General features: G+C 39.3%; 5 protein-coding genes, 2 long non-coding RNA genes, 1 other non-coding gene and 1 pseudogene across 16 annotated transcripts in view; 4 read left to right on the top strand and 5 right to left on the bottom strand.

The window, feature by feature from the left end:
* The first annotated feature begins 20,529 nt into the window (after positions 1-20,529).
* Positions 20,530-21,023, top strand: LOC125163571 (60S ribosomal protein L27a-like; annotated as a pseudogene).
* Positions 21,024-21,420: 397 nt separating this feature from the next.
* Positions 21,421-85,278, top strand: HERC6 (HECT and RLD domain containing E3 ubiquitin protein ligase family member 6). Of its 4 annotated transcripts, none has more exons than XM_047855516.1 (23): positions 21,422-22,250; positions 25,260-25,419; positions 27,166-27,242; positions 30,563-30,790; positions 32,132-32,226; positions 33,885-34,012; positions 41,615-41,757; positions 42,416-42,483; positions 51,702-51,823; positions 52,714-52,773; positions 55,898-55,991; positions 60,000-60,189; positions 62,582-62,742; positions 68,981-69,094; positions 69,398-69,505; positions 70,793-70,954; positions 74,343-74,486; positions 75,804-75,970; positions 77,247-77,313; positions 78,165-78,235; positions 80,788-80,971; positions 81,062-81,164; positions 84,769-85,278. In XM_047855516.1, the coding sequence occupies exons 1-23, from the start codon at positions 22,052-22,054 to the stop codon at positions 84,990-84,992; spliced, it is 3,069 nt and encodes a 1,022-aa protein (XP_047711472.1). In that variant the 5' UTR covers positions 21,422-22,051; the 3' UTR covers positions 84,993-85,278. The 4 variants fall into 4 exon arrangements, with proteins under 4 accessions (XP_047711475.1, XP_047711472.1, XP_047711474.1 ...); XM_047855517.1 differs by having other exon boundaries at positions 21,423-22,250; positions 41,615-41,751; XM_047855518.1 differs by lacking the exon at positions 52,714-52,773.
* A 4,740-nt stretch (positions 85,279-90,018) lies between these two features.
* Positions 90,019-136,764, top strand: HERC5 (HECT and RLD domain containing E3 ubiquitin protein ligase 5). Of its 3 annotated transcripts, none has more exons than XM_047855512.1 (23): positions 90,019-90,438; positions 92,420-92,540; positions 93,224-93,300; positions 96,858-97,079; positions 98,290-98,381; positions 98,632-98,762; positions 101,299-101,444; positions 102,840-102,916; positions 103,897-104,000; positions 105,850-105,909; positions 108,475-108,568; positions 111,735-111,924; positions 113,495-113,649; positions 120,745-120,861; positions 121,962-122,072; positions 124,533-124,703; positions 127,516-127,659; positions 128,236-128,402; positions 132,486-132,552; positions 133,430-133,500; positions 135,058-135,241; positions 135,329-135,431; positions 136,492-136,764. In XM_047855512.1, exons 1-23 carry the CDS (start codon positions 90,156-90,158, stop codon positions 136,695-136,697), a joined length of 3,093 nt encoding a protein of 1,030 aa, XP_047711468.1. In that variant the 5' UTR covers positions 90,019-90,155; the 3' UTR covers positions 136,698-136,764. The 3 variants fall into 3 exon arrangements, with proteins under 3 accessions (XP_047711468.1, XP_047711471.1, XP_047711469.1); XM_047855513.1 differs by lacking the exon at positions 90,019-90,438 and adding an exon at positions 91,591-91,643; XM_047855515.1 differs by lacking the exons at positions 132,486-132,552; positions 133,430-133,500; positions 135,058-135,241; positions 135,329-135,431; positions 136,492-136,764 and adding an exon at positions 129,237-131,943.
* LOC125163573 (uncharacterized) lies at positions 124,868-140,578 on the bottom strand. The gene is made up of 3 exons (XR_007151504.1): positions 140,566-140,578; positions 130,913-130,914; positions 124,868-125,061 (listed from the first exon to the last, which is right to left on the bottom strand). It is a non-coding gene; the product is annotated as an uncharacterized LOC125163573 (long non-coding RNA).
* A 3,238-nt stretch (positions 140,579-143,816) lies between these two features.
* PIGY (phosphatidylinositol glycan anchor biosynthesis class Y) lies at positions 143,817-144,521 on the bottom strand. The gene has a single exon (XM_047857697.1). The coding sequence runs from the start codon at positions 144,519-144,521 to the stop codon at positions 144,306-144,308; it is 216 nt and encodes a 71-aa protein (XP_047713653.1). The 3' UTR covers positions 143,817-144,305.
* Positions 144,522-144,614: 93 nt separating this feature from the next.
* Positions 144,615-146,449, bottom strand: PYURF (PIGY upstream open reading frame). The gene is made up of 2 exons (XM_047857696.1): positions 146,151-146,449; positions 144,615-144,756 (listed from the first exon to the last, which is right to left on the bottom strand). Exons 1-2 carry the CDS (start codon positions 146,354-146,356, stop codon positions 144,615-144,617), a joined length of 348 nt encoding a protein of 115 aa, XP_047713652.1. The 5' UTR covers positions 146,357-146,449.
* Positions 146,450-199,749: 53,300 nt separating this feature from the next.
* On the bottom strand, positions 199,750-206,131 carry LOC125163467 (uncharacterized). Its single transcript, XR_007151471.1, has 3 exons — positions 205,900-206,131; positions 201,769-202,204; positions 199,750-201,154 (listed from the first exon to the last, which is right to left on the bottom strand). It is a non-coding gene; the product is annotated as an uncharacterized LOC125163467 (long non-coding RNA).
* LOC125164998 (U6 spliceosomal RNA) lies at positions 199,836-199,942 on the bottom strand. Its single transcript, XR_007151907.1, has one exon. It is a non-coding gene; the product is annotated as a U6 spliceosomal RNA (small nuclear RNA).
* HERC3 (HECT and RLD domain containing E3 ubiquitin protein ligase 3) overlaps positions 205,396-233,117 on the top strand; it is a 117,707-nt gene continuing 89,985 nt past the window's right edge. For 2 of the 4 annotated variants that reach the window (XM_047855198.1, XM_047855201.1), the window contains exons 1-3: positions 205,396-205,530; positions 207,927-207,987; positions 218,846-219,113. In XM_047855198.1, coding sequence (XP_047711154.1) covers positions 218,888-219,113 — 226 coding nt within the window. In that variant the 5' untranslated portion in view covers positions 205,396-205,530; positions 207,927-207,987; positions 218,846-218,887. Of the gene's footprint in view, positions 205,531-206,300; positions 206,476-207,926; positions 207,988-218,845; positions 219,114-233,117 lie in introns of those variants that run through there. The other 2 variants (XM_047855200.1, XM_047855199.1) reach the window with 2 other exon arrangements.

Below are 233,117 nucleotides of genomic sequence, written 5' to 3'. Positions count from 1 at the left end.
TGGGAATTTCCTGGTCAGCGCTAGGACATTTACTGACAAACCCCACTCCCTTCCCCTTAGGAGGGCGACCTGGCCTAAAACAATGGATTTTTTTCTGTAGCCCTTTATAGCTCCCTTCTACTTGGTAGATGGGATGCTACCTGATTCATGAATCTACTAATAAAGTCCATTAGATCTTTATAACTTACTAGGTTGATTTTTTTGTTATTTAACACGTTAAAATATATAAATGAATGTATCATACATTACTAAAAACTTGAAAAATTAAAAGAAGAAAATAACCATCCATTGTTTTACTACCTTAATGAAACTACTTTGATTTCTGATCATTTCATTTGTTAAAAAGACAACTGGAGGCCCAAAATGGCATCACTTAGGTTAAAGTCCCGAGTCAGTGAACCAGGATTTAATACCTAACCTAACTGCAGTCTCAACCCCCTAGGAATGTAACCTTTATTAACCAGTCAGCATAGAATTTCCTGGTCAATACTAAGACATGTGCTGATATACCCTTTATCCTCCCCTTAGAGGGCAACCTTGCCTAAACAATGCGTTACTTGCTAATAAATTCCTTTCTGTGTGTGTGTGTGTGTGTGTGCCCTCTCTCTGCCTTTAAAAACATTTCTTTTGTTTAGCTCAGCGGAGCTCCCCTCTACTTGCCCGATGGAATGCTGCCCAACTCATGAATTATTTAATAAACCTGGTAGATCTACAAATTTACTCAGTGGAATTTCGTTTTTTAATAGATTCAAGTCTTTTTTCACATATTTTCAAAACATTATGACTGAAATGTATATAAAATTTCAAATCCCACTTTCTTTTAACCTGACATCATGTCATATGCATTTTCCATGGTGCTTCATAATTCTTTGTAATTATTTGCTTCCACATAATATTGCATTGAACATACTATAATTTTCTTAACCATTCCCCTAGCTGTTAGGAATAAAGTTTGTTCCAGCATTTGCTCTTTGCTGTGATAAATATTTTTGTGTATACAGGTTTTTCAGTTTCCTAATGGCTTTTCAATTATCCATTCTACTAAAAAGAAAGAAAACACATGTCTTTCTATTAGTACCTGTGCCAAGACATTAACTTTACTTGACTTTCTATTATTCAAAAATGTAGGCTTATAGTACACAAGTCTGAAAGGAACCTTGGAAGTAACTCAGTTCTGCCTAATTTCCAAAAAAGTTCTATAAGATAGTAATTCAACTTTAGTATGATCACTTCCACTGGTTTTAGAATTGCTATTGCCATATTTCATATAGGGTCATAAAAGTAATGTGTAACTTTTTTTTTAAGTAGGCTCCACAACCAAAGTGGGGTTTGAACTTGACGAGGTTTTGGGGTAATGGTGGGGGTCTGGAGCTGATAAACAACAAAGAATTCTTGAAGACGCCTTTTGTGCAAAACCGTGATTTTATTAAAGCATGGGGACAGGACCCATGGGCAGAAAGAGCAGCACTGGGGTTGTGAGGAGTGACTGGTTATGTACTGTGGAGTTGGGGGAAGTCAAGGCAAAACGGAGGCCTCCAGAGGGACTTTGATATGCTAAAGAGGACTCCTAAAATACCTGAGGCCTTGCTATTGTCAAGCTAAGGTTGTTTTCGCTCTAGTAAGGGATTAATTAACATTATGACCATAAAGCATTCCTAAAGAAATGTTATACTGTGTATTTGACTCAAGTATTTGTCAGTTGGGCTGCAGGTTATAAGGAAATTTCATTTTACCTGCCATTTCCCTCTTGCCTTTGTTACCCATATCACTATGGAGGGGTGATGTTGGGGCTCCAGGAAACTGAATCTACAGGTTTCTGGAGATTAGGCTATTGATAGGATTGCCTTTTTCTTGTGTTATGCCCAGAATTCGTGATCCCCAAAGACCACTAGGGAGCCGAGTCCGATGCAAAAGCAAAGAGCCTTTATTCGAGCTAGCTCGAGCTCAATCCCCTACCTGCACCGACGCAGCGGTGAGATACCAGGGAAAGAGAGCGAGTTTCAAAAGGACAAAGGTTTTATTGGGGCCTGGGGGCAGTTGGTGAGGTAATGGCTATGGCCTCAGCCGATTGGCTGGGGAGGGGTCCCGGGGAAGGGTCTGGCAGGTGAGGGAGGGTTTACTCAAGGGGAGGAGGTGTGGTCAAGGTGAAGGACACAGAACAAGATGGAGTCGGCTGGCGTAGGCCCGCCCTTTCACTTGTAATTTACGAAGGTATTTGTAAACTGATGGAGACCCATGTCCTGTATGACTGTGATTTGTATCAGTTAACCATTTGTTTTCTTTCCTTTCCTTCATCTTCGGGCATCCAGGAGTGCCTGAGGAATATCACACACATTCTACCTGGTGTGTGTGTGTGTGTGTGTGTGTGTGTGTGTGTGCGCGCGTTTGCGCATATGTGCGCATGCGTGCGTGCATGCGCTAGCTTGCACTTCATCCTCAGCCCGCCCGTACTACCTCAACAAACTCAAGACCCGGAGATCAAGAGTCACATGTTCTACAGATTGAGCCAGCCAGGCACCCCATTATGTATAACTTTTTGAGCCAGCCTCTCCAGCGTCCTTATATGAAACCATTGCCATCACCCTACCCCCACTCTAGAACCTTCTATCTACTGATTTGAATTCATTTGCCACTCTTCCTGTTTGTGCTCACTCTCTTCTGTTTCTCCCATCAGATCCTCCCCACCCTCTCCACTCTGCTGCCTGCCCACCTGAATGGACTAGTCAGTGCTTAGGTGAGGGGCCCCAACAAGGAGGAAGGAGAGGTAAGGGAGAATATTTACTCCCTTGTTTGCCTCCCTGCAGGGTCACTTAAAGTTGGTTGCACCTTTCCCTTGGAAGATCACAGTTCCTCTCAAAGTGATCCTCTCCACAAAACTTTTTTGAATTACTCTTTCTGGGTTTTGTGACCAATACTTCCCTGTGTCCCTTTGGGCCTAGGGATCATTGCCCTAGGAACCTACCCTGTCCTGGTTGCTTTCCTCTACACTTCTTCCCACACTTTTGAAAATGGTCCATTTGATCAACCTACTTGGCCTATTTTAATGTCAGTGAGCTATCTGTTTCCTGCTGGATGTCTGACTCACTCTGTATACATTCAACAAATGCAACCCAGACAGTCACAAAACTGGAGTTGTAACTACTTGCTTTCTTGATTCTGATAGTTAAATGGTTCAGAAAATACTGGCACGGCTCACCCTGCTTGCCTCTAGTATTCAACACTGCGTTGCTCAGATACTTCACGATCCCCATCAGAATGAGAAAGAAACTTCATTATTGAACTTCAGTGATAAAGTCCGTCTTCAATGGCTTATGAACTGAAGGAGTTATGTACTGTTTTCTTTTAAGGTTCAGATTTTTATCTCATGAAAACTCTCATGTTAGATATATCTGTGCCAGAGCAATTAAAAAAATTTTTTTTAATGTTCATGTATTTTTCAGAGAGAGACAGAGCGTGAGCCAGGGAGGGGCAGAGAGAGGGAGACACAGAATCTGAAGCAGGCTCCAGACTCTGAGCTGTCAGCACAGACCCTGACACAGGGCTCAAAGCCACGAACCATGAGGTCATGACCTGAGCTGAAGTCCTCAAGTAACCAACTGAACCACCCAGGCAGCCCTGTGCCAGAGCTATTTTAATAATAGGATGGGGGTGCCTGGCTGGCTCAGTTGGTAGAGTGTGTAACTCTTGATCTCGGGGTTGTGAGTTCAAGACCCATGTTGGGTGTAGAGATTATTTAAAAATAAAACCTTTTTAAAAAATTCTCTATTAAAAAATAACAATAGCATGAATAAACAGTATAAGAGCTAGATATGTATTTTCCTTTGGTGGATGCTCAATACCTAGCAGTCTATGGATGAAATAAGAGCTCTGGGAATTAAAAAACTTTTTTAAAATAAAGAGTCGACCTCTCAGAGTGCTCACGTTATTCCGTATCTATAAGACACACTCATGTAGAAACTGAAATAATTCTTCCAAGACTTTGGGAGCATTATTTGGCAAGTTACTGTCTGGCATGTTTAGTCTGACTTTTCATAGAGAAAATGCTTTTTGAATATTAAGGAGGTCCTGAAGGGATTAAGGCAGAATTGTTAGGTTAATTATTTCCTTGTAGAAGGAATGTTTCAAACTTAATAAATGGAAATAAGCGAAGGTGGCTCAAGGGTTAACTCAAGCCATTATATCACTTTCTTGATAAGCTTCTTCTTCTGACTTTCAGTTGGACTTATTTTGCTTTTACAGAGGAGAGGGTGTGGATCAGGAAGTTAAAAAAAAAAAAAAAAAGACATGAAGGGCTGCACCAAAGCCAAGAAAGCTTGGGCTTCCTCACCACATATTGAGCAATCGTCTCTCTCTTCTCATTCTTCAGTCCCTTACTGGTCTCATCCATTCTGTGTCTGCAGTTACCACTATCACAGATGAGTCCCTAATTCAGTCTCTAGCACAGACCTATCTGAGCTCCAGACCCACACATACAACTATCTTCTTGACTTTGCCAAGTGGAGTATCTCAAAATACCTGGAATTTGTGACCTTCTTTCCTATGCCCAGGTTTGCTCCCCCTCCTGTGCTCTCTGCATCTTAAAACGACACCATCCTCCATTCAGTTACACCAGCCAGATACCTAGGGGTTCACCCTGGACATGTCCCCTCCTAACTCCTCATCCACTTTTTCTTCAAAATACACCTCAAACACATCCACTCTGTCCTTCTCCGGGGCCAACTCCCCAGTCCTGGGGCCATCACCTCTTGCTCTTGTCCAGAGAACAGCGGTCACCTCCTAACTGGTTTGTCTATCTACTCTTCCAGTCCTTTCAACTAGTTCTCATGCTACACCTCAAATGACTGTTTTGAAATGCAAATATGTTAACACACACACACACACACACACACACAATGCTTTCCTTCTTCAATAACACTTCAGTGAATTCCTTTTTCCTTTAGTATAAAAATCAACAATTTTAACATGGCTTATGAATTTCTGCATGTTTTGGTCCTGTCCTACTTCTCCAAACCAATCTTATTTCCACTCTACCATTTACTAACTGAATAACCTTGAATAATAATTACTTAATTTCTCTGTGTTCCAGTTTCTTCATCTGTACAAAATAGGAATAAAGATAGTATCTACCTCCTAGGATTGTTGTGAGAATCAGTGTAAAGTGCTTAGAACTTAATAACTCAACAAATGTTAGTTCTGAATAGCATGTCTTAGCTTCTTCCATCTCACCGATGGTTTTTCCTCAAAGGTGTCATACTTCCTTCTACCACAGTACCTTTGCACAATGTGTTCACTATTTGGAGCACTGATCTTTCCTATTGTCACCTGGCATCATTTCTTCTAGGAAGCTTTATGATCTCATTAACCTGATAAGTCTTTCTATTACATGGTATCACAGCAACATATACCTTTCCTTAGTAGCACTTACTATATTTTTACATTTATTTCAGTGATCATATGACTAATGCCTCCTTCTCCCCCTCTCTCTCTCCTGAAGTCCATGAAGGCAGGGTGGGGCAGGTAGGATCGGTTTTTCCCTCTTAATGCTGTATCCCCAGGCCTCTAGCATCTTACCTGACACTGGATAGGCATTCGATAAACATAAGTTGAATGAATGAAAATGAATTTCATTGTACACTGACAAGAGCTCCAAGGCCATGTGGTTTAACATGGTCTGCAGCTTCCTTTCCCCTCGAATAGACAACAGCACTTGTGTCAATGAGTTAGAATGGATGTTTCTCAGGGAAGCTCTACTTGACCATGGACTCCCTATTAAGTTTCTCCAGGACAATGACAGTTATCCCTTTCTCTATGTCATAGGTCATCCCTAAGAGGACTACTCTCTACTAGACATATGGTTCCAAAACCACACCTCTTGATGAGGCCAAGCCTAAAAGTACAAAACAGTAACACCCCCTTAAAGAATTTTCACAGGAGAGTTTAGCTATTAAAGTTCACTCTTAACCAGGATGTGTCAGACAAACTGTTTCCTGGCATCTTTGATTTTCTTCTTCTCAGGCCCGGTTCTGGTTTGGTGTATGTTAACTTGCTTCTTTCTAGTGCTACACAAGGGTGAAATAATAATAATAGCTCACATCTACTGGGTGCTGTTGTTTGCTATTGCAGGCATCACACCAGGCATTCCCTATACAGTTGACCCTTGAACATCACAGGTTTGAACTGTGCAGGTCCACTTATATGTTGTTTATATATATATATGAATACAGTACAGTACTGTAAATGTATCTTCCTTATGATTTTCTTAATATTTTCTTTTCTCTAAGCTTATGCTATTTTAAGACTACAATATATAATACATGTAACATACAAATATGTGTTAATCAACTACGTCATTGGTAAGGCTTCCAGTCAACCGTTGGCTATTAGGAGTTAAGTTTTAGGAGAGTCAAAAGTTTTACGTGGATCTCCAACTATGATGGGCATCAGTGTATGGTTTATGCGCAGGCGTGCAAGCGCACCTGGCTGTGGGGGGCCCAAACAGACCAGGTTCAGCCACTCACTGCGGACAAAATCCAAAGGCAGAGAGAACTGGGTGGTGAAACAAGAAAGGAATTTACTTCAGTGAGGCCAACACCGGAAGACAGCAGACCAGCATCTCAAAGACTGTCTCCAAAGTGCCGAAAATACTTCCAGGTTTATATAAGGAAAATGTGGGGCAAAGGTGGATGGGTTTGTGCAGGTGGGCAGTGAAGGCCAAATCAATCATCGTCTTGGAGTCAATCACAGGTGAGGGCTTGCTGGCTCAGGGCAATTTTTATTGCTCGAGGGAGTTATTTTGGTTCTCATCAGGGGATGCTTTGCCCTCAGGGTCTTCAGCCTGGGCCAAGAGACAAGCTGGAAAGAAGAACCCAACTAGCAAGTCTGAGTTCAAATGGAGCAGCTGGGGAGGAGAGGGTGGGTGATGGGTATTGAGGAGGGCACCTTTTGGGATGAGCACTGGGTGTTGTATGGAAACCAATTTGTCAATAAATTTCATATAAAAAAAACAAAACAAAAAAAAAACAAAAAACAAAACAAAACAAAACAAAAAAAAATGGAGCAGCTGAAGTCTTCTTTCAAGTGCCCCTAACCCCTGCATTGTTCAAGGGTCACCCATATATTTTATTTCACTAATTCTTAATTAGAGGGAAAAAAAATCCTCTCAGGTAAATGCTATTATTATCTTCACTTTACAGTTGAGAACATGGAGGTTCAGACAGATGAAGAAATTTACCTAGTATTATAGGGCCAGTGGAACCAGAATTTGAATCCTGGTAGTCTGATGCCACAGCCCTTTTTGTGTTGAACCACATTGCCTTAGGCACAGCTAGTAATCCTAACTCATTAGTTCCTCATCCAGTTGGGTAAGCTACAAAGACTACTCACATTGTCCCATTGTCCTCATAAACCTCCAAACATGTTGTGAACATGGACATCATTCATCTTGGGATCAGACAGCAAAGTTACCCAGATTCAAAACAAAGCACATCTTGATCTGTGATTGGTGTATCATGAGTGCTCACACAATGTAGGTGCTCAATAAATATTTATTGAGTGACTAAATGGATTACAGCAGTTACACCTTCATATACCCTTTAATTGGGTTATGAATATTTTCCCATACAATTTCTCCATAATTCAGGGTTCTCTTCAAATACAGAGTGAAAGATTTCCTTCTTAGTTCATTCTTTGTGGTCCAGACAACCTGATCCTAAATGCACGACCCTGAAAACCATCCATTTATCCATTGTAACTATTTGTCAACCAAGTTACAGGGTGTCTTGCCTTCACCTTAATGGAGAATGGACTTATTTTTCTCTGATGACCATGCAGCCTGGCATCTCTTCTGTCTTCTCTCCTTTCATAGTCAGGCCTGTTCAATATTTCTTTCTATGATGCTCCACACAGGCAGGCGAGTTTCACTTGTTACTCTTACTGTAATTGTTACCTGTCACTCTTATACCCAGCAAGCCTTTCTCTCCCAAGCCCAACCTACATTGTACTATAACAGGTACCTTGCCTTCAATTCCAAACTGACTGATTTTTAGAAACCATTTCATTCTGAAGTAAACTCTGTCATTGTAATCAAAAGTAGTCCTTTTCTCTTTTATGAAAAAAAAAAAACCCATTTGGAGTGCCTAGGTGCCTCAGTTGGTTAAGTGTCCAACCTCAGCTCAGGTTATGATCTCGCAACTTGTGGGTTCAAGCCCTGCATGGGGCTCTGTGTTGACAGCTGGGAGCCTGGAGCCTGCTTCGGATTTTGTGTCTCCTTCTCTCTCTGTACCACCCCCACGCCCACCCCACGCTCTGTCTCTCTCTGTCTCTCAAAAAAATAAATAAATGTTAAAAATTTTAAAACATATTCATTGCATGCAATTTTTAAATTCCACATAACCCCCCCCCCAAAATAACTACTACACTCACTAGATGACATTTAAAGAGCCTGTACTAAAAAAATTTTTTAAAAATGAGTCTGTACTATATGTTAATTGCTAAAATAACAAAATTACATTACTATTCCAATTTTACAGATGAGGAAATTTCACCAGGGTCTGAAAAGACTTCCTTAAGATGCTTAACTGGTATTTGTGAGTCTGGATTTACACCCAGATCTATCCGCTTGTAAAGCCAGCAATCTCTACCACTGACAACATCTTTTTAAAGGCCAATTCTGTTGTATAAGTTGTACCAAAAGACTTAGCAGTGTCGTCTCTACTATTGGATTTTTTGTTAGTTTCCAACCTTTTAATAATATTTAGAAATGGCAGTTTGGTAACATCTGACTGGCTCAGTCAGTAGAGCATGACTCTTGATCTCAGGATTGTAAATTTGAGCACCATGTTGGGTATAGAGATTACTTAAAAAAAAAAATAAACTAAAAAAAAAAGAGATGGCAGTTTGATAAACATTATAGTTAAATCTTTTCTTTGAAGTAAAAATAGCATTATCTTTCCTCTAGAATACATAAGTAATTTATCCTTATTATAAACAATCAAAGAACACATGAAATCATAAGGGAAAAGTAAACACCATCTGAAATTCTACCATCCTGTAATAACCACCATTAACATTTTGCTGATCACAATTTTGTATCTTTTTTATGTGCACCATGTATAATTTTACATAAGTGGGATCTTATGTCTTTCCCTCTTTTCTTTACTCCCTAACTCCTACTCCCACAAATCCTTTTTAAAATTTTTTTTAAACTTGTATTTATTTGTGAGAGAGAGAGAAAAAAACACCAGTGGGGGAGAGACAGAGAGGGAGACACAAAATCCCAAGCAGGCTCCAGGCTCTGAACTGTCAGCACAGAGCCTGCCATGGGGCTCAAACCCATGAACCCTGAAGATCATGACCTGAGCCTAAGTCGGACACTTAACTGACTGAGCCACCCAGGCACACACACCACCCCCCAATCCTTTGTAGGAATCAAACTCACAAACTGTGAGATCATGACCTGATCCAAGTTCAAGAGTCAGACACTTAACCAACTGTGCTGCCCAGGCACTCCTGCACTCTCACAAATCCTATTCATAGAAATAGATGGGATGTTCATTATTTATTTTATGAAAATGAGATTATTACACTAAAAGAAGGAAAAGAGAAATCACTTATTTCCAATGTGCTCTCTTAGCTTAAAAGTAAATCATGAGGGGTGCCTGGGTAGCTTAGTCAGTTAATTGTCTGACTCTTGATTTTGGTTCAGGCCATGATCTCATGGTTCCTGAGTCTGAGCCCCTCATCAGGCTCTGTGCTGACTGCATGGAACCTGCTTGGGATTCTCTCTCTCCCTCTCTCTCTGCCCCTCCCCAGCTCATGCTCTCTCTCTCTGTCGTTCAAAATACATATAAATAAATAAATCATGAAAATTCCTCCAAGACTACTAGTATAGATCTAACTCACTCTTTGTGATGACTCCCTAATATTCCATTGGCTATGCTACAGTTTATTCAATCACTCTCCTATTAAAGGAAATTTCATTTAGTTTTCTTTCTTTCTCCTGCCAATCCAAGAAAGTTTTTAAAAAACATCCATATATGAATATCCTTACTTACAAATATGCCCTTACTTCTATGGAATAGATTCCCTGAGGTTATTTGTGTGACTGCTAAACCTAGGCCAGGGACTGGCAAACAAACTATGACCCATGAGTCAAATCTGGTCTGCCCCTTCCCCTCCATTTTTGCATGGCCTGTGAACTCAGAATGGATTATATATATTTTTAATAGCTGAAAAAAATAAAGAATAATATTTTGAGACACACAAAAATTATCTGAAATTCCAGTTTAAATGTATAAACAAGGTTTTACTGGACCTCAGTCATACTCATTTATTTATACATTGCTTGTGATACTTTCATGATACCATGTCAGAGTTGAATAATCGTGACAAGAACATATGGACTGCATGGTTAAGCATCCAACTCTTGATCTCGACTCAGGTAGTAATCTCATGGTTTGTGGGACTGAGCCCTGCGTCAGGCTCTGCACTATCAGTGCAAAGCCTGCTTGAGATGCTCTCCCTCCATCTCTCTCTGTTCTTGCTTTGCGTGCATGCTCTCTCTCAAAATAAATACATAAAAATTCAAAAAAAGAATATATGGACTGCAAAGCCCAAAATATTTATGTTATCTGGCTCTATATCTGGCCCTTCGGTATACAAAAGCTTACTGACCCCTGACCTAAGCAATTGATATACTTCTCTTATTGTTATTAGGTGGACAGGGTAATTATTTTAAAATACATTTATTTTATGGTATGAGACGGAAAAATCAATCACTAAGGAATTTGGGGGAGGATTTAAAGCCGTATTTGAATTGTACATATAGTGATTATTCCCTCTGTATAAAAACTATTTTGATATTCAGATTTCAGTAATTACCAGCATAGGTATAATATCTGGGGTGATGGGAAGATACATTCTTTGGACAGGTTGCAGTTAGGATATACGACCTCTGTTTCTTTAACTGTCAAGTTCAGCTTATTCCTTCCCTCTTCATGACTGTCCTACCCACAGTGCCTTTTAGCTGTCTAGGCATGGCCAGGCAACCAGCTGCTACTTGATACACCTGCTAAAATAAGCAGGGACTCACTGTGAGAAGCAGCAATTGAAAAGTATAAGTGAGGAAGCCAAATGACTTATGACTAATTCTTGGCAGAAACAGCAAGAGGGTAACAGATTACGGATAGATCACCTCAGCCCTAAACTGAAAAGTGTGTGTGATAATGGAGTCAAGGAAGGTGCCAAAAGAAAAAACAAAAAACAAAAAACAAAAAACAAAAAACAACAACAAAAAACCCCACCCTATCTTTATAGATAAACACAGAGAAATAACTGATTTCCCTTTTCTGTAGAAGTGTTCCTAGAATTGGCTGTTGTGATTAAAGCTGCCCTTGAAAAGGGGAAGCAATTAACTTAGGATTTTACAGGGAGTTAGGAATTCCAAGAGGCAGGAAAAATGAGCATATAGGAAGACCAGTCAACAGGTCACAGGGGGCAATGTGAGAATTTTCACACTTCAGACTGTCATTTTTGCTGAAGTAGGAAGCGTATTTGTTCACTGTTAGAACTAATGCCCAAGACCTTAAAAGAGAATAATTCCTCCTTTTCCCTTTGCCACCATGCATTCTATTGGATCTGCTGTTAGTCCTCAAGTATTGATGGGGGGCTGGTTCTCTAGATGAAAACTAAAGATGAGGATGCTGGGCATTCCATGGTGGCAAAGCAGATAGAAATCCTGCCTTCACAGAACATGCAATTGGGCAAGAAAAGACAAACCATAAACTCAGTAAATCAGTACATTCTAGACTATTTAGAGGTTGATAGATACAATAGAAAAAATAAAACAGGGAGGGAGATGGAGAACTATGTCTAATCTTAAAAATCGTGGTCAGGAGAGGCCTCTGGGAGGTGAGACATGAGCCCTGTGCATGTTGGGGATGAGGACTCCAGGGAGGAGAAACGGAGAGAGCAAGTGTTCTGAGGTGAAGCATTCCTGGCTTTGCGAAGGGACTGTAAGGAATCCAGCTGGTTAATGGGAAGGAAACCAGGAGGAGAGTACTTAGGAATGGGGTTGTAGAGCTGAGGGACTTGTGGCTGGATTGCACAGCCGACATGCTCTTTGGCTTTTACTTTGGGTGAAATGAGTGAAAATTTCCCCGTAAAAATGGAGACCTCAGATCTAAGATCTGAAATCCACTCCTAAGTCTCCATATCTTCTGCCACCTTGTTTTGTCCCTCATCATCCATCCTCACTGCCTCCAGATTACCTCTGTAACACCGGGGCCACCACCAGGGGGCAGTGAGTGAGGCACTTGCCTTCCATGCAAAAGTTAAAGGCAGCGCCAAAAATCTCCATAGTTACTGATTTTCCTTATGTTTCAGTCTCTGAAATGGCACAGTAAAACACTGGTATTGATCCTTGCTTCTTTTAAATTTTGATATTTTGTTCATCATGGCTTTTTGGCGTTAGTGTTGATTTTTAGAAATACTGCATTAAATGTTATTTGATTACTTAGACTTTTTGGCATTCTTTCTCTTAAATATTGTGTCCAAGGTGTGTGCCTCACTCACATCACCCTAGTCCCTGCTCCTATGCTGTCTCTTCTCCCTGTTTCACCAGTGTCAGTCTAAACCAAGCATCTGTAAACAGCTTCTGTAAAGGCCAGATAGGAAATATTTTAGGCTTTTCAGGCAATATAGTTGCTGTGACACTCTGCCATTGGAGCAGAAAAGCAGCCACAGGTAATGAGCAAACAAGTGTGTTCCGGTATGTTGGAGGTTATGGAGAAGACATGTTGCTACCTAATATTGTCTCCTTCTTCCTTGGTGGCAGGAAGGTAACAACCCCTTTGGGGTTGTAAGGCGCTTAGCTAAAAATTACATTTTACAGCATCTCATGCTACTACTACAGCCAGGTGAAGTTTTGGTAAATCAGATGCATGCAGAAATGTGGTATGGGATTTGGGGAAGCAACCTCATTCCTCCTTTTAAGCTGCTTAGAATACAGCTGTGACAGCTAGAACCCTGGCGGTCATCTTGGAACGTGAAGTGTAAATTAGGTTCTCTAATGAAGCAGATAGAAGGTGCGTGAGTTTCTGGAAAATAATGGAGCTGTCAGATGAGCTCCTGACTGCATACCTATGGGGTGGGGAGGAGAGCCAGAGGAAGAGAGAGCTAATCCCAAGCAGGCTCCATGCCCAGTGGGGAGCCCAAGGCAGGGCTTGATCCCACAACACTGGGATCATGACCTGAGCCAAAATCAAGAGTCAGTCGCTCAACTGACTGAGCCACCCAAGCACCCCTTACCTCAGCGCTTTTTATGTGTGAGAGAAATAAACTTGTATTTAAACCATTACTCTGTATTTAAACTATTATTATTTGACAGCTTTTTTATATTCAGATGAAAGTAATCCTAATTTACAGGTAAAGCTGCACTAGTTCACACAGGTTAACAAATTAAGTGAAACAGTGTTTCATATACAAATTTCAGGCAGCCCTCAATTTATTATTGGCTAACATGTTTTGAAGCCCCTGGCTTGAGTGGTAACCATTTCTAGGATTCAGAGGCACTTATTCCTCTTTCTTCCCAGTTCAGGACTATGTTCTGGTGCTCTGAGATTGTTAACATTACAATGCAATGTGTTATGACAATTACAATAATAATATAACATGTGAGTACAGCATTTTGTTTCTTTTCTAAGTAATTTAAATACTAATATCTTCCAATGAGCATGGGAAAGAAAATCATTAAAATCCTTGTGAATAATTGTAAGACTACCTATAGAGAAGAGATGTCAACCATAAGTCAGCCAGCCATGAAAAATGGTTGCTACCATTAAAGAAAAAATAAAGAGGGGCGCCTGGGTGGCTCAGAGGGTTAAGTGGCCAACTTCAGCTCAGGTCATGATCTCAACAGTCTATGAGTTTGAGCCCTGCGTTGGGCTCTGTGCTGACAGCTTGGAGACTGGAGCCTGCTTCAGATTCTGTGTCTCCCTCTCTCTCTGCCCCTCTCCCATTCGTGCTCTCTCTGTCTTTCAAAAATGAATAAATGTTAAAAAAAATTTTTTTAAGAAAAAATAAAGAGATCAAGTTGACTAATACTGCCATCTAGAGTTAGAAGTCAAAACTACCACTTCTTATCTATAAGCAGACAGGGTTGCCTGGGTGGCTCAGTCAGTTAAGCCTCTGACTTCAGCCCAGGTAATGATCTCATGGTTCAGTTCGTGAGTTCAAGCCCTGCATCAGGCTCCATGCTGGCAGTACAGAGCCTGCTTGGAATTCTCTCTCTTTACCCCTCTCCACTCATGCACAAGCTCTCTCTCTCAAAATAAATAAATAAACTTAAAAAAAAAACAAACTGTGTAAGGTTGAAACATCAGGGTTTGTGGAGGTCGGTTCTTTTATTTTGGGTTTTTTTTTTTTAGTTTTTATTTAAATTCCAGTTAGTTAACATATAGTGTAATACTATTTTCACGTGTATAATATAATGATTCAACAATTCTATACAACACCCAGTGCTCATCACAAGTGGACATCTTTAACCCTCATCACCTATTTCACCCATTCTTCATGCCCTCCTCCCCTTTGGTAACCATCAATTTGTTGTCTATAGTTAAGAGCCTATTTCTTGGTTTGCCTCTCTCTTTCTCTCTCATTTTCCCTTTGTTTCTTAAATTCCATACATAAGTGAAATCATATGGTATTTGTCTTTCTCTTATTTCACTTAGCATAATACTCTCTAGCTCCATCCATGTCATTGCAAATGGCAAGATTTCATTCTTTTTTATGGCTGAGAAATATTCCCTTGCATATATATACACATCTTCCTTATTCGTTTCATCAGGCAATTGACACTTGGGTTGTTGCCATACTTTGGCTACTGTAGATAATGCTGTGAACATAGGGGTGCATGTGTCCCTTTGAATTAGTATTTTTGTATTCTTTGGGGAAGTACCTAGCAGGGAAATTGCTGGATTATAAGGTAGTTCTATTTTTAACTTTTTGAGGAAACTCCATAGTGTTGTGCATGGTGGCTGTACCAGTTTGCATTCCCACCAAGAGTGTAAGAGGGTTTCCCTTTCTCCACCTCTTCACCAACACCTGTTATTTCTTGTCTTGTTCATGTGAGCCATTCTGATAGATAGGTCAGTTTTTTCTCCCACTGACTTGTACCAGCTGTCCTAATTGTCTTGTCCATTTGTGAAGAACCACTTGACATCTGCCAGGGAGCTACCTGTCAGTAACTGGGGTGGCAGCTGGAGTGTAATCACAAACTGAGCTAATGTATGGAATGTGTTAGATTTTCCATCTGTCCAGTCTAAGGGCTGTCCTAGCTAAGCAGCACAGAGGATGGACACTGAACTCAGAAGCATCAAGGTTAAAGCAGCAGTGAGCCTAGGAAGAGGATGGCACAGGAAAGCAATGGAATTGCAGTGACCCTTCTCAGGTCTTTCTTTCTGATCCTCAGGGATTGACGTCAGGGCTGTTTTCACCCCTCCTGACTGGTTTATTGTCTTTCCTCAGTCCCGTTTGCTTGTAAGGACCTTTTGAAGGTTCATACTCTCTCTCATTCTCTTTGTAACATCCTTCTCACCTCACTTTGAGTAAGTGCTGTTTGGTAGAAAGGCAGTAGAGAAAGGAAGTATGATTTGAATCTGGGGTCTCCCATTTTTCTTACTATTTCTCTTGGGCAAATCGCTAAAATTTCCTGAGGCTTGGGTTATTCTTATCTGTATGCAAGGACATATATGGACCTTATGGGGCGGTTGCAAAACTTACATGGGTAAATCTACTGTGAGGGAAACTGGCATGTGGTAGGTAGTTAGGGAATACAATTTTCTTTTGCTTCTCTCATTTCTCCTGTCTTCCAGAAATCACTGTTAGGAAAAAAGAAAAATAGGTTATTGGTAGGAAAGGTTAGGTACAAATTACCTTCAAAGATTGATTTTAAACATATGATGACAGTCAATTTATATTGTTTTTCTGTTTTTTTCACCTGGGTGTTCTCTCAGAAAGGGAAGCTCATTAGACACAATGATATGGTGGAAAGAAAAATCTTGGGCTATTCCACTCACTTATCTGTAATTTGAAACAAATCACTTTCACATCTCTGAGCCTAAATTCTTCATCTGTGAAATAGGAAAAGTGTTCCTTCCCATGCCTACCCACTCTGTGCTTCTGAGGACACATGAGGTAAAACAGCTGGAAGGATTTTGCAAAATGTAAATACTATTGTGAGCGATAATTATTATGTTTTGTGTACTCAGTAAAGATGAAATCTATTAACCACGGATTTTACTTAATTAATTCAGCTGATAGTCACTGAGTGCCTTTTAAGTGCCAGGCACTATATTTCACATATATTGTATAACAGACACTTTGCTAGGCTTTGGTGAGGCTACAAAGATGTTAAGGTCTTTCACAGAGTTGGTTGGGCAAAGACGGAATAATATAACCATATGGAGCGAAATTAGTTTCAAGTTGGGGAGTGTGTGTATACTAAGGGCATCATTTGTTGTAGGAGCCTAGAAAGAGAAATAACTGATATTATGGAGTCCAAGACTTCATAGAAAAGGCCTATCAGATGCACATATTTTCAAAAATTTTCCCCATAAGGGGGGAAAAGGAAATTCTAGACAGAAGATACATTATGAACAAAGGCATGGAATTGGAAAAAAGCAAGTAGGCAATTGGAAAAGGCAGGCTGTTCATTGTGAAAATAGTCCCTGTGTATGGGTGGGTATATGAGGGTGTGATGCCTGTAACTGTTGGTGAGATGCAGCTGGAAAGGTCAGTCACAAGCAGATTACACAGGGCCGTAAATTATACACAAAGGATTTTGTATTTATTTTTCTGTAGCAATAGGCCTATTTAAAAAGCTAAGTAATATGATCAGACCTGTGTTTTCTGCATATAACTCTTAGGAGAATATATAAGATCAATTAGAGATGCCAGATATTAGAGATACAGACATGTGAGAGATCATTGCAAAAGAGCTGAGGAAGGGTAGGAGTGGTGGAGGTAGAAAATGGGTAGAAAATGAAATGCTGCTGATCTGAGCCCACATCCATCCTTCAGCAACTAATTGGTTCAGGAAGGATTTTGCAGTGGGGAGGGAATATGAGATGAATCGGGAGTTGTCTAGGTGGAATGGTTGTGAGGATGTGCCATCAACCTGAGGGGGGCACAAGAGGAGAGATCAGAGACCTTGAAGAGTGTGTGATAGTGGAAATTAAATAGGCTTTCTAGCCAAATTGACCAAAGTTAATATCCTGTCACTCACATGCCAAAGTTACCAAAACATTGAGCCTGATTCCTTACCCACAAATGAGAATAATAATATCTATTTTACATGATTGATACACGATACAGAAAATACTTGTTGCTTATCTCCTTAGCGTCCGTTCTCCAGTTCTGCCAGCAACATGCCCAGCTTTCATTTTGGAATCTGCCTACTCCTCACTCTCAGACCAACTGCTTGGGTGAGGTTCCACCCCCATGTGGCCAACAAATCTGCCAAGTGACTGACTCGATCTCCTGGCAGCCTTGATTGGCTCAGGGGGAGACACGTGAGAGCATCACACCTAAACACCAAATTCTCCAAGGCTGTGAAGCAGAGAGTTGGATATAAAGATTAGAGTTGTCATGAGGGAGAGAACTATAGTTACCATGTCTGGTCTGCTGTTAGTGTCTGATCAAGGATGTAGAAGTGGCTGCTTTTCAGTACAAAACCAAAACATGGAAATAAGGCAGAGAACGGAGAGTAGATCCTGGGAGGCTCTAGGTGTCATTGAAATTAAAAGGCTGTTTGTCACCCAAGTAAGTATCTCATGATCTATTTCAGGGCATAAGAATATCTTTTATTACACACAAGGCAATTCAGCTAGGGTTTGATGCCTACTAAGATGACCATTTAACCTCAAAAATTTCTCCCCCTCTATATTATTAATGTTTTTGTTTGTTATTTTGTAGCAAGGAGGAGTTTGGACGTTCTTTGGAAAAATAAATGTGGTGTATAGTTAAAAATAAATAAATAAATAAGGATTAGAGTTGTCAAAACTCTCTTGCTATCTCAAAGGAGCCGGAAGATGAAGTCCTCATAGCAGGAGATAGGGTGAAGAGGTACAGAGAAATGGAATCATTAGGACATTAAGCACTTGTTTTCTTTTTAGGATCTTTTTTTTTTTTTAATTTTTTTTTCAACGTTTATTTATTTTTTTTGGGACAGAGAGAGACAGAGCATGAACGGGGGAGGGGCAGAGAGAGAGGGAGACACAGAATCGGAAACAGGCTCCAGGCTCTGAGCCATCAGCCCAGAGCCCGATGCGGGGCTCGAACTCCCGGACCGCGAGATCGTGACCTGGCTGAAGTCGGACGCTTTACCGACTGCGCCACCCAGGCGCCCCTAGGATCTTATTTTTAAGTAATCTTACACCCAATGTGGGGCTCAAACTCACAACCCCGAGATCAAAAGTCACATGCCAGCCAGTTTCCCTGACATTAAGTCCTTGTTGACAGTCTTTCCTGAAATCAGCCATGCTGATTGGACTTTTTAGTATGTGAATGTCAGAAAACTCTAAGTTAGGCAATCTGTGCAATAACAAGTACCTTCCAAAAACTCAGGGACTTACAACAATGAACACTGATTTCTCACTTACGCTACAAAGATTACCTGTAACTCTGCTAGGTTATTGTTTCTAATTCCAGGATGATGAAGCTAATCTCGATCTGGAAAATCAACAGTTGTAATAGAGGGAAAAGAGAGTAGGTAAATAATTGTTGGCCCTTAAACCATCTGCCCAGAAGACACTCCATGCTTGCACGTCATTGGCCAGAACACATTCACATGCTCAAGCTTGATGCCATAGGGCAGAGAGGCAAATCAAATATTTTTGAATAAGCATAATGCAATCTACAGTAAATTTCCCTTTTGCTTCAATGAGCTTAGGTCATTATTTTCTGTCACTTGCAACCAAAAGAATCTTAACTGAGAAAAACTGATGAAAGAACTAAAGTAGGTATTTTACATAAAATAGCCAACACATAGAGTGCCTGAGTGGCTCAGTCAGTTAAGCATCTGACTCTTGATTTGGGCTCAGGACATGATCTCACCGTTGGTGAATTTGTGCCCTGTGTCGGGCTCTGCGCTGACAGTGTGGAGCCTGCTTGGGATTCTCTCTTCCTTTCTCTGTGCCCTTCCCCTGCTCACGCTATCTCTCAAAATAAATAAATTAACTTTAAAAATAAATAAACAAATAAAATAGCCAACAACACATGGTAAACATTCAATAAATGGAGCTACCATTTTCAAGTGCATGAGCACAGATGAATTGAGAGTTATCTAGTTATCTCTTTCTCAAGCAATAGAAGTATGATGGCTTTAAGTTGCATTGTATTTACTTATCTCACTAACTTTTATTGAGTTCTTTTTATGTGGCAGACACTGTGCTAGGTGATGGGGACACAATACATTTACATGTTAGCTCTCCGGTTGATTGTTTTTTTAAGAAATACACACAGGGTAGGTGCCTGGGTGGCTCAATAACTTCAGCTCAGGTGATAATCTCATGGTTCATGCATTCAAGTCCCAAGTCAGGTTCCTCACTGACAGCTTGGAGCCTGCCTGGGATTCTCTCTCCCTCACTCTCTAACTCCTCCACCGCCACCACCGCCCCCCCCCCCCCCGCTTGTACATGTATGTATGCACTCCTTCTCTCTGTCAAAATAAATACATAAACTTAAAAAAGTAAAAATAAAAATAAAACAGTAATGCCAATGATGGCTAACATTGTCATAGTCACCAACGACCTCTATTTTGCCAAACCTAAAGATCAATACTCAATCCATATCTTGCTCAACAAGCAATTGTCAAAGATGATCATTCCCTTGTTCGTCACCTGCTTGGTACATACCACCCTTCCTGGTCTTCCTTCTAGGATCCGTCCTCTGTTATAGGCTAGCCACATTCACCCCCCACTGAGTGATCTCAATCCCCCATCTGGCTTTAAGTATCCTTTCTACACTGAGACTCTCAATTTTATGACTCCACCCTGACTTCTCTGCACAACTCCAAAACAGTTAATCCTATTGCCTCCTTATATAACAAGCATCCCACAGTTAATACCAGACTGGACTCCTGACCCACCAGCCCCAAAGTGAAGCCTCACTCAGGCTTCCCCATGCCAAGAAAGGGAACCACCACTCACCCAGCTGTTCAGGCCAACCTTGGAATAATCCTCATCCCTTTCTTTTTTTCTCTCCTCCTTCTTCCAACCCATCAGCAAATCTGTGGACTCTTTCAAAACATCTTGAATGTGTTCATTTCTTCTCTCCTTCCTTCTAGGGTACTGCCTTAGTCCCAAGGGCATCCTTCCAACCTGGCCTCCTACAGCAGCCTCTCCTAACTGGCTTTTCTGCTTCCATTTTTGTTCTATTATATTCTACATGGCAGTCAGAAGGAATCTTTTAAAACTAAAGGCAGATCATGTCACTTCTCTCTTCAAGACCTTCCAACTGTGCTCTTTCTTCCAGGCTGCTGACATGCCATCCAGACTGAGAAAGACCCGGAAATTTGGGGGCCACGTGAGCCATGGCCACGGCCTCAACGGCAAGCACTGGAAGCACCCAGGAGGCTGGGATAATGCTGGTGGCATGCATCACAGGATCAACTTTGACAAATATCATCCAGGTTACTTTGGAAAAGTTGGTGTGAGGCATTACCACTTAAAAAGGAACCAGAGCTTCTACCCAACTGTTAACCTTGATAAACTGTGGACCTTGGTCAGTGAGCAGACACGGGTAAATGCTGCCAAAAACAAGACTGGAGCTGCTCCTATCATTGATGTGGTGTGATCGGGCTACTACAAAGTACTGGGAAAGGGAAAGCTCCCTAAACAGCCTGTCATCGTGAAGGCCAAATTCTTCAGTAGAAGAGCTGAGGAGAAGATTAAAGGTGTGGGGGGGAGCCTGTGTCCTGGTAGCCTGAAGTCACATGGAGAGAGGTTCATTAAATACTAACAACTGCTTTTCTTAAAAAAAAAACAAAAAACAAAAAACAAAAAAAAAAAAACCTTCCAACTGCTCTCCTTCACCCTCTGCCATTAGATATGAACATGATTCATTCCCTCATGTCCCATGTCCCCTAAGCTCCCTGCTCAAATGTCACTTCATCAGAGAAGTGTTCTCTGAAATCTTATCAAAAAATACAAGTTCCTGGGACGCCTGGGTGGCTCAGCTGGTTAAGCTTCTGACTCTTGATTTCGGCTCAGATCATGATCTCATGGTTGTCACTTCAGGCCTTCAGAATCCCTAGTCAGGCTCCATACTGGCAGTGCGGAACCTGCTTGGGATTCTCTCCGCCCCCCCCCGCCCCTCCCCCACTCATGCAGTCTCTCTCTTTCACAATAAATAGACCTTAATAAAGAAATTAGTATTTAAAAAATACAACTTCTTCTGACCCCACTATTACTTTACTGTTATATTTCTTCATGTTGTCACTTGACATTATACTATTTACCTGTTTATAAACAGGAGAATGTTAGTACCATGAGGATTTTGCATTGCCAGTGCCAAAAACAGCTTAGAAAATGCTTCGGATGCTTTTATTAAGCATCCTAGGCATTATTCTAACATTATGTATTATCTGTTAAATTACCCTAACATTAGATTTGTTGTATTACTGTCCACATTCTCATTGACGTGGTAGCTGAGGCACGGATTCCTTAGGCAACTTGCCCAAAATCACACAGCTCATAAATGACTTAGCTAGTATGTAAGTAAATCCAGAAGCTCTTCCTCTGGAGTCCCTCTCTGCTCCTCAGCACTCGAGGGTCACGTTTGATCCACAAAAGCCATTGGCCAGGGTGCTCGATGACTAAGGGTGCCAGGGCGGTGCTGCTGAGGGGTGGGGAGTCGGACTCCCTGATGTTATCAGACTCGGGCTGTTCCTCCTAGCCTCCAGGTTTCCGGCAAATCAGCACACAGCCTGTCACTAACCTTGGCGAGCCGGTCCAGGCTTAACGCACAGCCACTGGAGGCCGGGCGCGGGAGCGGGATGTACCTGTGCTGGGGCGCCAGCTCCAAAGGACCTCTGCGCCGGAGGCCTGCGGCCCGGGGCGGTCCCGAGCTTCGGCAGGCCGCCAGCGGGGAGCGCCACTCGCTGCTGCTGCTGAGCGACGGCGCTGTGCACTCGTGCGGGGACAACAGCCGGGGCCAGCTGGGGCGGAGAGGCTTGCAGCGCGAGGAGCAGCCAAGTAAGTGCCCGGGGCAAAGGTGCGGGGCGCGGGGCCAGGCAGGGGATGCTGCTGGGAGTCCCGGGTCCCCTGGGCCTCCAAGGGCGGGGAAACGTTGCTCCACGCCTTCGCGCGCAACTTCGTCAGTTTCGTTTTCCAGATGCGCGGTTGTTCTCGGTTTCCAGTTCATCTTCAAAGCGAAACTGACAGCGAAACTAACGGGACCGCGTTACTTTAAAAAGAGACGTGGTACTTCCCACTAAGCCTTTCCATACTAGTCCTTGCCTGAGCGAATCTATCTGGGCCGATCAGAACGACTTTCCAAACTGGTTTATGGGCGGGACACCTCTAACTCTCAGAAATAGCCCACGGCGTCTTTTTTTTTTTTTTTTTTAAATAAAATACATAATAGCATTTTTACCATTACTGATTATTATAACACAGGAAAAGAAATTGCCTATAATTCCTATACCCAAAGACAACTACTAATATTTTGATGCATTTCTTTTTTCACTTTTTTCTATCATACATTTAATTTTATAAAAGCATGTCATTATATAGTTTTGCATACACAGTATTATGCAACTCTGTAAATTGCGCTCTTATGAAACATATCATGAACATTGCCCTTTTATTATGATTTTTTTTAATGTTTATTTTGAGAGAGAGAGAGAGAGAGAGAGCTCGAGTGGGGGAGGGGAAGAGAGAGAGAGAGAGAGAGAGCGGAGAGAGAATCCCAAGCAGAGTCATCAGCACAGAGCCCCATTCGGGGCTCCATCTCACCAACCCTGAGATAATGGGCTGAGCTGAAGTCCAGAGTTGGTGGCTCAACTGAGCCACCCAGGTCCCCCTTATTGTGTACTTTTGGAAAATACATTTTTTTTTTTCAACGTTTATTTATTTTTGGGACAGAGAGAGACAGAGCATGAACGGGGAAGGGGCAGAGAGAGAGGGAGACACAGAATCGGAAACAGGCTCCAGGCTCTGAGCCATCAGCGCAGAGCCCGACGCGGGCTCGAACTCACAGACCTCGAGATCGTGACCTGGCTAAAGTCGGACGCTTAACCGACTGCGCCACCCAGGCGCCCCTGGAAAACACATTTTAAATTATTGCATAACATTGTAGGCTTTAACAGTGCAATTTAATTATTTTTCTTTGTTAGAAATTAGGTTTTTGGGTTTTTTTTTTCTCATTAGGGGTTTTTATAAATAATACTATGATTGCCATTATTTGACCATATTTCTGATTACTTACCTAGAATAATCCCAAGTGTTGTGTCTGGGAGGAAAAACTTCTCCTCTACCCTATTAGTTCTTGTTCTGAAGGCCTACGAACTAAGCTGATAAAGACAGATTAACATGAGAAAAAGCATACAATTTTATTAATATTTTATGTGCACAGGAGTTCACAGAAAAGAAGGGAAACTCAAGAAGTGATTAGATTCAGGGACTTATATGCCATTTTAGCAAAGAAAAGGGGTTTTGGACTTTGAAGGATGATCAGTTGTGGGGAAGTGACTAGGAAATGTATGAGAGAGATTAATGAAAGAAAAGGGTTATTTTGGTAAGAGCTGTCTATACAGACTCATCTTAGTGCCAACTCTAATGATAAGAGTTACTCTTCTCTTCCTAGTATGGAAGAGGGGGTACATCCTTACAAGGAAATTTTATGCTCTGCTTTTAGGTGGATGAGGAGAGGGCAGAGAACTCTTCCTGCTTCTCTTGATTTTCAGTTGCCTTCAACTCCAAAAATTGCTCAAGTGGAATATTTTGGGATGGCATATCCTAATCCCTTTTAGGTGGAAATGAAGGGCAACATAATACTTGATGCCAAATTGTTGTCTAGGAATGTGGTACCAGTTTCAGCCTTCATGAGTGTATGAATCTTTGGGACATTTTTTTTATTGCCCCATGGTTTGAAACTAAATAATTGAAAAGGATAAGATCACACAGGTTTAAAAAAAGAAAACTAAAGGCTCCTGGGTGGCTCAGTTAGTTAAGTATCCAACTCTTGATTTCGACTCACGTCATGATCTCACAGTTCGTAAGATCAAGCCCCAAATCAGGACTCTGTGTTGGCATCATGGAGCCTTCTTGGGATTCTCTCTCTCTCTCCCTGTCTCTCTTCCCCTTCCCTTCTCTCTCTTTCTCTCTTTATCTCAAAATAAATGTGATATATTTAACTCAAAACCTCTAATAATTCAGAAACAAACACTTTGGAAAAAGCTTAGATTGACTGGTAGGGATCACACTACAAATGATTAGGTTTTCATTTGTGGGCATTTTTGGCTCATGAGAGGCATATTACTACTTTTTAAAAAAGATTTTATTTTTTAAAGTAATCTTTGCACCCAATGTGGGGCTCCAACCTACAACCCTGAGATCAAGAGTCACAAGCTCTACAGACTGAGCCAGCCAGGTGCTCCTACTGCATTCTTTGTGAGAGGATCTGGCTTCTGCCTCTTACATTCATGAGGCAGGCTCCCTGCCCATTTCCTCCTGAGCAAGGAATTCACTATTCTCACCGTTCAGGGCTGGGAAAGTCAGTAGAGGAGAGTGGAGGCAATCCCATCTTCCCTCTGTCTCCTTTTGTTTTGCTACCATCCTTATAGAGAAATGTTAAGTCAAGCATCGTAGTTCCTACAAGTTCCCTTTCTCCATGAAGCTCATCCTATTCTAGTCTACGCTATGCTATTCTATGTTGGAAGCGAGAGGAGGGGTCAGAGGGAGAAAGAATCCCAAGCAGGCTCCATGCTCAGCGCAAAGCCTGACATGGGGCTCAATCTCATGACCCTGGGATCATGATCTGAGCCAAAATCAAAAGTCAACTGACTTGAGTCACCGGGGTGCCCCTGAAGCTCATCCTTTTAAATAGTAACCATATTCCCATACAGACAGCGTAATACACATTGAGCTTTTTTCCTTCAAACTTTAGTGTGGATGTCAAGGCATGATTTAAAAGTCCATTGGAAAAGATGAGAAATCTGAGTGATCTTTCTGAGAAGTTTTATTTTGTTTTTGTTCCTGAAGAACCAATTCAGGCATTGGAAACTCTACGTGTTGAACTGGTGAGCTGTGGAAAGGAACACTCCCTTGCTGTCTGTTACAAAGGAAGGGTCTTCGCATGGGGAGCTGGTTCTGAAGGGCAGCTGGGAATTGGAGAATTTAAGGAAATAAATCTTATACCTCAGTAAGTATTTCCATTCATTCATTCATTCATTCATTCAGTATTTTTGAGTTTCATGTGCTAGGCACCATGCAAGATGTCAGGGTACAAAGATACTATGACAAACTCCCTAACCTCAAAGATTATAGTGTAGTGAGAGAAAAAACTCCTAACCCCAATTATTATTTAATTAGAGTCCTATGAAGAAGGTCAGGGTAAAATGAGAACATGTGATTCCTTGATCTTAATCTCCTATATTGGAAATAACCGAGGGGACCCACTTGGTAAATAAATAAATATAAAATAAACATAACCTATAAATAAAAATAAAATATAAAGATTACTTTAAAGTAAACAGAACATTGAACAGAAGATGCAGAAAGAAATCTTATTGGAAATTCCCTTCTGACTAAAGCAAAGACTCCTTGAAAAAAACAGCTGCCATTCACAGCTTGGAGGGAGTTTCTTATGAATTCAGATGCTGTGAAGACAGACTGCCCAAAAAACACAAAAAAACCCTATGAAACCTTCCATACTCTCCTATTGAAGCCCTGAAAACCTCCCCTTTGCTATATGGTGATTCCACAAATTTTCCATTACTGGCAGCTCCCATCTGTACATATAAATAAATTTTGTCTTTTCTCCTTTCAGTTATTGTCAGTTGTCAGTTAATTTGCATGCCCCCTATCACTGGATCCAAACCAGAAGAGGAAACTTTTACTTATGGAAAAGTAGTAAGATGATGGGATGAGGGGGAGGAATCATATCCTCATAAACAGCTTCCTAGGACAAATGATATGACAAGCAGTCTGAATTGTACATTCATGAGTTACATGTGTAAGAACTTTAAAAAGCATGATTTTTAATACCAGGAGGTTACTTTTTGTTACCTCTTCTGGTTTTGAATTGTATGAGTGCTGTGGCTTTGGAGAACAAGCATCAAACTTTGAATGAAAAGACGAAGGTTTGAGTCTAGTTCTACAACGTGATACCTATAACATGATTCCCTAGAGCAAACTAGAACTCTGACCGCTACTAGATGCAACCATATGAAATTGCTGGTAGTTACCTTTTTGATCCACAAAAATGGCAATGTAATAGGATTCAACCTAGTGATTTATTTATCAAATAGGGCTTAAATCAGGTCATGTAAATTATAGTGTTCTATAAATTTTAAAGCCCTGTGTCATATGTGCATGAAGAAATTTATTTTTCTTTTAAGGCAATAAATATAGAATAAAAGTTAGTACATTATATACTGCATTAAAAGTCCAATAAAAATCACTTGTGTATTATAACTGTTTAGATTCTGCTCTGTACCTTTATGCTTGTTGATGTCATGTTAAAAACACTTAGAGGGCTTTGGCTTAAAGGTACTACAGAAATATAAGAAAATAAATTATTTCTAGGGAAAATATGCCCAGGTTGCCAACAATCCTGAAAACGATGAACGCATGAATGTTGAATGTTGGCTTGACAGCACTTTTAAGCAAGTAATTCTTTATAATTTCTAAAGATTATACACCCATCAGGAAAACCACCATTACTGTGGTGTTTCTGATTATTACCAAATAGCCTTATATATCTGCAGTCATCAAGAGAACTATTCTATTGTAAAAAACATTAAAGTAGCCCAACTCATAAAAAAAGAAAAGAAAGCTATTTCCCTAAACCAAATATATTACCTGGGATCATTTTACATATCTGTAGTTCACTTGGTGAGCCACTCTAAAGAAGGATTAATAGATTTTTGTATCATTTTTACTACAGGAAGATAAAAACTCTGACTGGTATAAAAATTATACAAGTTTCCTGTGGAAACTACCACTCTCTGGCATTATCAGAAGGTAAAAATGGCTTTTTGGATCTTCTAAGTATCATTACAAAGTAATTTGTCTTTAATATGAATGATACCTGTTGATTTTTAATGCAGTGGGACTAATTTTAATGCATTTAGAAGTTTTTAACTTTTTAGATTTCATAAGTTCTATTGTTCTTCATTGTTTTTTCAATTGTCTTTGTTCTTATTATACTCTAAGTAGTGACTCATTCATATCGATGCTATAAAGGGTCATCTCTGTTCTCATGACCTGATCTGACTCTCTCAGAATTTAGTAGTGGTTTTATTTCCAGAACTTTGCCCTTTGTGCTGAATGGCTGTATACACCGGCAGACTCAAATACACTAAGGCCTATTGGTTTTTTTGACTTAGATCAAAGAAAGAAAAGTCAAAATGTCAATGTGGTGGCTGAGTGGTTCAGTCAGTTAAGCATCTGACTCTTGACCTCAGCACAGGTCTTGATCTCAGGGTTGTGAGCTCAAGCCCCATGTTGGGCTCTGTGCTGGATTTTACCTACCTAAAAAGAAAAGAAAGAAAAGTCAAGGTATCAAAATCATGACTATATTTTTTCTACTAACATCCCCCATCCTTTGTCCATCATCATTCAAAATTTTTCAATGGAGAGTGTTGCAGAGGAAAAACTTTTCTTCCATCGTCTTAAGTTTAGCACCTGGTAGCCTGCAAATTTATGTGACAAAAGACAGATTAACAAGACAAAAGGCACGAGTTTTATTAATATTTTCGTGCATGGAAGTTCACAAAAAAGAAGTGAAACTCAAGAAGTCATTAGACTTGGGGACTTATATACCATTTTAACAAAGGAAAGATTTGGGCTTTGCAGGATGATCAATTGTAGGGAAGTGACTTGGAAATAATGGAAGATAAGAGTTATTTTATTAAGGGTTATTTGTGAAGACTCATGTTGATGCAGACTTTCGATCTCTGGTGATGAGTCACTGCCCCATCCCTGGTGCAGGAAAGGACACCTTCACAAAGGGAAATATATACATTGCTTTTGGGTGGATAAGAGGAGGGGCAGAGAACTTTTCCTGCATAGATTCTCAATTGCCTTCAGCTCAAGATAACCCTTATGCCAAAATGACATATTTTGGGGTGGCATATTCTGATTGCCTTCAAGAGACATTTAACATTTGTATGTCCCTCAGGTGATATGCATAATTGCAGCTGTGCCACAAGGGCTATGAACAGCCAACGTTTATTTCCTGGTTGCCTTCTGTCGCACCAGCTATTTTGTGAAATGCTTTACATGTATAATCTCATTCAATCACTTAACAAACACTGAACCTGGGCATTATTTGTATTCTCATTTTAGAAATGAAGAAATTTGGACTCAGACTTTCAGCAATTTGCCTAAGGTCACACACTAACAGATAGTGAGATTTGAACCAATACTTGTTTACATCCCAATCCTAAGTGCTTAACCACTGGACCACACAGGCCATGACACCGTACTATAATCCTGTGGCTATTGTATAATTCCTTCCTGCCATTTCCAGCTATTTGATCTAGGGCAAGTTATTTAACTTGACTCTCGATTTTCTCATCTGTAGGAGTACTGATGTCTACCTTACAGGCTGTTTAGAAGATTCAGTGAAACAAGACATACAAAGCAGATAGTAGGGGTACAATAAATATTAGTCTCTTTTCCTTCCATACTTTTCTTCTTCTTAATTATTGAAATAGTTTGAATTACTTCCTCAGGGTATTGATTTGTCTTTACATTGGTCTGGATTGTGAAGGTTGTTTGAAGCCCGGGTACCCAGTACATTTGCTATGGTGAACTGTGAGTTCTCATAGACCTTAATGTGGGTTTGGCATTCTGCATTGTGCCCTCAGAAATACTTTTCAGTGGTAGAACTAGCTTTAGAAGAGTTTAAAAAAGAAAAAATTATATGTAATAACATAAACATCTGAGACACGTTGGCAGTTTCCTGGGTAGACAATTAAACATTAGAAGATCTTGACTTTTGGGGCGCCTGGGTGGCTCAGTCGGTTAAGCGGCCGACTTCGGCTCAGGCAATGATCTCGCGGTCCGTGAGTTCGAGCCCCGCGTCAGGCTCTGTGCTGACAGCTCAGAGCCTGGAGCCTGTTTCAGATTCTGTTTCTCCCTCTCTCTGACCCTCCCCCATTCATGCTCTGTCTCTCTCTGTCTCAAAAATAAATAAACGTTAAAAAAAAAAATTAAAAAAAAAAAAAAAGAAGATCTTGACTTTTGACCTCATGTAAATTATCCACCTCTGGTCAAATTCAACATAAAATGTTGTTGGTTGTTTTCTCCCATCCAGTCATTCCACAAATATTTGTTAAGTGCCTATAATGTTTCCAGCAAAGAGGATATAGCAGTGAACTAAGACTGTGCTTTCATGGAGTTTATATTATGGGGGTATGTAGGGGAAGTGAGCCTTAAACACATAGACAAATAATTATGTCATATAACAGAGATAAGGGTGTGGGGGAAAAAAATGAGGCCAGGTAAGGGAATGGGAGCAAGTACTCAAGTGGAAGAAAGGGGTCTTTCTCTTTTATAAAGGATGTCATGGAAGCTATTTCTTACAAGGTGAGCAGACACCAAAAGAAGGGGAGGAGGGAGACAAGATGCTAAGGACATGATCCAAAGGAATGATCCAGATGTAAAGGCCATGAGGTTGTGGCATACTCAACAGGGAACAGCAGGGGCTCTGGAAAGTTATGAGCAAGGGGGAGATGAAGTCTGAGATGTGTCATGGGGAATCCTGGTGACCTGACGCTTGTGAGCTGTGGTGAGAATTGGCCTTTTATTGAGTGAGACAGAAAATCCCTAAAGGGTTCAGTCTGACTTATTTTTTTAAAAGACCACTCTGGCTACCCTTTGGAGAACAGACAAACATGGACTCTGGGAGCCCAGTGAGGTGCTGTTGTAATCTTCCAGGAGAAAAGTGATGGTGGCTTGGTGGCTAAGGTGGTAACAGTGGGGAGGTGAGAAGTGGTCAGATTCCAGATACATTTTAAAGATAGAGACTTTAGGATTTGCTAGGTAGAAGGGTGTAAAAGAAAGAAAGGAGATGAGCATGACTCCCAAGATTTCTAGTCTGAGCAGCTGAAAGAACACAGTTGCCCTTGACTGGAAGGGAGAAGAGGAGTGCATGTTGTTGGAAGGGACTTTTGAAGGTGTTCTTGACCATCCTCCTTGCCTTTAGTCAGAATACTCTAACCTCTTTTGTCCCTATTTTAAGTATTAAAGATCTTTGAATTAGGGTGGTAGTTTCTACTCGAATTTGATATTCCAATATTTTTACAATTTTGAATTTCTCTTCTTTATTTTTGTAGATGGCCAAGTGTTTTCATGGGGAAGTAACAGCCATGGGCAGCTGGGCCTGGGGAAGGAGCTCCCCTCCCAAGCCAGCCCACAGAGGGTGAGGTCCCTGGATGGCATCCCCCTGGCTCAGGTGGCTGCAGGCGGGGCGCACAGCTTTGCCCTGTCTCTCTCTGGGACTTCATTTGGCTGGGGAAGCAACAATGCAGGGCAGCTGGCCTTCTTCGGGAGTAATGTCCCAGGTAACAAAATAATCTTGTCCTTGCAGTAAATCATTCTTTCTTTCCAGTTGGAAGACCAGCTCTGCAAAGGGTACTCTCAATGATTAGAGCAGTGATTCCCAGGCTCTGGAATAGATTAGAATCACCTGGGGTGCCATCTTAATTTTTGATTGCCACTGTAATATATATCCAGAAACTTGTGGCTTGAAACAACATAGATTTCTTATCTTATAGTTCTGGTAGTCAGAAGTCTTATGCAGGTCTCAGTGGGCTAAGAAAAAGTGTCAGCAGCTTTGGGGCAACCAGGTGTGGGGTGGGGATGGACCTTGCATTATTTTATTGCTTTTTTCCCCCTCTAGAGTCCATTTACATTCCTTGACTCATAGCCCCCTTCTTCAAAGCCAGCAATGGCTGGTTAAGTCTTCCTCAAGTCACTCTGACAGTGACTCTTCTACCTCCCTCTTCCTCAGTCAAAGGAGGAATTTGTAAGTACATTGGGCCCACACAGATAATCCAGGCTAACCTCCCTATTTTAAGGTCAACAGTTTAGCAACTTTAATTCCATCTGCTTCCTTAACTCCTCTTTGCAGTGTAACCTAACATATTCACAGCCTCTGGGGAAAGGACACGGATATCTTCCGAAGTCCCTTATTTTTTCTACTGCAAGAGCATTGAAAAATCCCAGTGCCCACCCCCTCCAAACAAGTTGCAGTGCCCAAGTTAGACCCTATACCAAGTAAATCAGAATGTCTGGGGATGGAAACCAGGCATCGGTCATTGTTAAAGATTCCACAGGTTATTCCAATGTGCAGTCAAGTTTGAGAACCACTGGATTAGAAGATGCTAGCTGGAGAAAAAAACAGTTCCTGGCAACCCTTAAACTCACTATGAAGTCTTCCCCATGAACCCTGTTCCTCCTCTGTTCAGTTCTTTACATTCAGCTAACATATTTGGTGCCTGTTAAGTACCAGTACTTACATCTCGTCTCATTTAACTCTGCCAACATGAAATAAGTCTTATTTTCTCAATTATTATTGCATATTTGCAGAACACCTACCATGTGACAGAAATGAATATAACATAATGGCAATATTACTGGGAATAAAGGTCTTAAAACTTAGCTTTGTAGGAGAATAGTGTTAGGTGTTATAGAAGACCAAAGTTTCCAGAAATAAATGCTAAAGGACTGCCTTTCTTTCTTTTCCAAAGCAGGGCTTTCCCTCTATTTTATAATACTTCTGAGTGTTCATTTTAAAAATTATGTTAACTAATTACAAGATGATAAAAATATTAAAAGATGTAAAAACCCATGGATTCTGAGGTTGGTTCTTATACTCTAGACATTGTACTTTCTTTCAACAGTGCAAAGCTACAAGCCTCGTTCAGTTAGTGCACTGAAAACTCTCGGTGTGGTTTATATCAGCTGTGGTCATGAGCACACTGCAGTGCTTACCCAGGTAATCTAAAATGTTTTGCTATTTTTCGCAAATGAGAAATGTTCAATGGTATAGGTATTGGCTGTTGTTAAATGTTCAATGTACAAATATCTAAAAAGGAGAAATTAGCCAAATATAAACCATGAAAGTTTCAAGATCCTCTAACAAAAGATAACTTCAGCTTTAGGAAATATTTTTAGATACCCGCTGAGTTAGATTAATATAGGAGAGAATCCTTTTAGCAATGATTCATTCATAATGTAGTTCTACAGGTGAAAATTATTATAGAAGAGATGAAGTAATTTTTACAGATTTCAATAACCCAAATTATAGACTAGAACCTACTTTGTTCCATTTCTTGCTTGGCAAAATTATGAGCCTGCTTTGTAAATGTTTGCTTCCTCTTGTTATACTGGCCAAATAGTATATTCCAAGGGGGTGGATTCTCTCCATAGCCATAAGGAATAGACTTGAAAACTATTTGTGTGGTTGAAATGATTATTTAAAAACTAAATACCTAAAATAATTTGTATTACTTGTTTTAACTTAAAAAAAAATTTTTGTAACATTTATTTATCTTTGAGACAGAGAGAGAGAGAGAGAGCATGAACAGGGGAGGGTCAGAGAAAGAGGGAGACACAGAATCTGAAACAGGCTCCAGGCTCTGAGCTGTCAACACAGAGCCCGACGCAGGGCTCGAACCCACAGACCGCGAGATCATGACCTGAGCCAAAGTCAGACGCTCAACCAACTGAGCCACCCAGGCTCCCTGTTTTAACTTTTTTAATGTTTATTTTTGAGAAGAGAGGGAGAGCGTGAGCGAGGGAGGAGCAGAGAGAGACGGGGACAGAGGATCCGAAGCAGGCTCTGTGCTGACAGCAGAGAGCCCGATGTGGGGCTCTAACTCACAAACCATGGGATCACGACCTGAGCCGAAGTCAGACGCTTAACCAACTGAGCCACCCAGGTGCCCGGGTATTATTTGTTTAAAAGCGTGTTTGGATTATATTATTCTTAGTGGACAGGAGAAAGCTAGAGTTGTTTTAATCAAGAGTCATCTTTGGTTGCACTTGTGTGGCTCAGTTGGTTGAGCCTCCAGACTCTTGGTTTCAGCTCAGGTCCCCATCTCTTAGTTTGTGGGAGAGAGCCCTGTGTCAGGCTCCACGCTGATAGCACGGAGCCTGCTTGGGATTCTCTCTCTCCCCATCTGTCTCTCTGCCTGTCCCCGACTCACACTCATTTTCTCTCTCTCTCTTTCTCAAAATAAACAAAACTTTTAAAAAAAATCATTTTTTGAGGGGCCCCTGGCTGGCTCAGTCTCTTAATAGTGGGGTTGTGAGTTTGACCCCAAGGTTGGGTGTAGAGATTACTAAAAAAAATAAATACACTTTAAAAAAATCATCTTTTGAGAAAAGATTATTTTCAGAGAAATGTTCAAATAAATAAAGCAACCCTCTATTTAAATGTGTTATTCTTGAGCCATCCATTGATTCTACAATGAAAGCCAATGGTTTTTCATGTTTAATGAGTTAACTTACATACACTCTTAGAAATAATAAATATAAGACCCTTCATATAGTACTCTCATATAATTCTGATGATACTTATCTTTAAGTTTCTAGTTACTTTTTTAAATATGAAATTAGTTTGATTCCTTCTATTCCTTCTTTTTTAAACAGAATGGGAAAGTGTTCACATTTGGAGACAATAGCTGTGGACAGCTGGGACACAGCTCCACTGCTGAGAAGACAGGTCCACAACTCATGGAAGGAATTGAAGGCCTAGTTTCACAGATAGACTGCGGAAGGTAATAGGCTAGTTTTTTGTTTATTTGTTTTTAGTGTGAGTAGAATGTGTTATATTTTATGATTTAGAAATGACTCCTCAGCAATGTTTCAAAACCTAAAACACAAAATATGTAACTACTATTTTTCTAGATCATTTTCCTTTCTGAAAATTTACTTCTTTTAAATATAGTTTAAGTTTTCTATTTTTTTTTCTTCTTTATTCCAGACATTTCATTTATTTAATAAGAATTTATTGGAAGTCTACTGTGTATAGACCACCTTATTAGGTGCTGAAGGTTGGCAAGAGGGTTTAAAATAAAAACAGTGGTACTTGCCTACTTGAGTTGATAAAGCAAAATTAAAGTATTCTCACACAAATAGAAGATAATACATATTTACATATGCATTCAGAGTTTTGCATAACCTAATTATGAGGACACTGAATATTATCTACCCAATTTATAAATAACAAAGCTTACATTTATTAAAAAAAAATTTTTTTTAACGTTTTAATTTATTTTTGAGACAGAGGGACAGAGCATGAACGGGGGGGGGGGGGGCAGAGAGAGAGAGGGAGACACAGAATCCGAAGCAGGCTCCAGGCTCTGATCTGTCAGCACAGAGCCCGACGCGGGGCTTGCACTCACAGACCAGCTCATGGCCTGAGCTGAAGTCGGAGGCTCAATCGACTGAGCCACCCAGGAGCCCTACAAAGCTTACATTTAAAACACAAATGAAGGAGAACCTGGGTGGCTCAGTTAAGCATCTGACTGGCTCAGGTCATGATCTCTCGGTCCATGTGTTCAACCCCCACATCAAGCTCTGTGCTTGACAGCTCAGGGCCTGGAGCCTGCTTTGGATTCTGTGTCTCCCTCTCCATCTCCCCCTCCTCAACTCACACTCTATCTTTCTCTCTCTCTTAAAAGTAAATAAACATTTAAAAAAATAATAAAACAAATGATAGGGGCATCTGGGTGGCTCAGGTCAAGATCTCACAGTTTGTGAGTTCCAGCCCTGCATCAGGCTCTTGGACTCTCAGCTGTCAGCAAGGTGCCTGCTTCAGATTCTCTGTCCTCTCTCTCTCTGTCCCTCCCCCGCTGGTGTGCATGCACCAACAAGGCTCTCTCTCTCTCAAAAATAAACCTTAAAAAATAATAAAAATTAAAAAAAAAACACAAATGATAGAAACCATAGTAAAGACTTATCAATAATATTCTATCTTTAAGGTTACTAAAAAGTTAATATTCGGGGAGGGCTTCTGGGAAGATGGCAGTGTAGGAGGACGCTGGGCTCACCACGTCCTGCTGATCAGATTCCACCCACACCTGCCTAAATAACCCAGAAAATCGCCAGAAGACTAGCAGAATGGATTCTCCGGAGCCAAGCGTAGACAAGGGGCCTATGGAAGAGGGTAGGAAGGGCAGAGAGGTCGTGCACACAACCCAGACAGGCGGGAGGGAGCTGGGGCGGAGGCGCAGCCCACCTGCCAAGTAGAGGCCCCGAGTCTGGCTGGCAAAAGCAGAGGGGCTGGCCGGAGTGTGTTCTGACAGCAAGCGGGACTTAACATCTGGAGGGTTATAAGTTAACAGATCTTCTCGGTGAGCGGGAGGGCTGGAGGACAAGGGGAAGGAGAGTTGTTGAGCCCCGGACAACAGAGCGCAGCTTGGCAGGGAACAAAGGTGCTCGCCAGCGCCATCTCCGTTGCCCATCCCCCAGCCGAAACCACAAAGGGAACCAGTTCCTGTCAGGGAACTTGCTTGCACCGCGCAAACACCCAATGCTGTGCTTCTGCGGATCCATCGGACCCATCCCTCCGGAGGCGGGTCTGACTCCCTCCGGGTGCCACAGGGCCCCTCCCGAAGCGGATCTCCGAAGGAAAAGAGAGCTGAGCCTGCCCCTCCCGCCCCTGTGCACCTTGCCGATCCACCCCAGCTAATATGCCAGATCCCCAGCACCACAGGCCTGGCAGTGTGCAAGTAGCCCAGACGGGCCGTGCCACCCCACAGTGAATCCTGCCCCTAGGAGAGGGGAAGAGAAGGTACACACCAGTCTGTGGTCCCAGCGGTGGGCTGGGGGCAGACATCAGGGTGGACTGCGGCCGCGCCCACCAAAGCAAGTTATTCCAGACAGCACAGGGGAAGTGCCCTGCAGTTCCCACCACTCTAGGTACTATCCAAGATGATGAAACGGAAGAATTCCCCTCAAAAATACGTCCAGGAAATAATGACAGCTAACAAACTGATCAAAAATGATTTAAACAATATAACAGTAAGTGAATTTAGAATAATAGTCATAAAATTAATCGCTGGGCTTGAAAACAGTATAAAGGACAGCAGAGAATCTATTGTTACAGAGATCAAGGGACTAAGGAACAGCCAGGAGGAGCTAAAAAATGCTATTAATGAGCTGCAAAATAAAATGGAGATGACCACAGCTCGGATTGAAGAGGCAGATGAGAGAATAGGTGAACTAGAAGATAAAATTATGGAAGAAGAGGAAGCTGAGAAGAAGAGAGATAAAAAAATCCAGGAGTATGAGGGGAAAATTAGAGAACTAAGTGATGCACTAAAGAGAAATAATCTATGCATAATTGGTATTCCAGAGGAGGAAGAGAGAGGGAAAGGTGCTGAAGGTGTACTTGAAGAAATAATAGCTGAGAAGTCCCGGATCTGGGGAAGGAAAAAGGCATTGAAATCCAAGAGGCACAGACAACTCCCTTCAGACGTAACTTGAATTGATCTTCTGCATGGCATATCATAGTGAAACTGGCAAAATACGGATAAAAAGAAAATTCTGAAAGCAGCTAGGTTTAAATGTGCTCTAACATATAAAGGGAGATTGATAAGACTAGTGATGGATCTCTCTACTGAAACTTGGCAGGCCAGAAAGGAATGGCAGGAAATCTTCAATGTGATGAACAGAAAAAATATGCAGCCGAGAATCCTCTACCCAGCAAATCTGTCATTTAGAATAGAAGGAGAGATAAATGTCTTCCCAAACAAACAAAAACTGAAGGAATTCGTCACCACTAAATCAGCACTGCAAGAGATCCTAAGGGGGATCCTGTGAGACAAAGTACCAGAGACATCGCTACAAGCATGAAACCTACAGACATCACAATGACTCAAACCCATATCTTTCTATAATAACACTCAAGGTAAATGGACTAAATGCACCAACCAAAAGACATAGGGTATCAGAATGGATAAAAAAAACAAGACCCATCTATTTGCTGTCTACAAGAGACTCATTTTAGACCTGAGGACACCTTCAGATTGAAAGTGAGGGGATGGAGAACTATTTATCATGCTATTCGAAGTCAAAAGAAAGCTGGAGTAGCCATACTTATATCAGACACACTAGACTTTAAATTAAAGGCTGTAACAAGAGATAAAGAAGGGCATTATATAATAATTGCAGGGTCTATCCATCAAGAAGAACTAACAATTATAAATGTCTGTGCATCAAATACGGGAGCCCCCAAATATATAAAACAATTACAAACACAAGCAACCTTATTGACAAGAATGTGGTAACTGCAGGGGACTTTAATACCCCACTTACAACAATGGATAAATCATCTAGACACATGGTCAATAAAGAAACAAAGGCCCTGAATGATACATTGGATCAGATGGACTTGACAGATATATTTAGAACTCTGCATCCCAAAGCAACAGAATATACTTTCTTCTCGAGTGCACACGGAACATTCTCCAAGATAGATCACATAGTGGGTCACAAAACAGCCCTTCATAAGTATACAAGAATTGAGATCATACCATGCATACTTTCGGACCACAATGCTATGAAGCTTGAAATCAACCACAGGAAAAAGTCTGGAAAACCTCCAAAAGCATGGAGGTTAAAGAACACCCGACTAAAGAATGAATGGGTCAACCAGGCAATTAGAGAAGAAATTAAAAAATATATGGAAACAAACGAAAATGAAAATACAACAATCCAAATGCTTTGGGATGCAACGAAGGCAGTCCTGAGAGGAAAATACCTTGCAGTCCAGGTCTATCTCAAGAAACAAGAAAAATCCCAAATACAAAATCTAACAGCACACCTAAAGGAAATAGAAGCAGAGCAGCAAAGACACCCCCAAACCCAGCAGAAGAAGGGAAATAATAAAGATCAGAGCAGAAATAAACAATATAGAATCTAAAAAAAACTATAGAGCAGATCAATGAAACCAAGAGTTGGTTTTTTGAAAAAATAAACAAAATTGATAAACCTCTAGCCAGGCTTCTCAAAAAGAAAAGGGACATGGCCCAAATAGATAAAATCATGAATGAAAATGGAATTACAACCAATCCCTCAGAAATACAAGCAATTATCAGGGAATACTATGAAAAATTATATGCCAACAAATTGGACAACCCGGAAGAAATGGACAAATTCCTAAACACCCACACTTCCAAAACTCAAACAGGAGGAAATAGAAAGCTTGAACAGACCCATAACCAGCAAAGAAATTGAATCAGTTATCAAAAATCTCCCAACAAATAAGAGTCCAGGACCAGATGGCTTCCCTGGGGAATTCTACCAGACGTTTAAAGCAGAGATAATACCTATCCTTCTCAAGCTATTCCAAAAAATAGAAAGGGAAGGAAAACTTCCAGACTCATTCTATGAAGCCAGTATTACTTTGATTCCTAAACCAGACAGAGACCCAGTAAAAAAAGAGAACTACAGGCCAATATCCATGATGAATATGGATGCAAAAATTCTCAGTAAGATACTAGCAAATCGAATTCAACAGCTTATAAAAAAAATTATTCCCATGTTCAAGTGGGATTCATTCCTGGGATGCAGGGCTGGTTCAACATCTGCAAATCAATCAACATGATACATCACATTAATAAAAGAAAAGATAAGAACCATATGATCCTGTCAATCGATGCAGAAAAGGCCTTTGACAAAATCCAGCACCCTTTCTTAATAAAAACCCTCGAGAAAGTCGGGATAGAAGGAACATACTTAAAGATCATAAAAGCCATTTATGAAAAGCCCACAGCTAACATCATCCTCAATGAGGAAGAACTGAGAACTTTTTCCCTGAGATCAGGAACACGACAGGGATGTCCACTCTCACTGCTGTTGTTTAACATAGTGTTGGAAGTTCTAGCATCAGCAATCATACAACAAAAGGAAATGAAAGGCCTCAAAATTGGCAAAGATGAAGTCAAGCTTTCACTTTTTGCAGATGACATGATATTATACATGGAAAATCCGATAGACTCCACCAAAAGTCTGCTAGAACTGATACATGAATTCAGCAAAGTTGCAGGATACAAAATCAATGTACAGAAATCAGTTGCATTCTTATACACTAATAATGAAGCAACAGAAAGACAAATAAAGAAACTGATCCCATTCACAATTGCACCAAAAAGCATAAAATACCTAGGAATAAATCTAACCAAAGATGTACAAGATCTGTATGCTGAAAACTATAGAAATCTTATGAAGGAAATTGAAGAAGATATAAGGAAATGAAAAAACATTCCGTGCTCATGGATTGGAAGAATAAATATTGTTAAAATGTCAATACTACCCAAAGCTATCTACACATTCAATGCAATCCCAATCAAAATTGCACCAGCATTCTTCTCAAAGCTAGAACAAGCAATCCTAAAATTCATATGGAACCACAAAAGGCCCCGAATAACCAAAGTAATTTTGAAGAGGACCAAAGCAGGAAGCATCACAATCCCAGACTTTAGCTGTACTTTAGCTCTACTACAAAGCTGTCATCATCAAGACAGCATGGTATTGACACAAAAACAGACACATAGACCAATGGAATACAATAGAAATCCCAGAACTAGACCCACAAATGTATGCCTAAATAATCTTTGACAAAGCAGGAAAGAATATCCAATGGAAAAAAGACAGTCTCTTTAACAAATGGTGCTGGGAGAACTGGACAGCAGCATGCAGAATAATGAAACTAGACCACTTTCTTACACCATTCACAAAAATAAACTCAAAATGGATAAAGGACCTGAATGTGAGACAGGAAACCATCAAAACACTAGAGGAGAGGGGCGCCTGGGTGGCGCAGTCGGTTGAGCGTCCGACTTCAGCCAGGTCACGATCTCGCGGTCCGGGAGTTCGAGCCCCACGTCAGGCTCTGGGCTGATGGCTCAGAGCCTGGAGCCTGTTTCCGATTCTGTGTCTCCCTCTCTCTCTGCCCCTCCCCCGTTCATGCTCTGTCTCTCTCTGTCCCAAAAATAAATAAACGTTGAAAAAAAAATTAAAAAAAAAAAAAAACAAAAACACTAGAGGAGAAAGCAGGAAAAGACCTCTCTGACCTCAGCCGCAGCAATTTCTTACTTGACACATCTCCAAAGGCAAGGGAATTAAAAGCAAATGAACTATTGGGACCTCATGAAGATAAAAAGCTTCTGCACAGCAAAGGAAACAATCAACAAAACTAAAAGGCAACCAACGGAATGGGAAAAGATATTTGCAAATGACATATCGGAAAGGGCTAGTGTCCAAAATTTATAAAAAGCTCACCAAACTCCACACCCAAAAAACAAATAACCCAGTGAAGAAATGGGCAGAAAACATGAATAGACACTTCTCTAAAGAAGACATCCAGATGGTCAACAGGCACATGAAAAGATGCTCAATGTCGCTCCTCATCAGGGAAATACAAATCAAAACCACACTCAGATATCACCTCACGCCAGTCAGAGTGGCCAAAATGAACAAATCAGGAGACTATAGATGCTGGCGAGGATGTGGAGAAACAGGAACCCTCTTGCACTGTTGGTGGGAATGCAAACTGGTGCAGCCGCTCTGGAAAACAGTGTGGGGAGGTTCCTCAAAAAGTTCAAAATATACCTACCCTATGAACCAGCGTAGCATTGCTAGGAATTTACCCAAGGGATACAGGAGTATTGATGCATAGGGGCATTGTACCCCAATATTTATAGCAGCACTCTCAACGATAGCCAAATTGTGGAAAAAGCTTAAATGTCCATCAACTGATGAATGCATAAAGAAATTGTGGTTTATATACACAATGGAGTACTGAGTGGCAATGAGAAAGAATGAAATATGGCCCTTTGTAGCAACGTGGATGGAACTGGAGAGTGTGATGTTAAGTGAAATAAGCCATACAGAGAAGGACAGACACCATACGTTTTCACTCTTATGTGGATGCTGAAAAACTTAACAGAAACCATGGGGGAGGGGAAGGAAAAAAAGAAAAAAGAGGTTAGAGTGGGAGACAGCCAAAGCATAAGAAACTCTTAAAAACTGAGAACAAACTGAAGGTTGATGGGGGGTGGGAGGGAGGGGAGGGGAGGTGATGGGCATTGAAGAGGGCATCTTTTGGGATGAGCACTGGGTGTTGTATGGAAACCAATTTGACAATAAATTTCATATATTAAAAAAAATAAATGCGTTACTATGCAAAAAAAAAAAAAAAGGTTAATATTCACCTACCATTTGTTTAACCACATCATTTGGTACCCTCTCACCCTGACATTATAATAAGGGATCTGAGTACTTAGTAGATAAACCTGTTATTTTGTGTTAGGAGACATCATCTTTCTCAAAAAGTGAGTACCTTGGTCTTCATTATATTCTCTCTCTTGCAGTTACCATACCCTTGCGTATGTCTACACCACAGGCCAGGTGGTATCTTTTGGTCGCGGACCAAGTTGCAAAAGCTGCTCAAATCATCCGGAGCCTCTGACAGAGAACACTGACGTTACCTGCCTGATTTCTGCTGAGAGTAAAAGTGGTTCCACTAAGTCATGATTTTGTTTTAATTGATGCCACTGGAGGAGAAATATTATTTATCTTCCTTTCACAGGAGTACATAGACCTCTGGTTCTTTTAGTACTGTTACTTTTAATTAAGACAATATGCAGTTTTTCTTATGTAATGATTCCTGGAGTATTTAGTAATTTTTTTCTGAAGATTAAGGTAATACAAAAAAGATCCCAAATTGATGAATTATCAGAAAGATATACTTTTATATATTTAATCAAACCTCTTCTAGGGGCGCTGGGTTGGCTCAGAGGAGCATGTGACTCTTGATCTCGGTGTTGTGAGTTCAGGCCCCACCTTTGGTGTAGAGATTACTTTAAAAAATAAAATCTTAAAAAAAGTACATCTAAAGCACATCACCTTGGTTTCATTAAGTAAGTGCATGAAAAATTAAATTTTAAGCTAAGTGTGTATGCAACATGTAGGCTGATCAGAATAAATCGTTTATGGTGCTTGTTAAAATTCATTTAGAAGAATACTAATTGCCAATAAATAAGTAAATTTAGCTTGGTAATATATCAGGTTTTTTTTTAAGGCTATTTTTTCAAAGTAGTTTTAGGTTTATAACAAAAGATTTATTTTTTACTTCTAAAAACAATAAACATGGATTTATGACTTTCTTTTAGGACTTGTGGATGTTCAAGTCAAGCACATTTTTGCTGGAACACATGCCAATTTTGTGACAACTTACAAGGTATCTATTACACTTTCTGTTTCTTTTAAAAATCATTGTTTTCCTCTAGATTTCAGACCAGTATTTGAAACATTGTATCATTTGTGTATATTCAAATTTTTTACTAAAATAATAAGATCCTCTGTTAGAATGCTTCTTAAAAAATCTGTAGGGGTGTCTGGGTGGCTCAGTCGGTTAAGCGTCCGACTTTGGCTCAGGTCATGATCTCACGGTCCATGAGTTCAAGCCCCGCGTCGGGCTCTGTGCTGACCGCTCAGAGCCTGGAGCCTGTTTCGGATTCTGTGTCTCCCTCTCTCTCTGACCCTCCCCCGTTCATGCTCTGCCTCTCTCTGTCTCAAAAATAAATAAATGTTAAAAAAAATTTTTTTAAAAATCTGTAATTTTCACTTCCTCATTTGGCTTCCTGAGAGATGAGACCCCCAAACCTAAATTCATTGTTTTTACACTGTTTATTATTAAGTAATATTAATGATAATATTAAGAGCAGTGATTAATATTAATTGATTAGTGTTAATTGTAGCCCTCATGCATGAAGGACCAATCAAAATACTCCAAGTCAATCAACACATTTAATCCTCATGTCAACTCCAATTGGTATTATTTCCCCCATTTTATATAGGAAAGAACTGAGACTCAGAGAAGTGGACTCACCCAAAGTTGCACTGCTAAGTGGCAGAGCTGAATCCAGGCAATCCAGCTCCAAAGCTGAAACCATTACCCACCGTACCATAGTACCCTCCCAGTTGGTGACAGAGAGGATTTTATCATATTTCCGGGTGAAATGTTTGTATGGAGGTGGAAGTATACAGATGTACCTCATTATATTGGCACTTTGCTTTAGTGCATTTTTTTACAAACTGAAGGTTTGTGGCAATGCTATATTGAAGAAGTTTATGGGCACCATTTTCCCAACAGCATTTGCTCGCTTCTTGTCTCTGTCACATTTTGGTAATTCTTGCAATATTTCAAACTTTTCCATTATTACTATGTATGTTATGGTGATCTGTGATCAGTGATTTTTGATGTTACTGTTAACATTGTTTGGGGACGCCATGAACCATGCCCCTCTAGGGTGGCAAACTGAAAGGTGTGTGTTCTGGCTGTTTCACCAACTGGCTGTTCCCGTCTCTCTCCCTCTCCTTGGGCCTTCCTGTTTATTCTCTGAGACAAAACAATATTGAAATTTGGCCAGTTAATAACCCTACAATAGCTTCTAAATGTTCTGGTGAAAGGAAGAGTCACATGTCATTTTAAATAAATAAGAAGCCAGAAATTATAAACTTAGTGAGGAAGACCATCGAAAGCTGAGACAGGCTGAAAACCACATCAAACCTAGCTAAGCTGTGAATGCAAAGGAAAAGTTCTTGAAGGAAATAAAAAGTGCTACATCAGTGAACACACAAATGATAAGAAAGTGAAACAGCCTTACTTCTAATATGGAGAAAGTTTTAGTGGTCTGGATAGAAGATCAAACATCCCCTTAATACCAAAGCCTGATCCAAGGCAAGGCCCTAACTCTCCTCAATTTTATGAAGGCTGAGAGAGGTGAGGAAGCTGCAGTACGGAAGTTTGAAACCAGCAGAGTTTGGTTTGTGAGGTTCAAGTAAAGAAGCCATCTCCATAACATCAGAGTGCAAGGTGAAGCAGCAAGTGCTGCAGCAAGTTACCCAGAAGATCTAGTTAAGATGATTAATGAAGGTGGCTACACTAACCAACAGGTTTTCAATGCAGATGAAACAGCTTTCCATTGGAAGAAGATGCCATGTAGGACTTTCATAGCTAGAGAGAAGTCACTGCCTACCTTCAAAGCTTCAAAGGATAGCCTGACTATCTTGTTAGGGGCTAATGCAGCTGCTGACTTTAAGTAGAAGCCAGTGTTCATTTACCATCCTGAAAATCCTAGGGCCCTTAAGAATTGTGCTTTATCTAATCTGCTTGTTCTCTATGAATGGAACAACAAAGCCTAGGTGACAGCACCTCTTTATAACATGGTTTATAGAATATTTTAAGGCCATTGCTGAGATGTGCCAAAAAAATAAAAGTTTTCTTTCAAAATATTATTGCTCATAGACAGTACACCTGGTCATCTAGGAGTTCTGATGGAGATGTACAACCAGAATGATATTGTTTTAATCCCTGTTAACATAACATCCATTCTGTAGTCCATGAATCGAGGAGTCATTTTGACTTTCAAGTCATATTATTTAAGAAATACACTTCATAAGCCTACAGCTGACGGTGCCTGGGTGGCTCAGTCAGTTAAGCATCTGACTTCAGCTCAGATCATGATCTCACAGTTTGTGAGCTCGAGCCCTGCATCGGGTGAGCCTGAGCCCTGCTTTGGGTGAGCCCTGCTTCTCTCTCTCCCTCTCTGGCCCTTGCTCACTTGCGCCCTCTCTCTTAAAGAAAAAAAAAAAAGGCTACAGCTGTCATTGATAGTAATTCCTCTAATGGATCTGGGCGAAGTCAATTGAAAACCTTCTGGAAAAGATTCACCGTCCTAGATTCCATTAAGAACATTCATGATTCATGGGAAGAATTTAAGATGTCAACATTAACAGGAGTTTGGAAGAAACTGGTTCCAGCCCTCATGGAGGACTTTGAGGGGTTCAAGACTTCAGTAAAGGAAGTAACTGCAGTGTGGAAACAGCAGGAGAACTAAAATCAGAAGTGGAGCCTGAGGATGTGAATGAATTGCTACAATCTCATGATAAAACTATGAATCGATGAGAAGTTGCTTTTTATGGATGAGTAAAGAAAATTGTTTCTTGAGATGGCATCTACTCCTGGTGAAGATGCTGTGAAGATTGTTGAAATGATGACAAAGGATCTAGATTTTTACATAAACTGAGTTGATAAAGCAGCAGCAAGGTTTGAGAGGATTGACTTCAATTTTGAAAGAAGCTCTGTAAAATGCTGCCAAACAGCATCACGTGGTACAGAGAAATCGTAAAAGGAAGCACCCGTTGATATGGCAAACTTCAGTGTTGTCTTATTTGAGGAAATTGCCACAGCTATCCCCAACCCTGACCACCAACATCAAGGCAAGATTACAACCTTCATCAGAAGAAATATTATGACTCACTGAGAGCTCAAATGATGACTAGCAGTTCTTAGCAATGAAGTAATTTTTAACTTAAGATATATACATTGCTGGGGTGCCTGGGGTGGCTCAATCGGTTAAGTGTCCAACTCTTGGTTTGGGCTCAGGTCATGATCTCACAGTTCATGGGATCGAGCCCTGCACTGGGCTTCGCACTGACAAGCAGAGCCTGCTTGGGATTTTCTCTCTCTCCCTCTCTCTCTGTCCCTCCCCTGCTTGCAATCTCTCTCTCAAAATAAACTTAAAAAAAAAAAGATATATACATTATTTTTTTTAGACATGATGCTTTTTCACACTTCATAGACTACAGTATTGTGTAAACATAATTTTTATATGCACTGGGAAGCCAAAAAATTCATTTGACTCACTTTATTGCAATATTCGCTTTATTGTGGTAGTCTTGAACTGAACCCTCAGTATCTTTAAGGTATGCTGTATGTAGTTATTTTCCTAATTTGTACTTTTTTTTTTTAATTATCAGGAATGTTTTAACCATGACATCCATACAGATTCTTACTATATTCTTGGGGACAGAAAACGGTCAGAGGCAAAGGTTTCTGTGCTGCTGGGTTGGTTGGGTTGTACTTGTCTGTTCTGTTACAGCCATTCAGCCAACCAGCAGCTGCCTGCTGTGTCTCAGGTTCTGGTTTTGGTGCTTGGGATAAAAGTGAATAATACAGGCAAGGTTGCTCTCATTCATAGCATTTGGATTCTACAGGGAAGGGCAGACAATAAATATGTAAATACAAAATAAGTAACATTGTGTTAGAGAGTCATAAAGTGCTCTGAAGCAAACAAAGCAGGTCATGGGAGACTGATGAAGTGGGCTTCTTTTTTTTTTTTTTTAATTTTTTTTTTCAACGTTTATTTATTTTTGGGACAGAGAGAGACAGAGCATGAACAGAGGAGGGGCAGAGAGAGGGAGACACAGAATCGGAAACAGGCTCCAGGCTCTGAGCCATCAGCCCAGAGCCTGACGCGGGGCTCAAACTCACGGACCGCGAGATCGTGACCTGGCTGAAGTCGGACGCTTAACCGACTGCGCCACCCAGGCGCCCCGAAGTGGGATTCTTTAGAAATGTCAGTTAGGGGGGCCCTGGGTGGCTCAGTCGGTTAAGCGTCTGACTTCGGCTCAGGTCACGATCTCACGGTCTGTGAGTTCGAGCCCCGCGTCCGGCTCTGTGCTGACTGCTCAGAGCCTGGAGCCTGTTTCAGATTCTGTGTCTCCCTCTTTCTCTGACCCTCCCCCGTTCATTCTGTCTCTCTCTGTCTCAAAAATAAATAAACTTAAAAAAAAAAAAGAAAGAAATATCAGTTAGGGAAGACCTCTCAGTGGCTGGGACATTAATTGGATACCTTAGCCATGCTTAGATCCAAAGAAAGAGTGTTCCAGCCAGTGGGAACCACACATAGAGAGACCCTGTGGCAAGTATTTGTTTAGCATGTGAGGACAGAGAGAGGGCCAGAAGGGCAGAGCACATAGGAAAGGGTGAAGAGTTATATGGGATGGAGGCAGGTAGGTGAGATGTGGTCAGTGTGAAATGTCCTTGAAGACGAGATCTGGAGCCTTAGTTGGATGTCCAAATCTGGAGCTCAGGGAGCATGTCAGCACTGGAATATAGACATGGTAGTTGTCCAAGTATAGACAGTACTTGAAGCTGAGGCCTGGGGGAAAGGTTACCTATTAAGAGAGTAAAAATGAGAAGAGAAAGGGGACAGAATCCAGCCGTGAGGGAATTCTCCATTTAGAGGTCTGACAATGAGGAGGTGCCAGAAGACAAAGTGAAAAGGGCCAGTTTCTGAGATGGGGGAAAACCAGGAGAGGGTGTGTCATCAAGGCAAGAGAAGAAGGTATTTCCAGAAAGAAGAAGTGGCTAATCCTGTCACATACTGCTGAGAGGTCAAGTAAGATGAGCACAGAGATTATTTTGGAGAATGATCCCATTCAAATGGATAAAATGATGGTGCATGAGAAAGAATGGATAATTGCAGAAGCAATGTCCCTCAGTAGGAGAGAACAGGCGGGATTCTGTCCACATAGAATGTAGGGGTGTGAACAGAAATATTTATTTTATTCTAATAAGGAACAGTGGAGGTGGGGGGGGGGAGGAGAGGTGATGATGGAAAGGTGCCTGATGGCTTTAATTTCCTCAGTGACACACAAGGCATGGTCCTCATCTGGGAGTGAGTGGAAGAGGAGTGTTAGAGGTTTGGGAATGAAAGGAAAGTGTGCAGTAGTTGTCTCAGAGAGTGAGAAAGCAAATGTTGTGGGAAATTACTAAACAGTGTTGGGTGCCCATTTGACATTTGTGGTAGTAGTCTTCAAGCGAAATCAGTCAGCACGGTTGTGCAATTTTCTCCAGTGAATGGATTGGATTCGGTTTTGTTTGGATTCAATTTTGGAGTAATCCAGACTTGATTTTAACCACAGATGGAGTTTTACTAGGTAAGTACAATAGGAAAGTGACAGAGTAGGAAGTATTTGCAAGGGACTTATTATAGTGCTGACCATGGGCTCTAAGCTGGGTAAGGATGAGGCAGAGGATGAATAATGACCAAACAATAGGGTCAGTGGATTGGAGATCCTAATGGCCTCAAAGAATGTTCGAGTGGGTTCCACTCTAAAGCAAGTGGAAGTAAGTCTGCTCTGTCTGCTAACAAAACACCATAGACGAGGTGCCTTATGAACAGCAGAAACTTACTTCTCATAGTTCTGGAGTCTGGGAAGTCCAGGATCAAGGGGCTAGCATACTTGGTGTCTGGTGAGGACCTGCTTCCTTGTTTGTGGAAGGCTATCTTCTTGCTGTGTCCTCACATAGCAGAAGGGGCAAGAGAGCTCTCTGGAGTCTCTTATAAGGGCTCTAGTCCCATTCATGAGAGCTCCATACTCATGACCCATGCACCTCCCAAAGGCCCCACCTCTTTTTCTTTTTTTTTTTTTGAGAGAGAGAGAGAGAGGGAGCAAGGGAGGGGTAGAGAGAGCCAGAGAGAGAGGATCCTGAGCAGGCTCTGCACTATCAGCACAGAGCCCAACGTGTGGCTTACTCCCACGAACTGTGAGATAATGACCTGAGCTGAAATCAAGAGTCAGATGCTTGACTGAGCCACCCAGGTGCCCCAAGCCTCCCTGTTAATGCTGTCACACTGAGGGTTGAAATTTCAACATATGAATTTGGGGGGAGCACATTCAGTCCATAACATTCAGTCCTCCCCCCCCCCAAAAAAAATTTATGTCCTCTTGCATACAAAATACATGTATTCTGTTCCAGCGGTCCCCAATGTCTTAACTCATTCCAGCATCAAAGAATGTTGGATTGAGAGTTTCACTCTAAAGTAAGAGAACCAGAGGGGCGCCTGGGTGGCTCAGTCGGTTGAGCGTCCGACTTCGCTCAGGTCACGATCTCACGGTCCGTGAGTTCGAGCCCCGCATCAGGCTCTGTGCTGACAGCTCAGAGCCTGGAGCCTGCTTCAGATTCTGTGTCTCCCTCTCTCTCTGGCCCTCCCCCCGTTCATGCTCTGTCTCTCTCTGTCTCAAAAATAAATAAATGTTAAAAAAAATTTAAAAAAAGAAAAAAAAAAAGTAAGAGAACCAGAAAAATGGTGCATGGTAACCAGAAGAGAATGTTTCTAATAGAAATTTTAGAAGGCGAAACAATTATTGATGATTACAAAGCATAGGGTATCACCTGTACCTAGGGCACTGGTTTTCAACTAGGAATGATTTTGCCCCTGGAAACATCTGGCAATGTTTGGAGACATTTTAGGTTGTAGAAAGGATGCTGGGGTGGCTGCCACCAGCACCTTGTGGGTAGAGGCCAGGGCTGCTGCTAAACATCCTTCAATGCACAAGACCTTCACAACAAAGAATTATCTGACCAAAAATGTCAAAAGCATCCATATGAAACCCTAATCCAGGGTATGGGTGGTTGAAGTTGAGCAGAGGAAAGTTTGGAGATGAGATCAAGAATTGGGAGATCAGAGGTGCCTGGGTGGCTCAGTCAGTTGAGCGTCCAACTCTTGATTTCAGCTCAGGTTGTGATCCCAGGATTGTGGGATGGAGCCCTGTGTTAGGCTTCTCACTGAGCATGGAGCCTGCTTGGGAGTCTCTCTCTCTCTCTCTCTCTCTCTCTCTCTCTAATATGAAAAAAGAAAAAATGGAGACATCCAGATGGGAAATAAATCATGTTTATTAGTTCTTCAGTTGCAAAGAACAACAACAGGCACCTCAGTGCCAAGGGAGACAGCAAGGTACTATTGTTCTCAGTGTTGAAAGGGAGTGACAAGGACACTGGGAGATGATTACAGTAGAAGATGTCATGCACTTCAGAGGAGCTGGGATTCTGAAAGAGAGTATGTGTAAGTGTCAAAAGTTGCCAGTGATGTGGGCAGAAAAAAAGCTTTCTCATGATTGAACTAGAGGAGACACCTAGGACTCAGATCAGGAGGCTGAAGGGAACTTTAGAAGTCATTGTTGGGGCGCCTGGGTGGCGCAGTCGGTTAAGCGTCCGACTTCAGCCAGGTCACGACCTCGCGGTCCGTGAGTTCGAGCCCCGCGTCAGGCTCTGGGCTGATGGCTCAGAGCCTGGAGCCTGTTTCCGATTCTGTGTCTCCCTCTCTCTCTGCCCCTCCCCCGTTCATGCTCTGTCTCTCTCTGTCCCAAAAATAAATAAATGTTGAAAAAAAAAATTTTAAAAAAAAAGTCATTGTTATACATCTTGTTCAAGAGGTCTTTATTTAACCATTAAACAAAAATGAAGAGTTTCCTGACTCATGGGGTCCCTGGTTGGCTCAGTCAGTAGAGCATGTGACTCTTGGGGTCTTGAGATCAAGCCCCATGTTGGGCATAGAGCTTACCTAAAAAATAATTAATTAATTAGTTAATTAATTTCCTGGCTTATTACAAGTTCAGTGGAGGCAGAGGTATAACATGGAGCAGAGCACTAATGTCTTTGGAAGACTACATTAAAAAGACAGATTTTTCTTTCCAGACAAGTAATTTCTGACGGCTCTGGCTGAGCCATTTGGTTTCAGGTATTGAACTGAACCATAGTTCTCAAAGTGTGGTCCCTATACCACCACGAGCAGCAGCAGCACCTGGGAGTTTGCTAGATACAAATTCTTGAGTTCCACTCCTGAGTCAGAAACTATGGGGATGGGCTCCACAATCTATGCTTTAGCAAGATCACCAGGTAATTCTATTGCATGCTAAAGTTTGAAAACCACTGATATAAATGTAAAAATCTATGTTTGACTGAAGGGGAGAAAGAAACTAGTATTTATTGAATACCATTATAATCCACAGGTTTTGTATACCTAATATTTAATCTTAACAAGAGCAAAGAGAGAGAGAGAGAGATGATATTATCTCATCCATTTTATTGTGGTTATATATATATATATATATATACTTTTATATTTTAATGATTTTTAAGTATACAATTCAGTGATATTAATTGCATTCACAATATTGTACAAACATCACTACTATGATCTCCAAAACTTTTTTTATCACCCCAAACAGAAACTCTGTAACCATTAAACAATAATAAGTCTCTGTTCTGTGACCCCTCAGCCCTGGGTAATCTCTAATCTACTTTCTACGAAGTTGCCGATTTCCTATAAGTGGAATCATACAATATTTGTCCTTTTGTATCTGGCTTATTTCACTTAGTATAATATTTTCAAAGTTTGTCCATGTTTCATCATGTGTCAGAATCTCCTTCCTTTTTATGGCTGAATATTCTCCCGCATGAATACATGACGTTCATCTGTTGATGCTATTGATGGACACTGGTTGTTTCTATCTTTTTGGTTATTGTGAATATTGCTGCAGTGAACATTGGTGTACAAGTACCTGGTTGAGTCCCTGTTTTCAATTATTTTGTGTTATCCCATTTTTAAATTACAAAACTAAGGCTCAGGCCAAGCAAAGTGGCCACGGCTAGGCACCGGAACAACCAGGCCAGTCTGATGACCTAACTCCTGTCACCACACCCCACTGTCTGAGAGGGCGGGCCTCCCTACCACCTGTGTCACAGGCTTTACTATGGTATGTATTACTCAGCATGTGCACATGCTCTGTGTTTTCCTAATCATTTTTCTTTCTTCCTTGAAGGATACTAGTTCCACAAATGTTTCCAGGAAAATCCTGCCAGAAATAAGCCAAATTAACCAGTCCCTGACAGAGAAATGGATGGCAGTGACAAGAGGAAGCAGTGAACATGAAATGGCTACAAGGTAGCTCTGTTTGATAAATTATAAGTCACTTGTAATTGGTTTTGAAGCGATGGTCATTTTATGCTAACTATAAGACAGAGAGGGTTTGGCTTTGCTGTGAAGGCATTTGCATTTTAACCATGATTCTCTTCCACCACCTCATAGTTTGAAGAAGTCATTGATTCATTCATCATTTATTTGAGGACATATGGTTTCTCAGGCACCTTGATAGGTGAGGGATGCAGGATGAATCAAAAACACTTTGTGTCTCGCAAAGCCTTCACTAAAATGGACTTTTTTTTATCTCTTCATAGTTTATACTCTGGGACTCCATAAATTTCTGTTTTCAGAAGGGATGATTTTATTTAAATATATGTGACTTGGTAGAATCAACTATGAAGGGTTTTGGTGAGATTTATCAGCACAAATTATATCCAGAATTTGGAAGACTTGTAAGGGAGCAGTTGTCTTTATATTTATTTATTTATTTATTTATTTATTTATTTTTAAAAATGTATTTATTTTTGAGAGAGAGAGCAGAAGCAAGGGAGGGGCAGAGAGAGAGAGAAAGAGAGAAAGAGAGGGAGAGACAAAGAATCCAAAACAGGCTCTGGGCTCTGAGCTGTGAGAGAGAGAGAGAGAGAGAGAGAGAGAGACACAAAGAATCTGAAACAGGCTCTGGGCTCTGAGCTGTAAGCACAGAGCCTGACATAGCACTCGAACTCTCGAACTGAGAGATCATAACCTGAGCCAAACTCAGACACTTAACCGACTGAGCCACCCAGGCACCCCGAGGAGTTGTTTTTATTAATAATGATTCCATGTCTTCGGTTAAATAATTGGGCATAAGATAAAAGGAGGCCTGCTTTATAATACGCTATGACTTAACACTTGTGTTATGACTTTTACAGCGAAGTTAGGATGATATTTTCATCTCCTGCTTGTCTGACTGCAAGTTTTTTAAAGAAAAGGTAACTTTTACATGAGATTTACCTTCATTTGAAACACTGGGGAATCTTTAGCATGAAATGTTTCAAGTCAGTCATTTTAATTTGTAAATTATGTTATCTTTGAACAAAAAGTCCAACATAGAAAACACCATAGGCTGGTATAAAATTCTTCCATTTTGTAAGGTAATTTTCTGCAAGACCACTATAAGTTGTGATTCCTAATTCACATTGTTCACTTCCTCTGCCCTGCCCTCCTCTGTTACCTGATTGGAAGGAATGATGTGCTTTTTTTTCAAGATCTTTGTATCTGTGAGTGATCATTCTAACATTGCTTCAGTACTTAGAGGCCAAGGCAGCACTTGGCAGTTCTTTTTGTGGTGGCATCAGTAGGGAAAATAGATTCTATTTATCTTTAACTAGATTCACTACTACAGAGGAAAATCTAATTTCTCTATTTGGTTTGACACTTGGTCTGATCCAATAGTATAAACAGTTCCTTTGTGAAATGCTCTATATTTGGTCTTATATTTCTTCCCTTCGCTTTATGCTTTCCAACACTGTGCCTGGGAACTGTTAAGAGATGAACTGAGGCATATTAAAATTTTTAAGAGTTTATTTAAGCAAATACTGATTCAAACTGGGAAGCACCAAATTGGAAGTGATTAGAGCACTCCATCAACAGGAGCTAGTGGAAAGACTTACGTAGAGAAGATGCAGAAGCAAAGAAAGGAAATTAATTGATTGGCTATAGCTTAAAACATTTTTTTAAGTTTTATTTATTAATTTTTGAGAAAGAGAGAGAGAATGTGCAGGAGAGGCAGAGAGACAGGGAGACTGAGAATCCCAAGCAGGCTCCGTGCCAGGAACGCAGAGCCTGATGGGGAGCTTGAAATCACAAACCATGAGATCATGACCTGAGCCAAAATTAAGAGCTGGTTGCTTAACCAACTGAGCCACCCAGGTCCCCTGATTGGCTATAGCTTAAAATGTAGTTGGCTGTTTGTGACTAGGTGTACTTTGGTTTCGATTTTATAACTGAAGTATTTACAAGCTTAGATTTTGGTTTGCATATGTAGGCCATCATGGTGATAGAGCTACCCCCAGTGTAATGGCCTCCTTGTTTAATTAATTTAACATTGTTTAAGAGAGAAGGAGGATAAGAGCATGAAGGCTCTTAGGCTGCCCTCTGCCTTCTCTGGAGGCCAGTGCCCTACTGGTGTGTACGTAGTGGATATAACTCAGTCCAAACCTCCCCCACTAGGTCAGGTCTCATCTCTCCCTGATGAGTAGGCCCCAAGTTGCCTGACTGATTCTGAAAAGTTCTACACATCTTGTATCCCCACCTGGCCAGTAGGTGGCACTCATTTAACTCATGTTGCATGTATTCCTTGCCTCTGTGCAACCCCTGGTTGTCCCATTGGTTTATTTTTTGTTTTGTTTTGTTTTGTTTTGTTTTAGTGACTCATCACTTGCATATAACACCCAGTGTTCATAATCAATGCCCTCCTTAATACCCATCACCTGTTTAGCCCAATCCCCACCCACCTCCCTCCATCAACCCTAAGTTTGTTCTCTAACGTGAAGAGTGTCTTATGGTTTGTTTCCGTCTCTCTTTTTTTTTCCTTCCCATATGTTCATCTGTTTTATTTTTTAAATTCCAAGTATGAGTGAAATTATATATTTGTTTTTCTCTGACCTCTTATTTCACTTAGCATAACATACTCTAGCTCTATACACACTTGCACATGGCAAGATTTCATTGCTGTCCCACTGATTCTTAATCCAGCTGCACTCTCAGTCACTCCTCAAGGGGACAGGAGGAACTGTTGAGTCCAACAACTTCTTGTGAGAACCAGAGAAACCCAGGGAAACTGAATGCCATGGCTTCCCACTTGCAGCTGCAACACAGTATCTTTCTAGAGTCCAAAAAAAGCATATCTGTTCATCCCCACATATCCCAGTCAAAGGTGGAAGAAGAGAAATCAGACACTGCTTCCCTCTGCCTTCTCCCTCTCCCATTTGCGTTCTTCTTGCCATCCTTCCAGGCAAGAAGTGAGGACAGGGATTCTGCCAAACAGTGTTTTCTCTTTCTCCCCTGCTCTAGCCTCAGGCTAATCCTTACTGCATATAGAATATTTTCTACACTTAGAATATTATCTTTCTAAAGTGGAAAAGTATCCTCCCAGGAATGATGAGCCTCGAGGTTTGGTCTTAAGATGCCAAAGACTGAAAAGGACAAAATATTTTAAGGGGAGATTTAAAATACTTTGTTTGAATATTTGCATAAATATTTTAGCCCTGGCATTACTCTTGACCAGTTATTCAGCAAGCATAAAGTATTTCTTGATAGAACATTACAAAAAATCATTTGACAGAATTCAAGTCTCTTCAAATATCACCAACAGAACCCAGGAAAACACCACACCTAAACAAAGATTTGATAGTGTTTCTGAGAGGGAAGGCTAGGTTGGAATTTATCAAGAATTGGCAGTTTGGTTTAGGCCAGGTCTTTCAACATGGGAGGGGAAAGCTGGGGGCTTGATTAGGATTGGGAGAAGATACAGTGATCCTGGGTGGGTGGAAACAGCAAGGCAACAACTTTTGGCAAGAGATTCAGACAATCTTAGAGCATAAACTATCTGTTAATGCTTTCCACTGAAGAGTTAATGGGTCTTTTCAGGAAGTTCCTATAATGAACAATCAAGCCATTTGCCTGGGCTAGTGTCTTTTGAAATAGTGAAGTCATGCTAATGAAACAGTGGAATCCTAAAGTAATGTAAATGTAGATGATGGTAAGGTGTGTTGTGTGTGTTGGGGGCGGGGGGTTTCAGATTTTAGTGTACAGGCTGAGTGTGGGAGTAAACGTTTTCGGTTCTCAGATGTAGCCTATGAAATTTTGCCATTATTGCAACCCAAACTTGTAGCTACTCTAGCAATAATAGTAACCTACTCTCTTTTAGGAGAATATAAATTTTATAATTATTTTTGTGTGCCAAAAAAATTGATAATTTTGAAAGGAGGCAAATTGTAAGAAAAATGTTTATATATGCTATTTAATAAAATAAAGCAATAAATATGTATGAAGTTTAGAAATATTCTTTTCTGTTTATGTGTTTTGTTTTGTTTACATTTCTTGTATCCAAAGACAATCTGTAGAAACGATTTCCATTGATGTGGACTTACAAATGGCAAGAGATACCTTCGAGAAGTTGACAAAAACAGAATGGATTTCTTCCATGGTAATAGCCAATATTTACTTGAGAAATAGAGCAATAGAATTTCTTTATAGGAACCAATATGAATGCAGTTGAATTTTGTTGGGAGCTGAGTCAGAGAGACTCTGTGATAAGGGAGACGGCTAGTGTTCACAATAAGGTTACTATATTCCAGACACTATATTCCAAGCTGGCATTTACTTTCTTATTGAATGTTTAAATGTCCTGTAAATACAGTACTTTTGTTTTCAACATGAAAAACTAATGCTTGAGAGGTAAATAACCATTAGCAGACATATGAATATAGCACTAGTTTGGGAAGTAAGATAATTTTTACCTGGACTAGGAGAATAGAAATCCTGTTCTTTCTTTTGAGATGAATGTCAAATCCAGTTAAGATGAATCTGCTACCAATTCATCCCTTATCCTATTTGGGTTACATTTTCTTTACCTTTTTGAGGGGTTCCTTATTTATGGAGTTCCTTTTTAAGCTCTATTCTAGTTAGATATTTTATGATTCTGGGTTGTGTTGGAAATTTTTCCCTCTACAAACTCAGGTTCACGTGAGTTCATAACTGAGTAACAAGAGTAATAGACTGATGGGGTGCCTGGGTGGCTCAGTAGGTTGAGCGTCCGACTTCAGCTCAAGTCATGATCTCAACGGCTTGTGGGTTTGGGCCCCACGTCGGCCTCTGTGCTGACAGCTCAGAGCCTGGAGCCTGCTTCAGATTCTGTGTCTCCCTCTCTCTCTGCCCCTCCCCCACTTGTGGCCTGTCTCTCTCTTAAAGATAAACATTAAAAATTAAAACAAACAAAAAAAGAGTAATAGACTGAGTAACAAACAGGATTAATAGACTGAGTAAATATTCCCCGTGTTTGCGGGGAGCATTTAGATGAAGAGGCTCCCTGAACAGCTAGGGATGAGGGCTTATATACCAATTAATAGGGAATAGGGAAAAGGGATTGGGGGAGAAGAGGTTTCTTTGAGAAAACTGGACTTTTCAGGGAGACAAATGGGCTTTAAGAGGGACAAATGGAAGATATGACAGCTTGTGATAATGTTTGTGTGATTTCTCATCCAAGTGCAAGTGGCTGGTCTTTACCTGGCTGTGAAACCCACCCTCCAAGTTTCTTGGAAGGCCCTGACTTTAGTCAGATAAGGGAAGATCTGAAGTCTTCCTTCTACATCAGCTGTATCCACATGCCTTTGGTTTCAAGTCATCTTGTATATATACCATTTTGGGTCCCCACATTTGGAAGGGAAAGTAGAGTGTTCTTTAATATATAGTAGATACTTTCATTGTCAAGATGAAGAAGAATAGATGTTATCAAATATATTTTATTATTTTTTAAATGTTTATTTATTTTTGAGAGAGAGACAAAACAGAACACAAGCAGGGGAGGAACAGAGAGAGAGGGAGACAGAATCTGAAGCAGGCTCCAGGCTCTGAGCTGTCAGCACAGGGTCCATTGTGGGGTTCGAACTCACGAGCCGCGAGATCATGACCTGAGCCAACGTCAGACACCTAACCAACTGAGCCACCCAGGTGCCCCTGAAATGTATTTAAAAAATGAGGGGCGCCTGGGTGGCTCAGTCGGTTAAGCGGCCGACTTCGGCTCAGGTCATGATCTCGCGGTCCATGAGTTCAAGCCCCGCGTCAGGCTCTGTGCTGACAGCTCAGAGCCTGGAGCCTGTTTCAGATTCTGTGTCTCCCTCTCTCTGACCCTCCCCTGTTCATGCTCTGTCTCTCTCTGTCTCAAAAATAAATAAACGTTAAAAAAATTAAAAAAAAAAATAAATTTATTTAGGTTATATGGGAGATAACTTGGGGTGCTATTCCCAGTGTGAGTTCCAAGGAACATTAGTTTCACAGAATGCTCGCTGAAAACAGGTTCTAAGTGAAACAACTTTGGATACACTGCATACTATTATGAAGTTATAATGTACATCAGTAAATCAAAGATTCTATGATGTCATACACCAAAAGAAATCTAGCTGTTTTAGCCCTATTTTTCTCAAAGTTATTTGACTTTGTGTGACATTATTTTCCTATATATGCCTACTAGCATTCCATATAAATCATGTTCTTCTGGACATTTGAAAAAAATAAATTGTAAGAACATTAATGTAATAATATGTAGTACTTTTATTGTTGCAAATATCTTAATCCTTCTGACATGTGGAGATAGACACTGTTGTTAAAAGCATCTAAGATCTATTAAATAGAATAAATGATGCTAGCTGTTGTAACAAACAACTTCCAAATCTCAGTGGCTTAACACAATGAAGACTTCTTTTTACATCGTTGTCCAATGAGGGTTGAAGACAGGAAACACATGCAGAGGAGGAAGAAGAAATGTTTCCCCTCCACCCATCTTAGTTTCATTGGCTGGGACCCTGCAAATTAGACTGAAAAAAGACAGATTAATGGGAAAGAAATAAACAGAAGTTTATTAATATGTGTGTGCATGCTGCATATAGACTCAGTGATGAGTAACTAAAGCGTGGTTAGAACTTGGTTATATAGCATCTTAGCAAAAGAACAATAATTTTGTAAAGAGACAACATAAAGGAAAAGGAGTTTGAGCTTCTAAGGGCACCAAAATGCAGGAAGGCAAATATCTGGGGAAGCTCATGTTAGATAAGGTCTAGATCATAAGGTTTGTTTGTGTAGACTCTTTTTCTCTTTTATTTCTAAAAATTTACATCCAAGTTAGCATATAGTGCAATAATGATTTCAGGAGTAGAATTTAGTAATTCATCCCCTGTATATAACACCCAGTGCTCATCCCCACAAGTGTCCTCCTTACTGCCCCTTGCCCATTTAGCCCATTCCCCACCCAAAACCCCTCTAGCAACCCTCCATTTGTTCCCTGTATTTAAGAGTCTCTTATGTTTTGTCCCTCTGTGTGGACTCTTTCTCAATGCCTGTTCATCTCTGCTGATAAGGTTCTTGCCCTTCTCCTGGTACAGAAGTTAGAGACAGGAGGACACCTTTACAGATGGAATTTATATTGTTTTCAAGTAGATAGAGGGAAGCCAGAGAGCTTGTCCTGTGCCTGCTTTTTCTCACCTGCCTTCAGCTCAAAATAATCCTCATGCCAGAGTGGCATATTTTTTTTTTAAGTTTATTAATTTTGAGAGAGAGAGCACAAGTGAAGGATGGGCAGAGAGAGAAAGAGAGAGAGAGAGAGAGAATCCCAAGCAGGCTCCGCACCATCAGCACAGAGACTGACATGGGGCTTGATCCCATGAACCATGAAATCATGACCTAAGCCTAGATCAGGAGTCGGACACTTAACTGACTGAGCCACCCAGGTGCCCCCAGAGTGGCATATCTTTGAGTGGTATATTCTGCTACCTTTCCCACCTCTGCATAGTTTCACTAAGGAGTGATTTGGGTTCCTTTTTTCTGGAGTTCTAGGCACTGGAGCCATGAAATCCTCCAGTAGATCTTTTGTATTCAGTTGGCAGATAAGGAAAGCGAGTATAGAAGGTTACATGAGAGGTTGCAGGGGTCATGCCTAGAAGTGATATACATATTTCATATACACATTTCATTCATATCTCATTAGCCAGAACTCAATCATATGGCCCCATATAACTGCAGGGGTGGCTGGGAAATGCCATCTTCCTGGGAGCCTATAAGGAAAATGAAACAGTATTGGTGAGGTGAACGTATGCCATTATCTCTGCCATGTTGGATTTTAAGTCATAGATTTGGGTATGCATCTTTGATGTGTCAGTCTCTAATTGAGTCCATGATTCACACAGCATATACATGCACATGTGACTTCACTTTATTTCTTTCATGCATCCCAGTATAAAATAGGGAGGATGGCTCTCACATAATACATTAGAGGCATTTGGTATGCAAGGAGTTATGGAGTTTGAACAGAAGGTCTGAGGAAAACTAAATGATTACACCATTGGAAAATAGTGGAATGAAACCCCTAGCCCCATAGCTTGTTTTTCACTATAATCTGTATCTAATATATTCTGGGCCCTTTCCCTGATCCTTTCAACCACAGATAACTACAGGTTTTAGGGATAATCTGCTCAGAGCTCTTCCATGTCATTCTCCACACCAAGAAGCATTATCAGTTTTCCTTCTGCTCCCAGAATGTCCCGTGATGCATGATTCTAAGAACTGGAGGAGTCTGGTGGTTCCATATGCAGAAGCTGTTTGTAAAATGAGTGACCGATCTTTACGAGTCCTGAGTAAGTTTGATTAATTTTTCATTTTATCTGTACTCTCAACAATCACTGAAGTAAAAGATGGAGCAAATTTTGGATAGAAGATTTAAAAATACACAAATGTTTGGGTATATGGTATGTGAATGTTTGAAAAGATTAACTTAACATTATTATAATCATTACTCTTATACAAAGCATGTGTAACTCTTAGACTTGGACATGGCTTTGACTTCAGAGTTTAATAACCATAGAGGATCCAGTCAAAATAAATCTATACTTGAAAACTTTTTGTTTATGTTTTAAAACTTGAGAAATTTGGGGGCAGCTGGATGGCTCAGTCAGTTAAGTGTCTGACTTTGGCTCAGGTCATGATCTCATGGTTCGCGAGTTTGAGCCCCATGTTGGGCTCTGTGTTGACAGCTCAGAGTCTGGAGACCACTTTGGATTCTATGTCTCACTCTCTCTCTGCCCTTCCCCTGCTCATGCTATGTCTCTCAAAAAAACACAAACGTTAACTTTTTTTTTTTTTTTTTTAATTTTTGAGAGACCCTCCACAGAACTTTAAGTGGCCGCGTCCACATTGTAATCTAAATAAACTGCAGGTCAGTGCAACATGGCAACCCTGACAGAGGATATACCAGTTTACATTTCATCAACAAATATGAGAGCATCAGCCCACACATTTTTCTACAGTATTATTAGACTTTGATATTTGCCATTCTGAAGAAAAGTCTCTTAATTTGAATTTTAGTTTTCTCATTATGAATGAGATTGTGCTGGTTTTCCTATATCTCAGTTCCATTTGTATATTATAGTCTGGAAACTGTCAGTTCTTCTCTCTTAACCCATTTTCCCATGTGTTGTTGTTAGTGTTTTTCTTTTTTATTTAGTTTTTATTTTAGTTTTTACTTTATTTTTTTAATGTTTATTTTTGAGAGAGAGAAAGAGAGTTGTGAGCAGGGGAGGGACAGAGAGAGAGAGAGGGACAGAGTATCTGAAGCGGGCTCTGTGCTGACAGCAGCGAGTCCAATGTGGGACTTTAATCCACTAACTGTGAGATCACGACCTTGGCCGAAGTCAGATGTTCAACTGACTGAGCCAGCCAGGCACCCCTATTTTATTTTATTTTTTAAAGTTTAGCAGGCTCTGTGCTGTCAGCATGGAGCCTGGCATGGAGCTTGATCCCACAACCGTGACATCATGACCTGAGCTGGAATCAAGCTTAACTGATTAGGCCAACGAGGCGCCCCTATTTAGAAGCTTTTAAATGATTATGGCAACTAATTCTTTATCAATAATATGAATTACAAGTCTTTTTTCTCTGGGTTATTAATTTTTTTTATTTTGTGGAATTTTCACTTGCATAATTATTTGAAAACATTTTAATGAAGCCTACTATGTAAACATTTTCTTATATGGTTCCTGAGTTTGGATCATATTTCAAAAAGCCTACTCCCTCTGAAATTTAAAAAAAAATTTCCCATACTCCTACTAGAATTTTTTTTTTTTTAAAGTAGGCTTCATGCCCAGTGTGGGGCTTGAACTCATGACCCTGAGTTCAAGAGTCACATACTCTACTGAGTCAGCCAGGTGCCCCACTTCTATTAGAATTTTTATTGGTTCATTTTTATGTTTGACTCTTCGATCCACTCAGAGTTTATCTTGATTAAGCTTTATCTTTTTCTGGAAGAGTTTTCAGTTGTTACCATACATTCACTGAATGATCTGTTTCATTCCCACTAATATGTAATGCCACATTTATCATATACTCAAGTGTCCTGTGTATTTGTGTCCATTTATGGAATCTCTACTATGTAAGTCTGCATTTCATACATCTGGGTCATATTATTTTAATTAAATTAGCTATTTTAATATTTGATAGGTTTGTTTTCTGAGAATTATGTTTTAAAGATACGAATATCTAGGTTGGAACAAAGTAATATTAAAATATTGTTATTGAGTTAATTTAAAAAATATATCCATATATACCAGGTGTTCATAAAGTCTGAAAAGATATTTTATTTTCCTCAAATCAAAAATGTCCTTGATGACATTATATGTGTGTATGTGTGTGTATTATTATATAAGTTTTCAGATTTTATAGATACTCTATGGAATTTTGTTTGAAAATCATGAAATCAATCACGTAGTCAAGTATTAATATGAGCTATCAACAAATTTCTTCAGAATCCTACATTTGAACTTTCAATTCCAATGATATTTGATGAGGGAAAAACATTTTTTTCACATCTGTAAGTAATAAATGTCCAGGATGGTACCCTGAGACAAGATATTTTATGGGTTTTGCCATCAGAAATGGAAACTGTTATCTATTTCATACATTAAAGAACCTGGAAGAAACTGAGGATTTTTTTGGAGGGTGCATATTTATCATGGCTGATTTTATACCCCCCAGAGAAGTGCTGGGGATCTTTGCAAGAATCTTCTCTCAATACACTGGTCCAGATGCTCAAAACTGCCATCGTCTCTCAGCTGTGTTCCTGGCCTAAAATTGAAACCAATGAGAATCACTGCAATCTTAAAGCTCTTCTAGGAATGGTGAAAGAAGTGCATAAGGTAAGGGTTCATCTGAATATATATATGTGTATATATATATATATATATATATATATATATATGATTTTACTCAAAGATTTTACTCAAAGATTTTACAAATCTTTTAGGTCTCGGCCAATTGGAGTCTTATTTTATTTCTAAAACAAAATATTTTATTCAGTTCTTAGTAATTCAGAATTTTGCTTGTTTTGCTAATGGCTAGACTCTAGTCATATATATTACATATATGTTACATATTTTATATACAGGTTATACATAATATATATCACATATATCATATGCACAAATACTCAAAAATGAGAATGATGATTATTTTCAGTACAGTACACAACATAATCCAGAAGTAATTTAAAATTAGCCTACTAATAAACCTAATGATTGTTGGGGGATAGGGAGGAGCCAGAGCATTTTAAGTAAAAGAGCAGAATTAAATTAGTATTGTTCAATTAAAAATAATTGGCTATGGCACAAAAACAGACACATAGACCAATGGAATAGAATAGAAACCCCAGAACTAGACCCACAAACGTATGGCCAACTCATCTTTGACAAAGCAGGAAAGAACATCCAATGGAAAAAAGACAGTCTCTTTAACAAATGGTGCTGGGAGAACTGGACAGCAACATGCAGAAGGTTGAAACTAGACCACTTTCTCACACCATTCACAAAAATAAACTCAAAATGGATAAAGGACCTGAATGTGAGACAGGAAACCATCAAAACCTTAGAGGAGAAAGCAGGAAAAGACCGCTCTGACCTCAGCCATAGCAATCTCTTACTCGACACATCCCCAAAGGCAAGGGAATTAAAAGCAAAAGTGAATTACTGGGACCTTATGAAGATAAAAAGCTTCTGCACAGCAAAGGAAACAACCAACAAAACTAAAAGGCAACCAACGGAATGGGAAAAGATATTTGCAAATGACATATCGGACAAAGGGCTAGTATCCAAAATCTATAAAGAGCTCACCAAACTCCACACCCGAAAAACAAATAACCCAGTGAAGAAATGGGCAGAAAACATGAATAGACACTTCTCTAAAGAAGACATCCAGATGGCCAACAGGCACATGAAAAGATGTTCAATGTCGCTCCTTATCAGGGAAATACAAATCAAAGCCACACTCAGATATCACCTCACGCCAGTCAGAGTGGCCAAAATGAACAAATCAGGAGACTATAGATGCTGGAGAGGATGTGGAGAAACGGGAACCCTCTTGCACTGTTGGTGGGAATGCAAATTGGTGCAGCCACTCTGGAAAGCAGTGTGGAGGTTCCTCAGAAAATTAAAAATAGACCTACCCTATGACCCAGCAATAGCACTGCTAGGAATTTATCCAAGGGATACAGGAGTACTGATGCATAGGGGCACTTGTACCCCAATGTTCATAGCAGCACTCTCAACAATAGCCAAATTATAGAAAGAGCCTAAATGTCCATCAACTGATGAATGGATAAAGAAATTGTGGTTTATATACACAATGGAATACTACGTGGCAATGAGAAAGAATGAAATATGGCCTTTTGTAGCAACGTGGATGGAACTGGAGAGTGTGATGCTAAGTGAAATAAGCCATACAGAGAAAGACAGATACCATATGGTTTCACTCTTATGTGGATCCTGAGAAACTTAACAGGAACCCATGGGGGAGGGGAAGGAAAAAAAAAAAAGAGGTTAGAGTGGGAGAGAGCCAAAGCATAAGAGACTGTTAAAAACTGAGAACAAACTGAGGGTTGATGGGGGGTGGGAGGGAGGAGAGGGTGGGTGATGGGTATTGAGGAGGGCACCTTTTGGGATGAGCACTGGGTGCTGTATGGAAACCAATTTGACAATAAATTTCATATATTAAAAAAAATAAAAAAATAATTGGCTAAAGTAGATGATTTTATAAATATAAATTGTTAAATGGCAATCAAAACCAATTTCACCATAAAATATCAATCTCAACAGGAGAAAACATTAGGTACAAAAATTAGTTCATTTCAGAAGTACTAATGCACTGGTATTTCTAACGTAGTATATTTCTTTTTTTTACCTAGCTTTATTGAGACATAATTGACATATAACATTGTGTGAGTTCAAAGTGTGCAGTATATTGCTTTGATACATCTATACTTATTCATTTTACAACTGGAAGTTTGAACCCTTTGACCAATATCTTCCCATTTCCCCCACTCCCTGACAACCACCATTCTACTTTCTGTTTCTGAGTTCAGCTTTAGATATCACTTTAGATAAGTGGTATCATACATATTTTTCTTTCTCTGAATTATTTGACTTAGGATAAGGCCCATCCCTGCTGTCGCAAATGGCAGGATCTCCTTCTCTCTCATGGCTGAATTATATTCCAGTGTTTATATACATCTTCTTTATCTATTCATCCATCCAGGATGCTTAAGTTGTTTTCTTGTCTTGGCTTTTGTAAATAATGCTGCATTAAACAGGGGGATGCAGACATCTCTTTGAGATAGTGATTTAATTTCCTTTGAAGTGAATATATTTATTCAGATGAATATATTTTTTAATATAGCAAGAAGTGGGATTGCTAGATCATATGGTAGTTCTGTTTTTAATTTTTTGAGGAACCTCCATACTGTTTCCCGTGGTGGCTGCACCAATTAACATTCCCACCTGCAGTGTACAAAGGTTCCCTTTTCTCTGTATCCATGCCAACACTTATCTTTTGTTTTTTTGATGACAGCCATTCTAACAAGTATGAGGTGATATTTCACTGTGTAGCTTTGAGCTGCATTTCCCTGATGATTATGGATGTTGACCATCTTTTCATGTACCCGTTGGCCATCTGTATGTCTTCTTTGGAAAAACATCTATTCAGTTCCTCTGCCCATTTTTAAAATTAGATTGTTTTGTTTGATCAGTGGCATGTGTTCTGTATATATTTTAGACATTAATTTCTTATGAAATATACAATTTGCAAGTATTTTCTCCCATTTCATAGGTTGCCTTTTTATTTTATTGTTGTTTCTTTTGCTGTGTAGAAACTTTGTAGTTTAGTTTTTGGTAGTCCCACTTACTTATTTTTGGTTTTGTTGCTTGTGCTTTTGTTGTCATATCCAAAAAAATCATTGCCAAGACCAATGTCCAGAAGCTTTCCCCTTAGGTTTTATTCTAGGAGTTTTATGGTCTTATGTTTAAGTCTTTAATCCATTTCAAGTAAATTTTTCTGACTGGTATACGATAGGGGTCCAATTTCATTCTTCTGAATATGGTCATCCAGTTGCCCCAATATTTATTGAAAAGACTATCCTTTCCCCATTGAGTTTTCTTGGCTCCTTTGTCAAATGTTAGTTGACCATTTTTGTGAGGTTTTATTTCTGGTCTCTTGATTCTATTCCATTGGTTTATGAGTCTATTTTTATGCCAGTACCATTACTATAGCTTTATAGTATAGTTGTAAATCTGGAGTTGTGAGGCCTCCAGTTTTGTTCTTCTTTCTCAGGACTGCTTTGACTATTCAATCTTTTGTGGTTTCATATAAATTTTAAGACTGTTTTTCTTAACTCTGTGAAGAATGCCTTTGGAATTTGGAGAGGGATTACATCTTATCTATAGATAACTTTAGGTGCTATAGACATTTTAACAATATTAATTCTTCTTTATTTTAAATTTATTTATTTTGAGAGAGACAGAGAGGGCACAAGTTGGAGAGAGGCAGGGAGAGAGGGAGACAGACAATCCCAAGCAGCTTCCATACTGCCAGTGAGGAGCCCAATATGGGGCTTGAACTCATGAAACTGTGAGATGGTGACGTGAGCTGAAACCCAAGCGTTGGACACTTAATTGACTGAGTCACCCAGGTGCCCTGATATTAATTCTTCTAATCCATAAAGAAAGGCTATATTTCCATTTATTTGTGTTTTCTTCAATTTCTTTCATCAAAGTCTTACAGTTTTTGGTGTACAGGTCTTTCACCTCCTTGATTAAATTTATTCATAAGCAATTTCATTGTTTTTGATGCTATGGTGAATTGCTAATTGGAGTCTTAAGAAGACAAATAAGAATCATGAGGAGTCAGGTATTTTTTCATTTACATTTTATTTTTTTTAATTTATTTTTATTAAAAAATTTTTTTAATGTTTATATGTTTTTGAGAAAGAGAACGTGAGCATGAGTTGGGGAGGGGCAGAGAGAGAGAGAGAGACAGAGAATTCTAAGCACTGTCAGCACAAAGCCCAATGTGGGGCTTGAGCCCACAAACCATGAGATCATGACCAGAGCTGAAGTTGGACGCTTAACCAACTGAACCACGCAGGTGACCCATACGTATATTTTTAAAGTAATGCATATAAGGAAAATGTTTGGCAGAAAATAATTGGGAATTTTTTTAAATTTTATTTTTAATTTTTAAAAATTTACATCCAAATTAGTTAGCATATAGTGAAACAATGATTTCAGGGTAGATTCCTTAATACCCATTACCTATTTAGCCTATCCCCCCTCCCACAACCCCTCCAGTAACCCTCAGTTTGTTCTCCATATTTATGAGTCTCTTCTGTTTTGTCCCCCTCCCTGTTTTTATATTATTTTTGTTTCCCCTCCCTTATGTTCATCTGTTTTGTCTCTTAAAGTCTTCATATGAGTGAAGTCCTATGATTTTTGTCTTTCTCTGACTAATTTCACTTAGCATAATACGCTCCAGTTCCATCCACGTAGTTGCAATGTAATTGGGAATTTTGATAAGGAAGAAACTTTATGAGACTGAAGATATTTTGCAATGTACTTCTTTCATTAAGAAAAAGTACACATCAAAATCTGTAGGCTTATCCCATTTTTCATTCTTGATAATGGTTGTGTGTTTTTTTTCCTTTTACAAAGTCTTACCAGAAAGTTTTTTAAAGAACCAATCTTTTTACTTGTTGATCCTCTCCCCTGTACGTGTTATTTACTTCCTTAATTTATATTCTTAGATTCTTTATTTCCTGTCTTCTATCTTTTGGATTAATTTGATATGATAGAAGCTTATTTAGAGCATTGATTTTCCAGAATTGCTTCCTTTGGAAAGCCTTCTTAAACCCCTTAAGTCCTTCTCCAATCAGAAATTGTATCCTCCATGCCTGACTACTTGTTTTTATCTACTAGACTACGGGTTGGTAATCAAACCCATGGGTAGCTTCATATTTTTGTAAATAAAGTTTTATTGGAACATACCCACACTTATTTTCATATTGTCTAAGGGTGTTTTGTGCTACAAAATGGAAGAGTTGACTAGCACCAGATATTGTATGGTCCCAAGTTCAAATATTTACTGTTTGGATTTAAGAAAGAGTTTGCTGACTACTGTACTAGACTTAAGCTATGTGTCAGCAAGGACACTTTTTAGCTATGTTTTGTCTCACACCTGACAAGTAGTATGTGAAAAATTAATAATAATCAATGGAGAAAGGGCTGAATTTATCAAAAGTTCCTTGGATTTTTTATGGTGCCTTTTTTTAATGTTTATTTATTATTATTTTTTTATTTAAACAAAATTTTTTTTAACGTTTATTTATTTTTGAGACAGAGAGAGACAGAGCATAAATGGGGGAGGGTCAGAGAGAGGGAGACACAGAATCTGAAACAGGCTCCAGGCTCTGAGCTGTCAGCACAGAGCCCGATGCGGGGCTCGCACTCATGGACCGCGAGATAATGACCTGAGCCGAAGTTGGACGCTTAGCCAACTGAGCCACCCAGGCACCTCTAAATGTTTATTTATTTTTGAGAGAGAGAGAGAGAACGAGTGGGTAAGGGGCAGAGAGAAAGGGAGACAGAGGTTATGAAGTGGGCCCTGGGCTGACAGCAGAGAGCCCAATATGAGGCTCAAACTCATGAACTGTGAGATCATGGCCTGAGCCAAAGTTGGATGGTCAACCAACTGAGCCACCCAGGCACCCCTTTATGGTGATTTATTCTCAAGATCTAGAAATTGTTTCTAGTAAACCTGTACCCTAAGAATTGTTTTACTAACCTCCACTGCCAACATCTGCTATCTTTTACAGTATTTATGAAAATTAGGTAAATTATATATCAAAAAATGGAAGTTTTATAGAACTCTGTTTCATCATTGACAAATGCATTGGGTTTATAGAGCTTTAATCATATAATAGCCATATTATATTTATATATATTATATATATTACATATATAATATATATTGTATACATATATAATATATATGTAATATATATATAAAATCACTTATTGATAGAAAATAAAACTAACAAGTCATGTTTTCTTTAAGGTAAATAAAGCTAGGTGTCGACTACCAGAAGATACTTTCAACATAAACGAACTCTTCTATTTGCTGAACTTTCATGAAGACAGAAAAAGACTGTTCCTTAGGGATAACAACCTAGTAAGAGTAATATTTTTCCTTCTGAAAATTTTCATTCTTTTATAGGAGGACATATTAATAGCTATGTAGGTATCTCTTTGATAAATCAAGATTTGAAAATTTCTTCACTGCAATGCTAAATTGCTAAATTAGATGATCATTTTTTTAGAAATACATTTTCTTAGAAATTTTTTCTAGATAATTTGAATTCTTAAAAACAGATTCCAAAAAGTATAGAGCAAAACAATTTACAGTGATGAGGTAAAGGGAAAAAGTTTTTCCCCCTTTTAATTGTTAAAACTATTACCTCTTTCTATTTTTTAGATACCTGCGGAAAACCTCAGTCCCATTATTTTCAGTGATTTTCCATTTATTTTTAATTTGCCATCCAAAATTAAATTATTACAAGCTGAGTCCTATTTAAAAATAATGGTATGTATGCTCTACTTTTTTTTATTATGTAAAATTACTAACATATACAAAATAGAGATAATGGTGTAGTGAGCCCTATCACAAAATTTCAGAAGTCATTAACATTTTGCTGCACTTCCCCATTTCTGACTTGTTGTTTTTTAGTTGTTACTATTTTAGCTGAAGTATTTTAAAGCAAATCCCAGGCCCAATTTTCTTTCACCTCTCCATACTTCAGTGCATCCTTTCTGGTTGTTTCACTCTTATTCATGCTGAGATTCTTCAGTGGGTTCAGGTGGTGACCACATGATTCTTCCATTTTAATGCTTCCCATTAATTGCTTTATTTATTTATTTATTTATTTATTTATTTATTTATTTTTTTGAGAGAGAGAGAGAGAGAGAGAGCACAAAAGCAGGTGAGAGAGGCAGAGGGGAAGAGAGAGAGAGAGAGAGAGAAAGAGAGAGAGAGAGAGAATATCTTAAGCAGCCTGATACTCAATGTGGAGCCTGACATGGGGCTTGATCCATGACCCAGGGATCATGACCCGAGCCAAAATCAAGAGTTGGACATTTAACTGACTGAGCCACCCAGGTGCCCCCGCCCCTGCGTCAACATTTTATTTAATAATTCTATCCATTGTTTTGGTTGAAGTTTGCACAATGGCATTATTTCTAATCTTATCATTACTTCCAAAGTTACTGACTAAATTCTGTAAAGAACTTTTCCTCATCAACCAGGGCCACTTGGCTACATTCACACAGGAAAGTGGAATGATGCTTAATCCTTTTTCTTTAATTATTAAATGTTGCCAGGGGCGCCTGGGTGGCTCAGATCATGATCTCACAGTTTGTGGGTTCAAGCCCCACATCGGGCTCTGTGTTGACAGGTTGGAGCCTGGAGCCTGCTTCAGATTCTGTGTCTCCCTCTCTCTGCCCCTCCCCCACTTGCATTTTCTCTCTCTCTCTCTCTCTCTCAAAAATAAACATTAAAAAACTGTTTAAACATGATTTTTAAAAAAGGATCATGTTTACTACAAATGAGATAGCTTGTAATTATTTAGCTGTACCTCCATGGTGACTAATTCCTTGTATATAATTCCGAGATGCCATGGTTTCACAGATTCTGTGATCTCTTTGTTTTTCACAATGTAGTGTAGATTATGATGCCCTTTTTTCTTAAATAATTATAGTATGAGTATATACAGCAGTAGTAGGCATAAGTATATGCTATGCAGACTATGTTTATTTGAAATATTAAACACTTCCTAGTGTTCCTATGAGATTCCTAAAATATTTCTTTTTTTAGGGCTTAAAACAGAAAGAATACCTGGAATGGGGGCAAGTGAATCTGCCAGAAAAGGATGGACACCCTACATTTACACTTAGAGTCAGACGAAGTCATCTAGTTGAAGATGCTCTGCTTCAGTTAAGCCAAGTTGAAGACACTGACCTCTGTAAATTATTAGTGGTACAGTAAAAGTCTCATTGGACATTTTTATTAATGTGAAAGGGGAACATTTATATAATGTAGTAAAGGAGGAGCCTGCCTTTGCAACTATGGTTATCAGCTGTATGGTTTTCCACAATCCGGAGTGCCTGGCTGGCTCAGTCCGTACAGCATGAAACTCTTCATCTTGGAGTTGTAAGACTGAGCACCACACCAGGCACAGAGATCCCTTAATTAAAAATTAGAAAAAAAATTGCTTACCCTTTAGAGAAAAGCTATGGGATGTTTAATTGAATATTGGGATTAGGTGTTAACTATTCATTACCTATGACTACAAAATTGCTGCATAGTGAACCATCCCAAAGCTTAATTACTTAAAATAACAATAACTTATTATAGAGATCTGAAATTCAACTAAGGATCTGCTGATTTAGATCGAATTCATTTGGGTGGCTTTATTGATTTTTGTCTGCACTTGTTTACATATTTGGGAGTTGGCTAGGTATTGGATGATCTAGGCTAGATTAAGCTTGGCTGGGACAGTTTGGATCTGCTTCCTGTGCTTTTCATCTTCCTGGGACCAGCAAGCATAGTATTCTTCTCACTTCAGTGCCAGAGGTACAAGTTAGCAAGCCTAATAACACAACTAAAGTTGCTTTAGTCAAAGCAAGTTACATGGCTGAACCCAAGTCAAGGGCGATGAAATATACTCAGCTTCTTTAATGGGAGAAACTGCAGAGTTACATGCAACAGATATGGATCGAGGAGGGGTACAGAATTTGGGCTATTAATGCCATTGACAAGCAGCTGGTAGAATAGATACTTTTCCTACTTTTTGGCTCTAGTTTTATTTTATTTTTAAGGTTTATTTATTTATTTAAAAAACTTTTAAAAAATATTTATTCAATTTTGAAAGGCGAAGAGACAGAGCATGAGCAGGGAAGGGGCAGAGAGAGAGGGAGACATAGGATCTGAAGCAGCTCCACACTCTGAGCTGTCAGCACAGAGCCCGACGTGGGGCTCGAACTCACAGACCGAGAGATCATGACCTGAGCTGAAGTCAGAAGCTTAACCAACTGAGCCACCCAGGTGCCTCAAGGTTTATTTATTTATTTTGAGAGAGAGAGAGAGAGAGAGAGAGAGAGAGAGAGAGAGAATCCCAAGCAGACTCTGCACTGACAGTTTGAACCTGACACGGGGCTCAAACTCATAAACCGTGAGATCACGACCTGAGCTGAAATCAAGAGTTGGAGGCTTAACTGAGTGGGCCACCCAGGTGCCCCCGGCTCTGGTTTTAGTCACAGAGTTTCTACTGTATTGGTTCTAATTCTAATCATCTTTCACTTCATCCTTTTGGGTACCTGTAGGGTTTTTACTGTGTTGGAGCTCAGATCATTTGCCCTGTTGAGGACATAGAATGAGTAACTTTTTAAATAAAAGCTGGACTCTGTACAGAAGGGAGTAGATTTTCCTGGTATGAGAGGATAACTTAGGCTCTCAGAGGGGAAGCCAGAACCTGGAGGGTAGCACTCAGACAGGAGAGGGATATTTTCCACCGTGGGACTAAATGGAAAACAAAGAAGCTATTTTATAGGCCAGACTTTCTAGTTGTGTATCTCCCTCTGTATCTACTTTCTTTTAAATTTTGATTATGAGGAAATCAATAGAAAATTATTCTGCCCACAGGAGATGACAAAGAGGTAGGAAGCTGAGCTTCAAGATAGAGCCAATCAAAATACAGACTCCTAACAAGGCAAGGTTGTTGAGGCCACTTGTGAGTGGGTCCTGACCACAGTGAAGGCAGACTTGCCAGTGTTCAGCGAGTAGAAATTAGCAAATTGGAAGTAAGCTTAATTTATTATTGGGATATCCAGATGGAACACAACGTGGGCCGCTGGAGATGAGATGATGATCTGTGGCCAAGGAGTTGGTTCATCGAAGTGGCAGAGATAAGATCTTCCGGGCGAAGGAAGGAGAAAGTGAATGCTTAGTGAAGCTTATATTATAACGATAAAAAGAAATTAGCCAGGGAAGAAGTGGAAAAGTAGTTAGAAAGGTAGGTAGAGGAAAACTGGGATAGTACTTAGCCACAGAGCCCCGACTTTAGAAAAGGACAATTTCTGCAGCACAACTTTTCTTTTAATAAAGCTAGAACAGTTTTGGCTTCTTAAATCTCATACTTGGGTAGGTTAAGCTGCCATACGTGTTCAGTGTCAAAGTGTTTAACTTGAAAATATCTTAAAAAATAGGGGCGCTTGAGTGGCTCAGTTGGTTAAGTGTCTGACTCTTGATTTCGGCTCAGGTCATGATCTAGTGGTGTGTGCGTTTGAGCCCCACATCAGGCTCTGCACTGACAGTGAGAGGCCTGCTTGGGATTTTCTCTCTCCTCCTTTCTCTCTTTCTGCTCCTCCTCCACTTGCTCTCTCTCAAAATAAATAAACTTAAAAAGAGAGAAAACATCTTAAAAAATAAATAAGGGGTGCCTAGCTGGCTTAGTTGGTAGAGCATGTGACTCTTGATCTCAGGGTTGTAAGTTTGAGTTCCACGTTGGGTGTACAGATTACTTAAAAATAAAATTAAATAAATAATAGAACTGGGGAAAAAAAAAAGAAAGAAAAAGAAAAGGACAGTTCATAGTGACTTCCTACAGGAGGGCTATGGACAGTTAGGTCTGATGGTTCTTTCAAAGTTGCTAAACCCAGAAGGACTGGGAGGGCAATTTATCAGAAGTTTTTGTTTTCTTTTCTTTTCTTTTAAGTTTATTTATTTATTTTGAGAGAGAGAGAGAGAGAGAGAGAGAGAGAGAGAAATGGAGGAGCAGAGAAAGAGGGAGAGAGAGAATCCTAAGCAGGTTCTATGCTGTCAGTGCTGAGCCCAGCATGGGGCTTGATCTCACAAATGTGAGATCATGACCTGAGCTGAGATCAAGAGTCAGACGCTTAATGGACTGATCCATTCAGGCGCCCCAATTTATCAGAGTTTCTAATGAGGGGAGAGGCAGGAGAAACCAAATAGCTGTTGACTAGAGCCAGAGCTATAAAGTCTGAATGATGAGATGAAGGTAGACATTAAGAGAGAAGAATCAGAGAATTTAGTGTTCCAGGGACCTGAAGCATATCAAAATCTTGTTCAAGAATCTGGTCAACATAATTGGTGAATACTAAGTCTGGCTAGAATCCTCCTTTACTTAGTTCATATGACAGTGTAAAGGATTCACACACATACAATAATCTGACAATAAATAGGTTTGCGGCATCCGCTTGCTCAGCAGGAAATTGAGTGAGGTGTGGGATCGAAGGGGTGTGGGTTTCTAGGAATTCTGATGGCTGCAGGAGGTTTGAAACTTTTCCAGAAAGATCAAGGCATTGTATTTTAAAACTGAGCCCGGGAGTGTGTTCTCTTTCCTCAGATTGAATTTATTAAAGAAATTTGTTCTGTGGGAGAAGGGGTAAAATCTGAGTTCTTCCACTGCATATTTGAAGAGATGACCAAGACAGAATATGGAATGTTCATATATCCCGAAGAGGGTTCCTACATGTGGTTTCCTGTCAGCGTGAGTCTCTTATTTATTTTCTTACAGTTTTACGGAACAGAAAAAGTATACCATATACCGCAACATGAAACCATACATGATAATGTAAAATTAGATCATATAAACAGCCTTGCTACTCATGATCCAGAGCAGCAGCTCTAGCATCTCTTGGAGCTATTAGAACTTCAGGCTCCACCCCAGATCAGAGCATGTATTTTATAAGATCCCCAGGTGATTCTATGCACGTTAAATTTTTAAACAGCTTTTATGAAGTATAGTTGAGATTCAATGGACTATGATACATCCGGTATCTGATTTGATAAGTTTTGATATATGTATGCATATACCATGAAACTATTACCACAGTCAAAACAATGAACATATTCATCATCCCCCAAAATTTCTTATGCCATTCTTTCTAATGCCTTTCTAATGCCATTCTTCCCCCACTTCGTTCTCCCCACTCTCCTGCTGCATGCCCATGCAACCCCAACTACTCATCTGATTTCCGTCACTGTGGAGTAGTTTGAATTCCTAGAATTTTATATAAATTCTAAGATTTCTATTCCAGTGCCAGCCTTGATGTTAGCAGGTGAATGGCTTTGAGCCACTTACCTCATAGCCTCAATCTACATGCCCTATTTACTTACAGTAATTGTGAGGCTAAATGTTACAAATGTATTTAGAGTGTTCAGGCTAGTGGTCTCTCGGCTGTATGGTAGTGATGGCCTACCAAGATGTGGCCAGTGTTTTCCCTCATCTCCGATTACCAAGTGTGGAGAGAAGAGTGAATCCAGTTTCATCAGGACTCTTCTTTCCACCCACCTTCACGGTCGACAGAATCAGTCACCTTCCCTGACCCATATGCTTGTCCTTGTCAGCACGCCTAGGCTGAGGGCAGTATCGTCCAAGGGGACACGCTTATATGACATGCCTAATGCACAATGAAAGTGCAGAGAAAGTGTGCTCTTCCTTCTGCAGAGTTGTTTTTCTACATGAATTTGAAGGCAAAGACTATGAAAGTAAATAATGAAAACCTTGGTTTATAAGGCTATCTGAGCAAATTTTTTTTATACCCCCATATGCTTTCAGTAACAGTAAGTGAATTCGTTTATTTACCTGAACTATCAATTTGTACGTTAACTTATGGAAGAAATTTAAATTGTATTAAAGCCTGTGTAAAACTTCAAACTTTATTTTCCTGAAGCCCATTTTGTTTCTAATTTGGGACTTTTAGAAAAGGGAACTGAAACCATTTTTTACTCATCTAATTATCCTTTTGGATTATTGATTACTTCTAATATATTATGGTTGCTTTTTTTTCTTTTCCTTTTCCAGCCTAAATTTGAGAAGAAGAGATATTTTCTCTTTGGGATGCTGTGTGGACTCTCCCTGTACAATTTAAATGTTGCCAACCTTCCTTTCCCACTGGCTCTCTTTAAGAAACTTCTGGACCAAAAGGCATCATTGCAAGATTTAAAAGAACTCAGTCCTCTTCTCGGAAAGTAAGTAAATGTTTTTCCAGGACTGTAATTAGTTAAGTCTCAGTTGTTCAGGAATAAATGATGCTAATCACACACATACACACAGAGAAAAGGTCTTTAATTGCAATAAATGTATGCTCTTTTGATGAATTTGAATTTGAGCATGACTTATAATAAAGTACATGTTCAAAAATAAAGAAAAGCCAAATGTTCTTCTAATTATCAACCTAGAGCTCTGGCCTAGTCTCTTGAATTTATCTAGATGGAAACAGAACACAATATTCTTAATAAGAATAATGCATGCTATATGTATTTTAATAAATCATAGTCATATTTATTTAAATAAATCAGTGTGTCATCAACTTTATTTTTTGAGAATTGAAAAATACTTGTTCTAAGTTAAAAGGCAAACTAAATCTTGTAAGGAAAATACTGGCAACATATATGACAAAGGAGTAGTATCACTGATATATAAATATATATGTGTATATGTGTGTCATCATACATAAATATGTATGGATGAGTGTATGTATGTGTGTGTGTATGCATGTGTATGTGTGTGTGTGTGTGTGTGTGTGTATATATATATGGCTAATAAAAAATGAAAATATGTTCAACCTTATTAGTAATTGAAGAACTATAAATGAAAATGAGATCCTTTTTCTGCTTCCAGATTGACAAATGTTAAAAAGTTTTTCATAAAATATTGAGTTGGCAACAGATTGGGGAAAAGGATTCTCTTCTCATGTACTATTAGTGGAAAAAGAAACTGCCCAGATTTACACTGCCCTGGCCATCCAGAACAGAGTTTCTCAGCCTTGGTAACACTGACATTTTGGGCTAGATAAATCTTTATTGTGGAGGCTGATCTGAACATTAAAGATGTTTAACAGCTTATAGGGTTGCTACCCATTAGGTGCCAGTGGCAACCCGTTTGCTAACTGTAACAGCCAAAGAGGTTTCCAGATTTTGCCAAATGTCCTCTATGTCCAAAATCACCCCAGATTGAGAAACACTGGTCTACAGGAAGGGGCTCCTTTCTATAATTTCCATCAAGACACAGCAGTGTCTATGTGTTAGCAGTGACCCAACCAATCAAACTGTAAAAAGAGGTTAAATCTAGGAAGAGGAAGTGGGAAGATAAAGAGAGGGCATTTACCTGGCATTTTATACACTTCTATATTGTCAAAGATTTTTTCCATTAAATATTACTTTTGAAATTTTATAAGATTAGTAAATGTAACTTTAAAAACAAAATAAAATTAAAAATAACTTTTTAAATGAAAATTTTCATTAGGAATTTGCAAGAAATTCTAAATAATGAAGCTGATGACATTGGAGAAGAGCTTTACATATATTTTTCTGTGAGTACCAATGCAAACCAGATTATAGTTTAGCTTGAATATGTTTTTTAGAAGAATTTTTACTATATTACCTTAAATAGGAGAATCCTTTGTTTTTGTTTTTATTTTCTGCCCTGCCCCTCTGGGCAGAAGGGTATTTTACTTCTGTACTGTAAGACTTTCCTCCCACCTGTTCCTCCTTTGATACCTTAGGTTTATATCCTCTCAAATAAGTGAAAATACAGCAATTATGCAATCGATGAGAACAATGTAAATAATTAAATGCTTAAGACAGTATACAACATATACTAGGGTAGGTTTTTTAAATTTTTATATGTATTTAAAAGGCTACTACACAAATAATTATTTAGCTCCCAGTTATTTAACATTTTATAGGGAAGAATGTACTGGTATAATGGTATTGTGGTTGTATTTGGGAGAAAGAATTTATTCTGCCTTTAGAAGTCCTTCTACTTGGACTAAGAATCAAATTGACATGAGACAGATTAACAGGAGAATATCAAATTTAATCTTGTACATACAGGGAAGCCATACAAACATGGAAATTCCAAAGGCAGGTAAAATGAGGTATATATGTCATTCTGACCTAAGGAAAAGGGTGCAGGTCCTCTATCTAAATTATTTTTAGACAGTTGAGGGGGAGGTAAAGAGCTTTTCCTGAGTCTGCTGGGGGGTTTTAAATTTTTGGTTTTGTGTCTGTGTGTGTGTGCTTCTGTAGGTTTTTTATTGCTTTTAACTCAGAAATAACCTTCATGCCAATGTGGCCCATCATGGGCAACTTGCCCATGGCCCCTGCAGTTGATTATTCAGACTTTTTTCATGTTTGGTACCTGAGTACATTTTGCTTACAGATACACTGGGACAAAAATGATGTTGATTTAATTCCAAATGGGATCTCTGTACCTGTGGACCAAACCAACAAGTAAGTTTTGAGACACAGAATACATATAAAATGTTTGTATCACTATAATTTAAAAAATAAAAAAAAATTATTATTTATTTTTGAGAGAGGGAAAGAGACAGAGTGTGAGTGGGGAGGGGCAGAGAGAAAGGGAAAGAGAGAATTGGAAGCAGGTTCCAGGCTCTGAGGTGTCAGCACAGAGCCTGACGACATAGGGCCTGAACTCACAGACCGCAAGATCATGACCTGAGCTGGAGTCGGACGCTTAACTGAGTGAACCACCCAGGTGGGCCAATTTAAAATTTTTAAAAATATTTATTTTTGAGGGGCGCCTGGGTGGCTCAGTCGGTTGAGCGTCTGATTCTGGCTCAGGTTGTGATCTCGCGGTCTGAGTTCCAGCTCCACATCGGGCTCTGTGCCGACAGCTCAGAGCCTGGAGCCTGTTTCGGATTCTGTGTCTCCCTCTCTCTCTGACCCTCCCCCGTTCATGCTCTGTCTCTCTCTGCCTCAAAATAAAATAAATAAATAAACATTAAAAAAAAAATTTTTTTAATAAAAAAATATATTTATTTTTGAGGGGGGGCTGGGGGGAGTGCAGAAAAAGGGAGATGCAGAATCCAAAGCAGGCTCCAGGCTCTGAGCTGTCAGCACAGAGCCTGACATGGGGCTGAACTCACAGGCCATGAGATTATGACTGGTGTCGAAGTCAGACGCCCAACAGAGCCACCCAGGCACTCCTCACTATAATATATAAATGTATTTTAGCTTTTCAGATGATCATTTTAGCTCCTCATCTCTGAGAAAAATTGGTGGACTCTGCTGGGTGTGAAGTCTACTTAAAAAAAAAAAGTTACAGGGTAAGAGAAGGGGGAAAAGGAGTCAGGATTAAATATTTCCTTTGCAGCCCTTTCACTAGTTATCAACTTAACAATTATTTTTGAGTCCTTACTCTGTACCAGATTCTATTCTAGGTACCAGAGATACAGCCGTGAAAAAGACAAAACCTGGAACTTAAGTTTCAGTGGGACAGAGACAATATACAAATAAATTATTATGTAATATAATGTCAGATAAGGATGAGCACTGTGATGAAAGTTAGTTAAGAGATTTACAGTAGTTTTATGCTGGAGCCAGCTGGCATCTGCTTGTGAGAGCGGACCGTTCAATTTTCAAAAATGTTGAGAGGGGCGCCTGGGTGGCGCAGTCGGTTAAGCGTCCGACTTCAGCCAGGTCACGATCTCGCGGTCCGTGAGTTCGAGCCCCGCGTCAGGCTCTGGGCTGATGGCTCAGAGCCTGGAGCCTGTTTCTGATTCTGTGTCTCCCTCTCTCTCTGCCCCTCCCCCGTTCATGCTCTGTCTCTCTCTGTCCCAAAAATAAATAAACGTTGAAAAAAAAATGTTTAGAGTTTATTATTAAAATATCAGTAGCATGAAATCAGCCATGGTGGGAATATTACACCAGAACTGGCAAATGCTGCAAATGAGGATTCCCTTTCATTTTCTTCTCTTTAGGGAGCTGGTTGTTAACTACTTACCAGCACTGTTCTCAGGGGAGAGCAGATGGGGATTGGTTTAGACAGGACAGTCCACTTAGGACAGTTCACAACACTGCTCAAAGGGTGGGAGACTATCATGTTTCCGGTGGATATCTGGTGGAAATACCTCCAAGTAGCAACCCTGCCATCAGGAAATTCATCATGTTGTGAGAAAGCCAGACTTCGCAGAAATAATTTACACACAGTAACGTGTTGTGACAGAGGAGGGAGAAGGGAACAGAGGACCAACCCTGAGAAAGTCATGTTTATATGTAACTCTGATGGATGGAGAAGTTACATGGAGAAGTTAGCATGTAAAGAGGGAGCACTGCATGCTGTGGCCTAACTACAAGAGAGACAGGGAGACCACAGAACTGAAGGTCAGTTTGGCCAAAGCTTCTAATGCAAATGGGAAGAGGCCAGCGGTGTCAGCCAAGAGTGAGATCAGGGAAGTTTGGAATTTGCCCTAAGGGCAATGGAAAGAAAGCCTTTGAAAGATTTTAAGCAGGAGAATTACATATTCATTTTTTTTAATGTTTTTATTTTTTGAGAGAGACAGAGAGAGAGAGAGAGAGAGAGAGAGACAGAGACAGAGAGAGAGAGACAGAGCATGAGCAGGGGAGGGGCAGAGAGAGGGTGACAGAATCCGAAGCAAGCTCCAGGCTCTGAGCTGTCAGCACAGAGCCCAATGCTAGGCTGGAACCAATGGATGACCTGAGCTGAAGTCTCAGGTGTCCCTGAGAATACCAGGCATCCCAGAGCCACCCAGGCATCCCAGAGAATTACATATTCAGATTAGAGTTTTTAAAGGATCTTGGAAGAAAATGAAAGCAAAACAAAGTCTTAGTCCTTTTGCTACATTCTCTGAGGTTCCTTCCTCCAGCTGACCAGATGTTTTACTTCTGTCTACAGGGTTGTATGCTATGCAGAAACAATTTATTTTTTCTTTCTCAGTAGAAATGGTAAAAAGGGCAAAGTAGAGAATATTTAGTCAATGGTAAAGTATGTTATCAGCTTTTTCTTTTCTGCTTCCCTCAAGGAAAGAATATGTTTCCGTATGTGTTGATTACATTTTCAACACCTCTGTAAAGGCAGTTTATGAGGAATTTCAGAGAGGATTTTATAAAGTCTGTGACAAGGAGATGCTTAAAATTTTCCAGCCCGAAGAACTAATGACAGCAGTGGTTGGAAATACTGATTATGACTGGAAACAATTTGAAAAGGTTGGTGATAACAAAAAGTGCCCCCAGTTCTTCCAAACAACTTGTGTATATTCCTTCTAAAAACCATTTTTCTCCCTCTTTTTTCTCAAGAATTCACAATATGGTCAAGGATACCACAAATCACACCCTACTATACTGATGTTTTGGAAAGCTTTCCACAAATTAACTTTGGAGGAAAAGAGAAAATTCCTCTGTAAGTATTACTAATAGGTGGATTTATACTTAAATATCTTTTTAAAAGATAAATACTTTATTTGCCATGAAGTCATTATGCATAGTGTGGGTCACACATGTTAATGGCAAAGCCAGGCTTCCTAAACCAATGTTTTTACTTATGTAAGCCTAGTTTCCCATTAAAAAAAAAAAATAATAATAATACAGATATCACTAGTTGGTTCCTAATCAAACCTTTAATCTCACATTCCTATCTTTATTTATCTAAGGCCTATGGAATTAGGACAATGTATATTCCTCTAATACCATTTTAGAAATAATACCAGTAGCAATGACCGCTGATGATAATACTAACACCATTTATTGTGTGCTTATTCTATCCCAGGCATTGTACTGACCACTTCGTATCTGTTACTTCCCTTTTATCCTAATAGCAATGTTTTGAGGTAGGTACTTATTTTTCCGCATTTCAAAACTGAGGAAAAAGAGGCTTGATGCATTTAGTAGCTGACCTATATTCAGACAGTTGGTGAGTGTGAGAACCCAACAGGTTGGTCCAAAGCCAAGGCTCTGAACCACTAAGCTCTGTGGCCTTGTGGTGTAAGAACGTCTCTTGGTGGGAACCCTAAGGTTTCCCTAGCACAGACTTAATGACTTATTCTCTCACCTCCCCATCCCTTTGTTCAGTTATTCCTGAGATGTACTTCTTCTTGCTATTTTTGTTGCTACTGAGGCCACTGGAGGACAATTCCAACTTCTCCACAAACTACTTATTCACAGGCCCAAATTACCTGTCTGATTTTCTCTTTTAATGGTAAACTTCTGCTTCTGCCCACTGGTTCCACTGTCTGTGCATTCAGTGAGTTCACTAACATCTTCCCACCTTTGACTTTTTCTTGGGCTTTCCCCTCTGCCTTGAAAGTTTATGTAACATCTTTCCTTGAGAACTAACTAGCCAGATGTGACCCCTGACTGAAGTCTCCCTGCTACCCCAGCCTGGTGCCTCCCTCAGTCTCAGGGCCTTCATTAGACTCTTCATCTCAAATGTCCTAGTTGAGCTAAATTACACTTCCCTGTATCTTGCTATTCTCTTTCCTTTTATGTGATTTTCCCCAACTAGACCATGAACTCATTGAGGACAAAGACCAAAAGTCATGATTTTTCTATGCTCCACATGGCCCTATGTAGTTCTTGCTGCACAAGGGTACTCAGTATTGTTTACTGAATGAAATGATTGATTTCTTCCTTTTTATTTTATGTTTTGTTCTTTCTGTGAAACATCTTAACTGCACCAAAACCCATAAAATACCTAGGACTAAAGGTAACCAAAGAGGTGAAAAATCTATACACTGAAAACTATAGAAAGCTCATGAAAGAAATTGAAGAAGACATGCACACACAAAAATGGAAAAATATTCCATGCTCATGGATAGGAAGAACAAATAATGTTAAAATGTCGGTATTACCCAAAGCAATCTACATATTCAATGCAATTTCTATCAAAATAACACCAGCATTCTTTACAAAGCCAGAAAAAAAATCCTAAAATTTGTACGGAACCAGAAAAGACCCCAATAGCCAAAGCAATCCTGAAAAGAAAACCAGAGCTGGAGGCATCACAATTCCAGACTTCAAGATGTATTACAAAGCTGTAATCATCAAGACAGTATGGAACTGGCACAAAAAACAGACACTCAGATCAATGGAACAGGAGAAGCCAGAAATGGACCCACAAACATATGGCCAACTAATCTTTGACAAAGCAGAACAGAATATTCAATGGAAAGAAGACAGTCTTTTCAGCAAATGGTGTTTGGAAAACTGGACAACAACATACAGAAAAATGAACCTGGACCACTTTTTTTTTAATGTTTATATTGAGAGACACAGACAGACAGAGCATGAGCATGGGAGGGGCAGAGAGAGGAACAGACACAGAATCTGAAGCAGGCTTCACACTCTGAGCTCTTAGCACAGAGCCTGAAGTGGGGCTCGAACTCACAAACTGCGAGACCATGACTTGAGCCGAAGTCGGACACTTAACCAGGCGTCCCAGAACCTGGACCACTTTCTTATGCCATCCACAAAAATAAACTCAAAATGGATGAAAGACCTAAACGTAAGATGGGAGGCCATCAAAATCCTAGAGGAGAAAGTAGGCAAAAACCTCTTTGACCTCAGCCGCAGCAACTTCTTACTCAACACATCTCTAGAGACAAGGGAAACAAAAGCAAAAATGAACTGTTGGGACCTCATCAAAATAAAAAGCTTCTGCACAGCAAAGGAAACAATCAGCAAAACTAAAAGGCAACTGATGGAATGGGAGAAGATATTTGCAAATGACATATCAAGTAAAGGGTTAGTATCCAAAATGTGTAAAGAACTTATCAAACTCAACACCCATAAAACAAATAATCCAGGGGGCGCCTGGGTGGCTCAGTGGGTTGAGCGTCCGACTTCGGCTCAGGTCACGATCTCATGGTCCGTGAGTTCGAGCCCCGCGTCGGGCTCTGGGCTGATGGCCCAGAGCCTGGAGCCTGCTTCCGATTCTGTGTCTCCCTCTCTCTCTGCCCCTCCCCTATTCATGCTCTGTCTCTCTCTGTCTCAAAAATAAAATAAAAACGTTAAAAAAAAATTAAAAAAAACAACAACAAATAATCCAGTGAAGAAATGGGCAAAAGATGTGAATAAACACTTTTCCAAAGAAGACATCCAGATGGCTTACAGAAGCATGAAAAAATGCTCAACATCACTCATCATCAGGGAAATACAAATCAAAACCACAATTAGATACCATCTCACACCTGTAAGAATGGCTAATATTAACAACGCAGGCAACAACAGATGGTGGCAAGGATACGGAGAAAGAGGATCACTTTTGCACTGCTGGTGGGAATGCAAACTGGTGCAGCCACTCTGGAAAAGAGTACAGAGGTTCCTCAAAAAATGAAGAACAGAACTACCCTAGGACCCAGCAACTGCATTACTAGGTATTTATCCAAAGGATACAGGTGTGCTATTTTGAAATGGCACATGCACCCCAATGTTTATAGCAGTGCTATTGATAATAGCCAAAGTATGGTAAAAGCCCAGATGTCATCAACAAATGAATGGATAAAGATGTTGTGTGTGTGTACACACACACACACACACACACACACACACACACTGGAGTATTACTCAGCAATCAAAAAGAATGAAATCTTGCCATTTGCAACAATGTGAATGGAACTACAGTGTATTATGCTAAATGAAATTAGTCCATCAGAGGAAGACAAATATCATATGACTTCAATCATTTGTGGAATTTAAGATACAAAACATGAACACAAGGGAAGGGAAGCAAAAATAATGTAAAACCAGGGAGGAGGACAAAACATAAGAGACACTGAAATATAGAGAACAAACTGAGGGTTGCTGGAGGGGTTGTGGGTGGGAGGACGGGCCAAATGGATGAGGGGCATTAAGGAGGTTACTTGTTGGGATGAGCACTGGGTGTTATATGTAGGGGATGAATCACTGGATTCTACTCCTGAAATCATTATGGCACTATATGCTAACTAACTTGGATACAAAACAAAACAAAAAACAACACATCTTAACCAAAGTTTATTCCTTTCTAGTTTTTCTTAAAGGAAATGACAGGCTGCATGCAAGAGGCAAACAGGAAATGGGAATCCTCTTTCGCTGTCCCAAAACTTTCAGTGAAAGAGATAACCCAAGAGCATTGACATGTCATAATATTCTGGACCTCCCTAAATATTCTACCATGGAAAGAGTGGAGGAAGCCCTTCAAGTAGCCATCAACAGCAACAAAGGATTTGCCTCCCTCCAAATCACAGACTGACTCCTGATAGTTTTGGTGATGCCTTGTATTTTCAGGCCCTCTCATCTTCAACTCGTTTGTTCTTCCTTAGGTCTAAGTGACACAAAGGGTTGAATAGATTTTAGAATTAGTTGACAAATGTTGGGGTAAACAATAATATGATGAATCGAGAATAATTTTTTAAGAATAATTTTTTAATAAATTAACATTTCTTGATCCCTAAATTTGTTATTTGAATGTTTGCTTTTTACTGAATTATTCCTGAACAATAATTTTCATGTAAAAATAAACTGAATATTTTTTAAAATTATTTTTTAACGTTTTTATTTATTTTTGAGACAGAGAGAGACAGAGCATGAACGGGGGAGGGTCAGAGAGAGAGGGAGACACAGAATCGGAAACAGGCTCCAGGCTCTGAGCTGTCAGCACAGACCCCGACACGGGGCTCGAACTCACAGACCGCGAGATCATGACCTGAGCCGAAGTCGGACGCTCAACCGACTGAGCCACCCAGGCGCCCCAAAAATAAACTGAATATTAAAAGCCAACAGATATTTTTAAAAATGTTGCTCATTAGGGGCACCTGGGTGGCTCAGTTGGTTAAGAGTTCAAATCTTGATTTCAGCTCAGGTCATGATCTCATTGCTTGTGAGTTCAAGCCCCATGTCCTGCTTTGCGCTGACAGTGCAGAGCCTGCTTGGGATTCTCCCTCTCCTTGTCTCTCTGCTTCTCTCTCTCTTTCTCTAATTAAATAAATAAACTTTGGAAAAAAACAATAAAATAAAATGTTGTTCACCTAATAAACACTGTCTGCAAATATTAAAGATATTATGCTGGTTTGAAAAAATAAAGTAATTCAACAGGTTTTTGAGGCATGCAAATATATATTTTATATTCTAAAATGTCTTGAATTTAGCCAGCTGCTGAGTAATTTTATTGAAAAATCTCTATGTTAAAGGATTCATTAAGTCATTGAATACTTATCCTCAATCCTGTTCCAAGAGTCAGTCTAAATGCATATATCATTATTTTGGTTAAACACTGAGCCCAACCAGGAGCTCCCATCCGATGGTAGTTGGAGAAAATGAAGACATGAAATATGTCTTAGCAATATGGCTATAGAATGAATTAAAGGAGAAGTTAAGTATGGCTATAAATGGCCAATGAATTTTTTTAGATCAGTTCTGTCTTGTATTAAATTATAAACTGTACACTGTTCTATAAGTTCCTGTTGTATGGCAACCATACAGAGAAGCCTTGTATCAGTGGCACTTTGGAAAAGGAAAGACCATGGGGTGAAGTCAAAATTGGGGTGCTGATGTGGAAAGAGAGCAGAATCACCTGAAGATAGAACAGAGAGAATTCACTAAGGATACTAGAATGTGAGGTGGTCTGTAGGAACATAAGCCCCAGTCAATTCTCAGATTTCTTTTGGATATGTCTGGTTTATATAATAAATGGAATGAAGGCTCAGATGTATTCTAGTTGAATTTTAAGGGAAAAGGTAACCTCTAAATCTCAGGGAACCCTAGGCACTCGACTGTTCAGTTGTATTTTTCAGGCCATTCAGTTCCAACGTAAATCTTCTAATGCAAACAGATGAACTATACTAAACATTTATGGAAGAGAGCATTGCAATTCTTTACATATTCGTTCAGAAAACAGAGGAAGAGGGGTGCCCTGCCTTGCTGGCTCAGTGGGAAGAGAATCCAACTCTTGATCTTGGGGTTGTGAGTTAGAGCCCTATATTGGGTGCAGAGATTACTTAAAAATAAAATCTTAATAAAAAAGGGGGGGGCACCTGGTTGGCTCAGTCAGCTAAGCATCCAACTCTTGATTTCAGCTCAGGCCATGATCTCATAGTTTGGGAGTTCCAGCCCCACATCAGGCTTGTAGCTGACATTGCAGAGCCTGCTTGGGATCCTCTCTGTCTCCCTCTCTCTGACCCTCCCTCACATTCATAAGTTCTCTCTCAAAATAAATTAAAAAAAAAAAAAAGGAAGGAATAAAGAAAGAAAGAAAAAAAGAAAGAAAGAAAGAAAAAGGAAGAAGAAAACAGAGGAAGAGGGAACACTTTCCAATTGAGTACAATATCAGCATTACCCTAATATCAAAACCAGACAAAGACATTATAGGGGGAAAAAAAAAAACCCTGCAAGTATTTCTCATGAACAGAGATACAAAAAAATTTTTCCAGGATTCTGGATATCAGACATATCCAACAAAATATAAGAAGGATAATATCTGTAATCAAGTGGGGTTTAGTCCAGAAATGCACCTAAAAATCTATTACATTTCACAGTAAGACCAAAAAAATCATGTAATTACCTCAATAGACACAGAAAAAAAAACTGACCAAATGCAATAGCCACTCACACATGACATTTTTAGCAAACTAGGACCAGAAGGGAACTTCCTCAATCTGATAGAACCTACAAAGAGCTAAACTTACACTTAATGGTAAAAGACTAAATGCTTTCCTTCTAAAACTAGTGACAGGCTGGCTCAATCGCTTAAGCGGCTTAATCGCTTAAGCGTCAGACTCAGACTCTTCATCTCAGCTCAGGTCACAATCTCAAGGTTTGTGAGATCAAGCCCCAAGTTGGGCTCTGCGCTGACAGTGCAAAGCCTGCTTGGGATTCTCTTCCTTTCCCTGTCTCTCTGCCCTCTTGTGTGAGCGTGTGCACACACTCAAAATAAATAAACTTTAAAAATAAAAAATAAAAATAAAACTAGTAACAAGGCAAGGATGCCTCTCATCACTTCTATTCAACATTGTACTAGAAGCACTAGTCTATACAAGAGGGCAAAGTGAAAAAAAAGGCATAATGATCTGAAAGGAAGGAATAAAACTATCTTATTTATAGACTACATGATCATCTGCAGAAGATCCTAAGGGATCTAAAAAAACAAACCACTCACCAATAGTATTAAGTAAATATAGGAAAGTCTCAGGATTCCAAGTCAAATATAAAAATTAACTACTTATATATACTCACAACAACCATAAATTAAATTTTAAAAAGTATCATTTGCAATATCATCAAAAAATAAAAAATATTTAAGGATAAATATAACAATATATGTTCAACCATACAGTGAAAACTAGACAATATTGCTTAAAGACATTAAAGAAGCTTTAAATTATTGGGGAGAGATATCAATTATGTCAATTCTTCCCAAACTGATTTAATTTAGTGCAATTTCAAAATCCCTGCAGTTTGTTTTGTAGATAATGATAAATATATATGGAAATACATATGGAAATGTGGAAGACCTAAAATAGCCAAAACAAACAAAAATAAAATTTAGCCAAAAGAACACCGAAGAAAGGCCAATGCTGGAGCATTTCAATGAACTGATTTTGAAACTTAATTATAATCTACAGTAATCAAAGCAGTGTGGTCTCAGAGTAAAAATAGATATATAGATCAAGGGAACACAGTAAAAAGTCCAGAAATAAATCCAATTACACAAGGCCAACAGAGGTTTGCCAAAGACACTAAGGCAATTCAACCGGCAAAGGCTAGCTAGAACAACTGGAAATATGTAAAGACAGAAATTAACCTCTATCCTTACCTCGCACCATAAAGAATACTTCATTTGAAATGTAACAAAGACCTAAAACTACAAAATTTCTAGAAGATAACATGTAAAAAAAATCTTCGAAATTTTGGGTTAAGCAGTTTTTCTAAGACCCTCCCCCAAAAGGCATTAACTATGTAAAAGAAAAAAAATGGGTAAATTGCATTGAAATTAAAATTTTTTGCTCTTCAAAAGACACTAAATAAAATTAAAAGGCAAGCCACAGACTGGTAGAAAACATTTCAAAGCAAATCTAATAAAGGACTTGATATATAACATAAAGTACTGCAATATATATAAAGAACTTTGAGATAATGACCATTCAAATTAATAAACAGCAAAAGATGTGAAGAGATACTTCACCAAAGAGACAGAAATTAGCACTAATAAGCATATGAAAAGATGCTTCAACATCATTAAGCATTAGGGAAATGTTAATTAAGACCATAGTAAAGATACACCTATAGACTGCAACGGCTATAGTTTAAAAGACTGACAATACGGCTATAGTTTAAAAGACTGACAATACCAAAAGTCGTCAAGGATATGTATAGAGGGACCGGCACTCCCATAAATTGCTGGAGGATATGCAAAACGGTAAGCACTTTGGAAAGGTTTCCGAGTGTCTTTCGCCACAGTCATGTATTTATCATACGACATGGCAATTCCATTTTTAGGTATTTACTCACAAGAAAACATTTATCCACTCAAAGACTTGCTCATTGTCATAGTACCTCTATTCATTGTAGCCCCAAACTGGAAAAGAACTGAAGTGCCTGTTAATCGGCTAATGGACAACTAATTGTTGTATACCCATATATCGGAATACCATCCAACGATCACTACTGACTGACCAACTACTGATGAAACACAACAGGATTAATCTCAAAAGCATTATTTATGCTAAGTGGAGAAAAAGGCAGACACAAAGACTGCACAATAGTTTGACTCCATTCGTAAGGAATTCTCGAAAAGGCAAACCGTACTGACAGAAAGCACATCACTGGTTGCCAGGCACCGCGACGTGGGCGGAGGGAGTGACCGCGCAGTTCTTTCAGTTTCATCGCGATCGTGTGGCGGAGCCTGAGACAGAATGCTTAACAAGCTGACTTTCCTTACCATAGTTTCTGGAAATTATGCAAGTCTGCCCGTGTTCAGTGCTCCTCCTAGTGGAACTGCAGTGTTTCTTCCAAAGCCACTTAGTACAGGAGTTCAGGTGGCCAAAGCTCGCCCGGGGACACCTCCTCAGCCTTGCCCACCCATCTCGTGACCTGCCAGCGCCCTGTTTACTGTGGCTGCCTTCCAACCCATTTCTGACGCTTTCGAGTTTCCCTTTCCTTTTCCAATTCTCTTCCGCCCCCTTACAAGAGCGTCGGTTTCGTTTCCTACTGAACTGCCGGCTCCGCCCCCCAAACAGCACGTGGCTAGTCCGGCATCTGAGCTGGGGCGGAGCAGAGGAGGGTACAGTTCCTCGACGCCGCGGCGAGGTCCGCTAGCTGTGGCTGCGCACCGCGACGCAGGGAACCGATTTCTTGGGAGCTCCATTTCCAACGAGGTCTGGAGAGCCGAGGCGCGGCTGTGGAGCCCGGGAAAGGGGCGATGGAGCGGAGGCCACGAAGGGGGGCGCGGGGCGGCGCGCGCTCGGCTCCCGGGCCGGCCCCGGCGCTTCGAGCCACAGCGCCCGGGCGCTCCGCGGAACCGCAGGGCACGCAGCTCTGGCTCTTCCCCAGAGCCGCCGGCCTCCGCGGGGCGCTGCACCAGAGGACCGAGGCGACGCGCCAGATGTGCTGTACGCGCGGGCGCCTGGTGGTGTTGGAGCGCGGCGGGGCCGGCGTCGAGGTCCACCAGCTGCCGGCGGGGAGCGACGGCACCAGGAAGCCGAGTGAGTGGGGCGGGAAATGCCCGCTCGGCCGTCCTACCTCTGGCTGGGGGTGTGTGGGTGGGCGGCCGGGGGACCCCGGTGTAGCGCCTGCGGGGCGGGGGCGGCACGGACGCTTCTCTCCGGAGCGCCCCGATTGTAGGTGTGCCGTCCTCTAAACGGGAAGGAGAGTTTAGAAACCTCTACGCCGCAGCGGTCCGCGGTGGCCGCAGAAATGCGCCGGGCACGGTGGCTTTTGCGTTTGGTGCGTTCGATTCCCTGTGCTCTCCCTTCTCCACGTCCCTAGTTGGCGCTGAGTTTGCGGGAGGGCGGGGGGCGGGGGAGGAGGGTATCGAGAACTGGGTCGCGCCCTCCACACGTTGGCCGCGCGGACCGAGCGCGCTTGCCGGCAGCATCTTCTTAGCTAGTCCGCTTTTAGCACTGGTTTCTGTTCAGTTTGGTTGTCACTTCTTTTTTAGAGCGCACTGGCTCTGATTTTGTGTGCCTTTAGAGAATACAGTTCTCTTGTTCCCAACGATAATATCTTATATATGCAAGCAATTTAAAGAGTGCTTTCAGTTGCATTTATCCGAGGTGGTAATCTCTATAGATTAGGTGTCAGGAACTGTGGTTTAGATTTTTTAGGTGGAGGAAAGCAAATGGCCACATAGAAACTTTTGCCCATCTGAATAGCGAAGAAAATGGTATTTTACCAGTCGTTTTGCTTTTACCTTGAGTGAAGTCAAGCATCTTTTTTTTCTATTGGCCATTTGCATTCTTTTTGAATTGCCTTTTCATACCTTTGACTAGCTTTTAAAAATTTGAGTTCTTAATTTTTTTCTTATTTATTTGAAAGAGTTATTTGAATATTAAGAATAGCCCTTTGTTCGTTTTATACGTTGCGATGTTTTCCCCAACTTTTGTTGGTGTTGTTTTACGGTCTCCTTCTACAGTCTTCTTTTAAGAAGGGTTATGGATTTTGTGTTACAACGCTATCCACAGTCTCAAGTTTTTTTGTTTTTGTTTTTTCTTAATGTACTCATCCTTATAGGAATTTTAAGCTTTTATTTTTAAAGTTAAAATTTTTGATGCACTTGAAAATTATTTTGATTTAAGGTAGTAGGGGAATCTAGATTTATTTGTTTCTCCAAATAGCTAGTCTGATGTCCCAGTACCTTTTTTGAGTAACCTTTTTTTCAACTGATTTGAAGTGCTGATCTCTAAAAAACGTTAGTCTGTTTAACCATTTCTTCTTTATTACCAAACTGTTTTGCTGCTCATATCGTTTGTAATATGAAGTGGTTTGTGCGTTGAGATTCTTACATGAGTAAATTCTATTTGATTAGAACCGAAAAGTAAAACAAGTTCCCACATCTAATTTTTGTAAACAAATGAAATAAGAGTAAATGGTAACTGTGGATAATTTTAAATCTCTTAACTTTTAGAAAGAGTTAAATATTCAATAATGCCAATAAAAATTCTTTTAACAGTATCCTTCCTTAAAAATAATACCCCAAGAACTTGGCTTTTATATTGAGCAGTTAGGAGGGTTTTATTATTGTTATTTCTTTGTATTTGGAAAGAGTATATCTCAAAATACACCATGTATTTTCTCCTAAACAGTTATGTCTTCCAGATACTGTTATATTTTCTTATAGACTTTTTCATTTCTGTCACTTTAAATTTAATTTTTCTGTCTCAATTTATTAAACAGGAATCTAAAAGCAAATATTTAATTGGTTATATTAAGTCTATATTCAATTTAAAACAAAGTATGAATCCGTGCTTTCCCAAATTGAAAAAATCCATCATCAAAACAGTAGTCTTTGCTAATTTGTCTGCTTTTCTTTCTTGAATTTTTCTTTAAAGAGAAGTTCATGTTAAGTCTAAGGTTGTCCAGTTGAAATGTTTTTCCAGGTGTTTTAAGTGTGTTATAATGAAATCAGTAATAATAGTGAGTTAATAACCAGACTGATGATAGTTCCTGGTTGCATTTGCTCTGCAGAGTGCATTAAGTTAGGAAAAAAAATGAAGATACATTCCGTGGACCAAGGAGCAGAGCACATGCTGATTCTATCCTCAGATGGAAAACCATTTGAGTACAACTATAGCATAGAACATGCAAGGTAGGGAACTTTTTTCTTTTATTAAGAAATATTAAGAATATTTTTCTTTTATTAAAAGGCAATCATAATTTTTGTAGGAAAATGTTACTTTATATGAACCTTGTCCCCTGCTTTTCATAGTGGCTCTTAGTAAGCAATTCTGAAATGACCAGTGAATTCCATCAGTAAATTACTATACCAGGTTGTGTCCCATAGGCAAAATGTCTTGCTTTGGCATTTGAAAGACATGATTGTTAGTCTGCCTCGCCCCAAATTGGACTTTCACATTCATTAGATTATTTAACCCTCATAACAATCCTATAAATTAGATTACCAGAAATAAAAGTTTTCAACCTAGGAGAAAAATGGCATTATCAAGGAATGATTTGTGAGAGTTTTTCCTAGTAGATTGTGTGAATTAGAACTTATTTTTATCTTGTATTATTCCTGTATCATACAATTAACTGTTTGCAAAAGAGGCTTAAAATCACTTGAATGTAATAATACAATTCATGTTATTTTACTTTTTAAACCACCACTTAAAACATATAGTATTTTTTATAATTTTTGATGTACTGAATGTGAAGCAGTAAATTTAAATATTTCCTTGACTTTCATCCCAATTAAATACAATTAGTAATTTTAACATTGATATTGTGACTTTTATTACAGTGATTGACACAAAATATATTTTCTTTCATCAGGTTTCAATGCATTTTACAAGAAAAAAGTATAATTCAGATCACATGTGGGGATTATCATTCTCTTGCACTCTCAAAAGGTACTTTTCTAGAATATTGGTTTTTAGAGGAAATAAATGCATATATATGTAGAACTAGTAGAATGTGTATGCGTCACCTTGCAACAGACAGAAATATGGTTTTGAATTTGATATAATTCAGGGCACTTACTCTTTTTTTTTTTTTTTTTTTTTAAGTAAACTTCAGGCCCAACTTGGGGCTTGAACTCACAACCCTGTGATAGAGTCCATAAAGAGTCACATGCTCTACTGACTGAGCTAGCCACATTCCCCAAGGCACTTGTTCTTAAAGGAAATACAAAATAAGAGAATTTTTGGACATATAAAATCTTCAGGTTTCCATAATTATTATTCCTACATTTTTTTCTGTCAAATGACAAAACAAAAACAGTTTAGTAAAGAATGTGATACCCTTTGTTCAAGGACAAGCGATCGATGGATTGGGAGTATAGTGCATCACAAGCAGTGGAGCACTGTTTTGGAGGGATTTTGTGCAAGAGTGAGTTTTATAGAGTGTTAGAAGCAGTACACTACTGCTTGTGTAGAAATATGGCATGATTGGTTGGGGAAGGTTGCATATTTAACCCTCCTTAGAAAGATCAGGGAACAAGGAAATAAGCATATAGCCCAGAGCTGGTTTGGTATTTGGGGATTGGCTGACTGGATATGTGGCGGTTCTGGTCAAGGAGAGCATCTAAAGGAACATATAAGTTCAGTTTGCTGACATGGCACCTTGGGCAGGAATGGCTCCATCTTGACCCTAGAGATTTTTCCAACAATTTTGTGTTTTTATTTTTTAAGTATGAAACAGTGAAAATATTCTGAATAATCAAAATCATCATGGACTCAGGACCAGGCATGGGCCACCGTTTTCAAGAACGTTCTTCCCTCCTTCTAGTGCTCTTTTAGCTCCTGTGGCAGGAGCTTAGAATCCCTTGGATCTGCTCTTGTGGCCAGTTTGAAAACCTCTGATGTGGTTTCACATTACCATTTGAATTCAGGGATTCTCCCCAGCCCTTATTATTTTTTGTTTCTTATCAGAAATAAGGAATGGAAGGCAGTAATAGTGGGAAATGGAAGCAATGAATATAGATTATTTCCTAAAGAAACTTGACCATGGAGGAATAATTATGACAGGAAGGTAATAGATGGGAATTCAGGGCCAAGGAAAAAAAATTTAATAATTTTTTAAATATTTTTTATTTGCTTTGGAGAGAGAGAGCGAGCACAAGGAGTAAGGGGGAGAGAGGGAGGGAGAATCCAAAGCAGGCTGCCAGACTCTGAGCTGTCAGCACAGAGCCTGACGCAGGGCCTAACTCGTGAACCTGGAGATCATGACCTGAGCCAAAGTCAGACGCTTAACCTACTGAGCCACCCAGGCACCCCTTAAATAATTTTTAAAAAATTTTTTAATGTTTATTTATTATTGGGAGACAGAGAGACAGAGCGTGAGCAGGGGAGAGAGAGGGAGACACAGAATCTGAAGCGGGTTCCAGGCTCTGAGCTGTCAGCACAGAGCCCGATGCCGGGCTTGAACTCACAAACCGTGAGATCATGACCTGAGCCGAAGTTGGACGTTTAACCGACTGAGCCACCCAGGTGCCCCAACTTTAAATAATTTATAAAATGTTTATTTACTTTGAGAGAGAAAGAATTATGGGGGGGGGGGAATCCCAAGTAGGCTCCATGCTGTCAGCGCAGAGCTGGATGCAAGGTTCAATCCTACAAACTGAGTGAGATGATGATTTAAGCCAAAATCAAGAGTCAGATGCTTAACTGACTGAGCCACCCAGGCGCCCTGGATTTTTAATATATAGGACTGAGTAAATAAACTGATGGGAAACCTGAATTCAAGGGAAGTAAATCCAGAATTTGACCTGTATTGAAGTTTGAGAATATGAACTGTGCATTGGAAAAAATTGGCCTGGTTGTTTGACTTCATCCATTCAAGAACACGTATTTCATTTTGAATATCTACTGTGTTCAAGTTAAAAAAGATGAAACAGCCAACACTGTGTCTTCAGGAACCCCAGAGTCTATTGATACGGGGCAAAAGCGATTTTCAGGGCTTATTACTGGTTAATCATAATCTAGGAAGACTGAAAGTTGGAGAAGCAAGAAAGGGAACTGATCAAGTCATCATTATATTTCTGGTGACTGATAGGCAGATGATAGTTACATTAAAAAAAAATTATTTTTAACGTTTATTTGCTTTCGAGAAACAGAGCAGGGGAGGGGCAGAGAGAGAGACAGGGAGACACAGAATCTGAAGCAGGTTCCAGGCTCTGAGCTGTCAGCACAGAACCCGAGCAGAGCTCGAACTCGAACTCACCGACCTCGAGATCATGGCCTGAGCTGAAGTCGAATGCTTAACTGCCTAAGCCACCCAGGAGCCCCTTTGATGGTTACATTTGAAGGAGAAGCTCTGTCTCCCACCAGAGTCTATCTGTACAGTATCTTAGCTCAGTAAGCATTAATTAATTAATGCTCAGGTAGCGTTAATTTTTTGATATGTTTTTTTCAGACTCTGATGTTGTCAACTCCATTAGATAACCTCTAAGAACATTTCTTGAAAAATGTGCTCTGGATATTCAGTTAATGGAAGAAGAAGCAGACTCTTTCAAGATACTGTGCTGTAATTTCAGATGTGTAAATTATTTAGGATTTTCAGGCACATGAACAGAGTGGGTGGGCCAGAGAGAAAACATTAATTTTAGGTTTTATTTTCCCAGATGTAGAATGTTTCTGGTTTTCATGTGCCTATATTATGAGTTTTTGAAAATAAGTATTTCTTGAATTTGATTGTAATATATTCAGGTGTCTTCATTCTACCTGTCTCTGTCCATTTGGGCTGCTATAACAAAAATACCAAAAATTGGCTGGCTTAAATGAAGAAATTTACTTCCCCCAGCCTGGAGCCTGGAAGTCCAATTTAAGGTGCCAGCAGATTCAGTGTCTGTTGAGGGGCAAGAGAAGTCTCTGGAATTCCTCTCTCTCTTTTTTTAATGATTTTATTTTCAAGTAATTGCTATACCCAGTGTGGGACTCAAATTCACAACCCTGAAGATCAAGGGTTGTATGCTCCACTGACTGAGCCAGCTATTCGCCCCTGGAATCTCTCTTCTAACAGGGCATTAATCCCACTCTTGAAGGCTCCATCCTCATGATCTCACCTAATCTTAACCACCTCGCAAAGGTCCACCTCCCAATACCGTCACATTGAGAGTTGTTAGGATTTCAACATGTGAAATTTGGGGGCAGGGGCACAACCATCAAAGAAGCCCACAGTCTAGTGATGTCAGGCAAAAGGTGTGTTCAGAGTTTATTATTGGTAAATCACAATCTAGGAAGATGAGGTTTGGGGAAACAAGGACATAACCACTACCCTTTGACGTGGGAGGTAAGGAAGTAGAACTGTTACTGCTAAAGAGAAGATTCTTGTAGTTTTTCTGTCTCAGACATGTGGGATCTAGGAAGTTGAATGTAAGAAACTAGTAGTATGGATAACATATATAATACCCTTAGTTAATGTCTCCTTTACTTTAAACTTAATAAGGCAACATTTTGTTTATGTCAAGGTGGTGAGCTTTTTGCGTGGGGACAGAACTTACATGGCCAACTTGGAATTGGAAGTCAGTTTGCCTCAATCGCCATACCACAGATTGTGGAGAACCTGTCGGGAATTCCCTTGGTTCAGATTTCTGCGGGAAAAGCCCACAGCATGGCCTTATCCATGTCTGGAAACATCTACTCCTGGGGAAGAAATGATTTTGGACAACTAGGCCTGGGCCACACTGACGGTATTGGAACATTTTCAAATTCATATTATCAGTAAATATATTTGTTAAGTAAGAGATGAAGTTAACACAGTCCTCCCTGTCAAAAATGGTTCAGATCTTCACTTTCATTGGTGCTGTTCTTCCCAGTTAGGTTTGGCTTCAGGGCAGAGTCAGTCTAAGAGATATGCATAGTGTGGAAGTTGTTGCTGCAGTTGAGGCATGTGTCAGGGTTGTGTGGGCTGAGGGAAAGAGCGTTGGACTGTGTTCAGAATATCCAGGCTCTACTTCTCACTTCGCAGTTAATGAATAGCAGGACCTTGCTAAGTCCCTTAACTTTTTTGTAGGTGTTATTTTCTTTCTCTGTAAAGTGACGCATTTGGGTGAAATGACCTCTGATGTGCCTATGCACCTAAATGTCTGTTAATATAATTATATCCATGTTAGGACAAAAGGATACTAAAGATTTACCTAAACTCACATATTCTAATCTTATTCCGTAAGGTATTATATCTGTATACACAGATACGGAAAAAACATAATTCTCATCCTTGAACTACTTCCACAAAGCAGATGTCAAACTGATGATCCAAAATACTCTTGTTGGGGTTTTCAGGTGTGTCAAACTGCTGTGTTACTAGCCTTGGTAATACACATCATATCCCCTGGGTTACTGACCACACACTGCATCTTTCCCCAACATGGTCCAATATTAATTACTCAGGAGAAACCATAAGTCAATGTTAGAAAACTATTCAAAGGATGGAAAGGCATAAAGAGCAGTTAAACTGTTTTTACTCAATCTCAAAGTGCCATGATAAGGAAATCGTGAAAGAAAGAAGAGGTGGTGTGAGGCAAGGACACTAGTAGAGAATTTAAAAGGAAGAAAGAACCTTTATGTTCATTGAAAGGGTACTTTTAGATTTGAATTGGAAATCCCAGGTATGCTACAATTAAAGTTAATCAAGTTAGGTTCAAAGGAGAAGAGTGGGCTCTGGGAAGTGGCTTGACACTTTCACAGGTGAGTTCTCCCATGTGTGGCCCTTTGATCACTGCCTCACCCCCATTTTTAGGCCTAAATAATATACCAACATAGAGGCCTTTCTTCTTAGAAGGTGCTGGGAATTGTTACTGCCAGCTGAGAGATAGTCCAGGTATTACTAGCAAAATGGAACTCCAGTGTCCAAGTCAGCATTTTCTTTTGATCACTTCAACTGTTCTTTTCCCTGCATAGGTAAAGATTTTCCTTCCCTTATTGAAGCACTGGACAATCAGAAAGTTGAATTTCTTGCTTGTGGTGGCTCTCACACTGCCCTGCTCACAAAGGTGTGTGTATCCTTATTTCTTCCACGGAAGAGACTTGCAGTGGGGGAAGCACTAGAACACCTAGGTGGGGGTACTTAGTGTTTCCCTGGGAAGAGGGGTCACTTTCCACATACAGGATTGTCCTCCTGATAATTTGGGAGCTTTGCTTTAACAGTCCTTCTATGAATTATTCACGGATGCAAAAGCATCTGTGAATATTACTTCTGTGTTGTATTTCTCTAGAATCTGATAAGAAGTTTCCTTTCCTTAGGATGGGCTGGTATTTACTTTTGGTGCTGGAAAACATGGGCAACTTGGTCATAATTCAACACAAAATGAGTTAAGACCCCGTTTGGTGACTGAGCTTGCTGGGAATAGAGTAACCCAGTTAGCATGTGGAAGGTAAGTTGTAAAATGTCTGCGAAATTTGATAAAATCAATATGATAAATTTAGGTAGGTAGTTTGATAAAATTTCCATCAGTTTTTTTGATTGAAATAAAAGTATTAAACATTTTCAGGGGCACCTGGGTGGCTCAGTCGGTTAAGTATCTGACTTCAGCTCAGATCATGATCTCATGGTTCGTGGGTCCAAGCCCCGTGTCAGGCTCTGTGCTGACAGCTCAGAGCCTAGAGGCTGCTTCAGATTCTGTGTCTCCCTCCCTCTCTGCCCTCCCCAACTTGTTTCTCTCTCCGTCTCTTAAAAATGAATAAATGTTAAAATAAAAAATTAAAAAAACATTTTCAAATGGGTAAAGATGCTTAATTTACATTATTAGATAAAAATAATCTTTATTTTAGTATGTGTATTTATTTTCATTGATTTTTGTAAGATTATTTATTTATTTTGAGAGAGACTGCATACAGCAGAGGGGCAGAGAGAGAGAGAATCCCAAGCAGGTTCCATGCCGCCAGCGCAGAGTCTGACTTGGGGCTCGAACCCACGAACCATGAGATCATGACCTTAGCCAAAATCAAGAGTTGGATGCATAACGGACTGAGCCACATAGGTGCCCCAATTTTTTTTTTTTAATGAGAACATGTATTCACTTTTTGTTGCCCCTTTAGTGCAATATCATTGTAACTGTTCAAATGTACTTTCACCTAAAAAAAAAAAATCATTTTATTTGGGGGAAAAATAAATGTGAATCACAAAGGATTGTTCATTGTTCTTTTAACTCCTCGGGGACCAACAATATCCTGAGTTACTATAATTCTTTGAGAGTGGTCATTGAAGATAGGACAAAGTCAGTTGGTTTGAGTAGAATATTCTAACAAGTTTGATTTTTCACAGCTTTTTTTTTTTTCTTTTTGAACAAAAGTAGAAAAACTTGCTCAGGCTCTTTTGTTTACTTATTTCTTGATTTGGGGTTGTGGTAAAGTTAAATATTTTCATCCAGATGCACTTACTCTTCTTTGGGGCAATTTTTTCTCATTAAACATAAGCAATTCAGGTTGTATCTGAATGTTGGGTTCATTTGTTTATTTACCAAAACCTTTTCTGTAAAAAACTGGTGTATGTATTTTCAATCTATATACCTAATTCTTTTATGATCCTGGAGTAAAATTACATAAATGGATATTAAAGTAGACCAGATTATTGGGATGATATGATTCTCTGCATTCAATCTGTCTGCGTTAACCAAGGGAACATTATCACCACTCTGGATTTTTCATAACACACATTTAAGTAGCATGTGTTTCAAGAGGAGTTGTCACGTTAGAGATACCTTAATAAAAACCAGAGCAGTTCTACTAACACAGAATTCACTGGAAACACTCTCAGAACTGAATGTTGTTAAACTCATTTATATTTATTATAAGAAGCAGATACAAATTAGAACCAAAGGAAGTGATGTATAGGACAGAGTCTAGGGGGAGTTCAAACGAGCTTCCTCTGTCCACTTCCCTTGGAGCCATAGACGGAATGATATTACCTCCTCCCAGCCCGATACATGACAAGGTGTAGAGTTTTGCTGACCAGGGAAGTTCACCCAAGTCCAGAGTTGTTATTGGGGTTTCATTGCTTAGTCATGGTTGATTGAATCATTACTTACAGGGTTGAACTCAACTTCCAGCCTCTCCTTCCAAGCAGGTTAGGCTTCCATGCAGTCAGAGGGGTCCTCTAAGAGCCACCTGCTGGGTAAACTCTTAGGTGTGATCTCAGGATCCTGCCATGAATAACAAAGATACTTCTATTACCTGGGAAATTCTTGTGGCTTAGAGATTTCCTCCCAGGAAAGGACAAAGGCCAAATTCTTTTTTTTTTTTTTTTTTTTTCCCAACATTTATTTATTTTTGGGACAGAGAGAGACAGAGCATGAACGGGGGAGGGGCAGAGAGAGAAGGAGACACAGAATCGGAAACAGGCTCCAGGCTCTGAGCCATCAGCCCAGAGCCCGACGCGGGGCTCGAACTCACGGACCGCGAGATCGTGACCTGGCTGAAGTCGGCCGCCCAACCGACTGCGCCACCCAGGCGCCCCAAGGCCAAATTCTTTACTTACACATTCTAGAGTGGAAAGGACCATGGAGCAGATTAGTATCATTGTGGTAAAGATCTTTGGGAAATAGGGAGCTCAGAAAGGATCACCTAATTCCATCTTCTAGGATGGGGAGAGGAGGGAGTCAAGAGATGGCTTCTCTGAAGCCAAGGCATGAAAAAGGAGTAGAAAGCAAGGGGTGCTTCTTGTTCCTGACAAAGGGAACATCATTTACCAAAGCACAGCAATCATGGCCTTGGAATCGTTCGGGATTCCAAAATCATTTTAGCCACACATCGATGCTATCTTAGTTTCCAGATGGCTAATTTCATCTGATGAGAGTTGATTAACTAGTTTCACTCACTGGGTAGCCTAATTTCAGCAGTTTACTGTGTTGCTGTGTAATCTCTTCATTGTAGGTGACTGATAATTGACCATATGTATTTTTTATTTAATAGGCAGCACACACTTGCCTATGTTTCTGATTTGGGGAAGGTCTTTTCTTTTGGTTCTGGAAAAGAAGGACAACTGGGAAACGGTGGAACACATAATCAGCTGATACCACTTCCCATGAAATTGCCATCAAATGAAGAACTCACATTTGGTAAATTTTGTTAGGAGCACAGAATTTGACACTTTATAAATACCTTTGTCGAGAAATTGATTTTTTTCTAAGTATGTAATGTAGCAAGGAAAGAAATGTATAGCTATGAAGGGAGCTTCTCTAAACATTGGTTTCATGTTTTTACTTGTAAACAGGTTAAAATATTCAGTATAATTAAGTCAAAATAACTATTAGTCTTCAGATTAAGTCTTATCCCTTCAGATTAAGATTAATGTGAATGTAAAATGATAGAACATGAAATAGGTTATATGGATTCAGAGATCTCTGCGGCCTCCGATTCTCATTTGCAGCAGACCTATTAATTTCACAGTGATTGGTTTTCTTACCTGGTAACACTGACTCTCATTCCCGTCAAGCCCTGAGAATGATGAGCAGCTGATTTATGCCAGGCACTCTGACTGCTTACCCCTTACTTGTGTTATGTCACCCATCCAACAGTTCTGGGAGATTTGTGCTCTCAGTCTCATTTTACTGGAGGTACAGAGACTTGGAGGGCAAAGGGTTAGCCAGTTCTCAAGGCCTGTCAGTGGTTTGGCCAGATTTGAATGGTGGCTTAAGCCACAGAGCTCTGAAACCTTCTACCATAGAGGTGCCTCAAGAATGCTTATTTGCTTCTGAAACCTTAGTGGTGACCTAAAGTACCAGTATTCTCATAAGTTCTTTGGGAAAATGAACAGTAGGGTTATTTCCTTAAGCAGTTCATGTATTTGATTTTTACAACCATTTAGACTTTTGAAGTACTTATTTACATTCTTTAATGGTTCTTGGTTATATCTGGAGTTGTAGAATATGGTTTTTAGTAATGAGAGCTAAATTAACCAAATAGTGGTTTGGAGAGCTCAGTTAACCAAATAGTGGTTTGACTGTATTTTATACCTAAGCATTTTCATTAAATATGGATGTCAAAGCTGATGGTCACCTGTCAACCTTGCAGGTCACCTTTGTTTGCCAGCTAGACTTTACTCTGAAGAAAATGTATATTACTGCTTCATGGATGGGAAATGTGTTGAGTCTTTGTCTATCAAAAAGATAAAAGAGGGGCGCCTGGGTAGCTCAGTCGGTTAAGCATCCGACTTCGGCTCAGGTCACGATCTCACAGTCCGTGAGTTCGAGCCCCGCGTCAGGCTCTGGGCTGATGGCTCAGAGCCTGGAGCCTGCTTCCGATTCTGTGTCTCCTTCTCTCTCTGCCCCTCCCCCATTCATGCTCTGTCTCTCTCTGTCTCAAAAATAAATAAAAACGTTAAAAAAAATCAAAAAGATAAAAGAACTAAGTTTAAGAAGAATCTGAAATGATTTAAATAGAGTGTGCATGTTTGTGCCAATGACTTTCTGCACTCTTACTTTCTGTACTTACTTTCTGTGTCTCCCTTTTAGAAAGCCGTGCCTCAGAAAAGGAGTTAATAATGATTGCTGGAGGGAATCAAAGCATTTTGCTCTGGATGGGAAAAAAGGTAAAAGTGGATCTCTAGATGTTCTATAACTTGGTTTTTAAAGCAAAACAAAGGGTTTTACCAAGTGTGGTGAATTCCAAAATCATCTAGTTCCTAGTCTGACTTTTGGAAAATAAACATTATTGATCCTTTACTGTCTAAACTACATAAGTATTGACTCCCAGAAATCAGCAGATTTGTCTCTGGTAAATGTCAAATCAGATTTCCTTAGATCTTTCCTTTGCCCTGCCAATGGCATTTGGTCAGTATCCTAGCAATCTAACAGGTTGACATTCTGAAAATTTTTTTTATTATTATGTTTATTTATTTTGGGGGGGGGGTGGGAGGGACAGAGAGAGAGGGAGACACAGAATCCGAAGCAAGGCTCCAGGCTCTGAGCTGTCCACACAGAGCCCCATGTGGGGCTCGAACCCATGAGTGTGAGATCATGACCTGAGTTGAAGTTGGACGCTCAACCGACTGAGCCACCCAGGTGCCCCCCCCCCCTTTTTTAATCATTGCTATGTTTATTTTGAGAGAGAGAGAGGGAGAGTGAGATGGAGTGCGACAGGTTGACATTCTAAAATGATATTCCCAGCCAGTACTGAAAAAGACCAGAGGTTCATAGGCCTGTGAATAGTGAGCTCATAACCTCCCCACCCTATGTTGCTGAGGCAATCCGAGTTCCTCCTTTCTACACACAGTCCTTTCAGCCTCCCCTTGAGGCTGTGTGATGCTCATTTTAATCCAGTTATACCTTACAAAGTGCTACGTGTTGGAGCACTCAGAAGTTTACTTCAGAGTTAAGCCCCTTGGACAAGATGTTGGCAACCAGCCAAATGATGTTACGTCTTGGTTAGAATCTCACTTTATGATTTCCTGGAGCTATGTTAATCCATATTTAAAAATCAGTATTACCCTGTATCCTTAGAATGTGCCTAAAAGGTGGATACCTGTTTCTGTTGTGTCTAAATTGCTGTGTTTTTCTTGTTTGTTTACAGAATTCCTATGTTAATCTGAGGAGGAAAATTCCTACATTGAACGAAGGAACTGTAAAGAGATGGATTGCTGATGTGGGGACTAAACAGTGGCAGAATACAAAAAAGTACATATCATGTGTCTTTCTGCTCATTTAGTTCTCTAAAGTCATGTTTCCCCCTGACTGGTTCTAAACAATACAGAGATGTGAGGTTTTATGGTCTTCAGAGAAACAGGACCGATACATAGGGTGTGTGTGTGTGTGTGTGTGTGTGTGTGTGTGTGTGTGTGTGTGTGTAGAGACAGACTTATTTATTTTTTAAATGTTTCTTTTATTTATTTTGAGAGAGAGAAAGTGTGTGAGTAGTAGGGGAGGGGCAGAGAGAGAGAATCCCAAGCAGACTCTGAAGAGCTCACGGGGCTCAATCCCATGAACCTATGATACCATGACCTGAGCCGAAATCAACAGTCAGATGCTTAACTGAGTCACCGAGACACCCCATGAGACAGAGACTTATTTTTAAGGAGTTGGCTTATGTGATTGTAGGAACTGAAAGTGCAAAATAATAATGCAGGCCAGCAGGCTGGAGACCCAGAGAAGGGTTAATATTGCAGCTTGAGTCCTAAGGCATTCTGGAAGCAGAATTCTCTATGTCTGGGAACCTTTTTCTCTTAAGGCCTTCAATGAATGGGTGAGGCACACCCTCAGTATGGAGGGTGATCTGCTTTACTCAAAGTCTATTGATTTAAATGTTAATCTCCTCTCAAAAATACCTTCGCAGGGTGCCTGGGTGGCTCAGTTGGTTAAGAGTCTGACTTCAGCGTAGGTCATGATCTCTCTGTTCACGAGTTAGAGCCCTGTGTTGGGCTCTGTGCTGGCAGCTCAGAGCCTGGAGCCTGTTGCAGATTCTGTGTCTCCCTCTCTCTCCCTGCCCCTCCCCTGCTCATGCTCTATCTCTCTCAAAAATAAAAAATAAACATTTTTTTAAAATGTAAAAAATACCTTCACAGCAACATCTAGATTGGTGTTTGACCAGATATTTGGGTTCCGTGGCCTAGCCAGGTTGACACTTAAAATTGGACATCACAACTAACCTGTAAGCTCCATGGGGGCAGCTTTCTTTATTGCAAGTCTTTGTACCTTTGATATGTTTGCATATATTGTGACTCTTCTGAGCAGGAAATACAGTTTGTCTATATAATTTCTCAACCCTGTTTGACTTTAGAACCACTTGTTGGTGGACTTCTATTCACAGCTGAACAGTGTGGGCAGTCTTGATCAAAACAGTGCAGCTCCTTCCATCTGTAAAGATTATACTTATTTTTATAAACCTTTCCTTTTAGAGATATTTTTACGTTTAGGTAATGGTTTCCTAATTCTGAAAAGTAGTTGTATGAAATAGTTTCATCATAATGGGCATAGATGACCAAGAACGCTGCTGGTGACTCCGCTTACTGTGGTAAGCACCGAGCAATGTATGGAATTGCCAAGTCACTGTGTTATACACCTGAAACTGATACATTATATGTCAACTATACTTCAATAATTACAAAACAAAAAACTTGTGCTGTTGCTTCCAAGATGCAACTTGGGTGTTTCCCCCCACCCCCATCCTTCCATTTAATATCTGGTAATTTTTTCTTCTACTTAAGTGGAACAAAAATAAATAGGGCTTGGAAAGCTGAGTGGGATGGGAATATTTTATTTATTCAAGGAAACACCCTAGGTCAATCCATTTCATCTTTCCCTACGGCTTCAGTGAGTACGTTATCTTTTTATTACTCATCTTTGCCACTGAAATTTTAAGATTGGAAGAATGGAAGAGACTTGTAGATGCCCAAGGCAAAGCATACGCAAACAAATCCAAGACAGAGAAGTTTCAAGGACTGTTATGATATGTTTTATTTATCATATCTCATGCTTAAGGAGGCATACACTATAATTTGTTTTAACCACCATCTTATTTCTAATACAGGGAAATCAGAGAGATATTTTCTTCTCCTGCTTGTCTGACTGGAAGTTTTTCAAGGGAAAGGTAATATAATATATGTATATATATATGTTTAAGATTCTGTTAAAAATAGTGTGTCCAGCATCATGACTGTAGTTAATACCATATTGTATACTTGAAAGTTGCTGAGAGAGTAGATCTTAAAAGTTCTTATAAGAAAAAAAAAAATCTTAACTATAAGTGCTGTTGGATGTTAACTAGACTCAACGTGGTAATTATTTCACAATATATACATAGATCTATGTGTTATGTTGTATGCACCTGGAACTAATATATTATATGTCGGTTTTGTTTCAATAAAAAAAATGAAAGATTACAAAGAAAATGGCTTGAGGGTAAAATAATTAGTTTGGTGTTTTTATCTCTTTTTAAAAATTACTTTTTTTTTTTAAAGTAGGCTTCATGCCCAGCACGGAGCCCAGTGCACTGAACTCACAACCCTGAGATCAAGACCTGAGCTGAGATGAAGAGTTGGACGTTTAACTGATTTAGCCACCTGGACACCCCTAAAAATTACTTTTTTTAACAAAAGCATATATATGAACACTGTAGAAAATGTCAAAAATAAAGACCTGTGACTGAAACAAATGAAAATTGGGGTGCCTGGCTGATTCAGTCAATAGAGCATGTGACTTTTGATCTCAGGTTGTGACTTCAAGCCTCAAGTTTGGTGTAGAGATTATTTAAAAATAAAATCTTTTTAAAAAAAGAAAAAATGAAAATCACCCATAATCCACTTAAAAGGAACAGCATTTGTTTATATATCTTTTTTCTGTGCAAATTTATTCTTTTACTAAAAATGTGATTATGTTGTTTATATATTACTTTTTTTGTTGTTGAGAGAAATCGCAAGCAAGGGAGGGGCAGAGAGCCAGGGAGACAGAATCTCAAACAGGCTCTGTGCTGTCAACACATAGCCTGATGTGGGGCTCGAACTCAAATTGTGGGATCATGACCTAAGCCGAGACCAAGAGTCAGACACTTAACCAACTGAGCCACCTAGGTGCTCCTGTATATTGTGGGTAATAAGCTTAGGAATCCCCTGGGCTTACACCAGTGGGTTAACAAGGCATAAAGAAGTACAAAGCCATAGGATGCTCACACCTGAGTTTGGGTAAACAAGATTAGAACCCCAGGATAGAGCAGGGGGTGAGAACCCCAGGATAGAGAAGGGGGTGCAAAGGCACCCAGACTAGAGAGGGGTGCAAAGGCCCCCAATACAAATGTATATGAGGTAAGCAAAATTAGGCATTCAGGGCAACAGTGCCCCCCCAATTTAGTACTATAGCAGAAAGCTGCTTTCATAGGAGGAAAGGACCAAGTTAAGTAAACAGGTAAATAGGGCTATAGACCACTGCACTGTGGGTGACGCTGCCCAGAGTGGAGCTGATTAGCGCAAAAAAAAAAAAAAAAGGGTGCCTTGTTAACCCTGAGGTTATTTGCCCTATTTGTCTTATCCCCTAGGCTAGCTAAGATAAACAGACATGGCGCCTTCTGTCTGCCGTTAACATCTGCTCATCTGCCTGGCGCCAGGATTTTGTTTTATATTGACCCAAACCCCAAACACCATATATCTTCAAAACTCCCTTTGCCTCATGCCCGTGAGTTAATGTTCACAGATTCATTGTCTCTTTGTGCATGTCCATCACATTTGTAAGCCTTCTGATCTTAATAAATACAGGCCAAGGACCCTTATTTGGGGCTCTTGTCTTTTCCCAGACATTAGTCATCTCTTGCTTTAATCCTGCATCCCGCTCTCTTGGTGGCCAAGAAAGAACTTCAGACTTAGAGTCTGTGACAGTATATTACTTTATATTTAATATATTTGTCCATTTTCAGTCTATTAATAAGTTCATGTTATTCAATATTTTTCTTAAACATGATTGTGATGGTATTCCATGGGAAGGACATAACCTTAATTTATTTAGCCATTACCTTACTGCAAGATCGTAAGTTTTCTTTGAATTTTTGAATATTATGAAAGAATGACTTCGCACATCTTTCCCTAAATATTTATATAATATCTGAAAAATGTTATTGATTTTCAGACAGCAAATACATGTATTATTTTATAAAGAATGTGTCTATGTCCAAGACACTGAGCATATTTAGTTAATAAATGTAATTCATAAGTTAAGATACTTAAACATTTCATTAGTAATTTTCTGTTGCAACATTAAGAATTTACTGCTCTGAAGGAAATTTTTTTAAACCCAACTTTCAGTTCATGTAACTGGGATAAATGGTCATTTTTTTGAGAAATGGGAAAAACCTTTAACTATTTTTTAAGTAAATATTTAAGGTAAGACAATATCTGAGTTAAACTTGGATAGTATACATACATATATATATAGTTAATTCGGTCTTGATATTTTTTGGCGTTTTAGAAATAATCATAAGTTGTCAACTGCATTTTCAATTGTATTTGTATTTAGCCAAATTACATTTATTGTAAAGCTGAGGGAAATACTAATTTTATTGAAATGAAAAAAGGTTCAGAAGAAACTTTTCATCTGAATTAATAATCTGATAAAATATTTTATTTTGAAGAGTGCTGCTTCACTTATCCATTGATTTTTCCTTCTACAGAAGAGCTGCAGAAACGATGCCTGTTCACTTGGACTTAAATAAAGCAAGAAATGCTTTTAAGGAGTTAACTCAGAAGGACTGGATTGCTAACACGGTAGTATTCCTTAGATTGTTATTTAGGAAAAGAAACTACACTAAATCATTTTTTATAAGAACTCAAAATTTCAGAAAAAAAATACCTTGTTTTGAGATTCTCTGAGAGCCTATAGCATAGTAAGATGAGATGAAACTCACATGGTATTCAGGAGTTGGCCCCCTGGGGGCACAATGTTCGCTATCATAGTCACACAGATTACAAATAGTCTGAATGGTTCATCTGTATACACACACACACACACACACACACACACACACACACGTATGCACAGATGCACATCCTCTCTAGAGGGAGTTTTGTCACCTCCTGGCTGTGAGGAAGATGATTAAAGGATGTGTTGAGATTGGTACACTACCATACAAACAGCATGTTCTTTGCAATGGTCTTAAACGTAAGTATAGAAATGAGAACACTTGTTTTTGGTGTGAATATCCCCCTTACCAGGGACTGCCTGGATTCTTTTTCTCTGTGTTTTTCTATAGGTTCTAGAATGTTATTACCCTTTTAGGGATTGTCGCTTCTTTGTTTCAGTATTAAGTCTTTAGGTTTTCCACTTGCAGATGCTCCAAACATGTTTCCTTTATTAATTTAGCTTTTCTTAAGCAGCCTTTATTAATTTATTTCTCTGTTCCCTTATACTGGTTGATCTAGGGGTAGTACTGTCTATGTTCGCTCAGTCTGTTTCTTTTTGGGTCTCACTCTGGTTCCTTCTCTCGCCCTCTCTTTCACTTCTCTCTCCCTAGGCCCCTCTGTCTTCCCCCTTCCATCCCCCTGCTCCTCCTCTCTTTCCTCCTCTCCCTTTCTTCCTTCCTGTCTTCCCTATCTCTCCTCTCCTCTTTCTTTTTCCCTCTCTCCCATTCCCTTCTATTTCTCTCTCTCTTCCTTTCCCCCTCCCTGTCTTCCCCTCTCCCTCTCCCTCTTATTTGCTCTTGGCCTCTGTTTTTGTACCTTTGATTCTTTTTCCCTTTCAGTCTCCCTGACATCTCTCCTTCCTTCCTCTCTGCTGCCTTGCATGCTCTCTTACTCTGCCATAACCAGCATTCTGTATCTGAGCCTCAGGGTCTCTTTACACACGCTTCTTTCTCTCAAGGGAAGATGAAAGTTTAATTGTGTTAACTTTGGCAGAACCACAGCCCTATTGGGGGTCTGAGGAAAGTGGATCCCTATTTATGCACCTTTATCAGGACTCTGCAGCATTTAGTGGAAAGAGCACCATTTCTGCATCTGTGGAGAGATGAGTTTGGGCCAGTTCCTCACTAAAGCTAATTATACCTTTGATTGTGCCAGAACAATATTGTATGATATGCTGTCAACATAATCATAGAGCAGTGTTCCATTATTTCAGACCAGATAGTTGGATCATAAGACCTATAATGTTTCTTTCTATTTTGAGATTTCTGTGACATAGATACACAGATTTTTGCAATTCATTTATTAATTCAGGAAATACTTGAATAGTTGCTATGTGTAGGGCACTGTGGTGAGGACTTCTGATGAAAATGAAAGATCCATACTGCCTGTCTTTAAAATGGTTAGTGGGACCCACGACATGAACATGCAGATGTTAGTGGGAAGGCTGGGTGTGTTTTCCACTCCACTGTCTTCCCTGATGTCTCACTTAGAACCTAGTAGATGTATAATAAATATTTTTAGATGAATTAATTCAGTCATCACTAGGGCCATGGATGTTCACCTCTACTTAGACTACTCAAACAAGGTCCCCAGAGTAAGTACAAATTTACCAGGTGCCTACCTCAGGAATAGCATTCCTGGCAGTCAGGGAAGTGTACCCTGAGGCCCAGTGTGTGAAACAATACAACTGACCCGAGAATATCACAGTAGTTCTGTAGGGTTGGGAGAAGGTTGTGAGGCTTGAGGATATGACAGATGATGAGCAAAGAGGTAAGAGGGGTGTGTGTTACCAAGATTGTTTATAAAATAGGTATGTGCCCTCTAAGTACTGAACCATGTAGTAGGAGTCTGGCTTAATGAGTTTTTTGTTTGCTTTGTTTTTTGTTTTTTGGGGTTTTTTGGTAATGTTTATTTTTGAGAGAGAGAGACAGAGCATGAGCAGGGTGGGGCAGAGAGAGGGAGACACAGAATCTGAAGCAGGCTCCAGGCTCTGAACACTGTGGTCAGCAAAGAGCCCGAAGCAGGGCTCGAACTCACAAACCATGATGAGATCCTGATCTGAGCCGAGGGTGGATGCTCAACTGATGAGCCACCCAGGCACCCCTGGCATAGTGTTTTGATATAAAAATAGATAATTATAAGAATTTATACATTTAGAGATACCATTTAGCTAATATCATAATTGAATGGTTAAGAGTTTGGGCTTTGGAGTCAGAAAGATCCAGAAGAGATTCCCACTTAGCTCTGTGACCTTGAGCAAATAACAGATTTCTTGCCTGTAAAATAGGGTCAATAATATCATGTATGTTCTAGAAAAAAATAAGGATTAAGTGACGTAATTAACATATGTAAGTCACTCAGCATAACATCTGACAAATAAGTACTCCATAAATACTAGCATAGCTTTTGAGTGGGTTTTGAAACAAATTATTTCTTTTATCTGATACACATCACATAAACATTCAGAATTGCATTTGAATTTTTGCTGAACACTTGTGTTCTGAATTGGGGAAGTGGTAAGGATGTCAGAAGAGCTGGAAACTAGAGTTTGTAGTGGAGGGAGTTCGTGATGAGACAGGTAGTCATATGAGAAGATAGTTGGAAACCATGTTGGTTTTTGTTGTTTGGATTATTGCTTTTTGTTTAGGGTTTCTATTTTTGTTTTTCTTTGGTGTTCTTAAACATTCTTTTTCTTAAAAAAAATGAGGGGGCAGAATGTAGTATTTACTATTGGGAGGGCTGCCTGTTCTGAATTCCTTGTTTATCTAGTATTCCTTGTTGATCTAGTGTAATTCTTACACACGTGATTTCTTCTTGACCTCCTTCATGTTTCATAGCAATAGAGTGGGGATAATGCTCATCACCTACCTTGGGTATCTGGGAGGCTAGGTGAGATGGGATGTAAATGTGGATTTTAGGACTGAATGATCACTCTAGTTGGAATGAAACTCCAGGTTCTAGATTTTCTTTTATTATAAGTTGCATCCTGCTATGTTTTGAGTGTCTTTTTCCTAATCCTTTTTGACCGCAGATAACTACATGTCTCAAGGATAATCTGCTCAAAAATCTTCCGTTTCATTCTCCACACCAAGAAGCTTTAGAAATTTTCTTCCTTCTTCCTGAATGTCCCATGATGCATGATTATAACAACTGGGAGAGCCTGGTGGTTCCGTTTGCAGAGGCTGTTTGTGCCATGAGTAACCAGTCTTTAGGCGTTCTGGGTAAGACTGAAGATTTCACGTTTGAAAATACTTTCACCATCCTTTCCATGGAAACACATGCCTGCTAAAGTTATAGCCAAGCTTAGATACTTGTAAATATGTTCATGGTTTTTAGTTCATACTGTTAGCATATTGTAAAGATGCTGTAGTAATTATTATAGTCATTCAAAATAGATTGTTTTGTACCTTTTAAGAGTTTTGGTAATGGTACATGTGTGGTTTGGGCATGAGGTCCTTTGTCCCCAACTTTTCATTATGAAAAATTTCATACATACAAGTTGAAAGAATAGTGCAGTGAATACTCATATATTCTCTATTTCGGAGTCAACGACAGTTAATTTATTGCCATGTATGTTTCTCTCTTTATGTGAAGAGTACATTTTATTTTTGCTGAGGTACTTGAAAGTAAGTTGGAGACATCATGACATTTTACCTATAATATTTCAGCATGCATCTCCTGAGAACATGAGATCCTGCCTTACCCCATCATTATCACATCTAATAAAATTAGCCATAATTCCTTAATATCTAGGTCATATTCAAATTTCTGCACCTGTCCCAAAAGCATTTTACAGCCTTTGTTTTGAGTCTTAAGTCACTTGTCCTATTGAACACCCCACATCTAGATTTGTCTGATTATTTCTACCTTTTTCTGTATCTCCAGTACACTGGCTGTTAGATCTAGGGTCTTGGTTAGATTTAATGAGGTTTTTGAAACAGTGCATTCAGCCCAAGGAAGTCCATTCTTATGTTTTATTAAACATAGGTAAGTAGTGATAACAAGCTAGTTTTAAGTTTCTTGGATTTTTTTTACAATGCTGAGAGGTATGTGTGTGTTTCCTTAAAATAAGCTTCTTGGGCCAACAACGGGCTTGAACTCCTGCCCCTGTGATTGAGTCACATACTCTACCAATTGAGCCAGCCGGGCACTCCTAGAGATGTTTTTTTGGTTGTTGTTTTTTTTTTTTTTTAATTTTTTAAAAATATTTTTGAGACAGAGAGCAAGTGGGGAGGGGCAGAGAGAGAGAGGGAGAGAGAGAATCCCAAGCATGCCCTGACACGGGGCACAATGTCATGGTTGGGGAATCGAGCCTCGCATTGGGCTTTGCACTAGCGGCATAGAGCCTGCTTTGGAGCCTCCCTCTGTCTCTGCCCCTCCTCCATGTGTGATCTCTCTCAAAAATAAACATTAAAAAAAAAAAAGATGTAAAAACTCATACTGTATGTAAGAAAAGAGTTGTGTAATTGTGAATAATTCTTAAATCTGGTTTTAAGACAGCATGCTGTTATATCTGGGCAAAAAAAAAAAAATGACTAATCTTGTTGGGTTTTTTCCCCAGGAATTAATTAGATCATGGTTTTGTTACATTCGAGGGATTGTTTTTTCTAGGTTGTTAAATTCTTAAAATTTCATTGCACTTGTAGTTACTGAAAAGTACTACAAATGAGTTTTTGTAACTGATACATACAATAGTGTTCCATCAGTTTGGGAAACTATTGACCACTTTTTTACCTGTAAGAATCCATGAGAAATTACATGCTAAAAAGTACTTACCTTTGTGTCCCTCAGAGGAGTACTGGGCATCTCTGCAGGAACCTGCTTTCAGCAGGCTGGTCCAGATGTTTAAAGGAGCCATCACTGCTCAACTGCATTACTGGACTGAAAGCTCTGAGGACAACTGTCACGTTAAGGCTCTCCTAGAAATGCTGAGAAAGCTGTACAGGGTAAGGATTCTCTTAGACATTGACAGATTTTTATTTTGCAGTAAAAATTCCGTTGGTTTCAGCTGGCCTGAATCTTAAGCAGACTCCTGAAACATGGCATTTATATTACTGTTTAAAATTTTGTTTTCTGTGAGTTAAGTCCTGCATATACAGGAGTGTATACACTTACCTATGTGCAAATTGAAGTAATAAAACAGATGTTAGTGTAACTGCTGCCCATGTTAAAAAAGAAAACATTTTCAGTACTTTAGAAATGTCTGTGTATCTTACACCTCCACACCTGGAGATTTGTACCTCCAAAATCCTGGATTTTGGGTTAATCATTCCCTTTATGGTTTTAGTACCGTATATGTCTTGAGAGACTATGTTGTTTAATTTTGCTATTTTTGAAATGTATCTGAGTGAAATGTACACTTACTACATAACATTTTGCTTTGTACATTTATCCCAATTAGTATTTATGGATGCATTTCATTTTCACTCCTACATTGTGGTCCATAGCGCGAATCTTAGCATAATTATCCATTCCAGAATTAAGGGAGATATGTAATGGTCACAGTTTTGGGGGGAGGGGTGCTTCTTCTATGAGAAAAGATGCTGCTGTATATATTTTCATACACATACCTTGGCATTCATGGGTCAAAGTTTGGTTTGTACACTCCATACCTAGTTTTGGCATTGATAGGTTGTAGGATATGTATGTGTTCTTTATTGATAGTGACAAACTGTCTTCCAAAATGGTTGGACTAATTTAAATCCTTTCCAAGTCACGATGAGAGTACCTGTTGCTCCAAGTCTGGTTTTAAAATTTAGAAAATATTTTCAGTATTAAATGATATCAAATTATGATTTTAACTCTATTTCCCTGGTTCTAATGCATTAGAGCATGTTGTCATGTTTATAATTGCAATATTTGTTTCTTGTGTCAAAGGTCTGTGTGACTTTCATTCAGCTTAAATGTATTTGACTTTTTTTAAATTGCTTATAGGGGTTCTTTTTATGTTGTAAATCAGTCCTTTGTCAATTGTATGTGTTGCAAATGTCATATCCCAGTTTGTAGCTTGGCTTTTCACTTTGTGGTGTTTTCTTTTTTTTATCAACCCCCATTCTTAATCTTTTTTTAAATGTTTGTTTATTTTGAGAGGGAGAGCATGTGCATGTGGAGGGGCAGTGGGGAGAAAGAGAGGGAGAGAGTCCCAAGCAGGCTACGCACTGTCAGCACAGCCCAGTGTGGGGCTCACTCTCATGAAAAGTGAGATCATGACCTGAGCCGAAATCAAGAGTCAGACACTTAACCAACTGAGCCACCCAGACACCCCAACCATGTTCTTAATTTTAATACAGATAAATTTGATAATCTAGTCTTTTATAGTTTTTACTCTTTGTGTCTTATTCTAAGCTTTTTTTTTCTTCCAAGTTTTTAAATTATTACCATAAATCAGAAGGTCTTTGTGGAAAGGACCAGAGAGTAGTAAGTATTTTAGACTTTGTTAGGCATATCTGTTATAGCTACAACTATTACACTCTGTGGTAACATCATGAAAGCAGCCATAGGCAGTACAAAAATGAATGCGTGGGTGACCTCTGGGTGGCTCAGTAGTTTGAGCATCCAACTTCGGATCAGTTCATGATCTCAGTTTGTGAGTTGAGCCCCGTGTCAGGCTCTTTGCTGACAGCTCAGAGTCTTGAGCCTGCTTCGAATTCTGTGTCTCTGTCTCTCTCTGCCCCTCCCCTGCTTACTCTTTGTCTCTTTCTCTCTCTCAAAAATAAATAAACGTCAAAAAAATTATTTAAAAAAATTTAAAAAGAGTGGGTGAGGCTGTGTTCCAATAAGATTTTGGCCTGAAAGCTGCTCTAGATAGTCTTGTAACAGAAGTGACAGTTGGAGCCCAAGGGAGAGGTTAAACAGAGTCCCATATAACTATGTCTAATATTTAAAAGGTTAGAAACCTGGCCAAAAAACTGGAATAAATATACTCTGAAATAAAATATTCTCTACCCACCCACCTTGATAAATAAACCTTCCTAATGACTGGGGAGGATTTAAATTTAGAAATCTTGGACTCCTTATGGAGTTTTTCACTGAAAGGTGGAGGTTCAAGGCAGATGCCTCCATATGTCCTCTTCTTTTCCTCCCTTGGTTTTGTCCCACACTAGAGGTATCATGTACCCACGTGTGGCCATATGTCCACAACCCATACGTCTGCATTCCGTCCCTGCCTCCATGACAGCTGCACCTTAGCCACCTTTGGAGCACCAGAACCTAGGACTGTGCTCACCTGTAATACAGTCTACTCTCGAGAAACCATGCAGGGGAAGAGGTCTGTGCATGTAGTCAGGGCCCCTTGCTCTGCAGACTTCTTATCTTAGTTTTACTTTTTTGAGAAAGGGCTTGGCTGGAGGAAGGCCAGGGCAAGGACCTATAAGTCATGGATCCAGAGCAGAAAGCCACTCATATCCAGGTCTAAAGGGAGTATTGATTTTGGCTTTGCCTTTCAGAATTTGGTGTTTGATCCAATTGGAAATTTATGTTAAACTTATATTTTATTATTTTCCATATGAAAATAATTACCAAGCATCCCTTACTGAAATCCTGTCCTTTCCCTGCTGATAGGCAATGCAAACAAACAAACAGAACTCTTACTGGGAATTTGATTGGAGTTGCATTGAATCTATATTTCACTTTGGGGAGAATTGATCTCTTTAGTATTACGAATTTTCATGGTGTCTGTTTCTTCCACTTATTAGATAGTCTTTAAAGTCTTTAAAAAATTGTGTTATTTTACTATGAAAGTCTGGGATATGTTTAGCTAAATCTGTTTCACTATATTTAGCTTTTTTAGATTTTATAGATGGTATCTTTTAAAAATTATATTATCTGTTGGTTTGTAGGGATGCATTAGTTTTTGAATATTTTTATATAGCCAGCAAATTTGATAAATTTTCACATTCTTATCTAGTAATTTACCTGTAGGTTCTCTTGTATTTCCTGTGCATGCAATCATGTATTTGAGAAAAATACTTTTTTTTATTTCTAATTCACATACATTTTATTTCTTTCCTTTGCCATGTTGCATTGGCTAAGCCTTCGTGTACCTTGGTACAGTCCCTGTTGAATAGAAGTGTTGGTCATAATAGGTTCCTTATCTTGTTCGTGATTTTATTTATTTTTAGGTATTTTATTAAAACAATTTTTTTTTAATTTTTTTTTCAATGTTTTTATTTATTTTTGGGACAGAGAGAGACAGAGCATGAACGGGGGAGGGGCAGAGACAGAGGGAGACACAGAATCGGAAACAGGCTCCAGGCTCTGAGCCATCAGCCCAGAGCCCGATGCGGGGCTCGAGCTCACGGACCGCGAGATCTTGACCTGGCTGAAGTCAGATGCTTAACCAACTGTCACCCAGGCGCCCCTAAAACAATTTTTTTGTATATGTTTATTTATTTTGGAGAGAGAGAGAGACCACATGAGTGGGGGAGGAGGAGCAGAAAGAAAAGGGGACAGAGCATCCAAAACAGGCTCTGTACTGACAGCAGAGAGCCCAATGTGGGGCTCAAAACCACGAACTGTGAGATCATGACCTGAGCCAAAGTTGGACGCTTAATGACTGAGCCATCTGGGTGCCCCTAAGTATTTTAAGTTATCTCTGTATCCAGCATGAGGCTTGAACCCCAAGATCAAGAGTCACATGCTCCACTGACTGAGCCAGCCAGGTGCCCCTTGTTTGTGATTTTAAAGGAAAAATTTGAATATCACTATTAAATAGAATGTTTAGGGTTTTTGAAAATAACCTATCAAGGATGTTCTTAAATTGTTACCATTTTAAATCCAAACAAATGTTGACTTCCTCCCTTCCTACTGAAATTCCAGTTTATATGTTAGACCATCTCACTCTGTCTTCCATGTCTCTTAACCTTTCTGTCCTATTTTCTGTCTCTGATTGCATCCCATTCTGGATGATTTCTTCAGCCATATCTTTCCATGAATTCTCTTTTCAGTAATTTTGCCTGCTAATAAAACTGCCCTTTGAGTTTTTATTTCAAGTAATTAGTGTTTTTCACTTGCAGAAGTTTTTCACTTGCAGAATTGTTTTTTTGAAACTTTTTATTCTTGGTCATTATTTATGGTATCTTCATCTTGCCTTTATCTTCAGGCTTCCATTTTTCCTTAATTAAATCTCTAGAAGTTATACCTTTGGTATGTGAAGTCTTTACAGGCCAGCTTTGTCCTCTCTTGCTTCTGTTGAATCTTCCTTACAGCGCCTTCGTTATTGTGTGTTTTATGACTCTGTGTGTGCGTGCGTGTGTGTGTGTGTGTGTGTGTGTGTGTGTGTGTTCATGTTCATGTTCCTTGGAACATTATCTTTTGGAATTCTTTGAGGGCTGTTTCTCCAGGGAGAATTCGCTTCTGCCAGGAGACACCACTTTGGTTTGGTACTACTTTCTTTCTTTTTTTTCTTTTCTTTTGTTTTTTTTTTTAAGTAATCTCTATACCCAGTGCAGGGCTTGAACCCACAACCTCAAGATCAAGAGTCGCACACTCCACTGACTGTGCCAGCCAGGCACCCCTTGACATGTTTTTTTAATGCATTTAGTTTCACCACTTAAATTTAAACTTTTGGTTTCTCTTGGAAACCGAAATTTAAACTTTTAAATTTAAACTTTCGGTTTCTCTTGGAAAACTAAAGCATTTAGGAAAAGGGGTCTGATACTGTTATTGTTTTTTTCAGGTGAGACATGAATTCTGCAATTTGGTAGTTTCCTCTATACCTTACTGTCTTACACTCAGCAGGCCTCATTTGTTAAGACGCCATCAAGATCCTGTAGGCATTACATATGTGATGCCTGGTTTAATCCAATCCCCGTTCAATAAATCAATACAGTTGGGGGCGCCTGGGTGGCGCAGTCGGTTAAGCGTCCGACTTCAGCCAGGTCACGATCTCGCGGTCTGTGAGTTCGAGCCCCGCGTCGGGCTCTGGGCTGATGGCTCGGAGCCTGGAGCCTGTTTCCGATTCTGTGTCTCCCTCTCTCTCTGCCCTTCCCCCGTTCATGCTCTGTCTCTCTCTGTCCCAAAAATAAATAAATGTTAAAAAAAAAATAAATAAATAAAAAAAATAAATCAATACAGTTGGGCCCAAAGAAGTGAAAAGAGTTGCTCAAGTAACTTAAAAACAACTTAGCCACTTGGCAGTTTGGTACTACTTTAAATTAAATTCTTGATTTGAAGCTCTTTAGATCTCTAGGTATGGTGTGAATGCAGTGTGCGAATTTTCAGGAAAGTCCTTCTGTGAGTGCAAATACTGTAGGTGATATTTTTTTCCACAGCTTGGCACCGTTTTAACTAGCTGCAGTTCCCTTCATGGGCTTGAGTCAAGGTGTGGGGGTGGGTTGATGTAGGAATGGAGGAAAGAGCCTGTTCATTTCTAGTTTACCCTCACTGTGATGGTTCAGCCCTTTTGGATCCCAGATTTATGAGGTGGTGTTCTATTATTGGCTCTATAATTTGAACAGTCTGAGTTTTGTCTCCTCTCTCCAAAGCCCCAGCCATTGCAAACCGAAGTTCAGGTCACCAGTTCTGGCAAATGTTTTCAAGGCAAATGCCACCTTCACTTTGTTTTTGATGTGATTATTTCATATTTACTTACAGTATTAGTGTTGAATTAAAAATATGTGTTCACACTTTCTCCTGTATTTCTGGTTGTTTTCAGTGAATCAAGGTAGCTAATCTGTCATACTGCTAAACAAAAAGAATTCTGCCACACTGCTAAAAAGCAGTGCCTATCCTTGACTATCTTTAGAAGTTTTATACAAAAGAGAAAGATTAGTAAAAGAAAATAATTTGGGTTTTGCAAACTTGAGAAATTTACTGAAGAGCTCAGGGAAAATGTATTCTAATGAGCTTTTTTCACTTAAAAAAGAGAATCCTGGGGCATGTGGGTGGCTCAGTTGATTAAGTGTCCGACTTCAGCTCAGGTCATGATCTCACAGCTTGTGGGTTTGAGCCCTGCATCAGGCTCTGTACTGACAGCTCAGTCTGGAGCCTGCTTTGGATTCTGTATCTCTGTCTCTCTCTGCCCCTTCCCTGCTCACACTCTGTCTCTCTCTTTTTCAAAAGTAAACATTGAAAAATTAAAAAAAAAATGCTGAGAAATACTGAACACCAAAAGAAATTGTCAAGGGATCTTGCTTTATCCTTTTGACTCTGACAGTGACATCAGATTGTCACTACCTACCCCCCCCCCCAACCTCAAAAGGGAGACTGCAAGAAACCACAAGGATAAAGCAGTCACTTTTTCCATAATTAGGGATGTTAAGGCTGTTGACTGTGGAAGGCTGAGATCAGCAGGATCCAAAGGACCGTATTCACGGTTGAAACAGCTTCACAATGCTTTTGGTATTGGTACTGGGAGGCTTGGATCATTTGGGGTCTGGGCCAGGATCAGTAAGAATATTCCAGGTGAATGGTCTTAGCTTACACAGCTAAGAGGGGCTTTTAGAACACCTGTTGAGAATTAGTCATTTAGGCTAGGACTGTGTCCAACCAGGTCACTCGACATGATGGTCACTCATGTCGAAAGCATCTAGTGTCATTATGAGTGACTTCACTGACTGATGGTAAGCACTATTCCGGGTTCCCATGTACATGTCAAAATAAATAACTCTGGTCATCTTAAGGGATGGAAGGCTGCAAAATTCCCCTATGTGTTCAGGAGGGGAATGTTCCACATATGCCTTGCCAGAGGGGAACATCTGTAAATGGTATGCTGTTAAGCTGTGAAGAATATGGCCTAAAATTGGGCCTCAAGACTACTTTGGATTCATACTGCAGTGTATTTTTCTTTGGACCTAAAATTCTTTACAACATTTCTATGAATTAAAAGTAAGTAGGAGTTATCATATCATCAATTTCTGCTATTACAGGTATTCTTCATGTTCCTGAAAATGTGGGGCTTTGTCAGTGGAGGAATTGGATAGAACTTTATTCTGCTCATTGAAAGACTATGTAATTTATTTATTCTGTTAATCTAATTAATAGCCCTAAAGCAAAATTGTCTTCATTTATAAAACTTTCTCACGGGCCGTATTTTATTTAAGGTAAACCAGGCTAAATGTCAACTGCCCGAAAATATTTTCAAAATAAACGAACTTACACAATGGCTTGATTTTTATGGGGATGCATATAGAAGGTCTTCTTGGAGAGTGAACAACTTGGTAAGTATGGCATGTTTCTTTTTTGCTTTTATTTTTATTTTTTTAAAGATTCAATTTTTTTAAAAGTGATCTAAAAAAAAAAAAAAATTTAAAAGTGATCTATACCTAGTGTGGGACTCGAACTCACAACCCTCAGATCGAGTCACAGGCTCCACTGACTGAGCCAGCCAGGTGCCACAAGTATGGCACGTTTAAAGGAGGAAAGTTGACCATCATTGAGTTAATATAGGTATTTGTGCTATAACATTGTGCATGAGTTTCCAAGTATCCTTGTATTCTGCAGAATTGCTCAGTAGGAATAACGGGACTTCTAGGAAAAGCAAGACAGACCCCTCAAAACCAATGCAGTTTTATAGAACCTTAATGGAAAAGTGGTTGCTACCTTAAATCATGTGGCGCAGCCACAGGCAGGCAGCTTGTGGAGAGTGCCAGAAGAGTATGAATTGCACAAGACAAAAGGGTGGGATTCTATCCACACTCCTAAATAGAGGACTGGTGATGTGGAGCTCACATAGATGCAAGTGGGGCTCTGCCTGTAGGTACAGGGCAGCATGCCTCATCAGGAGCCAGCAGGACAGGACTGCAGCCTTGTCGGTTGCTCCAGGTAGAAATACTCCTTTTTTATTTTCTTAAAATAAAGCTAATGAGCTGTTGCTGCCAGTTCAACAGCTGACCTGAGGTTTTCTCCTTCTGTCTGAAGGCTGTAATTGTGCTGCTAGCACAGACTGGCAGAAATCCTGTATGAGCTCCTCAGCTATCCACATTATATCATTCCCCTGTTTACTAAATGCATCTGAACTAATTTGCATTTCAGAAGTGCAGATTGTAGCAGAACATATTCTTTGGGAAAACATCTGGAGTTTATAATTAATTGCTAAATTAAATGAGTGCTGATAATACTAGGTTTATACACCTTTCATTGATATATACAAAACATTTTCATAGAATTTTATATATTTAAGTACTGCTGACCAGCAATTTGGATTGCTTTGGCTGTAAGAACTGAGACCACAAACTACCAGGGGTTTAAGGATGTGAGCTAAGGTATAAGATTTCTCTGTCCTTTGAGTTGTCAGAATTCTCGTCATTTCTATTTTTAGGACACTTCAGTAGACACTCCGTATCCTGTCATATTCAGTCATTTTCCGTTTATCTTTAATATTTTGTCGAAAATCAAACTACTATATGCAGATTCACTTTTAAAAATACAGGTATGTATGTCTTTGTTTTTGTCTTTATTAAATTAAATGATAAATGCCTTCATAAGTATACAGTATTTTAGGGGTTGATAAGGGAGCTACCCACTGGTAAGACCAATGGTTGTAACATTCATGGAGCTGAGACTAATAAAGATGGCAAGAAAGACGGTCATCATTTGGATTGGCTTGGCCTTGAGGCACATTAAGGCCTCAGTAGTGAAGGGTAGTGGATGGGCAGCTGATCTAATTTGTAGGGCTTTTACTTGAGGTTGGAGCCTCTCTACAGGTCTTCTGAATGGGACTTAGAGAGGCATAGCAGACTTGGGTTTGATTGGGATTAGCACCAGTATTTAAGGAGGCCCAGTCTAATAATAGTAATAGTAATAATAATAATAATAATAATAATAATAATAATAAAAACATAGCAGTGGGAATACAGGTGACAGGATTCTTGAAATGCAGACACACATAAATGGATGATACTCTGATGATACCATGATAAAGGTTTGTAAAAATATCCCCTTTTCAATGAACTATCATCAGGTGAGTTGGTTCTGTTTGTCAGCATATCTGGAAAAGTGGTTTTGAATTTAAAACTGGACAGTTGAACATGCCTAGGGAGAGGAGCCTGGGTGGTTCAGTCGGTTAAGTATCTGACTCTTGATATTAGCTCAGGTCATGATCTCACGGTTTGTGAGAAAGAACCCCTCATTGTGTTCTGTGCTGATAGCATGGAGTCTGCTTGGGATCCTCTCTCACCCTCTCTCTCTCTATCACTCCCCCACTTGTGTGCGCACTCTGTCTCAAAATAAATATTAAAATAAAAATTTTTAAATAGTAAAAATATTTTAAAAAAGAAAACGCTTAGGGAAGTTTAAGTGCCCAAGAGCCTTAGTTCTTATCACTTTTATATATGCATCCATGTATGTATATATATGAGTAATATTTAAATGTATGTCATAAAAGTAGATACTTCTACATAATGAAGTTAACCATTATAAAACAAAATAGGAAACTGATTTATGAGTATGACCATTAATGAACTATTTAACAGGAAAATGAAAGGAAAAAGATACAACAACTTTTTTTTTCATTTTTTCAACTCTTGTAGCTGTTCTCTCCTAATTTTTATTTATTTATTTATTTTTTTTAAAGTATTTTTTTTTTCAACGTTTATTTATTTTTTGGGGACAGAGAGAGACAGAGCATGAACGGGGGAGGGGCAGAGAGAGAGGGAGACACAGAATCAGAAACAGGCTCCAGGCTCTGAGCCATCAGCCCAGAGCCTGATGCGGGGCTCGAACTCACGGACCGCGAGATTGTGACCTGGCTGAAGTCGGACGCTTAACCGACTGCGCCACCCAGGCGCCCCTATTTTTATTTTTTTAAGAAAGAGTGAGAGTGTGAACAAGGGAGAGGGACAGAGGGAGAGAGAGAAAGAGAGAGAATATTAAGCAGACTCCATGCTCAGCACCAGTGTGGGGCTCCATCCCATGACCCTGGGATCAGGTTTGACCTGAGCCAAAATCAAGAGTTGAGCTCAACCAACTGAGCCACCTAGGGTGCCCCTCTCCTAATTTTAAACAGGCCTCCAGTAATAATTTTATGGAACTGATATTTGTTGTTTCGTCAAGAGCCTTAGACTTTAATGATCTCAAATTGCCATTTGGTCAGATAGTCTTTGTGTGTGTGTGTGTGTGTGTGTGTGTGTGTGTGTGTGTGTCTTGTCTCTCTTGCTGTCTCCTATATAACTTCTTAGATCATCTTTAAAATCTCTTGTTGGGTTTTCCTCTGAGATTAGGATGACTTCAGAGAGGTCTCTCATACCTGAACTTTTCCTGCAGCATGCTTGCTTGCTTTCTTTTTCTATTTTTTTTTTAAATCTTATTTTAGAGAGCGCACAAGCATGGGAGAGGGACAGAGGGAGAGCGAGAGAACCCTGAACAGCCTCCATGCTGAGCACATAGCCTGACACGGGGCTCAATCCCACAACCCTGGGATCATGACCTGAGCCGACATTAGTTGGGCATTCAATCGACTGAGACACCCTGGTGCCCCACCTGCTTTCTTTCTAAGCTACTGAGATTCTTTTCCAAGTGAGAATGTTCTGTTCAGCATACTGCTTTAGTATCTGCTAATTTTTCTCTTAGCCTAATCATGGTAATTAGCTTTGGTAACCTGAAGTATTAATAATTGTGTTTGCAGGATAAAGTGGACCAATAGAGCCCACAGTTGGTCACTTCCCTGCTGACCCTGGTTGGCTCCACAAAGCTTTTCATTCCTTTGGTGTTTCTTCTGCTTACTGAGTGTGAATACTGAATGTATAGCTTCTCTCCAGTGGCATATGTAAACAAAGCTCTTTTCATAAATGTTTGTGATGTGCACTCATGATAAATTGAACCAGTTTATTCCCGTTTGTAAATTCCTACTTAGAGCAAATGGTGAAATGAAGTGAAACATTGGTTTTCCTAGGAGAAAAAATTTAGAGCTTGTATGCGGCTGGCCGGAGTTGTGGAACACGGAAGGTCCGAATTATCTTTGTTGCCTACATTCAATCTGACAGTCAGAAGGAATCACTTGATTGAGGATGTTTTGAGTCACCTAAATCAGTTTGAGAATGAAGATCTGAGGAGGGAGTTAATGGTAAAGTATAATTCTCAATATTTTTGCTGCAGAGAGAAGGAAGATCTAAAAAGATGTAACCGTGGTTCTTCCAGAGAAGAAATTACTTTATTTTTATTTTTATTTAATAAACTCCTTTACAAAGGAGCTCCTAAAGGGCTTCCCTGACCAGAGGTCCTTGAATCTTCAGTCTCTCAGAGACGACAGCTGGAGTTAGAAGCTTATAGTTGGGAACTTGCTTTGTCAGACAAGACCAGGTTATTGAGCTTGTCCTGAACTTTGCCTTTGGGCCACTTCTTCTTTTTGGCCTTGCCCCATATTTGTTCACTGGGTCTTTGTCTTTTTTTGGCTGGCTTTCCAGCATCTTTCTTCTTGTTATCTTTGGGCAGCTGTGAGGAAAAGGGGGAATGCAGCCAGGTCACAAGGCAGCCCCACGCTCCCCCTGTCACTGCACTTCCCACCCCACCCCCCCAACCCCCCCGCCTCGCCTGAGAGGAACTGCTTCCACATATTTTCCACATAGATCGTTAAAAAAAATCTAAGACTCATTATGCGAATTTTACCTGTGCCAGCCAGCCAGTCCACAGAATTATTTAAGTTCCACTTTTATATTTCATCCATTTTATTTATTTGTTTTTTAAATATTTTTATTTATTTTTGAGACAGAGAGACAGAGCATGAGCAGGGGAGGGGCAGAAAGAGAGGGAGACACAGAATCTGAAGCAGGCTCTAGGCTCCAAGCTGTCAGCACAGAGCCCAACACGGGGCTTGAACCCACAGACCGTGAGATCATGACGTGAGCTGAAGTCAGACGCTAAACCGACTGAGCCACCCAGGCGCCCCATATTTCATACATTTAAAAAACTTAGGTAACATTTGATCAGCAGCGACCACTTTCCAGACTGTGTGAGGCATTTTGTATGTTATCCTATTTAATCTTTCCGAGAATCTTAAGGAGAAAACAGAGGCTTTGTGACATTAAGGAGCTTGTCCACAGGAGGGAGCAGAGGATTTGATACCTGGCCTTACACAGATTTTAAATAACTCACTGAGGTTTTAAAACTTGGATCTCTAGAAAATGGAAGAGACATTCATCCAAACAAACCAGTAAAAGCTGTGGGTGAAGTGCCAGTGGAATATCCTGACAGAAATGTTAAGCAGGCCTTCAGATAGGAGTGTGTGTCAGTCAGGAGAGAAGATAGGATGAGAGTGGATTTGAAGGTTAAATGCCTGTAAGTGATATGTGAAGTTTTAAAGAGAAATCAAACATCCAGGGAAAGAGCAAAAAGAACAGAAATAGCACAGAACCACAGGCATTTCTGGTGTTAAAGCAGCAGGAAAAAGAAGAGAGAAGTAAAAACCCAATTAATGCTTTTTAAGAGAAAGCAAGGGAGGAGAGGGTATGAAGAAAGAAGAGGTGATCAGTAGGGTAAAATGAGTTCATAAAATCAAGGAGAGGAGACATGAGAACAAGTCCCTGGAATTGGGGGTTCACAGGTTCCAGGTCCTCTTGGAGAGAGCATTTAAGCAGAGAAATAGGTTTGGAAGCTGGTGTACACAATTCTCCAGAATTTAGCAACCGTAGAAGCCAGGATTGTCTATATTGAAGACAAGGAATGTTGAGATTTTTCTTCTTCTTTTAAGAATAAGGGAGACCTTACCACATTTGTACACCAAAGTGAGGGATTCCAAGAAGGAAAGGCAGGAATGAGCGAGTAATCGGAGAAGTAAAGGAGGGTTATGACAGAATCATCCTAGGGAGGAATTGGTGTCAACAGGTGCCTTCTCAGGGAGTAAACAACCAAGCCAATAAATATCTTATGTGTGCTCTGGTTTTTCAGTTTTTTGAAAATTTTTTTATTTCTTTGTTTTTTTCATTATGCTCGAGATACTTTATTACATAATAATGATGCCCATTGAGGTGAGATTAGTAGCTAAAGAATGCTGGCTCTGAGACTTGACAGACCCAGGATTAAATGGAGGCTGCACCTCTTAGCCGTGTGTCACGTTGGGGAAGTTATTTAAATTCTTGAAGCTTTAACTCTCAACAATAGCCAAATTATGGAAAGAGCCTAAATGTCCATCAACTGATGAATGGATAAAGAAATTGTGGTTTATATACACAATGGAGTACTACATGGCAATGAGAAAGAACGAAATATGGCCCTTTGTAGCAACGTGGATGGAACTGGAGAGTGTGATGCTAAGTGAAATAAGCCATACAGAGAAAGGCAGATACCATATGGTTTCACTCTTATGTGGATCCTGAGAAACTTAACAGAAACCCATGGGGGAGGGGAAGGAAAAAAAAAAAAAGAGGTTAGAGTGGGAGAGAGCCAAAGCATAAGAGACTGTTAAAAACTGAGAACAAACTGAGGGTTGATGGGGGGTGGGAGGGAGGGGAGGGTGGGTGATGGGTATTGAGGAGGGCACCTTTTGGGATGAGCACTGGGTGTTGTATGGAAACCAATTTGACAATAAATTTCATATATTGAAAAAAAAAAGTACCAAGAGGAAAAATAAATAAATAAATAAATTCTTGAAGCTTTATCACCTCATAGAATTAATGGGAAGATTAAATATGGTAATACCATGTTGTTCACCAAATACTTGGGTCTACAGATCATGTTCACTGTAGCTTTTTTTTTTTAAGTTTTATAAAGCAGTCTCTGTACCCAATAAGAGGCTTAAACTCAGGACCCCAAGATCAAGAGTCACAATCTCTTCCAGCTGAACAGTCGGACACCCCTTACTGTAACTGTTATTAAATGAGCTTTAATACATAGCAATATAGAGCCCTGGAAGTGATGTGTTACTTGTTCTGTTTCCTCAGGTTTCATTTAGTGGAGAAATTGGGCTTGACTCTGGAGGAGTCAAGGTAGAATTTTTCCACTGTCTGTTTGAGGAGATGACCCGTCCAGAATATGGGATGTTCACATATCCTGAGGAGGCTTCCTACATGTGGTTTCCTGTCAGGGTAAGTCTTCTCTTTGCTTATGGTTATCATGAAAGCAAATGCATGTCACATACCATTGAAAATTAGGTTGTCTAGACTGTTTCATTTTAGGAGAGGAATTACTGGTACATAGAATTATGGAGATAATCTTCAATTTTAATAAGGTGATGATTTTCTTTAAAATAGAGTCTCTTTTTCGCTGGGTTCCTATTTCTGACTACATAGGAAAATTTAAGCAGTATTTGTTATTAACCATTTATAGAATGTATAGATAAAAAAGAACCCTTCCTTTCTCAGGCATTCTTTTTTTTTTTGTTCAGATCTATTTTTCCCAATGAATTTGAAGGCAATGGCTGTGAAAAGAAATTGAGAAAACTTCAGTTTGTATAATTCTATTTCTGTTCCTGTGGCAGAGATTGAAATTGACTTAATGACTATACATAAACTCTAAATATTCTTACGACAAGTTTTTTTATTTTAATTTGTGATTTGATTTTGTGAAAGGGTGAAAAGGTGTACCTAATATAAAAATTTTGTTTTACTTGTAAAAATTATAACACATTAGGTTTTTTGTTTTTTGTTTTTTTCTCTTTGCAGCCTAAATTTGAGAAGAAGAGATATTTCTTCTTTGGGGTTCTGTGTGGACTTTCTCTGTTCAATTTCAATGTTGCCAACATCCCTTTTCCACTGGCCCTGTTTAAGAAACTGTTGAACCAGGCGCCATCACTGGAAGACTTAAAAGAACTTAGCCCTGTTTTGGGAAAGTAAGTAAACATAGTTCTTTTTCTAGAACTCCATATAATATATATTCAGATATAGGCATACCTTTTACTATTTTGTTGTGCTTCACAGTTAGTAGCATTTTTTTACAAATTGAAGGTTTGTGGCAACCCATGTCAAGGCATTTTTCCAACAGCATTTGCTGACTTTGTGTCTCTGTGTCACATTTTGGTAATGTTCGTAGTATTTCAATATTTTCCATTATATTTGTTATGGTGATGTGTGATCAGTAACTAAAACTTGATGAGAACTCAGAGGATAGTTATACTTTTACCAATAAAGTATTTTTAAATTAAGGTATGCACATTGTTTTTTTAGATATAATGCTATTGAATACTTAATAGAATACAGTATATGTACAAACATAACTTTTATATGCACTGAGAAAACAAATAATCCTTTTGACTTACTCTGTTGGGATAACTGCTTTATTATGGTGGTCTTGAACCAAACTACAGTATCTCCAAGGTGTTCCTGTAAATATTTAAACACACACATCCTAATAGTATTTTCATGTTCAACATTGTAGGTACTTTTTTTTTTTTGAGACAGAGAGAGCAAGAGCAGGCAAGGGGCAGAGAGAAAGAGAGGGAGAGAGAACCCCAAGCAAGCTCCACACTGCATAGAGCCCAGTGTGGGCTCAGTCCCAGGACATTCCACTAGCTGAGCCACCCAGGCACCCCCATTGTAGATACTTTAAATCAATTTTAATTTTGGAAAGAATTGTTGGATAATAATTGAACTTTCTAAAATGAAGACAAGTTGATTTTCCTCCTCTCCTCAGTGCTTGCATTAATCTTTGCATTTTACTTGTGTAGAAACAGTCATGGACAGAGCATAAGTTATACCATGGTGCGAAATCTGCAAGTGATGTTTATTTTAAATCTCATTTCATATCATCACCTTTAAAGTGAAAACTTATTTCTAAGTTAAAAAGCCAAGCTACCACCTCACAAAAAAATACTGGTAAGAGAAAGGGGTAATAGCCCTGCTGTATAAAGTGTTCCTATACATCCATAAGAAAAATTGGCAAAGTATACAAGAAGACAACCCACACAAAAAAAATTTAGAATGGCTTAATCTCCCCAGTCATCCTAGAATACAGATTGAAATCAGAGGCTAATTTGTGCTTTAGACTGACAGATTGAAATACTGATGCTGTATAGTGTTTGTGAGGATTTGGGAAAAGGTTTGTTCTAATTTCAGGTATTAATAGCGGACATGTAAATTGGTGGTTCCTTTTCAGAGAACAGTATGGTAGTACTTAATCTGAATCAAAAATGTGTTTGCCTCTTTGACTTAGCAGTTGTACTTCTAGGCATTTTACTTTCAGAAATAATACAACCATGCAAGGATTTTTCCATACAAATGTGTATTGTATTACATAGTCCATAATGCGTGGAATACCTGAATGTTTTTCAGTAAAGGAATTCTGTATTTTTGACTTATTTATGCAATGGAATCCTATGTAGATTTTCAAAAGAATGAGAATAGTAGTATGGTCCTATCATTGTTAGTATCCCCATTTCACAGATGAGGAAACTGAAACAGACAGGTTAGGTAACTTGTCCCAGACTCCATAGTGACAAAACCATGAAATTGAACATAGTCTATCTCCAGCATCCAACTTTAAAAAAAAAATTTTTTTTTTAATATTTGTTATTTATTTTTGAGAGAGAGAGCACACGGTCACAAGCCAGGGAGGGGCACAGAGAGAGGGAGAGAAGAATCCCAAGCAGGCTCCATGCCATCAGAGCAGAGCCTGATGCAGGGCTCAAACTCATGGACTGTGAGATCATGACCTGAGCCAAAACGAAGAGTAGGACACTTAACCAATTGAGCCACTCAAGTGCTCCCGTCATCCAACTGTTAATCACTATACTAATTATACTATTGATAAGGAAAAAGTATCAAAAGTACAAGATTTGGAGAGGAGGAAATAAATGTATTATTTTTTCCTAGAACAATGAAAATGATGTAATAATACTAATGCCTAAGAAGACTTAATAAACTTAAAACACATCAACATTAGTACATGTAAAGATCATTATATCGGTATGCATGTTTTTCACACTTTTAGGTCTAAAGACTTAAAAAGTATTGAAGACCCCAAAGAGCTTATCCTTATGTTGTTTGTATTTGTCAGTATTTACAGTATTAGAAATTAAAGGTGATAAATGTTTTAAATAGAAGATACATAAACATTCATTCTATTAGCTATCACATAATATAGCCTCTGGAAAACTGCCTTCTATACTTAAGACAGAATGTGAAAAAAGTGAGTAATATTTTGGTATGATTATGAAAATAGTTTTGACCTCATAGGTCACTTGTGAAGTCCTTAGAGATTTCCAGAAGTTTCTGGTCTGGGTCACACATGGAAAGCCACTGATCTTGGTATTCAGTGAAACTCCAGTTTTAATCTCAGCAGGCTTTCCATGAAATTTCACAAACTGATTATAACATGTATATGGATGAGCAGAAGGCCAAGAACCGCTAGCAGAAAAAGGTGAATAGGGATAGGGAACTTGGCCTACCAGATATTAAGGATTTTTAGAAAGCTGTATTAGGACAGCACAGTAGGAGTGCAGGTCAGAAACTGACCCATGCACCTATGGAACTTGTTAGAGGTAGCATACCAGATTAATGGGAACAGGAGTATCGTCAGTTCAAGCATATGGGAAAAAATGAGAGCTGGTAACCTTATGCCATGTACAAAAATCAACTTCGTGTGGATGAAGGACTTAAATATTAAATGCAAACATGTTGAAAATATGGACAGATCTCTTTCTCACCATTGCAGTTTTAATTAAGACATAAAAATAAAAAGTACTAACATTAAAGGAAAGATTAATAGGTGTAACTTCAATAAGATGAAAGAATTTATCTGTTCTTCATGAGATCCCTTAACAAAAGGGGAAACGGCACCCTGCAAACTGGTATTTGTAACCCAGTTTGGGGGTGGTAGAAAAATGGGATAGGGGAGGTATCCCATATAAGTAGGTATAAGATATTAGCACTATTTTAGTTTTATTTTTGGAGGCAGCTTCCTTGGTATTCATAAACAGTGTACTGTAGAGGAGGCTTTCATCAGCATATCTTACCTACTACTGCTAGTCTCAGGGTTCATTGACAGTAATGTCTGAACTTTACATCCCTTATGCCTGCTACATTGGGTGCTTAGTAAATGTTAGTTGAATGAATAAATGAGTGAATGAGTAAATATGATGAGATATACAACTTTAAAAATATGTGTGAGGTACCATAGGACAAGAGAGGATGGAGACACAAAAAGACTGGCTGCTATCCATCCTAATATAACCTATATTCACACAGATGCCTTGAAACAGTTAAGGTGATCAAATTCATGTCTGTCTTAAGCTTGATGATATTGGGACAGTAGATGCAGAGAACATTCTGTGACCTTCTCATACCTCAGATTCCCTAAGTGATCCCTGATATTTAGAAAGAGGGTATTTATTCTGTAAGTGAAGTTCAGATTTTAAGTAAAGATAACACTGATTTGAATGAATTTGGGTATCAGTTACATACATGATCAGCTCTGGGGCACCTGGGTGGCTCAGTAGTTTGGGCGTCTGGCTCTTGATTTCAGCTGAAGTCATGATCTCATGGTGGATCCGATCCCCACATTGGGCTCTGTGCTGATGGTGGCGGAGCCTGCTTGAGATTTTCTGTCTCCCTCTTTCTCTGCCCCTTCCCTGCTCACATGTGCATGCTCTCTCTCAAAAATAAATAAACATTAAAAAAAAATAAAAATAGACTTTCCCTTAAAAAAATACATTATCAATCCTCTAAATAGAAACCTACAATCACTGGGTAAAGGAGGTAAGGATGGAAGGAAGAGAATTTACAGAATTGCAAATACTCATAAACTTCACACTTGTAGTTGGTGTCTGGCTATCAGTACACAGAGAAATGGGCAGTGTTAATTAACTAACTCCCTGACCTCCCACCTTCCGAATAGTCATGCACTTGACCTTTATTTTAGATGATCTATCTAGTGATTGATTATTGACTTTTAAATAACAAAATTATTTGTTCTTTAGGAGTTTGCAAACACTTCTGGATGATGAAGGTGATGACTTTGGAGAAGTATTTTATATATATTTTAATGTGAGTAAACTGTAAGAATTGGCTTCATTTAATCTGATTACCCTTTTACATATTTATCTAGGCATGTCACTCTTTAACAAAATAACAGACTTCTGAATTAGTGCAGAAGGGTTTTTTTTCCTCATTTTTTATGACCTGGGCATATCAGTTAGATTTTACTATGTAACAAACAACAGCTAAATTTAGTGGCTTAAAACAAACAATTCATTGAATTTCTGGAGTGAATTGACTGCTGAGCTGGATGGTTCACACTGGCCTTGGCTTGAATACCTAGTTGTTGGCTGGTTTGTGGGGTATGGGCTGGAACAGCTTTTCTGTTCTAGGGGTTTCTTATTCCCCAGTAGGCTGGTTGAGGTATCCTTACAGAATTGTCTCAGGATTACAAAGAGGTGCAAGCCTCAACATACAAGCTTCTTTTTAAGCTTTTACTTCTGTCAGATCCCATTGGCCAGAGTACCTCACATGGCCACACCCAGCTTCAAGAGCTGAAGATAAAAACTTCTCTTGATCGAGGTGGGCAGGGAGTATTGCAAAGTCACACTGCAAAGAGGCTTGAGTACCAGGCTGGGAAGAATTTGTGGCCATGTTTGCAAATCTACCACGTAGATCTCTACTACATAAAATGATTACTGAGATACGGCAATTTGCCAGTTTTTTTTCAGTATGATAAGCTAAAATAGATGATTCTATAAAAATTTGTTTTTCATTCTTCATGATAAAGATAATTTTTCATGTATTCATACCTTGCTAGTTTTTATGACTAAAATACATAGTTTTACAAGATATTAAGGAAAAGAGGTATGTTTCAAAGTATTTTTATTGATAATAGATTGTTTAGGATTCTTTTGGAGATATCTGAGTTTATTTGTGATTACAGGTGCACTGGGACAAAAATGATGTAGACTTAATTCCTAATGGAAGATGCATAATTGTTGACCAGACTAACAAGTAGGTACAGAGAAGTGAAATACTTGTTTTGTTTATATAATTTTCCATTCCAAATTTATCATTTTTTAATAAGGCAGAGAGTTGGTGTGTGTTGTGTGTATGTGTGTGTCTCCTGGAGTTTATATTCTGGTAAGGAATGAAATGGCTTTCTCAGAGAGGCCTTCCCTTATCTTTTGTCTCTACTTTTTCTTTTCGTATCACTATTACCTACCTTTTGGGTTTATTTGTTTACTATCTGTATTTCCCCCACTACCATGAGCTCCATGAAGGTAGGCACTAGTCATGTTCATCCTTGTATATCTGGTACCTAGAGTGGTCTACAGTGGTGCCTGGTCTGGAGCAGTACTTAGTATCTGTTAATATTATTAGATATTACGGTGGTATCTTGAGTTTTCAACACCTCATAGGATGCTATTTTAAAGCCACAGTTTGGGATTATAGAATGTTCCGTTGATAGTTGGTCAGAGAGGCAGAGGGATACCGCCAAGTGAGCATTATGGTGTAAGCCAACTAGTTTTCTTTAATCTTTTTTTTTACAGAGTACAAGTGGGAGAGGGGCAGAGAGAGAGAGAAAGGGATACACAGAATCGGAAGCAGGATCCAGGCTCTGAGCTGTCAGCACAGAGCCTGACGTGGGACTCAAACCCACGAACTATGTAATCATGATGGGAGCCAAAGTCGGATGCTTATCCAACTGAGCCACCCAGGCACCCCTAGTTTTCTTTAATCTTTTAATCTTTATCTTTAAAAGAGAACTTTGTATTAAAGTAGAACATACAGAAAAGTACGTAAGTATACAGATCAAGAAATAGAAGATTTCCAGTTCTATAATATATTTTATGAGTACTCTCAATTTATCCGTGGTATTATTGATAGACATAAGAAAGTTCTCTGCCTCTTAACTACTTTTTGCCTGATCCCTTTGCCTGTGTTAGCAAATGGCCAAAAGGGAAAAATGTGGGACTCAGTTCAGAGGGCTTTCCTTCTGTCTTCATGAAGAGGCCTCTTGAGTCTTGACTCACATTTGGAAGCCTGGAGCTAGATGCGTTTTTGTGTATTATCTGGATTTTTCTAGTTCTTCTCACTGGGAGTAATTTGCTATAAGCTACCCCATTGAAGCTAGAAGCAGAAATCCCCCTCTTTATTTGTATTTAACCACAAATACTAATAGTAGTTACTCACTAGCATAAATTCAGACAGCACAGAAGACCATAAAATAAAATAGGAAATTTCCCCCATCTTCTAAGCCCATTCCCCTAAAGCATTAGCAGGTTGGGTGTTATTCTTCCATACTTTTTCTGTTCTAATCTGTGTCATTTCTCTGAACTGTGTGACCTTGAGCAAATATGTACCTTCAGTGTGTGAGTATTTTTACTAAAATGTCCTAACAATCTGCTCTGAGAGTGTTTGAAGATTAAATTAGATAATATATGAAAAATAGCTATATGTACATGGTAAGCACTGTATTGTTAGGGTTTCTTCCCACTTTCCCCGCCCCCCACCACTTTTGTTCAGGGTATTGCTGTAAGCTGAAATCATTTTTTTGTTTTATTAAAGGAGAGACTATGTTTCCAAGTGTGTCAATTACATCTTCAACATCTCTGTGAAGGCAGTTTATGAAGAATTCCAAAGAGGATTTTACAAAGTGTGTGAGAAGGATATCATTGAATTTTTCCATCCGGAAGAACTGAAGGATGTGATAGTTGGGAATACAGATTATGACTGGGAAACATTTGAAAAGGTAGATCATAAAGGCCTAGAAGTTTGAATTTAAATTTCTTTTTCCTATTTCCTGAGTACTCTTTTTTTGCACTTTTTTTTTCTCTAGAATGCACAATATGAAGAAGGATACGACAATTCACATCCTACCATAGTGATGTTTTGGAAGGCTTTACACAAATTGACTTTGGAGGAAAAGAAAAAATTCCTCGGTAGGTATTACATCAGGAGTAGATCTATATCTTATGTCTTTTCTTTGGGCTAAGCAAACCTTGTTTGTCATAGGCACCATTTGCAACAAATCCTAGTATAAGAGCCATTCCTAGTCCAGTTGGATGTTCTCTAGGCCAGGCTGTCCTGACATCAAAAAAATAAATGTTAATATGGGACTTTTTCCCTGTGATTTCAACCCTGCCTATTGCTTTCAAATGTTTCTTCAGTTCTCCATCCAAGTTAGATATTTCTTCTGCTTTCTGTACTTGTGACTCAGTTATTCAGGCTTTGTGGGATTAACCAAGTTTTACGATGTCATTGTCTCCAAGCCTTTTTACCTCACCTTCCACATTTTGATCTCAGTTTCATGCTTATTCGGTTGTTTTTCTACAACTTTGCTTAATGACTTTTTCCCTCTAATTTTCTTACAAAATTTCCATACTTGTTTTTGAGAAACATTTATCTTTTTGTTCTTATTTTTATAGATAACATGTATGTTGGAAGGCACTCAGACTTCTCCAGAAACCCAGCCTAACTTTCCAATCTTACCTCTTACAAGAAGTTTTTGTTCCAGCCAAACAGTTCCATGGTCTCTACATTCTTAAGCTCCCTTTGTACTCTCCCTCCTCCAGGTTTTCTCTGAAGCTCCTTGCCCTGCCTTGAACCTTCACCCACCTCCTGGTTGCTGCTATAAGCCTTCCCCTCCTTAAAGGTCCATCTCAATTCCGAGCTCTCTGAAGTCTCCCCAGTCATCCCAGCCTGATTGTCTTGTCTGTCCCTGCTTGAACCACACACAGCAGTTTCCCTCAGGAAACATTTTATTCCATGGCACCTTGTTTGGCTGTCTTCCACCCTTTTAGTTTTCTTTTGCTATTTGTCTTTTTCTGCATAAGAATATTATATTTCCAGCCAGACTATTGAGCGCCTGAAGACAGTTGCTGATGCAGAACTCTGCACATGGGCCCTTAGTAAATGTTTTTCAATAAATAGATATATTTTTTCTCCCCATAAACCTTGGTCTCTGGAAAGCAGATCACTCAATATTATTCTTTTTTCTAGTGTTTCTTACAGGAACTGACAGAATTCAAGTAAAAGGTTTAAAGAACATGAAAATAACATTTTGCTGTCCTGAAAATGTGAATGAAAAAGATCCCATAAGAGCACAGACATGTATTAGTGTCCTCTACCTTCCTAAATACTCTACGATGGAAAGAGTAGAAGAAGCGCTTCAAGTTGCTATCAACAACAGCAGAGGATTTGGCTGATCCTACCTCACCTTGTTTACCCCTTCAGGGAAATATTTTCAAAAATAAAATTAAGAACTCAAATTAACGTAAAAGCCCTGTTGAGTATTCATTGTGTTTAGCCGCTCTTTTAGAATTATGGTTCTGCATGTGAGACATATTAATAATGATATAGGTGAGGCTGTTGCAACAAGGTGACCCTAAAACACAGTGCATTAAAGAAGACAGAATTTTGTTTTTCTCTCCCGTCTTGGCTGAAGTGGTGCTTCTCCTACTCCCACTGTTCTAATAAAAGATACAAATGACTTTCTTGTTGAAAATGTCAACAAAATTGCCCATTTCTGTCCTAAATCTTCTATATTGCATTTGAAACCATTGACTACTTTCTCCTCAAAACTGTCATGAACTGCTAGACTGTGACTCTTTTTCTTGGCTGCTTTTCATTCCTTCTACATGCATTTATTACACTCCCCTGACCTCCAGTGCTCGTGCAAGCCCATGTCGTCACTGCACACACTCCCATACACTCCACAGCTTTGGTTACGTCTTGTGTGTTGATGGTGCCCACATCTCTCTCTGACCTACAGGAACTGGTGGATTCCAGCACTACAGCCATTTTTCTGTCTGTGTCTCCCTGCATGTCCCTTGGCTCCTTAACTTCATGTTTAAGAAGAAAATGATCATTTTTCCTGTGTTGCACAGCTTAGAGTGGTACCTCCAGTATTGCCCGGCAGAAGCCTTCAGTCCTCCTCCTTCCTCTTCACAACACACATTCAGTAACCAGTCAGGTCTTGACAATTTTAGTTCTTGTGTCTAGATCAACAGTGCCCCAAAGAACTTTCTGTGAGGCTGGGAAACCACACCCCCAATCTGTGCTATTTAATAAGGTAAATGTATGCCATAAAGTTTAGTCTTCAAAGAATTTTGAAGAGAGAAAACTTTAATTGGCAGTGGTGGGAAGAACACTTGAGCTGTGCTGTCCAATACATGGCTATTTAATTAAAATTAATTTCAAGTGATGGGTATCTACATGGGATTGGTGGCTACCGTATTAGTGCAAATATGAGCACTTGGCGCTGACAGGCCCATAACCTTCCAACTCCCTGTAATTGTGCTTTCTTTCTTTTTCTGGGAAGAAGAGCCAGAGTGTGATAGAACTGTACAAATCAAAATGATTTGAAAATCTGACAGTAAAGTCAAATTTCATTAACTTTGTTACTATATAGCTCCCAAGTCCTTCCTGACCTGCCTGGCTCCCACCCCAGCCTTGGCTCCCACCATTGGCCTTGGCTCCTATCATCGCCCTGCATACATAGTATACTTCATTCCAGTTATTTGTAACTTCAGTTTGCTGAGAAGGCCAGTCTCTCCTGTTTTTATTCAAGCATTTTCTTCTGCCTGGAAACTTCTCATCCCACCCCCATCCCCCACTCTTCCTCACCTCCTCTCCTCCAACTCTGGGTTCTTCCCACTTGTTTCTCAGGATTCACTTACTTTATTATGGCTACCTAGTAGATGCCACGCTAATAAATGTAGAATATGGCTTCCTAGCTCAGCATTTCACAAGTGCAATCCTCTTTCTAGGTGCAATACTCATTCTGGTTCCTTCCCAGTGCTTAGTTGCCATTGGTCCCCCATATGAGTTAGCTGAAAATGCCATCTAGTGGCATATGCAGATCGTAATTGCCTGCAAATGGAGCATTTTACTAAGGGGGGAAACTGGCAAAAGGAGACAGGCTTGTCTCCCCACAACTACACACAGTAGTGAGAATCTTGCCACAGTGTTTGAGTGTGCTAGGTAATTTCATATTTTCTACCTCCCTTAAAACAACCACCAAGTCTGGAAGTAGATCTCTTTTTCATCTTACAGATCTGGAGTCAAGTTCAGGGAGGCTTCACTGTGCGGGATTGGAAGAAAATGAAGAGGCAGAGTAGGTCATGGCAAATCTTTTTGTTCTCTCAGAGTGGAAAACTCACACTTAGGAAGCTGATGGGAAGGATCTTATTCACAAGATGGGTAAAGATGGTCCTTGCCAGTGATGCAGATGACACCAAGGAAGATAATCTTGTTAAGGGGCTCCAAGGAGGTGAGATCCCCTGTCATTGTGAAGTCAACGAATTACTGAGGAGTGAGGAAGAGTCCCAGTTGGTGAAAGAATAAGAGTATTTCTTGTAGTGGTCTTAAGAGTTGGAGGTGGTGGGGTCAACACCACATGGCATGAGCTATGTTATGGGAAGCTAGTGAACAAGAGTCGCCATAACAGATAGGAAGCCAGGATGATTTGCTAGAGAGGAACACTAAAAAGTGTTGGAGATTGCCTAAGGAAGGGTATCTGAGAGGGTCACTAGAAGTAGCACAACACCGTGGACAAAATTTAGAAGGCTTCAGACCTACCTTCCACTTTTGGCCATGCCTCTACCAGCATTTCACCTCCAGCAAGTGACTTGGAACTGCTAGCCTTATGCTGGACATATACATATTACTTTTTTTTTTTAATTTGGTAAAGCTTTGTTGATATTTAATGAACATAGCATTTAGTTCAGCTGTGTGTACAACTGAATGGATTTAGTATATTCATGGAATTGTCCAACCATTGCCACAATCAACTTTGGAGAATTTTCATCTTCCCAAAGAGAAACTCCATACCCAAGAACCATAACTTCACAATGTCCCCAGCCATATGCAACCACTAATCTACTTTGTTTCTTTTTTTTTTTTTTTAATTTTTTTTAAGTTTGTTTTTGAGAGACAGAGAGAGAGAGACAGAGCATGAGTGGAAGAGGAGCAGAGAGAGAGAGGGAGACACAGAATCCGAAGCAGGCTCCAGGCTCTGAGCTGTCAGCACAGAGCCTGACGCGGGGCTCGAACTCATGAACCTTGAGATCATGACCTGAGCCGAAGTCAGACGCTTAACCAACTGAGCTGCTCAGGCACCCCCTACTTTCTGTTTCTATAGATTTGTCTATTATGGACATTTCATATAAATGAAATCAAACAGTATATGGTTTATTAATAACTGGCTTCTTTCACTTAGCATGTTTTCACAGTTCATGTTGCATGTAGCATGTATTTGTACTTCATTCCTATTTATTGCCAAATGAATACTTGATTGTACCGTATTTTATTTATCCATTCATCAATCGATGGACCTTTGTGTTGTTTTCCACTTTTTGGTTATTATGAATGATGCTATGAACATTTGTGCTAAAGTTTGTGTGGCCATGTTTTCCTTTCCTTTGAGTAGACAGACACCTAGGAGTGGAACTGCTGGGTTGTGTGGTAACTGTGTTTAATTTTCTGAGGGACTGTCAACTGTTTTCCAGAGAAGCTGCATCATTTTATATTCTCACCTGCAGTGTTTGAGGGCCTGAGAAATACTTAAAATCTGCAGCAGATGTTTTTGTTTTTGTTTCCTATGGTATTTTTTTTTATTGAGATGTAATTGACATGTATGCAGATCTGTTGGTAAGAGTGCTAGTGAAATACAAAAACATTACAGGTAGGTAGCTCTTCCTTTTTTCTCCCTTTTTGGACTATTGTCATGCATAGTAGGTCTGCATGTTACAAACAACAATACTTGGTTATAATTATTACTTTACATAATTTAATGCCTCTTAAAAGGAACAGAGAAGAAAGAACAAGGATATATTTGTAGAATTAAGTATATTAACCTTTTTTATTTTCTCTGGTTCTTTTCATTAGTTCCTGTGAATTCAAGTTACCATCTGGTGTCATTTCTGTACTCCAGTTCAGCTTTGTTCCCAGCTACTTCCTTTGTGCTAATAGCAAATATGACAGACCCCAAAATACAATTTATACAATTTATACATATTGTTTTCTATAATTGCTCTGCAAATCAGTTAAGCAGAAAGAGGAAATCTGCATTACACTGTCTTTTATAGTTACATAATTACCTTTACTCAGCTGATGGCCTGCACCTCCTGGGAAGATGCCTTAACACTCAACCAGGAGTTTTGGGGGGAAGAGAGGTTCCTATCTTGGTGGAGCCCTCCTGGAGTGGCCATCACTCTGAGCTGAGAGGAGGAAGATGTGGGTGGTGGTTCAAATGCCACAAACTTCAATGTGCTGGCAGCAGTTAATGAGATTTTCTTGTATGTTTCCTCATTAGGCTGAATGCCCTTGGGACAATTTCCAGAGACTTTGCCTGGTTGTGTTGTTCACCAGTTAGGGTTGTTTCACAAAGGGCTTTCATGTGTAAAGTTTGGTTTGTTCCTAGCAAATTTTATGAAAGCAGGGGAAGGATTTCTAGCCCTACAGATGAAGTTCAGAGACAAGTAACTTGCCTAAAATTATACAGCTTGTCAGAACCATGTTTTCAGTCTTTCAGGAAGTGCATGCATATTCTGTGCTAAGCATTAAATTAAAAATGTTGAACAGTTACTGTCTAGACAGGAGACACAAAACAGGCAATTACAAGTTCAAGTGCTAAAATAGAGATAAAATATATGGTGCTTTAGGAAACAAGAAAGGCAAAGGCTTGAGTAAGAATTTGAATCCAAGCATTTTGATTCCTAATTGTATTTTTCTTACAAATAGAAAGGATTTTGTTTTATTTTAAAATAGATACTGTGTAGTGTGATTAAGAAGACAGAAGAAGGAGGGAGGGAGGAAGGGAAAGAAAAAAAGGCAGACTGAAGCCACAGTGGCAGAGGGTTCAACTTTGGTTCAGTTATTGCTGTTACCTTGGGCAAATCACGTCAATTTCTCTGCTTCAGTTTCCACATCTGTAGAATGGTGCCAGTATTACTCACCTTACCTCCTAGATTATAAAAGATTATATATACTTAGAGCTGTACCTAGGGTATAGTTTGTACAAGTGGTTGCCAAAGAAATTCTATTAGCCAAAGAATGGAGTTAATACTGAACTCCCCCAGAGTATGCTTATCAGTGTCCTCAAAAATTATAAAATGCTTAACTTGCAAAAGCTGAAGTTGACTTTTCAGAGTATAGTGCTTGCTTTATCAGTAAAATTGTTCCATTTACATTGACAACAGTGAGATTTAGGGCTAATTAAAAGGAACAAGAACTCTTGATCAGAAATAACTGGAACTTCTATAATCTTCCAGGTTATTGGTATATTGCTGTATGGTGATTTAATTTTTTTTAAAGATTTAAAAAAAATTTTTTTTAATATTTATTTTTGAGAGACAGAGAGACAGAGCATGAGCAGGGGAGGGGCAGAGAGAGAGGGAGACACAGAATCCGAAGCAGGCTCCAGGCTCCGAGCTGTCAGCACAGAGCCCGATGCGGGGCTCGAACCCACAAACCGTCACGACCCGAGCTGAAGCCGGACACTTAACCGACTGAGCCACCCAGTCGCCCCTAATTTTAATTTTTTAAGTATTGTTGGCACACAATGTTACATTGGTTTCAGGTGTATACTTAGTGACTGGACAGCTCTCTACATTATGCTAAGGTCGCAACAAATATAGCTACCATCAGTCGCTATACTATTACAATACCATTGTTGACTATATTCCCTATGCTATACCTTTTATTCTCATGACCTATTCCATACATGGAGGCCTGTACCTCCCACTCTCCATCTATTTTGCTCATTCCCCCCACCACTCCCCTTTGGCAACCATCAGTTTGTTCTCTGTATGTCTATTTCTGCTTTTTGATTTTTGGATTCCACATGTAAATGACATCATATGGTATTTGCCTTTGACTTATTTCACTTAGCAGAATACCCTCAAGGTCCACCTATGCTGTTACAACTGGCAAGAACTCATTCTATTTTACATGAATAATATTCCATTGTATTTGTGATGCCAGTCAGGCTGAGGACCCAAGAAAGAGGACCTCAGGCCCCTCACTAAGAGGGTTCTTGGCTTTGTGTGAGAAAGATTTCAAGAGCAAGCCATTTAGACAACGGGACAAAGATTAAGTATATAAGAAAGGAGCTACTATTCATAGACAAAGTAGCAGTCTCCTCCCAGAAGAGGATCCCCTTTTGCCTCTAAGGGTTTTAGAAGTTTTTGTTTCATTAACTAACCATTTATAGGGAAGGGATTACTCTTTAACTGGGTTTCTTATTCACATTGAGCAGTTCATTTTTCCATTGTCTTAAGAGTTGTAGGATAACCCACAAGGAAGCAATTTTAAGGAAGACCATCTTTGTAGCTTTGATTACCATCAGGAGTGGTGTTTTGTGGTCTTCCAGTTGGATCTTGTGACTTTTTATGTCCTGCTTCTAGGTTAAGGGTCAGCCTAAAACCAAAATTGCTTTACTTTGGTCAACTTGTCTTCTAAGCCTCTCTTCCCTCTGGCCCCATATGTATGCCACATCTCATCCATTGAACTTACACTGCTTCCAGATCTCGGTATTGTAAATAATGCTGCAATAAATTGGGGTGCATATATTCTTTCAAATAAGTGTTTTTCTTTGGGTAAATACCCAGTACTGGAATTACTGGACCATACAACTTTTTGAGGAACCTCTATACTGTTTTTCATAGTGACTGCACCAATCTATACTCCCACCAACAGTGCACAAGTGTTCCTTTTTCTACACATCTTTGCCAACACTTATTTCTTCTATTTTTATTTTAGCCATTCTGACAGCTGTCAGGTGGTATCCCGTTGTGGTTTGAATTTTCATTTCTTCGACTATTAGTGATGTTGAGCATTTTTTCCTGTGTCTGTTGTCCACTTGTAAGTCTTCTTTGGAAAAATGTCTATGCAGGTCCTGCTCTTTTGTTGTTGAGTACCATAGGTGATTTTAAAAACATGATTTGTACTACAGAATACACTGAACTAATGCAGTGCTAAACTGATCTCCTAAGGCAGGAAAATAAACTGAAAGTGGTTCAAAACATAGCCCTCAGCCCAACAGGACACAAAATCTATTTCTAAGTCTTCCACCCCTACCTCTATCTCCAGAGATCTATATTTTCCTGGAATAGTATTCTATGTGGGGTATTAAGTGCCTATCTAAACACTGACTATATTTTAAAGTTTAGAATATTTTTATATTTTTCCTCTCTTAGAGCCACACTCTTATGATCAAACAAAAAACTGCACTTTTTTAAATGGAAAAGTGTATCTTATTTTATTATTCCTAATGTAAGCATTTGATGCCAAAGAAACAAAGGTAACTTTACAAACTCAGAATGTTTGCAAGTACATGAAATTTCCATTTTATTGTAGTTTTCTGTCATATGAGCTCAAATGTATTTCTCTACAACAACTTCAGCATAGCTGCTTTGGAATTATTTCAGTCATCTTTAACACGTGACTCTACCAAATACTTTAAATCTAAAATAGACATATAAAATTTTAATTAACTTTTAGATGAATGGGGTAAGAAATAAAGTCATCAGGTGATGGTTGGGATTGTTAATTTCCAACAAGAAACTGTTGAAATGTTTCTTCTGATACAATAGTTATAAATAAAACTTTTCAAAAAAACAAGGGTAGAACAAAAGTACAATAAAAGGAACTTCTGCAGCTTAAGCCTCCCATAGTCCTAAACCCGAGAGAAGCAAGGCAAAGCACCTTTCCTGCAAATTAAGTGGGTTTCCAGTATTTCCATGTAGTTAAGTTTTAGAAATACACACTCAAGACCTATCATTAATATATCTACTATCTTAGCTCTGGTTGTATTAATTATGCCTGAAGAGTTTAATACCCATCCAAGTCCAAAGGTGGAAGAACACATAAACTGGTATGGTAATGGGCAGGAGCAGACTGTAAAAGCACAGGCTTGCTGTGCTAGTGCAGTCCTGTGGGAAGTTTTCTTCCACAGAGGCTGAGTAGAACAGTCCTGCTAAAGAGACCAGTGGAATAAGGACAGTCAACGTAGGAAGAGACAGAAACATTATTCTCCCCTACTTATTACCTGCCAGTCTGACTTTTTAAAAGGTAAGTGGTATTAAGAAAATTTAGTTGTGTGTGTTGTTTTTAATTATCATCTAGTGCTGCTCCATTTCTTCTTGCTTCTTATTTTGATGTGTCATCCTAGCTGCCTGTGGTATCATATTAGGAATCCCATCAATAATTGGATAGGCTATTCCCAATTCTTCATTGATCAATTCATTTGTCGATGCTTCAAATCTGAGGGGGGCAAAAGGAAAACAGAATGAATTGTGGAAAATAAAATGCTTGGAAGAGCTTGCTTTTCAACAAACACCATTTATTCAATTCTTGACAGATTTAATTCCAAAAAAAAATCAGAATTAAACTGCTTTTAATTCTAAAAGCAGTATTAGCCAATTAGAACATTTCTCTTAGAAAATGAATCTCTATTTTCATTTTAGTCAGTTTTTCTCATATTTTATTTTTCACTTTATTCTCAAGCTATACCTGAATATGCATTCTTTAAATCCAGTCAAAAAGATCTCCCCTTTCCATCCAAACATTCCTTCCTTACTCTGGCCAACCCCAAAACCATCCCAGTTAATTTACTATTAAACAGTCACTACAGAAAAATTCAATTTCCCCGTTTTAGAATGCATGCATGCTTAACAGAGCAACCCTACTGATCCATTAGAAGGAAACCACTGAAAAATCAAGATATACAAAATAAAAGTTTGAGGAACATGAAAGCACAGAAAGAGGAAAGTCTGGAAAGCAATGGGTCTGCAGTGTGCTAGTTACACAACGAAAAGGTAGTTCGAATGGTTATTTCAAGGTATAAGAAAATGAATGAGTACATTCATTATGGAAAAAAATCTAGAAATAAAAATGCAAGAAGAATGAAAATTTAAAAAATGGCTAGCAATCTACCACCCAAAGATAACCACTGATAACATCTTGGTGTTTAGTATATTCAGTTTGCAATACTAGTGTTGTCAATGTTCAGTTTTAGTAGCCTGGAACTGTAGAGCTGTTTTCCTTAAAGGTTAAAGCCTTTCCAAAACCCAGCTTGTCCAGAACTAAGACCCAAAGAGGCAGCATACACAGCTTAAACGTTTACAATCGTCACGCATCAGCTGAACATTTTCACAAGAATCTGGAGACTACTACATAATTTTTCATCATCTTGTTTTAAAAATCTGAATGCCTTGGACCGGTCATGACTCCCAACAGCTCAAAAACCTGGCGATACATTAGAATCCGTTAGGGTCCTTTTAAGAAAACACCTTGCTGGTCCAGCCCCCAGACCGCCCAGCTGGGTAGGCCAGGGGTGGTGCCCGGGAATCTGCATTTAAAAAAAGGTGCCCTGGCGATTCGATTGCGAAACCAGTAAACGCTGCGATCCATCACTGTGGATCTGCGGTTTGATTTGGGCGGCCTAGGACTCGACTCCCCTCCGGCCTCCCCCCGCCCTTCCCGCCTCGGTGGGAGGTGCGCGATAGCTGAGCCGGCCGGGATCCAGAAAATGGCAGCAGGAAATACTCGGACTGACCTGAAGGGCGCCCCAGTGGCTGTGAACGGCCGCACGGCCATCCCACCCGGTCCCCGCCACCGGAGGGCGCGAAAGGAAACTCGCAGCCACCGAATCTCACCTGAGCGGCTTCTTGGAGAGTGGGCACACCAGGAACTCGAGCAGGGCCGGGTCGAAGACGCGGGGCGCGTTCCCCGTCTTCTCGCTCTTGTCTGCGGACCGCCACGACCCCGACGCGTGAAGGCACCTACGGGCGACCGCGGACGGCAGCGTGCATGTACCCCGCAGCGATAAGGCGAGGAGCCAGGCGCGCGCTCCGCTCAGCATGGTCTGGCAACCAGCGACCACACCGCAGCCCGGGCCGCGTCAGCGATCTCCGCGGCGAGCCCCTCACCTGCCAGACTCCGCCCCTGGTGCTGTAGAAATGCAGTCCCGGGGCCGAAAGGAGCCAGCGCTTTGGTTCCGAGGTCCCTCCCGATCCGACCGCTTTTTCCGCCGCACCGTTCGGTAGTTCTGAGCAGGGCCGGCAGCTGGTAGCCGGAGGGCTCTAGTGACTGTTCCACCGCATTTACAAATTACAAACAAACCCAATGCTTAAATTGGGTGAGTTGAGTTTTCAAACAAGGGGTTCCAGGCAGCCAGTGGCCTGACCTCAGAAGTCACACAGTGTTAAATTTGGCCTTACGTGGTAATCTCCAAAAGGAGGTTTCAAACACAGTCATATTGGGTATGTTAAAGCATTGGTTTGTTTTATGTAAATCTTTACCATAGCCCGTGTGACCTTGTTTGTCTTTTATTTTTTCTTGTCTTATTAAATTAAAAGTTTAGAACACGAAAAGAATCCCATAGGCCTCTTAATCCAAGATTCTTACCCTGTGGGACTCACTGTTCAACTGCATAATAAGGCACAACCAGTTAACTTCTGTAAATGAGCTTGGAGTCAGCAAGGAGTCTAAACAGTGTCATCAGGCGGATGTCCGTTGGTTGAATGGGAGATCCATTCAATAGATTTTTCAACCCCAAGTTTGCCCTAAGGAAGTGATAACAGGTTTGATCTTTTTACAGTGTAGTAGATTTGGGCTCTGGGCCCTGGGAGCTTGGTTTCTGGTCCATAGTTTACTAGCTGTGTGACTCCAGCAAATGACTTAACTACTCAGTTTCTTTATCTTAAGATAATGGCACCTACCTCATGAAATCTCCTCCTGGGGACTAAAATGGGATAATGCATCCAAAGAACATTTAGAAAAGTGAGATAACTTAATGCTTAATTAATGTTATCTGTTAAATTTATTTCCTCTGTTCTTTCCAGTTCTGTATGCTAGAAGATTCTTTTGTTAGTCAAAAAATTTTTCCTTGGAGTTGCGGCAAGATGGCGGCTTAGGAGGACGCTGGGCTCACCGCACGTCCTGCTGATCACTTAGATTCCATCTACACCTGCCTAAATAACCCAGAAAACCGCCAGAGGATTAGCAGAACAGAGTCGCCGGAGCCAAACGCAGACGAGAGGCCCACGGAAGAGGGTAGGAAGGGCGGCGAGGCGGTGCGCGCTCCATGGACTGGCGGGAGGGAGCCGGGGCGGAGGGGCGGCTCGCCGGCCAAGCAGAGCCCCCGAGTCGGGCTGGCAAAAGCGGAGGGGCCTGACGGACTGTGTTCCCACAACAAGCGCGACTTAGCGTCTGGGAGGTCAGAAATTAACAGCTCTGCTCGGAAAGCGGGAAGGCTGGAGGACAAAGGGAGGGAGAGCTGCTGAGCCCCCTGACAACAGAGCTCAGTTTGGTGGGGAACAAAGGCGCTCGCCAGCGCCATTTCCCCCGCCCATCCCCCAGCCGAATCCCAAAGGGAACTGGTTCCTGCCAGGGAACTTGCTCGCTCCGCGCAAACACCCAACTCTGCGCTTCTGCGGAGCCAAACCTCCAGCAGCGGATCTGACTCCCTCCCGCTGCCACAGGGCCCCTCCTGAAGTGGATCACCTAAGGAGAAGCGATCTAAGCCTGCCCCTCCTGCCCCCGAGCACCTTGCCTACCCACCCCAGCTAATACGCCAGATCCCCAGCATCACAAGCCTGGCAGGGTGCAAGTAGCCCAGACGAGCCACACCACCCCACAGTGAATCCCGCCCCTAGGAGAGGGGAAGAGAAGGCACACACCAGTCTGACTGTGGCCCCAGCGGTGGGCTGGGGGCAGACATCAGGTCTGACTGCGGCCCCGCCCACCAACTCCAGGTATACACCACAGCACAGGGGAAGTGCCCTGCAGGTCCTCACCACGCCAGGGACTATCCAAAATGACCAAGCGGAAGAACTCCCCCCAGAAGAATCTCCAGGAAATAACAACAGCTAATGAGCTGATCAAAAAGGATTTAAATAATATAACAGAAAGTGAATTTAGAATAATAGTCATAAAATTAATCGCTGGGCTTGAAAACAGTATACAGGACAGCAGAGAATCTCTTGCTACAGAGATCAAGGGACTAAGGAACAGTCACGAGGAGCTGAAAAACGCTTTAAACGAAATGCATAACAAAATGGAAACCACCACAGCTCGGCTTGAAGAGGCAGAGGAGAGAATAGGTGAACTAGAAGATAAAGTTATGGAAAAAGAGGAAGCTGAGAAAAAGAGAGATAAAAAAATCCAGGAGTATGAAGGGAAAATTAGAGAATTAAGTGATACACTAAAAAGAAATAATATACGCATAATTGGTATCCCAGAGGAGGAAGAGAGAGGGAAAGGTGCTGAAGGGGTACTTGAAGAAATCATAGCTGAGAACTTCCCTGAACTGGGGAAGGAAAAAGGCATTGAAATCCAAGAGGCACAGAGAACTCCCTTCAGACGTAACTTGAATCGATCTTCTGCACGACATATCATAGTGAAACTGGCAAAATACAAGGATAAAGAGAAAATTCTGAAAGCAGCAAGGGGTAAACGTGCCCTCACATATAAAGGGAGACCTATAAGACTCGTGACTGATCTCTCTTTTGAAACTTGGCAGGCCAGAAAGAATTGGCAAGAGATTTTCAGGGTGCTAGACAGAAAAAATATGCAGCCAAGAATCCTTTATCCAGCAAGTCTGTCATTTAGAATAGAAGGAGAGATAAAGGTCTTCCCAAACAAACAAAAACTGAAGGAATTTGTCACCACTAAACCAGCCCTACAAGAGATCCTAAGGGGGACCCTGTGAGACAAAGTCCCAGAGACATCACTATAAGCATAAAACATACAGACATCACAATGACTCTAAACCCGTATCTTTCTATAATAACACTGAATGTAAATGGATTAAATGCGCCAACCAAAAGACATAGGGTATCAGAATGGATAAAAAAACAAGACCCATCTATTTGCTGTCTACAAGAGACTCATTTTAGACCTGAGGACACCTTTAGATTGAGAGTGAGGGGATGGAGAACTATTTATCATGCGACTGGAAGCCAAAGGAAAGCTGGAGTAGCCATACTTATATCAGACAAACTAGACTTTAAATTAAAGGCTGTAACAAGAGATGAAGAAGGACATTATATAATAGTTACAGGGTCTATCCATCAGGAAGAGCTAACAATTATCAATGTCTATGCACCGAATACCGGAGCCCCCAAATATATAAAACAATTACTCATAAACATAAGCAACCTTATTGATAAGAATGTGGTAATTGCAGGGGACTTTAATACACCACTTACAGAAATGGATAGATCAACTAGACACACGGTCAATAAAGAAACAAGGGCCCTGAATGAGACATTGGATGAGATGGACTTAACAGATATATTTAGAACTCTGCATCCCAAAGCAACAGAATATACTTTCTTCTCGAGTGCACATGGAACATTCTCCAAGATAGATCATATACTGGGTCACAAAACAGCCCTTCATAAGTTTACAAGAATTGAAATTATACCATGCTTACTTTCAGACCACAATGCCATGAAGCTTGAAATCAACCACAGGAAAAAGTCTGGAAAACCTCCAAAAGCATGGAGGTTAAAGAACACCCTACTAGCGAATGAGTGGGTCAACCAGGCAATTAGAGAAGAAATTAAAAAATATATGGAAACAAACGAAAATGAAAATACAACAATCCAAACGCTTTGGGACGCAGCAAAGGCAGTCCTGAGAGGAAAATACATTGCAATCCAGGCCTATCTCAAGAAACAAGAAAAATCCCAAATACAAAATCTAACAGCACACCTAAAGGAACTAGAAGCAGAACAGCAAAGGCAGCCTAAGCCCAGCAGAAGAAGAGAAATAATAAAGATCAGAGCAGAAATAAACAATATAGAAACTAAAAAAACTGTAGAGCAGATCAACGAAACCAAGAGTTGGTTTTTTGAAAAAATAAACAAAATTGACAAACCTCTAGCCAGGCTTCTCAAAAAGAAAAGGGAGATGACCCAAATAGATAAAATCATGAATGAAAATGGAACTATTACAACCAATCCCTCAGAGATACAAACAATTATCAGGGAATACTATGAAAACTTATATGCCAACAAATTGGACAACCTGGAAGAAATGGACGAATTCCTGAACACCCACACGCTTCCAAAACTCAATCAGGAGGAAATAGAAAGCTTGAACAGACCCATAACCAGCGAAGAAATTGAATCGGTTATCAAAAATCTCCCAACAAATAAGAGTCCAGGACCAGATGGCTTCCCAGGGGAGTTCTACCAGACGTTTAAAGCAGAGATAATACCTATCCTTCTCAAGCTATTCCAAGAAATAGAAAGGGAAGGAAAACTTTCAGACTCATTCTATGAAGCCAGTATTACTTTGATTCCTAAACCAGACAGAGACCCAGTAAAAAAAGAGAACTACAGGCCAATATCCCTGATGAATATGGATGCAAAAATTCTCAATAAGATACTAGCAAATCGAATTCAACGGCATATAAAAAGAATTATTCACCATGATCAAGTGGGATTCATTCCTGGGATGCAGGGCTGGTTCAACATTCGCAAATCAATCAACGTGATACATCACATTAACAAAAAAAGAGAGAAGAACCATATGATCCTGTCAATCGATGCAGAAAAGGCCTTCGACAAAATCCAGCACCCTTTCTTAATAAAAACCCTTGAGAAAGTCGGGATAGAAGGAACATACTTAAAGATCATAAAAGCCATTTATGAAAAGCCCACAGCTAACATCATCCTCAACGGGGAAAAACTGAAAGCTTTTTCCCTGAGATCAGGAACACGACAAGGATGCCCACTCTCACCGCTGCTGTTTAACATAGTGCTGGAAGTTCTAGCATCAGCAATCAGACAACAAAAGGAAATCAAAGGCATCAAAATTGGCAAAGATGAAGTCAAGCTTTCGCTTTTTGCAGATGACATGATATTATACATGGAAAATCCGATAGACTCCACCAAAAGTCTGCTAGAACTGATACAGGAATTCAGCAAAGTTGCAGGCTACAAAATCAATGTACAGAAATCAGTTGCATTCTTATACACTAACAATGAAGCAACAGAAAGACAAATAAAGAAACTGATACCATTCACAATTGCACCAAGAAGCATAAAATACCTAGGAATAAATCTAACCAAAGATGTAAAGGATCTGTATGCTGAAAACTATAGAAAGCTTCTGAAGGAAATTGAAGAAGATTTAAAGAAATGGAAAGACATTCCCTGCTCATGGATTGGAAAAATAAATATTGTCAAAATGTCAATACTACCCAAAGCTATCTACACATTCAATGCAATCCCAATCAAAATTGCACCAGCATTCTTCTCGAAACTAGAACAAGCAATCCTAAAATTCATATGGAACCACAAAAGGCCCCGAATAGCCAAAGGAATTTTGAAGAAGAAGACCAAAGCAGGAGGCATCACAATCCCAGACTTTAGCCTCTACTACAAAGCTGTCATCATCAAGACAGCATGGTATTGGCACCAAAACAGACACATAGACCAATGGAATAGAATAGAAACCCCAGAACTAGACCCACAAACGTATGGCCAACTCATCTTTGACAAAGCAGGAAAGAACATCCAATGGAAAAAAGACAGCCTCTTTAACAAATGGTGCTGGGAGAACTGGACAGCAACATGCAGAAGGTTGAAACTAGACCACTTTCTCACACCATTCACAAAAATAAACTCAAAATGGATAAAGGACCTAAATGTGAGACAGGAAACCATCAAAACCTTAGAGGAGAAAGCAGGAAAAGACCTCTCTGACCTCAGCCGTAGCAATCTCTTACTCGACACATCCCCAAAGGCAAGGGAATTAAAAGCAAAAGTGAATTACTGGGACCTTATGAAGATAAAAAGCTTCTGCACAGCAAAGGAAACAACCAACAAAACTAAAAGGCAACCAACGGAATGGGAAAAGATATTTGCAAATGACATATCGGACAAAGGGCTAGTATCCAAAATCTATAAAGAGCTCACCAAACTCCACACCCGAAAAACAAATAACCCAGTGAAGAAATGGGCAGAAAACATGAATAGACACTTCTCTAAAGAAGACATCCGGATGGCCAACAGACACATGAAAAGATGTTCAGCGTCGCTCCTTATCAGGGAAATACAAATCAAAACCACACTCAGGTATCACCTCACGCCAGTCAGAGTGGCCAAAATGAACAAATCAGGAGACTATAGATGCTGGAGAGGATGTGGAGAAACGGGAACCCTCTTGCACTGTTGGTGGGAATGCAAATTGGTGCAGCCGCTCTGGAAAGCAGTGTGGAGGTTCCTCAGAAAATTAAAAATAGACCTACCCTATGACCCAGCAATAGCACTGCTAGGAATTTATCCAAGGGACACAGGAGCACTGATGCATAGGGCCACTTGTACCCCAATGTTCATAGCAGCACTCTCAACAATAGCCAAATTATGGAAAGAGCCTAAATGTCCATCAACTGATGAATGGATAAAGAAATTGTGGTTTATATACACAATGGAATATTACATGGCAATGAGAAAAAATGAAATATGGCCTTTTGTAGCAACGTGGATGGAACTGGAGAGTGTGATGCTAAGTGAAATAAGCCATACAGAGAAAGACAGATACCATATGGTCTCACTCCTATGTGGATCCTGAGAAACTTAACAGGAACCCATGGGGGAGGGGAAGGAAAAAAAAAAAAAAAAGAGGTTAGAAAGGGAGAGAGCCAAAGCATAAGAGACTGTTAAAAACTGAGAACAAACTGAGGGTTGATGGGGGGTGGGAGGGAGGAGAGGGTGGGTGATGGGTATTGAGGAGGGCACCTTTTGGGATGAGCACTGGGTGTTGTATGGAAACCAATTTGTCAATAAATTTCAGAAAAAAAAAAAATAAATAAAATAAAATAAAACCTTAATTAAAAAAATAAAAAAATAAAAAAAAAAAAAAAAAAAAAAAATTTTTCCTTTTGTTTTGCTGCATATCGACTTGAACCTTTTTTGTATCATTGGATTTTATCATTTTACACTTTGAGGTCTTGGGAGGTAGGAGAGGGAGGGGTGTACACCGATACAAATACAAGATTATATTTGCAAATTTCCCTTCCACTCAGCAGTGTGAAAATGAATTGAGAAATTTTTATACTGTTTATTTACTCTATTTTTAAAAATCCACTACATTATTTGATGCTGTTTGTTCGCTAATGCTCAGAAGACTTCAGCATCAAGCAGTTTTCAGGGAGGTAGCCTCAAGAGGGACCATTGTAAAGTTCCTATGTTTGCTTTCACAGTATTTCCTACTAAGGCAGTAGCAGGAATTAATATTTCAGTTGTAGTTAGTTGATACTCTGGGCCCTACAGAAGGAGTGGAGTATAAGAAAGATATATTTTAACTATATTTCATCAAGCTGCGAGGAAGCAAGCCTTGACTTCTGCCAGCACTGAGTGGACCCAAGCAGGCTGGGCAGCCCTGGGGTCTTAGCCCTTGTGGGGCAGAGGCAGGCAACTTTATTTGAGACCAGTTTCATTACCCTCAGTTTGGCCTGACTGGCTGACTGATTGCTATCACCTGGGTTTTCTAACCAGTTATAAATAAATTAGTTTCAGTTTGCCTCCACACAGAAGGTTCAAAGCAGGTCAGTTTACTTTCATTTACTTCAAATTTGTAACACCAAAAATCAACGATCAATATTTAGGAACATCTGAGTGTGTAATGTATTAGTCCAAACCACGTAAATATTAATTTATACAATGTCCTTAAATAGCCCTTAGTAATTAAGGAGTATAACTCATTTCTGCATGAAGTATATATACTAAGCTCAATGTAGATGACAATATAGAATTGTAAAGTCATTAGTCCTTTTTTACTGTTGGCATGACTATCATCTTTCCCATCACAGAGCACTGTGCACATGTGTAATTTTGTGATGAGTCCTGGGTTCAGCTAGTGTAGAGCTGTGTGATTTTGGAGAGGTTACTTACACTCTTTGCCCTAATCTTCTCATCTCTAAGGTAGTATGATAATAGTACCCACCTTACTAGAGTTGTTGGGAGGATTAAATAAAATAATACAAGTGAAGCAGTTAGCACAGGGGCTGGTTTACACTGTACATTTAAAAATGCCAGCAGCTGCAAAATGACTTGTTGTGGTGAAGTTGGTGAAAATCTGGTGAAAAAGGGAAAGCACAATGTATCACTGGGCACCTTAATTTTAACTGACATAGAATTTTTATCTTTTCCAATATGGATAATACTGACACACAGCTCTTTGGCTATCATATATATTAAGTGAGTTAATAATCTTCGGGCAGATTAGAGTCTAGAATATATATTTAAATAAATTCCCATAAATACCAAATTTGAGGGGCATTGAAATTTGGGAGTCTGATCCAGGGAAAGTTAAAATCCATTTTCCACTAGATGGCATCATCCAATAGTTGAACTAGTATTTATTCCTGCTTGTATTTTTCTTTCTGTGATTACAAGGGTAATAGATGTATTTATTGTGAGGAATCAGCTCATATGGTTATGGAGGCTGAGAAGTCCCACAACCTACCATCTGGTTGGTGTTCCATGGGATGGGACAAATGTGTAATGACATGTATCCACCATTATAGTATCATACAGAATAATTTCACTGCCCTAAAAATCCCCTGTGCTTTACTTGCTCATCCCTTCTTCTCCCCTAACCCCTGGAAACCACAGAAATTTTTACTGCTATAGTTTTGCCTTTTCCTGAATGTTATATAGTTGGAATCATACAGTAGGTAGGCTTTTCAGATTGGCTTCTTTAACTTAGCAATATACATTTAAGGTTTCTCTGTGTCTTTTCATGATTTGATAGCTAATTTCTTTTAACTATTGAATAATATTTTGTTTTCTGGATATACCATCATTTATTAATCCATTTACCAATTTAATGACATCTTGGTTGCTTCTCAATTTTGGCAACTATGGGAAAAGCTACTATAAACATTCATATGCAAGTTTTTATGTGGACATACATTTTTAACGCATTTGGGTAAACACCAAGGACTGTGATTTCAGATCATATGGTAAGAGTGTATTTAGTTTTGTAAGAAACTGCCAAACTGTCTTCCAAAGTGACTGTACCATTTTGCATTTCCAACAGCAATGCCTAAGAGTTTCTGTTGTTCTGCATCGTTGCCAGCATTTGGTATTGTCTGCCTTTTGGATTTTCACCATTCTAGTAGGTATGCAGTGGCTGTCTCCTTATTTTAACTTGCAAGTCTCTGGGGATGTATGGAGTTGAACATCTTTTCCTATGTTTATTTTCTACCTGTATATTATCTTTAGTGAGGTGTCTATTCAGATCTTTTGTACATTTTTAAAATTGGATTATTCATTCATATTCAGTTAATGCGGACTCTTGATCTCAGCTCAGGACTTGATCTCAGGGTTGTGAGTTCAAGCTCCGCATTGGGCCCAGTGTGGAGCCTACTTAAAGAATAAATTGGAGGGGCGCCTGGGTGGCGCAGTCGGTTAAGCGTCCAACTTCAGCCAGGTCACGATCTCGCAGTCCGTGAGTTCGAGCCCCGCGTCAGGCTCTGGGCTGATGGCTCAGAGCCTGGAGCCTGTTTCCGATTCTGTGTCTCCCTCTCTCTCTGCCCCTCCCCCGTTCATGCTCTGTCTCTCTCTGTCCCAAAAATAAATAAACGTTGAAAAAAAATTAAAAAAAAAAAAAAAAGAATAAATTGGATTGTTCATTTTCTTACCATTGAGCTTTAGGAGTTCTTTGAACATTTGTCCTTTGTCAGGTATGTCTTTTGAAATATTTTTCCTAGTCTGCAACTTGTCTTTCATTCTCTTTATATGTTTATTATACCAGAATAAATAAAAGATCAGAATCCTGAGACACATATAAATCCAAAGTATCTTTTCATTAAAGATCTTTTATTTTTACTCAAGATAATCTTAAGTAACCAATATCTATTTCCTCCACACATTCTTTCACCTTCTGTTTGCAGTGTTTCTCTCCTTTGTTGCTGAACACTTTCAAAGATGTGAGCAGAGATTTTTGACCCCATGTAACCCTAATCTATGAGAGGCACACAAAAAAGAGGTGCACCCAAGATAACGCATTGTGGTCCTAATTGAGCCACTGTTTCTCTTCCTGGAGTGACTGCAAGATAGTTGATAGTGATAACATTCAATTACAATTTGAATGTTCTCATTTGGCACATTGAATGTCAAGTCTCCTCCAATCTCATACAGTGATATTACAAGGTAGAAAGAATGCAAATATTTCTCATGGCATAATGTAAGACACAAAAATGGCAGAACATTCCAGTCTCTGTTTCATTCCCTTGTTATAATGAACACAACCTTCTTATGGGAATGGAGTGGCCTACTTCAATGTACCTTGCTTTGTATGTGATAGTTTAACAAGTTAGATATTCACAAGTGTAGACAAATGGTCAAGAACTCCCAACCTATTTCCATGGGATTGTGCGAAGGTTCTTAGCACAGTGGCTTATGAGTCCCTCAAAAAACTAACCTCTGCCTCTCTAGCAGCTTTTCTCACTGTGGCCACTTCCCATCTTGGATTCAGCCATTCTGAATCATTTTCTGTTCCACTAATAGCCTAGGCTGTTCTATAGCTCCATGTCCTTTGCTCATGCCATTACACCTGCCCTGAATATCTTTTTCTCCTTTTGTCCACCTAAAGCACTTACTGGTCTTTAAGACCCAGTTTTAACACTGCCTCTTTTATGAAGATTTTTCTAATTTCTTCCTTTTCCCTGTACCCTAGGTATTAGCCAACCCATCCATCATGTACAATGATACACTACACACAGACACACATAATGCCTGTACTGCTTCATCGCCATTATTCATTTATATGTAAGATTCTTTGGGTCACATACCATGTATGCTTTATTTCTTTATATCTGCATCTAGCACAATGACTGGCCCATAGTAGGTTTTAAAAAATGCCTATAAAATGAATGTAGTATGTCAGTACCAGATGTTTCATTGTTCCTCTTGTCAGCAGAAAAAAATTATTATGCAATTATAAAACATGCCAGGAACATGGCTACCAGTGAAAAGAATAGCACAACAAATTTCTTTTTCAATGTAGAGAAATTTTAAACACATAAACTATTTTTCCAGACTGGCTATAATTTTGAGCAACATAAGTTAGGGCAGAGGTACTAGAAGGAGTATTGTATTAGATCCGTCTTCTAAATTATTTTTTGGTTTGAGTTTATGTATTTTTAAAATTTGCATAAAAGTGGGGCACCTGGGTAGCTCAGTTGTTTAAGCATCTGACTTTGGCTTAGGTCGTGATCTCACGGTTCATGAGTTTGAGCCCCATGTCAGGTTCTGTGCTGACAGCTCAGAGCCTGGAGCCTGCTTTGGATTCTGTGTCTCCTCTCTCTGCCCCTCCCCTGCTCACACTCTGTCTCTCCCTCTCAAAAATAAATAAACATTAAAAAAAATTTTGTTTAATGTACATAAAAGTTACAAAAGTAAAACAAATAATTCTTATATACTCTCATTGAGATTCCCTAAGTTAACAACTCTATAGCTAGTTTTTAGAAAGCTATTTGAGAGTAACTTGCAGAAATGAGGTTTAACCACTCCAAAACTTAACAGAAAACATTTTCTTACATTACCATGATACAATGATCTAAATCAGGAAATTAATATTTATACAATGTTATTATAAAATCTACAGATTAAAACTTTACCAGTTGTCCCATTAATGTACTTTTTATAGCAAAAGAAAAAAAACATTTCTGGTCCAGGATCCAATCCACCATCAACCATTATATTTGTTTCCCATATCTTATTTGTCTCTTTTAGTATGAGATAGTTTTTGTTTTTTTGTCTTCCATGATCTTGACATATTGAAGCATACAGGCCAGTTACTTCTCAGCAAGCCCATTCCTTGACTTGAATTGTGTGATATTTCCTCATGATTAGATTCAGGTTATACATTTTTGCCAGGAATACCAAAGAGTGATATTATGTCCTTTTCAGTTCTTCATACTAAGAAGCATCACTTGTGATGCTCATTCTACACATTTTACTAAAGTGGTGCCTGCAAGCTGTCTCTGCTATAAATTACTATTTTTCTCTGTGTAATTAAAAATCATGGGGGTTACATAAGTATCATATAGAGATGAGTTTATATGTAAGGCAAAAACAAGAGAGCAAGTTTCTTAAGTGATCTAATGGGAAATTGTGTAGTTCTGTGGCAAATTGTTTAGCTCTGTTATTTGATTTTTCTAGAAATTGCATATAAAAATTAGAAGACTGTTTAAAATGGCAATTTTCTGGGGTGCCTGGGTGGCTCAGTTGGTTAAGCAGCTGACTCTAGATTTCAGCTCAGGTCCTGATCTCACAGTTGTGAGATTGAGCCCTGTGTCAAGCCCCTGCAGGCTCAGTGTGGAGCCTGCTTGAGATTCTCTCTCTCTCTCTCTCTCTCTCTCTCTCTCTCTCTCTCTCTCTCTCTCGCTTGCTCTGCCCCTCCCTGTCCCTCAAAATAAATATAAAAAAATAATGAAATGGCAATTTTCTGACATTTTGAGGAGTTTAGCCTCAAAATTATTTACAAAAACAAGATGTGTCTCTGTATTCCCATAGAGCTGAATATTAAAACCTTAAGTAAATGGAAGTTTTGCACTCAGCAACTCCTCAGGGAGATGACACTTGAATAGCAGGAGAACTCCCTATTTCTATGTCTATGCATTTGGCTCTTCAAAAACCCTCTGACAGGAAGATAATGTCCTATGTTATTAGTCATACTTTACAATCAAAAGAACAGACTTCTGTTGGTGTTGATGAATCCTGAGTTCCAGTTTCCTTGTTCGCCCACATATTCTTAAAGAGAGAACTATGCTGAAATTATACAGGTGTTTTGATGCATGTTTACTTATTTTCTGGAGTTATAAATCTAGTACAATGAATAGGATGCTTCAGACTATTCTTTCAAATGCATCTATGTCACTGTAAAGGAATCGTGGATTTCTTTTTAATCCTTAATTGTTAATTTTTTTCTTTATTGAGGCATAATTTTTACAAATAAAATTTGCATATATATATATATATATATAATGTGATGTTTTGATATACATATATACTGTGAAATAATTACCACTATCAAGCTAATTAAAGTGTTCACTACCTCACATAGTTACCATTTTTTGTGTGTGTTTACAGTGAGAACATTTAAGAGCTACTCTGTTAGAAAATTTTAAGTATACAATACAGTATTAATAACTATAATCACCGAGCTATATATTATATCTACAAAACTTATTCATCTTGCATAACTGAAACTTTATACCCTTTAACCACCATCTCTCCATTTCCCCCACCCCCCAGCCCTGGCAACCATCACTTGACTGTTTCTATGAGTTAGGCATTTTTAGATTTTACATATGGGTGAGATCTTGCAGTATTTGTTTTTCTGTGTTGGGCTTATTTCTCTTAGCATAATATCCTCTAGGTTCATTCGTGTCACAAATGACATGATTTCCTTATTTTTAAAGGCCAAATAGCATTTCATTATACATATATAAAATATATATTATTTATAATAATGTTTATAATAATATATTTACACATCAAGGAATTATATAATAATATATAATATATTTTATTTATATAATATTAATAGAATGTAATTATATATTATATCATATATATAATATATATGATATAATATTTCATTACATATATATTTCATTCTCTTTTTAAAATTTTTTAAATGTTTATTTTTTTTTGAGAGAGAGAGTGAGACAGAGCATGAGCTGTGGAGGGACAGAAAGAGGAGACACAGAATCCGAAGCAGGCTCCAGGCTCTGAGCTGTCAGCACAGGCTTGAACCCAGGAACTGCGAGATCATGACCTGAGCCAAAATTGGATGCTTAACCCACTGAGCCACTCAGGCACTCCTATTTCACATTCTCTTTATCCATTCACCTGTTGATGGACACTTAGGTTGATGCCATATCTTGCTTATTATGAATAATGCTTTCAATGAACATGGGAGTCCTGGTATCTCTTTGAGATACTGATTTCATTTCCTTTGGATACATACCCAGAGGAGGGATTGCTGGATCATATGGTAGTTCTAGTTTTAATTTTTCAAGGACCCTCCATACTGTTTTCCAAAATGGTTGTACCAATTTACATTCCCACCAAAGGTATACAAGGGTTCCCTTTTTGGGGGGATGTTGAGCACAGGTGGTAGAGGGAAAGAGAGAATCTCAAGTATGCTCTACACCCAGAGCAGAGCCCCACATGGGGCTCGATCCTACAACCCTGAGACCAGGGCCTGAGCTGAAATCAAGAGTCAGACACTTAACCAACTGAGCCACCCAGGCACTCCCTTTTTTTGTGTATCTTCACCAGTGTTTGTTGTCTTTTAGCCATGATAGCCATTCTAACATATGTGAGGTGATATCTCTTGGTTTTGATTTGCATTTCCCTGATAATTAGTGATGTTGAGCATTTTTGCATATACCTATTGGCCATTTGTATGTCTTCTTTTGAGTAGTATCTATTCAAGTCCTTTGCCCATTTTAATATTGGGTTATTTGTTTTCTTGCTTTTGAATTGTTTGAGTTCCTTTCATATTTTGGATATTAACCACTTATCACATGTATAGTTTGCAAGTATTTTTTTCTCATTCTGTAGGTTGTTTTTTCACTTGTTGATTGTTTTCTTTCCTGTGCAGAAACTTTTTAGTTTGATGCAATGCCTTATATTAAAAAAATTTTTTTAGCATTTTTAAAAAAGTTATTTATTTATTTATTTTGAAAGAGAGAGAGAGTGTAGGAGAGGGGCAGAGGAAGAGAGAGAGAATCCCAAACAGGCTCCATGCTGTCAGTGCAGAGCCTGATGCAGGGTTCAGTCTCATGAAGTGTGAGATCATGACCTGAGCCAAAATCAAAAGCTGGACGCTTAACTGAATGAGCCACCCAGACACCCATCTCTTTGTGTATTTGTGTTTTTGCTGCCAATGCCTTTGGGGTCATATCCAAAAAATCATTGTGCAGACTAATGTCAAGAAATATTTTTCCTGTTTTCTTCTAGTAGTTTTACAGTTTCAGGTAAACATTTAAGTCTTTAATCCATTTTGAGTCAATTTTGTATATGTTGTGATGTAGGGTCCAATTTCATTCTTCTGCATGTGGATAACCAGTTTTCCTAGCATTGTTTGTTGAAGAGACTACCTATCCCCACTGAGTTTTCTTGAGATCTTTATGGCAGATCAATTGACCACAAATGTGTGGATTTATTCCAGGCTCTCTATCCTGTTCCTTTGGTCTATATTTTTATTTTTATGCTGGTACCATACTTAATTGATTACTATAGCTTTGTGATATAGTTTGAAATCAGGATGTGATACCTTCAGGTTTGTTCTTGTTGCTCAAGATTGCTTAGGCTATTTGAGGTCTTTTGTTCCATATGAATTTTAGGATTTTTTTTATATGAAAAATGCTCTGTGATAGGAATTGCACTGAATCTTTAGATATCTTTGGACAGTATGGACATTTTAACAATATTAATTATTCTAATCTGTGAACATGGGATGTCTTTCCATTTATTTCTGTATTCTTTTCTTTCTTTCACCAGTGTTTCATAGTTTTCAGTGTACTGATCTTTCATCTTTTTGGCTAAATTTATTCCCAAATATTAAAATTTTTTGGATGCTATTGTAAATGGGATTGTTTTCTTAATTTCTTTCTTGGATAGTTTGTTGTCAGTGCATAGAAATGCAACTGATTCTTATGTATTGATTTTGTATCCTGCAACTTTGCTAAATTTATTTATTTGTTTGTTAGTGCTTGTTAGTGCTAATAGTTTTTGGTGGCATCTTTAGGGTTTTCTGTATATAAGATCATGTCATTGACAAACAGAGATCATTTCACTTCTTTCCTTCAGATTTGGTTGCCTTTCATTTCTTTTTCTTGCCTAACTTCCAGTACCATGTTGAATAGAAGTGGTGAGAGTGGACATCCTTGTATTGTTTCTCATCTTACAGGAAAAGCTGAAAGATTTTCACCATTGAGTATGATGTTAGCTGTGAGTTTTTCATATATGGCCTTTATTATGTTGAGGTATGTTCCCTATAAACCTACTTTGTTTAGGGTTTTTTTATCATGATTGGATGTTGTACTTTGTCAAATGCTTTTTCTTCATCTATTGAAATGATCATTTATCCTTCATTCTGTTAATATCATGTCTCATATGTATTGATTTGGATATGTTGAATCGTCCTTGTATCCAAGGGATAAATTCCACTTGATCATAGTGTATGATCCTTTTAATGTGGTCTTGAATTCAATTTGGTAGTATTTTGTTGAAGATTTTTGCATCTGTATTCATCAAGGATATGGGCCTGTAAGTTTCTTTTTTGTAGTGTCTTTGTCTGGCTTTGATCTCAGGGTAATGCTGGCCTTATTACATGAATTTTGAAGTGTTCTCTCCTCTTCAATTTTTTGAAAATTATTGACATTTAATTTCTCTAAATACTTATGGAATTCACCAGTGAAGCCATTAGGTTGTAGACTTTTTATTTTGGGGGGGTGGGGTAGGATTTGACTACTGATAAAATCTCCTTATTCATTATTAGTCTGTCCATATTTTTTTAAGTTTATCTATTTATTTTGAGAAAGAGAGAGAACTGGGGAGGGGCAGAGAGAGAGAGGGAGAGAGAGAATCCCAAGCAGGTTCTGCACTGTCAGTGCAAAGCCCGATGTGGGACTTGAACCCACAAATTGTGAGATCATGACCCGAACCCAAATCAAGAGTCAGATGCTCAACAAACGTAGCCACCCAGTGCCCCTGGTCTATTCATCTTTGTAAAAATATCTTTTATGATCACGGGAATCTACCCCCAAAACCAAGAGCACACTGTATACACTGTATGTTAGCCAACTTGACAATAAATAATATTTTTAAAAATTTGCTTTATGATTCAATGTTGGTAGTTTGTGTTTCCTTCTTTTTTTACTTTTTAATTAATTAACTAATTTATTTTTTAATTTACATCCAAGTTAGTTAGCATACAGTGCAACAATGATTTCAGGAGTAGATTCCAGTGATTCATCCCCTACGTATAACACCCAGTATTCATCCCAACAAGTGTCTTCCTGAATGTCTCTTACCCATTTAGCTTTATCCCTCCTCCCACAACCCCTCCAGCAACCCTCTGTTTGTTCTCTACATTTAAGAGTCTCTTATGTTTTGCCCTCCTTCCTGTTTTTATATTATTTTTGCTTCCCTTCCCTTATGTTCATCTGTTTTATACCTTAAATTCCTCATATTAGTGAAGTCATATGATATTTTCTTCCTCTGACTAATTTCGCTTAGCATAATACCCTCTAGTTCCATCCATGTAGTTGCAAATGGAAAGATTTCATTCTTTTTTCTTTTAATGTCTGTCTGTTTGTTTGTTTATTTTGAGAGAGAGAGAGAGAGCACAAGTTGGCAGAGAGAAAGGGAGACAGAGAATCCCAGGCAGGCCCCCCACTGTCAGCACAGAGCCTAATGCAGGGCTCAAACACACAAACTGTGAGATTATGACCTGAGCCGAAATCAAGAGTCGGATGCTCAACCAACTGAGCCACCCAGGCATAACCCGGCAAGATTTCATTCTTTTCGATTGTCGAGTAATACTCCATGGTATATAGATATGCCACATCTTCGTTATCAATTCATCCATTCATGAACATTTGGGCTCTTTCCAAACTTGGCTATTGTCAGTAGTGCTTCCATAAACACTGGGGTGCATGTGTCCCTTCGAAAGAGGGATAAATACCTAGCAATGCAATTGCTGGGTCCTAGGGTAGTTCTGTTTTTAATTTTTTGAGGAACCTCCATACTGTTTTCCAGAGTGGCTGCACCAGTTTGCATTCCCACCAGCAGTGCAAAAGAGATCCTCTTTCTCCACATCCTTGCCAATATCTGTTGTTGCCCGAGTTGTTAATTTTAGCCATTCTTACTGGTGTGAGGTCGTATCTCATTGTGGTTTTAATTTGTATTTCCCTGATGATGAGTGATGGTGAGCAGTTTTTCATGTGTCAGTTGGCCATCTGGATGTCTTCTTTGGAGAAGTGTCTATTCATGTCTTTTGCCCATTTCTACACTGGATTATTTGGTTTTTGGGTGTTGAGTTTGATAAGTTCTTTATAGATTTTGGATACTAATCCTTTATCTGATATGTCATTTGCAAATATCTTCTCCCATTCCATTGGTTGCCTTTTAGTTTTGCTGATTCTTTCCTTCACTGTGCAGAAGCTTTCTATTTTGATTAAGTCTCAATAGTTCATTTTTTCAAGTTCCCTTGCTTCCAGAGACATGTTGAGTAAGAAGTTGTGCTGACTGAGGTCAAAGAGGTTTTTGCCTGCTTTCTGCTCTAGGATTTTGACGGCTTCCTGTCTTACATTTAGGTCTTTCATCCATTTTGAGTTTTTTTGTGTGTGGTGTAAGAAAGTGGTCCAGGTTCATTTTTCTGCCTGTCTCTGTCCAGTTTTCCCAGCACCACTTGCTGAAGAGACTGTCTTTATTCCATTGGATATTCTTTCCTGCTTTGTCAAAGATTAGTTGGCCATACATTTGTGGGTCCATTTCTGGGTTCTCTATTCTGTTCCATTGATCTGAGTGTCTGTTTTTGTGGCAGGTAGTTTGTGTTTCTAAGAATTTACCTTTTTCTTGTAGTTATCTAATTTGTTGGCATATAATTGTTCATAATAGTCTCTTATGATCTTTTGTATTTCTGTGGTATCAGTTGTAATGGCTCTTCCTTCACTTACAATTTTATTTATATTAGTCTTCTCTCTTTTTTTATTAGTTAATCTAACTAAAGATTTGTCCATTTTTTTAATCTTTTCAAAAAACCAATTCCTAGTTTCATTGATCTTTTGTATTGTCTCTATTTCATTATTTCTTTGATCTTTACTATTCCTTCTGCCAACTTCTGGCTTAGTTGTTGTTTTTGTTTTTTTCCTAGTTCCTTGAGGTGTAAATTAGGTTGTTTGAGATTTTTCTTTTTTTTTTTAATGTTCATTCATTTTTAAGAGGGAGAGCACATGCATTAGTGGGGGGATGGGCAGAGAGATGGAGAGAGGATTTGAAGCGGGCTCCACACTGACAGTACAGAGCCCAACGTGGGGTTCAAACAGACCATGAGATCATGACCTGAGCCAAAGTCAGACGCTTAACTGACTGAGCCACCCAGGTACCCCAAGATTTTTCTTTTTTTTAAATGTAGGCATTTATCACTATAAACTTCCCCTTTAGACCTGCTTTTGCTGCATACTATAAGTTTTGGTATGTTTTGTGCTTGTTTTTGTTTGTTTCAAGATACTTTTGATTACCCTTTTGATTTCTTCTTTGACCCATTTGGTTATTCAGGACTGTGTTGTTTAATTTCTATTTGTTTATGAATTTCTAATTTCCTTCTGTTATTAACTTCTTTGTGGTCAGAAAAGATACCTGAAATGGTATCTTTTGAATTTGTTAAGACTAGTATTATACCCTAACATTTTATCTATTTTGGAGGATGATATATGTGTGTTTGAAAAGAATGTGCATTCTGCTGTGGATGGATGGAATGTTCTGCGTATGTCTGTTAGGTCCATTGGGTCTATAGTGTTGATCAAGATTGCTGTTTTCTGGGGCGCCTGGGTAGCTCAGTTGGTTAAGTGTCTGACTTCAGCTCAGGTCATGTCTCACAGTTTGTGAGTTCAAGTCCCATATCAGGCTCTGTGCTGACAGCTCAGAGCCTGGAACCTGCTTCAGACTCTGTGTCTCCCTCTCTCTCTATCCCTCCCCTGCTTGCTCTCTCTCTCTCTCTGTCTCTCTCTCAAAAATGAATACACATTAAAAAATTTTTTTAAAAAGATTGCTATTTCCTATCTTGCCATTTGCAATGACATGGATGGAGCTAGGATGTATTATGCTAAATGAAATAAGTCAATCAGAGAAAGACAAATACCATATGATTTCACTCATATGTGGAATTTAAGAAACAAAACAGATGAACATATGGGGAGGGTGGGAGAGAGAAGAGAGAAAAACAAACCACAAGAGAGTCTTAATGATAGAGAACAAACTATGGGTTGAGGGAGGGAAGTGAGTGGTAGATGGGCTAGATGAGCTAGATGTGTAATGGGTACTAAGGAGGGCACTTGTTTTGATGAGCACTGGATGTGGTATGTAAGTGATGAATCACAGAATTCTCCTGAAACCAACATTGCATGGTATGTTAACTAAAATTTAAATTAAGTTTAAATTCAAAAAATAGTTTGCTGTTTCCTTATTAATATTCTGCTTTGATGATCTATCCTCTGATGAAAGTGGGATATTGTAGTCCTCTACTATTATTGTATTGCTGTCTATTTCTCCCTTCAGTTCCATTAAACTTTGCTTTATATATATATTGGTGCTCCAATGTTAGGTGCATCCTTTTTTTTAAAAAAAAATGTTTATTTATTTATTTTTGAGAGAGAGAGAGAGAGAGAAAGAGAGAGAGAGAGAACAAGCAGAGAAGGGGCAAAGGGAGGGAGGGAGATACAGAATCCGAAGCAGGGTCCAGGCTCTGAGTTGTCAGCCCAGAACCTGATGCGAGGCTTGAACCCATGAACCATGAGATCATGACCTGAGCTGAAGTAGGCCGCTTAACCAACTGAGCCACCCGGATGCCCCTAGGTACATCCTCTTGATGAATTGATCTATTTATTATTATACGATGACCTTTGTCTCTTGTGAGTTTTTGACAATGTTGTTTGATGGCTATCTTCCTCCAGTGTCTTCACATGGTCTTTCCTGTGTGTGTATCTATCTACTGTCCTAATCTCTGCTTCTTATAATAACATCAGTCACATTGGATTAGGGCCCACCCATATGATCTCTCTTTACTTTAATTACCTCTTTAAAGGTCCCATATATAGTCCAAATATATAGTCACATTCTGAGGTACTAGGGGCTAGGATCTCAACATATTAATTCGGAGGAACACAATTCAGCCCATAACACTGCACTTACAGTTCCACTGGCTTGGCACAAAAACTTAAGCTCTACAGGATTTAAAAGAAGGTTATCAAACATCTTAAAATCCCTTAATAGACTATAATACATATTTAAATATGTTTAATTTTTAAAAGGAAGCCATTTGTAGAATTCTCATCTATGAGGGAATTATGCATGAGAAACATTCATTTTTAAAGTAATGATGGCTCCAAGGAAAATATCTATTTTCTCTTTTTATATACTTGAAGGTAACTTGACTATAAAGAGCTTTTATAGTCTGAATTAAAAATAACTTTTTCAGGAAAAAGTCTAAACTAAAGCCCAATGTACAGTTCCCCTCATGTAAAGATGTAATAATTCAAGTACGTTCCATATCTAATTTCTCCTTAATGGTGATATAAGTGTGAATAATGATCACATATTTTAGAGAGGACTTCCTTGCCCTTTGGGAAATAATCAGGTAGGGTATGCTAAATTATAGTACAATGAAAACAAATCAAATATCAGTGGCTTGAAATAATGAGTTTATTTTGTGTTCATGCTATTAGGTTAAATCACATGAGAGTAGCAGTATTTAATCATTTTTAAACTAGGGATACTGCAACTTTGTATAGATAAACCTAATCTATATCGGTCATAGATTGGTCTGGGTCTCTACTCCTTGTTGTCCTTGCTCTTTGTTTTCACCAGCTAAGATGTGGCTGGTTACTTTGAGACAAAGAAAGGAACTGAAGAAAGTGCACATATTCCACATACTCAAATAGTATTGGTCAAAAAAAGTCACAAGGCCATGTCTAACTTCAGTGGGGTGGAGAAGTACTATCTAAATTTCAGGAAGAAAGAGAACTGGAAGTATTTGTGACTACCAAATTTGGTAATATTTATGTCACTGTCAGTCTGTAATAAGAATTCTTTTATAGACTTTTCTAGTCCTCCTATGCATCATAGAACCTGCTTTTGAACAATCACACGACTTGATTATCCAGATAATTGTTGTTGGCTTTTGTGTGTTACAAATATGGAAATGCCCTAGACATTGTTAATCCCAGATGCATTTGATGTCACTTACATAGACTTTGTCACAGAGTTTCAGAAATAGTTTTTGGACCTTGCTATTGTTGAAATAGTAGATTTCCAGTAATTCTTCAATACTGGGTCATGTTCTTCCATAATATGTAATATAATTCCTATGCTAGGGCTATTTTTTTCAAACTTTTCCTGTGTCTAGAATTGGAATTCCATGATAAACATTGAAGAAACCATGTTTCAATAGGTTATTTACTATTTTGTTTTTCTTATTCCAAACTTGACATATAATATGATGTAATATAATGCAAATAATATAAAATATATTCCAGGTGATATTTATGTTTAATAATGAAATCGATGACATCTTTATTAAACTCGTTGGTTTTATTAACCAGAAAGAACTTGCTGTTCTAGTGAAATTCCAGTTCTAATTTTGTATTCTTTGTTAGAATAGTGGTATAAGAATTGCTTTATAATATTTTGGTTAAAAAGTACAACAAGTATCTAGTTACTGTGTTGTGTGAATGAATATCAAAGGAATGTATGCTTGTAACTTTCAGTAACAGCTTTATTGAGATAAATTCACAGAGTTGCACAACCATCACCAAGATCAATTTTAGAACATATTCATCATTCCACGAAGAAACTTCTTAGCAGTTACTCTCCATTTCCCCAATCCCATCCCACCACTGGCCCTAGGCAACCACTAATGTACTTTCTGTCTCTACAGATTTGCCTATTCTGGATATTTCCTGTAAATGGAATCATAAAATAGATAGTTTTGTGACTGGTTTTGTCAATTTAGCATGTTATCAAACTTCATCCATGTTTTTTTTTAATTTTTTTTAATGTTTATTTATTTTTGAGACAGAGAGAGACAGAGCATGAGCACGGGAGGGGCAGAGAGAGGGAGACACAGAATCTGAAGAAGCCTCCAGGCTCTGAGCTATCAGGACAGAGCCCGACGTGGGGCTTGAACTCAGGGACCGTGAGATCATGACCTGAGCCGAAGTCGGACGCTTAACTGACTGAGCCACCCAGGCTCCCCCAACTCCATCCATGTTGTAACATGTATCAATACTTCATTCCTTTTTACTGCCAAATAGCATTCAGTTGTATGAATACACCATATTTATTTATCCATTCATCAGTTGATAGACATTTGGGTTGTTTCCAAGTTTTGGCTATGAATAATGCTCTTACGAACATTTGTGTTAAAATCTTTGTATGTCTGTACATATGTTCTTATTTTGCTTGGATATGTACCTAGGAGTAGAATTGGTAGGTCATATGATAACTATGTTTAATTTTTAGAGAAATTTTCAGATTGTTTCAAAACAGCTGTACCTTTTTATATGCCTTTTTTAAATGTTACAAAAATTTTTTTTAACATTATTTATGTTAGAGAGAGAAGGGTGGGGAGGAGCAGAGAGAGAGGGAGACAGAGAATTCCAAGCAGACTCTGAGCTAACAGCAAAGAGCCCAATGTGGGGCTCAAACCCACAAACTGCAAGATCATGACTTGAGCCAAAGTCACACACTTAACCGACTGAGCCACCCAGGCATCCCAAGATTTTTAAAAATATTTATGTAATCTCTGTACTCAACGTGAGGCTTGAACTCACAACCCTGAGATCAAGAGTCACATGCTCTACTGACTGAGCCAGCCAGGCATCCCCCCATTTTACATTCCTACTAGCAATGTTTAAGAGTTTCAATTTTCCACATCCTTGCTAGGCCTTGTTATTGTATGTCTTTCAGATTATTGTCATTTTAATGGGTGTGGTATTTCCATGTGGTTTTCATTTGCACTTCCCTAATAGGTAATGATGTTGAGTGTCTTTTTTTCATATGTTTATTGGCATTTGTCTATCTTCTTTGGAGAAATGTCTGTTCAGATCCTTCCAACATTTTTCAATTGTGTTCTTTGTCTTTTTATTATTGAGTGTAAGAATTCTATATATAATCTGGATACAAGTCCCATGAGGGATACGTGATTTGCAAATATTTTTGCTCAATCTTTACGTTGTCTTTTCAGTTTTTGGTGGTGTCCTTTGAAGCACAAGTTTTTCTCTTTTTTTCTTTGTTTGCGTATGCTTTTCTATTTTTCTTTAAGGAAAATTGCCTAATCCAAACTCACAGAGATTTACACCTGTGTTTTCTTCTATGGCTTTCATAGTATTAGCTCTTATATTTAGATCTTAGAACAATTTTGTTAATTTTTAAAAATTTTCTTTTTAATGTTTATTTATTTTTGATAGAGAGACAGGGAGACAGAGCACGGGTTGGGAGAGGGGCAGAGAGAGAGGGAGACACAGAATCTGAAGCAGGCTCCAGGCTCTGAGCTGTCAGCACAGAGCCAGACACGGGACTCGAACCCACAAACTGTGAGATCGTGACCTGAGCTGAAGTCCCACACTCAACCAACTGAGCCACCCAGGTGCCCCAAATTTTGTTACATTTTTTACATGGTGTGAGGTAGGAGTCCACTTTTATTCTTTTGGAAGTGAATATACAGTTGTCCCAGCACCATTTGTTGAAAAGACTATTCCTTACCCCTATTGAATTATCTGGAGACCTTTGTTGAAAATCAACTGACTGTAATTGTGAGGGTTTATTTCTGGATTCTTAGTTCTATTCTACTGATTGATATGTATATACATATGCCAGTACCACACCATCTTGATTACTGTAGCTTTGTAGTAAGTTTTAAAATTGGGAAGTGTGAGTCCTCCAACTATGTTCTTCATATCTGAGACATTATTTTGGCTACTCTGGGCTCCTTGAAATTCCATGTGAGTTTTAGGATCAGCTTGTCAATTTCTGCAAAGAAGCCAGTTGGATTTTTGCTAAGGAATATTGCTATCTTTATAACATAAGTCTTCTAATCCATGAACATGGGATGTCATTCCATCTATTTAGGTCTTTTTAAACTTTTTAAATGATTTGTGATTCTCAGAGTATTAGTTTTACACTTTCTATTAAATTTATTCCCGAGTATTTTAGTCCTTTTGATGCCATTACAAATGAAATCATTTCCTTAATTTTCAGTTTGTTATAGAACTGTAAAAGCTACTATATAGAAATGTAATTTATTTTTATATGACTCTGTGTCCTGAAACCTTACAGAACTTGTTTATTATTTTGGTAGTTTGTTTTTTACTAGATTCCTTAGGATTTTCTATATACAAGCTTATAACGTCTATAAATAGAGATAGTTTTACTTCTTCATTTCGAATCTGGATGCCTTTAACTTTATTTTATTGCCTGATTGCCCTTTCCAGAACCTCTAACACAAGGTTGAATAGAAGTGGCAGGAACAGACATCATTGTCTTTTTCCTGATCTTAGAAGGAAAAGTTAAATTTTTCACCATTAAGTATTGTTAGCTATGGTTTTTTGTAGGTGCTGTAAACAATCTTTTAAAGAATTTATAATTGTTACATTCTTCTCTTACATAGTTTCATTACCTAAATGTAATAGTAGAGCACAATTTCGTAAAATTAAGAGAAATATTAAGCAAAGAATAAGATTACTTCTTATTTTCTGCTATGTAACTATTGGGCATCTTCATCTTTGTTCTTGCCCTATCTATAACCTCCACCAAGGAAAGTGATCCCCCATTGGACCCTACCGTCTCAGAAGCCATATTTGATATTGTGCTATTTTCCTTCTTTCCCCACCTTCCAACCCCTTTTGTTGGACTGGAATAACCATCTAACCTAAGAATAACCAATCCTTAGGTGAGACAGTAATCTTCACCCTCAGACGCCAGATTAAAAAACATTACTTTCACTAAGTGAATACTCTTTCTCATGATTGGACATAAGGAAAAAAGGAAAGAATTTGTCAGTTATTGGTGCAAGTTCTAGCTGAAAACTTATATGAGAACAGAATCGGCTTGGGAGGCCATAATGGATCATGTATAGCTAAAATTACAAAAAAGTACAAATTATAAATAAGCAGAAATAGTTATTAAAGCAGGATAGAAAGAAGTAGATACACAGGCTAGAATTAAGTAACACAACAGAATAGTACAGGAAAAGTTCTTGAACTCTTACATCTCAGGTATCTAGAATGTGCTTGAATTCGAAACCAGTCTTCTCCAGCCCCAATTCTTGGGCTTCCATGAGATCTTAGTCTTTTTATCCCTCCACATGAGCTAACTTGAAAGAGTCCTTGTTGCTAGAAAACAAATGAAATAACTAAAAACAAGATAAACTCATTATAATAATTTTTTTTCTCAAGTGACCTGAACTCTAATGAGAAAGACATGGGAAGAGAATGGAAATTATTTTGGGGATAGTAAAAATGCATGAAAATAATGAAGAAAGAAAATAGATGAACCTTAGGGTCCTTGCCCTTAAGCAACTTATGTTGCCTAATGTTGCTGTTAGTTGTTAGAAATGCAATTAGTATTGACTAATTCCTATTTAAGAGAAATATTTGATAATGTGGTAATGATGAAATTGTTAAAATGACAATATTGTGCTTGATAAATTCTTCAAGGATAGGGCATTTGGGAAGAAACCTTGTTAATGGCAAACATCCCTTAAGGATTTAAAATGGTATGGGTGGCAATATGAATTATAGATGATATAAATGGCAAGAAGCTATGTCTTGGCAGCTGGCACATGGTTTTAGATGAAGAATAAAGTAATTGTGAAGATGAGGTAAATAAAATGATTGATATTAATTACAGTTGGGCTTTAAGCAATAATGACTGCTATTTAGTCTTTGTGAACAATTGAGGTGTAGGCTGTAGTTTTTCCCAGCTGAATTTACTAATTCTGCTCAGCTTCCAAGTAAAGTTAAAGGACTTTACTAATTAAAGATAGGAAGAGCTAATGGTGGAAAGTGTATGTAATTGAGACTGGGGCAATTTTTGACATGTTAGAGGAGTGTGTGAGAAGTTAATGAGATACCTTGGCATTTAGTTGGGAAAAAGAGAAGGCCTAGCTCCATGGGCAGTATCAGAACGGCGATTGAGGTATGGGGCTTACATTCCATTTATTGGCCTAGTAATCATGCCTTGTTGATTATAGCAAATTTACTAAAATGTACTGCTTTGAGATGGTGATTTTGGCCAGGGTGTTAATTTCCAAGCTTCCTCCAGCTAATGTTCATGGAAAGCCAAACATAGGACCTAGAATTGAAGTAAATGAAACAATGGTCACACAGGTGAACTTTAGTACAGAAATAATATGGTATAAATCAACATTTTTAGAGTGTGGATTCAGCAGTCTAATTAATTGACTTCGTTGAATTGTAGTGGAGTATGAGAACGTGGAAGTTTTGCATTCTCCTGCAGGTTTGAGTCCTAAAATTTCTTTCTTCAAAGTAACTCTTATCATTCATATTTTTATTGCATATTACATTAATGAGTGTTCTCCAGAGAAACAGAACCAGTAAGATAGAAATATAGATATGTAAGAGATTTAGTGTATGAATTGATTCATGCAAATATGGAGACAAGAAGTCCCATAATCTACCAATGCAAACTGGAGAACAGGAAAGCTGGTGGTATAATTCAGTCCAAGTCAAAAGTCTGAGAAGCAGGAATGTTGATGGACTAGTTCAAGCAAAGAGAACAGATTCTCCCTTCCTCTGCCTTTGTGTTCTATTCAGATCCCCAAAGGGAACGGGATGATTTTTACCCATGTTGGTGACAGGGATTTTCTTTACTCAGTCTACTAATTCAAATACAAATGTTTTTCAAAAACATCCTTATAGGCACACCAGAAATAATGTTTACCAGCCATCTGGGCATCCATTAGCTCACTCAAGTTCACATGTAAAATTAACCACACGTATACAAGTTATTATGAGGCAGTTTGAGACATGTTGCAACACATGATTTTTTAAGATGGAGGAAATTTGTTTTCAAGTGGCTATTGGGTATGTCACAAGTGGGGATTTGGTTACATTCATGGGATTATGGTGTTATGGTTTTATATGCTAACTATATAGAGTTTGATATAAAATGCTCTTGAAAGGTGATATTTATTGAGAATGATATTGCCGTATTCTAACAAAGCATTTAAAGTGAACACAAAGAATTTTTCATATAACCTGAAATAAATTTAAAAATTCAGTTCTGGTGTGATTGTGGTTGCTTACATAAGAATGCAGATAAATTCTATCATTATCAGAGATTTAAGAGGAATATTATATTCCTTAGTTACAATTGATATGATGAGAAAAAGAAAAAAAGTATAGGAAATATTACTCTATAGGAAATTAGTGGCTTGTTAAGGTCTGGTCAGAAGTGTCTTAGTTTGGTAAGCTTATCTAGGTGAGAGAATAGAGTAGCCTGACAGATGTAGTGAATATGAATAGAAGCTTCCAGTTTATACTTATAATCAGATTAAATTTGGGGAGATGCATCATAACAAGAGTTTGGAGGGGCTCCTGGGTGGTTGAGTCAGTTAAGTATCTGGCTCTTGATTTTCACGTCTTGATCTTGATCTCAGGGTCGTGAATTCAAGCCCTGTGTTGGGGCTCCACACTGGGTGTGGAGCCTACTTAAAAAAACAAAAAACAAAAAACAAAAACAAGAATTCAGAGTCAGACTCCCATAGGTGTTAGGAGCTTTGAAATTGATGATATTGGAAGCTGTAAAAGAATGGAAAAGAGTCATGGTTATTCTTCCTTTGTTGGCGCTGGTTTTCCACACAACTCCTTGGCATGATCCATAATATTTTTCTAGCCTTAAGAAACACCTTGCCATTCTCCAACATTGTTTAGTGAAAAACAAAGCAATCTGAGTAGCAGTAGTTGTGCTACATAGGAGGTGCACTAGAATTGCTAAACCACAAGTGTCATTGTGAAAAGCAATAATTTTGAACTTAGCTATCCAAAAGTTTTTGTGCGAACATTTGCAATAAGGGATTAAAACATGAATAAAATGGTAGTAAACCCTAATAGTTCTAAACCACATTATTTTGCAGCATTAACTGCAAATACTCTTGTTTTACAAGAATTAGTTGGTTGAGATAAACACTTTCAAAAGAAATAAGCAGTTTGGTTACATGCTATCAACATTTATGAGTGCCTGTTATGTGAAAATAACCACTATGGTAAGAGCTGTAAAACGGGCGTTCTTCAACTACTTCCTTTTTGAAAACCTCCCCCTCAGATCAATCACAAATCTTATAACTTCTACTTCTTTATCCTGGCCTTGATTTAGACCCTCACTTGCACTCAGTTCCAACCTCATTACTGATCTTGCTTGCTCATCCTTCCATAAGCCATCCTTCATTCTGCTCCCACAGCTATCTTTGTAAAATACCAATTAGGTCATGTTGAATCCCTGCCTAAATTTCTTCAATGGTGCCTTGCAGTCTTCAGAATGAATTTCATAGTCCTCTGTATGGCACAAGCCCTTCTTATTCTCATTTTGGTTTCTCTTGCCTTATTTCTCCCCATATTTTCTCATGCACCTTATGTTCACGCAGAGCAAGCTATTTGCAGTTTTGCAAAATGAACTTACATCACTCCTTTCCCTGTATGTATCTTTTCAGGTTCATTTATTTCCCCTCCCCTCTTTACTCTTTTGCTTCTTTCACTTTCTTCCCCCAGTCTGAATTAATCGGCCAACCAGAGCACTCATAACTGTATCATAACACTTTCTATATTGACCTGTAATTGGTTAAACTGTTTGCATCTGTCATTGGACAAGGAGTTACTTAAAGACAGGAGCTATTTATTTTATTTTTATTTACTTAGTGTTGGCATAGTGCCTGGCTCATAGCATGGACTCATTAAGTGGTCATATGTGCAGTCAAACCTTCCTCCTCAATATCTTTCATGTAAATCCTCTCTTCTCAATCTCTACTGCCATTGTCTTAAGTTCTTATTGCTCAGTTGAAATCCTAAAACAACCTCTGTCACCATTGTTTTTAGTTCTTTGCGGTGGTGATTCACTCTTCATATTGTCACTACTTAATGTATTTTAAAAATATGTAGACTTGATCATTTCACTGAATGACTTAAAATCATATGTGCCTCATCATTATATTAAGAATGAAGTCTAAAAAAGCCAAACTTGGAGTGTCTGGATGGCTTAGTTGCTTAAGCATCTGACTCAGGTCATGATCTCACAGTTTATGAGATCAAGCCCTGCATCAGGCTCCACCCTGTCAGCACAGAACCTGCTTGGGATTCTCTCTCTCTCTCTTTCTCTTTCTGCCTCTTCCCTCTGTGCTTTCTCTCTTTCAAAATAAATAAATTGAAAAAATAAATTAAAAAGCCAAACTCATAGAAACAGAGAGTAGAATGGTGGTTACCAGGGCTGAGAGTGGAGGATGGGGAGAGGTTGGTCAAAGAGTACAAACTTCCAGTTGGATGATGAACAAGTTCTGAGGATCTAATGTACAGCATTGTGATTACAAATAATAATACTGTATTATATAATTGAAAGTTGTTAAGACACTAAATCTTAAATGTCCTCACCACAAAAAAGAAGTGGTAATTATGTGCCAGGATGGAGGTATTCGCAAATGCTATGGTGGTAGCCATTTTGTAATATATAAACGTATCAAATCAATACCTTGTACACCTTAAGGTTACACAGTGCTATATGTCACTTATATCTCAATAAAGTTGACAAAAAAAGAATAAAGTCAAACTCTTTAGCAAAACATCTAAAGGCTTTCAGGGGAGAAATCCTGTCACCCTTTCTAGTCTTGTCATCCACCATGACTCATACTCTGTGCAGCCCCATGCTGCACTCTGAAAGTGCCTGTCCTGCCTCCATTCCTTTGCGTGCTTAGCTAGCTCTACTAGTGCTCTTGTCTCTGCACCTACTATATTGTGATGGTTCCCTTTCTAGTCTTTCTCCTGTACAACTCTTTACTGACAGGGATTTTGTCCTGTTCATTTGTCCAATTGCTAATCAGTAGGCATTTGTTGAACAGGCAAATGAAGGGCATATTTGATACAACTAGATATACTGAACTAGAATTTTATTTACTTCTTTGTTTCCAATGGTAATTACTTTAAAGTACTTCCTGTGGGGGGCACCTGGGTGGCTCAGTTGGTTGAGCATCTCACTGTGGCTCAGGTCATGATCTCGCAATTCATGAGTTCAAGCCCCAATGGGGCTCTCTGCTGTCAGCACGGAGCCAGCTTCAGATCCTCTGTCCCCTTCTCTCTGCTCCTCCCGTGCTTCTCCTCTCTCTCTCTCTCTCAAAAAATTAATTAATTAAAAAAAGAAACTCTTTTTGTTTGTGTAAGAACTCCTGATAGGTCTAGGCTTTCAGTTAAACAGGCTCAAAACAGAAGTGTCATATTCATATTCATTCCAAGAGACATATTTGAATACTGGCTATATTTTAGCTAGCACACTATATTGCAACAGTTTTTTTGTTTGTTTCCCTTAGGTGTACAGTCTTGAAATTATTTCTATTAAACTTCTTCTGACCATCTATTTATCAAAGTCACTTTGAATTTTCTTTACTCAAAACATTAGTAATTCTTTTCAACTTAGTGTTTAACCACAAATCAAATAAGCATGCTTGCTATGCTACTATTTGAATTCAAGTACACAAATATTAACTGACATTAGCAAAAGAATGACCTCAAGTTACTGCCCTTCAGTCCCTCTGCCAGAGTAATAGTAAGTCAGTGAGGATTATTGTGCTTTAATTTCTGATCTGTGGTGTTTCTACTTAATAATATCACCAATATTTTTTAAAAATTTTAAATGTTTATTTATTTTTGAGAGAGAGAAAGACAGAGCATGAGCAAAGGAGGGGCAGAGAGAGAGAGGGAGACACATAATCTGAAGCAGGCTCCAGGCTCTGAGCTGTCAGTACAGAGCCCAACATGGGACTCTAACCCAGGAACTGCAAGATCATGACCTGAGCTGAAAAGTTCAGACACTTAACTGACTGAGTCACCCAGGCACCCCATTTTTATTATTTCTCAATAATGATCATGTAATTTCCCACCAAATTTAAACAGGAAGTTTTCTTTGCTAGGAGTTGCCAGTCTCTATTAGAAGATGATGCTTTTGATTTAAGATCAGGTTGTGATCTCATTGTCATGTTCCCACAGTCCTGAGATAAAGACCCATGTGGGGCTCCAAGGTCAGGCTCCATGTCAGGCTCCATGCATGTCTGGCTTTGCACTGGGCATGGAGCCTGCTTAAGATTCTCTCCCTCCCCCTTCCCTGCTTTCTCTCTCTCTCAAGTAAAAACAACAAAAAGAGATTCTTGTTCAGCAGATCCATGGCAGTATTTCAAAGTAAGTGTTTTCATCTTATTAAAATATAATGGGCTAGTATATATATTCATATATATATAATATATATATGTACATATATACATATACGTATATATATATTTTAATGTTTATTTATTTATTTTGACATGGTGCGGGGAGAGGGACAGAGGGAGAGAGAGAATCCCAAGCAGGCTCCATGCTCAACATGGGGCCTCACTCAGGGCTGGATCCCATGACCATGAGATCAGGACATGAGCTGAAATCAAGAGTCAGACACTCAACTGACAGAGCCATCCAGGTGCCCCAGTATTTTTATTTTGTTTCTAGTTAGTTTTTTATTCATTAATATAACAGCTATATTTTGGACATTGGATCTACAAGCAATTTATGGTTTGCTTCATGGTTCTATAAAATACTTATAAAGTAATAGACATAGTATACCTGACTCAGGAATATCGTAAAAATAAATGTTTTTGTTTTTTTTTTTACTAGAGTGCTTGTTTTAATTTTCTAGTGCTGCTGTCATAAGGTACTAACTATATCCTGGGTGACTTAAACGACAGAAATGTATGTCTCACAGTTCTGGGGGCTGGAAGTCTAAGATCAAGGACGCAGGCTTTGTTCCTTCTGAGGGGTATGAAGGAGAAAATGTTGTTGCCTTCACCAACATTCCTTGGCTCATGGATGGCATTTCCCTGAGTCTTCATATCATATTATCTTTGTACATATCTCTGTGTCCAATTTTTCTCTAATTGTTAAGTACACAGTCATATTGGATTACACCCCTAATGATTTCAACTTAACTTGATCATCTACAAGGACCCTATTTCTGAATAAGGTCAAATTCACAGGTACTGGGAGGGGGATTAGGACTTCAGCATATATCTTAAAATACATTTTAATGTTTATTTATTTTTGAGAGACAGAGCATGAGTCAGGGTGCAGCAGAGAGAGAGGGAGACACAGAATCCAAAGCAGGCTCCAGACTCTGAGCTGTCAGTACAGAGCCCAATGCGGGGCTTGAACTCGTGAACCATGAGATCATGACTTGAGCCTAAGTCAGACGCTTAACTGACTGAACCACCCAGGTGCCCCTAAAAATACATTCTAAACATTGAGGTTTATAGAATGAATGAAGCATACCTTTCTGAAAATATGATCCCCAGTGTCCACTCCTATATTGTAAGTGATATGGTTTGGAAAACTTCAGTTATTCTTTCAGCATACCAACATATTCCTGGATTTTTTTAGTACCAAATTTCTGTTTAATAATAAGAACATGACATTTAAGGAGTGTAATTAATGTTTAAGGGTACATTTCAGAACCATGCTACAATACTGTGGCATCATGTCATGTGGTTTGTTGAGTGAGTTTATTGGTAGACTATGCAGTTTCAAGTGTAAGGTAGAAAGTTATGCTCCCTGGAGTCCAACTGGTTTCGCTTTTCTCATGGTTACAGAGGGCTTACACTAACCAGCTGTCTTGAAATGTAGAGCATGGGAAGGGACGAGGAAAATTATAAAAAGGAGTACTGATGGTTCAGCACCAGCCAGTTATCGCTGCTGGAAGGAACAAACGTCTGTCTTTTCTACTTCTACCAATGCCATTTTACCTTCGTGGAACTCTATCATAATGTTCTCATAGTATTCTCAAATAATATGGCTTCCGTGCTCCTAATTTACTATCTTGGAGTGATTTAAGTATTGGAAGGCTGATTCTTATCACCTTAAAATCAAAGAATCCTAGAATCCAGGAACTTTGAAATGAACCTTATGCATCAGTGGGTTCAAAGTTCCAACCCAGTGCACAGAACCTGCTATAGCACCCTGCAAATGTTATATTGTGCTACTTTAAAATATGAAGAAATAAACTATAACTGATATTTTATGATATAATATTAAATAGAAAATGCTAAGTATAATGACAAAAATATGATGACTTCCACTCAAGAATTTATGTTTATGCATGCCACTGTTAAAAAAATATATATATATATGGCTTAGATGTATTCAGGTATTTGAATACAACACTGAGCAAGACAGACACCAACATGGTTCTCTCAAGCATTTATAGTCCCTCAGAGAATGAACATTTTATTTCAGTAAAATGTGGAAAGTTACAAATGGGGAAGTTAAGAGTGCAAGGAGCACATAACAGGACCCTTAAATTATTCTGGGATAAGACAAGGAAAGTTTCCATGATGAAATGTCAGTTATGTCAACACTAATGAAAAGGAGTCAAGCATTGAGAGGAGGAGGAGAGAGGTTAACAAGCAAAACCTGCAGTATGCACACAAAGACCTGGAAGTTGGAGACAGCATGTTATTGATGATTCTTGCAAAGAATATAGCAAGTTATTCCATGTTATATTTATCTTACTTATTCAATCACAGTGTGGCTAATAGCCATGAACAGAGATAGGTAGATACCGAATATTTTCTTTTCAATGAATTTAATTGTGAGCCATCATCTACTCCTTTCATTTTTTTACAGCTTTCTCCCTCCATCATCTCAGTGAAATTTCTCAGTGACAGTGAGTGGTTCAAGGTCCCTCAGTTCACATTTTATTGAAGCTTTTATTTATTTCTTGAGCATGATAAACGATGTCTATGTTTTATCTCATATAATTCTCATAACAACCTTGCCAGCCAGTACTATTATCTCCAACTTATAAATGGGAAAAATGAGCTTCAAAGAAGTTAGTTAAATAATATGCCCAAGGTCACACATGGCCAGATGCCAAATCCTGCCTGTCTGCTTCCCTAGTCTATTCTTTTTCCACTCTGCTTTACTACCTATAAATTGCACAGTGGACCATGAGAGCCCAGGTTCTGAACATGAATTACACTTTTTGAAATTGAAAGTCTCAGGCACAAGATTCCTCTTTTCTTTTTCTTTCTTCTTTAGAGAGAGAGAGCACATATGAGCTGGGGAGTGGGGCAGAAAGAGAGAGAGAGAGAGAGCGAGAGAGAGAGAATCCCAAGCAGGTTCCAGGCTTGGCATACCCTGGGGTCATGATCCGAGCCAAAAGCAAGAGTCGGACACTCCACCAACTGAGCCACTCAGGCATTCCAAGATTCCTCTTTTCTATTCCCCTCTCATTCCTTCCTGTGAATCTTCACTCCATTCTCCCATATATATCACTGCCTTGGAAAGACTCATCTCTCCTCTGAAGAAAATTAGAAATTCTTTTTTCTCTTTTTAAAAAATTTTTTATTTAAAATTAAAAAATTGTTTATTTATTTTTGAAGGAGAGAGAGACAGAGCATGAGCAGGGGAAGGGTAGAGAGAGGAATATGCAGAATCTGAAGCAGGCTCCAGGTTCCAAGCTGTCAGCACAGAGCCCAACGTGGGGCCTGAACCCACAGCCATGAGATCATGACCTGAGCCAAAGTCAGACACCCAACTGACTAAGCCACCCAGGTGCCCTGAAACCTAGAAATTCTTTAAGCCCCAAAGTGCTTGATTTACCTGTTTTAATAATTGAAAATATACACCATCAGGAAATTTTTTCCTTTAAGTAAATTCATTATTTCATGATCAGTTCAAATCAAATGTCTCATTAAGATAGTCAATGGCAGGGGAAGAACAGAGAGGAAAGGGAACTAATAATTCAGGCCCCCTTTGATAGGCCCTTTATGTTAGACTATGTTTGACCCTTTAAAAGTCAGTAGCTTGTTTCATCCTCAGCATATATGTAGGGTAGATATTATAATTCCCACCTAGCCAGTAAGCAAATGTTGGCACAGTTGCCTTAGTTGCAGAGCTGGGATTTGAACTCTGGTCTGTAAGTATCCAGTGCCCATGATTTTTGACTATGATACGCTGATCATTCATTACTTTCAAAGTTTTCATTGAGGGATTCTATGTGATAGCACTGAGACTATCAAGATCAGAATTGAACTCAGTATTTTACCTTTATTTTCCAACTGGGTCTGAATTGGTGATTGGTAATTTGTGGCATTAGTGCCTGGCACATAATGCAAACCTGAATAGTTGATACATGACATATTTATTTAATTTTCATCCTAGAATTTGGCCACTTGTCACCATGTCTATATGAAACTTCTATCCTTTAACTTTTCTCCTTAAATATACTGTTTGAACTTATTATTAATTTGCCCCCACTGGATGCAGTCATATATCTATATGCCCATACAAGTCATTATGTGTGTGCCCTTAATCTTGATCCTTTCCTCTCCAGACTGTACACATCTGTTCTCCCAGCCCTTTGTGTTTGGCCAGAAGAAGGATCTTGAAGTGTATAGACCTGGCGGCATTCCCCAGCATCACAGTTGCTCGTGTTTGGGAATTGGACAGTTCCACTCACGTAGAACTGTGCGTGCGTCTGTGGGAAGCCCTGTACTTAAGTTTTTCTTTGGTTTGTCTATTGGTTATCATGCTGTCCCATAATTTAATTCTGAGTGGGTGGGAACTTGTCTATGTTCAGTATACTGTCTGCTTTCTCCCTATTTTATTTATTTTGTTTAACTTTCTCATCTCTGCACCACACCTTTCTAAAGTGATGTGCAAAGTGGCGGTTTCAGGTAGAAAGTCTCAGGTATATCTAATCAAAGCCTTACACATGTAAAGACCCCAATATTCCTGATAGGCCATTGATATCCTCAGGCTTGTGACATTTGTTGGTCCCCAAATCTGCCATCCTTAACAATTAAGCATTTAGGCATCTTCAAAAACAGCCTATGTCTGTGTTGTAATCTGACTCCAGTTTGAATATAATTTAGATGTAAATTTTCTGTATAGGACTAGTTATCTGGGACTACTTTATTCCATGTAAACCAAAAGAAAAATATGGGAAATCGGTGAATTGGTTAAAATTAAACACAAAATGGAGGCTGGACGTGAAAATTCTCTGGGTGACAAACCATTTAAGCTATGTAAGCAAAACTGTATTTAACGTATTTCATGAACACAAGTAATAGCTAACTTAGGTAATTTCTTGCAAATGCCTCTGACATCATAAAAGAAACTTGTCATCTTCCTAAAAATGCTGTAAGGTAATCACTTTTAATCAATCCCCTGCCATGTGGAAACCCCCATTGTAATAGCCAGTCATTGTAAAGGTCAAACAACTTCCTTATTTTCACTTCATAAGCCATCCTGTAACATTCCTGCAACCTGAACTTCCTATTAGTTTCAAATTTGAAAGCTCCCAATTCTAGAATGGTTCTTATATGCCCAATAAGCTCTTACAAAATACTATTTATTGATCTGGTGGTTTTAATTTTTTATTTCTGGATTTTTGACAGTATTATGGGTTCAACTGTGTCCCTCCAAAATTCATATGTTGAGGTCCTAATCCCTAGTACCTCAGAAGGTGACTATATTGGGAGATAGGATCTTTATAGAAGCCATTAGTTAAAATGAGGCTGAGTGGACCCTAGTCCAATATTAATAGTGTTTTTGTAAGAAGAGGAATTAGGACAGAGACACATTCAGAGGGAAGGACCATGTGAAGACAGGGAGAAGATGGTCATCTACAGGATAAGGAAAGAGATCTCAGAAGAAACCAAATCCTGCTGATACCTTGATCTCAGACTCCTAACTTCCAGAATTGTGAGACAATAAAGCTCTATTGTTCAAGCCACCCAGTCTGTGGTCCTCTGTTATGGCAGCCCCAGCAAACTAACACAACTGGCTTTCAAATGTGGGCAGAGTGGTGTAAATTTTCAATTAGACCCACTCAATTTCGGTAATATAGTACAGTACCAAAAAAGAAATCCTCCAAAATAACCAATTTTGACAATATTGATTTATTTTTCCTGATAATATTAATTATACCTTACTATGGAATAAGCACTCAGGAATTGAGGGTGATGTCCCTTGTTCAGTTGATGGCAGTAAATGAAGTCTATGTGGCCTTATGCCACCATCTAACTAAAATAACATTTTTTTAAAGATTTTATTTTTAAGTGATTACTTAAACCCAGTGTGGGGCTAGAACTCACACCCTCAAAATCAAGGGCCACATGCTCTACTGATTGAGCCAGCCATGTGCCCCTAAAAATTTATTTATTAACATGTAAAATTGATACAAGTACAGTTTTTTTCCTTCACAAAGCCTATAAAGTTACATAAATGGGGCAATCTTAATCGTAAAATCTATATTCAAAATAACGTTGGTAATTTGATTCTGTTATCGGAAAAATTATATTCTGGCAATACTTTCTTTTGGATATCAGATGCAAAAAGTATGGGGAAAGACTGTATAAGGAGGAAAAGAACAGGAAAAGCATTCACTAGATTTTAATCAAAACATTATTTGTTGAGTATTGCACTTTACTAGAATGAAAGATATGTATATGTTATAAAAACTAATTAAGACTGCTTTTGCTCACAAAAAGAAGCAGCTGGGTTTTAGCATTTGTGTGTATTCAAGATCAGTGTTCACTAGAAAAAGAAAATCCATGGCCATTTTAGAAAAAAATAAAAATGTAGCTTACTCATCAGTCATTAAAAACATTCTTTATGTGCACATGGAGCAGAAAGCTCATTAGGTTTATAATCCAGCCACTTCTAGTTCTTACAAAGCTTGATTTCTTGATTAGATGCAATTTTTAGTTGGATAGTTTAAACCTGAAATTAGAAATTTGTACAATATAACGATTTGGTCTTACTGCCACCAGGCAGTATCACTTAGGGACTCATAAACCAAGGAATTCTGGCTTCTGAAATTCTGGGATAGGATGATAGGATAGTGACCCAAAGAGCTCAGGTCTTCCTTTCACCCCCACATCTTTGCATTGATTTGAAATCTGATTCTAACAACTCTGAGAATCTGGGAAAAGGAAAGTCCTCATGACAGATTCACTGATAGTCCTAAAGGTGATTCCCTGGGCTGTAATCTTCCCTTTCCAAAACAAATCAGCAGGAATAGAGAAAGTAATGATTTTAAAGGCTATCTGACTTGCAGCTGTTACGGCCTTTCTTAGCTGTCAGTAAAAAAACCTGTGATGTTCCACAAAAGATGAAAACTTCAAACTCCCCTTCCAAAAATGGTAGGACTTCAGAGTCTATTGCCAGGATCTAAAAAGAATTTCCACCATCCTTGAAGCAACACAACGAAATTGAAAAACGAAAATAGTTGACAGACCATGTGCATCATGCTGTCAGAACCAGAATAATCCTTCTTAATTGAAAGCAGATATAAAGACCCCTCCCTCATCTTCTCTTCCTACCATGCTTCAAATATGCAGGCACTACCTTCTAAGGCAGCCAGATTGCAGGTTTCCCTATCTCCACCTACCTCTACTCCCTGAATCAATCAATATTCACCTGAGAATTGCAACTTCCTGAAAGCAGGATCTAGGAAGGAACTGAAGTGGCATTGTGGGATGTATAAATCCCACCACACCCCAAACTCCAGAACACTGAAAGGACAAAGATAAGAAGAGTCCTTGTGACAGTGCCCACTGAGGGTTGCATCTTTATGTACCTTCCAACTTTTCAAAGTATGTAGGGCTCTGGAAAGTGAGAGAAAGAGGATATACCATCTTATTCCTTTAGAGTTGCAGTACATGAAATCCTGCTGGTTACCAGAAATGAGTCTAGCTCAGGATTTCTCAGCCTCGGCACTGTTGGTATTTGGGGCAAGATAATTCTTTGGTGTGGGGTGCTGGCATGTGTAAGGTCAGCAACATCTCTGGATTTCTGAGATCTCTAGCTTCTACTTTTTTAAAAAAATTTATTTATTTGAGTAATCTCTACACCCAATATGGAGCTCAAACTCATGACCCTGAGGTCAAGAGTCAAATGCTCTTCTGACTGCTGGCTTTATTAGGTGTGAGTAGGACTCCTTCCCCCAAGTTATGACAACCAACAATATCTCCAGACAATGCTAACTGTCCCTTAAGGCAAAATCACTCTTGGTTGAGAACCTTTAGAAGAAGACAATCAAAGACATGATTAATTGAAGAAGAGATTGTTGGGCAGAAAAAAATGTCCTAGGTATATGGGTCAAAATGGGTTACTGAGGTCCAGACAAAACCTATAATTACTAATATTTATCGAGAGATCATTGTATGCCAGATACTACTCTAAGTGTTTCATCACATTATCATTATCTCATTTATCCTGGGACCACCCTATGAGGTAGGTACTATTATCGCCTCCATTTTACTATTGAAGAAATGGAGACACAGAAAGGTAAGGCAGGGGTCCACTTTTAAGTTGAATTGAATCAAATCTGATCCAATCCCCCACAACTGGACTCCAGAGTCCATTATCTAATCACTAAGCTGTAAACATGTGTATATATATATATATATATACATATATGTATATATATATACACGTGTATATATACATATACATATATACATATATGTATATATATATATACACGTGTATATATATATGTATGTGTGTGTGTATATATATATATATATATATATATATATTCTTTTGTAAATTGCAGGGCACTTTTCCATTTTAGTCCTGTCTCTCCCCCTGATTTATCTGTATGCCATGATGGTTTCTTCCTGCAGGTGTAACCTCCAGGCAGGTGAAGAGTCTATTTTGTTTTTGTTTTTTGGTTTTTGTTTTAGTGTAGATAGCTCTATTTTTTTTCAATATATGAAATTTATTGTCATATTGGTTTCCATACCACACCCAGTGCTCATCCCAAAAGGTGCCCTCCTCACTAACCATCATCCACCCTCCCCTCCCTCCCACCCCCCATCAACCCTCAGTTTGTTCTCAGTTTTTAACAGTCTCTTATGCTTTGGCTCTCTCCCACTCTAACCTCTTTTTTTTTTCTTCCCCTCCCCCATGGGTTTCTGTTAAGTTTCTCAGGATCCACTTAAGAGTGAAAACATGGTATCTGTCTTTCTCTGTATGGCTTATTTCACTTAGCATAACACTCTCCAGTTCCATCCACGTTGCTACAAAGGGCCATATTTCATTCTTTCTCATTGCCACATAGTACTCCATTGTGTATATAAACCACAATTTCTTTATCCATTCATCAGTTGATGGACATTTAGGCTCTTTCTATAATTTGGCTATTGTTGAGAGTGCTGCTATAAACATTGGGGTACAAGTGCCCCTATGCATCAATACTCCTGTATCCCTTGGGTAAATTCCTAGCAGTGCTATTGCTGGGTCATAGGGTAGGTCTATTTTTAATTTTCTGGGGAACCTCCACACTGTTTTTCAGAGCGGCTGCACCAGTTTGCATTCCCACCAACAGTGCAAGAGGGTTCCCGTTTCTCCACATCCTCGCCAGCATCTATAGTCTCCTGATTTGTTCATTTTGGCCACTCTGACTGGCGTGAGGTGATATCTGAGTGTGGTTTGGATTTGTATTTCCCTGATGAGGAGCGACATTGAGCATCTTTTCATGTGCCTGTTGGCCATCTGGATGTCTTCTTTAGAGAAGTGTCTATTCATGCTTTCTGCCCATTTCTTCACTGGGTTATTTGTTTCTCGGGTGTGGAGTTTGGTGAGCTTAAAGAGTCTATTTTGATCATGACAGAGTACAGTTGTAGCACCAGACCCAATAGCTGGGGCCTGGCACTCATCTTAATGCTTTAAGGCTAGAATTTGAAATGCAGTTGGCCCTTGAATAACATGGGTGAGAACTACACTCATCCACTTACACATGGATTTTTTTGGATAAATACAGTACGGTACTGTAAATATATTTTTTCCTCCTTATGATTTTCTTAGTAACATTTTTATTTTTCTATGGCTTACATTATTGTAAGAATATAGTATATAATATATATAGAAAACATATATAATGTGTCTTAATCTATGTTTTTTTTCTTTCATTGCATTTTTCTTTTCTTTTTTTTTTAAATATGAAATTTATTGTCAAATTGGTTTCCATGCAACACTTAGTACTCATCCCAAAAGGTGCCTTCCTCAATACCCATCACCCACCCTCCCCACCCTCCCTTAATCTATGTTTATGTTATCGGTAGGTCTTCTGGTCAATAGTAAACTATTAGTATTTAAGTTTTGGGGGACTCAAAAGTTTTATGTGGATTTTTGGCTGTGTGGGGGATCGGCGCCCCTAACCTCATTGTTCAAAGGTCAGTTGTATCTAGGTTGAGCCACAGATTTACTCTGCTTATTCGCGTTGGCCACAGACATAGATTCTGCTGCTGCTTCTCCTTAAGTGTTTCGAATAACCTGGATCCCATCCACTTGTCTGAGACCTTGATCAATCTAGAAACACCACCGCAGGGCTTGTTTTCTATTCCCCATACTCCCTGGCAATATATGAGAATGTACTCTTAAGGCATTGCTTCCCTTGTGGGATTGACTTATCATAGGTAGAACTCTGACGTTCATCAAGCCTGAAATTATTATACCTCATGGGACACAGTGTTTGGGGTTAATACTGCCTTACCCTCAGGGACAAGCCCTATAATACAGCCAGTTCCTCTGGTCCTGGTCCCTCAGAGCCCAGACTTCCATCCACCTTCCCCCAGGCTTTCTCTTAAAGTTCGTGCATGACTTCTTGCCAGTCAAGGTAGTGACACGGTTAGTTTTCTTGTTTTGTTTCTGGTGTTTGTTTTAAAATATTATTTTGATCGTCTACAGAATTTATGTCACAAGCAAGGTGTATGATATAGTGCCATTTGAGCAAAGTAGCTAAGTGATTTTACCTTGGCTAAGTGGCAAAGCCAGGACTTAAACCCAGATCATGAAACCATGGATCTTCAGGGTTCGAAAGACTTTTTAAAAGTCATCTAATCCAATGAAGTAAATGAAACTCGGATATATTCTGTAACATCTCTGCCAAGAAGTTAGCTAGCCTGTGTTTGAATCCCTTCCCTCCCAGGGCAGCTCAGTTTCCATCTTTGGCTATTCTGAGAGTCATTTGCTTAATCATTGTCACACTCTTTAATCATTCAACAAGTATTTCAGGGCCTGATATGTGCACCAGCAGGTACTATGTGGATTTTGAGGTAATTTCTGGAAGTAACTTCAATTAAAGATAGAAAGTGGAAAGTTCTACCAGAGGAGTACTGATAAAGTGCTATGGAAACTGTCAGACAGTTCTTCCTTCTATTGACCCCAAACCTACCTGTCTTACTGTGTAGCTTCCAAAATTCGGTCTTAATGCTATTCTTCCTAGCCATAAAGAAACACGTTATTCCATTTCATTACAGCTAGTGTGACATTCTTTAGCTGTTTTTCATAAACTGTTTTTCAGATTACTTTTTTCTTCTGATTACACCTCTCTGAACCCATTTCAGTTTCTCCTACGTTGCTCTGCAGGGAGATCCCTGTCTCTGAACAGTACTCCATATGGACTAGTTAGAAGAGAAGAAAGGTAGACTAACTTTTTCTCATTCTAGATAACTGTCATTATAGGGCACATAAAAAACTGCATTTGCTTCTAAGTTACCATGCTCATCACACTGTTGTCTCGAAGTGATCCTACTACTCACTAAAACCAACAATGCCAGACATTTGGAAGATAGTGTTGTGACTAGGGTCCCACTCTCTCTTTTTTTAAAGTTGTTTGTTTGTTTGTTTGTTTATATATAGAGAGAGACAGTGCAAGTAGGGGAGGGACAGAGAGAGAGAGAGGGAGAGAGAGAGAATCCGATGTGGGCTCCAACTCAGGAACTGTGACAAGGTAATGACCTGAGCTGAAGTCGGATGCTTAACCAACTGAGCCACCTAGGCAGGTACCCCTAGGATCCCACTCTTTTACATTTTTTTTTAGTGTTTGTTTTCTTATTGAGAATGAGAAAGCATGAGCAGGACAGGGTCAGAGAGAGAGGGAGACACAGAATCTGAAGCAGGCTCCAGGCTCCAGCCTGTCAGCACAGAGCCTGATGCCGGGCTTGAACTCACGAACTGTGAGATCATGATCTGAGCTGAAGTCGGATGCTTATCCAGGCATCTCTGTAGGATCCCACTCTTAATCATCTTATCCTGTCAGATTATATAAAATTGCTCATATGACAGACCACTTACTACTTAAAGTTAATTAATTATTATATTTAATTGTGATAAGATATATATAAAATTTACCACCTTGACAATTTTAAAATGTACAGTTCAGTAGCAGTAAATATATTCACATTGTTGTGCAACCATCACCACGACTCATCTTTAGAACTTTTCATCTTCCCAAATTGAACTTCTATTTCCATTAAATACTAACTCCCCATTTCCCTCTGGCAATGACCATTCCACTTTCTGTCTCCATGAATTTGATCACTATAGGTACCTTATGTAATGGAATCATGTAATATTTGTCTTTTCTGTGACTGTCTTATTTTACTTAGCATGTGTTCAAAGTTCATCCATGTTATAGCATGTGTCAGAATTTCCTTCATTTTTTAAAAAGTTTATTTATTTATTTTGAGAGAGAGAGCGTAGAAGGGGCAGAGAGAGGGCGAGAGAGAGAGAATCCCAAGCAGGCTCTGCACCATCAGCAAAGACCCTGACACGGGGCTTGAACTCGCAAACCTTGGATCATGACCCAAGCCAAAGTCAGATACTTAACCGACTGAGCCACCCAGGTGCTCCAGAATTTCCTTCATTTTAAAGGCTGAATCATATTCCATTGTATGTATGTATCACATTCTGTTTATCCATTCATCCATTGATGGACACTTGGGTTACTTCTACCTTTTGGCCATTATAAATAGAGCTGCCATGAACATGGTGTATAAGAATCTTTTTGAGACCTTCGTTTCAAAGGGCGTATTATTTTGGGTCTTTTGTACCCAGAAGTGGAATTGCTGGATCATATGGAATTAATAATTATTTTTAATGCTTTGAGAATATTTTTTAAAATGTTTTGCTTGGCTATCCCTAGAGATTTTTTTTTTTTATTTTTGTTTCAGATCTCAGACAAGATATAAAATGTCAGGTCTGGATAAATTTAACTCAGTTTGAAGTCTCTCTGATCAAATTTGATTTTCAATGAAAGCTGGTGCCAATTTTTGAAAAGTCTTTATTGGAATAGTAAGGACACTAGATGCCAATTACCTGTTGAAAAGTATTGAAGTCTAGATACCTTTTGGCAGAACACCAGTGAAGATCCTTTTGTGCAGGATTTCCTGAAGAGGAAATTATTCATTGTGTGAAAACACAATGAATAATCTGTATTCTAGTAGAGTTGGGACATGCAAATAGCATGCCAATGTGATTATGCTAAACACAATGTTGCCCTCAGAGTTTAAAAGCTGAATACTTATTTGGTCTCAATGTCATCTGAGGGCTCCTCTTTAGCCTGTCTAATCTGACAAGCATCAACAGCTGACACAAAGGTGATGTCACTTGCTCCCTTGTTTGCTCCCCACGTCTACTAAAAGCCAGGAGTGCTAGGCTCCCGTGACTTTAAGAGTCCATTCTCTAAAACAATAGAATTTAAGAACTTCAGAGAATAATAAAGAGCCCGCCTCTACATTGAAGTTCTTATGACTTTTTCTTTCTCTTGCCCGAAATACCAATTTACAGCATCAGACATTCTTTATATCAGTTACTCTATAAAAAAAATTCCCTTGCTTTACATAAGGCTCATTTATGTAGAAGCCATTAACTTGTCACTGTCACTTTATGCATACATTTGAAACGTGAATCTTTTAGCTGTGTATATCCCAAATCCATTTAATATTTCATTTACATTTACTGAATCCCCTTGTATAAATGATGAATTGTCAGGATGTCACAGAATTGTCATCAAACCCAATTCTGTTAGTATTCATTGTGTCAGCCAGAGTGCTATGTACTGTGTATATACTGGTAAGTAACGTTTAAATACAGACACTCCCTCAAGGATCTTATACTCCTGATTTACATTCTAAAACCTATATTCTTTCAATCTGCTTCACCTTAGTAAAAGGGCATTGCCATCTAACCAACTGTCCCAGCCAGAAATCTAGGACTTTCCTTTGGTTTTCCCTCTCTCAACTGCCCACTCTCCCTCCCTTCTTTGCTTCCTCCAAAATAGATTTGGCGACATCTACGTCTCTTCATCTCTACTGCCATTCTCTGAACTGAAGCCACTACCGTTTATAGCCTGGATTACTGTAATAGCCTCGATAACTTCCTAACTGGTCTTTCTAGCACTGCTATTGCTCCCTCTCTATCCCTTACCATCTATCCAGGAACCAGTGATCTGCTTAAAACCTCCCAGTGGATTTTCATTGCACTTACAATAGAATTAGAACCCCTGTAATACTCTGCATGGTATGTCCCTGACTTTTTTCTCTAAGCTTCTCTCCTGCCCACTCTCCGCTCTGCCCACTCTGCTCCTGCCACACTGGCAAGCTGGCAATCCTTTCAGTGCCTTGACGATGACAAGCTCTTCTCAGCCTCAGAACTTTGACACATGCTGTTCCCTCTGCTGGGGATGCTCTTTCCCTGCCTGACAACTCCTCACATCCTTAAGAATTAAGCTTAAATGTTTCCTCTTCAGGGAAGGATTCCCTGAAAATGCTGGATAGGTCTCTCCATCAATGTGTGTGTGTGTGTGTGTGTGTGTGTGTGTGTGTGTGTGTGTTTTACCTCAAGACTTCTGCTGTTTTTTAGAGTATTTTTTAAAATTTATTTGTAAAAGCCTTTGTCATATATGGTATAGATACTTTCCCAGTAAGATGCTGCCTTTTAACTTTTTTTCAGGTTTAATTTTTCTTTTTTTCTTTATTTTTTTACTGTCACCTTATTTATTTTTTAAATTTACATCCAAGTTAGTTAGCACATAGTGCAACAATGATTTCAGGAGTAGATTCCTTAATGCCCCTTACCCATTTAGCCCATCTCCCCTCCCATGACCTCTCCAATAACCCTCTGTTTGTTCTCCATTTCTCCATATTTAAGAGTCTCTTATGTTTTTGTCCCCCTCCCTGTTTTTTATTATTTTTGCTTCCCTTCCCTTATGTTCATCTGTTTTGTATCTTAAAGTCCTCATATGAGTGAAGTCATATGATATTTGTCTTTCTCTGACTGACTAATTTTGCTTAGCATAATACTCTCTAGTTCCGTCCACGTAGTTGCAAATGGCCAGATTTCATTCTTTTTGATTGCTGAGTAATACTCCATTTTGTGTGTGTGTGTGTGTGTGTGTGTGTGTGTGTGTGTATATACCACATCTTCTTTATCCGTTCATCCATTGATGGACATTTGGGCTCTTTCCATACTTTGGCTATTGTTGATAGTGCTGCTATAAACATGCGGGTGCATGTGTCCCTTCAAAACAGCACACCTGTATCCCGTGGGTAAATGCCTAGTAGTACAATTTCTGGGTCGTAGGGTAGTTCTATTTTTAATTTTTTGAGGAATCAGGTTTAATTTTCTGCTTTAAGTTTCAAGTAATAAATCCCATTAATCTTTTCCATTTTGTTTTATGGTACCATGCCTAGAGTCCTTCTCCTCCACAAAATTTTGTAAGTAATCACTTATTTATTTATTTTTTCTGAAACTTCTGTTGTTACTTCTTAAACTGCTCTGGAATTTGTTTTGTGTATGGTGTAAAGGAGGAATTTATCTTTTTTCCCTCAAGTTGTTGGCCATAGCAATTTCTTGTTTCCTCCAAGGAGAAGAGTTTGTTATGGATTGGTAACGTTAAAGGACATGAATTGGGTCATGCTTTCTCAGAGTAGAGTCTTCTGGTAGAGGCACATATAATATTGTAGTGGGCATTAGAACAGGAGGATCTAAGATTTGGATTTGAGTGGTAGGGCAGAAATGGAGGAAACAGGTCACTATTTTGCCAAGCTAATGAGCTTAGGCAAAGACACTTGTTCACCAAGTTTTAGACTATTCTCTAAAGTTCTGCATTGAAGTCTGGTATTAAAGCCTTATCCAGTAACAAGTGTGTTTGTTGCTTTTTTTTTTTTTTTAGCAAAGTGTTTATTTTTTTTAATGTTTATTTATTTTTGAGAGAGAGAGAGAGAGAGAGAGAGAGGTAGAGAGGGACAGAGAGAGGGAGAGATAGAGGATCCCAAGCAGACTCCATGCTGTTAGCGCAGAGCTACACATGGGTTTCGAACCTAAACCGTGAGATCGTGACCTGAGCCAAAACCAAGAGTCAGATGCTCAACTGACTGAGCCACCAAGGTGCCCCCAAAATGTTTATTTTCATTTGCTTCTTCCTCTGTGTATATATTTCCCTTGTAGACCTTTAAGGGAAGAGGTTGTTAACATAGACTAAGGTTCAGATATTTCTGATCAAAGATCATGTTAGTTACATCTTTCCATTTTCAACTCCAATTATACATTTGTTTCTAAGAGTATATTTTATTACATTATCTTCAATCAAATGCATATTTACAGGGGTGCTACATATATATGTTGGTTAATTTTTTTTTTTTTTTTTTTTTTGCATTGGAACAAAAGATATATCTAGAATGGCAAAGGAATTGGGAGAGAGGCTGAGGTCAAAAAAGCCAGTTAGGGAAATGTTGGAGTAATCCATCATTACAGATAGGGGCCAAAACTGGGGTTGAGGAAGAGTGATATAGAGTGTGGTAGGCTGAATAATAGTCCCCAAAGATGTCTGCATCCTAATCTCTGTAACCTGTGAATATGTTCTCTTACATTGTCAGAGGGACTTTGCAGATGTGATTAAGGGTCTTGATTGAGATGGAGAGATTATCCTGGATTATCCAGGTGTGCCTACTATAATCACAAGGATTTTATAAGAAGGAGGCAGGAGGGTCAAAGTTAGGAGAAGGTGATGCTAGTTTGGAAGTAGAGATTGGAGTGATGCCACCATGAACTAAGGAATGTGGGCAGCTTCTAGAAGCTGGAAGAGGTAAGGAACACATTTTCCTCTGGAGCTTCCAGATGTAATCAGCCTTGACAACACCTTGATTTTTATCTCCATAAGACTCACTTAGGACTTCTGGCCTCCAAAAGCATAAAAGAATAGATTTTGTTTTGTTTTGTTTTAAGCCATCAAGTTTATGTTAATTTGTTAGAGCAACAATAGGAAATTAATACATAGAGGAAAAGATGAATAGAGGAAAGCTATTGTATGGTGGAAAATGATAGTATTTGATGATTGACCAAGTGAAGGGAGAAAAATTAAGGATCAAAGTAATTCTAAGATTCTGAATCTAGATTATGAAGGCAATGGAAGGGGAATTAGTTTCTGGGGGAAAGAGGAGTTCAATTTTATATATTTTGCTTGGGTTCTAGGGAAGGCATCCCAAATCAACTTTATCTTATATGAGGCTTTGATTTGGGGATTTCATGAAGGTGTGTTTAGGAAGCAAAATGCAGCTCCCTCATTGCACAATGAGGTTTATATCATTTAGATCAGTTATATCAGTTAGAGATGAAGTCATCTCATTTAAAATTCCCTTCTAGAGAGAATAGTTAAATATTAAGCCTTACTGCATTTTAGGACAAATGAGCTTATTTGATTCTTAGATTTGGTAAGCAGATTAAGGCAAAGGTTCACAATAAACAGGAAGAGAAGTAAAAGCTCCATAGGGTCAATAAATACTCTTGGAATGGTCTTCATAATTATGTGAGTATATATGCACCATTTCAGATTCTTGAAAGGATAGAAAATCAAAACGAAAGTTAAGAATCGTGTGCTAATGGCGTGGGGTAGCAGAAGATGGAGGAGGAAGGGCAAAGGCGAAGGGGAAGAGAAAGGGCAACACACAGAAACTCCACAGTCATTCTTTTGCTGTAGCTTGGTACTGCTAATTCCTGCTCCTCTTTTCCTGTACTAGACCCATTTCAGGGCTTTTTGTGTTTCTAGAACCAGTTTGCAAAGAGGCTGAAGAGTTTGTTCTGTTGAGTTATTTTATTTGCTGACAATGTATTCTTTAAAAAATTCTGTTTTGGTGTTTTACCGAATATTTCATCTATATTTCTCAAAGGACTTTTCTAAATATTACAAATCTACTGTCTCCACAAAGTGAATATTAAAATAACTTAATAAATCATTATCATTGGCAATCTCTTCAAAGAATAGATGAGGCATAGAAATCTTAGGGAGCTTCTTCTTTTTTTTTTAAGATTTTATTTTTAAGTAATCCCTACACCCACCATGGAAGTTGAACTTACAACCCAGAGACCGAGAGTCACATGCTCCACCAACTGAGCCAGCCAGGCACCCCATTAGAAAGCTTAATTAACGCAACTATTTGTTTTTCAGTGATATAAATCATTGAGTTGCTTAGTTGATCTCTGAAGTAAAATGTTTCTGTGATTAAATTTGATGTCAGTCCCGTAGGCTAAGAGGTCCTTCTCAATATAGCTTAGATTCAGCATAACGAAGCCCACTGAATGCTTTAGAGGCTGACCTAGAGTCAGAATCTCTTCCCTAAACAATTTATTTAGGTAACTGGTTTTCCACTTCTGTAGGGACCAAAACTAACAGTTTCCATTTTGTTTTACATGTAATGTTGACTTTTTAAAAAATAAAAATGATTAATGTCAAGATTTCCTTTTAAAATACTATAAAGGAATGGACTAAGTTTGTACTTGATGGAGTTTCCTATGGGTATGATTGATTTTCTTGGGTCATCTACATAGACATGAAATTTCACTTTAACATTCAAAGTCTTACTTTGTGGGATAAATAAAATAAATTTAAATATTTTCCTGCTTCTACTGTTATAGTAATTCATAAAGGGTACTTGCTGTGCTGTAAGATCAAGGAAAATATAATGATTTGTCTTTGAAATGACTAGAATTTCAAGGTCAAGTTTTGTATAAGTGCCATCTTATATAATTTACATGCTTTCCAAGTGAAACTAATATGGAATTATGGTTTTACAGATACTATAACAAAATATCAGGTGGCGAGAGGCACTTTGTAAAACAGATTTGGCTTGCCTACATTTGTTTACAAAGGGATATCAATGCTTGTTGGAAAGATGTAGCCCAGGGAATATACTCCCCATATATCTTGACTAAGAATAGACTATGTCAATTTGGAAATGCCATTCTTTTTGACTGAGTTGACACTTTGGGAAGAACACACACGGAGCTCTCAGAGAAAGGGAACTGTAGGCTCAGATGCCAGATCAGTCAGTCAGTCCTGGCAATCAACCTAGTCACAGATGCCACAGCTAGACTGCATTAAAAGCCTATTTTGGATGCTTTTTGTAGCAGTGTACTTACCTCTGTACCACAAACTGGTGGCTTAAAATAACAGAAATGTATTATCTCACAGTTCTGGAGACTGAAGTCCCAAATCAAGGTGTTAGCAGTTTGGTTTCTTCTTCTCTGAGGGAGAATCTACTCTCTTTGCTTCTCTCCTCACTTCTGCTGGTTACTTGGAATTCCTTGGTTGGTAGAGACATGTCACTCCAATGCCTATTTTCTCATAGCAGTTTCCCCTATGTCTCTGTGTGTTCACATGGCCTTCTAATAAGGACATCAGTTATTGGATTTAGGGCCCTCCTAATCCTCATGTTATGACCTATGACCTCATTTTAATGAAAGTAATTACATCTGTAAAAACCCTATTCCAAGTAATTCACATTCTGAATTTCCAGGTAGACATGGATTTTGGAGGAAATTATGTAATTCACTATGCTATCCAAGCCATTTACCCTCAGAAACATCAGTACAATTCATCAGAACATAATGCTAACAAGGCCCAGGGTAAAGGCTGGGTAGGTTGTTTTAACTGGTTCTAGGCTGGTAGCTGTACATCCACCTTGAAATTTTATCTAGTTAGTCAAAAAGAGAACCAGGCAAGAACTTGGATAGAATAGTACTAATCCACTTCTAAAGGCTACAGAAGAACTCAAAGTACGTGCCTCTCTAATAGTTGGTCAGTAAGGTCGTTTTCTTCTATAAAGCCTGGGACGCACTGCTATACATAATAAGGTGATTGATGGCAAAGGTGATTGGACCACAATGGATATTACAAGTCATGACACTACATTTTCTTTTTGAGAAATGGGCAATAAAATACCTTCTCTGGCTACCATTCTATTGATGGACAACATAAATTCTGACACTTTATCTTCTTTTCATTTTGCTCTGGAACTTGGTGAACCATCAACCGATTGTTATTGGTATGTGCGTGTGTGTGAATAAGAATATGATTAACAACAAAAAAAATATGATTAACAAGAGTTTGAGTTTGTAAAGGACTTCCTTCCTGGAACCTTTTATTTTTGGCAGGTATGTGGGAAAATTGGGGAGTCACATGATATCAAACAATTTCAGCAAAGGACCAACAACCCTAATCATACATTTTTATGCATTTAGTTATATTTTGATATGAATATTTAGAAACATCTTACCTAAGCTAATTCTCAGATGTGTGCCACTTGGCTTTTTACTTTACTAGAATTTTTAAAAATTTTATTTTTAATTGTTTATACCCCACATATTCTAGTTGAGACATAAGATGACTTATAAAATTAATACAGTAAAAAAGATAAAATGAAAACCAAACCAAAGCAACCCCATTGTTGGTAAGGGGGTTGGACAAAGGCTACTTAGATATTGTGTGTATGTTTAGCTGGTACCATCTTTTGTCAGGGAGTATTGGCAATATAATATAAAGCCTTTTGAGTTTGCATTCTGCCTGACCTAGCAATTATTCTTTTTTTTTAACTTATTTAATTTTTTTAAATGTTTATTTATTTTTGAGAGATAGGGAGAGACAGAGGGCAAGATGGGCAGAGAGAGAGAGAGAGAGAGAGAGAGAGAGAGAGAGAATCCAAAGCAGGCTGCAGGCTCCTAGCTGTCAGCACAGAACCCGATGTGGGGCTCAAACTCATGAACCATGAGATCATGACCTGAGCTAAAGTTGGTTGTTTAATTGACTGAGCCACCCAGGCACCTGGCAATTATTCTCTTAGGAATTTATCTTAAGGAAAGAATCAAGGGTGAGGGCAAATATTTAGTTATATTCACTGTGTGTAACTATGTTACACTATTGTTTATAATGGCAAAGAATGGAAAATAAACACAAAACGAGAAATTGGTTAAAGTATATTCATTTTGTAGATAAATATAATTTACATGAATAAAATGATGTTATAGAATAGTATTTAATTTTATTGAAGATGTTAAATATATTGTTCAGTTCATAAAGCAGTGTAAAATATTATGTATAAAATGATCCACTTTTAGAAATGCATATATATGCAAAAGAAAAGGGTAAACAAAATAGTAAGAACTAAAAATGGTGGTGAATGGACTGATCTTTCATTCTTATTTTTTAAAATATGGAAGCTTCATGAATCTGTGTGTCATACTTGCACAGGGGCCATGCTAATCTTATCTGTATCGTTCCAATTTTAGTATCTGTGCTGCCCAAGCGAGCACTGGACTGATCGTTTTTATTTTCTTCTTTTTTCTTATACGTATTTTATACATCTTACATAGCGAATATCTATTACATTTATGAAGAGAAAAACAAGTTTGTTATTTTCTTTAAGTAGGTGGGAAAATAAATGAGTACATGAGGAAAATGACAGAGGAAAGTTAAAATGAACCTTGAAATGAGGTTACTTCTCAAAATGCACACAGTAAGATTCTCTACAGATGGGACATACATTTTGTTCCAGGCTTTCGAAAGCCAATGGAAAGAGGGAAACAGAATTAGCTGTAATATCTATAAGCTACTATGGTGTCTTAAGTATCTATAAGGTAAGAACAACTTGTTGGTCAACCATTTAAAAGTAAATATAATGGCTGATTTTACTGGGCTTTTACTTTTACCTACATGTAGGATGAAAACAAAATACTGAAGACCAATGGAAAGTTAAATACCAGTTATCAGTTTCCCTTTATATAAAGGGTAGCCATAAAGTTTAGAAATACAAACAATACTATTTTATTTTTTTACAGATTTATATTAAGGTATATTATGTTATATATCAACTTTACAGATAGAACCCCTCTGATTCCTTGTTTCTTCTGGAGTATGCTAAAGGTGTAGGTTTATTTAGTAAAAATGAGAGAAGTCAACCAAGATAACACATTGAAGATGCTTCTGCTAGGATGGAGAAAAATTGCAACAAGAACTATGTATTGCTACAAGAGAAAATACATTTAAAACATATCAGGCAATGTCTCTGTCATCAAACATGTCACGTATTGTCATGGTAAAGCAAGAAATCATTTATTATGCATATTCACTTTGTTTCCAGAATTTATGGTCAGGTTATAAAGCTGCATAACATTGTTATATATATGCGCCTTTGAAATTCCATAGGATCACTTTAGTTTTTCTAGGATATAATAAAACTCCTTAAATTTAATTTGACCCAGATTTAATTTTTAACTTCAAAGAAAAAGGGTTTTTCATTTTGATGAAATTATTTTATTTTGATTTGACACAAGTAAACTTCTAGAGAATTTGTTTTTTGCATCTAGAAAGGTAAAACAGTTACCTCATTTTTCGCAGTTAAAACATTTATACACTATGCAGTCACACAGGAACCGACATTTGCCGTATTGCTCCAAGGACTTGTTTAGTCAGTGTAGTCATAGTGGTAGACTGGATGCTACTTCCAAGGGTACAAATTTTGGGACCTTTTGAAAAGAGAAATCTTCATGAAAGATGTTACTTCCTAAAGACTTTATTGCATCTTCAGGAACAAACCAAAGTTCACCCTAAAGGCTTTCTTAGGAAATGCTCAACCATCCCATCTTTTTAACATTAATTAATATTAACCTATATGATACTACTGAGTTTCTTAAGTTTAAGGTAAGATGGTTGTGCTTTATCCAAACGGCCTGATTTTTATTTTTTTTAAATTTTATGCTTATTTCTTTTTGAGAGAGAAAGAGACAGAGTGCGAGCAGGGGCGGGGCAGAGAGAGACGGAGACACAGAATCTGAAGCAGGCTCCAGGCTCTGGGCTGTCAGCACAGAGCCCAAGTTGGGGCTCAAACTCACGAACTGTGAGATCATTACTGGAGCCAAAGTCGGATGCTTAACTGACTGAGCCACCCAGGTGCCCCCAAATGGCTTGATTTTTAAAAATGCAAAATTAATTTATGAATAGTTTCAAGAAACACGGGGGGATAGTCATAGTCGCTGTGAGCTCTTTGTAGTCAGGAATAATGCTTCTTGTCCAGCAATACATATAGAAGACACTGAGTAAATATTTCATAATTATTTGATTGATGGCTATATTGATTTACCATGATATTTTCCTTCCAAGTTATTTTTCACATTAATAAATTAAGGCTGTATGTTATAGGACACTTTTCAAAAGCTTAGACAATTCAGCCTGGGCATACATAGGCTTCTTGAGTAAACTGTATAAAAGAACAAAAAACAGTGAACATATGTAAAACATGTTTACAACCAATTTTTCCTTTGAGTATTGACTAGATTGACAAAATGAGTATTTTGGGGGGTCGGGGGGCAAAGAAGCATCTTTGTCATTGTGTAGCTTCATAGGGTGTGCACACATTACCTGTCAAATAATCCTTTCCTTTCCCAGAGGTGAAGACACTTAATTCTTCAAAAGTATACCTCAAGTCAGAATGTTGTGGCCAACATGCTTTTTTCCCACACGTTTGATCTGAGATACCAGAAGTTTGTCTCTCTTTAAATTCACCAAGTGATGTTTGTCTGCAGGACAAGTAGGTTAAATATAGAAAACAATCATTATTACACAGTATTCCTACTGTACTAAAGATTTCTTGCAATTTGAAATAGGCATATGCACTTCAAGAAGTGAGCTGTAAAGAATGGGGCAAATCAGCATATGTTCAGGCAGAAGCCCAGCAGCGCTGGGTATCATCCTCTGGTCACTGGGAATTCCTCACCTGCCCGGCGCTAGAGCTAGACCACATGATCCCTTCTGCCTGTCAAAGGCTACAGTGAGAACTTATCACACCTTTTATTATTTATTTTTTGTTTTCCAAAATTTTTCAATGTAAACTTTTTAAACATACAGAGAAGTTGGAAGTAATGTACAATGAACACTATCTACCTACCATGTAGCATCTACAATTAACATCTTGGTATACTGGATTTATCACATGTATATACGGCTATCCATCTCTCTATCCATCCTTCAATCCATCTTTTAAAATGTACATTTCAAAATAAGTTGCAGATGTCAGTATACTTCCTCCTAAATACTTGAGTGTGCATAGCATTAACTGGAGATCAATTTTGTTTACAGTTTTTTTTGTTTTGTTTTTTTTAAAGACAGAGCATGAGCCGGAGAGAGGGGGCGACAGGGAGACAGATAATTTTTTTTTTAAGTTTATTTGACAGAGAGAGAGAGAGACAGAGAGAGAGAGCGCAAGTGAGCCAGGGAGGGGGCAGAGAGAGAAGGGAGAGAGAATCCCAGACTCAAAACTGTCAGTGTAGAGCCTGATGCGGAACTTCGGAACTGGAACTCACGGTGTGATCATGACCTGAGCCAAAATCAGGTCAAGACGTTTAACCAGCTGAGCCACCCACACGCCCCTACAGATCTTTTTTAGGTTAAATCTTTTATTTTTAACATGAATGCTTTTCTTTCATAAGATTTTTCATGGTTAGCATGTATGTTCTCCTTGGTATGTTTATTTGGATAATGTTTGCCTCCCTTTTGAAGGCAACAGGGACTGTGCCATTTTGCTCACCAACATATCCACAGGGACTGGTATTGCAGCAGAAGCACAATATACAGTATATTTGTTAGGGAACACATGGGAAGCCAGAAAGAAATGGAAGATGGAGCTATATAAATGCAAAGAAAAGGTAAATTATGGCCTCTCAAACTAGTTAAAATATTTCCTATTATGACTATTGTTGGTGCTGGGGCCATTTAAAGCCATTTTGGTAAATGGAGTAGGACATGCTTGTTGAGGAAATTGCCATTTTACATTGGTTCAATTAAGAAAATAAAATGAAAATGGATGGCTCAGTCGGTTAAGCATCTGACTCCGGCTCAGGCAATGATCTTAGTGCTTGTGAATTTGAGCCCCACTTCGGGCTCTGTGCGGACAGCTCAGAACCTGAAGCCTGCTTCAGATTCTCTGTCTCTCTGCCCTTCCCCTGCTCACGCTCTGTCTCTCCTTCTTTCTCAAATTTAAAATAAAACATAAAAAAATTAAAAAAAAAGTACTCTAAGTATCTTCATTGATTCTTCTATGTATAAGTAAGTTCATAGGGTTCTGGATGTTTATTTGGTAAGGAAGCTTATAGTGCCTCGGTTTGTAATTTAGACATCATTCATATTCCACCTCCAGGCTTGAGGTTTTGATAGCCAACTTTTTTCTCAAGATGAAATTTCATGTGATAAACATGAGTCATAGGGCAAATATATTGACCTAAATGCTGATTGATTATAAACCTCATATTTGGTACATGATTATAGAATCTCACTCTCTCCTTCTTAACCATGGGGTATCCCCCTTTCTCCCATGACTCTTCTCTGGCTATTCCCCTAGCTTCTTTTTGTGATACCATCACTAAATTAGGATTATGTCTTTGTGAGACTCCTAGACTTCTATGAAACTGCCACACCTCTGGGATATAAGGGAATCCTGTTAATTTTGTGCCCGTGTATCTAAAGATGTCCAGTGTGATTCAAACTTCAAATGCTGGAACTATTTTCTTAGATGACCTTAGCTCCCTGATAACTTGAGATTTTGCTTTATCTTTCTTGTCTCAGGAGCATTTGACAACTTCCTTTATTTCACTGAGAGTTCATAGGCCTGCCAACAACGACCCATCCCCAGGATACACCACTCCTCAAAACTTTTTGTTTTTCTGGCTTGGTCAATCTATTAGATTCCCAGAACAGGTAACGGCAGACTTGACCTGATTTGAACGTCCTTAGGAAGAATCTGGCTTCAAAGGACCTTTCAAGTTCAAATGACAGGTTACAGAAATTCATCCGCTAGGAAAATCATTCTGTTGGATTAGAGCGGTACTCTCCTAGTGTTCTGCTTCTGTGCTTCAAATTTAAGGGGTAAGTGGGGGACAACAGATACATGAAGTCATCTGTGAGAATGTTTTCTTCAAAAGGACAAGGACCAGGACTACTCTGAAAGCCCCGTGACCTTGGGGAAGAGAAGAAAGCTGGGAGATTCAGTGCCAGGGAAGGTAGGGAGGACAAACTTCTTTATCCATTACTGGGTTTTAAGCCACATGGTGTCTTTCAGATGGTAAGATTTAACATCTGCTCTGCGACTTCTTTTCAGGCTCCCCCCCAGCCAACACCCTCCAACCCCAAGCCTTCCTGGCTCCTGCAGCACCGCTCTCCTCTTCGCACCCCCCTCCCCCCCGCAACTCTCCAGGAGGGCCGAGGCAGAGCGGGCCTCCGCACCGACTTCCTTCCCGCTTCTCCCACCACGCAGCCCGGCGTTTCGGCAACGCGCTTCCTCCAGTCTTCCGAAGGGGTGTGAAGCTGAAGACTCCTCCACTGGGAATAAAACGCTTAATAATTCACCCTCAGTTGTCACCCTCTAGATTTTTCTTGAGCCCCATGCTCAAGGCTTTTGGTCACCTCTGCATAAATATTAAGAGCCAGAGCCCCAAACCTAAAAAACCGACCCTAATCAGTCCAGCTCGCTTCCCTGCCTGTGAAAAGCAATCCTATTCCAGAGCGAATGCTTGGTGTCTTGCAGCCGGATTCCGGCCGACACACGCGGGGCCCGCGGGTCCTGTCACCTCAGGCTGCCCCCGCCTCCCTCCCGGCCTGGGCCTCTCCCCGCCTCCAGCCCGCGGACCTCGCCGCCCCGCCTCCGCCGCGGCCGCCATTGGTGCCAGCCCGCCCCAGAAGGGCGCCCATTGGCCGGGTGGGAAGTCATTCGCCCAGCGCATTCCGCCGCCCGCAGGCTTGCGGGGAAACTTCCTTATTATTGTGACGCCGAAAACCGAGAAACCCCGAGCCGGGCCGGAGAGACTAGGCTGTCACAGTCGGAATCCCGAGCGGTGGTTCGGCGGCCGCCAAGGTGCGCGGGTTGGAGGTCGGGGTTCCAGGGAAGAGGGCACCGCGGAGCTGCAGCCGCGCGACCGCCGCGTTCCGCCGGGCACGGCTGTCAGCCCGCGGCTCCGGTAGGGGCGGCTGCGGCTGCGGCTGCAGCTGCAGGGCGCTCCCCGCGACGACCTGGGGCCGGCGCTCGGGGAGGTCGGGGCGCGGCGCCTGCAGCGCCTGCGGGACTCAGGGACGCGGGCGGCTGGGTTGCGCCGGGCTAGGCGCGCTAGGCGTCCCTCGGCATGGTGCGCGCCTCCCTCGCGTTCTCGGGGCTTGCCCTCTGACCAAGAGAGCCCCCGCGCCCGGAAAGGCCGGAAACCGCTTTAAAAATGGGAGCGCCCCCCACCTCGACTCGGCTGTCTGCAGACCTGGAGGAATTGCGACGCAGAAAGTCCAAAAGAGGATCCTCCCCTTCCTCCTCGCCTGCCCCTATTTGAATTCGGGGGCTCCGGTGACTCCTCGCGGTGAGGAACGCGGACGCTTCCCCGCGTAATGGGAGCCGGCTAGGCCTCCGCGTTTTGGGGAACCCCGGCGGCCGGGAGGACTTTGCACCGAGGACGCGGGGCTCAGCTTCCAAGCTGACAGCGCGGGTGGGGCCGCGACGCCCGGCACCACCCACCTCGCGGAGGCCGTGCCCGGCCCTCCTGGCCCGAGTCAGCCTGAGGGGCGGAGCCGGGGCGAGGGTGTGTGTGAACACGTGTGTGTGCGTGTGTGTGTATGTGTGCGGACACGTAAGTGCGTGGACGGACGCGGGGGTGTCAGGAGCTGGGACTTTCGGTAGCAGGGGGCACTTTGAGTCATTTGTAAACGTGTGGAGTGGGCAAACTGGGGCAACTGACAGAGAAGAGCCTGTGTAACCTGAAACAGATGAGCCAGGGAGCGCGGTAGAGCAGCACCTAAAGCAACTGTGCAGTGATTCTGGGTATGCACCGCGGGCCCCGGGGAATGTGTATTTGAACTTGGCTTTTGGTCTGCCACTGATTCTGGCTGTTTTCTGGTTACGTTATACTTTAGCTTTTAAACTAGCCCCATTCGGAAGTACCTTGAATTCACAGCTAAGCAAGCCTTTCAGGATTTTGCTTGCGTTCGTTACACACGGAATGTTTTAGGAAAGACGATTCGAGAGCTCTCTTCCATTTTTGTATGTCTTTTCGCTCCTTCCACAAATAGGAAGCTATTTCTAGAACCTTTCATTTGATGATTTGATAACATCAAGAGGGCTGATTTTTAACTCCAGACTGAGGGGAAAGAAAAGTGAAATAAAATGAGGATTGGCAGCCTTTTTAAATGCAGTGACTCTAGAGAAACATGTCTTGTTTTAGTAGGAAGATTACTGTGAAGCCCTCTCCTTTTGTACCTTATTTTACCTTGGGAAGAGGAAATGTCATTGTAAATCAGAAAAGGGGAGTAATATATATTTAAGCACCTTTTAAAGCAAAATAGATGAATTACACATTATCGTCTGACCACACCGAGGCTAGGAACCTTCTGGAGAAAGTAGGCAGGATTCAGGGAGGAAGGTTTCAAGCCTCTTTGGCAAAACTCCTTTGGCATGTAAAAAAGAAAACAGTTGATTAGCATACAGTTTTACTTGTTCTGTAAGTAGTTGGGTTTTTATTTTTGAAAAGAAAAACAAATTCTAAAATGTTCCAAATGGTGTGGTGGAGTCGTTGGTTATAGCCTTTCATTCTGAGTAACGAATGTAAATTTAAGATTTGCATAATAATTAAACGTTTTTTAGAACATGAGAGTTGCACTCCTACTGGAGGTACAAGATAGTTTTGCTGCAGTTTCAGAAATAAAAGTAATATTCTCCAATGAATGGGATTTTCTACACAAGAAGATTGAAATAAAGTTCTGATGATAATATATTAAAATTTTTGGAGGACTTTTTCTTTTGAGAGACTTAAAGTGGCTCTCAGATAGTCTCATCTTGTTTTGCATGAAAGAGGATGTGGTGATGAGAAGAATGAAAGAGAAAGTCTTCAAAACAGTTGTGGCAAAATAAGCTATAATGTGTGTGGTACATGGGAAAAATGGAGGAAAATGGATGAAATTGAATTATTTTTCAAATAATTTCTGTTTTTAACCCAAATGGGAGATTTAAAAATAATTTTTTTCCTTTATATCTACTACAATGCCAGTAATTTTTTAAGGTGCTAGGTCTCAAGTTCACGTTTAGAGATGACATCTTTGTAGTTGCTTAGAGGTTATCTTATTGGTCTTTAACCAGACTCCAGTCTTGAGGTACAGTGTTTGGGGAATATTCAAGCTTGCATAATATATTCTTATTTTCAAAACTTACTTCTCATTTTCTTTTCAGTAACATGAAAGCACTGTGTCAATGTTAATTATGATTTCTTTAACTTTCAGGTCTGCAAGGTGAGGTAAAACCATCTGGCTTCTAGTCCAAATGCTAAGGGTGTGACCTGTGGTGAGTTACTTAATTTCTCTGAACCCAGTTACCTCAACTTATACATGGAGATAATATCTGATTCACAGAGTTGACAAGGGGATTAAACAAGATAAACTATGTAAAGGACTCAGGTTAGTATAGCTGCGTAGAAAGGGACCTTAACAGATCCTTAATGACTTTGTTCTGCTGTGATGAGGTGAACAGAACAAGGTGAGCCCAGGAAGTAGGAGACCTAGTTTCTGGTCTCTGCTTCAACCATTTACTTCTCAGAGGACCAAAGTTACTTGGCCTCAGAAGGCCTCAGCTGCCATTAAAATGAGGTTAGGAATGTAAGTCTCTTGCCTGGAGGTTGGATCAAATGGACTTTATGGTCTCTTTAATAGGATGATCGCTTTGATGATATAATTCTGGTCCCTTTAGATATTTACTGCATTTAGAAATAGTACTTGCTGGTGTCAGAGGCATGTGTTTCTGTGTGTGAACCAGTAACTGGATTAATTTTATTGTAAGTCAAGATGGATACGGGGGTAAAGTCTGACTGTCTCTTGGGATTGTTTCACTTGCCTCTCCCCTGTCTCTGGCTAACATAGGTTCTGTTTGCCTGTAAATATCACCAGCGATTCAGCTAACGTAAAATCACTAATTGTGGGGAGTTTTCTTTAACTGTTTAGTTTAAAAATTGGTGAAGGGGTGGAACTTGGCTTCATTTTGTCTGAGAGATACTATCGCATTATGTTTAAGAGCATGGACTTTGGAGTCTAGATGAGATTTTAATCCAGACTTTGCCACTTACTAAGTTTCCATTTTACCTACTTACTTACATGTTCTTCGGCAAGTAACTTAATCTTGCTAAGCCTCAAAGTTATTGTAAAGGGAAAATTAAATAATCTCTGTAAAGTTTTTAGCCAGACTCAGACATATAGTAGGCTTGCAGTAATAGTAACTATTTTTCTTTATTTAGCAAATATTTATTGAGCCACTACTGTAAGCCGGACACTTCTCTAACAGTAGGGAAATGAACAAAAGAAGCTCAGAATTACATTCCTGAATTGTAGCATGCTGGTGATATTGAAAAACACCCCCATTTAATGACAGCTTCAGTTGTAGAAAGCATTCTACTTTCTATATCTGCTCAAATGTGCTGAGAGGAGAGTGCATGTTAGAATGGAGGAAATACAGTATTATTTTTTGTTACTTGATAGGGAATGCTTATCTAACATTACCTGGAAAACAAAACTGTGAACAAACTTAAGTCGTGAGGGTTCTAGTTTTCCCAGGTCTGGATTCAGTTCACTAGGTGCTTACCAAGCATCTATGGTTCTCCTGTGCTATGCTAATTACTGGAGACACAGAGATGGAGTGAAACCTGTCCCCTCCACAGAGAAGCTCCCAGTCTGCATGGGTGGAGAATTGGTGGACACCACGCAAGAATCAGCAGCCCTACCTTGATAGTACTTTTCATTTTCTTTATTGTGAAACAATGGTAAGCATAAAACCATATATGTAATATATATGCTAAGAAACAACAATAAAAGTTTAGAAGCAGAACATCAGCCATGTTATTGAAGCTCCCACTGTGCTCTTTACAGATTGTACCCTCCAACTCTCCTGTCCTCATAATCATTCATTACCTTATTTTTTGTATTTATCCTGGTTTTTTTTTTTTTTTTTTGCTTTTCTACATAGCCTTGCCACCACTAATATGTTTATCTCCTAGTACTTGTTGTACTTGTGTTTGGATTTTGTAAAAATTCATCATACTCTAAATTCTTCTGTAACGTTTCCCCCCGCCCCCCAACATTGTTTTCAAGATTTAGCTTCAGTGGGGTTTGTGAGATGCATTTATTTTTCACTGCTGTGCCACAGTTTATCCATTTTTTTTGTTGATGGAAATTTGAGTTGTCTTTGTTTTATCTATTTCAAACAATGCTGAAATGAACATCCTTGTGCATTGTATCTTGAGGCACATGTTCATGGGGTTCTCACTTCATTGTACAATAAGATAGCCACAAGCCATATATGACTTACATTAAAATTAAATATGCCTCAAATTTCAGTTCCTCAGTTCATTAGCCATATTTCAAGTGTTCCAATAGCCATGTGTGGCTAGTGGCTACCATATTGGACAGTGTAGGTATGTAACATTTCCATCATTGCATAAAGTTCAGTTTTCGGGTTTCACTCCATCTTTGTGTCTCCAGTTCTCAGCATCGTGCAGGAGCACCGTAGATGCTCGGTAAGTTGGACAGCGTTGGTCATAGGCATAGGAGCAAAATTGCTGTGCTGTGGGCTATTCACATCTTCACCTTCACTAGATAATGGCAACTTGTTTTCCGAAGTGGTTATGCCAATTTACACTCCCACCAGCTGTAAGAGTCCTGGTTGCTCCATATTTTTGACTTGACACTCACACTTTTCAGTTCTTGCCAGGCTGGTCAAATGTCTTTTGAAGGCAGCCCACAGCTTAAACACACAGTGGAGAGATCATTGTTCTGGTTTCATGAAACCCCACCACCAAGTAATGAAGAAGGCACCACCTATAATAGGCTCATCAGGGAGGAGTAGAAATGTTTCCTGTGTTGGCTAAAAGAGAGAACCAAAGCTCAGCTGAAGTGAAGGAGAGAGAGAAAACAGCAAGGAGTGGATTCACATTATTGAAAACTTCTTTTTGCTTTCTGTGCCATTTCTGTCTGGTAGTAATATTTTTGACATTCACCAGAGTGAATTTTCTTTGTTACTGGCATTTGAATTTTGGCTCCAAATTTTTTTAAAGCTTGGATTTGGGGAGGGCCTGTAGAGTACTGAAGCCTTGGGCATTGCCTTTTCCCGCTATTGAAAAAGACTCCCTTTCTCCCTGTACACCATTTAGGAAATGGCTTCTAAGCTTATTTCAAAGGCAGCTTATCCATCTTATAAATGAGATTACAAGTCCTGCCGAGTGTTATTTAGGTTTCAGTGACTTTCAGACAAGGAATAAGAATCAGTCGTTAGGCTGCTGTGGGCATAGTCTGATTAATAAGACAAAGTTTAGGAATTGTAGCTTATCTTTTAGCACTCAACTTGCTAGGACTGATAAAAAGAGCTTTATATACTCTCCTGCCCTACGCAGAATTTAAAAAACTTTCTCCTAGCAACCTCGAATCCCCTTCATGGAAGTTATGACAGATGGCGGTAGTGGTGCTTTGCTATAGCACAGATTTGGAGGAACATAGCTCATGCTAACCGCAGGGAGGAAGAAAGGAGTCATTCCCCCAGCCTCTTTTGGGAATTGTCTTGTTGGCTGTGGTCTCGGGAAGAGCACTAGGACTAGGGAGTAGCAGTGATACAGCAGTTGACATTTATTGGTCACTTAGTACTTTATAGGGGCATCATGCTAAGCACTCGTTCTTTTCCCCATTTTAGAGACAGGAAACAGTGGCTAAATATCTTCCCCAACGTTTCAGAGCTAGCATGTGGTTAATTCAGGCTTGAACTTTAGTCCTTTCGACCCTTAAATAAACCCTGATGAGATTATCCTGAATCTTTTACCAAAAATAGATGAGGAGAAGGGCTGGGAAAAGTACCAGGTGTGCCATTGAAGGAACAGAACGTCTTTCTTCTTTTGCTTTGTGATGGGAAAATAAGGCAGGAAAAGGAGGGGCTGGGACTGAAGTGGCTGGTGTTAGGTTCTGAACTAGAGTGCAGTCCTGTGTTCTTCTGCAGCATCTTTCATAATTTTGTGTTCTGTAAGGAAGGAAAAGATTCTACTCCTCTAGGAGCAAGGGAGAGACAGTGAGTGAGGAAAAATGGGTAGAAGGACCTGGGAGAGCAGAATGCCATTGATGAACATGGCTGAACATAAACCTTAAATTCATGGATGCCAGTTGCTACCAGATTTTGTTTATTTAGGGGCACCTGGGTGACTCAGTTGGCCAGGCCAACTATCCAACTCTTGATTTCAGCTCAGATCATGATCTCACAGTTTGTGAGATTGAGCCCTGCGTGGAGCCTGCCTGAGATTCTCTCTCTCTTTCTGTGCCTGCTGCTCTCTTTTTCTCAAAATAAATAAATGGAGTGGGAGAGGGGCAGAGAAAGAGGAGAGAGAGAATCACAAGCAGGCTTCATGCTGACAGGGACTCAGTCTTACAAACCATGAGATCATGACCTGAGCCAAAATCAAGAGTTAGATGCTTAAGTGACTGAGCCTGCAAAGTGTCCCATTTTTTTTTTTTTTTAAAGGAGATAGAGGTTTATCGAATATACCACAAGGGAGCAGCAGACAGGACAGCAAAGGAGAGACTGTCTTCTAGTTGCTACTAGATTTGGGGGTTCTTCTAGGATGTACTTTTAAGTGAAAGCTGTATTAATAGCTGCTTCTCTTCACTGCATTGAACTCCTCTCCTGCAAGCTAGATGATTTTAGGGCCTCCTGGTGTATAGTTTTGGCAGAACACCATGATGACCTAGATCACATTTCTAATTAGGGTTGTTAATCCATTCATGGGAATACATTTTATTTGTGGTTGCTATTTCATTACTTCTCTTAGTAAGTAGTTTTTATTTGGTTACTTGAAGATTCCATTACTATAGCTCAGGTGGGAAGGATTTTTGAAGCTTTTTTGAACAATAGTTGTATTTGTCTCTTTTGAAATAAATGGTAGTTAAATCAGGATGAGGCCATACATTCGGCTGCTTATTCAGGCTTGTAGTTGGCCAAAGCACCTGGAGTTCAGCTGACTCTTAAGGACTGACTCATGCTAAATAGACTTATAAGAAGCTGATATACTCAGGATGCCAAATTAATAATGAGAAGTAGAAATTCCAAGAAGGCTGGGACTTTTGGGTCAGCCTGTCACAGTGTTCTGTACCCATAGTAGAAGCTGCCTTGGAAACCAAGTTATTTAAGGTTGCTTGTTAATCATGGAATCTAAGCAAGGCAAGTGGCTGAGTGAATTTAATGACTAATGTAACAGAGTCTGATCTACCTACCTCCACTATTCAGCAGTGATTACTTAGCATTTCAAATAGGTTGACTGGTAGTGGTACCCTTTCTCTCTGGACAGTGCTGGAGACATTGGGAAGTTCTGACCCTATGGCTGTCTGTTTTCTAGGTTCCTTATTATATGGCAGACTCTGGGCTGAAACCCTAATTCTCCACTTACCTAGTTGTGTGATTTATTTATTTATTTTTTTTAATTTTTTTTTTCAATGTTTTTTTTTTTTATTTTTGGGACAGAGAGAGACAGAGCATGAATGGGGGAGGGGCAGAGAGAGAGGGAGACACAGAATCGGAAACAGGCTCCAGGCTCTGAGCCATCAGCCCAGAGCCTGACGCGGGGCTCGAACTCCCGGACCGCGAGATCGTGACCTGGCTGAAGTCGGACGCTTAACCGACTGCGCCACCCAGGCGCCCCCTTAGTTGTGTGATTTAGTCAAGTCACTTCACTCTGTCTCACTGTCTTTTTCTTTTCCCTTATGCTTCCCTCTTTTTTTTTTGTTTTGGTTCCACTTTTTTTCATCTGGAAATTAGACATGATAATAGCACCCACCTTACAGAGGTTTAAATGAGTTAATATCTGTGAAGCACATAGAAAAAGTGCCGGACATAGAGTAAGCTCAAATTAAGTTTTATCTGCTGTTATTCTTAATAATGTAATTATTAATATGATCAGTCAGGAGGTTTTTTTAATATCAAATGATAGAAATCCATATCAACAATATTAAACAAATAAAAAAGGGAGACTCCAGTCTAGATAGTGTTGATTTTCATTATTCACGGTAGTTCTATGAAGTTGCTGCAAATGCTGTTAGTGAATACTGAGCTACTGCCTCTATAGAAATACAGGGTTAGTTAGGTTCTTGCTTAGAGTCTCTGGTCAACCAATCAGTGTATAATCTTTTTGTGTGTGTGTTTATGTATATTTCTGTTTAGACACCTAGTTTAATATACATTTCTTACAAATGATTAATTGTATGCAGTATTTCTTTATGCTCTAACACTAGTCAAGAGGATTTTTAACATTTTTCTGACCCTCAGTAAGTGACAGTATATTTCTTTGGTTATCAGCTTTGTAGCAGTGCTGTCCACCACACACTGTAATCATCTCTGAATCCACAGATTCAGCTGTTTTGAACATCTTTTCTGTAGCTTCTTTATGCCGTACAGATGTTACTTTAGCACTTTCCAGAGTTGCTGCATGTATAGATCAGTGAATTTCTTCTTCCCTTTTTTAGATATATCCTATTATTGATTCATTAACATTGAACTCACAGCCAGTAGCACTATAACTCGTGTGACTGAAGCTTGTCCAACACATGTATTTTCTCTGTGAGACACAGCACAGCTTTGTTGTACTTAGGAACAGTAGAGATAGCACTTTAGCACCAGGCCCAGGGGCATAGCAAAATCACCAACAAAAATGTAGAAACCTGGGGGCACCTGGGTGGCACCTGTTAGTCAGTTAGGCGTCTGACTTCGGCTCAGGTCATGATCTCGTGGTTCATGAGTTCAAGCCCCACCTCAGGCTCTGTGCTGACAGCTCAGAGCCTGGAGCCTGCTTCAGATTCTGTCTCCCTCTCTCTCTGCCCCTCCCCCACTCATGCTCTCCCTCTCTCTCTTTCAAAAATAAATAAACACTTAAAAATTTTTTTTAAATATAGAAACATGTAGACTGCAGAAAGACCACTTTTTTACAGAATGAGAACATCATTTTATTTGACTTTGGCTGGGAAAGTGCATATAGGGGTGACTCAAATTTTTCCTCTCTTTGCATATGTCTGGGAATGACTGAGAAATGACCCAAATATTGCTTTTGGGTTACAAATAAATTTTAGTGAGTAAATTCACAAGTATGGAGTTCACAAACAATGAAGTACAGCTATTGTTAGGGAGAGTGAAGGTAGGGGCGCCTGGGTGGCACAGTCGGTTAAGCGTCCGACTTCAGCCAGGTCACGATCTCGCGGTCCGGGAGTTCGAGCCCCGCGTCAGGCTCTGGGCTGATGGCTCAGAGCCTGGAGCCTGTTTCCGATTCTGTGTCTCCCTCTCTCTCTGCCCCTCCCCCGTTCATGCTCTGTCTCTCTCTGTCCCAAAAATAAATAAACGTTGAAAAAAAAAAATTTTAAAGGGAGAGTGAAGGTAGTAGTGCTGGCACCAGGCAAGAGGGGATCCAGGGCTAAGTACCGTTACTAGGACCCTTTCTGTCCTTTGTCTTTGAAACTTTATAGCTGGTAGAATCATAATGTCTTTTTTTTTTTAACTCTATTTTGATTTTTAAAAAATTATCTTTATGTATTTTAATTTTTTAAAGTTTGTTTACTTTGAGAGAGAGAGCAAACAGGGGAAGGGCAGAGAGAGATGGAGAGAGAGCAGGCTCTGTGTGTTGGCAGCACAGAGTCCAATAAGGGGCTCTATTCCACGTAGCCATGAGATCATGACCTGAGCTGAAACCAAGAGTTGGATGCTTAACCAACTGAGCCACCCAGGCACCCTGAGTCATAATGGCTTATACGTGTCCTCATGTGGCAGGGCACATAGCTTCCAGCAGCCTCAGTTATCCTTCAGAGGCAAAAGGCAGCCTTCCTTCAGAGCTCTGGTGAGCTTACTGGGGAAGGACTCTGGCCCCCCTGGGAGTGTGAACCTATCCCTGAGCCAATCACAATGGCTTAGGAGGTGTTCTCTGATTGGTTTGCTGTGGGTCATGCCTGTGGCTTAGGGGTGGGATTCTCTGACTGGCTTGGTGTGGCTCATGTGTATGGCTTGTGGCAGGGGTGGAGGGGGGGTTGGGGAGCGGGTATTCTTTGAATGCCTTGGCCAGGGTCATGCTTACCCTTGTGCCAGAGAGGGGAGAGTTTGTTACTAGATAAAGAGGGGCTTCGGGACATGGGTAAAAAAGCAGTTGGTGCCACTCTTGAGTTGCAGCTTTCTTTTACTTGAAGTACATTTTAGCTATGCCCCCTCCCCCTGTTTTACTGACGAGTAGTGTTTCTTTTATGAATATACTGCAATCTGTTTATCCATCCTCCTGTTGATGGACATGTGGGTTGTTGCCATTTTTGTTTAGTATGAATAAAGCTGCTGTGAGCGTTGTTTATGGATCTTTTTGCAGACATACAATCATAGCTTCTTGATGTCATATTTTTAGACACACTGTTTGTACTTGGCTGGTTAACGGGATGGCTTAATGCTACAGCTGCCTAATCTCAGCCATTATCTCTTAATTCTGACTAGTTTCACGCTCAGAGGGCAGTTTTATTTTCAACTTTACTGGGCATCCTGTATTGTATACTGACTACCGTTAGTCATTCTGCAAGTAATTTTTGTGTTCTTGCTCCTGTAAGTGACCTATAAATCAGCTTGGGTGGCAGTTGTAGCCTAGTAGATGAGACTGTGGACACTGGCATCAGGCCTAGATTCATAGCCTGGTTCCTACTTCTTGTAGCTGTGTGACCTTGGGCGTGCTTCTCAATCTCTCTGAAGCTTGCTTTATCAGAAAATGAAGCTAAAAATAGTACTTATGGCACAAGGTTGTTGTGAAGATGAAATGAGATAATAATATAAAATGCTTATTGGCACAGTGACGGTTGTATGCTGCTTCTGTAATCATTGGTAGGTGGCGGGAAAGGACAAATTCATGAAACATTCAAAATGAAGAAGTTAGTTGGGAATATTAAATTATGAAAAGATTATGTGCTCTTGCTGGTCTTTTAAAATGTATATCTTACTCCCCTGCCCCAGTTTGCATTTTCTCTCTCCTCCTATGTAATTAACTCAAAGAATAACATTTAAGCTTAATATCCTTTTAGTTCTAGAGTCTAGACAAGGAGTAAGAATCTTGGGAAGAAACAGAACTATTTGGTTAAGAAAGCAATTTCAGTCTTACATTTTATTTTCGGTTTTCTGTACTTTTCCTGAAAGCCTTAAGAATTTAAAGAGTAAGTCAGGTAACATTACCATAGGTAGTCAAAAAATATTCTATTGTATGGAAATACCACATTTTATTTATCCATTCATCAACTGATGGGTGTTTGGGTTTATTTCTTCTTTTTGGTATTATGAATAATGCTGCTATGAATATTCACATACAAATTTTTGTGTGGATGCATATTTGCAATTCTCTTGGATACCTAGGAGTGAAATTGCCAGATCATATGATAGCTATATGTTCAGTCTTTTGATGAAGTACCAGAATGTTTTCCAAAGTATCTGCACCATTTTACATTCCCACCAGCAATGTAGAGGTCTCCAGTTTCTATACATCCTCACCAACATTTGTTATTAACTGCCCTTTTTGATTATAGCCATCCTGGTGAGTGTGAACTGGGAGAGAGGGATGAGATTTTGTTTTTGTTTGTATGAAAGGGAAACATAAATTTCTAAAAGGTAGTGAAACTTTGGGCTGGAGTCAGCAGTAATCAGCCAAAAGTTGATTGAGAAGCTGCCAACTCAAAGAGATATGCTATACTGTGTGGTCTTTGTTTAAGGCAGTTAAATTCTGGCTGAGGAGTTAAGTTATAAGATACTGAGAAAGTCTCCAAGGCAGTATAGTAGATGTGTCAGAGGGATGCAGGCTAACTGTGGCTGGAAGGGTCCCCAGAGGCTTTCAGGTAGAAAGTGAAGCTTGACTCTGAGCCAGAAGGATGTGTAAGAAGAAATGGCAGAGAAGATAACCTTTTCCCCCCCATTTTTCATTTTTGTTTCAAGTGGTGAATTATTACTATCCAAGCTAACAATAGACTACCTAAAGGGGTTAATTAGTTCAAAAATTTTTTTTAATGAAATAGGCAGGGGCACTTTGGTGGCTCATTTGGTTAATTGCCAGGCTCTTGGTTTCGGCTCAGGTCATGATCTCGTGGTTCATGAGTTCAAGCCCTGCATCAGGCTCTGCTCTGACAGTGTGGAGCCTGCTTGGAATATTCTCTGTCTCTGTCTCTCTCTGTCTTTCTCTTTCTTTCTCTCAAAATAAATAAACTTAAAAAAAAATGAAATAAGAAAATTCAAAAGGTGCAAGGAGAAAGGACACGATGAAGTTGTGAGGGTAACTTCCAAATACTTATTGCCATAATGGTTTGCAAAATTGTTTTAGCCAGTCTCCTCTCCTGTACTCGGAGTTCCTCGTCAGTGATCTAAAAATCACATTGTGTCAGTGTTCACTATTCATTAATACAAAATTTGTTTAGAAATATTTTTTTGAACTCTTAATAAAACACAAAAATAGCATCATTACTATGAACATTTTCAGTGATATTATGTTATCATTTTGACATGCAAGGTATCTGAAGAATATTAAGGGGAGTGTTAGTATTTATTTAATTTTTTTAATGTCTGTTTATTTTTGAGAGAGAGAGAGAGATATGGAGGGGCAGAGAGAGAGAGAAAGGGAGACACAGAATCTGAAGCAGGCTCCAGGCTCTGAGCTGTCAGCACAGAGCCCAACATGGGGCTCGAACCCATGAACTGTGAGATTATGACCTGAACCAAAGTCGGACGCTTAACCGACTAAGGCACGTAGGTGCCCCAGTTTATTTTTATTTATTAGAGTTTATTTATTTATTTTGAATGAGACAGAGTACATCCTCCAGGGGAGTGTTATTTATTTATTTTTTTTCATTGATTCTATTTACTACTTCAAAGTGATTTCCTTGGGGTTCCTAGTGGCTTAGTTGTTTAAGTGTCCAACTCTTGATTTAAGGTCAGGTCATGATCTCTCAGTTCTTGGGGTCAAGCCCTTCCTTGGGCTCTGCACTGACATTGCGGAGCCTGCTTGGGATTCTCCCCACCCCTCCACTGCACGTGCATGCATATGTACACACACTCTGTCTCCCAAAATAAATAAGCTTTAATAAATAAATAAAAGTGATTTTCTCTGACTTTTTTTTTTTTTTTTAACCTTGTTTTACAGAACTCTTTTCTCGGCTACATGACTCCCTGAAGGATAAGAACAATGTTATGTTGGGGATATTGGTCTCTGGGCCAACCTGGGATCAGCACCAACCTGCAAGGGATTGTGGCTGAGCCACAGGTGTGTGGATTCATATCAGATAGAAGCGTCAAGGAAGTGGCCTGTGGAGGAAACCACTCCGTGTTCTTGCTGGAGGATGGGGAAGTTTACACGTGTGGTTTGAACACCAAGGGGCAGCTGGGCCACGAGAGGGAAGGAAATCAGCCCGGTGAGTACACCTAGTCTGCCTTGATGATTGGTGAGGAAAGGCTGAGGAAAGGGGGAGAGCTGGTGGAAGATTTTTTAGTGTTTATCTTTCAAGAGGCTCTGACTGGGTGCAGGGGTCTACTGTTTGGAACTTTTGTGTTTAATTCAAGTCTTTGAACAAAAAGCCAGACTTTTCCTTTTTCCTCTTATTAGATGACATATGTAATATCACTGACTGGGGGAGAGAGGTTGACTAATTTAGAGTTAAAGAAATAGATTTTCCCCAGTGATTGAATGCTAAGACATTTTGATCGTTTTGTGGATTTGTAATCCTCATACACTCAATATCAGAAATATTTTCACCTAATTTTTTTTTTCCTAATTGCATGTTCATTGTTTATTTTGGCCACATGCTTTTGTTTAGCATTTTGGGCTAAGTGCTGTGCTAGTTGTGAGTAGGTAGATAAGTGGGAGGTAGTGATGATGTGGCTCTAGGGATCCTCTGTGGAAGGATGTCTGAAGTAAGTCAAAGAGTATGCTGGAGGGAATTGGGGAGTGGGATTCATTCCTTCTGCCTTTGGGGGTCAAGGAGGAAGCATGAGTAAGACTTCAAGTGTGTGTGTATTAATGTGGCAGGAACATTAAGCTTATTGCACACACCCGAGTGTACCCAGTCATTTTTATTTATTTTTTTTAAAAAGCATGGGTATCAAGGTGCAGTCCACTGTTCAGGGAATGTTCAATAGTATGGCAAGACTGGTGATAGAGGGTAAAAGGTGCTGTGCATATTTAAAGTCCGTTGGTTTGAATTACTTTTCTTCCTACCTTTTTTGTGTAAGGTTGACCTTCAGTATACATGTAGTGTGAATCTATGAGGTACCTTCTCAATGTTGGATTTTGGAGTAGAAGTGATGATGTTTAAATGAGTCTCCTTGTGGTGAGAAATGGTAAGATAGGGTCTTCAATTGTGACCATGTTGTGTGTTTTTACACTAACATGGGCATATGCCATTTTGTTTGTTACTATCTTTTTTTATTCAATCCAAATCAAGTGAGGCTACCTCCCGAAGTTTCATTAAAGAAGAGCCTTGCTGATTTTCTAGATGATTTTATCTAGGAAGGTGTTCGTGTTCATCTAGGAAGGTCAGTTTGGCATTAGGATGAGCTAAATTTTTTCTGTGACACACTGTCTCCCTTCTTTCTCATATTTATTGTCTCCAATAGCAAGTGGCTGTGTTCCGTAGTTCACCTGTCCGAATGTCAGTATTAATTTATAAATTAATAATGTTGATCATTGGATAAAGGGCTATCAGGCTGGTCTTAAGGAAGTAAAATTACGAAGTATGTGAAGTATGATATGTGGGCTCCTTCCCTGTTCTTTGCTCCAGGTTCCTTCATTGGAGCCCTCCCTCAGATGTCCCACCAGGCCTGCTCCCTGGAGCAAATCCTAATGTTTTAGTCAGGGGTTTTCTAACATGAGGGCCCTGGACTCTTGGGATTTCACAGAAAGAGTTTCAGCATGGGCCATGTGTATTTACATGTGCAATGCACCTGATACTACAGGTTTTCAAATGTAAGTAGATTCTATTCATTAAAATAAAATTTTAGTAATGGTGCTACCAATTCATAATTGAGTTAGTAAATCCTATCCATTATGTGTTTTACCAATTAATATGAAAGTATAATATGTAGGAAGGTTTTTGATTTCTAAAAAAAATTTTTTTTTTTTGGAAAAGATTAAAAACCAAGGTCTTTCCCTTTCTCCTGTTAAAACTCACTTGAGTCTTACATAAAACCCGTACTCTTGCTCCGTTGCCCCCAATGAGAGCCAGTATCTAACAGTTAATGCCTAGAGAGGGATTAATGGCAAGTCACAGTCCAACAGCTTGGTCTTTCCCATGGGAATGTGTACACTCAACCAGGACTTAGAGACATGTAAGACCTACTTCATACCAATAGTACTTAAAGGATTTGTACTCACCCTGGCCAGTCTTTGAAGGAAGATGAGGAGGAGATCTTTCCAGTACTGCAGAGAGAACACAGGGTGAACCTTGAAGTCAGACAAACCTAGTGCAGGTGTTACCCATCTCTGATTGTATGTCTGAGCCTCAATTCCCTTTCCTATGAAAGGGGACTTCCTGTCCTAGTGTAGCTCTTGATGCAGTAGATTCGAATTGTAAAGACGACTCTGCAAAGCTACCTATGACCTGTGAATCTGCCCTGCCCAGGCCCTCCTGTCTGTCTGCTCTGTGACTCTGCCTTCTGTGGCAGCCTCCTTGGACACCTTTGTCTTAGAACCTGAGGTGAAAGGATTCAACCAGGGGTCGCACCTGAGAAAGGAAACAAAGAGCTTACAGTACAAGGATAGCAAAGACCTGTGGGAGGCACCATGGTGAACATCTGAGTGCAATGTGGCATTGTTCCAGTGGAGCCTTCTGACACAGCTCTACAGAGTTAGTGGTGGGAGGTTTGTGGGCTCTGCGAGTGAGTGAACAGGAGCAGTCACAGCTTCTGCCTGCATACCCAGTCAGGCCAACGCCTCGGTCTGCAACTGTTCCCTGTAGGCAAGGCTGAGTGATTGAAAGAGACTTGAGCCAGAGGTGCCTCAAGAAGGCTTTTGGATTCCTTCACAGAACCCAGCCCATGCTTGTAATCTAAATTTGTAATAAGCAAGGCTGTAGTGTAAATTACAATAGATTCCAGAAATTTCTGTTGTTGGCTAAGCTTGTCTGTTAATTATAAACTCCATAGCAGCTGTGGAATAGTGCCTCTTTGAATGGAAAGATAATGTGGGTGGGCACCTCCCTCTCTTTAACTTTTTTCTTTGGTAGGTGGGTTCTAAATTGGGGACCATTTGGGTTTATTTTTAATGAGTGGGAAAAAGAGAATGAGCTTGTTTTCTCTGTGTGTTTATTGAGAACTGTGACCTGGAGAGCTGCTAGGCATGGGGCGGGTAGGGGTAGTTAGTGACAGACAGACCCTGTTTCAGGGCGCCTGTGCTGGCCCTGGCCTGCAGGAATGTTATCCCCAAATAACCCCTGTGGTGTTTGGGAAGGGAATTTGATAGCAGACCACTTCCTCAGGATGCTTCTGGGGGCAGTGGGTGGGTTTGTGATTTTAAATCGGTATCATTGCCCAGACCAAGGGTGTGAAAGGCTAAAAAGAGCAAGGGGAAGGAAAGATGGAAGAAGATGGGGTAGGGGATACACTGTGATGAAACTCTTCTGTTAGAACATGTTTCCTTGAGTCTGTCCTGCCAATTGATCAATTTATACATGTTGTCTAACTGGCATGGTTAAAAAGTACACACATTTATTTTTATGGAGGACTCCTGTACCTGTGATATAGCAATGGTATAAAGCACACACACAATGATTTTAAAGAGTTTTTTTTCTCCTTGAGAACATCTAATAGTTTCCTATTGCTTTTGCGGTTCCTAATGCTGCTGTGCTTTTCTTGTACTCTCATTTCTTCTTAGTTCTGCCCTTATGTGACCAACTTTGTGTGTGTTTGTGTGTGATGGGGAGAGGGCGGTTCAAGGATTCATCAAATACTGAAACTCCTTGTTATTAAAGGCCTCATATTTTCCCAGTGTGTTGGGCAGCTTGGGGTTCTAGCTTAGGTATGTCACTGACTCATTCATTTGTGTGTTGGCCAAAGGCAAAGAGCCCTATGATTCCCAGAAGCATTTTTTGTGGGCACAGTATCAAAGCTTCATCTAAACTCAGTGTCCAGATTTTTTTTTTTAAGTGTTGGATTGGAGCACCTGGGTGGCTCAGTTGGCTCAGATCATGATCTCATGGTTTGTGGGTTCGAGCCCCTCATTGGACTCTATGCTGACAGTGTGGAGCCTGGAGCCTGCTTCAGATCCCTGTCTCCCTCTCTCTCTGCCCCTCCCCTGCTTGCTCTCTCTCTCTCTCTCAAAAGTAAACATTAAAAAAAAATTTTTTTTTAAGTGTTGGATTGTAACTGTTTTGCATATTCCTCTTCCATATGACTTTTCTGTCCTTCATTCTCCCTATTACATGATGATGTAAATCTTACCTCTCCCCCAAAATCAGGGATAGTTTCAGTGACAAGGGCATCGTAGGGTTATTACTAACTGATTTCCTCATTTTTTTGCCCATGAATTCATCTCATAATTTCCTGAAACCTAGAGTTACAGAGCTACATTATAGGAAGATTTGTGTGCCTCCCCTCCTTTTTAATTTTTTTTTTTAAAGAGGAAGCAAAACATGAGTTTTTCCTCCTAAATTATGTTTCTTTTAATTAATGGTTTTTTGTAAGTAAAGCTACTAAGCTGTACCTGAACATTAAGCACATCTTGAAATATTTTATTAAACTAAAATAGAAACTGGTTGCCCATAGAAAAAAAAAATTCAAGAATTTTACCTTAGTTTACTGTGCTTCTCTTATTTCTACCCAGCCACATTGTCAGCACTGTATTCTTCAGGTAATCCACAAGTCTCCTTTCCCCATGTATACTCTGAATTTTCCTATTGGGATTTTAGCCCAAGCTAATCCTTGTGTTATTAGGGATGTCTGAATTTATAGAAACCTCTTCTAACCTTTCTTCCTATTTGAGTAGGCAAGAACTGTGATAGGTACAATTATTTAATCTAACTTGACTATGTTAAAATTTTAAAATTCTGCATTGACATCTCAGGAAACCTTTTCATAGCAAACCTCAAGGATAACCATTTGTAAGCAGACTCAATATTTTTGTGCAACCCTGTTTGATTCATATCTATGATTGGTTCCTTTTCCTTCCTCCTCACTTAGTTTCTCCCTTTCTTGCAGGTAATTTAATCCGATTCACATTCACACTTTGTATTCAACCTAAGCATTTCCATAACGCCCATCACCATATGTAACAGCTCTCCCGCTGTTTGATAAATGAGGTTTATAAAGCAGAGTATTTCAAAAGCAGCAATTCCCAGAGCTGTGGTTGCTGCTAACCCTGGTAGAAGTAACACTTTCAGCGATCTTATCAAGTTGCTCGAGGGCATCTGAAGGACACAGTAACTCTGTCATGTTAATCAGCTTTTGCCAAAAAGCAAACTAGCTGAGCTGAAAGGATATTGAAGACATCTTATAATGACTTCCTATTATTGAAGTGCATATTTCTGTGGGCATACTCTGATATAAAAGGCAGAAAGTGCCATAGGAAATGTTCCGATCTCAACATTGGACTGTTTGGAGCCCCATCCTTTCCTCATTAGGAGTGGCAGGTGGTCCAGGAGGCTGCACAGCCCTTTCTGATGATGGTGATGACAAAGGTAGTAATCAAACCCTATGGAATGTGATGACTTCTTTTTAGCTGAGTGGACAGCTTTCTAATTCAAGAGGTTTGGAGTTCAGGAGCCAATATTATTTAATAATTTTATTTCCTGGTATGGTTAATCAAAAATTACTTTTTCCTGTCTGTACTCAGACTACTTTCTTTAAAGATACTTGAAAGTTTTAGAAAATATGTACTTATTTATAAGCATATTCTTTAATGTGAGGTGTTATTTGTGACTTGTAAAAATTTGCAGTGTTACTTTTAAGTAATTAGCGCAGTGGTTTGCATCGTGATACAAGAGACTCCCTTCATTTGTTAATTGTAGGAGTGGTTAACTATAGATACTATAATCGCTTTCTATGTGCTTGACATTTTTAAGCTGACTAATTCTCATGACAGTTCTGTAAAGTAGGTCAGTATTATCATTCCAGGTATATATAAAAGAGAACAGGAAAGGGAGTTGAGTTTCAGTTTTGCTTGTGTGCTGACAGTTTGGTTTTAGTAATCCTAGAATTTTGTCGATGGACATCTTTTTAACCTCAGGCTGATTGGAAAGGCACAACAGAATTTTATTCTCAGAACTGTTTTTCTTGTTAACATTTAATTTCCACTCATTCCTTACAAAAGAAATAAAAAGGATGTAAACTTGGTCACTGAGAAACTTGTATTCTTTAATTTACTGGTTGAATAACCAGATATTGTCAAGGTGTTTTGATTAAAGATATGGAGAAATAATTCCCTTTTCATCTTTAAAATCACCAGATGACTGTCAGCTTGTTCTTTTATACTCTTCTGGGTGCCAGGTAATCTGGGGGAAAAGACACATGATCATTCATATCTCAGGCAGATATATATTGCCTTGCAATTTGCCTCTTGTTCTTTGTTCCTTTATTTCTTCAAATTATTTATTTCTTATTCAGTCACTGATTGAGCAGATATTTACAGAGTGACTGGACTACTAGGTTCCTCATTTGTTGTAGTTATTGTTGGAACACGATGCATTTAGTGCAAATCCTATCCTTTGGGAGTTTATAGGCTAGGAGGGAATGTAAGATGTGTTTCTGTAAGGATTACATAATACAGCTCACCATGTGCTGAGCAAGTGATCAGGGTTCTAAATGTGTCAAAATAAGAGTTGTAGTGAAGAGTTAGGTCTAAGTCAGGTTACCGACAGTACTAAATTGAGATTTCTAACAAATGGCATCTTTTACAACCACACACATATCAAGTTCATGTTTATCTTAGGATTGTGAGCTTGTGGGAGAAGTGAAAGCTAGCATTTCAGAGAAGGGGCAGCTTTGGTAATGGTGTCATTCTCCAGGGATTTCCCATGTTTTCAGTGGGTTAAGTCCACCCTTTAGTTCTGAATTTTTGTGTTGCAGTAACAATTTTGTCATTTGGCAGTTTTGATCATCTCTTGTATACCTTGGTGATCTGCGATCTTCATAGATCTAGGAATGATAAAATGTTTTTAAGAAATTTATCAGTCTGGATGGTATATGTCTCTTCAGCTGGTATTTTACAGTTCTTCAGGAGCTACCAGAATCTGAGTAAATGCACTTTCATAGCATGTAATGTTGAAATCTTTGGTAACTCTCCAACAGATAGACTGTCTCATATCCTTGCAGACTTTGAATCAGGTTTTGACTCATTTTAAGACATGTATTGTAATTTCTATTATAATTATTAAATGACTCATAACAGTTGAAATTGTTATTCTGAGTGATTTTCATTTGGAGTGTTAGCTAATTATGGAGGCAGCATAGTGAATAAGAGCATGGATTCAGGAGCTAGACTTCCTGTATTGTTATCCTGGCTCTGCCACTCACTGATTGTGTGATTTTGGGAAGGTTGCTTAACCTCTCTGTGTCTCAGTTTTGTTAGTTGTGAAACATGGATAATAATATCTACAAATTAGGATTTTTGTGAGGATACAATAAGTTGTATCTTGGGTTTTTGGAATAATGTCTGGCCCAAAGTAAGCACTCAGTTAGTGCTACCAGTAGTAACAGTAGTATTGTAGTAGTATGTGTTAACATCTTCCATTACATTTTTTTTGATCCTACTATTCCAGCATATTAAATTAATAAATTCATTATATATGTATATATTATATATATAATAAATTCATTATATATTATATATATATATATTTTTTGATCATTTTTATAGGTTCCCTTAACACTATAGGATCTGATGAATGGTCTTTGCATACAGGGGAGGGAGATGATATAAGCTTGGGTCATTAAGAGAGACTTCACATGTTATGTGAGTTCTAAAGGATGGTCTGTTTCTTGATGTTTAATTTTTTGGGGTCTTTCACCTTATTGGTCCCAAGAAAAACATTTTGCATATATTGGGCACTCTGTAAAAATGGGTTATCCACATATGGACATTCATGTATATATGTAATCTTTATGCCATGGTTAACATTGCCTCCAGCATTCTAGTCCAAAATTGCAAAGAGAAGTGAAGCAAAATAAGCATCTGTGGACATTATAGTACACCAAAGGCTTCTTTGTGATGCTTCTGGAGGACTTGAAGTGGTTTGGCGACAGTTAGTGGGGTGATTTGATCTTGCCACAGGTTCAGAAAATAGAGTACAATCAATTTATGCTGAGCCCAGCTGAATTCTGTGTGTGATTACTTTAGTTTTCCTTTTAGCTTTGATGGGCGTGCATCTTTGGGCAGGGATCTAAATGACCTGAAGGAAGGTTAAGTGGTTTTCCTTTCTGCATTCCGCAATCACCTAAGAAGAAATCACTTTGGAGTCTGAACCTGTCTAATCCCTGCTTTCGTTTTCCCCCTCCTAAATGGGCCTATATTAGGATTCTCTCAACTGTAAGTAACAGAATACTAAAATACGGCAGGAACAGTGAGTAAAACTGCGTATCTCTTTATAGAGGTCTAGGATTGGTTAAATCAGTGGCATAACGACATTATCAAGGACGTAGGTGCTTCCCATCTTTCTGTTCTGCCTTCATCATTTTGTTGTCTTTCTTCCCTGGGCGTGTCCCTTCCTAGTCACAAGGTAACCGCCACAGTTCCAGGCATCACATTCTCACACAGCTGTATTCAAAGGCAGACAGGAAGGGGAGTTTTCTTGTGTGTCATTTTTTAAAATGGGGAAAACCTTGCCTAGGAGCCCCCTCGTATATCCTCTTTTGCCTCACTGGCCAGGCCTGGGTTACCGTAGACCAGTCACTGGTGTGCCTGAGTAAGTGAAGTAGGAAATATCTGTCTGGCACAGTCAAGGGTCATCTCCTAGGACTGGGGAGGGGCCCAGCAGCCCTAAGAGTTCTGGTGCAAGGAAGAAGTGGGTGATGGCTGATAGGTGAGCAACACACAGTGTCTTCCGCGAGGTTGGTTTCATATTGTGTGCATACTGGTGGGATCTTTGACACCTTAAAGTGGAGTCATGGAGTTTTATTTTTGTTCCATATTATAATCTATAGTTCCCTTTATGGAATCAATAGCAATACGTTAACATCAGCTTTTATAACAACTGATGGCTGCCCTTATGAGGCAATGACTTTATGATGTTTATGGTATATGATATGGAATTGTGTATTTTTTTTTAAATGTATTTTTTCATGTTTGTTTATTTTTGAGAGAGAGAGAGAGAGAGCAAGCACGAGCTCGGGAGGGGCAGAGAGAGAAGGGGCAGAGGATCTAAAGTGTGTTCTTCACTGACAGCAGAGAGCCTGATGCAGAGCTTGAATTCACAAACCATGAGATCATGACCTGAGCCGAAGTTGGATGCTTAACCAACTGAGCCACCCAGGCGCCCCAGGAATTAGTATCTTATTCATCTTTGTATTTCATTGCTAAGCACAGTGTAGTAGGCACATAGTGTAGGAAATATGGTGAATAAAATGTCTCTTAGGCTTTACTGTTTTGTTGCTTTGCCATGTACTGTATGGGTTCTGGGAGATTTCTGGGGTTAGGTCAACAAAGATCACGGTGGTCTTTAAAGAAAATCACAGAATTTTAAGGATGGAGGATAAAAGAGTGACTTGAGTGATAACTATTCCATTTATGAGGCTTCACAGAACAAACATTGGGTTTAGTATCACACAGCAGAACTTCTCTAAAGGGAGCTTTAGTAGACTTGGCAACTTCAGCTCAGTAAACTTTATCACTTTTACCCATTTTTAATCAGACTGCAAAAATCTTGAATGTCTTGAGAGCATTGCCTTTAGCAAATAGTATCACCTGGGCCATGAATCAGGTGTTCATTTATTAGCAGTCCTCCTGCATTTAACTGTCAAACTAATATAAAGTCATGAAATGAGGCAGACACTAAAATACACCGTTTCCAGTGTCTTCCAGCCCTTACCACCGTACCTTTTCCTGGCAGTAAGTAAATTTCTAGGTGAGTAAGAATATCCATTTGTTAATACAATTGATACAAATACCTTCCAGTAATGGGAGGCTTTAAAACAATTATTTTTAATGTTTATTTTTGAGAGAGAGAGCACAAGCGGGGCAGGGCAGAGAGAGGGGTACAGAGGATCCAGAGCCGGCTCTGCACTGACAGCAGTGAGCCTGATGTAGGGCTTGAACTTGTGAACCATGAGGTCATGACCTGAGCTGAAGTTGGACACTCAACCGATTGAGCCACCCATGTGGGTCAGTTTATGTATAAGGCAGTGGTGGATGGATGGGAGTGGAATTTTGTAGTGATGTGGAGATTTATGCTTCTTGCCAGTTCTCTAGCTCACTGATATGGTTGTAAGATTTCTTGGGTCTGATTTAGAGTCTGCATTTATTCCTAGGTGCTTTACCAGCAAGGTTTGCTTTGCCACTATGCTGTTTTTTTGGATGCCAAAATTAGCCTATTATGTTGAAAGTTTAATTTTCTTTCTTGTGATATTTTTATCCTTTGATACTCTATCAGGTATTGAAATGAAAACATTTGCAGTGGGCTCATACTTCCAAAGGAATATGATTTACCTCATTAAAATTTGAGAGAACTTTCCATGAGGTCTAGTCACAATAGCATCTCAGCCTGTCAGCTATTTGGGGAGTTGTTCATACTGCTAGGAGGAGAGTTATAAGGCTGTATCTTTTCTTTTTTTCCTTAATGCAACTACAATAACATTGACTGTATTTCCTGTGCTGTGCTTTTCATCCCCATGACTTACACATTCTGAAACTTGAAACCTGTAGCTCCTACTCCCCTTCACCCATTCTGCCCATCCCCCCAACCCCTTTCTCTCTGGCAACCACCTGTATTCATGGGTCAGTTTCTGCTTTTTTACTTGTTTATTCAGTTGTGTTTCTGATTCTACATATAAGTGAAATATATGGTATTTGTCTTTCTCTGACTTATTTCACTTAGTATAGTATGCTCTAAATCCATCCATGTTATCACAAATGACAGGATCTTATTCTTTTCTTATGGCTGAATCATATTTCACTGTATGCATATACCAATTTTCTTTTAAACAATATTTTAATATATATTTTTGAGAGAGAGAGAGAGAGAGAGAGAGAGAGAGATATGAGCGGGGGAGGGGCAGAGAGAGAGAGGGAGACACAGAATCCAAAGCAGACCCCAGGCTCTGAGCTGTCAGGACAGAGCCCGATGTAGGACTCAAACCCACAAACTGCGAGATCATGACCTGAGACAAAGTCGGATGCTCAACTGACTGAGCCACCCAGGTGCCCCATATACCACATCTTCTTTATCCATTCATCTATCGATGGACACTTAGGTTGCTTCCATATCGTGGCTATTGTAAATAATGCTGCAGTAGACATAGGGGTGCATATCTTTTGTAATTAGTGTTTTTGTTTTCTTTCACTACCCAGTAGTGAAATTACTAGATTGTATGAAATTGCTGTTTTTAATTTTTTGAAATGCCTCCATACCATTTTCCATACTGGCTACACCAATTTAGAGCTCTTTGCCCTCCCCCCCCCCCCCCCACCTCTTTTCAAAGTAATATTAATGAGAGCTTGCAGAGAGTCCTTAAAAATTTAAAGAACCTGTTTCCCACTTTGCATAGATTTGTGGTCGGTGTACTTTATCAAGTGAAAAGGATCATTTATTGGTTTGGAATTGGCCTAGTGCTGTATGAATAGTGCTGATCATGGTTAAATAGATTGTGCTGAGTGAGACAGCAGGTTCTACATTCTGCATGTACTCAGAGTCTGTGGGGCGCAGGAATGGGGCGGGGAGGTGGAGAGTGGGGGCCCATTATGCCTTTAGGTGCAAGTTGCCTGGTTTCCTTTAAGGAGGTGAAGGCCACTGGTGGGCCATCCTGGGTCTTCTCCAAGCCCAACTAGAAGTAAGAATACTGGCAATCAGGAGAAGAGAAAGGAAAGACAGGAAAAGTGGAGATAGCAGTCATGCTGAGCTCACCAGGAGGCACAAGTTAAGTGTTCTTTTTTTCTTCATATGGAGGAAAGAAGGCAGAGGTAATTATGGAGTGTTTTTATTTACTGTGAACTAGCACATGATAGAGATACCCCAAACCAGCTAGTCATGAATGAGAAATTGGAAGTTTTTCTGTGATGTTTTTATGAGTATTACCCTATGCTTTACCCATCTTACTGTTTTTCATTCTTCACTGAGGGTAGTTTCTGAAGCACAAAAGCTTTGGTGAATGTGTTTAGTATTTGCACTGTGGAGATGTTAGTGGTAAACAGTATATAGGCATTCTGGCGATTTCATGCTCTCCTGTTGGTCACTGGGTATAATTCAGATTGACTAGATGCCTGTCTCCTTTCTTCTTTAATATTCTAGCTTTAATATAAAGCTTCCTTGGCTAGTCTTATAGGGAGGATGACTCATCTTTAGGTTTTCTAAATAGCGACTTTTTATATTTCTAGACTGACCCAGTGTGACTAGGAAGGGGTGAGCCAAGTCCCAGAGATCAGTGAAGGGATAGGTCTCTCTTCCCCTGCCCCTGTTTTTCTGTCTGTCTCTGTGTCTCTCACTCAAACACACACACACACACACACACACACACACACACACACACACACACCAACAGACATAGGTTGAATGAAGGGAGGGTTCCAGTACACTTCACCCAGGATTGGGCAAGGCCATTGGACCCATAGAATTTCTTTCTCTTATCATTTTATGAGCTCAAGAAAAAAATCAAACTCTTATTCCATCTCCTCACTGCCCATCCCTTTAGTTTTTTTAAATTTTTTTAATGTTTATTTATTTTTGAGAGATAGAGACAGAGTGTGAGTGGGGGAGGGGCAGCGAGAGAGAGAAAGACACAGAATCTGAAGAGGCTTCAGGCTCTGAGCTGTCAGCACAGAGCCCAATGTGGGGCTCGAACTCACAAGCCATGAGATCATGACCTGAGCTGAAGTCGGACGCTTAACTGACTGAGCCACCCAGGCGCCCCTGCCCATCCCTTTATTAAATCACTGTATGAATTACCATTTAACTGCCTTGATTTAGATATTTGGGTCAGAAAAACACTGTTTTCAAGTTTGTCCACAGTTTTAATGAACCATTAACTCTGGCAGTGTTCCAGCCACACACAGCTGTCTCGAGACCTGAGGACTGACCCTCTAGTGTCCAGCGGGGGAGCTTCAGGCTTTAGTGCATGTGGATGAAACCAACCAGGGAAAGCTCTGTGACAGGAAGGGCTGGAGGGAGCCAAAGACTTAAATGAATTCTTTTCTGTTCCACCGTGGGTGCCTCCTCTCTGTCCCTTGCTTGGACTGAGTGTCATCATGATCAGGCCAGAGCTGCAAATCAAGAAGCCGCCATTGGTCTTTTTTCACTTCTTTTGTTCCTCTTCCTTTACTGCATTCTTGACTCTGAATTTTGTACATCACTGTTTGTTTAATTTGTATATTTATATTAAGGACTAGGGCACTTTGACTTTCTTTATGCTTTAATACAGAATTTATTTCTGGTGAGGATTGCATGGCTGCCCAGGTAAGTCAGGCATATGCTACCAAGGCATTTCAGTGGGAAAGGATGGTTCACTTGATAAATGGAATTGTTAGAGTTGGCTGTTTACCTGCAAATAGACCTAGACCCCATAGCTCACTCCATATTAAAAAGTAACTTCCAGATGTATGAAGGACATAAATGTGAAAAGTAAAACTGCAAAAACAATAGGAAAAAAATTAGGGGAATGTGTTTAGAAGCTTGATACAGGCTGTCCAGGAGCCATAAAGGATAATGATTGGCAGGTTTGCATTAAATTAAATTTTTTCTGTGATACAAGGCATTCTTGAACAAAACCTAAAGATGAGTCTAGGTTGGGAGAAATAGTGCCATGAATTACCAGATAAAGGCTTCATATCTCAAATATACCAGGGCATCTTCAAGTTGATTAGAAAAAGATAAGCAACCCTGTAATGAAATGGACATTTTACAGAAGAGTACTTACAAATAGCCAATATGTGAAAGGAAATGAAAATTAAAATGAGATACCATTTTTTTTCGTCTGTTTGATTGGCAAAAAATTTCAGAGAGTAATAATATTCACTGCTCACTGGTACTGAAAAATGGGCAGTCATGCGCTGATTGAGGAAGTATGAGCAGCTACAATCCTTTCTGTAAATCACCTGGCTGTATTTAGTAAAATTTAAAATGGTTATACCTTTTGAATAAGCGGTTCTATTTTTAAGCTTCCTTACACAAATAAAAATGTTAATATATAGCAGAAGGAAATATTTCTAAGGATGCTTACTGCAGCAGCGTTTTCAGTGGCAAAGTAATGGAAACAGCTTGCTCATCCTCTAGGGAAGAGGTTGA

This window comes from Prionailurus viverrinus, chromosome B1 (assembly GCF_022837055.1).
Source record: "Prionailurus viverrinus isolate Anna chromosome B1, UM_Priviv_1.0, whole genome shotgun sequence".
NCBI classification, from domain to species: Eukaryota; Metazoa; Chordata; class Mammalia; order Carnivora; family Felidae; genus Prionailurus; species Prionailurus viverrinus.
This window is presented reverse-complemented; position numbering and strand designations above follow the sequence as displayed.

Bases quoted from the DNA above. Each gene is read 5' to 3' on its own strand.
- HERC6 (XM_047855516.1), top strand. From the start codon at position 22,052: ATGTACCTGTGCTGGGGCGCCAGCTCCAAAGGACCTCTGCGCCGGAGG. The intron at 42,484-51,701 runs GTATCTATTACA...TCTTCCTTGAAG, and splicing joins ATTTTGTGACAACTTACAAG to GATACTAGTTCCACAAATGT. The intron at 62,743-68,980 runs GTAAGGGTTCAT...GTTTTCTTTAAG, and splicing joins TGGTGAAAGAAGTGCATAAG to GTAAATAAAGCTAGGTGTCG.
- HERC5 (XM_047855512.1), top strand. From the start codon at position 90,156: ATGGAGCGGAGGCCACGAAGGGGGGCGCGGGGCGGCGCGCGCTCGGCT. The intron at 101,445-102,839 runs GTAAATTTTGTT...TCTCCCTTTTAG, and splicing joins AAATGAAGAACTCACATTTG to AAAGCCGTGCCTCAGAAAAG. The intron at 133,501-135,057 runs GTAGGTACAGAG...GTTTTATTAAAG, and splicing joins ATTGTTGACCAGACTAACAA to GAGAGACTATGTTTCCAAGT.
- PYURF (XM_047857696.1), bottom strand. From the start codon at position 146,356: ATGCTGAGCGGAGCGCGCGCCTGGCTCCTCGCCTTATCGCTGCGGGGT. The intron at 144,757-146,150 runs GTGAGATTCGGT...TGCCCCCCTCAG, and splicing joins CTCTCCAAGAAGCCGCTCAG to ATTTGAAGCATCGACAAATG.
- PIGY (XM_047857697.1), bottom strand. From the start codon at position 144,521: ATGTTTCTGTCTCTTCCTACGTTGACTGTCCTTATTCCACTGGTCTCT.